The sequence below is a fragment of the Lemur catta genome, chromosome 17, assembly GCF_020740605.2.
Source record: "Lemur catta isolate mLemCat1 chromosome 17, mLemCat1.pri, whole genome shotgun sequence".
NCBI lineage: Eukaryota > Metazoa > Chordata > Mammalia > Primates > Lemuridae > Lemur > Lemur catta.
The window spans coordinates 22,560,040-22,842,596 of NC_059144.1; the positions used below are offsets into that span (position 1 = coordinate 22,560,040).

Sequence of the window (282,557 nt, forward strand, 5' to 3'; positions counted from 1 at the left end):
TCTATGCCAGGCTATGCTGGGAAACCAACCTTGTGACCTTAGAGTACGAACAGATCTCTACTGGGTAGGTCCAAAGAATCTCAGATGAAGGAGGAAGCCTACCTGACTGCTGCTTCTCCCACTGTTATCCCTCTTACAGTATGACAAGTATTTTTTTTTCTTTTTTAGACAGAGTCTCTCTCTGTTGCCCAGGCTAGAGTGCCATGGCATCAGCCTAGCTCACAGCAACTTCAAACTCCTGGGCTTGAGTGATCCTACTGCCTCAGCCTCCCAAGTAGCTGGGACTACAGGCATGTGCCACCATGTCCAGCTAATTTTTTCTATTTTTAGTTGTCTGGCTAATTTCTTTTTATTTTTAGTAGAGACGGGGTCTCACTCTTGCTCAGGCTGGTCTCGAACTCCTGACCTCAAGTGATCCTCCTGCCTCGGCCTCCCAGAGTGCTAGGATTGCAGATGTGAGCCACTGTGCCTGGCCTAGTATGACAAGTGTTGTCATGAAATGTGCAAGAGGAAGTAATTGGCTCTGTGCGGGAATCAGGGAAGGCTTCTCAGAGGAGGTGAAGTTTCAGCTAAATTGCTCAGGATGAGGAGGACGTCCTCCAGTTGTGGGAGTGAGAGGAGGATATTCCAGGTGACAGGAACAGCTTTCCTCCTGGGCCTTTACAGGGCAGGTTCCCCAAAGGAAGGTGGCTTCAGTACTTCAATGAGGCACTTGAGAAACCCAGGAGTCCAGCTAGAATTCAGACTTCTTCCAGAGCTACCAGAAGAGCACGATGTAGGAAATTGCTTTTCCAGCCTCCTGCAGGGGCCGCTGCTGCCCCAGGCTGGGGCTGCTGCCTCTGGACTCAGCCAGTCAGTTCTAAGAAAACTCCGAGGATGTCTTTGCTGGGGTGGTAGCGGGGTACACCCCAGACCTGCCGCTATCCAAGGAGTGGGCTCAAGGGTGGTAGTGCCTCCAAACCCGAAGAAATCATCTGAGCTCAGTCGCTGGCATTTGTGGGGAGGGAGGGGTGTAGTAGTCGGTACAGGTACTGAGATTTTTCTGTCTCTGGGTCACCACAAGTTTATTAAAATAAAAGGGACTGTGGGTAAATGCTGCCATCTGTGCTGTCCCCCCGCCCAACACACACACACCCCAAATCAGGTCCCAGACTGCTTGAAACTGCTTTAAAAACACTCCAAGGACTTAACTGCAAACCCACACTCCCCATGCTCCTGGGGCTTAAGATCTTTGAGCTCATTCCTGAGCATCTATCCTCAGGAAGGTGGAGTGGGCTGCTCCTTGAGGTGGAGGTGAGGACCCCTGAGTCTGCTCCGTGGACTGGAGGCCCCCTAAGCCTAGAGTCCCGCTGCGGGGCTCTGTGCCAAGAGTCCCTGTGAGCCATGGCCTCGAAAGGGCAGCGGTGATTTTTTTCACATAAATATATCGCACTTAAATGAGTTTAGACAGCATGACATCAGAGAGTAATTAAATTGGTTTGGGTTGGAATTCCGTTTCCAATTCCTGAGTTCAGGTTTGTAAAAGATTTTTCTGAGCACCTGCAGGCCTGTGTGTGTGTATGTGTGTGCATGTGTGTGTGTATGTGTGTGTGTGAAGTATTTTCACTGGAAAGGATTCAAAACTAGGGGGAAAAAAAAACTGGAGCACACAGGCAGCATTACGCCATTCTTCCTTCTTGGAAAAATCCCTCAGCCTTATACAAGCCTCGTTCAAGCCCTCAGTCAGTTGTGCAGGAGAAAGGGGGCGGTCGGCTTTCTCCTTTCAAGAACGAGTTATTTTCAGCTGCTGACTGGAGACGGTGCACGTCTGGATACAAGAGCATTTCCACTATGGGACTGGATACAAACACACACCCGGCAGACTTCAAGAGTCTCAGACTGAGGAGAAAGCCTTTCCTTCTGCTGCTACTGCTGCTGCCGCTGCTTTTGAAAGACCACTCCTTTCATGGTTTTTCCTGCCAAACCAGAGGCACCTTCGCTGCTGCCGCTGTTCTCTTTGGTGTCATTCAGCGGCTGGCCAGAGGATGAGACTCCCCAAACTCCTCACTTTCTTGCTTTGGCACTTGGCTTGGCTGGACCTGGAATTCATCTGCACTGTGTTGGGTGCCCCTGACTTGGGCCAGAGACCCCAGGGGGCCAGGCCAGGATTGGCCAAAGCAGAGACCAAGGAGAGGTCCCCCCTGGCCCAGAACATCTTCAGGCCAGGGGGTCACAGCTATGGCGGGGGGGCCACCAATGCCAGGGCAAAGGGAGGCACCGGGCAGACAGGAGGCCTGACACAGCCCAAGAAGGATGAACCCAAAAAGCTGCCCCCCAGATTGGGTGGCCCTGAACCCAAGCCAGGACACCCTCCCCAGACAAGGCAGGCTGCAGCACGGACTGTGACCCCAAAAGGACAGCTTTCTGGGGGTAAGGCACCCCCAAAGGCAGGATCTGTCCCCAGCTCTTTCCTGCTGAAGAAGGCCAGGGAGCCTGGGCCCCCTCGAGAGCCCAAGGAGCCGTTCCGCCCGCCCCCCATCACGCCCCACGAGTACATGCTCTCGCTGTACAGGACGCTGTCCGATGCTGACAGAAAGGGAGGCAACAGCAGCGTGAAGTTGGAGGCTGGCCTGGCCAACACCATCACCAGCTTTATTGACAAAGGGCAAGGTGAGGGGGCGGGTGGCAGGGGCACGGCTCAGAGGGAGGGGCATCTGCATGCATGGAGGGGCTTTCAGAGCCCGACGCTGCCCTGGTGGGAGATGGTGTGTGCATCTAACCCAGGGAGGGTGTCTGGGGACTTATCTCGCACATACCAGATCCCAGGCTGCCGCATACCGGCGCTGGAGGGCACCTAGGGATCACCAAGTCTAATTCCTGCAAGGTGCAAAGTGGGGCACTGGAGCCCGGAGAGGAGGCAAGACCTGCCAGCTGGTGGCAGAGTTGGAGACCAGACTCCAAGACTTGGTCACCGGGTCATTCTCTGTACCTGTGTTGCTTGGCCAAACTTCCCAAACTCAGGGGTTTGTAGGTTTTCTCAGATGGCAGAGAGAGAAATGAGTCCTTTGGTCCCCATGGTCTGCAACTGTGCCCTCAGGCTAGGGGGCAGAGGAGGAGGCAGGGTACATCAAGACGGAAAATGAGGCATCTTGGAGCCACAGAATGATGTTTAGATCTACGGGGAGGTGGCAGACCTAGGGTCTAACTCACAATGTGACCTTGAGAAAGCCCCTTCTCACCTTGGGGTCTCAGTTTCCCCATCTGTACACCTATATGGGGGTTGGATGGGGTGGTTGCTAAGAGCCCTTCAAATATGAAAACTTTACGTCCTGTCCTAACCCTGGAGAATACGGTCTCCCTTCACATCTTCCTCTGCCCACCTAGTATTACTGTCCCAGCTTTTCCTCTCCACTTGCCATGTGATCTCAGCAAGTCCCTTCCCCTCTCAGGGCCTCAGTTTCTCCCTAGTGTGAAGAGGGAGGTAGACCGCTGACTGCTAAGGTTGCCTACAGCTCCTGTGCTCTGGTTCTGAGCCCCGGGACTCTGGCTGGCAGGGTGGGGGAGGGGTCAGAGAGTGGGAGAGGCTCCTTATTAGAACAGCCTGTAGGGGACTGACAGGGGGTGGGAGGCATGGAGGCAGCAGGCCTGGCTGAGGTGGGGGAGGTGGCCTGGCTGCCTGCCCAGCCAGGGAAAGCTGTGACCCCTTGGGGGCTCATAAAATAAGTCCTTGTGCCCCCCAGCACTAAGGGAACTTGGGGAGGGGGAGATGGGAAGTTTAAAGGCCTAATTAGTCACCTTCTAGAGCAATACATGAATGTTCCCCAATGGCAAATTGGTATTTAGGAAGGAGGGCATGCTGATTCAGAGATACTACTGAGCTTCTCTCTCTTACACGCGCGCACACACACACACACAGCCTTATATGTATACACACATGCTGAATCACACACACATACACATGTAGCACATACACATTCTTACATACATGAAATCATACACACATATACATATATACATACCCTTCAGATATTCACACACATATATACATACCCTTCAGATATTCATACAAGCCCAATCATACATACACATAATGTGTCACTCACATGTACATTAACTTTCATACTCACACATGAACCCCATCACCGGGTAAGACACATACACAACAATCACTAGACTGGGAAGCCTGGGAAATTGGGTTGTAGACAAGCTTTATAGTTAACTCACTGTGTGACCTTAGTCAAGTCACTCCCCATCTCTGTGCCTCATCTGTAAAACAAGACTACTAAGATCACCCTTAAGAGATGGTGAAAACAGTTCAGGATCGGGTATAAAGAGCTCTAGGCTAGAGTTCTAATTCTGTTTTTTCCTGGCTGGCTGACCTTGAGCAAGTCATCTACTTCTCTGAGCCTCAGGTTTCTCCTCTGGAAAACCAGGGGTACTTTTAATGCCCACCCCACCCATCTCACAAACGAGAAACCATGCTAGAGAACGGATGGGAGGGGAGGGAGCTAGGTAGAAGGCTGCTGCATCTCTGGTACACATAGATCATTGAGACAAACACCTAAGTCACTCAAATCCTCAGCCACATCTACAGATAAACACCCCTACTTGGTTGGCTGTGAAAAAGGCTCTCATTTTGAAAAAGGCTCCAAGTGGTTTGGGTTTTGGCTTCTGTCAGAGTGGGGAAGAGGTTAAAGAAAGCTCTCTCACGGGGGAGAGAGCTGGGGCCCTTCCCTGCAGCCTTGAGGTGACTGACTCCCTTGGTGAGGTTGCAGGGAATGACTTCTGGGTGTTCTCTCTAGATGACCGAGGTCCTGTGGTCAGGAAGCAGAGGTACGTGTTTGACATTAGTGCCCTGGAGAAGGATGGGCTGCTGGGGGCCGAGCTGCGGATCTTGCGGAAGAAGCCCTCGGACAGGGCCAAGCCGGCGGCCCCCGGCAGTGGGCGGGCTGCCCAGCTGAAGCTGTCCAGCTGCCCCAGTGGCCGGCAGCCGGCAGCCCTGCTGGATGTACGCTCTGTGCCAGGCCTGGATGGATCTGGCTGGGAGGTGTTCGACATCTGGAAGCTCTTCCGAAACTTTAAGAACTCGGCCCAGCTGTGCCTGGAGCTGGAGGCCTGGGAACGGGGCCGGGCTGTGGACCTCCGTGGCCTGGGCTTTGACCGGGCTGCCCGGCAGGTCCACGAGAAGGCCCTATTCCTGGTGTTTGGCCGCACCAAGAAACGAGACCTGTTTTTTAATGAGATTAAGGCCCGCTCTGGCCAGGATGATAAGACTGTGTATGAGTACCTGTTCAGCCAGCGGCGAAAACGGAGGGCCCCACTGGCCACTCGCCAGGGCAAGCGACCCAGTAAGAACCTTAAGGCTCGCTGCAGTCGGAAGGCGCTGCATGTCAACTTCAAGGACATGGGCTGGGACGACTGGATCATCGCACCTCTTGAGTATGAGGCCTTCCATTGCGAGGGGCTATGCGAGTTCCCCTTGCGCTCCCACTTGGAGCCCACGAACCACGCGGTCATCCAGACCCTGATGAACTCCATGGACCCTGAGTCCACGCCACCCACCTGCTGTGTGCCCACGCGGCTGAGTCCCATCAGCATCCTCTTCATTGACTCTGCCAACAACGTGGTGTATAAGCAGTATGAGGACATGGTCGTGGAGTCTTGTGGCTGCAGGTAGCAGCGCTGGCCCTCTGTCTTCCTGGTAGCACAACCCAAGAACCCCTCCTCGCACTCCTGGAATCACAGAGGGGTCAGGAAGCTGCAGCCAGGGGATCCCAACAGCCTTGCTTACTCTCTGAGTGTGACTTGGGCTACAGGTCCCCTTCCATCCACAAGTCCCCCTGTCTGAGGACTTCTCCCCTCCTGCTGCTCTGACTGGCAGGGACAGGCCCAGGGAGACAGACTCTGACTGAGATTGAGACCTGGGAGACTATGTTTGCCAATGAGATTTCTCCTTACCTGGGCCTCCTTGGCCTCTGGACTCTCCAGAGGGGTCTGGTGCTATCCTAAGCATCTTTTGGGAGAGCCACAGGTGCCACCTCCACCTTGAATCACCTTTGTGCCTGGGGACTTTCTGCCCCTGGGGCAGATGAGATGCTGATTGGGCAAGGGTGGGAGATAAGGGGAGAGGGCTTGGGCAGGGGTGAGGAGTGTGAGGCTGTTAGACTGTTAGATTAAAATGTACATTGATGAGATAAAAAGCAAAACCATGCCTTAAACTGTGGCAAATTTCTTGTTTACTCTGGGGGCCCAGTGACCCCTCAAAGAATTACTGACCCAGGGAGGGGAGGTGGGTTGCCTCATGTATAAACTCAGTTTCCAGGGCCCAGTCCCCACCCCCACTCCTGGACGCTGAAGCAGAATGTGACAGAGAGTGCAGCTGAGTGGGGCCATTGCTCACCTCTAACCCCGTTCCTGTTCCTTCCAAAGGTCCCTGGGTCCCGAGCTCCATCTGTTCCACTGGGGCCTGGCAACAGAGTTAGCCTTTCTTTCCGACATTTCTTAGACAAGCTTGTTGTCTCTGAAATGAATCCCTAAATGGGAGGGAAATTGGGGATTTTATTTCCTCTAAAACCATCCCCACTATTTTCACTAGTATCTGTCCTGCCCCTGCCCCCCCATTCTCACCGAATTGACTGGGTGCTGTTGACAGGGCCCTCTGCCTCTCCACGTGGGACTCTGGGCTGCCAGGACCTCCTCCTCCGCTACTGGGGCATCTCCTTTTTGGCACTGACCACTGTTCCTCTCATGACCTCGTCTGTGTTCCTGCTACCTTCCAGCTTGACACTGTCACTACTGGTTACTGCTCAGCCAGCACCCCCCACCTCCTCACTCCAGCTCCAGAAACAGAATTGGAGCCCCTGCCCTTTATATTATATGTTATACAAATACCCAATTACATATCAGATAAATAATCTCCCCTCTCGCCCCAGACAGACCAATGCCAGGCACATCCTGACAATGTTTCCTGCTTGGGGCTTGGCCCAGAGTAAATGCTCACTCCCTTTTCTCAGCTAGAGTCTTTGGGGAGGACAAACTTTTGGGAGGGGAACATAGCCCTCTGCTGGGGAAATTTAGGCACCTGCGTCTTCAGGCTGAGGGCCCAAGTCCAGGTTCTACCTGGCTGAAGAGACACACAGGGAGGACCAGAAGAAGTCTAAGCCTGTGTTTCCCACCCAGGGTGCCTCAAAATTTTCCCCACCTCTCTCCAGCTGGGTCTTTGATTCCTGGGACTTCTAGCCAAAGCTATTTCAACAGCAGGGATGCCTGCCCAGGTATGGGCAGATCTTGTGTCCCCTTTCCTCTAGGCCTGAAACTTGGGTTGTCAGGACCTGAACCAAGAGCTCAGTGCAGGCAGCAGCCAACCTTTGAGCTGCTTCCTTAGCTTGGAGGCCATTACCTGGCCCTGAAAGGCCAGACTGAGACTGGAGCCCAGTCCTCCCTGGCCAGGCTTCGTTGTGTTTGGCTAGTGGCAGGCCTGGGAGCTCTGGAAGTAAACACGAGAGACAGAGTTCTGGTGTGTGTGAGAGGAGAGTGGGCCTGGAAGGGAGGTGCCGGAGAAACCCAGGAGTGGGCCGTGGATACACAGAGAGCAGTGTGGAAGCAGGGTGGCTGGAAACCCAAGGGCAGAGAGACAGGACGAAGGGGTCACTGGTGGGACTGGCTCCCCCAGGTAGTTGTTTCCTGGGCTGTGTGTCCCTGGTTTCTTGGAAAGTTTTGACAGAACTGAGGCTCCTCCCTGCCTTAGCCCATCAGAGAGCTTCATGTCACCTGAGCCACAGTGTTATTGCTGCTGAAGCCCTGGACACTGAATTGACTGTTGTGGCTTCACACCCTAGGAGCTTCCTCCCCTACCTCAACCTGCCCTAGAACTCTCTTTCACAAAGAAGCCGCTCAGACTGTGAACTCTCCCCTCTTTCCTACCCAAATCATTGTGGGTGGCAACAGCCCTTCCATCCTAACCCTTGGATCTGTTCGACTGCCTCCTTGGAAAATGCTCTTCCCTGGGCTCCCCCTCCAGCCCCAATCATAACAAGCTGCATACTTGCATGGTACTTTCTTGCCTCAAAGGGTACAAGGCTTATCTCATACTTGAGGGTTCACAAACACTCTCCCACCCATGGTCTCACAGCCCTGAAGGGCTGAAAAGGCTGCACAGTTTCAAAGTTCAGTTCTGTCACCACTTGGAGTTAGAGGCCTTGGGCAAGTAACTTAATTCCATGAACCTTGGTTTCCTCATTTGTTAAAGAAAAAAAAAAAAAAAACTAAAGTGGAGGCAAACAGTATTTCACAGGGCTGAAAGGCCCTCAGCACAGTAGCTGGCACAGAGGTGACACTTAGTAAATATTAACTGTTATCATTATTGTGCCTCAAACAGTCCTAAGAAGCAGGCAGAGCAGAGACTATTACTGCCACCCCCCCCCCCCCCCATATACACCTTTTACAGATGAGGAAGCCAGGGAGGCAGAGTGATAACTGCAGATCTCCTGCAGGTTTCAGTGTTTTTTATACCATTCTTACTACTCTTCTGGGCCCCTGACTCCCCTGACCCCAGTCCTGGCAAGCAGTTGAATCGCCTCCCTGGGTTTTGGCTCCCTGGTCTTAAAGTATTTCCATGGGGGATACACAGTGCTGTTAGTTTCTTGGGAGAAACAGCTAAGCAGAGTTTAGGGCAGTGAAAATTGAGAGGCCCACAGGGGAGGAAAGAGGAGAGGCTTCCAGTGCTCTCCTCCCCATATCTTGGCTGATTCCACATCTCCTGTCCCGGGATCACAACAGGAGAAGGAACTTTTCTAGGACTTGGAACTCACAACCTCAGCCTTCATTCTAACTCCACAACTAGTTCTTCCGATCAGAACACAGATGTGAGGAAGCATAGTAGGGAAGTGTTAGTCACACATGCTTGGGAATCAGGCAGACCTGGGTTCTAGCCCCTGGTTCTACCACTTCCCAGCTGAGTGACCTTGGGTAAGTTAACCACTCTGAGCTTCAGCTTTCTTACCTGTAAAGGAGGGATAATATCAAATTGACCGGGCCTAGGATTTAGGAGAGGGGATATTCATTCATTCAATCTTAGATCCAGTCATTCATTCATTAATCAATGAATATTTATTGTGGGTCTACTATGGTCCAGACACTGTGCTGAGTGTTGAGATACAATAACAACCACAATTATTAATGTTTATCAAGGGCTTACTATGTACCAGTTACTTGTGCTTAGCACTTTACAGGAATTCTCTGACCCTGCAATGATCCTGTCCTCAAGGTCTATGTATAAATGGAAGGGAAAATAAAGATTCCAAAGGACGTTAGGATAAAATAGGCTGGATCAAAGAAGATAAAATAAAAGAGGGAAAACAGTCAAATTATTCACTCAATTCATGAAACCAACTGCACCAAGTACAGAATGTGATTTCACAACTTCAGATGAGAAAGAAATGGTGTTGTAGGTGGCTGTGAGCTCAATGGAGCTAAGCAAACACCATGTGGCTGCCTAAATGCTAATACATGTGTGGGCTTCATTAATAGACATGTAGCATACAGACCTAAGGAAGCTGTGGTTCTGCTTTGTTCAGTGATTTTCTGACTTTTTCATCTAAGCCATAGTGGGAGGGGTTGAGGAGGACAGGGTAGTGAGGGGTCTAGAAACAATGTCTTGTGAGATTCACCTGAAGAAACTAGAGACAAAAAGATAGGAGAAGAAGAAGAAAAGGAAGAGGAAGAGGAGGAGGAGGAGGAGGTGGAGGAAGAAGACAACTTAGTGGGAACATGATCACAGACTTCAGGACTGAAGGACTACCATGGGTAAAAGAGAAATGATTGGTTTGTGTGGCTCCAAAGGACAGATCTGGGCCGGGCGCGGTGGCTCACGCCTGTAATCCTAGCTCTGGGAGGCCGAGGCGGGTGGATCGCTCGAGGTCAGGAGTTCGAGACCAGCCTGAGCAAGAGTGAGACCCCGTCTCTACTAAAAATAGAAAGAAATTATCTGGCCAACTAAAAATATATATACAAAAAAATTAGCCGGGCATGGTGGCTCATGCCTGTAGTCCCAGCTACTCGGGAGGCTGAGGCAGTAGGATCACTTAAGCCCAGGAGTCTGAGGTTGCTGTGAGCTAGGCTGATGCCACGGCACTCACTCTAGCCCGGGCAACAAAGTGAGACTCTGTCTCAAAAAAAAAAAAAAAAAAAAAAAAAAACAAAGGACAGATCTGTACACAAAAAGAAGTAAAGGGTAGCCAACTGTTGTCATGTATTGAGCAGTTCCTGGTGCCAGGCACTGTGCTCAATGCCTTCGCCCTTATGTCATTCATTTCTTGCAACCATCTTGAGAGATAGCTACTATAATCCCCATTTTACAGATGAGCTACTATACTATATTACTTCTTAGACAGATTTCAGATGAATTTAAAGGAGAGCTTTTTAAGTCTAAAGATGGAATAGGCAAAATACTAAGTTCTCTATGGTCAAGGAGAGCTTAGATAATTACTTGAGAAACTCAAAAAGGGATTTGAGCATGGTTTAAGTTAAGAGAAAGCAGCCGAGACCAGGTACAGTGGCTCATGCCTGTAATCCTAGCACTCTGGGAGGCTGAAGTGGGAGGATCTCTTGCGCTCAGGAGTTCAAGACCAGCCTGAGCAAAGATGAGACCCCGTCTCTGTTAAAAACAGAAAAAATTAGCTGGGCATGGTGGCACATGCCTGTAGTCCCAGCTACTTGGGAGGCTGAGTCAGGAGGATCGCTTGACCCCAGGAGTTTGAGGTTGCTGTGAACTAGGCTGATGCTACAGCATTCTAGCCTGGGTGATGGAGCAAGACTATGTCTCAAAAAAAAAAAAAAAAGAGAGAGAGAGAGAGAGAGAGAGCCAAAGCAAGCAGCAGTATAGGAGATGGTTGACTAGATAAATACTAAAGTTTCCTCCAATCGTGCACATTGAACATAGGTTAGAGCTCTGGTGACAGACTGGCTAAAATCAAATTGCAGCTATGCCTCTTACCCTAGCTGTGTGACCTTGAGCAAAGTCATCACATCTTTCTTTCCTCAAGTCTCCTCACATATCAAATGGAGACAAAAATGGTTCCTATATCACAGAGTTGCTGGAAGCGCTATATATAATGCATATAAAAAGTCCTTTGAACAATGCCTGGCCTGTTTAAGCACTCAATAAGCTTTACCTACACTTACTGATAATGGGGGAGTCAAGACCAACAAAGATGGAATATTAAATAACATAAGAAGTAAAGAATGATGTGAGAAATATATGCTAGTTTAACTCAGGCAAATAAGAGAAAGAAAGTAATTAAATGCTCAAGTGACAAATGAGTGGAAGAGTGGAGAAAGGTGGTAGAAAGGCTTCATGAAGGATAACGGGCTTTAGCTGTGTCCTGAAGGTTCAATGAAGTTTATATATGAGGGCTTGTCTTAGTTCATTTTCTGTTGCTTTAACAGATTACCACCAACTTAGTGAACATTTATTTAGTTTACAGTTCTGGAGGGTGGGAAATTCAAGAGCATGGTATTGGCATCTGGCGAGGGCCTTGGGCTACTTTATCCTATGGGGTAAGGACAGAGGTAGAAGTGAGCACATGAGACAGAGAGGGGCACCAGGGGCCGGACTCCTCTCTCAATAACTACCTACTCTTGCAATAATGACATTGATCCATTCATGAGGGCTCTGTCCTCATGACCCAGTCATCTCTTATTAGGGCCCACCTCCCATCAGTGTTGTGGTGGGGATTAAATTTCCAGCACATGAACTTGTGGAGGACATATTCGAACCATAGCAGGGTTGAAGGAAGATATTTTCAGCAGAAGGACTATATTAGAAAATGAATAGCAGTTAGTTTACAAAGTGTGGAGTGCATATCCTCAAAATCATATCATGTTGGTGATTGTTTCCACTGACTCCATGAGGGATGGCTTCATCTGGGAACTGCCAAGTCCCTTAGTGATGGGCACATGAGGCTGTCCACTTGCCTTCTGAGGGATGCTGACTTGGAAAACAGAGAAAACTGAGCAGCCAGGGCCTCAAAGGTCAAGCATACCACTGGAGAGTTGCTGGGGAAGGAGAACAGTAGTAAAAATTGGTACCAGGAACTCCATGATATGTGCAATATATTCTGGATATCCAGGTTGTACTCATAGTAAAAATGATCCTTGAAAATTATTTAAATATTGTACTCTCTCTTCTATTAATAAGTTAAATATAACCAATTTTTCCCTCCAATATCAAAACAGTTTTTTGATTGAGGAACCATACAAGCAGTTGGCATGCACGTAGGGGCCATGTTGTAAGACAAACATTTATCTTTAAACAACAGAATCACATTCGGCCTGGTGAGATGCACATGCTATGAAAGGCAGGAAACAAGATCAGCTACAGAAGCAGCCAATTCACACCCCCTTCTCAGGCACTGCTAGCTGATTCTTCTTTTTCTTTTCTTTTTTTAAAATTGTAAAAAAAACCATAACAAAATTTACCATCTTAACAATTTTTTAATTTTTATTATTTATTTTTCTTTTATTTTTTGAGACAGAGTCTTGATCTGTTGCCTGGGCTAGAGTGCAGTGGTGTCATCATATCTCACTGCAACCTGAAACTCCTGGGCTCAAACTATCCTCCCGCCTCAGCCTCCTGAGTAGGTGGGACTACAGGCACATGCCACATCTAGCTAATTTTTTCTTTTTTTTGAGACAGAGTCTCGCTCTGTTGCCTGGGCTAGAGTGAGTGCCGTGGCATCAGCCTAGCTCACAGCAACCTCAAACTCCTGGGCTTAAGCGATCCTACTGCCTCAGCCTCCCAAGTAGCTGGGACTACAGGCATGCGCCACCATGCCCGGCTAATTTTTTCTATATGTTTTTAGTTGGCCAGATAATTTCTTTCTATTTTTTAGTAGAGACGGGGTCTCACTCTTGCTCAGGCTGGTCTCAAACTCCTGACCTCGAGCGATTCACCCGCCTCGGCCTCCCAGAGTACTAGGATTACAGGCGTGAGCCACAGCGCCCAGCCTAATTTTTTAATTTTTTGTAGAGATGGGGTCTCACCACGTTGCCCAGGCTGGTCTCAAACTCCTGGCCTCAAGAGATCCTCCTGCCTTGGTCACCCAAAATTCTGGGATTACAGGTGTGAGCCACCGTGCCCAGCCCATCTTAACCATTTTTTAGTGAACAGTTCATTACTGTTAACTATATATTTACATTGTTGTGCAAGACATCTCTAGCACTTTTTCATCTTGCAAAACTGAAACTCTATATCTATTGAACAAAAACTCCCTATTTCCCTGTCCTCTCAGCCTCTGGCAGCCACCCTTGTACTTTCTATCTGTTTTTTTCTCTCTCTCTCTATTTTTTTTTTTTTTTTGAGACAGAGTCTTGCTCTGTTGCCTGGGCTAGAGTACCATGGGGTCAGCCTAGCTCACAGCAACCTCAAACACCTGGGTTCAGGCAATCCTCCTGCCTCAGCCTCCTGAGTAGCTGGGACTACAGGCGTGTACCACCATGCCCAGCTAATTTTTTCTATTTTTAGTTGTCTAGCTAATTTCTTTTTATTTTTAGTAGAGACAGGCTCTCACTCTTGCTCAGGGTGGTCTTGAACTGCTGACCTCAAGTGATCCTCCCACCTCGGACTCCCAGAGTGTACTTTCTATCTGTATGAATTTGACTGCTCACTTGCCTCATATATGTGGAATCATACAATATTCGTTTTCTTCTTTCTTTTATGTTTTCTCTAAGAAGTCAAGTAAGTTAAATGGGTACCTAATGTGACTTCATTGTATTTGTTGAATGAATGAACAATAACTGTCTTCAAAAGGAGCTTACAATCTAGTTGTACAAACAAGCATACAGACAAATAATTTCCATTTAAAGTGTGCTATGAGAAGTGTGGAGGTTCCTCAAAAAAGTAAAAATAGAACTACCATATGACCCAGCAATTCCCACTCTTAGGTATATATCCAAAGGAAGGAAATCATTATATCAAAAAGATACCTGCACTCCCATGTTTATTGCAGCTCTATTCACAATAGCCAAAATTTGGAATCAACCTAAGTGTCTATCAGTGGATGAATGGGTAAAGAAATTGTGGTAATATACACAATGGGATATTACATAGCCATAAAAAAGAATGAAATCCCACCATTTCCAACAACATAGACGGAACTGGAGAACAGTATGTTAACTGAAATAAGCTGAGAACAGAAAGACAAATCTCGCATGTTCTCACTCATATGTGGGAGCTAAATATTAAAATAATTGATCTCATGGAGACAGAGAGTAGATGATGGTTACCAGAGGCTAGGAAGGGTAGTGAGGAAGGGGTAATAAATTGGGGATGGTTCATGGGTTCAACATTACAGTTAGATAGATATTATAGAATGGACAATATTTGATAGCACAACAAAGTTACTGCAGTCAAAAAGAAGTAATGGTATACTTTAAAATAACTATAATAAAAGAGTGGAATTGGAATATTCCTAAGACAAAGAAATGATAAATACTTTTGGTGATGGATATCCCAATTACCATGACTTGGTTAATACACGTTATATGCCTGTATCAAAACATCATATATACCCTATAAGTATATATGACTATAATGTACCCATAGTAATTAAAAATAATTAAAAAAATAAGTGCTCTGAGAGCATGGAATAGAAAGAAGCTAATTCTGTCAAAGGAAATTAGAAAGCAAAGAAATAGGAGGTGTCATTTAAATTTTCTTAATTAAGACAAGGTCCTGCCATATTTCCCAGGCTGGTCTTGAAATCCTGGGCTCAAAGAATCCTGGATCCTCCCCCACCACCCCAGCCTCCTGAGTAGTGGGGGACTACAGGGGATCTCTGCTGTGCCCGGTGTCATTTAAATTAGGCTTTGGAGAAAGAAGTTTGCCAGATGGAGAAGGAAGATGGGATCGATGATCCAGGCAGAGGAAACAGCATGCACAAAGGCCATGTTCTGGAAGTTTAATGCAGTAGGACATGTTTGTGTTTGGGAGGGGCAGGGAAGGTATAGCAAGGGAAGAGGCTGTTTATCCCCACTAAGGCTGAAAGTGTTTGAATTTTAGCCTCTAGGCAATTGGGAATAGTACTTTAGTTAAAGCAGAGATATTTGTTCTTTAAGAAGATAATGCGGGAGGATATGCTGGTTTTCAGAGGCATTTTTTTTTGAGATGGGATTTAATGCCTGATTGAAAATGGTTTCATTATCTTTAATACTGTTCATTCATTCATATTTTGCCATGTTTCAGAATTGACTTAAGGGTCTTACGAGGATATATAATATATAAGACAAGATAAATCTAATGTGAACCAAGAGAAAAAGAAAACAAGGGGACAAAATGAAGTCAAGAGCAAGGCTAAAATGCAGATCATAATGCTCTACTTCTGCTCCAAGTGGACTGTACATTGGGCTCTCAACTGTCCAATACAATGCACGAAAAAAGGCTATTTACACAGGTCATTGCATCTATAAGTTAAGCAATTGCTCAGCAGACATACTGTACAGCCATTCTTAAAAACTAACATAACACGGTATCCTCAATTATGTTATTACAATAAATGCAAAAATAAGATTTATAGAGTGGTTTCTCAAATCATAAAATTGTTGTCATTGCACAGTACAACAACAAGGTACAGAGAAAACAAGTTTGTGGAAGCAAATGTGACACCGTACCCAGCTCTCTGCTGAGTTAGTTGATACAGAGGTCAAGGGTATGGACTGTTCTTCAAAGAGGAACAGACTTTCAAACTTTGATCTCAGCCAGACACAGAAAGACAAATATTGTATGACAAATACAGTATCTCACTTATATGTGGAATCTAAAGAAGTTAAACTCAGAAACAGTAGAATGGTTGTTGCCAGGGGCTGGGATATGGGGGAAATATGGCAATATTAATCAGAGGGTAAAAACTTTCAGTTATAAGATGAACAAATTCTGGGCATCTAATATACAGCATGGGTGGTAATGGATGTGTTAATTTGATTGTGGTAATCATTACACATGTATATCATGTTATACACCTTGAATACATACAATATTTGTCAACTAGATAAAAATAAAAATAAACTAAAAAAAACCCTTTGATCTCATTGGCAAATATTGTCATCGAAAATATATATTCTGAATGTTCTAAAACAGTTCAGTATAAAGTTCATTTTTTAAAAATGGTGATATATGAAATATTTAATCTTTGTAAAAATTTTTAAATACAGAAGTTTATAAATCAGTAAAAATTCTTGTTAGACAATGGCTTTTTGGTTTAGGAAAGCACAATCACTTTGAATGGAGGTGGGTACCTTAGGCTTGGTTATGTGATCCACTGGGAGTGCCTTCTCTTCTTTCTGGTTTCCTGTAACAGTGTTTTGTTTTGTTTTGTTTTTTTCTACAGGGAAAGAATGTATTACCTTGCCTCTTTCAGGGAGGGATTTTTGATCCCTGGCAGTTAACAGGGAATTAAAGAGGTTTCCTTATTTGAAGCTAAAATTAAAGCAGTTTGAATAGTTTTCCCCTTGTATACACAATGAAAGCAAGCTAGAGCAAGTCCCAAAATTGGGGTCACATTCACATCTCACCTTGCCAAACCTAGAGTACACATTGGAAGTAACCTGTGGTGTGATCCACAATCTATTTTCTATAAAGCAGCTGTAAAGAGCCCTTTTAAAATTGCAAATTAGATCATGTCCCTGCTCTGCTTAAAATAAAATGCAATTCTCTTATCATGGCCTCCAAGGCCTCCAAAATTTGGACTCTGTCTGCCTCAGACCTTATCTTCTATATTGCACGCCTCACTCACTACATTCCAACCATACTGACCTTGGCTTTCCTTTTTTCTTCAAAATAATCAAGCCAATTCTTTTTTTTTCTTTTTGGAGACAGAGTGTTGCTCTTTTGCCTTGGCTAGAGTGCCTTGGCGTTAGCCTAGCTCACAGCAACCTCAAACTTCTGGGCTCAAGAAATCCTTCTGCCTCAGCCTCCCGAGTAGCTGGAACTACAGGCATGCACCACCATGCCCAGCTAATTTTTTCTATATATATTTTAGTTGGCCAGCTAATTTGTTTCTATTTTTAGTAGAGACGGGGGGGGGGGGGGGTCTCACTCTTGCTCAGGCTTGTCTCGAACTCCTGATCTCGAGCGATCCACCCACCTTGGCCTCCCAGAGTGCTAGGATTACAGGTGTGAGCCACTGTGCCTGGCCAATCAAGCCAATTCTTACCACATGGTCTTTCATGTGGTGTTCTTTCTGCCTGAAATGTTCTACTCCAGATATCCACATAGTAGAAAATCGATATAACTTGCTGATCAAATCAGTTGTAGTAGTCCAGGTGAGAGAAGATAGTAGTGTGAACTAGGAAGGAGGAGTGGAGGTTGGAGAAGAGCAGCTGGAATTCATATGTATTAAGAGATGGAAATGGCAGGACTTGGGGAGTGTCGGGATGGAGAAAGTGAGGAAAACACAAAATTAAGAGTGAGTCCTGTGGGTTTTTTTGCTTGGGTAATTGGATGAATGGTGAATTATTCCTATGTTTTCTTCTAAGTTTTATAGATTAGCTCTTGCTTTAAGTCCATGATCCATTTTTAGTTAACAAAAACAACAACAAGGAACACAGAAGGTGGAACAGATTTTGAGAGGAAGATGTTGAATTTAGTTTTGGACATGTCAAGTTTGAAGAGCTCTTAAGAGATTAGCTTCAAATAGGAAAAGCGGCGATTCTTCCATCAAATGAGAAAAGGAAAGGGAGGATAAATGCACACGATAAAAGCAGGTTTGTTGATTTAGTGGTGGGAAGTTGAGTTTCCTTTGATGTCTTCTAATTTCTGTTTTCTCTGTGAAGCAGGATGTGAGGTCATCTGTTGAGAGACAGTAGGAAGAGGTCAAAGTGAAGGTTTGAGGAATGTGGAAAAGGTTCCTATTATGGGTTGAATTGTGTCCCCCCAAAAGATACGTTGAAGTCCTAACCCTTGGTACCTATGAATATGATCTTATTCGAAAATAGGATCTTTGCAAATATAATCAAGTTAAGATCTTTGCAAATATAATCAAGTCATTAGGGTAGACTCTATCCAATATGACTGGAGTCCAATAAGAAGAGAAGAAAAGACACAGACAGGCAAAAAGGGAGAATGCCATGTGACAGCAAAGGCAGACATTGGAGTTATGCAGCTGCAAGCTAAGAAATGCCAGGGATTGCTGACAATCTCCAGAAGCTAGGAAGAGGCAAGGAAGGATCTTCCCTTAGAGCCTACAGATAGGACATACCTTGATTTCAGACTTCTAGCCTCTATAACTGTGGGACAATAAATTTTCATTATTTTAAGGCACCTAGTTTGTGGTATTTTCTTATGGCAGCCCTAAAAATCTAACACAGTCACACATGGTAGTTTTGGAGAAGGGGGAAGCAGAGTTCAACTTAATAAAGGTTGGAAACCATATTTAGTGGTAACAATATGTCCTTTGCATGATTTTTTTCAATAGCAGTTAAGAATCTATCGGACAGTATCTTACATGTTAAAAAAAATTGAGATGCAGGCATGGAATCAATGGACAATTGCAGGGTTAAGGTCTTTCTAGGTGGGCAAGATAGAAAAACATTTGAGCAAGAGAGTTAATATTGGCAAGAGAGCAATTAAAATGATAGACCACATGGTCTGAGCTAGGTAGGAGAAGTAGGAGAAGTAAAGAAAGGGTTAACAGACTATAAAGAGAAGGGAGAAAAAGCATGGAGGTCTCAGTGGGGTAGAATGACAGGTGTACTAGACGTAATGAATCAAGACTGAAAGAAAAGGATGCTGAGAACACAGAATGGTATACATTAAAAATTTCAGAATTAAAACAATTCTGGCACATGAGGTCCAAAAATTAGCCCCGAGAGTTTGTGGCTGGACACTTCATAGAAGTGGACTCCTCTGGTTTGTGCCTTCTTGTGATTCACTTCTTTCACTTAAATAATGTTTTGGGGGAGGACTGTCCATGTTGTAGCATGTACTGGGACTTCATTCCTTTTGACTGCTAAATAATAATCTATTGTCTAGACAAGCCATATTTTATTTATCTTTTCATCAGATGGATGAATAGATAATGGATATTTAGATTGTTCCAATTTTTTGGCTACTATGAATAATGCTATGATGAACATTTATATATGTTTTTCTGTGGACGTATGTTTTCATTTCTTTTGGATATGTACGTAGTAATAGAATTGCTGAATCACATGGTAACTTTATGTTTAACATTCTAAGGAGGCCGGGCACGGTGGCTCACGCCTGTAAACCTAGCACTCTGGGAGGCTGAGGTGGGAGGATTGCTCGAGGTCAGGAGTTCGAGACCTGCCTGAGCAAGAGTGAGACCCCTGTCTCTACTAAAGAAATAGAAAGAAATTAGCTGGACAACTTAAAATATATAGAAAAAAAAATTAGCCGGGCATGGTGGTGCACCTGTAGTGCCAGCTACTTGGGAGGCTGAGGCAGGAGGATTGTCTGAACCCAGGTGTTTGAGGTTGCTGTGAGCTAGGCTGACGCCATGGCACTCTAGCCCGGGCAACAGAGCAAGACTCTGTCTCTAAAAAACAAACAAACAAAAAAACATTCTAAGGAACAGCCAGACTGTTTTCCAAAGCAGCTGCACCATTTTACACTTCAACTAGCAATATATAATATGAGAGGTCCGGTTTCTCCACATCCTTGCCATCACTTTGTCTGCTTGAATGTAGTCATTTAGTAGATGTGAAATGGCATCTCATTGTGTGTATATGTGTGCTGTGTATGTGTTTTGCATCCCCCTAATGACAAATGATGTTGATCATCTTTTCATTTACTTATTGGCTATTTGTATATCATCTTTGGAGAAATGTCTATTCAAATCCTTTGCTTTTTTTGTTGTTGTTTAAATTTTTAGAGATGAGGTCTCACTCTGTTGCCCATGCTGGAGAGCAGTGGCCAGATCATAGCTCACTGCAACCTGGAATTCCTGGGTTCAAGCCATCCTCCTGCCTCAGCGTCCTGCATAGCTGGAACTACAGGCATGTGCCGCCACTCCTAGTTAATTAAAAAAAAATTTTTTTTGTAGAAACAGGATCTTACTATGTTGCCCAAGCTGGTCTCTAACTCCTAACCTCAAGCAATCCTCCCGCTTCAGCCTCCAAAAGTGCTGGGATTACAGGCGTGAACCACAGTGCCCGGCCCTCCCATTTTTAATTGGGTGTTTATTTTCCTATTATTGAGTTATAGGAGTTCTTCATATTTTCTGGATACAAGTCCCTTATCAGATACGTGATTTGAAAATATTTCACCTTTTTTGATAGGTATCTTTAGCAACACAAAAGTTTAAGATTTTGGTGTAGTCCAACTCATCCATTTTTTTTTTCTTTTGTCATCTGTGCTTTTAGTGCTTCTGATGTCATATCTAAGAAGCCTTTGCCTAACACAAGGTCATGGAGAATTATTCCTATGTTTTCTTCTAAGTTTTATAGATTAGCTCTGGCTTTAAGTCCATGATCCATTTTTAGTTAATTTTCAGTATGGTGTAAGGTAGGAGTCCAACTTCATTGTTTTGCTTCATTGTTTTTCATTGTCTTTTTATTTTATTTACTTATTTATTTATTTTGAGACAGTGTCTCTGTTGTCCACAGAGTCTGCACTCTGCTGCCAGAGTGCAGTGACATCATCATAGCTCCCTGCAACCTCCATCTTCTGGGCTCAAGAGATCCTTTTGACTCAGCCTCCCCAGTAGCTGGGACTACTACAGGCGCATGCCACCACACCTGGCTAATTTTTTCTATTTTTCTATTTTTTGTTTTTTTTTTTAGTAGAGACCATGTCTCACTCTTGCTCAGGCTGGTCTAGAACTCCTGAGCTCAAGGGATCCTCCTGCCTCGGCCTCCCAGAGTGCTAGGATTACAGGTGTGAGCCACTGTGCCTAGCCCTTTATTTTTTTATTTTTATTTTTTTAGAAACAGGGTCTTGCTTTGTCACTCAAGCTAGAGTAGAGTGGCATCATCATTGCTTACTGGTACCTCAAACTCCTGGGCTTAAGCCATCCTCCTGCTTTAGCATTCCTGGTAGCTGGAACTACAGGCATGTGTCATCATACCCTGCTAATTTTTCTATTTTTTGTAGAGCTGGGGTCTCACCATGTTGCCCAGTCAGGTTTCAAATTTCTTTCCTCAAGCAATCCTCCCTCCTTGGCCTCCAAAAGTGTTGGGATTACAGGTGTGAGCCACCCCGTCCAGCCTCATCATCTTTCTTATAAAATTTGTGAATATGTACTATAAATGCACACCCAACTGTAAGGACCTTGAGAGTAAGGACCAAGTACTACTTCTTTGGGCTGGGTATGGTGCCTCATGCCTGTAATCCTAGTACTTCCTTGTATTTTCCCTAGAACCAATGAGTAAATTTTTTTGCAGAAGATTTTGAGAGTGGGATGGATGTTCTTATTTAAGTTTTTAAGGTGAACTCATGTAGGTTTTTAAGGTACAAATTCAAACATGACAAAAAGACATATGGTGAAAAGTATGTCTACTTTCCATACCTAACCTTCTAGTCCTTTAGTCCTCTTCCTCAGAATCAACAACCATATCATTACCAGCTTCTTGTATGTCCTTCCAGTGATTTTCTTCATCTGTACTAACACATACAAAATAGAATTCAAAGTCCATGGCCAAAAAGTTCCCCACGGTCTGGTCCCTGGTCGTCTTTGTCAAGCTCCTCTCCCACCATATCCTTCCTCGTTCATTTGGCTCCAGTCATAATGACCTCCTTGCTCTTCTTTGACAACACCAAGCATTCTCCCATATTGAAGCTTTTGTACTTGCTGTTCTCTTTGTCTAGCATATTCTTTTCCAAGATGTTTACGTGGGTCACTATCACTTCATTCTATTCACATTTCTGACCAAATTCAGTGAGGCCTTGTCTGATTATCCTATCTAAAACCCACCTTACCCTATCATTTTTATTCTTATCCTGCTTAGCATTTACCATTACTTGACATTAGATTATATTTATTTATATTTATTTGCCCATTGCTTGTTTCCCTTCACTGGAACATACACTCCATGAAGGCAAGAACTTTGTTTTATTTTCCACTGTATCTGCAGCATGTAGATCTGTGCCTGGATCCTGGTAAGTGCTCAGCAATTTTTTTAAAATTAATGATTAAGTTTCAATGTGGAGCCTATAAAGAAATGTGGGAAATCTAAGGGGTAGAGGCAGTGTAAGAAGAAAGAGGAAACCTAGGCAGAGGGAGCTTTGGGAGAACAGTGGAGACTGCTGGGGCTTCAGGCTGAGTATCTGGGAGACAAGGAGCCCTGGCAGTGGGAAGAAGCTGAGTGACACTGGGGAGCTGAGGTTAAGGAGCATGGGTATGAGCATTGTGAGATGCCCTGGAATCCATGGGCAAGAAAGTTATCTATACTGCCAGCCTGTTCCCAGAAAGTTCCTTCTACTTACTGTCTTAACCCAAACCTGGTCTTACCGTTTGAATATTACTTCCCTTGCAGTCCTGTCTGGGATGTTGCTTGTTATCATTCTATATCCGGTGTGTGTTAAGACTGGGAGTTGGAGTCTTTTTGCACTTGCTTTCCAATACCACTTTCAAGTCATTACTCCTCTACCTGCTGCTCCTCTAAGGCTCATGCTATATGTTCATCCTACTCCCAAGCTGGTGAACACTCTCTGTTTATCATAGATTTTGGCATCATACATAGAGTATGCCCCTTCATTCCACATCTAGCCATCACTCTAGGTAACTTAAATGTCTGAGTAGATGATCCATCCTAAATCCTAGGCTCTCAATTCTTTGAAGGCCTTTACTTCAGGGATTTTTCACTTATACTTGTACTTGTAGTACTTGTACTTGCTGGCTACTTGGGAGGCAGAGACAGGAGGATCAATTGAGTCCAGGAATTCTAGGTTACAGTGAGCCATGATCAGGCCACTGCACTCCAGCCTGGGTGACAGAGCAAGACCCTGTCTCTAAAAAAAAAAAAAAAAAAAACAGACCTACCATATGATCATATCCAGCAATCCCACTTACTGGGTGTGGTGTATATTCAAAGGAAATGAAATCAATATGGTGAAGAAGTATCTGCACTCCCAAGTTCATTGCAGCATTATTCACAATAGCCAAGTTATGGAATCAACCTAAGTGTTCATCAATGGATGAATGAATCAAGAAAACCTAGTTTACATACACAATGGAATACTATTCAGTCTTTAAAAAGAAGGAAATTCTGACATCTGTGACAACATGGATGAACCTGGAGGACATTATGTTAAGTGAAGTAAGCCAGGCACAGAAAGACAAATACTGAATGATCTCACTTATATGTGGAATCTAAAAGAGTTGAACTCATAGGAGTACACAGTAGAATGGTGGTTACTGGGGGGTGGGGAGAGTGTTGGGGAGATGTTGGTCAAAGGGTACAAAATTTCAGTTAGATAGAAGGAATAAGTTCAAGAGATCTACTGCATAACATGGTGATTATAGTTAATAACAATGTATTGTATTATTGAAAATCACTTAGTAAATTTTAAGTGTTCTTCCCACAAAAATGATAAATCTGTGAGATAATAGATGTTAATTAGCTTTATTTAGCCATTCCACAATGTATACCTGTTTCAAAACATCATGTTGGACTGGGCGAGGTGGCTCACGCCTGTAATCTTAGCACTCTGGGAGGCCGAGGCAGGAGGATCGCTCGAGGTCAGGAGTTTGAGACCAGCCTGAACAAGAGCGAGACCCTGTCTCTACTAAAAATAGAAAGAAATGATCTAGACAGCTAAAAATACATGTAGAAAAAAAATTAGCCATGCATGGTGGCACATGCCTGTAGTCCCAGCTACTAGGGAGGCTGAGGCAGGAGGATAGCTTGAGCCCAGGAGTTTGAGGTTGCTGTGAGCTTGACACCATGGCACTCTAGTCTGGGCAACAGAGTGAGACTATGTCTCAAAAAAAACCCAAAAAACAAAAAACATCATGTTGTACATGATATGTGCAATTTTTGTCAATTAATAAAAATAAATTTAAAAAAAGCAAGGGCGTTGAGCCCATTCTCCAAAGTGAGATATCACAAGATTGGAAGAATGGGCTCCACATGTACTCACCATCAAATTGGCACTAATTGATCAACACTATGGTGCTCACATGGTAGTAATATTCTCCAGGGATTAGGGGGTTGGGGGTGGGTAAACTCACAAGTAATGGACCTGGTGAGCATTGTAGGGGGGAAAAGCCACACCCCGAATCATGGTTTGGGTGTGGCAAAGTCATAACATGTAACCAAAATGTTTGTACCCCCATAATATCCTGAAATTAAAAAAAAAAAAAAACAACCAAGGACGCAGTGGCTCACACCTATATTATCAGCTACTTGGGAGGCTGTGGTGGGAGGACTGATTGAGGCTAAGAGTTGGAGACCAGCCTGGGCAACATAGCGAGACCAGGTCTCCACAAAAAATGAAAAAAATTAGCCTAGCCTGATGGTGTGCACCTGTAGTCCCAGCCACTGGGGGGGAAGGAGGTCTCAGGTAGGAGGATTGCTTGAACCCAGGAGTTTGAGGTTGCAGCGAACTATGACAGCACCATTGAACTCTGGCCAAAAAAAAAAAAAAAAAAAAGCACCAGTGAAGTCACTTCCCATGGCTAGCTCCTCCTCACCTTACATGTCACTTAGAGGCCTTACCTGGTCATACTGTTTAAAGCAGTTTCTCATGTTATTCTCTAGCTTAGCCGTTGGTTGTTTCCTTCATAGCACTTACCTCAGTTTTTATTTTTGCACTGGTTTATTAGACTGTCCTATGCCTGCCCTAACAGTTTGAGAGCTCCAGGAAGCCAGGATCCACACCTGTCTCGTGTCCAGTACAGAGCGAATACTCAGTGGGTCTTTGTTGAGTGAATGAAAAGGAAGATGTCCTTCACCATCCTGCCCCTCTGCTCCCAGTCAACCCCCAGAGCATCCGCACCTTCTCTACTTCTCTTGGGATACAACGGAAGAGGAGTCCTCTACCAAGGCCATTTTCTCCCACTTTCCCAGTAAACTCTTTGCAACCTTGATTGTTTCTCCTGTGTTTTCATCTTTCCTAATCCTTTCCTATCAATATTCAAAGATGTTCTCATTAAATAAGCAACCAACCACAACCCCCCAAAGTTCTTTACCAGGCCGGGTCGGTATGTGACCGCCTTCTTCCCTTGATTTCCAGAACTCTGCCGTCTCCTGGGTTCCTCTTATCTCAGACTCCTTCTCAGGCTCTTTTTAAACATTGGGATTTCCCAAGGGCCTGTTCTTTTGCACCTCCATTGAAAACGGGGGATATTCATTGGGGTGGAGTGTGGGAAGGAAGGTCTGAGGAGGGAGGCTGGGTGAGGTGGGGGATGAGCAGAGCGAGGGAGATGAAAAGCCCCGAGGTGGGCGTGGAGGACTCCAGCCACTGTGACGCGAAGGCGGGGACAAACGAGACAGCAGGGAGGCGCGCGCCCGGGCACGACAGCCTCGAGCACTGCGGGGGCAAGTGCGCGCGTGCGCGCAGCAGCCTCTATGCGCCTGCGCCGCCGCTGCCCGGCTCCCTCTGACAGAAGGAAGACGTAGGGTAGGGGTGGTGGCAGCGGGGACTCCGGAAGCTCGCCCTTCACCCGGAAATGGTTGTTGAGGAATATGGCGCTGCTGGTGCGAGTCCTTGTGAGTGAAGGAGTTATTTCCTATGGTCGCCCGCTGAGTCCCGGTTTGGAGTCCAGGAGGGTGGGGGTGAGGGTGGAGGTGGGGGTTGAGGAAAGAACTGGAAGGAAGCGCAGGAGGGTAGCCTGTGCGATAGCTAGGCTGTGCGGTCACCTTTCCACGGGGAAACTGAGGCAGCTTTTCAACTCTCCCTACCCCCGTTTTGGACTTGGCTTCCCCCTCTTTCGAGGAGGGGGAGAATGACACCAGACCTTTATTTGATTGGGTTTGCTTTTCCTCAGTCACCACCTGTAACTGTTTTCCCTCAGGGAGAGGAGCACATGGGTACTGATTGGAGTTTCGGGAGACCTGAGTTCTAGTTTATGACTGTCACTGATGCACAGTGCAGTGTCTGGCATAGCATAGGTGTCCAATAAATATGTGTTGAATAAATGAAGTGAGGAAGGACTACTACATTTTTTAGCACCATATGTGAAACTACTGCACCTCTTGAGATTAAGTCCGATCCTTCTAGCATACTCTTTCCTCTAGAAATTAAAGGAGAAAGAAAGTGGTAGCAGAAAAAAAGGTTATGAGGATACAGAGCTTAGTTTTTAATCGTGGAGGGGTGGGAGAGTTTATAATTTTACCAAGTCTTAGTGAGACCCCGTCTCTCCAAAAAATAAAAACATTAACTGGATGCCCTGGGTTACTGGATGTCCCAGCTACTCGGAAGGCTGAGGCAGGAGGATCACTTGAGCCCAGGAGTTTGAGGCTGTAGTGAACTATGATGACAGCACTGCACTCCAACCTGGGCGACAGAGTGAGACCCCGTCTCAATTTTTTTTTTTTTCAAAAATTGGGCCAAGGGCATTGTTTTTCATAGCAGATGTGGACTATTCCTAACTTTTGGTATCTTTTGAGTTGCTTTTTAATCTTTTTATATATAGCTTACAGGGACGGTGATTTTACTTGTATTCTTTGCCAGACTAGCAAAGTGCAGTACCCTCCATTGCTGCTCAATAAATATTTGTTTAAAGAATAGTTTCTAAAACCTACAGAAAGATTCATTTGGTGAAGTATTTGTTGATTTCAGGACAGAAATTGATTCAGATCTGAGGACTGGGGAAATGGCAGCTAGGATGTTCTAAATTATTTAGTTTTTAAGATGGATATTTGGGAAAAAGATGGAAAATTTATTGAGCTAAAGACCTGAAATGAACACCTTGATTTGTCTTAGAAATTAGTGGTTGTCCCAGCTATCTTAAATATTCTTACCCTTAGCATGTGAACTGTTGCAGATTCATTTCTTCTTAGATGGTAGCATCCACAGATGCCACCTCACCATCTACCTTCTATTAGTTTGATCTTCTTTCTTTTTTTTTTTTCTATTTATGCTTTTCTGTTTATCTTTTTTGGTACAATTCGAGTTTAGATAAGGAAAATCACTTTCACTTTATACTGTGATTCCCTAAAGTCTTCTTATCATACATTATAATGTAATGTGTGTTAAAGCAATGGAAACTTCCTTAGGACTAATTGAAGTGGCAGTAAACATGAAAGTAGTAGATATGTACTGATCATCTACTCTGAAGAACCATTTGGCACTGTAAGGAGTTCACAAATACAGGAAAGTGCACCTGTTTGGGAATCTGAAGAGCCTTGGCTGAAAGCTTGGCTTCACTGCTTACTGTGGGTGTGCCCTTGAGCAAGTCATCTATCTAACTTCTCTGAACCTCAGATTTTCTTAATCAGTAAGGTTGCTAGGGATGATCAGAGAATGAATTGATGTTTCAGTGCTTCCCCCCCCCCTTCTTTTTAATTCAGCAACTATTTTGAGTGCCAGTACTTACTGCATTCTAGGAACTATGCAATGCACTGAGCATGAAAAAAATAAATCTTACTCTCAAGTTTATAATCTAATAGGAGAGATAGAAAATAAAACCTGAAAAACCTAACTACAATAAAAATAACGAATATATTCCTCACTCCCAAAAGTTTCTCTGTGCCCCTGTGCAATTATTTTCTCCTGTTGCTCTCCGTTCCATCCACCCACCCACCACTGATCGGGGAAGACTTTTGTTGTTTCTTCTTTCTTTCTTTTTTTTCCCTTTTTATTTTTTTAAGAGACAGGGTCTCGCTTTGTTGCCCAGGTTGGAGTGCCATGGCGTGATCATAGCTCATTGTAACTTTGAGCTCCTGGGCTCAAGCGATCCTCCTGCCTCAGCCTCCTGAATAGCTGGGACTATAGGCACAAGCCAATGTGCCTGGCTAATTTTTAAAATTTTTTGGTAGATATGGGGTCTTGCTGTGTTGCCCAGGTAGTCTCAAACTCCTGACCTTAAGCAGTCCTCTCTCCTTGGTCTCCCAAAGTGCTGGGATTACAGGTGTGAGCCACTGTGTCTGGCTTCTTTCATTTTTAAACTGTATATCCACTACAAGATTTTTGTTTTAGTAGCTTCCTGTAGCAGTTGTGGATAGATCAGTCAGAGGGGGATGAGATTAGCATCCCCAAGGCCAGTCAGAAGCTACTTAAGTAATCCTAGAAGAAGAAGGCCTGTATTAAGGGAAGGTTGGTTTAAGAAGAAGGGATGGATTAATGAGGTATGGAGGAAATAGAGTCAATAGGGTTTTGTGAGAGGTTAGATGTGGAAGGTGAGGGAGAGGAAGGAATTTAACAGTAAGTTCCAGATCTGGCTTGGATGACTGAGTTGTTAGTGTTGTCCCTCACTGAGAATATCCAGCTGGAGATGCTTTTAGCAGTTGGAGAATTGGTGCTCAACTCTCCAGAGCGAGAGTGCACGCATGAGTGAGAGAACTGAGATGTTGTAGTTGAAGCCAGGTGTTATTGAGATTTCGTGGGCAATAATATTGATAGCTAGCATTTGTAGGGCACTTACTATGTGATAAGCACTTTTAAATACTTTGTGTGTATGAATTTACCTAATCTTTTCAGCAGCCCTTTGGAAAGGAGGGCATATTATTTTCCCTATTTTATTTTATTTTATTTTTATTTTTGTAGCAAAATGCTGTTTATTTTGAGCATCTGGGTGCAGATGGGTAGAGGCTGAAAAAGGTGTCCACCTATTTTCCCTGTTTTACAGATAAGAAAACTGAACCACAGAGAAGTAGTATTCCTGAAACATTCTTGTTAATCTTCCCTTATCTTTCTTCTTTCTGTCCTGTCAGCCAATTTTTTCCCTTCTCCAGTGATGGAGAACCAATGATGGGTTTGGGAAGGAGGAGGAAACTAAAACACTATTGTTGTGGTTATAGCAGAGAAACTGGACATCTGAGCAGTGGAACTGGACATGGTTATGGTTTTCTGAGCTGTCCTGGGCATTGGTAGTCATTTTTGCTTTTCTTTGGGAACAGCAGAAATTGTAGAAAGCCACTTCGTACATAAAAAATAATTTTAAAAAATTGTTGTAAAATACATGTAACATAAAAATTACCTTTTAAACTATTTTTACATGTACACTTCTGTTGCATTAAGTACATTCACATTGTTTTGCTGCTGTCACCATGCATATCCACAGAACTCTTTTCATCTTGCAAACTGAAACTATACCCATTAAACAGTATCTTGTCATGATCCCCTCTCCCCAGCCCCTGGCAGCCACCATTCTACTTTCTGTCTCTATGAGTTTAACTACTCTAGGTACCTCATATAAGTGAAATCATACATTATTTGACTTTGGCTGGCTTATTTCACTCAGCATAATGTCTTCAAGATTCATCTGGGTTGTAGCTTGTGCCAGAATTTCCTTCTTTTTTAAGGCTGAATAATAGTCCATTGTATGGATATACTATATTTTGTCCATTCATCTATTAATGAATACTTGGTTCCTTCTACCTTTTGACTATTGCAAATAGTGCTATTATGAACATGGATATACAAATATCTGTTCCAGTCCCTGCTTTTACTTCTTTTGGATATATACCCAGAAGTGGAATTGCTGGATCATATGGTAATTTCTCTATATAATTTTTTGAGGAATTGTCATACCATTTTCACAGTAGCTATGTGCCATTTTACATTCCCACTAGCAATGCACAAGGGTTCTGATTTCTCTACATCCTCACCAACACTTATTTTCTGGTTTTTGATAGTAGCCATTCTAATGGGTATGAAGTGGGATCTCATTGTAGTATTGCTTTTTATCTCTCTAGTGGCTGGTAATGTTGAGCATCTTTTCATGTTCTTATTTGCCATTTGTGTATTTTCTTTGGAGAAATGTCCAAGTGCTTCGCCTATTTTTGAATTATTTGTTTTTGGTGGTTGAGTTATAGTAGTTCTTTATGTATGTTGGATGTCAATATCAGATACGTGATTTGCAAATAATTTCTCCCATTACATGGGTTGCTTTTTCACTCTGTTGGTAGTATCCTTTGATATACAAAAGTTTTAATTTTGATGAAGACTGATTTATCTATTTTTTCTTTTGTTGTCTTGTTTTGATATTATATCTGAGAAATTATTGCCAAATCCACTGTCATGAAGTCTTTCCCCTAAGTTTTCTTTTAAGAGTTTTACAATTTTAGTTCTTACATTTAGTTCTTTTATCCATTTTGAGTTAATTTTTGTACATGGTATAAGACTTTGCTGTATTTTTTGAGCTATTTTCTTAGTGGATGCTCTGGGATTACAATTAACATCTTAATTCATAATAGTCTAGTTTGGATTAATACTAACTTGATTTCAGTAATATATAAAAACTTTGTTTCTATATGACTCTGTTCTTCCCTCTGCCTTGTGCTGTTATTGCCATTCAAATTGCATCTTTTTTTTTTTCTGTTTTGAGACAGAGTCTCATTCTGTTGCCCTGGGTAGAGTGCAGTGCATCATCGTAGCTCACTGAAACCTCCAACCCTTGGGCTCAAGCAATCCTCCTGCCTCAGCTTCCTGAATAGTTGGGACTACAGGCACATGCCAGGACGCCCAGCTAATTTTTCTATTTTTAGAAGAGACGGGGTCTCACTCTGTTGCCCAGGCTGGTCTCAAACTCCTGAGCTCAAGCGATCCGCCTGCCTGGGCCTCCCAGAGTGCTAGGATTGCAGGCATGAGCCACCGCACTGGCCTTCTTGGATTTCTAAATTAATGTTTTTCATTAAATTTGAGATGTTTTTTGCCACTGTTTTTTCAAATATTTTTCTGTCTATTTATTTCCTTTCCTTCTGAGACTCCCGTTAACACATTTATTGGTACTTTTGGTGGTGTCCCACAGGTCTCTGAGGCCGTTAAATTTCCATTTTCTTTCCATTTCTTTCTGTTTTCTTTCCATTCCTCAGACTGGATAGTCTAAATTGACCTACCTTCAAGGTCAGCAGTTCTTTCTTCTGCCTGCTCAAATCTGCTGTCAAGCCCCTCTGGTGAATTTTTAGTTTTTGTACTTCTCAACTTTAGAATTCATTTTGGTTCTTTTGAAATAATTCTTTTCTTTATTTATACATCTATTTGGTGAGACATTATATAGTTCTTTAGACAGTTTCATTTAGATCTTTGAACATATTTGGAATAGCTAATTTAAAGTCTGTCTAGATTAAGTCTAATGTCTGGGCTTCCTTTGAGACAAATTCTATTGATTGCTTTTTTTCTCCCCATGTATGGGCCATACTTTTTTGTTTCTTTGCATGTTTTGTAATTTTTTTGTTGAAAACTGAACATTTTATATAATACAATGTGGCAACTCTGGAAATCAGGTTTTTTCCCTTCCCAGTGTTTATTATTGTATTTTTGTAACTTTTCTGGAATTAATTCTATAAAGTCTGTATTCTTTGTTGTGTGTGGCCCCTGAAATCTTTGCTTAATTAGCTTAGTGGTCAGCTAATGATTGAAGAGAAATTTCCTTAAATGCCTGGAACCAGTGTCTCCCAGTTTTTTTTTTTTTTTTGAGACAGAGTCTTGCTTTGTTGCCCAGGCTAGAGTGAGTGCCGTGGCTTCAGCCTAGCTCACAGCAACCTCAAACTGCTGGGTTTAAGTGATCCTACTGCCTCAGCCTCCCGAGTAGCTGGGATTACAGGCATGCGCCACCATGCCCAGCTAATTTTTTTCTATATATATATATTTTAGTTGGCCAGATAATTTCTTTCTATTTTTAGTAGAGATGGGGGGTCTCACTCTTGCTCAGGCTGGTCTCGAACTCCTGACCTCAAGCAATCCACCTGCCTCGGCCTCCCAGAGTGCTAGAATTACAGGCATGAGCCACTGCGCCCGGCCCCAGTTTTTGATGAAGGCTCTGTGTAAATGTTGAGATACACCCTCAACACTCTGCCAGGCATTTAACAGCTCTGCCTTCACTTTCATTTCCTGCTTGTGCAGAGCCTCAAGGTCAACCAGGAATGAGAGGCATTCTCAGGTCTTTCCTGAGCATGTGCACAGCTTTGGATGTGCGCACAGACCAGTGTATGTGCACGGGCCAGGCATATGTTGGAGCTTTTCAAAGTCCCTGTGGATATCTCATTCCCCAGCTTTTCCTTTAAAGGTTTTTGGTTAGCCTCTTGTTTTCCCAACCATTATCCACTGCCTCAGGAAGCCGTGAAGTTAAACAATTACATCTATTTGTTTTCAACCAGTGCTCTTGGGGAAGAGGTTTTTCACACTGGGTGAGTTCTAAGACAGTCTTGCAAATAGAGCTTTCTAAGGTAAATTATCAGACAGATTAAATAATGCCAATTCTTTGTGAATAAGGCTTTGAGGAGCATCAGCCCCATTCTGGAGTTAACTTTTCTCCAGAGGAGACTAGTTCTTTTTAGTGGATATTGCTATTTAGAAATCAAATCTGGCTGCTACATGTGTTCATTGCTACTGTGGTGTCATTGCCTCTAGGCCCTATCAGGACATGGGTAGGAAATATATGTGTGTTTATACATGCACATAAACATATATATATCTATTTCTTTCTTTAGCTATATATATTAAAACCCACACCAATTATTCTAAATCCAATCTAATACCACAGGGTTTATTCTGCCCTCCTGCCTTGTCATAATTTGTTAACTCCTTTCTCTAATAGGAGTTGTTCTGTACTAATCAACATTTTGAAGCTCAGATTGGACACTCCCAACAACGTGGGAGGAGGCAGCTTATTGAGTAATTTTTGAAGGACTGGTTAAATATTCTCTTCTTCTCCAGTCTATAGAAGTATCTTTTTGTAGCATGCCACATTGTAACTCATAGGAGGGTTTGTTACAGTGTTATCTGTTTTTTGGAGTATGGAATTGAATTAGTATCCATGCTATTCAGAATTTAGGCACCACTGGGGAATTATAGAGTAGATTTCATGACTATAGTAGATCTTCATTATTCATGGATTCTGTATTTGTGAATTCACCTAGTTGCTAAAATTTATTTGTAACCGCAAAATCAGTACTTAGGAAGCTGTTGTAGTCATTTGCAGATACGTGCAGAGGGGTGAGAAATTTGAGCAGCCAATATGCAGATTCATAGCTGCGATCAAAAAAGGCTAGCTGAGGTCAATCAAAAACACTCTGCCTTCTTGTTTCACCTCTTATACTATAAACAAGTGTCCTTTCATGGTCTATTTAGTGCCATTTTTTGCATTTTTGTGCTTTTTTGTGATTTCTGTGTTTAAAATGGCCCCCAAATATGGTACTGAAGTATTGTCTAGTATTGCTGAGTGCAAGAAGGCTGTGATGTGCCTTATGGAGAAAATGTGCATGAGATAAGTTTTGTTCATGAGTGAATTATAGTGCTGTTTGCTGTGAGTTTAATGTTAATGAATCAACAATAGATATTATATAGGGTGTCTTTCAACAGAAACACACATAAAACACGATTATATATTGATTGGTTGATGAAAATGTGACCAGAGGCTTTTAGGAACCTAACCCTGTATTTCCCCTAGGAGCAATGGTTCAGTATTTGCTAATTCAGTGTTTGTGGTGATTTTATGGTGAATAAATAGAACTGACTACATCTGTAAACCTTTCCTAGTTCATGAGTGAACCAAGGGAAACACTATGTATCTTAAAAATCACATGCAGAAATAGGTCTGTAAATGGACTGATTAAAGTGTAGTCAATGAAAGAGCAAGTAGGCTGGGTCTGGTGGCTCACATCTGTAATCTCAGCACTTTGGGAGGCTGAGAGGGGAGAATTTCTTGAAGCCAGGAGTTTGAGACCAGTTTAGGCAAAATAGGGAGACTCTGCTCTACCATAAAAAGGAAAAAAGAGCTAGTATGTCAGAATGTTTTGAAATACTGATGTAAAATCACCTGCAATCAACAGTATGCACAGGAAATGAAAACATGAAGCCTGTCTTTAAAATTTTTGGTTTTGAAGTGTTGGTGAGGCAAAAGGCAATAAAACTAGTTCCCACTTAGTAATGGTGCATGTATCCTTAGTTAAAGCAATAATTTTTACCACTGGGAATCACTATAAATATTTTTCTGAACTTGAGAGAAGTTGAAGTATGCTAATTGTTATGGGCCTAATATTAATACCTATATGAGAGAGGTAAGTACTTCTACAGATTTATATCCATAAATGAAGAATTGGGAGGGGTATCTTAATGGAAAAAACCCTGTAAACTCTGTAAAATAATTTAAAGAGGTTTATTCTGAGCCAATCACATGTAACTGGGAGGTCTGGGGCTCAGGAGAACTTACCTGTTCTGCCCCAGGAGAAGCTTGGAGTCGAGGGGCCCAAGGGTGGCCCATGTTAGTACCCAGTGCTGAGTTTGGGCTACTCCTTTGGGGGATCCTGAGTCTTCTCCGAGCCCCATGTTGGGGGCCAGAATTGTTAACGGAAAAAACCCCAAACTATAAAATAGTTTGAAGAGGTTTATTCTGAGCCGAACATGTGTGACCAATGACCTGGAGAGTCACACCTAAGAAGTCTTGAGCAGGTGGTCCCAAGGCAGTTGGGTAATAGTTTGGTTTTATATAATTTAAAGAGACAGGAATTGCAGGTAAAATAATAAATCAATACAAATGAAGGTGTAGGCCGGGCACAGTGGCTCACGCCTGTAATCCTAGCACTCTAGGAGGCTGAGGTGGGTGGATTGTTTGAGCTCAGGAGTTTGAGACCAGCTTGAGCAAGAGTGAGACTCCATCTCTACTTAAAAAAAAAAAAATAGAAATCATATGGACAACTAAACATATATATAGAAAAAATTAACGGGGCATGATGATGCTTGCCTGTAGTCCCAGCTACTTGGTAGGCTGAGGCAGAAGGATGGCTTGAGCCTAGGAGTTTGAGATTGCTGTGAGCTGGGCTGACCCCACAGCACTCTAGCCTGGGCAACAGAGTGAGACTCTGTCTCAAAGAAAAAAAAAAAAAAAATCAACGTATCAAGGTATACATTGGTTTGGCCTGAAAAGGAGGGACATCTGGGCAGCATAGTGGGGAGCTTACAGGTTATAGTTGGGTTCAAAGATTGTTTGATTTGTAATTGGTTACAGAAATAAAGCTTTGTCTAAAGTCTTGGAATATTTTAAGATAAGGAAGTCTGTTAATCCAGGCAAGCCACAATGTATCAATGGAAGTGATCTGTTAGGGAAATTGATGGCCTGCAGGTGACTTAACCTTTGCTCTGTGTGGCCTTAAGTCTTGTTAATAATTTAGTATCTTGTTGTCCGAGGTGTGTCCAACTACGTTTCCCTTCATGGCCAGGACCCCTTGGCCAAGGAGGGGATCTGTTCAGTCTGCGAGAAGCGTAGGATTTTTTTTTACTTCACAGGTGGCGAGGAAAAAGGACTGAGTAGCATCAGTAGAACCAGAAGCTAGAGTCTAAAGAGATTTCTTTTTTTTTTTTTTTAATTTTTTTGAGACAGAGTCTTGCAGTGTTGTCTGGGCTAGAGTGCCGTGGCGTCAGCCCAGCTCACAGCAACCTCAAACTCCTGGGCTCAAGCAATCCTCCTGCCTCAGCCTCCCGAGTAGCTGGGACTACAGGCATGTGCCACGATGCCTGGCTAATTTTTTTCCCCCTATTTTTAGTTGCCTGGCTAATTTCTTTCTATTTTTAGTAGAGATGGGATCTCGCCCTTGTTGAGGCTGGTCTCCAACTCCTGAGCTCAAGCGATCCTCCTGCCTCGGCCGCCCAGAGTGCTAGGATTACAGGCGTGAGCCATCATGCCGGCCGGGTCTTAAAGAGATTTCTTGAAGCAAATGATCTTATAGTTTCGATCAGAGTGAAGAAGAGAGTCCCAGAGGAAATGACTATAAAGGGATTAACTTGTGTGAAGCAGGGCAGTGATTCCTAAACCAGAGAATCTGCGTCAGGTTTTGGAACTGCTGAATGGAGAATGCAAAGCAGGGTTTGTAAATATTATGAGTCTATAGGGGGTCTAGTTGATAAAGACCAGTAAAGATCAGGTGTTTAAATTTGACTAAAGAGGCCCTTGGGAGCCAGGCGTAGTCGTGTACGCCTCTAATCCTGGCTACTCAGGAGGCTAAGGTGGGAGGATTGCTTGAGCCCAGGAGTTCGAGAGCAGCCTGGGCAACATAGCAAGATCCTGTCTTAAAAACATGCTTATGTGATGAGGTTCTTGGAGCCCCTGCAAGCTTTTGAGAAAGAGGGTGAATGGTAGGTTCAAACCAATATTTTAAGAAAACGATTCTTGCTTCTATGACAGTTTGCTGGGGAAAAAGAGGCTTATTATCATAATTCAGTAACGATTGTTCATAACGATGATGGCTTTGTGTGTGGGTGTCTGTGTGTCTTTCTGTTATCAAAGTGCTTTTACAAATGTTCCTTGGAACACTCCTGTGAGGTAGCTCTTATTATTCCCTTTTTTTCTTTTTTATTTTTTTGAGAACAGTTCTTGGTCTGTTGCCTGGATTAGAGTGCAGTGGCATGATGATAGTTCACTGCAACCTCACACTCCTGGGCTCAAGCAATCCTCCTGCCTGGGCCTCCCAAGCAGCTAAGACTACAGGCGCACACCACTGTGCCTAACTTCTCTATTTTTTTGTAAAGACGGGGGTTTCACTCTTGCTCAGGCTGGTCTTGAACTCTCGACCTAAGTGATCCTCCTGCCTTGATCTCCTAGAGTGCTAGGATTACAGGCATGAGCCCCCACGTCTGGCCTATTATTCCCATTTTTCTTTTTTTTTTTTTTTTTTTTGAGACAGAGTCTCGCTTTGTCGCCCAGGCTAGAGTGAGTGCCGTGGCATCAGCCTAGCTCACAGCAACCTCAAACTCCTGGGCTTAAGCGATCCTACTGCCTCAGCCTCCCGAGTAGCTGGGACTACAGGCATGTGCCACCATGCCCGGCTAATTTTTTCTATATAGATTTTTAGCTGTCCAAATCATTTCTTTCTATTTTTGGTAGAGACGGGGTCTCACTCTTGCTCAGGCTGGTCTCGAACTCCTGACCTCGAGCGATCCACCCGCCTCGGCCTCCCAGAGTGCTAGGATTACAGGCGTGAGCCACCGCGCCCGGCCTATTCCCATTTTTCATAAGGGAAAACGGAGACGTGGATTGTTGAGTGGCTAGCTCAGGGTCATACAGCTATTTGATGGCAGGCTTGGGATTTAAACACCCTTTCTGCTACACCTCAGCGTTTTCAATTAAGGATTTGGATGAGAATTGTTATAGGATTGGAGAATGGAAGAACAGAGTTGATTGCGCCTTTATTCTAATAAGAACTAACTGATTTAGAAGTATTGGCCTAAGACCAACTAGAGTCAAAATTACAGAGAAAAATTTTGTTGACATTGGAAATAACATGATGAAATTCTTCAGAAACTCTTCTAAAAGTTTGCATTGTTTCTACTTGTAATTTCCTGTTGCTTACTGTGCCCACCCCCCTGCCCCGCCCACCACCTTTGGCTCTGAATCTGTAGACGTTTCATCTGATCCCATATTTATGTTTTTAGGAAAGGAACATCTGATATTGAATGATTCTGGTAAATCTGTCAGTGTTGTTAAAACAAAACACCAGTAACTGTCTCTCATTTGAAAAATCATTCCAACAAATCAAACCTAGCTGAAACAAAATATTTTTAGCCTGCTTTTCATTTGAAATATAAGGTGCTTGTAAGTGGCCTATTATTATAGAAACAGTTACACAATTTTAGGACTGTGAGATACTTTAGAAAGCATCTGAAGGTTTAAAACTCAAATACCTTTCTCCACCCTACCCCACCCCTGCCCCTTCCTGAGGAAATGGAGATTCAAATTCCACTTAATATTGAATTGGACATACTGCAAGATACATTTGTTAATTTTTTTTTTTGAAATCCTAAGAAGTAGGGATTTTATCTTTATTTTTTGTGAGAGACAACCAAGGCTCACAAAGGTGGTTATGTAACATGTAGCTTATGAACAGTGGAGCCAAGAATCAAATCAATGCTTTCTTGGTTGGTCCGAGTACAGTGGTGTTTACAAATAATTGATCACAACCAGTTACAGATTCCTTTGTTCCTTCTCCACTCCCACTGCTTCACTTGACCAGCCTTTAAAAAAATAATAAATTAATTAAAAAAAAAAGCAAATCAATGCTTTCTTACTTTAAGTATATGGCTCTTTCCACAATATGCTATATTTTAATTGGTTCAAGACTAGATCATATAATGTTAGAGCTGGAAGGGACCCTGGAGATAGTATTCCCTTTACCCTTTCATCCCATAAATGAGCATTGATTCTGGACTTGGGTTCATATCCTGCCATTTATTAACTGTGTGACATTGGGAAGTCACTTATTTGTGACTAAGGCTTTGAGTTGTTAACCCCATTCTAGAGTCAACTTTTCCCCAGAGGACACTAGTTCCTTTCAGTAGATATTGCTATTTAGAAACCAAATCTGGGTGCTACGTGTACTCATTGCTACTGGGACATCATTTCTTCCAGGCCCTATCAAGACGTATGCATACATATATTTCTTTTTTTTTTTTTTTTTGAGACAGAGTCTCGCTCTGTTGCCCGGGCTAGAATGCTGTGGCGTCAGCCTAGCTCACAGCAACCTCAAACTCCTGGGTTCAAGCAATCCTTCTGCCTCAGCCTCCTGAGTAGCTGGGACTACAGGCATGTGCCACCATGCCCGGCTAATTTTTTTCTATATATATTTTTAGCTGTCCAGATCATTTCTTTCCATTTTTAGTAGAGACGGGGTCTCGCTCTTGCTCAGGCTGGTCTCAAACTCCTGACCTCAAGCAATCCTCCCGCCTCGGCCTCCCAGAGAGCTAGGATTACAGGCATGAGCCACCTCGCCCAGCCATATATTTCATATCTCAGTTTCTTTATCTGTATAAATGGGGTAATAACAGTATACCTAAGTCATTGGGTGGTGATTGTGAGGTTTAAATATGTTCATATATGTAAAGCACCCAGAAAAGTCCCTGGCACCTAGTGGGTGCTCATAAGTATTACTAATAACTGCTATGAGGAAACTATTATGGAGGTTAATTTATTTATGAAGATCATATTAGAGTAGCTGAGTCTCAACTAGAATCCAGAACTTTGATTCCTAGTACAGTTGTCCCTTGGTATCTGTGGGGGATTGGTTCCAGGACCTCCCTCAGATACCAAAATCCATGGATGCTCAAGTCCCTGATGTAAAATGGCATAGTATTATTATTTACATATAACCTATGTATATCCTTCCCTATACTTTAAAATCCTCTGTAGATTTCTTATAATACCTAATACAGTGTAAATGCTATGTAAATAGCTGTTATACCGTTTTGTTTAGGGAGTAATGACAAGAAAAAAATCTGTACGTTTAGTACAGATAAATTTTTTTCCTGAATTTTTTCAATCTGCTATTGGTTGAATCCATGGATGCAGAGTTAGTGGCCACAGAGGTGCTGACTATACTGTACGTTATGCTTGGCAAAGCATTTTCAAACAATTTGTGTATCCAGCCCTCATTATGACCCCATAAGATCTACGGGTCAAGTGAAGAAAACCCTTGCTTGGATCCCCTGTAGTTGGTTTCTAGAATAGAAATTTCCAGTGCTATGTACGTGGATATCATTTATACAATGGAACGTATTTCAGGTTTATAAAATAAAGCAGGCTTTTCATTCCGCAAGACAGAACTCTCCCTTTCTCCATTCTAGCCTTTCACTTTGGCCAAGTAACCTTTCTCAGGTCAACTAATGTCAGAGGGAAAAACTGAATCTCAGTCTTAGTTTGAACAGCCATTTAATCTCTCTTTTGTCTTGGAAATCAAGTTGTCCACTTGTGTTTTCCCACCCTAAAAGTTTATGCCCTTGAGCTGGGCTGGGTGTAGTGGCTCTGGCCTGTAATCCCAGCATTTTGGGAGGCTGGGAGTTCAATACCAGCCTGGGCAGTGTAGTGAGACTCAATCTCTACCAAAAAAAAAAAATTAGCCAGGGGTGGTGGCACTCATTTATAGTCCCAGCTACTCTGGAGATTGAGGTAGGAGGATCAGTCCAGCTCAGGTGTTCAAAGCAATGATCTGCACTCCAGCCTGGGCGACAGAGTGAGACTCCGTCTCTTAACAACAACAAAACTGACTTCTGCCCTCATTTCTTCATCCTTTCCATCTCTTTGGAGCTGATGATAATCCCAGCACTGCTTACTATAAAGGGATTCAGTGAAGATCAGATAAATCACTATTTTTGAAAAGGCACTGTAAGCCAGTGTGGTGGTGTGCTCCTGTAATCCCAGCTGTTGAGGCTGGACAGCCTCAGTGGAGGATCATTTGAGCCCAGGAATTTGAGGCTGTCACATGCTATCATGGCTCCTGTGAATAGCCATTGCACTCCATCCTGGGCAACAGAAGGAGAACTTGTTTCTAAAAAAAAAAAAAAGGAATGACAAACTGTAATTTGTGTGTTTTTTTGTTTGTTTGTTTGTTTTTTTAGACAGAGTCTTGCTCTGTTGCCTGGGTTAGAGTGCTGTGGCATCAGCCTATCTCACAGCAACCTCAAACTCCTGGGCTCAAGGGATCCTCCTGCCTCAGCCTCCCAAGTAGCTGGGACTACAGGCATGCGCCACCATGCCCCGCTAATTTTTTCTATGTATTTTTAGTTGTCCAGCTAATTTCTTCCTATTTTTTAGTAGAGTCGGGGTCTCGCTCTTGCTCAAGCTGGTCTCCAACTCCTGAGCTCAAACGATCCGCCTGCCTCGGCCTCCCAAAGTGCTAGGATTACAGGCATGAGCCATCGCGCCTAGCTGCAAACTGTAATTTCAATGATAATTTAATTGTAAAATGCCAGAAGTCTGCTTATTTTGTTTCTCTCCTCAGAGGGAGCTCATGCCTGCTGCTTGAGTCAACTATTATCGGAATTATTTTAGTCCAAGGAACCAGGAATAGGCAGAAGTACATTTTATCCTTGGAGAAATGAGCATGGGGAGGCTTGGTCTTTGTCCCATTTGGGAAGTTCTTTGTTCATGTCTGCCACATTCTGGCAGGATTTCTAAATTTAGGTACTAAAGATGAGGTCTAAAATAGTCCTGAGTGTAGTAGCCTCTGTCCCTCTGGAATTGTAGTGTGCCACTCTCCTGACATGTGGCTGCTTCACCAACTTGGATATGGTATTATGATATAAGAATTATATATTCTTATATATAATAATCTTCATCCTTGGTTCTTGGCACAAAGCTCCTAAAACCCTTGGAAAATGATAGGGATGAGAGGAGTATGTATTGTTATTTATAGTAAGCTCCTTTCAACCATACCTAAGTTTATGCTAATGAGGTTACTCTTAGAGGATGGAGGCTGGTTGCCAGAGGTACACACTATGAGTAGAGGGTTGAACTTGCAGCTGTTCTCACCCTCCCCCCCACCTCTGTGAGAGGAGAAGGACTGGAAATCCAGCCAATCACCAATGGCTAGTGATTTAATAAATCATGTCTGCCTAATGAAGCCTCCATAAAAATCCTTGGGTTTGGAGAGCTTCCAGATTGGTGAACACATCAAAGTGTTGGGAGGGTGGTATGCCTGGAGAGGAAGCTCCATGCACCTAACACCTCCATACTTTGTCCTCTGTGTCTCTTCCATTTGGCTGTTCTGATTTGTATCCTTTATAATAAATCAGTAAACATAAGTGCCCTCTTGAGTTGTGTGAGCTCTTCTAGCAAATTATTGAACCTCAGGAGGCAGATTGGGAACCCCCAATTTGTAAGTGTGGGTAACCTGGGGACTCATTACTTGGAGTCTGAAGTGGGAGACAGTCTTGTTGGATGGAGCCATTAATCTGTGGGGTCTGTGCTAACTCCAGGGAGTTAGGGTCAGAATTAAGTTAAATTGTAGGACACCCAGTTGTTATCTGTAGAGAATTGGAGAATTGGAGAATTGTTGGGGGGGGAACCCCACATGTTTTCTGTTGTTGAGTATAGAAAAAGGAGTTTTTTCCACTTTACCAGAAGTTCTCTGACCCCTGTTATTTAGAGTTTTTATGGAGGTTCATTATGGCATAATTGATTAAATCATTGGCTTTTGGTGGTAAACTCAACCTCCAGCCGCTCTCCCCTCCCAGAGATAGGTGGGGTGGAGGGATGGGGCTGAAAGTTTAGTCCTCTACTCATGGTGGTTGGTTCCTCTGGCAACCATCCTCCCATCCTCCAAGTGAGTTACCTCATTAACATAAACTTAGGTATGGTTGAAAGGAGTTTATGATGAATAACAAAACACCCCTGTCACTCAGAATTTCCGACGGTTTTAGGAGCTCTGTTCCAGGAACTAAAGATGAAAACCAAATATATGTGTCTCATTGTATTACTACATCACAGGTACGCTCTTTACCTTTCATATATGGCGTCTGATATAGATTCCTGACAGATAATTTTTTTTGTTTCTCTAGAGGAACCAGACTAGCATTTCCCAGTGTGTTCCAGTATGCAGCAGATTGGTACCTGTGTCTCCTACCCAAGGACAGTGGGGCAGGACTCTGTCTGGCACTTCCCAGGTAAGGTTTGTTGTTCTTTGCTCAGTAAGAAAACCTTAGTGTTTATGTGCAAATATCATGTATTTATAGATTAGCCAACCAAATTGTGTGATGGAAAAATCTCATGAGACCATTCTTGTTCTCTGTGGTGCCAGCTTTGGACTGATTCCTACAGTATGGTGTCTCGGGCGTTGCTTCTAAATACCCCAGCAATGGAACTTAGTCTAGGAGACCATGCTACAGTCTGATGATTTTTACTGTTAGGGAGTTTTTCCAGTTATTCATCTTAGAGTTAACTTTTTTCAGTTTTCTTTTTGTAGCCATTTTGTGTCACTTTTATTTGGGGTGAGAAATATTTTTTTTTCTTTTTCCTTTTTATGAACATAAAATCCAATAAACAATTATCTGAGGTCTTAGTTTACCATTGACCACAGACTCATTATAATGTAGCTTACCTTGGCCTCTTTGTGAGGGATTTTCTTCCCTCCTGATTTTTGTTAATCATACAAATGATTTAGTAATAAAGGAAATAAAGATCACCTGTGACTTCAAATCTGAAAACATCAGTATTTTAATCTCTTTTGTTTTTTTTCCTAGCCCGTGTGTGTGTGTGTGTATGTGTGTGCATGTGCACACGCATGCATGTACTAATTTTTCCCTTAAGTGCCTAAAGTTAGTATTTTCCCTTCGTAATTAGTATCTTGTGAAGAGATACTTTGAGACTGTACAAATATCCTGTCTCTCATTATACTTTTGCTCACTAATTTTAGCAGCCATTGATTTTTTAAAAATGATATACTAATTAATTAATTTTTTATTGTGGTAATAGATACATAACATTAAATTTACCACCATAACCATTTTTAAGTGTATAGTTCAGTAGTGTTAAGTATAGTCACATTGTTTTGCAATAGATCTCTATAACTTTTTCATCTTGCAAAACTGAAACTCTATGCTAATTAAACACAAAATCCACCCCACCTCCTCCCACCCCAGCCCTTGGAGACTGCCTTTCTACTTTCTTTTTCTACGATTTTAACTACTTTAGATACTTGATGTGAATGGAATCATACAGTTTTTGTCTTTTTGTGACTGGCTTATTTCACTTAGCGTAATGTCCTTGCCATTGATCCTTCTTATAGCATATGATAGGATTTCCTTTTCTTTTAAGGCTGCATCATCTTCCATTGTATGTATATACCACATTTTCTTTATCCATGTGGGTCAGTGGACAATTGGGGTGCTTCCACCTCGTGGCTATTGTGAATAATGCTGCAATGAAGGTGGGTGTGCAAATATCTCTTAGAGATCCTGCTTTGAATTCTTTTGGATATATAACCAGAAGTGGGATTGCTGGATTTATATGGTAATTCAGTCAATGGTTCTCTACTGCCACAATTATTACTGTGGTGTTTGTCTAATGATTTTCTGTTTCCATCATTCCTACATTTATTGATTAGAATTCTACTGTGAGGAAGAGCTATTACTTCTTCCCTATTTATTTATTCATATCAGTATGAGCTCATGGATATTTATTTTCTTCTAAGAGTTATAATCCATTTCTAGTTAGTTATTTTGTTGATCAAATTGTCACAGTTTTGGCTATTGGGAACTCCTTCAAGTTCCTCTCTACATGCCACCATCATTTTTTGAACACTCCCTTATTTCCTGGCACCACAAAATGTTTCAGGTTCATGTTGTATTTTCTTTGCCCTAGCCCTAGATTCAATCATTTCTCCAAGAAGCTGTGGTTCTTTTTATTGGAGAGTAGTATTTAGAAATCAAGATCTGAGTACTAAGTGTGCATGAGCCTGTATTGTTGAACTCTACTCAGCTTTTTTTTTTTTTTTTTTTTTTTTTGAGACAGAGTCTCGCTCTGTTGCCTGGGCTAGAGTGAGTGCCATGGCGTCAGCCTAGCTCACAGCAACCTCAAACTCCTGGGCTTAAGCGATCCTACTGCCTCAGCCTCCCGAGTAGCTGGGACTACAGGCGTGCGCCACCATGCCTGGCTAATTTTTTCTATATATATTTTAGTTGGCCAGATAATTTCTTTCTATTTTTTTTTTTTTTTAGTAGAGTTGGGGTCTCGCTCTTGCTCAGGCTGGTCTCGAACTCCTGAGCTCCAGCGATCCGCCTGCCTTGGCCTCCCAGAGTGCTAGGATTACAGGCGTGAGCCACCGCGCCCGGCCTCTACTCAGCTTTTTGAAGGCAGCTAGCTATAGGGAACAGAACATAGCTTTGAATAAATATTCTAGTCCTTAATGGATTTACTTCTTTGAGCTTTAGTGTCCTAATTTCTAAAATAGGAAAACACAGTATCTACTTTACAAGGTTATTGTGAGATAACATATGTAAAACACCAAGCATATAGGTCCTGGGCATATAGGAGATCTTCAATAAGTTGTAATTGCTATTTTTATTGTTATTTATGTTCACGCTACTTGGGTAAGTTTTCTCCTCACTGTATAAAGTGAAACTTAAAAAAAAAAGATTGTGGCCAGGCGCGGTGGCTCACACCTGTAATCCTGGCACTCTGGGAGGCCAAGGCGGGTGGATTGTTTGAGCTCAGGAGTTCAAGACCAGCCTGAGCAAGAGCGAGACCCCATCTCTACTAAAAATAGGAAGAAATTATATGGACAGCTAAAAATATATATAGAAAATAGCCGGGCATGGTGGTGCATGCCTGTAGTCCCAGCTACTTGGGAGGCTGAGGCAGAAGGATCGCTTGAGCCCAGGAGTTTGAGGTTGCTGTGAGCTAGGCTGACGCCACGGCACTCTAGCCCGGGCACCAGAGTGAGACTCTATCTCCAAAAAAAAAAAAAATTGTTCTAAAATTACCTTTACCAAGTTGTAGCCTCTCCCTTGGTCTTAGTTTCCTCATCTGTGAAGTGAAAAGGTTGAACTAGAAGATCTCTGAGATTTCTTCCAGCTCAAGTGTTGTTATTCTAAGTTACTCCTTAATTCTTCAGTTGCCTTTTCTCCAAGCTAAACAGCTTCAATTCATTTAACCTTTCCACTAGGACCTTTTATTCATCCCTTTGATCATTCCTGTGGTTCTTTTTTGGACCTTCTCCAGGTTGTCCTTCTCTTTGGAAAAAAAAAAAAAAAAATCCACCTAGTTTTTATTGAGTACCGACTTCATGCCCAGAATGGTGTTGCACATTGGGACAGAAAATAAAAGTAGTATAAGATGGGGTGTGCCCTGGTGGAGCTTACAGTTTTGCTAAAAGGACCAGACACACCCACCCATGGTATTTAAGAATTACTTGAGTCTATCCCTGTCTCCCTTCCTCCCTCCCTCTCTTTCTCTCTCTCTTTGTCTCTCTCTCTCTCTCTCTCTTTATCTCTCTCTATTCAGGGAGGCCTCTTCACTCTTTTTGGAAGCAAAAAATAAGGGTGAAATCTTATTAATATATTCCTTTTAATCAGAGGCTATCTGCAAAAGAGTTTATCATTGTAGTTAATAGGTCTTTACATTTGTATTATGCAGTGTAGTTTATACATCTCCTTCACTTGCATTATTTAATTGGTTCTCAAAACAAATTTATGAGATAGTCAGGCAGTGCTGGAGCTTCAACTCAAGTCTTCTGACTCAAGTTTGTTTTTTTTTTTTTTTGGTAGAGACAGGGTCTCACTATGTTGCCCAGGCTGGTCTTGAATTCCTGGTCTCAAGTGATCCTCCTGCCTCAGCCCCCCAAAGTGTTGGGATTACAGGTGTGAGCCACATCACTGGCCTGACTCAGTGTTTTTCTCTTTCCACTACACCGTGCTTCCTCACCTCTGCCTTCTCATTCTACCTTCTCCATTCTGCCCTCTTCTGTATGAAGTCTTTTCTGATGACTCTAGGTCATTATTTTCCATTTCCAAATTTCTGTTTACACTGTTCCACATCTTTAAGCATTTTTGTACATTTTATTGGAGTGTAATAAAATGTAGAAAAAGGTACAAATCATAAATGTACAGCTGAATGAATTATTAGAAAGTAAATATAACCAGCATCCAGATCAAGAAATAGAACATTACCAGAACCACAGAAGCCTCCTTGACCCTTCTAGATACTCCTCCAACCAAGATTAACTAGTCTTTACTTTGAAGACCATAGATAATTTGCCTTTTAAACATACCGTATATAATCTCTTGTGTTTGTCTGCTTTCATTAACTTTGTTCTAGAGATTCACCCATATTGTTCTTTGTAGTAATAGTTTATTCTCAATTGTATAATTTATTATATGAATATACCACAACTTATCCATTCTTCTGTTGATGAATATTTGGATTGTTTCCAATTTGGAGCTTTTATGAATAGTGATGCTATGAACATTCTTATACATGCTTTTTAGTGAACATACGTACACATTTCTGTTGGGGTGTTTACTTAGAAATGGAATTGGTGATTCTTATGGGACATGTATACATTCAGCTTCAGTAGATACTGCCAAATATGTTTTCAAAGTGATTGTACCATTGTACTCCCACCAGCAGTGTATGAGAGTTCTAGTTTCTTTACATCCTTGCCAACACTGGGGTTTTCTTTGTTTGTTTGTGGTGTATGACCTTTCAGCATTTTTAAATGTGATATTTGGTTCTGTTTCTTGTGTGGTAAGTCTTCTTTCTCTTTTTCACAAGATTATGAGTTCCTTGAGAATAGGGATTCTGGTTGTATCCCAAAACCTGGCATAAGGGCTGGCATATTGTGGACCATACAGGTTGAATGAATGAAGCATATATATATGGCATGTATGTGGACAAAGACAGGAAGGAAATAATCAGAAATAAAAATGGTACAGATGATAGGATTTGTTTATTCAACAAATATTCAAGCGTTTCCCATTGTACTTGATTCTGGTAATATACCTATTTCTTAACCCTCATGTATCTTTTTGGTAGTGGCGTTAGAAAATAAGCAAGTACATAAGTAAATAAAGATACAATTATACATGACAATGAGTACCACGAAGAAATGAACAGGCTACTACTATGGTAGAGAATAATGGGATGATAAGAACCTGTTTTTAGATAAGGTGGTTAGAGAAGGCCTCTTTGAAAAAATGACATTTGAGTATTTCAGAGCATTTTTTCGCTTTTACAAAAAGTTATTTATTGATATCTTTTCAATTTAAACTAAAGAAACATTGAGATCTTTGAGGCTTAAGTGAATCTTTTTGAGGGGGCAAGAGCAAGAGTGGATAGTACAAAAGAGTTTTAAATGTCAATGTTTATAGCCGGGTATGGTGGCTCATGCTTGTCATCCTAGCACTTGGGAGGCTGAGGTGGGAGGATTGCTTGAACTCAGGAGTTTGAGACCAACCTGAGTAAGAGCAAGACCCTGTCTCTACTAAAAATAGAAAAATTAGCTGAGCATCATGGCATGCACCTGTAGTCCCAGCTATTCGGGAGGCTGAGGCAGGAGTATTGCTTGAGCTCAAGAGTTTGAAGTTGCAGTGAGCTATGATGATGCCACTGCACTCAATGCGGGGTGACAGAGCGAGACTGTCTCAAAAAAAAAAAAGTCTGTGTTTATATCATAGATATGTGTAAATGTGGGGAAACTAGATATTGTCCTTGTTACTAGGTATGTAAGTGCTTCAGTAGTTCAATATAGTGTAAAATGTTAACTTATGAATAATGGTAGGACAGAAATACAGCAGGTGGTGGGACAGGCACGGAAGGAATCCATTAGTTATTCCTGGAGCTATGGGGAAAGAAAAGGATCATATAATCTGATAGAAGACGACTCAGCCCAAAGCACAGCTTGTTGAAACTGCCTTTGGTTGTGTTCTTTGAACCAGTTTAAGTGCTTTGTGTTCCAGATAGACCATTACGTTGATGTAATGGGAGGTGTTCTGTGTTTAGTCTGTGTTTTACAAAGCCTACTTGATCCTTATGAATTAAAGCATAAGTGTCCTTGAGACTGACCAGAAGAGTCCTGACTAATCTTTTAATATCCTTGTTTGGAAAGAAAAGTAAATATTAATAGGAACGTTTCACAATTAGAAATTCTATTTTTTCTTCGTTAGGTCTAAAGAAAAAAATCATTTTCATTCTATGTGTTCCAGATTTCTTCTTGGAATAAACCAAACATGAAGGATTAACCCTGTTTCTATTCTCTCCCACCCGTTTTTATTGTAAAGATAATACATTATAACATTACTGAGTTTGGAAACCAGATTCTTAAACTTATCCATAATTCTAACTTAAAATAACTTTTTGATTTCTTGTGTGTTCCTTTCTAGACTTGCATATGCATTCATGTTTTTACCTATAATTTTATGCATATTATAAGCATTTTTTCATGTTAAAAAATCTTTAATGGAAACCATGGACTCTGGGTGATAATGATGTCAGTGTAGTTTCACTGTAACAAATATACTACTCTGGTGTGGGATTTGCTAGTGGGGGAGGTTGTGCACGTAGGGGAGGCGGGTATATGGGAACTCTGTACTTCCCACTCAATTTTGGTATGAATCTAAAACTGTTATAAAAGATAGTCTATTAAAAAAAATCTTGGTGGTTACCTGGTTTTCCATTAAATGAGTATACTTTAATTAATCATCTCCTTAGTGGACTTTCCCTCCCTCCAGTTTTCACTCTTGTGAATAATGCTACAATGAAGATCTCTTGCATGTGGTTTTTCTCCTTAGGAATTATTTTCAAAACTGTGTGTATTGTTCTTGGTTATAATAATACCAACCCAATAGGGTTGTGGTGACGATTAAATAAGGAAATATACATAAGGCATTTAGCATAGTATCTGACACATAATAATTGTAAATAATGACTATAATATTGCCAAATTGCTTTAAATGCAATGTGAACTTAGGAAGGCAATTGTGATCTGAACAATAATGTTGATAATGGTGATGGTGATCATTGAATATTTATTGAGTACCTATTTTGTGAAAGGCACTTTACATAGATTATCTCCTTTAATCCTCACCACAGCTGAAGTTCAGTAAGTTGCCCCTGGCCACCGAGCTTGTAGCTGGCAGAAGCAGGTTTTGTTTATACTTAAAATTGACTGATAACGTCTTTGGTTTTTTTCCGCTGCCCGTATTTAAATAGGTACTTGTCATAATTCTGTTTCCTAGAGTTGACTTAGATTTAGTTCTAGGATTCCAGGGCCAAATTCTTTTATTTCTTCAAGTATTTACTGAGCATTTACCAGGTACCAAACACAATTCTAGGTGCTGATCTTGTTCTCTTGGTGATCAGATCTCCAGGAACTGGGGTAAGGGTGGAAAGATCCTATACTGTAGTCTTTACTTTGAAGCAGCTCTGCTTGGATAACCTTCTAAGTGAATGCTCAGTGTTGCTTACATCTGTGTTTTTATCCCCCAGTGGCCCCAGATGAGGCAGTCCCGAACATGTGGGGGATCAGAACAGATTTCTGGAATATACATACAACTGAGTAGGAAATACCACACCACAAATAAGGTGAGAATTGTTAGCACTTTCTGTGTTTATAGAGTGCTCTCACCCAGATGTTATTCTTTGGAGCTGAACAAAACTGTTAGCTAGGTGAGGCAAGGAGTTTTATGAAATGCAGAAAGCGAAGCTCAGGAAGGTAAAGTGACTTGCCCAAGGTCACAAGGATGGTAAGTGACAGACCAACTGAATATTTGAACCTGAGCTTTCTGAGCCTATGTCCTATATTTCTTCCATTGTACTTTCTTGCCTAGAAAACACTTAAGAGGAAAAAGTCTTTATGAATTTTTTTACATGTTAAAAATACAATATTTAACCTTTTGGAGAATTTCTTATTGGTTAGAGGGCCTGCCTTCATTTGGAGAGGCTTAGTATTAGAACAGGTTTTCCTTGGAGTTTGTTTGCAAACTGCATGACTCCTATCTTCTATAGTCATTAATAAAATTTGTTATACCTGTACTAAAGAATGCAAAAGTTTAAAAACATTTATTCAGTATTTGCTTCGGTTGATTGTGGTTTTGAATGACTTTTTGACTGCTTTCAGATAGTATTTTTCTTTCCTTTTCCTGTTGTATCAATAAACATAGAATGTTCCACTTCTCAGAATTGTTCTTTGGGAGATGGGGGTCAAGATTCTTTTTAAGAGTACTCTTTTTGATGGAACTTTTATTATAATGCCCCAGATCTGTCATTTCCTAGACATGGGTTCATAGGCATATGGTCAGTGAGGTGGGTATGTCTGGCTTTGAAATTTGGAAGACATCTACAGTTCCAAATCTGTTTTCACCGATAAGCTGCCAAAAAAATGAAAATTAAAAAGTCTAGGTGAAAGAAAAAAAACTAAGCAATAAAATTGCCCTCAGACCTAATGATGAACAAAAGCATTCTATTTCAAAAAAATTTTTTGGAAGTAATTTTGGTTTCTTTTTCTTTGGTTACTTAGCTGCCTACTACCAAGGATTCCCCACAGCCTGTTGAGGAGAAGGTTGGTGCCCTCACAAAAATAATAGAAGCCATGGGATTCACAGGACCTTTGAAATACAGTAAATGGGTAAAGTCCTTTAAGTTCTTCTATTTTTCCTTTTGGGCTTTGTGCTTTCTGCTCCTCATAGAAGATTTTATAAGCTTCTGATTTGCTTTTTATGAAATTCATACATTGTTTTGAGAATTTCTTCAAAAAGTCCTCTCCCCCGCTGCTGCTTCCAAGTCAGATGTATACAGCGTGTGGGGCTGAAGTAGTCTCTCAAGCTGATGCCTTGGAAATATCACACAGTAGTAGGCATGGCAATAACACTGGGCTTTCCAGGCCCTTGCTATGTGGTATGCCACATAAGTGACTTCTTGGGGGTCAGATGGGCCAAATGTACTGATGGGCAGCCTTCTTAAGGAAGCATTACTCTCTGATGAATCCATATTTATGAGTGATTTTTGACAAAAATTTTACTAATAAGCATCTTTTCGTTAACTAATTAAGCCCACAATTTATTATAATTCTTATTGTGGTGGGATATTTGCTAGCTGTGTCACTCCTACTAAACTCTTGGCCTAGTACATTATCTGTTATATAGTAGTAGCTATAAATGAATAAATGTCCTCTCTGCCGTTACCTGCATACTGCCCCTGGGCTTTTATAACAATACCCCTAACCAATTAAAGAAATAAAATATTAGCAGTTCAGTTCTTCTTAGCCTACTTATCTTCTAGAACTGGTTGAGCATCCCAAATGTGAAAATCCAAAATCTGAAATGCTCTAAAATCTGAAACTTTTTGAGTACCAACATGATGCTGAAAGGAAGTACTCATTAGAGCATTTTAGATTTCACAATTTTGGATTTGGGATGCTCAACTGGTGAATATAATGCAGATACTCCCAAATCCAAAACCCTTCTGTCCCATGTGTTTCAAATAGGGATACTCAAATTGTACTGCCATTTCTATCACTGTAGCAGAATTGCCTTTTAATGCCTTTCAGGATTGCTAGAATATTAGATAAGTAAGTTGTAAATCAGAACAAGCCAACTACAAAGCAGTAGGGAAGGCTTTTCTAGAAAATAATCATACTTTGCTCAAAATGACCAAGTAATGCCAGTTATACCAGTTTAATAATTGTGTTCAAATTAGAATGTCAGTTTTAATGTGGACCTTCTATTTGTGTTTTGTTCTTTTGATGTCTGGTTCTCTTCCTAACAGTTCTCACTACAAGTATAGACTTCTCTCTATAATCTTCTAATGAATTCTGAAAAGTGAACAGTGATTCCACAAGCATTTTGTTTTTGAGGGGCTTTGAAAAGTATAGAAAGAACACAAATACTAAGTGATAATGATGTTCTTGGGAGTCTTAAGGTTCTGATGTGCTTTCTTAATCACCAAAGAAGTATTAGTTATGTTCATTAAAGTTATATTTTTCTATGTCTTAATTCTTTGACACTTGATAATTGTTGGTATATTTGGTAATGTTGTTAAGCAGAATCTTTTCCCCTATTTAAAAACAAAAGGTTGTGATTATGGCCTTTGGACTTAAAAACTTAAAATATGTGTTTTGTTTGAAAATAAGAAATTAAAAAGGGGGAAATGAGAGCTGAAAGAAAGAAAAGAGAGAAAAATTCACTATTTTATTCATTTCTTAGTGATTAGGTTCCATTTGGTTGCTACCATAGGCTTTGTCTAGTCTGTTTCTTTTATGATGCCAAAGGGAAGATTGGCTACCATTTGGAGGATTACTAAATCATCAGGAAAATTCCTTTGTTTTTTAACTTAAGTTAGCCTCTGATCTTTCTTGGTTCCCTTGTGACCTCAACTAAATCCCTAATGTTGAGGTGTTTACTTTATATAATCGTCATTTTTAAAATTTATGACATCAGGCCGAGGGTCGTGGCTCATGCCTGTAATCCTAGCACTCTGGAAGGGCAAGGCGGAAGGATCCCTTGAGCTCAGGAGTTGGAGACCAGCCTTAGCAAGAGGAAGACCCTGTCTCTATTAAAAATAGAAAAATTAACCAGTGTCATGGTGTGTGCCTGTAGTTCCAGCTACTCGGGAGGCTGAGGCAGGAGAATCACTTGAGCCCAGGAGTGTGATGTTGCAGTGAGCTATGATAACGCCACTGTGCTCTACCCAGGGAAACAGAGTAAGACTCTGTCTCAAAAAAAAAAAAAAAAAAATTGTGACATCAAAATATGACATTGTAGTATAATTAAGGTGGTAAAATGTAGGTATAACTTACTTTTTTTTTTTTTTTTCTGATACAGGGTCTGGCTTTGTTGCCCAGGCTGGAGTGCAGTGGCACAATCATAGCTTACTGCAACCTCAAATGGCTGGGCTCAAGCTATCCTCCCGCCTCAGCCTCCCAAGTAGCTGGGACCACAGGCATGAGCCACCATGCCTGGCTGATTTTCCTGTTTTTTGTAGAGATGGTATCTCGCTATGTTGCTCAGGCTGGTCTTGAACTCCTGACCTCAAGCGATCCTCCTGCCTCGGCCTCCCAGAGTGCTGGGATTACAGGCATGAACCATCATGCCCAGCTTTGAATGACTGAGAGCCCTTTTCAGCAACGTTCACTCAGAAATCTATTGCTAGATACTTGCATTGGATTGCACTAGGAAAATTCTTTGATTTGTGTTTTCACATGTATTTGATTAGGAAGTGAAATGTCTGCGTCTCTATCTGTATCAGCAGTATCAACTATCTTTTCTGTGTCTTTTTCTTTACTGTTTTCATGTATTGTTCCCATTTTTCTACAGTCATATTTAGGATTTTAAACGTAGCTTTTCCTTACCTATTGAATATCCTGAAATAACCATTCTTTTTCATTATCTTTTTTTTTTTTGAGACAGAGTCTCTCTGTGTTGCCCTGGGTAAAGTGCAGTGGCGTCATCATAGTTCACTGCAGCCTCAAACTCCTGGGCTCACGTGATCCTCCTTTCTTAGCCTCCTGAGTAGCTGGGACTATAGGCACATGCCACAACGTGTGGCTAATTTTTCTATTTTTAGTAGAGACGGGGTCTCACTCTTGCTCAGGCTGGTCTTAAACTCCTGAGCTCAAGCAATCCTCTTGCCTTGGCCTCCCAGAGTGCTAGGATTATAGGCATGAGCCATTGCATCTGGCCGTCATTATCTTTACATAGCAATATCAGGTAAGATAAGGACATTTACTAAATTCAGCCACATGCCACAGAATAGATGGTTTCCATATTAGCATTAAGCCAAAAAGTATTCCTGCTCTGAAGGACAATGACAAGCTGGAATGTATTGAAAGGTGAGCAGTGAGCCTTGTGAAAGCTTCAGAAACTGTGTTGAATAAAAAATAGTTGAAGGAAATAGGGATGTTTAGCCTGGAAAAGAGAAGACATGATGGTTCTCAGGTTATTTGAGGTACATATGTGAAAAAAAATGAAGAGATTTAATCTGAGGTATTCCAGTGGGCAGAATAATGTTTAATGGATATTACATGAAGGACATTTAAGTTGACTAAAACAAAAATCCAATAAGAATTGTCCTCTAGTTGGATAGGTAGCCTTGCAAGGTCATTGATCTTGTTTGAACAGGGGCCCAGATGGTTGACTGTTAAGTCAAGAATGCTGTAGAAGGAATTCCAGTACAGAAGAGAAGGTTCAAGTGACTAAAAATTCCTTTCCAACTCTCACATAGCTGTTAGTGCAAGCCTTTTACTAGATTCATTTTTCATCTTGTAGGATAGTACAAAATGCATCAGTTAGTGGGAGAGCAGATTTTCATTTCCTAAAGCTGTTTAAGGTAGTTCTCTTTTTACTCAAGTAGACTGATGAAGTCTTCCAAAGTTAGAATGAAATAGACGTGAAGTCATCCAAGGATCAGAACAACTTGTATTGACTGGTTGGAAATTAAGTCCACCTACCTCTTTAACTTATATGAACGCATGATTCTTGAAAAGGTTCTTTCCTCAGGTTATTTCCAGGCCCTGAGTGATGGTCTTAAGGGACTTGCTTTAGAGATTTGTCCAGGAAAATGGCTCACCAAAGTATAAAGGCTTGGCTTTGCTGCAGGAAAAGTGAAGAACTGTAAAATTCTCTTGATTTCCACAGCATGAGCACTGTATAAATACACTGGCCAATCTGGTGAAATCTTCATTATTTGTAATGAATGCTTTTTTACGAACATGTTGTGGGCAAAGCTTCCTTCTCAAGGAAAGACTTAGGCCTTGGAGGCAAGTCTGTCTTTCTTAGGCAGGGTGATTAATTATGAACCTAGAGGACTTTATATACAGGAGTCTGAAGGAAATTGTAAGGTTAAAAAAAAGATCAAGAAATAGGTAATTAGGAGTTTTAATTAAAATTATAAATTTGTCTGTAGTTGAACTGGACCTTATGGCCCTCCATGAGGGCAGGGATTTTTATCTGTTTTGTTTAGTAATCTATTCTCAGCATCTGATCAGGGCCAGGCACTGAATTAGGTACTCAATGAATTATTGGATGAACTGAAGAGCTAGGACAGATGCCCTAAACTCCATGTCTCAAGGATAGGAATAGGCCTGTTAAGGCCAAAGTATTAGGATAATGATATCATTAGGATATCATTAGTTTGGTGATGGTACACACAAATGCTTCCCAAGATGTGATCTGAGGACAAATACTTTCAAGAACTGCAGGTGTTAACAAAGTTAAATAGGCTTCTTTTTTTGTTTGCTGATATAGTGAATTATACTGATGATTTGCCAGTGTTGAATCAACCTTGCATTCCTGGGATAAATACCACTTCATCATGAGTTATTGTCTTTTAAAAATATTGATGGATTTAACTTGTTAATATTTTGTTAAGGAATTTTGCATCTGTGTTCATGAAGGCTATGGTTCTATAGTTTTGTTTTCTTCTAATGACTTTGTTTTTGATATCAGGGTAACATTGGCCTCATGGAAGAGCTGGGAAGAGTTCTTTCCTCTTGTTTTCTGGCAGAGTTTGTGTAGATTTGGTATCATTTCTTTAGATGTTTGGTAGAATGCTCTACTGATGCCATCTGGGCCTGGAGTTTGCATTGTGGGAAGATTTCTAGCTACAAATACAATTTCTTTAGTAGATACAAGACTATTTGTGTTATTTATTTTATTCTAGTGAGCTTTGGTAGTTTGAATCTTTCAGGGAATTTGTCCGTTTCCTCTAAGTAATCGCCTTCATTGGCCTAGAGCTGTTTGTAATAGTCCCTTATTATCCTATTAATGTCTTTAAGATATGTAATGATGTCTTCTTGCTGATTCCTGATATTGGCAATTTGTATGCTCTCTGTTTTTGGTTTGTTTCTTCTTGATCAGTCTGGCTATAGATTATCAATTTTATTGATATTTTTAAAGAACCAGCTTTGGCTTCTTTGATTTTTTTATGTTATTTTTCTGTTTTTAATTTTATTGATTTCTGCTCTTTATGATATTCTTTCTGCTTGCTTTTAGGTTTAATTTACTTTTCTTTCTTTCTTTTCTTTTCTTTTTTTTTTTTTTTGAGTCAGTCTCACTTTGTCTCCTGGGCTAGAGTTCCATGGTGTCAGCCTAACTCATAGCAACCTCAAACTCCTGGGCTCAAGCGATCCTCTTGCCTCAGCCTCCTGAGTAGCTGGGACTACAGATGTGCACCACCACACCTGGCTAATTTTTTCTATTTTTGGTAGAGATAGGGTCTCGCTCCTGCTCAGGCTGGTCTTGAACTCCTGAGCTCAAGCAATCGTCCCACTTTGGCCTCCCAGAATGCTAGGATTACATGGGTGAGCCACTGTGCTAGCCTACTTTACTTTTCTTTTCTATTGTTTTACCATGGTTTTTGTTTAAATGTGGGCTTCTAATGGTGATTTACTCCCCAGATAGGCATATCAGATTTCCATTTCTTATATGTTCTGTTTTCCCCTATATATCCTGCATGAGCTTTAGACTAAAAGCCTTGAAAACAGGACAGACCTCAAATTAGAAAATAAAAAAATCTTAATTACAATCAAAGACATAATTCTTCCTTAATTTGTTCTGCCTATCAGAGATCCTTTTTTTTTGTTTTGTTTTTTTTCTTTTTTTACACAGTAGAGAGTATGCAAAAATATGAACATTGTATAGTATTGGGTGTAGTCTATCCTTGGTGACTCTGAACCTTAATATCAGAGCTCTGCTAAATTCGATTGGTTTTTCTTTACTTGCTATGTCCTTTTCAGTCTGTGCATATTTGTTTTTAGTCTGCATATTTGAGTTTGTAACTTTCCCTGTTATTTTAAGAAAAATAAGTTTCTACAGGCTTTTTGTTGATGTGCTAATTTATTTAGTTATATCCTTTTTTTTGAGACAGAGTCTTGCTCTGTCACCTGGGCTAGAGTGCCATAGAGTCAGCCTAGCTTACAGCAACTTCAAACTCCTGGGCTCAAGCGATCTTCCTGCCTCAGCGTCCTGATGGCTGGGCCACCATGCCCAGCTAATTTTTTCTATTTTTAGTAGAGATGGGGGTCTTGGTCTTGCTCAGGCTGGTCTCGAACTCCTGAGCTCAAGCAGTCCTCCTGCCTTGGCCTCCCAGAGTGCTAGGATCATAGGTGTGAGCCACTGAGAGGCCTGTCCCCTTGTTTTCTTTTCTCTTGGCTCACATTTGATTTATCTTGTCTTACATACTGCATATCCTTGTAAGACCCTTAAATCAGTTCTGAAACATGGCAAAATATGAATGAGTGAACAGTGTTAAAGATGATGTAACCATTTCCAATCACTAGCACTCTGGGATGCTGAGGCAGGAAGATCACTAGAGCTCAGGAGTTCGAGACCAGCCTGAGAAAGAGCAAGACCACCTCACCTCTACTACAAATAGAAAAAATTAGCCAGATGTGGTGGCACGCCTGTAGTCCCAGCTACTTGGATGGCTGAGGCAGGAGGATCTCATGAGCCCAGGAGTTTGAGGTTGCACTGAGCTAGGCTGACACCATGGAACTCTAGCTCAGGCAACAGAGTGAGATTCTGGCTCAAAAAAAAAAAAAAAAAAAAGAGGAAGAGAAAAAAAAGGAAAAAAGAATTTTATTGCTTTAAATAAATTGCTTAGACTCATGTTTGGACCCTTCCTTCTAGTTTAAGAAATATGAGATTCTGTGATCCATGTCCAAAGGCACTACAACATTCACTGGTCATGTTTTGAGTTTGGTTTTATTTTCTTTGTCTAGAAGATTAAGATTGCGGCCCTGCGCATGTATACTAGCTGTGTGGAGAAAACTGACTTCGAGGAATTCTTTCTAAGTAAGTTATTATTTGACAGTTCTGAAAGGAAAATGAATCTAGTTTTCATTTTTATGGTTGTGTCTTAATAGATTTTTTTTAAGTCACTAGCGAAACAATTTTCTTGTACAAAGCATATAATAGAAACTATTTTTCTCCTTTTGTTTTTTCTTTATTTTCTTTTTTTTTAAATTCCAGAATATTACAGGAGTAGAAACATTTAGGTTACATGTATTGCTTTTGTACCACCTGAGTCAGAGTCACAAGTGAACCCATTCCCCAAACAGTGCACACTGCACCCATTAGGTATGAATATATCCATCCCCTCCTCCCATATTTTTTTCTCCTTTTTTTTAAATTAAATTTTTTATTTTGAGACAGAATCTCACTATGTTGCCCAGGCTGGCCTCAAACTCCTGGGCTCAAGCGATCCTCCTGTGTCAAAGCCTCCCAAGTAGCTGAGATTACAGGCGCATGCCACTTTGCCTGGCTGTTTTTCTCTTTTAATAGAATAAACAAGGAACAAAAGAATCTCATAAATAAAACATTTTAACAATTTTGAAAAAAACTTAAAGATTTGTCTAGTAATTTGATGTTATCATTCTTCTTATCCACATATACGTCTTTTTACAGAAGAGTACTCATAGTGAACATATCCTATTTTACATTCTGGATGTTTTACTTAGCACTTTGATGAACTTTTCTCCAGTCATTCCTCCTTTGTTTTTAGTTTTTAATTGTTTTAGTTAAATAAGTAGAATAAGCCTGGAATAAGCCTCATGATTTTTCTTCTTTCTAGTCGAGGACTATTGGGTCAAAAGGCACATATAATTTTATTATTTATGCCCCATTTCCAAGGGGGTTTTACTGGTTTAGACCATCACAAGCAACCAGTTGATTATATCAATACAATATTCATTTTGTTGCTATAAATTGTTGTAGTTATTAACAAAATTAATTAAAGGAGGTACTTGTAAAATCATTGGGAGAGATTAAGCGATTTCTAGTTTCATAGATTTTTGAAATGAAATGTACACTGTGTACTTCTATGGTAACAACCATATCCTCAAAGCAACAAACACCTAACCATATACACTTGTTATTTTTCTCTAACAACAAATATTTATATATAATAATGTTAATAACAATGAAGAAAGCTAGATGCAGTTTTGATTATTTAATTACTATTTTGGTTTTTAAAAATGAAATGCAAGTTGTTTTGTTTATTTTACCATCTCAGCAGATTGATACTAGAAACTTAAAATACCACACTGAATTTAATTCCAATTTAGTATCTGCCTTTCATTTCTTATTTAATCATAGCCAAGAAAGAAAACTTTCCTTCTTCTTTGTTAACTTCTAACAATCTCTCTTTTTAGGAGTAATTAGTCCAAAAGGACTAATCCTTCCTCTAGCAGATGAAACTATTAATATTAGAAGCTGTGTTTTTCTTAAGTGCTTTCTTGAATCCATGTGCTAAGCATTTTTCACCAGATCTTTTTAAAACCTTATCCTCAGACGTCTATTTAGTATTTGATTCAGTAAATAACTCAGAAATTTATTATAATTATTTTGAAAGGATGTTGACTATCTTTGTCTTAGTTAACTCCTCATTATTGAAGGTTTTTGAGTTAATATTATAGTATTGAATAATAAGACTGTTTTTACATATTTATATATCATGTTTTAACTCATAGCCTGTTGTAAACTACTTATAAAATTTAAGAACAGTTTATGAAAATCATGACTGTTATATACTAATAGCTCACATTTACATAGTATGCTTTTACATTTGTCTCATTTAGGAATTACAAAGCCTTGTAGGGTAGGAAGGCTTGTTTTGTTTTCATTTTTGTTTTGTTTTCAGAAACAGTTGAGGCTTAGAGAGGGCTAAGTGACTCACCTAAGGTTGCTTAGCCAAGCCCTCAACCTGTGTTGTCTGGCTTAAAATCTAGGGGAATTTTCCATTATAACGTATTGCCTATTAATGAATATAATTACAAATTAGAAATTGTAATCCATCTTAATATTTTTTGTATTTTATTATATTTAAATGAGAACTACCTCTGTGAGAAGTTCTATTTGTATTAGAAACTGATGTTTATACCTACTAGAGCACGTACATCTCTGTGAGCTTTGTCCTCGCTTTGTCTTTGAAGTAGTAGTTACCTAGGGAGGTAATAAAATATTCACTGACATCACTCTTGAGGTTTTCTAAGACTCAATTTGAGAATTTCCTTTTAAAACCTATAGCATGTTCTTTGTATTATGTTCCATTGTGGCCCTTCATAGTCATTTGTGGGTAGAATAAGTTTCAAAATCAAACCAGAGTCATTCCAAACTGTGGCTAGTGAATAAAAAGGGAGCAAATCTGGAACATACCATCCAGAGGCAGAAGATAAAAAAAATCTGTAAAATAATGTGACTTTCTTGTGGCTTGGATTCTAAAGAATAGTCCAGACAGGTTTGAAATAGGGAATATATATATTGCTTCCTAAGATTACACCTTTATAGTGGTCATTGTTCACTTGGATTTTTGGTATTTTAGGCCTTGACTTTTAGAGTCCCAAGAATTCAGTTTTAAAAAGATAGAGTCTCAGGCTAGTGTTACCCTCACCCACCCCAACCCTAATAAAAGTGAAGCTGGTGTTATTTCATGAAGATTGTTTAAGAATAAGTTGTTTACTTATTCTTTGTGAGTAAACAATAATATCCGTTAGCCTCTTGGATAGGTGCCCATAAAATGCCAAAGTTACAGACTCTCTGTCATCCTCAGAGCTGAAGTGTTCGAAGGTTTAGGTCCAGAGAGCTAGATACTGGGGATTCTGAATGGTAAGATACCTTAGCAGCCCATTGTTGCTTCTCAGATGTTCTAATGATGTCTTTTGTGTGTCATAAATGAGCATGCCATACCTCAGCATGCAGCAGTTTGCTGACTGGTCTTTTGGAGACCTGAGCAGAGGTGGCCAGTTAGTGAAGCCTGTGTTTAATTCCACCCTGTAGTCTGCAGACCGCTTTGTCTTTAACTTTTAAAACCCTAGAGACCTTGGAGAGAAGCCTCCTTAATCAGTAAGTTCTGAGTTGGTGGTTGAGGTTTATCACTTTATTTACACAATCATAAATAATTAGTGAGGTTTGTTCAAGATAATTAAAACCCTATTATTTAAATCATTCACTGAAAACAATAGTAAATATTTATTGAGTACCTATTAAATAGTAACCATTTTGCTAAACATTTTACAGGCCTTATCTCATTTAATCCTCACAAAAACTTTACAAGGTAGGTTATCTTGTTCTTCCCAGTTTCATAGAGAAGAAAACCGAGACTAAGTATCATGTAGTGAATGAGAGGTAGAGTCAGGGTTTTCAGTTAGGCAGTCTGACCCCCTGTTAAATGAACAACGATGTTAATACTGCTTCCCCATAACAGTAATGAATTCTTTAATTTTATCCAACTTGATGTTGAGAAAGAAAGTGCCTAGCTTCAGAAAATGAAGCACTGAATATACATTGGAGTAAGAGTGTGATCGTGGCAAAAGACTCTAACAGGTTTTAACTTTGAAGTGTTTAAACGCATTTCATTGAGCTAAAGAATCTGCTGTAATTTTGTGTAGCTTACAGTCAACATTCGTTGGTCTTACTTTTTAAGGGACCCCAGTGGGTATAGGGACTCAATCATATGCCAGCTCTTTTCCCATCCTCAGCCCTGAGGTGACCCTCAGAAGGAGAAATTGTGACGGAAGTCCAGCTGCTGGCCAGTCTGTGTATCTGTGCTTTCCAGCCTAAGAACTGATTCCCTCTCTGAGAAAATTGGAAAGGCTCCTGGAGACTGCTGAGAAGCTTTGATGTAGAGGTAGCAATTGAACAGATTGTCCTTTAGAAGCAGCCAAATTTCATTTTCCAGATTGAAAGACAGACTTCCAAGAAAACTTTTCTTTTTAATGTTTTGTTCTAGCATCCAAAAAAGACCCAACTTCAGATCTGGGCTTGAGAGTTTCTCAGGGCTATTCTCGTTCTAGGTGGAGGGTGGTTGGCCCACTCTCAGATGGCATGTGTCTTAATAGCTGTATGGCTGGCCAGGCCAGCCGTCACCTCCCTCCTGCTGGGCTCTGAGAGGAAGTCCACTTGACAGCTGCTGGGCACCTCCTAGTAAGCTCACCAGAGTATTTTGTTGTCACTTTGTGACAGACCTGGATTCAAACCCAGCCCTGCCACTAGCTTGTTAATATTGTGGCTTCCTGCAAATTACTTAGCCTTTTTGAGTCTGTTCCTTCATCTTTACAATGATGATTATCATGCTTCTTTCCAGGGTTAAAGTGAGGATTAAGTGAGATAATGTATTGACATGACTAGCAGTGTACCTGGCATGTAGGATGGGCCCTTAGTGTGTATTAGTTTCTGATATTAGTATTAAAGAGGCAGTTAGACTAGTGATTAAGAACATGGTGTCTGGAATCAAGCAGATCTGAATTTGATCCCAGGTGTCTCATTTCATAGCTCTGTGACCTTGAGCAGTCTTGATCTAAGAGTCAATTTTCTCTCCTGTCAATGGGAGTAATATCAGTGCCCACCTCATAGGGAGGATTCATTGAGTTAATGCATGTAAAGCACCTATTATAACGTCTGGCACACGGTACGCCCATGATGAATTACAGCTCTTTGTTATTATTGGCGCTGTTAGTATACCTGAAAGGGGTCCTTCCCTGTGTTTTATCTCCTAGTGACCCCTGTTTGTTACCTATCATTTAGTACATTGTGTACCTCACAGATTGATGAAAGGCGGAGGATAGCATTTCTTTCTTGAGTCATTGCTCCAAAAGGCAGATTCTACCATAAGGACCCAAATTCCCCATTGTTTCTCTTTTTTCTTCACCTTCTTGCTACAGCTTTTCTCCCTGACGTGTAATAAGAGGGCACATTGAGTAGGGGACCCCTCATCCAGCCAGTGGCTGGTCTTTCTTTCTTTCTTTTTCTGTCTCTTTCTTTTCTTTTTTTCCTTTTCTTTTTTCTTTCCATTTTTTTTTTTTTGGAGATAGAGTCTCATTTTATCACCCAGGCTGAAGTGCAATGGCATGATCATAGTTCACTGCAGCCTCAAACTCCTGGGCTGGAACCATCATCCTGCTTCAACCTCCTGAGTAGCTATGACTGCAGACACACACCACCACGCCCAGCTATTTTGTTTTTTGTAGAGACGGGGTTTCACTATAATGCCCAGGATGGTCTCAAACTCCTGGCCTCAAGTGATCCTTTCATCTCAGCCTCCCAAAGTTCTGGGGTTATAGGTGTGAGTCACTATGCCTGGCTCAGAGGCATTTCTTAGAGATCTGAGACTTGAGAGGCTTGGATGTCTGAGCATAGACCTGATCTGTGGGACCTGAAACCAAGGAAAAGCCCTCCCCGGTTTTGTCATTTCTGGGGGGTGATGAACGGCCTTTCATTAGATTTGGTCTGCTTTCTTATTCTGCCATGGCTCCCTAGAGCCCCACTTTTTTCTCCTAGTCATTTCTTTTGGGCAATTCATTCGATACAACTATGTTCATAGCACCTTAAAGAAAGAAGATAGGAGAAGGACACTAGAAAGACTTAAACTTCTCAGTGGGGCTCTACTGAAAAAAGCTGACATGAAAGTGGAGCAGGCAAGGTGGTGTTTGCCTAGCTTTTCAGAATCCGAGCCAGGAAGAGAAAATACTGTAGAATCACATGGAAGTTGGAAGGAACCATAGAGATCATCTGGGCTACATTATATTAATACAAAATGAGACTTCTGAGACTCAGAGGGGAGAAGTGATTTGCCCAAGGCCACACAACAAAGTGGTAACGGGGCTGGAACTAGAAGACAGGTGGTCTGACTGAAGTCAGTGCTCTTTCAGCCCACGGCGTTGCCCTATGGCTCACTGGCCATCTCTGTGATAGCATAATCAGAGAGCATTGTAACTGCCATATACTTTAGTTGAACAAATTCCTATTAATATTTAAAATATATATTGCCTCCTCTAAACCCTCACATACTTATACCTTATTGTTATTTTCTAGGGTGTCGGATGCCCGATACATTCAATTCATGGTTTCTTATAACTCTACTTCATGTCTGGTAAGTGAGCAATTAGTGAGTCACCAAATGTATTTTTTTTAAACACTGCTGACTTGTAAGCTATAGCCTTCAGCAGGGCTGATTATATGAAATGGCAGTTGTTCAGGCATTAAAAACCATTCCTTTCATTTTAATAACTGGTGTCTTGAAGCACATTTTTATTAAAAGGTCAAAGCATAGGCCCAGAAAGAAACTAATATTTGTAGGATTTTTTCAAAGAACACCTAACCCCGCGAACAATGCTATCAGTATCTCTAGGAGACTCTATGAGCTTGGATGGAAAGTTCTCTCCCTTGGCTGTTTTAGGAAAGTTCAGATTTACGTAAAAGTGGTTTGAATTGTGAGAATCCGTGGTCATTTTCATTGCTGGTCATCAGAAACCTATAACAAATTATAGTACTGACATTTATGCCTGTACCTCTAAAATGTGCATATGAGTTAGATTCATGCCAGGTTTGTTGCATGTAAAAATATTTAACACCTTAAACAGTATATTTTTTCTTCAGCCGTGAAATAAGTAGCCAAAAAAAATCAATTTTTCATCTAATGTTACACAGTATTAAAGGTCAGAAGGATATAGGAGAGTTGTTGAAGTGGGGGCTTGGGAATGTATTTATTGAACTGCCAGATCTTGGGAAAGTAAATTCTGGAGAACTAAGTTTACTACTTTGACCATAGTGAGTATCTGAGGAGCATGGGATATGGCTGCCCTGTCAAAAGGCCCCTTGTTTGAGGCTACCTTCAGCTGAGCCTTTGCATCACAGCACTGACTACTATATAAAGACTTTTTGGTTTTGATCACCTCTGAAATGTTTCTTCTTCTGTATTCACATAGTCACTGAGTTTGGCTAAGGGGCCTAAGGTTGCAGTTTATTTTATGCTATTTTTTTCTAAGCCAGTAGTTTATTGAGTGCATAGATGTCCTGGGTACTTTTCTGGGAACTAGAGATAGTTCTAAAGAAGCTGACAGTCTAGTGAGGGAGATAAGATATGTGAAATGGTCAGTTATAAATAGGAATGGCTAAGTTCTATAATAAATATGAATAAGTAGCACTTACGGGATCACAGAGGAAGCTACAACTATCAAACTCTTACTAATTCTGCCTATTAGTTCTTTGAAATGTGCCATGTCTTTTAATCAGGCAGCTGAGAAGGCGCATTACCTTCCTACTGTCTTCATGGTGAAGGTTAGGGAAAGGGTTCAGGAAAGGAAGCTGGATATATTAAGGAGAAAATTACTTTTCAAGAGAGGAGGACTGCAGAGGTGGCACAGTGGAATTACTCATTGGAAAGGTGGGAGGGTTGAGAGAAGGCTAGGCTGTTCCCAGAGGAGCTCAAAGATAATATTCAGAGCCTGTATGAAAGACTCTTTATTGCCCATATAGCTAGAGGTATCAGAGTGTTAGAGGCAATGGATGGCAAAGTAAAATATATAATCCCTGTGACCACATCCCAAGGTCAATACCTGACTAATAGCAGCTGGGAGAACCTTGAAACTACTTGTAGTTCTTTAAAGTTTCCAAGCTGTGCCTGCTGAGTCTTTCTTGCTGATGTTGATTTAATTTCTTAGGAGTGAGATCTACCACCACCAGTTAGGGAAGGGGAGGGAGGCTGTCTGCTTCATATCAATGCTTGGTCTCCCTTCCACTCTACCTCTCCCTTAGTTCTGATAATCTGCAGGCTCTGGTGGAATGAGTCAAAAGCTTTTCAATTTGAAACTCTTACTGAGGACCTACTGTGTGTTCAGGACCGTGGGGCGTTGTAGAGAATGATATGACATGGTCTGTACCTTCAAGAAACTTAGTCTAGTGGAAAGCAGACATAAAGTACAATTGCCTATAATGGATGACAAAGAAATGCTATGCCCAAGGCACAAGCAGATGCTGTGGAAGCACAAAGAAGTGTAACTAAATCTAAATTTGGTGGGAGTGGGGGTGTGTTGGATAAAGAGTGGCTCTGCGGTAGAGGTGACATTTGAGATGTACCAAGAAGGGTGAATAGAATTTCTGTCAGAGAAAGGGAGGGCATTTCAGGTTGAGGGAATAGTGGGAGCACAGGCAGAAAATGTGCAAAAACATGGAGTATTTGAGGGCAGCCAGTTGTCTGATGTGTTGGGGGCAGGTTTGTGGAGCAATGCAGAACTGGAGAACTCTCTCTTCTAAGGAATAGAGGGTATTAGGAGGAGTGACAGATCCACCCCAAGTCTGTGGAAGAGCTGTATTCTAATCCCTGTTCTCTTAGCCTGAAGCTCTAGGAGGGTAACCAACGGATAGCCAGATCCAAAATTCCAGAATTCTGCAAACTTGCTAGAGGTACAGGGAATGAAATATTTATTGGAGGTGGTGGTATGAGGGAGAGGTGGGGAGGCCTAGAAAACAGTCATAAAAGTAGAAATAACCCTCCCCTTCAAAACAAAAAATGAGACAAATTCCTAACAAACAAAAATACCCTGGTGGCTGACATTTCAGAATGCTTTCTTGAGTTCCCAAAGGTGATGGTTCCCTGTTGACTCTTAGACTAGGGACACCATTTCTCACATCCTGTTAGTTCCCTGGAGGACGTATTGATGTTTCATTTATCTTGTCTCCTTTTTCTAGTTCCACGGTTTTTCTGTGGATTGGGATTTAGGGCTGAGATGCTCTCCAGTTCCTAGAAGACCTTTATCAGTTTTTTATTCATGTGAGCAGCAATGACTGCGTCCATTGTCTTTGCTGAACAAGATTAGCATTGACTGTGGCTGCTGAAAAAGTACTGAGAGAGGCAGTTGTCTGCGCTGTTGAGCCTCCCCATGTGGACTTGATAAAAGCAGGCTTCCCCCTCTGCTCTCTATCTTGTCCAGTGGCATTGTGCTCACGTGAGAAACCTGGGAGTCCACCTTGACTTAGCTCTCATTTCCTTTACCTGGTCAATCAACTCAAACTTTTTTGATCCTGACAAATGCATGTTACTTTACGACCTAGAATGCACACATATATCCAATACCAAAGTTTTCTAAAATTTGTCTTTACAATGTCAGATAATCTCTGATATTTTCTATTCCATTTGAATTATTTTTAGACACGAATTCAAGGTGTCACTCACTAAATTGATTTCATGGGTTACAACCAACAGTGCCTGGATACTGGTTTTTGGCCTCTGGTTTCCCTCTTTCCATTCCACTGTACTTCTCAGTTCAAATTGGATCAGGACACACGCACAGGCACACATACATAAACACAGCCTTTTTTTTTTTTTTTTTTTGAGACAGAGTCTCGCTCTGTTGCCCGGGCTAGAGTGAGTGCCGTGGCATCAGCCTAGCTCACAGCAACCTCAAACTCCTGGGCTTAAGCGATCCTACTGCCTCAGCCTCCCGAGTAGCTGGGACTACAGGCATGTGCCACCATGCCCAGCTAATTTTTTCTATATATATTTTTTAGTTGGCCAGATAATTTCTCTCTATTTTTAGTAGAGACGGGGTTTCACTCTTGCTCAGGCTGGTCTTGAACTCCTGACCTCGAGCGATCCACCCGCCTCGGCCTCCCAGAGTGCTAGGATTACAGGCGTGAGCCACCGCGCCCAGCCAACAGTCTTTCTTAATAAATATTCTCCATTATTCTCAGGTTAGAGTACAAGTTTGGTAGTGTGGCATTCATGTCCCACCATATGTGACCTATGCTGCCTTTATTAGTCTCATCTGTTGCCATTCTAGGCACCAAAATTACCACCGCTACTCCCTCCTCTGCAAGAAAAAGCAAAACTATAGCACTCTGGGAGGCCGAGGTAAGGGGATTGTTTGAGCTCAAGAGTTCGAGACCAGTCTGAGCAAGAGCGAGACCCCCGCCTCTACTAAAAATAGAAAGAAATTATATGGACAGCTAAAAATATATATAGAAAAATTAGCTGGACATGGTGGCGCATGCCTGTAGTCCCAGCTACTGAGAAGGCTGAGGCAGGAGGATTGCTTGAGCCCAGGAGTTTGAGGTTGCTGTGAGCTAGGCTGACACCATGGCACTCTAGCCTGGGCAACAGAGCAAGACTCTGACTCAAAAAAAAAAAAAAAAAAAAGCAAAACTATGTGGTAGAAATATTGCCTTCTATACAAAATTTCTTCGAGTCTAGAAGCCCCTTCCTCTTTTTTTTTTTTTAAGCTCACAAAATCTGTGTTTATTTGTATAAAATATTTTTTTTTTTTTACTTTTTTAAAAAATTATTATTTCAGCATATTGTTGGGGTACAAAAGTTTAGGTAGAAGGCCCTTCCTCTTTACCTGACAAACTCCTATTTATGCTTCGATATCCAATTCGTACATTGTATATTATGTCTTCTTTGAAGCCTTTCCTTCCCTCTGAAGGCAGTGTTAGTTCCTCTTCTGTGTTACCTTAGTATTTTGCATACCTCTGTTATAGCACTTGTCACATAACATTTTTTTTTTTTAAAGACAAAGTCTCACTCTGTTGCCCTGGGTGGGGTGCAGTGGCGTCATTGTAGCTCACTGCAACCTCAAACTCCTGAGCTCAAGTGATCCTCCTGCTTCAGCCTCCCAGAGTGCTAGGATTATAGGTATGAGCCACCTGGCCATCACATAACATTTTTATATTTCATTGTTTTTGTATCAGTCTCCTTGTGAATGGTGAATTATTGACAGCAAGAATTAGTTTCATTGTCTTTGCATCTCATGGCTTCCCGTCAGTGCCATGTCTTACTCTTAGTTTGTATAGTTTGTAAATTTTTTTTTTAGTGAAAAACAACTTTATTAGAAATTTTAATAAAAGTTTAAATACAACAAACTTCTTTATTTTTATTTTAAATATTTAATTGACAAAATTGCATATATTTAAGATGTACAATGTGATGATTTGATGTGCATCAGTAAATGTTTATTAAATGGCCTCAAATCTGACATGGCTCCCATGGCAATTTGAAGAGGCTGGCCTCTGCCAGTTGATCAGGTGAGAGTGGCAAAACTCTGCCCCTACTTAAGCTTCTCTGGGTGGTGAGATTTATGTAGTTGGGATTTATGTTGGCATTATAAGCATTAATTGAGTTGTAGAGACCCCCTTTTAAAGTTGTCATAGAGCACTAGTACCTTCTCAATGTAGAAATTAACTTTATAGAATGGAATGGAACAAATGAAATTAGAACATACCTGGGGTAGATGTTGGGTAGAGAGGGAGTAAAATGTAGTTTGTATTTTTAAAGATTATTTTAAAGCCAGGTATATCATAAATATAATTACTACTTGGTGCTTTATATATATTATTGTTTATTTATTTACATATATTTTCTCACAAGTACTTTATTTTTATATATGAGAGGTCAGGAGCTTAGGGAAGTTGGAGAACTTGCCCAAAGAACTAGTTAGGATGTGGTGGAGGGGAAATTCAGGTGCCTGGTCTGGCTAACTCAAAGTATTGAGGTGCTTTCCTCATTAGTAATTATAACTACCAAAGTAACTAATCAAATACTTATTAATAATACTATTTAATATTAATACTATTACTTAAGTACCTGCTTATTCTTAAACATGGATTCATAAAATTATAGCATTTATTCCCTAATCAAACCTATTCTGTGCAGCAGATTTGTTCCCTGCCCTCATAGGGCTTGAGTGAGAATAGGGATGTTTAACAAATCATTAATAAAATAACAACTGTGATAGGTGCCATGAGATGAGCTATAAGGCTGTGTGTGGAAGAGGAGTACCTAATTTACTTGGGGAGTGGTTCAGTCAGAGAGGGCTTCACTGAAGAGGTGACATTTACACTGATACCTGAAGGATGAGTAGAAGTTAGCAAGTGAAAGAATGGATGAAAAAGTATTCCAGGATCTAGTGGTTTTCAAACTTTTCACCAGCAGAATCCTTTTTAAAAATGAAATATGCTTAGCCATAATGTACAAAGATTGCTACTTGGGTTGAAGGAAGTGAAAATGACCTGCTCACTTCATATCTTCAAAACGTGCACACTGAAAAGAGAGCTTAAGTAGCTACAAGGAAACTCAGAACAAAGTTTAAAAATCACAGATCTAGTCCAGTTCCCTCATTTTACAAATAGGGAGATGGTTTTGGCAATTTTAAAGGATTTGTCACAGGCCACTTAGTCTGCAGTGGAGGATCCAACACAAATCCAACACTATATGAACTGCTCCTTCTGCAACATTTTGTTTCCTTTCTGAGTGTCCTGTTTGGTGGTTGGGGGAATGGTGGTTTTTCCCTCCCAATATGAACAGCATAGAAAACATTTACTGAGCAACTAACTATATGATGGGCACTGCGTTTCATGGCACTCGCTATCTGTGTCTTGGGAGAGGCAACAGGTAAACCTGAAAGTAGCACAGGGTGATACACAAATTATATGGGAGCACAGGGGAAGGGAGTTGCCTGGGGATGGTCAAGGAAAGCAATGGCATTGGCATTCTGGGGCTGGAACCAGAGGACATGGGGTTGAGGAGTTACTGAGGGGGAGGAGGAATAAGGTGTTGTAAACTACTTTTTAAGAAGTTTCGAATGATAAAAAAAGATAAGGTGATACTAGAGGGAGAAACATGATGGAGGCAAAGCATTTTGTTGTTTTGTATTTTAAGATGGGGGGAACACTGGGATGTTTTTATAAGCTGAGGGGAAGAAGTTTTTGGGAAAGAAGGAAATAAAGTGTGGAGGTGGGAAGGGCTTGGAAAGCATACTGGTGCCAGTCTCAGTCCAGCCAGAGAACTGCCCTGGCAGACACTGGTGGCCTCTGCAATAGGTTCTCTTTAAAACTACCACAGCAGTTTTGATGTAGCTGTAGGGCATTCGGGCTCCTGCCGGATTCCAGCAGCTCCAGACCTGCTATATATGGTGAGCCCTGGCCATGTGCACATCCTCTTTCTCCTTCCTCCAGCCAGAGTTGCACTGTTCAAACACCCACACATTTAGCTTTATTGCCCAAACCAAAGGCCTGTGCAGCAGCATTTTCCAACATTGCATAACCTAAGTGCACTAGTACCTGCTACCCAGGAGCTTGTTCTTTATAGTGGATTTGACAGGCAAGCCACAGGCCAGGTCCAGCTCTTGGAGGAGGCTCATTGTCGGGTGTTACGGCTTCAGAAAGACCTCACCCCACTCGTCTGTCTGCCCACAGACTGTCCTGTGACCCTCATTCTCCCATCAGAAGGGTTAGGCTTCATGGGGAGGGAATTTGGGAAACCAGGTGGAGCTAGCCATGTACACAGCCCTGGGAAAGGGTCAGCCTGCCAGCTCTCAGATCAATAAACTCATTCATTAGCACACTGCTGGGACATTAGTGTGGCCATCTAGGCTGTGCTTTCTTGGCCTCAGCTGGTGACAGAGGAAGGGAAACAACCTGCATGAGAGTCCTCTTTGGGATTCCTTTATAGCAGCTAGAGTGACAAACCTGCCCCAGTGCCCACTAGTCTTCATTGAATTCAAAATCAGATCCACTTTAAGCAGCTTATAAAGTACCATGTGGTAGAAACAAAGCCAAAACACAACTGGCATTGTCAGAATGCCCAAACGCAGCGAGCGAGACAGGATGCTCAGAGCTGCCAATACATGGCAGGAGGTCAGCATCAGGAATAACAGGAATTCTTCCCTCCCAGGTTTAGGCTAAGAGGAGGAAATCATGGGTAGGAAACTCTCCTGTTACTTTTAGCTCTGCAGATAGTGTTGTTATCTTCCTACTTGTCTCATTTAGCAGGAAGAGGTTCTGGGTGCTGTGCTGTCACGGAATGGGAGAAATAGTGTGGGAAACCCTGTGGCTTGGGGGTAAAAGAGGGGAACTCAGGCTTCATTCCAGCTCCTCTCTTCTCCACTGTGCATCCTTAAGTTACTTAACTTCCTCAGAGCATCAGTTTTCTGTGAAATGGGGACAGTTATAATGGATAAATGATCATTAGATTGAGAGAGAGAATGAATACAAATGCATCTTACAGTGACAAGTCTCATATTAGAGGACTTAATAAATGGTAGTAATCATATTATTATTTGCCATAAGGCAGAATTGATATCTTCAGCCGTTTATTATTTGAGATTCCTAGTCAGTGAGTTTTTCTTCCTTCATTCCCTGTCTCTGTGCTTGCCTTTTAGAGATATTAGAGAGCCCTCAGACTAAGGCTTGGACACTCCTTTTTTTCTTTACTTTGCTAGCTGGGTTATTTGCCTTCCTTATATGTAAAAGAGATCAGTGTTATTTATGAGCCACTGGAATCACTGAGAGACAAGGATTGTACTGTGAGCCTTAAAACCTCGATAATAAATTGTGGGTTTAAGAACATCATCAAACTTGGGAGGAGCAACTTGAGTTGTTCCTAAACAGACAGTAGTATTTTATGCGCAGATTAAGTCTATATTCAGAGTAGGTTCTTAGTAAATACTGGTTAAATGAATGATTAAATGAATTATTTCATGTGAGATTTTTTTTATTACTAGATTGCTTCTTTTTGAAGTTTATTTTGCATTCTTAAGGGCAGTTTTTATTATGTTTTAGCATGGAAGTGTGTCTTCTCCTCCACCCCACCGCCTGCTCTTCTTGGTTCCCCCTTCCCCCAACAGAGCTCTGAAATTATGATTTTGAATCAGTGCCAAAATGTAATTTGTCCTGTCAACATTTAATTTAGGTGTTTAATATGAGGAATGCATCTACAACGTGAATTGAAACAAACCGTTTATGGAATAGCTTACTTAATGATGCAAACATTATTGTTGTATAGTTAGAGTCTGTGACAAGTGTTGGCTTTGTTTTGCAGTGGGTACCAGGATCTTAAAGTAATTGTTTTTGTTAACCATTTAGAATTTGTTTTATTCATTTTTCTTTCTTTCACCATTCAATATACTTTAACCTTTTCTAAATGATTTGGGATGTCCTGACAACTCTTAACTGTGTTTTGCTAGACTATCATCTTTGAGTTGCTCTGGGTAGGTGTACTCTGTCCTGTTGAATTTCGATCCTGTGCTATTTTTTATGTGTCTATTTTAGATAAAGTTTTGGGTTTTTTTTTTTTTTTTTTTTTAAGGTAGAGTTTCGCTCTACTGACCCCGCTAGAGCGCAGTGGTGTTGTCATAGCTCACAGCAACGTCAAACTTCTGGGCTCAAGCCATCTTCCTGCCCCAGCCTCCTGGGTAGCTGAGACTATAGGTGCATGCCACAGTGCCTGGCTAATTTTTCTACTTTTAGTAGAGACGAGGTCTTGCTCTTGCTCAGGCTGGTCTCAAACTCCTGAGCTCAAGCAATCCTCCCGCATGGGCCTCCCAGAGTGTGCTAGGATTACAGGCACGAGCCACCACGCCCAGCCTGTTTTAAAGGCATTTTTTAGTTTCTTCCTTTCCTGTTAGACTGTCAGCAGTTACATTTTGTTTTTATAGGTATGCTTGCCTCAAGTTAGCCAGTCTTTTTCTTTCTGATATGCTATTTCTAATGTGATGCTAGTTTTGAAACTTAAATTACTGATCATGTGAGGGTTGAATGAAAAGTAGAATAAGTGGATTCTGGAGGGTTTGTTCTAGTCATTAAAGGAGGCAAAAACCCACAAACCTTAGTACAACTCCAGGGGTCAGATTGTCTAGATTCAGATCTTAGCTTTAACACTTACTAAGTTTGTAACTTTGAGCAAGTTACTCTTCTAAGATTTAGTTTTTTCAACTGTGAAATGAGGGCAGTAAAGGTACAGTACCAGCCTCATAGAGTTGTTGTAAAGATTAAATGAAATAGTGCATCAAAATCACTTAACCTAGTGCCTGGCACATAGCTGTATTAGCTGTTAGTTATAACATTTGTCCATTTTTGCTATTTAGGGTTTTTTTGTTGTTGCCGTTTTGTTTTTGTTTTTGGGGGGCTTTCTTCCTTTTAGTCATTTTTAGAATAGGAAAAATTATTAACTAAGTTGAATTCAGCCTGGATCAGATGTTACCTAACAATGGTTAAATAAATTAGGAATCTCTTATCTCTTGTGTCCAAAAAAGATTTCACTGGGGTGACTGTGGTATCTGTGTATGAAACACAGAGTTGGAGTTGAGATATCTTCACTTTCATCCTTTTCATAGCAGATAATGTATTTTCTTAATGTAAGACTAGTGTGTGTAGAATGCTACCATTGTGAAAAAAGGGGAAGAAAAGAAGCTACCATTTATGTAAAAAGAATTAACTTGTATATGTGTAGATTATATGTAAAAGGATTCCTAAGAAAGTAGTAACTGTGGTTGCCTTAGGGAGAAGAACTGGTTAGCTGGGGATGAGGATAGAAAGGAGACTTAGTTTTTATTACTGCGTTTATGTATGACCTATTAAAAACAGTTATTAAGCAAAGAAAGGAGTAGACTGAATGTGATAGGCTTCAAGGTCAGGTGGCCTAAGAATTGGCATTCAGCTGCTTATCTGGACATTCCAGGCAGCTGACTATCTTAGATATGGGTCCAGCCTTCAGCTCTGCTTTTCCCTTGAAAAGGATAAACGCGGAAGTTCTTCACAACAGGACTACTTTTCTGTCCTTAACTACCTAAAGAATATGATTCACAAACTCAGGGCAAAAAGTCGTTGAGCTTTTAGTTAGCAGAATATGGTGCTGGTGTTTGGACAGACCTGTGGATCAGACTCATTTTCTTAGTAGAACTCATGGAATCTTCAGTATACTTCCTGTTGATAGGAATACTGATTCTTTGGTTTGGTTTTATAACTTTAGTTATGTGTGATGAAATTTGCTGTAGAGCTTTATACAGCAAGTCTTTGAATAATGTTTCATTATAATGTTGATGAGAAAAAAAATCGATTCCCAGCTGAGGCCACGGTCTGTGTGTAGTTTGCATGTTCTCCTCATGTCTGTGTGGGTTTTTTCTGGGTCCTCTGGTTTCCTCCCACATCCCAAAGGTATGCACGTTGGGTGAATTAGTATGTCTGAATTGTTCCATTTGGAGTGAGTGTGGGTGTGTGTGTGAGTGCACTCTGCCATAGAATGGTGTCCTTGTCCAGGGCTGGTCCCTGCCTTGTGGCCTGAGCTGCCAGGATAGGCTCTGGACACCTGCAACCCTGGAATTGGAATAAGTGGGCAAATAATTATCTCACTTGTTTTTATTAATCTTTCTTAAATGTATGTATAGCTCACATTTATTTCAATGTTTAATATTAGAAGTGTTTGGGTCTTTATTCAGAAGTTTGGTGATGTTTTCATGACCAGAAATATGCCATAGAGTAAAATATGGCATATTTTATGTCAGTTAGCCTAGGGTAAAATTGGTTTTGTTATACGTCATTAACTTTTAAGTCAAAGAACCTATCGAGACATTGAGGACGTACTGTATTTGATGGTGTTTTGTATCAGTCAAGGGTCTGTTGAACTAATTAGGTACAGTGTTTTAGGAATAATTAGAATTTTCTCTCCTTTCATTTACAGGCTTCAGTTCACACTTTCTAAACTGTTAGAATCAGCAAAATTAGGTGTAGGTTATAACGAACTTTGCTGGTTGCTTGTCTTTCAAAAGGCAGCGGCAATCTTTAGTGTGTATTTCTGGATCAGATTATTCTGAATACTGTAGTTCTACTGAAGTAAATACAGTTATTTGTCACTTAATGACAGGGATGCATTCTGAGAAATGCATTTTTAGGCAATTTTGTAGTTGTGTAAATGTCATAGAGTGTACTTGCACAAACCTAGATGGTATGGCCTACTACACACCTAGGATGTATGTATGGCATGGCCTATTGCTCCTAGGTTACAAACCTGTACAGCATGTTACTATACTGAATACTGTAGGCAGTTGTAACACAATGGTAAGTATTTGTATATCTGAACATAGAAAAGGTACAGTAAAAATATGATATAAAAGATAAAAAATGGTATACCAGTATAGGGCACTTACCTGAATGGAGCTTGCAGGACTGGAAGTTGCTCTGGGTGAGTCAGTGAGTGAGTGGTGAGTGAATGTGAAGGCCTAAGACATTGCCATACACTACTGTAGACTATATAAATTTAGGTTACACTAAATGTATAAAAATTTTTCTTTCTTCAATAATAAATTAACCTTAGGTTACTATAACTTCTTTATTTTATAAACTTTTTAGTTTTTAAAAACTTTTTGGCTCTTTTGTAATAACATTTAGCTTAAAATACACATTGTACAGTTGTACAAAAAATATTTTCTTTCTTTTTATCCTTATTCTATAAGATTTTTTTCTATTTAAAAAAATTTTTATTTTATTTTTTACTTTTTAAACTTTTTTGTGAAAAACTAAGACACAAATGCCCACATTAGCCTAGCCTACCTGGGGGTCAGGATCATCAAGACTCTAATCCCCAGAGCATCCAACCATAAGGAGCTCAATTTATGTTCATTGAGTGAATTGTTAGTCACCATCTTGAAAGTGTCTTCATTTTGCTTTATCTTTTCAACTAGATAACCATTTGAGCTGACTATTATCTGTAAGGGTTGTAGAAAAAGTTGTGCTGTGAAACAGAAAACACTTCACCCCATGTTTATATAGTTAGAAAGTTTATGGTCTGAGAAAATCTGTGCCTTTTAAACCTCAGAGGGCAGGTGTATTAACAAACTACAAAATTTTCAAATAAATGAAGAATTCCATTACCTCACTATTGCTGTTGATGAATTGGCCTCTGACGACACTTAAGCATCAAAACACACAGCGTCTTTTCAGGTGAGAAGGCTGACACGAGTGATTTGATTAACTTTTAGAAAAGTCATATGAAAAAGGACTGTTGAACTTTCCCAGTTTGTTTCTACCTTGGAGTATGCCCTATATCACATAAAGTAGCCAAATCTTTTTCTGTGACTTGTTTCATTATTTTCACAAAGTATTGTTTCTTAGGCACTAACTGGGTTCAGAGGTTACAGATCTGGAATCACAACATCACCAAATCTCAGTAGAGATCATGTAGTCAACCTTCTGTCACATAGCTGAGTTCCTACCAAGGATTTATTCACCTCTTAGTAACAGGCAAATTCTCTACTTTTTGGGGTCATCCATTCCATCATTCAAATCTTCAGACACTTCCCTGTTAAAAAGTTTTTGTTGTGTTGTTCAGTTTGAATAAATATTTCTCCCTCTATGGTCTGCCCATTGGTTGTAACTCTTGGATAAACAGTCTAATCACTTTTCTACAATATTTAAGGCAATTTTCCTGTTTTTCTCCAGGTTAAATATTTTCTGGTCTTTCTTCCCTTCCTCTTGTCTCTTAAAATATAATGCTCAAAATTCTGAGTAGTATTCCAAGAAGATTCTGATCTGTGTTGAATAGAACAAAAGTCTCACATTACACATTGAAGATATTATGGTTTTGTTACTATATTTAAAATCACATTAATTTGGGGGGCAACATCATTATCCTCTTGACTCCCATTGAGCATATACTGTCATCTTAAGCCTGTAAGGCTTTTCCACACATAGGTAGGCATGACTTATTTATCTTATACCTCTACAGTTGTTCTTTTAGATCCAAGTGCTGGGCCATAAGTTTATCCCTGTTCAAATTCATCTTGTTAGATTCAACCTATTGAAACAGCTTGATGAAGTATTTTTGGTTTATGGTTGGGTAATCCAGCATATTTGTTCTCCTGCTCAGCTTCTTGTCATCTGCAAATTTGATTAGTATATTTCCTTTTGTCCATATTAGTCATTAACAGAGATGTTGAGGCAGGCCAGGCTGTAATCATTTCACTGTACCATGCTATTACCAGTAGATTTTAATGGGCTGGATTAATTGTGTGTGGAGATAGAATTGTTAATTTAGATAGAATATTCTGTAATATAGCAGGTATTGTCTTTTAGCTCAGTAGTCGTATTGTAGCTGCTTAATAACTATTTAATGAGAGATAATAGAAATAAGTATGGTCATAAGAATGAGATTAGGAACTAGTTTGAAAAGTTGGTAACCCTGCTTATATCCTTAAATATATTTATTAATTAATAAAATACAATGTAATTTTTGTAGTCTTTATTATTATTTTTTTAGAGATGGGGTCTCGCCATGTTGCCCAGGCTGGCCTTGATCCTCCTGCCTCAGCCTCCTGAGTAGCTAGGACTATTGTGCCACTGCACCTGGCTTTATTCTTATGTTATGTGAGATCTTGAACAGAAAGCCCTCTGGACTGATTAGAGGCAATATTTATAGGGGAAAGGGCCCTAAGCTTGGCCCTGTGATGTTTATTCATTTATTTATTCAGCAAATATATATGAGTGCCTACTATTAAGCCTTGTAAATAAAATATTGATAAAAACCAGACTTGATCTTTGCCTTCAATGATGCTTACATTTTCTAGCAGGGGAAACAATGATAATTACATAAACATAATCATAATACTTGGTGTGTTCTATGTTCTGGACAAGTATTGTCTAACAAATATAATACAAGCCATATATGTGATTTAAAATATTCTAGTATCTACATTTTTAAAAGTAAAGAACAAATGAAATGAATTTTAATAATTGGTTTTATTTAACCCAATATATCTGAAATATTATTTCAACATGAAAGCAATATAAAAAATTAATAAGATATTTTATATTCTTTTTCTTGAACTAATCTTTGCAACCTTAAACTTGTATCACATCTCAGTTTGGACTAGCCATATTTAAAGTGCTCAAAAGGCCAGGCGCAGTGGCTCACGCCTGTAATCCTAGCACTCTGGGAGGCCGAGGCGGGCGGATTGTTTGAGCTCAGGAATTCGAGATAAGCCTGAGCAAGAGCGAGACCTCGTCTCTATTAAAAATAGAAAGAAATTATATGGACAGCTAAAAATATATATAGAAAAAATTAGCCGGGCATGGTGGTGCATGCCTGTAGTCCCAGCTACTCGGGAGGCTGAGGCAGTAGGATTGCTTGAGCCCAGGAGTTTGAGGTTGCTGTGAGCTAGGCTGATGCCATGGCACTCTAGCCTGGGCAACAGAGTGAGACTCTGTCAAAAAAAAAAAAAAAAAAAAAGTGCTCAATAGCCACAGGTAGCTAGTGGCTGCTGTATTGGACAGCACAGTTCTATACCCAGCTTTATAGACTACTTTGTGGTGTTGGGCAGATTACTTTCTTCCTTTGTGACTCCTATTTTCATCAGTAAAATGAAGGATTCAGACTTGCTTATCTTCTAACAATTAATGGTGGTCCCTTACATGTATCAGGGAGCCTTCTCAGGTACTCTAAATAATGTGTGTGTGTGTGTTTGTGTGTGTGTGTGTGTGTGTATTTTTTTTTTTTTTTTTTTTTGAGATGGAGTCTCTGTTGCCCAGGCTGGAGTACAGTGGCATCAGCATAGCTTACTACAACCTCAAATTCCTGGGCTCAAGCGATCCTCCTGTCTCAGCCTCCTGAGTAGCTGGGACTACAGATGTGTGCCACTGTGCCTGGTTGATTTTTCTATTTTTTCTAGAGATGGGAGTCTCGCTCTTACTCAGGCTGTTCTCAAACTCCTGAGTTCAAGCAATCTTCCCACGTCGGCCTCCCAGAGTGCTATAAATAATGTGTATCTTGATCTGGGTAATACTTACATGGGTGTATATGTAACATGTAAAAATTCATCAACACATAACACATAACACTTATATACTTTATAGTATATAAACATCAACACAACACATAACACTTATATACTTTATAGTACTATATTGTGCCTCAATAAAGGTTTTTTTTTTTTTAATAAGGTCACTTCCAGTTTTTCAATTTGGTTGGTGCCCTTTGCTAAAGTCACTCTTAGATGAGTAGACCCTCAATGGAAATGTGTGATGTGAAAAATACAAACAGCCAGTGACTCTCTCCATGTCTTCTTCCCACCCAGGATGTGTCTAGTCCGAATGAAGCAGGAAGGCCGGACTGGGAAATACATGTGTCGTATCATAGTTCACTTTATGTGGGAGGACGTTGAGCAGCGTGGCAGAGTCATGGGGGTAAGTGAGTGCTATCAGATTCTCATCCCAGACAACTCCAGTGAGTGATTGTCTCACTTGAGTTTGGGGTTTTATCTGTTCTAGAATGTCCTTGCTTTTAGATTTCTGTAAAATGCTGCCTAATGTCAAGTGGCAGTTGAGCTACAGTCATCTTTTCTACCTCTGTGGAGACTGACGTGCCACAGATACTTTGTGTGTTTCTACACATTATTGTGATTTGTCAGTGTGAAGACGTCCTGTGTATGGAGATGGGAATATAAAGCCCAAATCATGGTGATAGGAGGGATGGATTTGGTGAATGAGGGTATCAAATTATAATCCAGTTTAAGGATACTGTACTTTTGACACCAATTCAGTATTTGAACAAGTCCTTCTTTGGACTGGTTCTGATGGAAGGACCCTGGCATGGGGCCTGCACTGTCTTCAGGAACTAAAAAGCAAGCTCCTTGATCACTAGCAACCTGGAAGACTTTGACTAGATGTCTACTGAAAATGTACATTAGTGTATTTAATAATTAGCCTGAGAAAGGAGAATATATATATATATATATAGTGTGTATATGTGTGTGTATATATATATGTGTCACATGGAATGTGATGACAATAGAAAAATAAAACCAAACATTAGAATACAGTTGGTTACGTAAATAATAATCTTCCTTTTGTGTATCATATGTGTTTTGTGTATCTAGACTATGTTTTGGTAGCTTTTAGTTCCTTGTTATTTCTCATTTCATTGCCTTCCAGTCTGGGAACATCCACAGCAGACCCATCAGATGTCTCATGAAATGGGTTAATTTCAGTTATTTTCATCACAGAGTGAAGTTCTCCCTGTAGCCTGAGAAGTAAACAAAGTTTATAAATGTATTATAAAAGTTATATGGTTGGGGAGGTGGTGAGGGGACGTAAAAAAAAAAGTTATACAGGCTCATAGAATATAATTCAAACAATAAAAAGTGTTTAATGTAAAAAACAAGTGTCTTTTCTCCAGTCCAGCTCCCCAGAAATAACCATTGTTAAGAGTTGATGTGTATCCTTCTAGTTGTTGTTGTTTGAGACGGGTCTTGCTCTGTCACCCTGGCTAGAGTGCAGTGACATCATCATAGCTCACAGCAACCTCAAACTCCTGGGCTCAAGCAATCCTCCTGCCTCAGCCTCCCAGTTGGCTGGGACTACAGGTGTGTGCCACTACACCTGGCTAAATTTTCTATTTTTTTGTGGAGGCGAGGTCTCACTCTTAGGCTGGTCTCGAACTCCTGAGCTCAAGCAATCCTCGTGCCTTGGTCTCTCAGAGTGCTAGGATTATTTATAGTCGTGAGCCACTGCACATGGCCCTTCTAGTCGTTTTTAATACAAATACAAATTTAAAAATGTGTATTATTTTAACAGAACACAAATCAGCTTATACTGTACACACTGTTCTGCATGTTGGCTTTTTCCCTTCACATATGTGAGACATGTTTTTATTTTACATATCTGTATGTCTTTAAAATTCAAAATGTTTTACCTAAGGTTGAAATCTCTTTAATCATCAATCTGAATCCTGACCATTTACCTCTTTCCAAGCAGTAACCACTGTTTCCAGTTTGGTGTATATCTTTTAAGACTTTTTTCCTGTGTTATCTGTAGAAAATATGTAGTATTGGTTTTGTGTGTGTGTTTTATTATATATGATGTCATTCTTTATGTACTTATGTGAAACGTTTTTTTTTCACTCAACAATGTGTTTTGGAGATCTTTCCATGTGCAGTGTGGGAGCTAAATGGGAAATCTTCAACTATGTTTTACTTTTATTTATTGTAATTATTTTCAAACACTCCTATGCTGTCTGTTGGTATCATGTGCTTACTGCTCTACGTATAAAATTATAGTCTTTGAGACTATATCATGGAGATTATGGTTGCCTACTGGGAATCTGGGCTGAGGGTTTTTTAAAATTCTCGTGTGTTTGAAGGAACTGCATGTATAAGGAAACACAGTGGACATGGGTTTGCCTTTAGGTATCTTTGTTGACATTTACATGCCTTTCCCTGGGACAACAGACCATTGGCATTTCTGTTCATTCTAAGATGACAGCATGTATTAAAGTTTTAGCTGCTGTCATCATCATCATCTCTTTTGGATTCAGTATTGAACTCTCCTTATAATTATCCTCTTTGGTTCCTTTTTCATTTTTTTCATTGTCATTCCTTCTTGCTGTCTTAGCTGCTTTGTAACACAGGGGAAAACAAACAAAGTGTTTTTTGTATTCTATCACTCAGCGATAATCGACACAGAACACTATGTGACCAGATGTGTAGGGATTTTTCCTCACAAACCAAGCAAGCAATTAATTCTGCAGTGGACACCAGCTGGGTGTCCTCCAACTCAGTTCAATTCTAACACTATCTACCTGGAAATAGTGTCAGATCCCACAGGTTGAATGCTCCATCCACAAGACTGTTCACCATTTCTGGTGCCAGTTGCAAGCTCTAGGTTGTTTCACCTGTGCTTCTGACCGATCAGCTATAAATTGGGGTTCCCACAACCTCCTTCTTAGGTTCAATTAATTTGCTAAAGCAGCTCACAGAACTCAGGAAACACTTACTTATGTTTATCAGTTTATTATGAAGGATATAATAAAGGATGCAGATGAGGAGATGCCTAAGGGAAGGCATTTGGGAAGGGGCTCAGAGCACCACCCTCCAGGGACCTCCACTTGTTCAGCTGTCTGGCAGCTCTCTGGACCCAATCCTTTTGGGGTTTTGTGGAAGCTTCATTACAGGGGCACAATTGATTAAATCATTGGCCGCTGGTGATCGACTTAACCTTTATTTAGCCCCTCTCCCCTCCCTGGAGGTTGGTAGGTGGGGCTGGAAGTTTCAACCCTCTAATCCTGCCTTGGACTTTCTGGGGACCACCCTCCATCCTGAACCTGCCTGTGGGCTGTCAGCCATCAGCCAACTCATTAGCATACAAAAAGATATCACTGTGGAGATTCTAAGGATTTTCAGAGTTGTATGGCAGGAAACAGGTGGAAGACCAAATACCTATTTCACAATATCACAGCTGCCCAGAGTGAGATCAGCAGCCTTTAAGCTATTTATCCTGCTGAGTGTTCCCACATGCCCTCAAGTGCTTACTACCCAGTTCTGTGGCAGCACATGGTGGGCATAAGCTGGTGTTGGCATTCTCCATTCATCCCATTTAATGATCACCAGTGATATCCCCTGGTCGGCTCAAGCCTTGTCTGACTGCCAGGCAGTTATGCAGCAGCTCTTCTCTTAATGAATCTGTTTTTCTTACTGCTGTTGGCTAAAGTTGGGCCACTAGAGCCATATGGCCACAGCTGTTGCTATTCTGAATAGCTTAATGAGCCATAGGTTGCTGATTCCTGTACCACAGGAATATTTTAGTTGTCCCCCTTCCCCTATGAATTTCTTTCTGGGCCTCCATATTATCTCTTCACAATACTCAACACTCTGAGCCTTCTTCTGTGTTACTTTGTCTATAATGTCCCCTCTACTGAACTAAATTTTATAAAAGCAGGAAACTGTCTTGTTTAGGTCTTTGCTTATGCAGTGAATATTGAATGAATAATTACTTATTATATGAATGACTAAATTGAACTTCAGCCTCTGGAATTATGTTTTAAAGCTAACTTATCAAATAAGTCATACTAGTTTATTATTCTTTGGTCCAGGTATACATCAATGCATTCCCACAGGAATTAGTTTTTTCTTTTTTTCTCCCTCATTGTTTATTTTTATTTATTTTTTGGAGACAGGGTCTCGCTCTGTCACCCAGGCTAGAGTACAGTGGCCTCATCACAGCTCACTGCAACCTCAAACTCCTGGGCTCAAGCGATCCTCCCACCTCAGCCTCCCGAGTAGCTGGGACTACAGGTGCATGCCACCATGCCCGGCTAATTTTTCTATTTTTAGTAGAGATGAGGTCTTGCTCTTGCTCAGGCTGGTCTGGAATTCCTGGCCTCAAGCAACCCCCCTCCCCCTTTGGCCTCCCAAAGTGCTAGGATTACAGGCATGAGCCATCATGCCTGGCCTTCTCCCTCATTTTATCCAGACATTTTTTTAAAAATCTGGATTGGTGTAGATGGAGTGCTGCCTATAAGGAAGTTGGATTTTTGTTTGTTTGTTTGTTTGTTTGTTTTAAAAGAGGATGTCTCACTCTGTTACCTGGGTTTGAATGTAGTGGCTTGATTATAGCTCACTGCAGCCTCAAACTCCTGGGCTCAAATGATCCTCCTGCCTCACCATCCCAAGTTGCCAGGATTACAGGTGTAAGCCACTGCTCCTGGCTCAGGAAATGTTTTATTTAGATCAGTGCTTTTCAAACTTTAATGTGCTTATAGTTTACTTGAGGATCTTATTAAAATACAGATTCTGATTCAGTAGCTTTTAGGGGTGAGGCCAGAGAGTCTACATTTCTAAAAAGCTTCCAGGTAATGCCAATGTTTCCAGTGGTCCACGGTGGGGTAGGGGGCAACCGCACTTTGCATAGCAAGGTTTAAGTGACCACCCAGTACAAACTCTTAAATTGCCTTCACAAGAGAAATGCCCTGGTTTAGTTACAAAGACTATAAATAACAGATGATGATTTAAAAATAATAGAGATTTGGAAGAGTTATTATTATTGCTTTTGTATTATAATTGACTTGATCCCCCTTTTCCAACCTCATGGTATAAAGAGACACCCTTTACATAGGCAAGGACATTGTATATTGACAGCTAAGTTGTGAGTGCATGCATGTGGAAATGTGTGTGTAGAGAGGATCTCAGTCTTCCCGTGTGCACAACCTGAAGAAATGGGACATGTGGCTGGAGAAAAGTAGTAGGCAGTATGGAGCCAGTCTGGCTTGCTTCTCACCCTGGCTTGGAAATTTTTCTTCTGTGCTTCAGTTTCTTCATACAAAAAGGGGGTTGTGGGGGAAACTACATGATCTCCAAGTTTCTTTTCAGCTTTGAGAACCCATGATTTGAAGGTGGTAATTTGCAAATCTATCTCTGTGTTATTTGGCATCCCAGTTGTACCTCTGTAAGAAAACTCATATAAAAGGTAGAATTTGTAAAACCAATCAATGTAGTAGTGATTTTTCTTATGCCAAAGACTTAGAGCCCATGACTTAGTGGATTGGTGTGTGGAAGATCCAGAACTAAGAGAGCCACTTGTGAGTTAATGATGAATCATTATTTTGCATCAAGAACCTTTGAAATTCAAATTCTAGTCTCATTTGGTGGGAAAATTTTCATTTTACAAAAATTTGCTTTTTACCAGCTTTTTGGAACTCAACTGTTGTGAAAAATGGGCCAGACTCATATATCACTGGTGAAGCTGGTACAAAAAGCAAGTGTTAAATTTGAGGTTACAAAAATGACATCAATAATTTAGAGTGTTCTGACTTAAAAAAACAGTATTTGGGTTTTAAATATATAAATTAGCTGTGGAAATAAAGTTCATTATATCACCTCATCTGGTCTTGTTTTATTTCATTAACTGCTTCTTAAAAACCTTTGTGAGCTGAGTTGCAGCTGAAGAGAGGTTGGAGACCATTTTTCCTTGGGCCCTTGCCGCACTCCTGAGTGTTGGTAAGAGTAAAGAACTAAGACTTGACACAGCTGTAAAAACAGACAGCGCCTTTGGCCTCAGCACTTTCTCCTGGTGCAGGCAGATTTCAGATGTAAATTTCACTCTGCCTCTCCTACTAATGAAGTAAGTTTCTTTTGCTGGGTTTGCAGCCAGGTGTGTCCAGTCTTGTGGCTAACCCGGGTGCTTTACTTAATTTTTCCATTTGTGACATTTCAACCAAACTTAAAAAACAAACATAAAAATTAGCTCAAGGCAGTGGCTCAAAGTGTTAATGGTAACCTTAGGCTGGCTAAACGACTTCCTCTCAGTTCTGCCCTGCCAGACATCTCCACCTTGTGGCTCACAATGAGCAGGGTTAAGCTTTCCAAGCCATGGAGACAGAAGCAGGAAGGGGTGAGGGTGGGCCACAGTTAAGAAATCACAATTTATCCTTATCAGTGATCCCTGGCATGCCAGTTGCCTCAGCAAGACTCCCAGAATAAGAATGCACTGCCTGTCACATGGTCCCCTGCTCTCTCTGTAGCAGAGCTGCTTGATGGGATGGTGCAGAGGATCTAGAAAGAGGTGGAAGAGCTGTGGGCTGAACTGGACTCCTTTGTGCAATTATGCTTTGCTTTTCAGACCAGCATTTTGCTTTGTAAGGTCCTCTGTGATTACACTCCAGACTACCTCTCCAAACTCATTTCCTCTGGTTCTTGCACCTTCAATATATGAAACCTTCTACTAGTACATGTACCTGGCACTTAGTAAGCTCTCAGTGAACATTCCATTCCATTCTTGCTTCACATACCCTTCACTGCAGCCAAGCTGAAAGCCTTGCTATTCCTGTCTTGTGTCTTTCCTAATTCTGTGCACACACCTAGATTGCCCTAACACCTCAGCCTCAATTCCTTCACATCCTTTCACACCAAACAGGAAGCCAATCCCAGTTCCCCTAGCTGGAAGTACTTTAGTAATTTATATCTACTCTTCTTTGGGCTTTTACTGTTTCTATTTTGTATCATTGTCATTCATGTATGTTGACTGTCTTCCAGGGGAATTCCTGGGGGCAGGATCACAAGCATCCCTCTTTGTATTCTCCAAAGTGCCTATCATTGCCCCCTGGCTGAATAGGTACACAGTAAATATAGGAAGAATGAAAGAAGACAGTCCTGGAAGCCCAGAATAAGTATTGGAAAAAGTAGGGCAGGGAGATATCCTTTCTTATTCTGAGGATATTTGTTTTCTGTGTTGGTCTTAAATATTGGAAGAAAAATGGGAAATCATTTCCTCCACCATCAATTTTTCTGTTTCTTTTTTCCATATTCTAATGGAATCATTTGGTTTTTTAAAAAAACCCCAATTTATACAAAGACATTTTATGTTTCCAAACTAACAAAGGCTTTAAATTTTTACAGAGGCTGTAGTTTTTCTGAAAATTTCCTTTTAGGCCTCCATAATTCCCCTCCCATCTCATCTTCCTCCTCCTACAAAAATCTTCAAACTCTTTTGTTTCACTATGAGGGAAAATTTTTGCTACATCTCTGGGTCAGAATTAAAATTCAGTGCCAAAGCTATTGTTTTTAAAGACAAGGATATGAATGCATGAGCATAAATAAAGAAAAATCTCTTGGACTTGAGGCCATGAAGATATGAGTTCTCAGATATCAATCATTCTTTTGAAAGTTTTAAAAAAATATCCTGAGCTGTTGGGATGGATACTCAGTTTTTAGGGGAGAGAAAGCTAAATTTTTAGAAGGCTGAGTAATTCAATTTTGAGATTAGCTCATGAATTTAAGCAGGGTCCAGCTGAAGATGTACCTCTAGGAAATGCATTTCTTTCTTTTTTTCTTTTTATTTTTTTGAGACAAGAGTCTCACTCTTGCCCCAGCTAGAGTGCAGTGGTGTGGGGTCATCAAAAATCACTGCAACCTCAAACTCATGGGCTCAAGCAGTCCTTCTGCCTCAGCCTCCCTAGTAGCTGGGACTATAGGCATGCACTGCGATGTCCACCATTATGCCTGGCTAATTTTTCTATTTTTAGTAGAGATGGAGTCTTGCTCTTTCTCAGGCTGTTCACAAACTCCTGCATTCCTTTGTCTACACAGGTTTCCTACTCCTACGCCTTAAGAGGTAACAAGAGTTCAAGGAGTAAGGGCTTTAGGCAGTTTTCCAACTGATCAGATGGCATGGGTGCATGCAACCAGGATGCCAGTCTGATGGCTCTAGTTGCCTGTCTTTCTGAGTGGCACATTGAACTCACTCCATTTTGTGGGTTTCGCTGAAAGAGAAGTTATAATCTTTCTGTATTTGAAATTAAATGAAGCATTAAACTCCTAATAATCTACTTGATCATTTTTCTCTTGTGGCCATTTTTACCTTCAGTTATAGATTGTGAGTTTCCTGAGGTCTAATTTGTCTTTGTATTGCTACTGTACCTGAAATTGAGTTTTGTACATAATAGGCATTCAGTAAATGTTTGAGTGAGTGAGTGAATTTGATCCCCTTTTGTTATCTTCAGTTTACCTCATAGAATTTGTATAGGAGAGGGATAGTGACCTAATTCCATTTTTCAAAGCCCTAGCTGCCTCAGGGCACTCACACAATCTGGCCTTTTTGTAATACCCTTCCTTAAGTACTTATGCTGAGTACTCCCAATTCAGCTCATCATTTCAGAACAGTTTACCTCTCCAGCCTATCATGTTTCTTTTGCCTCCAGTCTCTGGGTGTCCTATTCCATTTGATATCTTTTGTTCCATAGTTGTAACTCAACTTAGAGCTGTATGCATTGAACATAGCTAAAGCCATTTTCTAAGCCTCCTTTTCAGGGGTCACTAATACTTCTCCCCATGTAAATATCACCCAGGAGGTGGGATAAATAGCTCCATAAACCTGTTTCCTGTCTCACTTCTGATGTCATCATTATCAGTCCAGTCTCCCAAGCTAGAATTGTTAGTCATCCTTAACTTCTGCCTCATCCTCAATTTCTGCTTCATCCTCTGCATCCAGTTGGCCTGTCAGTTCTCTGTCCAAAATATCTCCAGAATTTATCCTGTCCTCTGTTCCATTGCTTCATGGCACTCACCATCTCTCCTTTATTGCAAATAGCTTCTGAACAATATAATTCTCAGACATTCCCCACTCTGATGAACCCTCCCACCATACAACTGCCAGAAATGTTCTTTCTAAATCCCACTTCTGATCATGGCCCCCTTATATTGGACCTTTCTAAGGGCTGTCATCACATATAGGACAAAATTAAAACTTCTTAGCAATACTTATAGAACCCTTTGTAGTTATGTAGGAGAATGTGCTTGTTCTTAGATGATACATGCTGAAGTATTTAGGATAAAATGTTTTGATATCTGCAAATTAACTTCAGATGGTTTAGCAAAAGAAAAAAGGGGGTGTATGGATAGAGATAAAGCAAATGTTACAACATACTAACAATTCTCAATCAAAAGAGTATACAGTTTTTTACTGCATTACTCTTCCATCTTTTTAAAAAATTTTCAAATTGTTCAAAGTAAAAAATTGGAGGGAAAAGAAAAATTCACATTCTGGCTCCAGCCCAGCTTTGTAGTCTAATCTGCAACAAACCATTGCCCTCTTTCCCCCTAAAAAAGTTCATGTGCATGCACAAACATGTTTCCCTCATGTCAGACTTTCACTGGTACCATAGTATGCCATGTTCTTTTATGCCTTTAGGCTTCTGTTTTTGCAGTTCCCTCTGAAGTGGTCTCATCTCCTGTCTACTCTGCTCATGGCACATAAGACACAGCCAGATAGATAACACCTCCTCGAAAAAGCTTTTCCCAGCACTTGCCAATAATGTTAGTAGATCTGGCCACTCCTTCCTCTGTATTAGTGCAACACTTTGCTCAAATTTCTGAGATAGAACTTACCATGGTGTGCTGTAATTATTGGTTTATGTAGGTCACACTGGTTAGATGGGATAAGGATCCTAGGATCTCTGGTGTCTTCACAGTGTTTCTAACATGGTCACTACTCAAATACTTGTATGAACATAGGTACTTGCTTCTGTTGTTAGCATCTGGCTAGCACTATCTCCCAAATACTGACTTAATGAATGATCTTCTCTGATCACACCCTGATTCAATTTTTCTGATTGCCCTCCCCCTTAAAAAAAAAAGTTTCGTTTTTCTCTCCTTGCCCTGCCTCATGGGTTCCCTGGTTTTCTCTTCAGTTATACTTTTAATCTGCTTTATAGGATAGATGAACCTTAGAATGTTAGACTGAGTACCTCAGAGGTTCTCTAATTCAGTGGTTCTCAAGTGGTTTGAAGAGGCTCAGGTGGGTGCATTTTGAAAAATATCTCCCAGAAGATTTCTGATGCACATCTCAGATTAAAGACCATAGATCTGGTTCCACTCTCTCATTCCTATGGTGAGGAAATGGAGGCCCAGAGAATTTAATTGGTTTGCCAATGTCAAATAGAATAAGGACCAAATAGACTATGCTGATTCCCAGTTCAGGATCCTCTATAATATACCACAATACCTTAAGAAAAAAAAAAAATCCCTTCTCTCCTGTCTTATTACCAAGGACTGCCAAAGACCAAGAGGACAGCTCTTCTTGACTCTAGAGGCATTACATTTCTTTGGTGCACTCTCAACCCTTTTATTCAGAATTTCTAATCCAATACAGCAGAGGCTTCCTACTCAACAGGACTGGTATAGATTAAGGGGGAAAAATAGGCAGATGAGAATGTTAACAATGTTCTGAATTTGTTTCTTTTTCCAGCATTCAGAGTCTGAATGTCTCCACATCGTCTGAATTTGCCTTAGTTGATTTTACAATTATTTTTCAGAGACTTCTTGGTTGTGTTTTTTTAAGAGTGGAGGAACACCGAGACTGAACACGGTGCTCGGAGGGGCTGGGCAGGGAGACTAACAAAGGCGGTATTATACTGTGCCCAGCAAAGCCAGCAAACGAATTCAGGAGACACCTAGATGTGTTTCTAGAGGGGGGTGTGAGGGGGAAGGGTCTGGTGAAAAGGCAGAAAGGTGGGATTAAGATAAATTAAAATGGGGCCAGCATGTTGGATAGGGACAGCTTCTTCCTGTTCCATTCAGATGTCTCATTCTGCTTCGTTCAGAAGTTAAACTTAGTCTTTTATCATGTACCTCATAGTCACCCTCCTATCCCCCACTCTTACTTAGGAAAAAAACTTAGTTTTAAGACTATTTCAGCATGGTACAGCAGTGTTTATTACTTGAGTGCTACATTTATTGGATGTTCCTGGGGAATCTTAGACTGTTAAAACTGGAAAGGAACATTGAAATAATCTAGTCCAGAGATTCTCAATGTGTGGTCCCCAGACCAGCAGCCTCAACATCACCTGAAAACTTGTTAAGAATGCAAGTTCTAGGGTCACATCCTGGATCTTCTGAATCAGAAGTTTTGGCTCTGGAAGAGATGAATGTAAGTTAGGAACTGAAGAGCAGAGCTCAGGTCTCCCATTTGCCAGCTCTTACTGCTCTCCTTGCTAAGTGGAGCAGGGTCTGGGCATGAGCTAATGACATGTGAAAGTTCAGGATTTCAGCGTAATACAAAAACATTTCCTCAATAGTAGTAGCTAACATTTATTGAGCACTTTTCTTTTTGCCATGCGCTTTGCAAACACCATTTGAATTTTGTAACATCTTAACAACAGTCTTACCTGTGAGATAGGTAGTATTTCTAGCCTCATTTTACAGATGAGGAAACTGAGGCTCAGAGAGTAGTATATTGGTTTTCCATAGCAGCTGCAACAGATTAACACAAACTTGATGGTTTAAAACAACAGAAATTTATTTTCTTATAGTTCCAGAGGGCAGTAATTGGTTTCACTTGGCTCAAATAAAGTGCTGGCAGGGCTGTGCTCCTTCTGGAGGCTCTAGAGGAGAATCTTGCCCCTTTCAGTCCCTGGTGGCTGCATTACTCTGATCTCTGTCTCTGTAGTCACGTTGCAGCCTTCTGTTCTGTTTGGGTCTAATCTCCCACTGCTTCTGTCTCTTATAACGATTTGTGTGATTGTATTTAGGGCCCACCTGTGTAATCTAGGCTGTTCTCCCCAATTCAATAGTCTTCATTTAAGCACAGCTGCACAGTCCTTTCTTTCTGTATAAGGTGACATTCACAGTTTCTAGCCATTAGGGCATGGATATCTTTTGGGAGACCGTTACTAAGTCTACCACAGCCAGTTTAACCAGGCTTCCACAGTAAATGTGGGATCCTGGATTGGAACCCAAACCTGCCAGACTCTAGAGCCCATGATCTTAATCACTACTCTGTACTGCCTGAGCAGGTCCTGACCAAAAACTATGGATCTAACATCAGCATTAAGATTTTTAACCAATGTGTTGTTTTCCTTCCTCCTTTAACTTCTATAATATTCACTTGTCATGTAGCACTGAACCTACCTTAGCTCCTACATTGTATAGCTCCTTCCACTGTCACTGTTCTCTTCCCTTTACTGACGGGCAAAACTAGGGCATCTCGGTATGTTGGTCCTAGTGTCTCCGGTTAGATGGTTAGCTCCTAGAGAGCAGAGATTTCGTTTTTAAAATGGAGATATAATTCACATACCATGAAATTCACCATTTTAAATGTGCTTTTTAGCAATTTCACAATGTTATGTACCCATTACCACTGTCTAATTCCAGAACATTTTCATCATCTCAGACTGAAACCCCATGCCTATTAGCAGTCACTCCCCATTTTCCTTTTCCCCTAGCCCCTGGAAACCACAACTTTACATTCTGGCTATTTTGGGCTTTTCATATAAATGGAATCATGTACTATGCAGCCTTTTTTGTTTGGCTTTTCTTTAACTTAGTATAATGTTTTCAAGGTTCATCCATGTCGTAGCATGTTTCAGTACTTCATTCTTTTTATATGTAGTCTGTTGTATGAATATATCCCATTTTATTAACAGTTTATCAGTTGATGGATATTTGGGTCATTTCCACCTTTTGGCTTTTGTGAATAATGCTGCTGTGAACATTCATATACAAGTTTTTGTTTGAACATATGTTTTTATTTCTCTTGGGGATATACCTAGGAGTGGAATTGCTGGATCATATGGTGGCTCTATGTTAACTTTTTGAGGACCTCAGATATTGTATCTTTTGTCAAGTTATTTGAGTTCCTAGATGATATCCATTGTTCTTCATTTATAATGAAATAACATAATCACAATATGTGGTCTAACTGCCACATATTTTACCCATGGTTTTAGACACTAATAAGAAATGACAGTGTAGTATAACAGAAGTTCTAGCCAGGCCAGCCACTCTATGGGTAAGTATAAGTCAAATCACCTCATCTCTTTGGGAAGGAGAATTAGATGATTTCTTCATTCTCTTCCAGACTTAACATTCTGCAACTCTGTGAAAGTCTGAAAAGCTAGCCTTGTGTTAAATTCCCGAGCTTGTGTTCTGTTTTTTTAGCAGTTCATCATTCTCTGTCTGATTTCTGTTCCCAGACACAAACAAGGTTTTACCCATTCATCCATCCATTTTATTGTGGCCTGCTAGCTTCCGGGTACTATGCTAAGCACTGGAGATACAAAGATGGCTAAGACATTGTCTATGACTCTAGTCTAGTACAAGAAAACAAACATATAAACAGATAATTAAAATATTTTAAGAAATTATAATGTTTTAAAATTGCTGAGAATGCCCAAAGGAGAAAAGCTTTTGGTAGATGACATTTGGGTTAAATCTTTTCCCATAAGTAGCTGTTTCCTAGACAAGAAAAGAATTCCAGGTAGAGGAATAGTGCAGATAAAGGCACAGAGTGGTACAAGAAGGCAGAGAATGTTTGGCTTCATTTGGTGATTTTTTTCCTTCTTTTACTGCAATGGTGAAAGCAGATTCTCTTTATCCAAACTAGCTCCATTTTGAGGTCCTTCTGTGTGTCTGATATTTATAGAGTCGTTGACTCAAGAGTCTGCAAAGTTACATACTTTGTTGTAAGTACTGGCCACAAGTAGATCTTCCTTATTTTTTAACGATGCTTCAGAGTCAATTTCTGAGTAAGAGGGTTCAATGAATGGTTGGGGAGTCTTGATCAAGACTTGGGTTTTCTCCATAGCACCAGCTCAATGTGGGCTCTTGGAAACACTTCCTTGTTCCTCTAAGGGTTTGGGTTACATAAAAGTATCAGGAATGTAAAATTTTACAATATGATTGGCACAGCACAAACTAAATTTCTAACCTTTGACTAGAAACATACATGGAAGGCTTTGTGTTTTAAACTGCCCCCTTCCCAGTCCCCCAGCCTTCATGAGAGGTCATTGTACAGCTCTTTCCATGGTCACTGTTCCCTTCCCTTTTACTGGAGGGCAAAACTAGGGCAGAGAAATAATTTTTATTCACTTCTGAAAGGTTACAGTAATAAAGAAACTCTTGTTAACATCAGAGAACGTTGCAGCCAAGAGTTTTCACAGTCTGGCATTGTTTATTTTACATGTAATTTGGAACCTTCTGCACTCTTAAAATATTGGCACAAAAATGTTTTAACTCTTGAAGTACTTCATTGTACACAGCAGTAGTGTGGTGTTAGAGGGGCAGCAGAACTCTGGAGAGCTGTTTGCCCTGTTCCTGTTAGAGAATGAAATGGTATAACCATGTGTATGTGTGTACGTGTGCAACAAACACACTCACTTGTGTATATATGCGCCTTTCTGCACTGAGAATTAAGAACTTTCTCTGTCCTGATGAACTTACATGCTTCCCTTTAAACAATGAGAATGGTATAACAATCCTGCTTTCCTTTTGCCATGACTGCCAGAAAGTACAAGCTTCCCTTATTTAGATATTTGATATAATTATTTTTTATCCTCTTTCTCCCCTCTCCCCCGGCAACTTTATTACTTAACTCTTTTCTTTTACTTTTATTTTGATTGAGCTGCATACTAGGGGCCAAACTCTGTGCCAGGCATTTTGCAGACATCATCTCATTTTATCCTTACAAACTACCTTGTAATAGAGTTGGGAGTATTACAACTGAGTAGAATTGAGGGGCAGAAAAATTAAAAGACTTGGCTGTGGCCACCATAGTAAGTCACAAGCCCAGATCTGACCGATTTCAAAGTCTTTGCTTAAAAAAAAAAACAATAACAAGCTTTGCTCTTTGGGCCATAACACAGATCCCTTTGTTGTAAGCCAATTTGAACCTTTTTTGGAAGTAGGTAGAATATAAGTAATAATGAATGAGTACGTTGATGAACTAAGTTATTCATTGATAGGAGCACAAGTCACTAATGTTAACTGAGATAATAATACACAGAAATACCTGGCTTCCTCTGAGGGTTTTTGTTGTTGTTATTGTTTTGTATTGTTAGATTGAAAATTAAGATTTGAAAACAATCACAGAAGGATGCCATGAGTTACATGGGAAGAATGCTAGACTGGGGATTAGGCATCTGTAGTTCAGGCTCAACTTTGCTCCCCAGAGTTTGGAGGACCTTCTTCTCCCGTCTGTTTCACATCCTGTGGGCTTAAAATAGAGCTATTTATTGACCCCACCCTTGCTAAGACCTACGCACTCCCCAGGACTGAGCATGTTCTCTGTAACCTGTCTGGCGTGAGGACTATGGCCTGCTGCTCCAGAAGCTCTCTTTTCTCCAAATCTGACACTTTCTTCCTTGGCCTCCAAAGTAGAGCTTTGGCCAACGAGGCAGAGCTTGCCATCACCAGGTGAGCTCTGCAGAGCTGTCACTAAGCCATGCCCTTCTCCAGTAGAGGGCTCCTTCCCCTGCAGGAGTTCCACTCCGGCTCTGAGGAAAGGATGTTGTGCTGCATGTATACCATGGTCACCATGCCTGTCCTGCAGGCTGTCGACCTTCTGTGAAAGCCAGCCAGGGGATCCTGTACCCTCTGATCCTGATCCATTTTCACTGCCCTGCAAAGGAACAAGAAGAGCTCCGGACCTTTCAGCAATTCTTTACCCAGAGAGAGAGCTCTGTTCTTTTTTGGAAGACACGCCTGTCTTTGGCTTCTTGACCTCCAGGAGCTATCCCTATGATGGAGAATACAGATTAGTACATGCATGTGCAAGTCTGGGCCAGGGAAACAGGCCATTCCCCAAAAATCTAGTGAGGGCCCCTTTATGTTTTGCTTTCTATCTCTAAGGTAATGTCTTTTTTAGCATTCATTGCTAAAAAGTTTGCCAAGCAATTACCTTTCATTACATGGGCTTTGGAACCAGACAGACATGGGTTCTAATACCTGCTCTGCCACAGTGTAGCCTTGAGACCCTGGGCAAGTCTTTTTACCTGTCATTGTCTATTCCTTACTCTGTAAGATAAGTCACACCTAGTTGTGGGACTTAAACAGTATGACTTAGTACAGTGCTTGGCACACATTAGGCACTCGATAAATGGGAGCTATTGGGGTACTGTATTGGACCTTTTCAGTAGCACCTAGCATAAGCTGCCTTATTTTGAAAGGATTTATGTATGCATCTGTCATACCCCATTGGATTTTGGCTTTCTGGAGGACAGAGATCAAATCTTTCATCTTTCTATCTCCTGTTCTGCCTGGCATGGGTCAAGTGCATAGCAGGCACTCAGTTGATGTTGGCTGAATCTGTTAAGATGACTTGGGCAGAGCAGGGGGGACATGAATGCTTTAGTTTCTCCATCTGTTCCTGGGGAAATAGTAACTCCTTATTTTGGAGCCTTTGAGGACAGTTTAAAACGATATGTGTGAAGTGTTTGGAGCCCTTTGAAAGGAGGGTACTGGAGAAATTAATGGTGTTTTTGCTGTTCTTGGGAAAGCCCTTTGTGGTTCCCAGTGAATAAATTACTTGGAGTGAGTTTTCTAACACCTCCTACTCTGCTCTGTTCACTAGGGCTTTTTTTTTTTTTTTTAATAACTGTCTGCTATAATGCTTCTTTGCCCGTGACTTATAAAGATATATATTTTTGGTGTTGGACTTTTGACCCCTTTCTGCTCCCAGGAGAGAAATTTCTATCAGAATAATAAAAGGTGTAAACTGTGTGTGTTGCCCCTTTTCTAGGCCTTGGGCAGTTTAGCTTGGGGTTAAGAGTCAGTAGGCTTGTGGTATGCGTATGGGGATGGGGCAAGTACAAGATGATTCCTGGTAAGCACTCAGTGGCCCTCAAAGCATCCCCCACTCTGCTCCTTTTCCTCCCTGTCCCATGCCCTTTTGCTAAGATTCTTCAGATTTCAAATGAACCCTGTTGTCTTTGGCATTTTGAGTACAGCCACATTTGTGGCTATACTACCCTTTCTTTCAAAGACAAGGTGTTAACTCTGTTGTGCTTCAGGTCTCAAGGTGAGTGCCCTGCCAAAGAAGAGCCTCCCTCTGGAGGAGGGAGAGTATGGGAGAGTTGAAAAAGCACTTACTAGTCTTAGAGCCAGAAGAGTAGGGAATTAAACTTGGTTCCTCAATTAACCAGCAGATTCAGATGAAGAGCCTAGACCAGGTTATTTCTAAGGGCCCTACTGGCTTGGAAAAAATCTATGAGATAAAAATTTTCTAACCCAGGTTAGAATTTATAAGACTGAACAGCAGTTTGCAAGACCTTCTATTTGTTTTCCAAGTGTCTCTTGCCCTATAGCCCTGGAAGAACAGGCTCTGTCCCTAATATCCTCAGCAGGCTCAGAAGAGACTAGAGTGGTGTGGGGACAAATGTGGGCTTCAGAATGTACTAGGGTTGTCTCGTCTGAAGCAGTGGCTGGATATGGTTGTCAGAAGAATCCCACTTGGTGACAATCCTCAGGGACTTCGTAGAGGAGGTCCATACTGTCCTGGCTGATGGCAGAAAGTCCCAGCCAGGACTGGCCCTAGCTGGTCAGAATTGCAAAGCAGTCAGTGTTTATATTTTGTGCAATCTCTCTCCTAATCACTTCAGTGGCCTGCAAGCTCCTAAAGCTTGGCAGCCACAAAGATGATCCTAACTCAGCCCTTTCCAAGTGAGGACACTTCGTCCTGGCAAGGAAAATGGCTTCTACAGGGTTACATATTAGTAGTAGCAAAGTAGAGGCTGAAACTCACTTCTCTTGATTCATTCTGTTGCTGTTTTCATTACATGATACTGTCATCTTTGCTGTTCTCTGGAGCTATCACACGTACCCTCCATTTTGTCTTACTGGGAAAAGCTTCCTATCTTACAGACCTCTTTTGATCCTTTTCTCTTAAGGTCAGCATTCCAATGTCTAGCACAGTGCTTACCACATAACAATCCTTCATCAAATGTTGAGTGGTGGAAGAGTGAATGAAATCATACTCTATTCCTAACCCTTTTCTTAGAATCAGTTCTCTGCTGCTACCCTACCTGATAAACTAATTCATGCTAAATTGTTAATGGATGCTGTTAATAATAGAATAATGGTTTAATGATCCCAGATAATATTTGCATTTTAATGGGAGCTTTCTGTAATTAGTGTCTTTGGAAAAAGAAGTAGTTGCAGTAGTAAGATATACAGGCATTGTGAGGAGCTCTTGGCGTGAGGCAAGCTTGATGATGCCGCTCATGCCATGTCCTACAAAGTGGGCAGCTGTCTGCTCTTTTCTCCTGTGGGTTAAACCACACAGTGGATAGTACCAGGGGGCAGTGGCTCTGCCAAGATCTGAGTGGCTATGTGAATAAGTTCTGGAGGTTAAAGAGACAGATACAGGAGTGAGTGAGTAGAGTGAGATGTTTATTGCAGCTGCCCTGGATATGCCGGGAGTATTTCTGGATCCATTGGTGAAGCAGCTGTAACACTCCTTTCTCCTCTCATTTCCCCAGAACGCTAGGTGAGTGACCCTATGGGGTTGATTAGAGCTGAAGGGGCCCAGCTGGAATGGAGGGACTTCTTTCTCCATGTCTATTGCTGTCTGTTTAGTTAGTTTTTCTGAGTGTCAGTGCTACTTGCCATAAATATGACATGCCTGGTTCTTGAAGAGAAGGAGCCTTTCTTTAGAACAACCACCGATCAGAGCTTCAACTGTCCTATTGGTGCTCAGAACCAGTCCTGACCTCTCACCTAAACTCACTGTTGGCTGCTTCACTGGTCCTCTTGCCTCTTGACTCTCTTCATCTCAGATTCATTCTGCAAATTGTTCAATAGCCTGGCCAATCTTCCTAAACACTATTTATATCAAATTATTTATTGCACAGAAACCCACAATGACTTCTCAGTGCCTGCTAGATGTACAGCATACCCCTTAGTCTGTCTTCAAGACTCGCTGCAATTCACTATCATTTTATTATCTTTTCTGCCTGTAGAACTTTTCTTCTGGTCTCTGCCTGTCAATTTCCCACTAACTCCACCCGGAAATCTCAGAAATTTTCCCTAATCACTCCAGATTTACATTTATGTCTTATTCACCAATATGATTGTAAATTTCTTTCTTTCTTTCTTTCTTTCTTTCTTTCTTTCTTTCTTTCTTTCTTTCTTTTCTTTTCTTTTCTTTTCTTTTCTTTTCTTTTCTTTTCTTTTCTTTCTTTCTTTCTTTCTTTCTTTCTTTCTTTCTTTCTTTCTTTCTTTTTCTTTTCTTTTCTTTTCTTTTCTTTTCTTTTCTTTTCTTTTCTTTTCTTTTCTTTTCTTTTCTTTTCTTTTCTTTTCTTTTCTTTTCTTTTCTTTTCTTTTCTTTTCTTTTCTTTTCTTTTCTTTTCTTTTCTTTTTTCTTTCTTTTTTTTGAGACAGAGTCTTACTGTGTTGCCCAGGCTAGCGTGCCATGGCATCAGCCTAGCTCACAGCAACCTCAAACTCCTGGGCTCAGGCGATCCTCCTGCCTTAGCCTCCCAAGTAGCTGAGACTAGAAGCACATGCCACCATGCCCAGCTAATTTTTTCTATTTTTAGTAGAGACAGGCATGAGCCACCATGCCCAGCCTGCAAATTTCTTTTCTTCTTTTTTTTAGAGACAGGGTTTTGCTCTGTTGCCCAGGCTGGAGTGCAGTGGTTGATCATAGCTCACTGTAACGGTGAGCTCCTGGGCTCAAATGATCCTCCCGCCTCAGCTTCCAGAGTAGCTGGCACTACAGGCATGCACCACCAAGCTTGGCTAATTTTTTTATTTTTTGTAGAGACGGGATTTCAGTATGTTGCCCAGGCTGGTCTCAAATTCCTGGCCTCAGATGATCCTCTCCCCTTGGCCTCCCAAAGTACTGGAATTACAGGGGTGAGCCACCACACCCAGCTCTGATTGTAAATTTCTTAAGTGCAAGGATCATGAGTCATCCTTGAGTAACCTCATGGCTCAGCACAGAGCAAGGCACACTGTCAGTACATAGTATATATTTTTTATTTGATTTAACAAGTAGTTTTGTTATATTGCAAGAGGCTCCAAGGGAAAAGTAGAATGAAGTAAACATAATCCTTTCTATAACTGACATATGTGTTGAGATATCTGTGCCAGGAATATGGTCAAAGCACATTCTGAATGATATTTTCTTTCTTTCTTTTTTCTCTCTTTCTTTCTTTAGATAGGATCTTGTTCTGTCACCTGGGCTAGAGTGCAGTGGCATCATCATAACTCACTGTAACCTCAAACTCCTGGGCTCAAGTGATCCTCCTGCCTCAGCTTCCCAAGTAGCTGGGACTATAGGCGCAAGCCACCATGCCTGGCTAAAATATTTTCTTGATGAATTTTCCTATTTGCTTGCCCTTTCTCGTCTAGCATAGTGGTCCAGAGCAGAAAGGTGCATATGTAGGTGTGGTGCTTCTTGTTCTCCTTCCCTCACAGTCCCCAGATGCTCTACACCAGGTTCACTCAGTACCTGGTATGTGCCAGGCATTAATCTGGGGGCACAGATGGTACTAAAAGGTGGCTTTTGTCCTCTAGGATTTTTAGTGAAGCTTCCAGCAAACATCCCTTGTTCTGTCCCTGAGTGGTTTCTACTACCTTCACATCAGACCTTGCCAGTTCTTGGCAGCAACAGGCTCCCAACCTGTCCCCACATTTATACCCCATATGTGGCACTGGGCAGTTCTTATCTTAGGGACCTTGAATGACAGGATTAGGGCAATAACACTAATTTACCACCTGATGCTCTGTATATTTTATTTGTTTAGTTTATTGTGTCCCCTTCTCTCCTTTCCAGAATGTATGTTCCAGGAGTTCAGAAATTGTCTCTTGTTTACTGCTATAGCCTCAGCTCCTAGAATAGTGCTTGATGCATGGTTAGCACTGAATATACATTTGATGAAGACATTATTGAATTTATTTCCTTTAAGTCTAGTATCATTATTAATTTGTGTGGTTCTATTAAGGATTGTTTCATTCATTCATTTATGCAAGGAACATTGTCTCTCACCATGTGCTAACCCCTAAATGCTGTTGGTAGAGGATATACCAGAGAGAAGTGATCTTATAGGGCTTACAATCTAGTTTATGCCAAGAAGAGAAATGAAATTGAATCTTTCCTAGGTTCACTTCCAAATAAAATAGACAAACAAGTAAGATATGAGTTCACCAGCTGTTTTGTTTTGTTTTTGCTGCAGGCTTCCTAGAGAAGCTGCCCCAGAGCAGGACTGAGTATGTTGGGAGGATGAGGCAGGAGAGAAGGCAAACCCCCAGGTGCTTAGGGGAAGGCTAGAGACTTCCAGGCCCTCATCTCCAACTGGGTGATTGGGTTAGGTTTGTAACCTCCTTTCCAGGGCAGTATCACAGAGTAGTTGAGAGTGTTCAAGCACTGAAGCCAGACAGTTTGGGCTCAGATCCTGCCCTGGCTTTGTGACCTTGGGCAAGGTCTCTGTGCCTCAGTTTCCTCTCTGCAAAATAGGGATAACTATGATACCTACCTCACATCTTACAGCACTGTGAAGGTTAAATGACTTATCACATGGGAAACTGTTTGAACAGTGCCTAAGAGTGAAGTAGATTTTTACTGCTATTAATTTTATTACTTATGGTTTAGCATTTTAATCTTGTATGTTAACGTAAAAAGAAAAAGGAAAGACAATATTGCATAGTTTTGATGGGAAAACTGAGACTCAGAGTGATTTGTCTTCCAGAGTCACAGGGTGGAGAAATGGGGCTGTTGCAGCCCAAAATTTACTTAGATTTCAGTATGTTTCCTAGGCCCGAGTTGGGGCTTGAATACAGATCACTAAAAAAAGCATCTCTTTAACAGGTACAGCATTCTGAGTTTTTCTCTTTACTTTGGATAAAATATCCTTTTAGGAACATTGTACTGTAAAAAAGAAGACCAAAAAACGAAAACAAATAAAAAGAGAGAGAGACAATTTGAATTACCCTGTAGAGATGGAGCCACTGTCAGAGCTCACAAGGCCAACTGTCAGTTGCATTTTAGGGGTTATCTGAACCTCCCTCCTTGCCTCACCCTTGACCTCCTCACCACTAGAGTGGGAGTGATCATATCACTTCTACCTGGAATCCAGGCTCAGCCATTCCCAGGGTACTTCTACAGGATTCTACAAGCTATCAGCTGAATGGCAATTCTGCTTGAGCCTTAAAAGAATATTGGGGCTGGGCACAGCAGCTCACGCCTGTAATCCTAGCACTTTGGGAGGCTTAGGTGGAAGGATTGCTTGAGGCCAGGAGTTTGAGATCAGCCTGGGCAACAGAGCTAGACCCTGTCTCTAAAAAAAAAGAAAAAAATTATCTGGGCACAGTGGCACATACCTATAGTCCCAGCTAGTTGGGAAGCTGAAGTGGAGGATCACTAGAGCCCAGGAGTTCAAAGCTGCAGTGAGCTATGATCAGGCCACTGCAGTGAGCTGTGATCAGGCCACTGCAGTCTGGCCTAGGTGACAGAGTAAGATCTTATCTCTGAAACAAAAACAAAAATAAAAACAAAAAAATGTTGGACTAGGAGTTAGAAGACCTTGTTTCTGTGAACACCTTGACCATTTAGTAGTCAAGTGATAATTGGGTGAGTCACTTGACCTTTATGAGCCTTTGCTTCCTCATGTCTACAGTAGGGAACAACCTCTTTCTCATATTACCATTGGGTCAGTACTTTTGGAAAACGTACAGTTCTGAGCAGTAGGCATTAAGAAACAGCAATGAAAGACAAACATTATGTAAAATGAAAACAATGAAAATATGTGCTTTACTTTTTGAACTGTAGACTTTTGTCTGAACTGCTGTGCTCAGGTGGAGTCACCAGTTAACTTGTGTGACTTGGTTCATTAGGGTGGCCCTGCCTCTTTCGCTCTCCATCACCGTGGAGAAGAAGGCAGGGCTGCTGGATGAAGGGGCTAGGAACCTCAAGACTGGTAAGGGGCTAAATGTTGGATCCTGTGACAAAATGTGGCCTTCTAGGCAGCATGATATATCTATTCTAGGATCACTGAGTGGGAAAGGACTCTGAGGTCAGTGATCTCAGTTTTGCCTTTAGGTCCTCTAGGTTGTTTAGTTCCTAAGCATCCACGACAAGTGACAGTGAGTGCTTTAGCTCCCTTAGCAAAGAACTCACTCCTTGTTAATTATCTATATTCATCTGTTTGACTTGTAGGTCTGTGCGTTTGACTTTTTTTTTGTTCTTTTTTTATTTTTTTTAATTGACCTCAATACATGCATATGTCTGTGCGTTTGGGATGGTTCATAGTGATGGGGAACAAGCATCCTTATAGCTTTCCACTGTACCCAGTCTGCCTAAATTTAATAGAAAATCATTAAAAAGCAAAGTTGTGCCTACAGGTTTTCTGTGCTCATAAATGCAGTCATGAGGCTTAGAGTGCAATTAGGAGTCTACAAGTGTCTCTGGAAACCTGAGTATGTCAGCATCTTCTTGCTGACAGTAATCAGACCTCATGGCTGCAGAGAGAATGCAAAGGACCCAGAGGAATGATATCTACTGACATGTAGTGAACAAATTACTGGAAATGGGGCTCAGGCTCCTAGGCCCTGGTGTGTTATACCCTTGCTCCACTGGAGACGCCTGCCGGGCTCCAACTAAATACACATCTTGCTCATATTACATCTTATCCGAGTAAGATTTTCCATTACCACAACATAGGAGACATTAAGGGCACAGTGATTGCTAAAATCATACAAGACTGGTTGTTTGCACTTGGTGCTGCCAGGGTCAGAAAGTCATCAGTGTACGATTGCATATAACTGTTGCATTCTTTCGTCATCTTTCTTCTCTCTTCACTTTCTTCAGTGAGCTTTGATGATGTGCAAGTTGCAGCCTCACCTTTTCTCTTTCACATCCACTTGATAAACAAATCCTATTGAGCCTGCCATAGACATTTCTCATGAAAGCATTCCTTCCTCTCTATTGCCACTTACATTGCTTCAATTCCTTACCGACTCTTACCTAGACTATTGCAGCAGCCTCCCCTGGTTTTCCTGCCTCTGGTCCTTTCCCAACTTTATGGTCCTCCCTTCTAGGGTTACTTTGTGAAAATAAATGTCTATGTAATTTCCCTGTGCTTAGAACCCTTCCTTGTCTTTCCTTCATGTGGCATTCAGGGCCATTTATAATCTAACACAAACTGCTTTTCCAGCTCTGCCTTCTGCTTTGTCCTACCATGAGCTCTTTGTTACAAATTTTCCTCTGATAATGCTGTACTTGTTTACCTCTCTGTGGCCTTGCACATACCATTCTTTCTGTCTGAACATACCTATTCACCTTTTAATACCCAGTATAATAAATGTTGCCTCTTTTCTGAAGCCTTTTGGCCCCCACATCATTGCCATTTTTTACAGTGTGCTAAGTGTGTCTTCCACATGAGATTATGAACTTCTTGAGGACAAGTACTGTGTTTTATTCATCGAATTTTTATTCCCAGCACATACCACAATGACTAGAATACAGTAGGCACTCAATACATGCTTATCAAACATGTACAAGGCAATGTAGAATTCTTCACTGAGACAGCTTGTAATCTAACAAGGAACATAAATTTCTTCATGATACTACTGTACAGAGTGGGATGAGTAACATAAGAGAGGCTTTAATATACACATGATTAAGTCACAGATTGAAATACCTGTTTGAGAAAAGCCATTTGTAATTGGAATTTTATTGTTATAAAACATAGGCAAGATAATATTTTACCATTTTAACCATTTGTAAGTATACAATTCAGTGGCATTAAGTACATTCACAGTGTTATATAACCATCATTATCTATACCTAAAATTTTTTCATCATCCCTAACAAAAACTCTGTACCCATAAGTAATAACTCCTCCATTTTTCCTCCCTTCAGCCCCAGGTAGCCTCTGTTCTACTTTCTATCTCTGAATTTGCCTAAATACTTCATATGAGTGGAGTTATACAGTATTTGTCCTTTTGTGTCTGACTTATTTCACTATGTAAAATATTTTCAGGGTCCATCCATGTTATAGCGTATATCAAAATTTCATTCCTTTTTATGGTGGAATAATATTCCAAATATTCCGTTGTATGTGTATACCACATTTTGTTTATTCATTCTCTTGATGGACACTTGGGTTGTTTCTACCTTTTGACTATTATAAATAATGCTGCTGGGAAAATTGGTGTATAAACATCTATTCGTCACTGCTTTCAGTTCTTTTAGGAGTGGGGTTGCTAGGTCATAGGGTAGTTCTATGTTTAGCCATTTGAGAAACCACCGGTTTTCCACAGTGGCTGTGCCATTTTATATTCCCATCAGTGATGCATGAGAGTTCCAGTTTTTCTACATCCTTCCCAACACTTATTTTTCCTTTCCTTTTATTTTAAATTATAGCCATCCTAGTAGGTGAGAATGGAATTATCTTTTTCTTACACTTCAGGTAATTGTCTTGCTAATTGGGTCTACCTTGATTATTAGCCATTAATGACCATCAGTAAAGTAAACTGTTTTCACTTTCCAAATGTTCTATTTCACAATAGAGACCAAAGCCTGAGTAGGGTGTGATGGCTCACGCCTATGATCCTAGTGCTCTGGGATGCTGAGGCAGGAGGATCACTTGAGCTCAGGAGTTTGAGACCAGCCTAAGCAAGAGCAAGACCCAGTTTCTACTAAAAATAGAAAAATTAACCGGGCGTCGTGGTGTGTGCCTATAGTCCCAGCTACTTGGAAGGCTGAGGCAGGAGGATCCGTTGAGCCCAGGAGTTTGAGGTTGCAGTGAACTATGATGATGCCACTGCACTCTAGCCAGGATGACAGAGTGAGACTCTGTCTCAGGAAAAAAAAACAAAAACAAAGCCTGACCAAAACTTTCCTGCACTAGTACTTGTTGACAGGGCATAAGCCTTTTCTTAAACTTGGAAGTATAAACAGAAAGATCCATCTTAGAAAATTTCCTGTTATTCTTATGTAGCACTTGTTATAGAACAGGCAGGTATCAAAGGTCTGTTTACTTCAGAATAGTTGGCTTTTATCTTGTTAGAGTAACCAGCAAGAAAGAGAAACTCAGTTCCTCACTTAGTATATTGTCTTACTCTGACAATGTGAAGTTCTCTTTCTATTCAGTCAGAGCTCTCCTTTTTACCTTAGCCTTCTGTATAAGCTGGGCATAGTGGCTCATACCTGTAATCCCAGCAATTTAGGAAGCTGAGGCGGGAGGATCACTTGAGGCCAGGAGTTTGAGACCAGCCTGGGCAAGATGGCAATACCCAGTCTCTAAAAAAAAAATTTCTTTAATTAGCTGGACATGGTAGCGCACTCCTGTGGTCCTAGCTAGTTGGGAGGCTAAGGAGGGAGGATTCCTTGAGCTAGGAGTTTGAGGCTGCAATGAGCTATGATCATGCTGCTGTACTCCTGCCTAGGTGACAAAGTGAGACCCCGTCTCTTAAAAAAAAAAAAAAAAAAAAGCTTCTGTATACATATTTTGATTCCAGATCCTGAACTGTAGAAAATGGTGGTACAGAAGTGCGTTGCTTAACTCTGGGGACATGTTCTGAGAAATGTGTTGTTAGGTGATTTTGTCATTATCATAGAGTATACTTGAACAAATCTGGACAGTATAGCCTACTATATACCTATGCTATATAGTGTAGCTCCTCGGCTACAAACCCGTAAAGCATGTTATGGTACTGAATGTTGTAGGCAATTGTAACACAATAGTATTTGTGTATTAAAACACATCTAAACACAGACAATGTATAGTAAAAATTCAGTATTATAATCTTATGGAACCACTGTTGTATATGTGGTCAATCATCAACCAAAACATCATTATGTGGCACATGATTGTAATGGAATGAGAGGTGGTCTGGAAACTTATTTTAGTACAAGAGATTGATTTGATAGGGGTGTGGGGTTTCAGAGCTGTGTGAGGACGCACTGAAAAAACAGGAGTTGGGCCTCCTCATGCTAGAGTAGTGTTTGAAAACCATGAAAATAGCAGTGGCATGTATACAGACTTGCTCAGCCCCTCCCTGAATCCTTGTACTTGGAGAGCTTCCTTGAAATTTGTAAAAGTACATGGATACCAGTATTATACAAGGTAATTGTGACAGACAGTGCCATATTGATTTGTCCTACTGATGTGTGCCAAGCAGTTTGCCATCTTTACCCTCAAGGAGATCACAGTGTAATGCAGTGTATCTGTGTGTTAGGGGGTGGTCAGCCTATAAATGGATCATTAAAATAGTACAGTAAGTATTCCTGGTGGAAGTATTAAAACCCATGTGAAGGAAAAAGCAACAAGCTTTGGGAAGACTTGAAAACCTTCACAGAAAAATGAGGTGATGCCTTTTCTATAAAATGAGGATAATAATACTCCCTTTTTAGGATTATTGTGCAGATTAAAGAGATAACACTTACAAGGCTTTTAATACAATTTCTGGCACATGGTAAGTATTCACCAAATGTTAGCTGATATTGTTAGTTTTTAATGAATTGATGAATTCCGTTAATTGTAATCAACTGAGACTTTAGCTCATTTAAGCAAACAAAGGATTTACTGGAAGGTAACTAAGACTCACAGAATGAAGCGTTTAACAACAGGCTTCAGGAAGAAAAGATGGAGGGCAGCTAAGGAATCTTAGTATTAGTAACAGGAAGTTATGTATAGTGTCTTTGGGGTGATCCAAATTTAGCTTCCTTTTATTTTTGGTTGTTTCTAGTCTCAGAAGCAAGAATCTGACTGGCTTAGCATGGGCTATGTGCCCATCTCTGTGATGAGGGGACAGCATTCCAGGATCAATAGTTTGCTAACCCATGTGGAATGGGGAAGGAGTAGGTCCCACATGTAAGGAAATGGTACAAAGAGAGAGTTATAATCATCTCAGATAGTATCAGAGCACTTCTGAGATCTCATCCATTGAGGCTAATGATGGAAGCAACCTGACCAATTCATGGAACAGCCTCTAGATGTTTTGTTGGCTATGGAACCTTTACTGCTCTAGCCTGTGACCAGTGCCAATCCATCATGACCATATCTGTCTGACATTCTTCATTGAAATCTCTCTGGTTCTCCATGTTCATTCTTAAGTATGGTAGCTAAAACAAAAACTTTCAACCGTTATAATAAAAGAGGAAAGAAAACTTTTTGACCTTTGTGTATGGCTTTTCTTTTAACATGTCCAATTATTATTACCTTTCCACATTTCCATTTCATCAGTTCACGAGAGAGATTTGCTCTGAGATTCTGTTACATCTACCTGGTCAAACCCTTCTTCCATCCTGTTATTTATTTATTTATTTATTTATTTATTTATTTATTTTGGTATAGACATAATACTCTGCATTTGATCTTGTTGAATCTCATCTTGTTTTTAGGATAATTTTTCCAATAATTTAGAGTCCATTTTACTCTTGTTTTCTAAAGTACAGAAAGTTGCCATTTTAGCTTTGTGTATGTGTTATTCTTCCATTTCTGATATGACTCATCAGAATCAGAAAGGTGTGATAGTTTAGGAAAGACACTAGATTTAGGGACTGGCCATCTGAGTTAAAATCCCTAGCATTGCCACTTACAAGCAGGGTGTGATTTGGCTGCAAGTCACTTAACATTTTTGAGCTTGGGTTTCCTTGCTTATAGAATCAGGACAATAGCAGCAGTAAGGCTGTGAGCTTCTGGATGGCAATAAGATCATAAAATGAAAACATTATCTAATCAAATGCAATGTATAAGCATTTTTATCACCACTATTGTCAGAATTATCTTCAGTACAGATTTTAAAGTAGCCCACTGGATTGTTTCCTTTAGGACTCTGTACCATCAGTGCTGTTGTTAAAACAGTGACTCTTTAAAGCTGGGTGTTTACTCCTCTGACTGGAGTGTGCATGAGACTTGTCATGTGGCTACTATAAAAAGCTTCCAGAAATCACAGTAGATTATAGCTATTATATTCCCCTTATCTTTATGTCCTGATATAGAAGAAAACTAAATTGGTGTGATAGTGTGATCTTCCTAGGAACTTGATGTACCTTATCAGCAGCTTTTCAAGGTGATTATGGACTTACTAATGTGTTTGAATGCCTTGTCAACTGAATGGATGACTGGAGTTTCCGAGGACAGCCATCTTTTCTCTCTTGCCTAGTTTTCAAGCCTGAGGAAAGTACTCTGGTACATTGTGACCATTCAGAAATTGAAGGAAAGCTGCTGCTTCTGCAGTCCTGCCTGCTAACCATGTACCTACCTTGTTTTTCAGGACATTATCAGGCTATGCAGGTTTTGAATATGTCGATCCCAAGCAGCAAAATGGAAATTTTCAAAATAAATAAGAAAGGGATTTTTTTTTTAAGGCATTTCATCATACAGGAAGCTTCTCTTGTGTATTAAAAGTTTGAAATGAGGCCAGGTATGATGGCGAGCACCTATAGCTCCAGCTACTTGGGAGGCTGAGGCAGGAGGATCACTTGAACCCAGGAGTTTGAGGTTGCAGTGAGCTATGATGATGCCACTGCACTCTACCTGGGGCGACAGAGCAAGATTCTGTCTACACACACACACACAAAAGTTTGAAACAGATTTTTAAAAGGATCACCTTATGCCTTGTTTAGGTTGGCCTTTCATCTCAACTGGAACAGGCTTTACTCCAATGTTTACATCATTTTCTAAAAAGAGAAGAAGAAATTGAAATGTCTTTTCATATTTTATTAATTTTCCTTTTCTTAGTATTAACAGTTTTCTCTGGAACTGCCTGATATGCACACATACACACACACACACACACACACACACACACACACGTTCTGTTTGTATTTTGTGATCATTGCTAAAATAACTTCAGTAGATCTTTTAGTGCAAGTAAGTGAATAATATGTATACTTTTGCATTTGATCTCTCCATGCCCCTCTTCTCTCATTTACTTGTACCCTGTTTCTGTGTATCTCACATAATATTCCATAATGGGCTAATTTCTAACATTAAATTTAAATAGGCTAGCTGATATTCAGTGTGCATTAACCTGTGCTGCACAATGATTGTAGCACATGGTGCTGGCCCTGCAGAGTGTTGCTGATGGCATTATTGTCTGCTATGAAGACAACTAAAACATGTCCTACAATCTATTACATTGCATTGTTGCCCTATGATGAATTTGATATATTCCTTATGCTTCAGTCAGCAACTTAAGCCACCCTTTGTTCATTCCAACAAATTCTTATCAGTCTCCTGCGTTAGCAACTTTGATTCGTCAGTAACCTTAAAGATTATTCTTGCCTTCATCCTCATCATTTCTTGTGTTTTCTATACTGACCTTCTTCCATTCTCCCCTCCTATCAGGAGAGGAGCTTGGCTACACTAGAGACGTCTGACGTATTAGTAACTGGCCACTGAAGACTTATCTAGTGGCCTGTCTCTAGCTACCACTAGAATTAGGAATCTCTGAGTTGTCTTTACTCAAGACCACATTAGCACTTCTTAGCTTTGCCTCTACAGATAACTGGAGGTGTGGGGCACATGAAGGGGCACCCACATTCTTTATTGTGTTTGTTCCAACACAGATAGGAGTTGGATTGCTCTGTGTTCTAATCTTGACCCCGCTATTTCCTAGCTCTGCAGCTTTAACTTTCCCAAGCATCAGTTTCCTCTTCTCTGAAGGAGGTAGTAACAGTGCTTGTATCAGAGTCATTGGGAAGGATTAAGTGAACAAATACGTATTATATAAAGCTCTTAGCACGTTTCTTGGCACTTGGTAAACAGTGAATTATGGGACCTATTTTTAGACTTGAATCACTTTTGGGCACCTGTAGGGTGGGGAGAACGGAGGCTTTGTAGAGAAAGTGATTTGTGAGCTAAGTCTTAGAGGATAAGGAGTTAGCATCCCTTCTGTCAATGGACAAATAGAAAGATTCTCAACAGCAGTATTACTAAGAGATAGAACTAAGCATGACGTATCTGTGGAAATTATACATAGTTTACTCTGTCTGAAAGGTGAGATAAAAGTGGGGAGGTGAGAGGAGGTGAGGCAGGAAAGATGACCGAGAGTAGAGCATGAAGAGCCTTGCTGAGCTCATGGAGGAGTTAAAATTTGATCTCCCCTAGGTCCCTATATCCACATAGTCTGGTTCCTCTGTTAAGCAGTCACATAAATGTCTTTAAGAGCAGCAACAGTGAAAAAGGGGAAAGAGGGTAGTGAATTGGCCTCAAATGAACTGGCATCTCTTTAAAGCTAATATTCCTCCTTGAGAATGCTACATTAATTAAACATATGCCTTACAAGATTCATTATTGCTTTACTTGTGTTCCCTGTTGGTTGACTCATTTATTAATCTGCTGATTAGTAACCTTGAACTCTTGTATCCCCCCCCCTTTTTTTTTGCATTCCCTTTTTAATATGCTATGCTGTTCCCCCTGGGACATAAACTCCAGGACCCGTCCCTGGCCTGCTCATGTTTGTTTTCTTTGCCCCTTGTGCCTGCCTCTGCTATAACATTTGTAGTATGTGTTAAGTAATCCTTAAGGTAACATTTTTATTATGTCATAAAAAGTGCATGGCAAATATATTATAACTCATGGACTTTGTTTAAAAATGAACGGATAATTTATTGAGTGTGTTACATGAGCCTTGCTCCCCTCCCCATTTCAGCTGAGACCTGCTGCTCATTTAGCCTAGCCTCCTATTGAGTGCTCCCACCCTGTGACATGCTGGGAAAGTAGACCCATGGTTGGCTAGAAATGACATCATAGTTTATGTACTCAATAAAAATTTAATTAAGTCATTAGGAATTGCAGTCATCATTTAACCCTCTGATTTCTTCTGTTTAGTTTATTATTAAACATTCAGTAATACCAGTCACTGAATCCTGATGGCTTATAAAATATCTACATGAATTTTAATAGCTTAAATAAATGGGAAAATATGAGTAACTGATATAAAAGGAACCTTTTCCTTGTGGTGGAGCTGTATGTATGGGTTTTTATAAACAAAGCATTATGGAAAGAATAAGAGATTAATAAGAAACTAACTTATTAGTCTCTTATCTGGGAGGAGTTTCTCTTCTGCTGGGTGCATCTGTGTATTCATGGGCAGAGTGCTCCATATAGAATGATCTGGCAATGGAGAGATGGGGAAACAAAAGTTTAAATGAGGGAATAAAATCCAACAAGGGTACACCAGAGGGAATATCCAGCTCCCTCTGGCTGCAGGGATGGCTAGAAGGGCCTGGCACAGTGAGTCCAGTAGTTGAGGAAGCTGCTGTCACTTGTCTTCACCTGTTGCCTGCAGATCATGTGTCCACACTGATCGAGCTTCCACCCTCTTCCAGGAAGGGCCCTTTTCATGATCTAATCCAGCCTGGGTGATGATATCTGAAAACCATTCCTAGCAGCTTGCCATCTCTCTGCTGGAGGTGAGGGGGAGAGGCAGCTTACAGGTCACTGGAGTTAGAATATAGGACTAGGAAGGTGAGGAGCCCTGCTTACAAGGAACTCAACTCCTATGCTCCTTTCTTCCTGGGTAGTAGCCAGCCAGAATGTAGGTGCGTCCCAGGAGGAGAAAATATGTTTGTATGTACATGGCCTAGCTGGAAAGGAAAAAGTGAGGTTTGCAGATTTATATATTGGTGATCTCTGGAAATGCCCTACGGATAATGAAGTAGGAAAAGCACTTATCCAGAAATCAGGTTCTAATCCTGGCTCTGATGCTAACTTGATGTGTGATCTTGGATAAGTTTCTTGTCCCTTTGGGGTCTCAGTTCACCATTTCTTCAAGAGTACTGAGCTAGGTGATCTCTGAGGGCCTTTCTAGCTCCAGAGCTTCATGGCATGATGCAACACATAAACTAGCTCTGCTGGGAAATTTCAGTGAATGTTTTCCTCTGAGAGGCACCTCTGATGCTGTCCTTTTGTGGCTCTGGCTCTTCTTGCACAGGCAGGAGAACAGTTTGTATGGGAGTAAGCCCCAAAATGGGTATCTCGAGGTCTGGGTTGTAATCTCATCCTCGCATGACAGAAGGAATGAACTCTAGCTCTGGTCTGTTTCTTGACTCTTCCTTTTACCCCAGCCCCTTCTGGAAGATGGGGCAGTAGAAATTTGGCAGTATATGTTTCTGAAACTTCAGAAACATGGAAAGTATTCAGCAGCAAAAAAAGAAGAAGAAGAAACCCAAACTCCCTGCTATCGTTGGATAGAACATGCTATGCATGGTATTCAGGCTCTTGTAAGGATTCAGTCATCACCATGCCTATTTCAGCCCCTCCTCTGGGTTAGGCTCTGGACCAGGTGTTGGGGGTGCTGAGATTAATCGGACATGGTCCCTATGACCATTATAGTAGCTCCCAGACTAATGGGAGAGACAGGCACACAAGCAACTCTAAACTGTGTTGTGCACCCAGGGGGAGAAGTATGCACAGAGAGCCGTGAGAACACAAAGGATGGATGGCTAATGTGGCCTGGGTTGAAGATGGGTGGGAAAGGTCATGGTTTGTACTCCTAGCTACATCCAATCTCACATTTTCCAGACTTGAGCTTCACAATTCTCTCTTCATTTTTGAAAATTATCCATGACTATAAAGTATTGGAACTGGTTTCAGTTTTATATAAACAAACCAGAAGTTATTACTCATAATTCCTTGCATTTGCAGAGCACTCTGCAGTCTGCCAAGGCTTTCAGCATACATTGTTAAATTAATGAATGAATACATGCTAACTCATGTGCTCTTCAAAACAGCCCTGTGTGTATGGCATTTAAAAGATACAGAAATGAACTCAAAGAGGTTATTCGACTTACTTGCTCAAGATCACGTCCTGTGTACATAGCAAAAATATGACTTGAACCCAGGTTTTCTGACTCTAACTCCAGATCCTTTTACCCTTTCTGCCTTTATTCAGAGACCAGTTACAAACCACAGGATAAAATTACTTAGTCTTTGATTTGTGATCCAAAGTAAAAATTTCTTCCTGGTGGGAGGAACCTCATAGAATGTAAAGAGCATGGACTTTGGATTCAATAATGACCTCGATGCTAGTCTCAACCTTATCATTAGTTGGCTATGCAACCTAAGGCACGTCACTTCACCTGTCTGAGTTTCTCAGTCACCTATGGTCTATCAGTGACTATAACATATATACTTCTCTAAGTTCTGGTGACAATCAGATGAGATGATGTCCATAAAGCATGTGGCCCATGACAGGTGCTCAGTAAATGGAGGAGATGACAGTGGGCATGGTGGTGGTCGGGGTGGTTAAGCACAAATATTACATAAAGTTCCAAATGATTTTTGGCTGTTTCTACAACCTGTCAGTTTAAATAGTGCTTACTCTATGTTAAACATTACACTGGCTTTCTTCTGGGATCCCAGAGAGTAATAAAATGTGGACCCTGCCCTCCAGCATATTGCTGTCTGCAAGTCTAATATTTACCCTGTTGAAGACATTCAGTGAACTGCACTCTAGGCTTTGAAGGCCCTCCTGGTCTTCCCTGAGAAGAGTTCTACCAGGATCTCAATGGTCTCACTGGAATAGCATTTTTTTTTTTTTTTGAAACACAGTCTCGCTCTGTTGCCTGGGCTAGAGTGCTGTGGCGTCAGCCTAGCTCACAGCAACCTCAAACTCCTGGGCTCAAGCAATCCTCCTGCCTCAGCCTCCCGAGTAGCTGGGACTACAGGCATGTGCCACCAGGCCCGGCTAATTTTTTTCTATATATTTTTTAACTGTCCTGATCATTTCTTTCTATGTTTAATATAGACAGGGTCTCGCTCTTGCTCAGGCTGGTCTCGAACTCCTGACATTGAGCAATCCTCTTGCCTCGGCCTCCCAGAGTGCTAGGATTACAGGTGTGAGCCACCACGCCTGGCCTGGAATAGCATTTCTAAAACAATCTCTTGGTCAGACGCAGTGGCTCAGACCTGTAATCCTAGCATTCTGGGAGGCAGAGGCAGGAGGATCATTTGAGCTCAGGAGTTCAAGACCAGCCTGAGTAAGAGCGAGACCCCATGTCTACTAAAAATAGAAAAAATCAACCAAGCATGATGGTGCGCACCTGTAGTCCCAGCTACTTGGGAGGCTGAGGCAGGAGGATCGCTTGAGCCCAGAAGTTTGAGGTTGCAGCGAGCTATGATGACTCCACTGCACTCTAGCCAGGGGCAGCAGACTAAGATTCTGTCCCCAAAAAACCCAAACAAACAAACAAAAAATAATCTCTTAATATTAACAGTCTTACTACTTCAGAGTTGCCCATCTTGTTCTTCCCCCTTCTCCACGGCCTCAGAGACCCTCCTTTCTCCTCACCATCTCACTCACAGTCCTATCCCGCTCTCTCCTCTTCCCACTTCTGACAACTTCCTTCTTTTAGTTCTTTCACCACATCAAGCTCTTTTGAGTGGCCCTTAAGACATTTTCTAACCTGGTGCCAACATACCTTTCCAGTGTTCCTGTCCATTCACCCTCCCTGACACTCCCCATTTTCTTTCCAGCCGCTGTACCTTGCACACCTTGTTCCCTCTGACAAGAATGCTGTGTCCTCCCCCTCACTCTCTTCTGTCAAACTCCTTCTCCAAGGTCCACTCAAATGTTACCTCCTAGCAAACTCTTCCCCAGCTCCCCCAAGCAGAGGTCATTTGCACTGAAATCTATTTATGACTCAGCGTGTTTGGAATGGGATTTGAGGCAACACATTTCAGTGTAATTGTTTTTTATATGCCTATTTTCTCATATTAGATTATGTGCTCCTTCAATCAAGAAACTGTTTCTTATACTTTGTGTTCATAGGATCTAGCACAAAATCAAACATGTAATTGGGGCTCAGTTCATTAAACTGACTGTTTTGTGTAATTTGGGATCAAAACCTTAAAGAAGTTAGCAAATTGGGGAGAATCCTGACAAATGAGAGAATTGGGAATGGACTGGCAGTTTGACTTGTTAGGGGCCCTCTCTCTTTGTTCTACTAAGTCTGTAACAGCTAAGTGTCAGAGATCATACTTTTTGTTTTTTTCCTTTCTTTCATACTTTTGTTTTTGCCATTTCTTTCTGTAGGTTAATTCCTATATTCTGAAGAAGAACATGATCATCATGACGAATAATTTCTATGCAGCAATTTTGGGATATGATGAGGTAAGATCATTTACCAAGTCTTAGGCAGAACAGTGGGCTCCCCCAACAAAGACTTTTGATGAGAGCCCCTGAAGGAAGCTTCAGAGATCATCATCACTGCCTGCCATTATGGCTTAGTGTTTTATTTCTTCATCTTCATTGACTGGGCAATTAGAATGAATGTGCCCAGCAATTTGCCTCGTGTTTGGGAATGAGAGCACTATCTAATCTGGTCAGATCATTCAACTAGTCAGCATTTATTGAGTGGCTGCTGGGTGCTGGATGGAGGGACAAAGGCAAATCAGACACTGTCTTAGTCCCAGATGCTCCCAGCGAGAGAAAGATATTCACTTGGAAAGACAAGTTATACACTTTTTTTTGCTTTAATTATAAAAGCAATACACACTCATTTTAAAACTTAGTAAAACTAGCTAGGCCCAGTGGCATGCTCCTGTAGTCCCAGCTACTTGGGAGGCTGAGGCAGGAGGATCACTTGAACCCAGGAGTTCAAGGCCAGTCTGGGGAACAGAGTGAGACCCCCTTCTCTATTTAAGAAAACAAAAACAAAAAAATGTAAAGCTATAGATAAGTGGAAGTGGTTGATGCAGAAAATAGAAGGCCCATTTTCTTTCCTGCCCAGTTCCCTAGAGGAAACTTCATTAATAGTTTACTGGGTATCCTTCCAGGTGTTATCTGTGCATAGACAAGCGCCCATATATGTTCCTTCTTTATGCCTCTGCACCTTGCGCTATTCTGCAACTTGCTTTTTTCACTGAACAGTTTATCTTGGGCAGCTTTCCACATCAGAACATTTAGATCTATCTCATCTCATCTTTTTTTTAAATTGTAAAATATACATAACATAAAATTTACCATTTTAACCATTTTTAAGTGTGCGGTTTAGTGGCATTAAGTACATCTCCATTGTTGTGCAACCATCACCACCATTCATCTCCAGAAATTTTCTATCTTCCCAAACTGAAACTCTGTACCCAATGAACAATAACTTATTCCCTTCTCCCTGCTAGCTGCTGGCAACCACCATTCAACTTTGTCTCTATGAATTTGACTACTCTAGATAATGTCATGTAAGTGGAATCATACAGTATTTGACCTTTTTGGCTTATTTCACTTAGCATAATATCTTCACTTAGCGTAATATCTTCAAGTTCTGCCTGGTAGTTAACAAGCACCCTAGGTAACTCTTAAGAATAGTAAAGTCTGGGAAATATACTAATTACCTTGGCACTTTTAGAAATACCAATGCTTGGGCCCTGTCCCCCAAAGGTTCTGATTTAATTGGTGGAGGTAGGCATCTGTAGTTGTAAAAGTTCCCCAGGTGATTTTAATGTGTAATTCTAGAACAGTTTTTCTTAAATTTTAATGTGCATGTAAATGACCTGGAGACCTAGCTAACATTCAGATTCTGACTCAGCAAGTCTGGAGTGGGGCCTGAGAGTCTGCATTGCTAACAGCTGCAGGTGATGTGGGTGCAGCCATTTTGCAGACCACACTTGGAATCACAAGGTTCTAGAGCTGTCCAGTACTGACCACCTGTGACTATTTTGATTTAAATTAAGTAAATAAAATTAAAAATTCAGTTCCTTTTAGCCACATTCCAGGTGTTCAATAACTATATGTGGCTAATAGCTACTGTATTGGACAGTGCAGATATAGAACATTTGCATCATCACAGAAGGTTGACGGTGCTGTTCTACAGCAGCCTTTTCCTAGAATCTTACTTGGATTGTGCCACCTCCCTGGACACTTTTGGAAACTTCCTCTTTTCTACTACATGAGATCCAAATTGCTCCACAGATTTCTAGGCCTTCTGTGAACTGTTCCCATTATTATATGCCCTATCCACCTTTATCTCCCATTGCCCTCTCTCTGAGTTAGGCCATTTCCCTCACTGCCCCACAAACACGCTGTGCCTGGTTGAAACTCTGCTGGACAACATGATGTTGAGGGCAGTTGCTGAGTCTTGGTCAGCTTTGTATCATAGGGCCTGGCACCTTATAGGCCCTCAGTAAATGTTTAGTGAACGAATATTTTCTTTTGCTTAGAACATCCTGTAGCTCTACAAATCCTCTCCACTCTTAAAGGCCCACTTCACAAAGCTTTCCCTGACCTCTTTAGATCTTGTGTTTTATTTTGAATTTCAACACCCATCCATCCATTCATCTATCCATTTAATAGATATTTATTGTCTACCATCTATGATGCATTGGGAGTATATTGGTGAATAAAACAAACATGATCTGGTTCTTTCCCACTGGAGCTTACCTTCTTATTGAGAGTCAGTAAATAAGTAAATAAGCAAATAAATATCTAATTACAAATAGAGTGCAGTGATAGAGAATGACAGCAGAGAATGACTTACTGTGGACCAGGAAAGGCTCTCTGAGGAAATGTCATAGAATGAGGAGGCAGCTGTGCACAGAGTATGGCTTGGCGTATCACTGTGCAGTTTAGTGTTTGTTCATTCTCCAGGATTTTATTCTGTGTTGCTGGTAGATGTACACTGGCTTTTTTCCTTCACCTAGATTACAAGCTCCCTGAGAGCTCAGATCGTATTGCTGTGATTCTGTGTTCTTAGCATCATGCTAAGCACATAGTGGAGTCAGATCAATCTTCAGTGAGTGAAACTCTGCCACTCTAAACCCTTAACCAGAACCTCTATAACCAGAACAGTCCCTTTGGCTTCCTCTCAGTCACTCTAGACTAAGTGTCTTAATTTCTGAAGGATGCTTCTTCCTTCAAGTCAGCACCCAATTAGATCATGGCGAAATTGTTATGCATCCTGATGTTTGGGTCCCAGAGACCTTTATTCCTTTTCTGCTTTCTTAGTCTGAAATTTGCAGTCTCAGATTACTCACCCATTTGTTTTCACTGACTTACTAGCAGCATGGTGAAAAGAAGGCTGAAGTTGTTTGTTTATTTATTCAGCCATTTTTTTTGCACTCCCACTCTGTGCCAGGTAGAGTTCCAATTAGAGCTAGTCAGTCACCATCTCCTGACCTCATGAGTGCATGCTGGTTCTAGTTCTACCACCAGTTAGCTAGATAACCTCTAAGCCTCAGTTTACTTATCTTTCAAATGGGGATAATAATATCTGTTCTACTTGGCATACATAGTCATTAGGAGCCAGGTGTGTGAGGGAACCCTGACAGTCTGGAACAGTCAGGTTGTTAATCACTATTAATGAGTTTTGAGTCATCCTTTCCCTGTGGATTTGCCCCTTCCCAGCCATCTCACCCACTACTGAGGTTGCCTGTTTGCAGCAGGCCGTGGCTCACAAGCTTTCCCTGTCCTGGGCTCTGCTTATTCTGCAAGTCCCCCAGTCCCCGTAACACCCTCTCTCACTCCCATTCCTTCCCATGCAGCACATGTGGGTTGCTGCCAGCAGCATTCCGGCATGTGCTCTGGGCACTGCAGACACAGGCAGGCTGTTGTGTTAACAAATAGCTTGGAGAATGGTGATGTGCCTGAGCTTGTCCTTGGCTCCTGTCCCATTTGCCAGAAGAAGCTGGTTTTCCTGACTCAGCCATTGTGCCAGGACAGTCTTAAGCTGTGGAACTGTAGGATTGTTTATCAGAGGGCATTTGGAACAGGTGAAATGTTTTTCTACCAAACTGTCAACACTCCTTACTGGACATGGCCCTTTCTGGCAGCAGGCCTGGAGCCAGACCTCATATATGTCAGTGCCCAAGAGGCCAGACCACAAGATAAGGCTGAATAAATGATCCCAGGGCTTTGTGTAATGTTTACCACTTACAGATCCTTTCATGACCAGTATCTCTTAATTCTCTCAGTGACTCCGTGGGATAGGTATTGTTATGCTTGTTTAACTCATGAGAAACTAAAGCTTAGGAAGGGCTAATGGTTTTTCAAAGGCCACACAGCCATCAAGTAACAGAGCTGACCTTTGAACTCAGGTGTTGTGGCTCCCGGTTACCACTGTTGTTTTAACTGTATCCACAGCTGCCTGCCAAAGCGTGCTCCTAATCTCTGCATCCAGCGTATTACACTTAAAAAACATAGTCACACCAGCCTGAGCAAGAGCTATCTCTTCTAAAAATAGAAAAGATTAACTGGGTGTGGTGGTGCGCACCTGTAGTCCCAGCTACTGAGGCAGGGGATCGCTTGAGCCCAGGAGTTTGAAGTTGCAGTGAGCTATGATGATGCACTCTAGCCCAGGAGACAGAGCAAGACCCTGTGTCACAAAACCAAAAACAACAATAAAACATCTTTACGTCATCTTATTCTTATAATTCAAGGATACTGTAAGTAGAGCAAGTATTTTCATCTCTCTTTAATAAGTGAGAAGATTAAGACTCAGGTTTAGTGAATTTGCCACCATCACTGAGCTTGGCAGAGTCAGAACTAGGACTTGATCTGGCTTCTAACTCCATGTCAGCACTTTGGTTCCACACACTAACTTGGCACCTGGACAGAGCAACTTCTCAGGGCCTTTCCCTTCAGTCAGCTCCACCTCAGGAAGCCAAACCTTCATCCCTCCCTCCTCTAGAGGTCCAAGCTAGAAAATGGCCTTGGCTGGTGGCCTGGGCTCTAGTTAGCCTCTGTGATCTTTGAACTTCCCAACAGAGATCCCTGTGCCAGGAGAGGCAACATTAGGCATACATACATGCAGGCTCTGAGTATTGCCCTCTGTGGCTCCTGGCAGTCCTGTTGAACAGCTTGTTCCTCTACTTAGGGAGAGGCTGGGCCAGCCATCGCCAGCCCAGAGTTAGATGACAGTGAAGACAAGAACCTGGCTCCCTTCCCTAAAAAGCCAGTTGCCTTTGCACCAAGCGAGAAGGTGCAGTCCATACCCACCTCCATTCCTTGGAAAAATGTACACTGTCAGTACTCCCAGCCCTTTCCTGTGGACAACAATGGAAGTACTGCTACTACTATTTCTCTTCTTGGCCTCTCAGTTGTTGCCTGGGCAGTAGAATAGAGGGAGCCATGTCTGAGTTGGTCAGCCAGACATGAGTCGCAGCTCTTTTTTTTTTTTGAGACAGAATCTCACTCTGTTGCCCAGGCTAGAGTGCTGTGACGTCAGACTAGGTCACAGCAACTTCAGACTCTTGGGCCCAAGCGATCCTCTTGCCTCAGCCTCCCGAGTAGTTGGGACTACAGGCGCGTGCCACCATGCCCAGCTAGTTTTTCCTATTTTTAGTTGCCTGGCTAATTTTTTTTCTACTTTTTAGTAGAGACAGGGTCTCAATCTTGCTCAGGCTGGTCTCAAACTCCTGACCTCAAGTGATCCTCCCACCTTGGCCTCCCAGAGCGCTAGGATTACAGGCGTGAGCCACCTCGCCCAGCCGAGTCCCAGCTCTTTATCACCTTGGCCAGTGACTTGGCTCCTCTGGGTCCCATGTTCTTCCTCTGTATAAAATGAAGGAGTTGGACCAGATGCTCTTGTAAGACCTCTTCCTGCTCTACCATGTCGCTGCCCCATTTCTCTCACAGCATTTGTAAGATCCTTCTGAGACAAGCTGTGGTTGCTAGCATGTTCACAATATCCCCAGCTTTCGTATCAAGGCTCTGCTATACTCCTCAGGAGACCAGTTATACTCTGTGTTCCAGGGGATCCTTTCAGATGATCGTGGGCTGGCTGCTGCCCTCTGGAGAACCTTCTTCAACCAGAAATGTGAAGACCCCCGGCAGCTTGAATTGCTGGTGGAGTATGTGAGGAAACAGGTGGGCAGCCCTTCTCCTCCCCTCTAGAGTCTCCTGGACAATGGGTCTTCCCTCAGGTCTGTGGATGTTGGCCTTTCAGGGGATCATAGGAAGTTGAGTTACCAGGGGCTAGTGTGATGATGTAGCAGACACTGATGAAGATAGAGTACCTTCTGTGTGTCCAACCATGAACTAGGCCAGGTGTCCAGGAAATGGGAATAGAAAAGAGGAAGAGGCAGGTATCCTCTGCTTTCAGAAACTTTTAGTCACCCATTCACTACACACTTCATTGCCTACCATGTGCCAGGTACTATGCTAGATACTGGGCTCAGAGAGTCCTGGAAGATACCAGCATGGGGTATAGTGGCAGCCACCCACTGTAGTCCCCTTCTCTACCTACTTGGAGCCCTGGGATTTGTTTCCTGCTCCTGACTTCTAGCAGGACTGGGCACCAGCCAGCATTCCATAGTCACCCCTAGCCTCTTCCCACTTGGTGTTCTCCATGGTCAAGCAGGGTCCCCCTACTTCAGTTCCTCACCCCTCTGCCTCTCCAGGGCTCCCTGACATCAAAGCTTCTAGGAGAAAACTCTGCAGTGAGGACTGCTAACTCCACAGCTTTCCTCAAGCCCATGGAGAATTAACTTCTTGATCACCCTGCCCCCACATCCGGTATTGATAGGGAACTCATACTTTATAGATGAGTGAACTGAGTGGCAGGGATGAGGAACACAGAGTGTCTCCCAGTGAGTCAAGCTGCACAGCTGGCCTAGGACCCCAAGCTGGGTGATTTATGTAGCCATTGGAGGTCTCAGCTGCTCCAGACAGGTCATCAGCTCAGGCTGTCCCATGAGTCACACCTTTGCTTCATGGGCTTGGGCCCTGGTGCTAAAGGGGCCTCACCCCACAGTTATTCTCTTGTTCACCTGTGTCCATGGCCTTCAAAGTCTCCAAAAGCCTGGAAAGGGAAGGCTAGACCCCAGCTGTTGAAAAGACAGGGCCAATAAGACTAGCTTGTTTAATTGCTGGAATAGCCACATACTGGGGGCTTTTCAGACCCACAGGTTAGAGAATCCCAGAAGCCAGGATTTCTGTTTGACCACTCTTGAAATCTGCCAGAACCAGGGAGAAGGCACCTTGGCCAGCAGGCCCCACCCACAGAGAATTCTGAACTCAACACTGTTGACTGGACTCACCCTCAGACAGGAGTAGCAATTGGCAAAGCAAATGCTATGTTTTCTGAGAGACCTGCCCAACTTTCCCATCTGGCATGTTGGGCTTCTGCCGGAGGCCACATGACAAGGAATAGCTGGGACCTCTCTGAGGTCCTTCGAGGTAGGGGATGCCACAGCCAATGTCCTTACAAGAAATCCCCTATGGCCCCAGTGAGAGTCAGGCAATGGAAAAACAGTGGCAGGGCCCTTAGGAAAGCATGGAGCTTTGATGGGGACCCAGTTCTGTCAGCAAACCTTTGAGTACCTGCTGTGCCAGGCACTCTGTTGGGAAAGCAGATATTAATGAGACCCAGTCCTGCTCTTGAGGAACTCTAGCTCATGGTTTGGTGAGAAAGCCTTTCAGGCAAATGGCTCACCCTGGGGTAAGTCAGTGTGTGGTGTGGTACAGGAGGGCAGAGTGATGTGCAAGGCCAGCAAAAGGACAGGCACCTTCTGACCAAGTAGATCAGGGAAGACCAGGAAGCTGGACCTTGAGCAGATGCTAGAGTCCTTCATCATGGTGCTGCTCAGTGCGGCTGATGGCCCAACATCCAATCAGAGGATATGTTGAGGTTTTCAACCCAGGAGATGGGCAAATTGGTGGCATTCAGGACATTAATAGAGTCACTTTAAAGAGGAGTGGGCTTTAGAAAAGAAAGCAGTTCAGTTGAGCTTCTTACCCGGGAAGAGATGGCAGGGCATGTGGAAATCTAGACGTGGGATATGCGTGAGGTTGGAGTTGGGTTCAAGGGTCAGCAGCCTGAAGATGAAGCAACAAGAGTGAATTCTTGGAAGAGGGGGATGACCCAAAGCCTAACATGAACCCTGCTGGCCCTGGCCTCCCTCTCCCCTGCTGCCAAATGGAGCCGCATCTTTTGAAATCCATTGTTGACTCCTGCTCTGAACCAGTTCTAGATTTTGCCTGCCTACTTGCAAGCATTGGTCATTCTCCTGCCTTCCTGACTACCAGGCAGCCTGGGCAATCCTCTGAGAGTCTGCCTTGTCTCCCGAGACTAAGGCATGCATTAGATCACGCTTCCCCTGCAGCTGCTCCTGTTCTCCAGCCAGGAGTCTCCTCTTCGTAGGGAGGGTCTTCCACCTAGATTCCTTGGGCAGGCCTGGAAGCTTCTATATGCCAGACGGCCTGGAGACCCAAATGGGAGGAAGCCCAGAGGGGACATGTTCACTGTCTCCATATGTCAGAGCAGCCATCGGTTGTGGGGAGTAGGAGGAAACAGCACTTGGTCTCTGCAGTTCCAGAGGGAACAGGCAATTGGTGAGAGTCACAGGAGAGCAGCTGTGAGTTGTCTGGGATGATGACTATTGTAATGGCAGAGCTGTTCAGGGGAATAGGCTACCCACGTTGTCCTAAAGGGGTGATATTGGGGCCCACTGAGTCAGGCGCACTAGAGGACAATAGAGGCATACATATTTTTTTAACGTTTGGGTGACTAGCACTGTACATATGCCATATCATTTAATCTCTTCATGTGTTCTGTGTGGTGCATGTTTCTATCCCGTCTCTCAGACAGGTGAGCTTAAATCTGAGAGAAGGGAAATGGCCACTTGGGTAACACCACTGGGAAGGGACACAATCAGGATTCTTTCACCCAGCAGCATTGGATGGGGGTGGACAAGGTGACTTCTGTAAGTCACAAGGCCTGACTTACTGGCCTGCAAGAGCTTTCTAGAGAGGGCATATCAGGGGGTGAAATGTCCTTGGTGGGTGCGTGGGTGTGTGTGTGTGTGTGGGCGCATGTGCATTTCTATTCAAAGGTATGATGGGGAATTCCCTAAAACCTTCCCCAGTGACTTGTTTCTCTGAACCACCTTATTGAAATAATCTGGGAGATCAGAGCTGGAATGGTCAGAAACCCCTCGTGCCCCCTCCCCTTCCTCTCCTTTGGGAGGCTGGTTCCTGTGCCACCTCACGTCTGTCCTGCCCTTGTCCCTTTCCCTCCTCTCCTGGTTGCAGATGCAGTACCTGGACTCCATGAACGGGGAGGATCTGCTTCTGACAGGGGAGGTGAGCTGGCGCCCTCTCGTGGAAAAGAATCCTCAGAGCATCCTGAAGCCCCATTCCCCTACTTACAACGATGAAGGTCTTTGATGGGCTGGGCCCTCCAGACGGCTGGCCAGCTGGCTTGGGGGAACCGCCAGGAGAGAAGTGCCTCTTTGGCCCGGGACCCTGCAGAAAGTGGCCTGAACTGCCCTTTGAACACCATCTGTTAAATACCTGGCCTCATTTGTGTTGAGTTTCCTCTCAGTGTGCCCAGGAGTCTGATCTGGAGGGGTACAGTGCTGGGAGAACCCCTAGCTCTTCTAGGGTGTCCTCTCCCTCAGGTGAAGCCCCGAGCAAGGGCTCCCCAGCACACACTCCCCCAGTCCCTCCAGCAACCACATGTGATTGACAGCTTTTCTCAAAGGCCAAGGAAGGGATGGGGTAGATTAGAAAGTGGACACCCCACCACGGGCCTGCTGTGGCCTAGGAGCAGTTGGTGATGCTGCTGAGTCAAGATGGGTAACCACACTCTGCCCCTCAGCTTTAAGCCATGGGGTCGAGTTGGTCATTAAAAGAAAGAGACTTATCTCTGCCATGGCTCTTCTTTATTCTTGGATCTTTAGAAACTTATCTGAGATGGTGGATGCCATAAGCTGAGGAGCACCACCCAGCTCAGTTAGAGACAGGGCGAGGGAAGAGGTCAGGAGGGTCTCTGCTGCTGCTCTTGCCTCCAGTTCATGGAGATATGTCACTGTTCTGGCCAAGGCACAGCCTGCCAGGCCCATCCTCTGGGACCCAGGAGGCCTCTGATGGCCAAGGGGCTTGTCACACCCTAAGTCATTTGGAAGGAGGCCTCAAGAACAAAGGTCCCTTTGTCACCCCCAGTGAACTGAGTGAGAAACATGCTGTCTTTCTTCTCTTGGCCTCCCCTTAGATATTGGGGAGAAGAGAACACTCTTCCTGGCTTAGTTGAACTGTCCCAGGTCACAGCCTGCACCTAGCCTTCTGCTCCCTTCCCAACTTCTGGAGTATGTGCCGCAGAGCCACCTTGGTCTGAGCATCTGAATACCAGTTCCCTCCTCCCTCTGAGTGTGCACAGGTCATCTCTTGGGGGATTTTCTTAAAGTGAAGAAAGGGGGTGGGGAACCATATTGCCCCTCCCTCCCCCATGAAACTTCCTTCATTTAACTTGCTATAAAATGAGTCATATAAAGAAACTCTATATGGGTGAGGTATATCCCACTTCTGCGAAAACATTACAAATCAAACCGCCTTCTCTCAGTTTATTTAAGATGCTTTTGTTGCGAGTGGAGCTCTAGAGTGAAGCCTCCTGTGTGTGTGTGAGATAATAACACCTTGTAACTCATTACAGCTGGGCACTATTTACATAAACCAGAGCTGAGCCAGGCAGGAATTTGCTGATTAATTTATTTTTAATGGAGTGAAGTATACCATGCACCAAAATAAACTTTACTGTGTGTACCTAACTGCTCCTGGAATGGATGGAAAAATTAATGGAACAGATTTTGGCTCCCAACTCTACACATTAATTCATATATAAAAGTTATTTGAGTGTTAACCCATTTGCTGCCCAGGGCAGCTCCCCAGCCACAGATCCCAGCCCACAGCACCAATTCAGCTACTGGGCTTGTTTTGGAATCCTGGAACCTCAGATTTGGAAGGAACTTTAAAGGTCATTTGGTCCAGCCCTGGTCCAGAACCTGACTCCCCTTAACATCCCAGTTGGCCTATGTTCATGCAGGCCCTAGCTGAGTCCCTCCAGCAACTGATGGTCCCTTCCTGTATACCTGAGGCCTGTCTCCATAGGACTTGGTAATCATCAAACACAGCAACTCATAATATGAAGCTGCGTTTGAAAGGGTCATATCAGATAGATCATGTCTGCAATGCCCCAAAACCCTCACTTCCAAGTCATCAGCATTTTTCACTGATTTTGCCAATCTCCCTCTCTGTCAAGATCAATTCCAGGTTCCTTGGAGACTACAAGGCAGTTCTTAGTTTGACCCTTGCCTCCATCCTCCATTCCACCCTTTTTCTTCTTCTTCTTCTTCTTTTTTTTTTTTTTTTTGAGACAGGGTCTTGCTCTGTTATCCAGGCTGGAGTACAGTGGTGCAATCATAGTTCACTGCAGCCTCAAACTCTGGGCTTCAAGTGATTCTCTTGCCTCAGCCTCTCGAGTAGCTGGGACTACAGGCACGCACTACTGCGCTTGGCTAATTTTTTATTTATTTATTTTTGTGGAGACAGGGTCTTGCTATGTTGCCCAAGCTGGTCTTGAACTCCTAGCCTCAAGCAATCCTCCCACCTCGGCCTCCCAACATGCTAGGATTACAGGTATGAGCCACTGTACCCAGCCCCATCCTGTTTTTGTGAGTCTGTAACCCATTTCTTTTCTGAACCACTTGGGGTTACTGGAAAGACCACACTGTGTGTTTCCTCTACCTGGAACTCTCGTCCCTCCCTCTTCTGACTAAAAAAGTCCCAGGCCTCCTCCAATCTCACCTCTCCTGTCCACCCCAGGCACAGGCACGCTGTCCGTGGTGCCCCTACAGTGCTCTCTGCTCTGTGAGTTGCTTCCATGCAGAGTGCACCCTGTGTGGAGGTTGGTCACTTGCTTCCCAGTGCTCAGCAGTGACTGGCTTGTTATCGGCATCAGCACAGACTTTGCTAAATGCAAGAGTGAAGCATTGCCTAAGTCGCTAGTTCACCATCAGTGCAAGCCTAACCAAAAAGCCCCCTTCTGGACCTTTCTCTCAGTGAGACCTACAGTTCAGCTTATTTTATTTTAACAGCTCAGTATTAATATTAAGTACTTCCTTGGGCCTTAGCATAGGAACCAAACCCAAAAGTTCATTTCCATAGCTAAATGTTTTTCTAATGTAAATTGTTATTATATAAAACAAGTGAAGGACACGATTTCTTGCTCTCAGGGAGAATGCTCTTTAAGGATAATTTTGTCATTTATTTATACTCTGTATACTTCTGGAAAGGATCACAGAAAATTAAGAGACACGGTTATAATAAAATTGTAAAACTATTAAAGTTTAAAAGATAAAATGCAAGTATTGGGACGGAAGAGAGATTAGCAAAGTTAGGCTGATAAGCTACTTTCATTAAGCTTTTTTTGTAATTTATAAATATTTTAAATGCGTTGTCTCACAACAGTCTTGTCAAATAGGTATTATCTTCATCATTTTTATTATCCGTTTTACACAAATGAGGGGACTAAGGCTGAGAGAGGTGTAGAGAGAGAGTTATCCAGGGTAAGAAGGGGCCAAGAGTGCCCTAGCCCATCTCTGACCCCCAGGCTCCTACTCTGTCCCCAAATCACTGCCTCCCCCAGGTCAGCAGGAAGATCTGCAGTTGAGTTTAAAGCCTTGCTCTGAGCTCCCTGACCAAAGGTGGAAACAGGAAAGCCTTAAGTTTATAGAGTTCCTATTGTCACATAAAAGGAAGTGTTGTTATTCAGCAGAAGAAACAAATGTCTTCCCTACTCTTCAGAAAAGAATGCATTATAAAGGTTTTCAAATGAGAAACACTGAGCAATGTAGTGAACAGTACCCCTAAGACTTTGGTTTTACCTAAAAAGTTAAAAATAATAAATAAATTAAATTATTGCTATTTCTTACATCTTTAATCTTTTCTTTAATCTTAAACTGAGACTAAAGCCCAGAACACACTTCAGGCAGTATTTTTTTGAGTTTCTGCTCACTGCTAGATATGCTTGGTATTTTCACTTATCTTATTTATCTCATCCAGTGATTATCCTGTGAGGTGGGTATTCTCAAACTCTGGTTATAGCTGAGGGAAGTGCCCAGATTTACCACACTCAGGTGGCTCTGATACCTGGTCCACTGCTTCTAGTTCTCTAAAGGGAGTTTGAAATGGAAGAAGGGGCAGTTGTGCTATGGTTAAAAAGCAAAAAAAAAACCTAAAGCAATATTCCAGCCCGCTGGGCTTGTGTGTGCACATATGCACACTAACTGGAAAAATCACTGCAAGGAGGTTAGAAATCAGAAAACCCTGAAGGCAGTCAGGACAAAAACAGGCAAGGTTTAGGTAGGTGGACAGAAAAACATGAAGTGAGGAGCTGCCCAGGTGAAAAGGAACAGAACAGGAGGCTCTTCAGACTCAAGTGGGCCAGTTGAGTCAGTTGCTAAAGGAAGAAAAGGTTGCAGAGATCAGGTGGGGCCATGAACGAGGATAGTCTGGACAAATCGTCATCTGGCAGGAAACAGAGCCATCGTGCATTCTCGGTGAGGACTGTGGTATGATGGCAGCAGGGATACATGTCGGTATGCAGGACAGATTGGCTCAGTCAGGAAGGGAATCTAGCCATGTAGGCTTGAGGTCCTGGGGAGTGATAGTGGGCATTCAGAGGGAGGTGCAAATCCCAGAGACATTTCAGAGAAAAACCTCATCAGGACTTGATGCCTAACTGCACGTGGAGCCTGAGGACAAGGAGCAGTCACTGAGCTGTCCTGGGGCCAGGGCATGGTGATGTCTGGGAGAAGACGGGAACAGGAAAAGAAGAATCCTCTTGGTATTATGTTTTTTTTTTTTTTTTTCAAGTGATAATTACAGTACCCATCATGCAATAGGGAAATAGGGAACTAGGTGCACTGAGAAGAAACCACTTACTGGTGGTGCAAGGTGACCCCATAGCAAAGCTGAATAGTCGAATGTCTTTTGAGCCTTACTTCATTGCTTTTGGTTTCATCTATGGGGAGCCAATCCGGTGGAAGATGCACTTTAGACCATAGAGATGCCCCAGGGAGGGCAAGGGCATGTGGTAGGACTGGACCTCAGAGGATAATGGGGACTGAGGGGCTAAGGACATTGGCCTTGTCTTGGGTATAGAAATCATGAAACTGGATGAGCTCCCAGAGGTGAGGTAGCCCAGGGATTGGGTTGGGGCTGCATTCACAGGAGACGGTAGGAAGAGCAGGAACCAGTGAGGAAGGTGGAATCTGGGCTGGAGCCAGGGGAGAGGAGAGCCTCCAGGAGGAGGAGACTCAGTGCAGCATGCTGGGAAGAAATGGAGGAAAAGCAGGGAGGAGCTAGAGCAGGTGAAAACTAGGCAGTTTGCAGGAACTTGCTAAAGATGTATGAGGAGGGGGGAAGAGCCTGATTAAATGCAGAGCACTTGGTGGAGTAGGAAACTTCCCATGAATGTTAGATATTCTTATTAGATCCTTATGGAAATGGAAGCCCTGGTCGTGAGAACAAAAGCCTGGCTTTGGAGGGGCAGAGGGAACCCTTTCCTGAGACCAGAGATTGGGAGCACAGATGAGGGGGGACAAAGGATTTCTGAGGTGAGGGCTGAGGGCGAAGGGAAAGCTCCTGCCAGCTGGTCTCAATGCCCTAGAGTTTATTGGCTACTGGGGTGAAGTGGGAGGGAAGTGGAGCTGGCAGGTTTGTGGCCAGAGAGCAAGACAGTCTCATAGTATCTGAACTCTTCCCTTGGGAGCAGCCCTCCTGTACTTGCCCTGGTTTCACCCACTCCCCGCCTTCTCCCCACGGTGTCCACCATGGCTTATCAACCTTATCCATGGGTTTGGCCTTGGGGTAGGCCAGACCTCAGACCCCTGGCCCTGACTCTCCCCACCCATCCCTGTCTGTGTGCTGACCACCCGTCAAAGGTTTTCTGTGGCTTCCAGGGGACTAGGACCCAGACCCTGACCAGGTCAAGAGCTCCCCTCCTTTCTGTTGAGGGGAGAATAAGGAGAAGAAATCCTAGAGATCCTGGCTGGGGGAATCTCCAGGAAGGGAGCCCCCAAGCGCCAACGTATGATGTCAACAAGTGGTAGACTACAGTGTTAGTGCTGGACAGCCCTTGGAGACTTCTAGCCCAGCCATCTTGTTTGACAGGTGGGAAGCCAAGGCCCTAAGAGGCCTCACTCTAGGTTTCACAGTTGGGAACCAGAACCCATAGGCCTGTGCTGGCCTGCTCTTCCTCTTTTTCTCTGTGTGTGGCCAGAAGGTGATCTTTCACCCCCCAGGTCACTGTCTGTGAAAGAGCATAGTTGAGGGGGTGGGGGGTGGGGACACGGTTCCTCTGAGATTCCAGAATGGGTCATAAGATCTAAATCTTAAGCACTTGGTTTATACCTCAGCTTAATCCATGGTTTATAATTATTTATGAGTCTATCTTTCTTACTAAACTGTGAGTTCCTCCAGGGCAGAGACAACTCTTACTCATCTTTGGGACCCCAGTGCTGGCCTAAAGTAGGCAATAAATCCATGTTGGGTGGACTGGATGGACAGAGGGAAGGGGTGGGATGGGTGGGGAGAGGCGGCTGCATCAATAGCGGGGGCTTACGGGGCCAGTACATAATACCTCTTTCTTCCCCTCCCAAGTTCAGAATGAACTGCGAAATAAGACATAAGAGACAGACAGATGGACATTAAAACGTTGGCTTTACCAATATTACTGATAAAGCTTTCACTTATTGGCCAAATGGAATTGCTAATATCCTCCCCTCCTCCGAAAACTTGCAGGGACAGGACCCTGCAAGTTTACCTTGTAGGTAGATGAATGGAGAAGGTGCTACCTTTGCCTACAGCAGAACAACAACAACAACAAAAAAAAAAAAAATCCAGAAAGACTTGAGCCCAGCTCCTTCACTAAGTCACCAGTCAGAAGTGAGTGAGGATGCAGAAGTGTTCCTCTTATACCTTCCCTCCGCTTATGAAATCATGAGAAGTGAGGACACGTCTCCCACTGGGATGGGATGATGTGGATGGGTGGCTGGAGGGGTCAGGGGAGAAGGTGGGGAAGGGTGAGACCCCATTGTCACAGTGTCTACAGTCTAGACCCAGACCCAGAGCCTTTCCTAAATAGAATGCCAAAATTCTCATTCCCTGTGGCCCAGTGGGCCTAGAGGGGTATGAGTGCTCATCTCTGTGATTGTGGAGAGGGGACCCTGCCTCCTGTGAGCAGGGGTGGGATGAGACCAAATCTCAGAGGCAGCAGTGGGACCAGCCACACTCCACTGCTGTGGCCCTGGGCCATGTAGGCCTGAGGGCCAGACTTTGGTCTAGAAGGGGCTGGAGACTGACGAGGAGGAGGGTCCTCTGGTTGCTGCTTTACTGGTTTTCAGGCCCTCCCGCTCAGCTGCCCTTTCACAACTGGAAAAACTCTGGACTTCAGCGTGCGCTCTCAGTCAGGCACCTGACATAGATTAGCACATTTATTCCTCACAACAACCCAGTAGAGGAGGTGGTGTTGGTCCTGTTTTACAGATTAAGCCACTGTGACTCAGGGAAGTTGTGATTGTTCAGCTCACCTATTAAGTGGCAGAGCCACTGTTCCAACCAGGGGGTCTGACTCAGTCCAATGGCACAACCACAGCCCCTGCGTAGGGCCAGCTCTATGTCCCCAGCCCTGGGCTATTAGGATGAGATAAGAGCTCAGAACAGTGACCTCCTGAAGACCTGTGTCTTCTGGAAGGCTGGTGCCTTGGGCCACCTCCCCCCCTTCAAAGCTGCTTCCAAGTTATCCAAAAATACCACTCTGGAATCATCCCACTCTCTGTGCCATCGTCTCTATGGTAATAGCCCCACACCTTAGCAAGGTCTCAAGGCTCACAATGGTAAGGGTCCAGATGGCCTTCCCATTAGTGTCTTTCCCTGCACCATACCCCCCCACCCGCCTTCCTTGGCCATGTCCTTGCCCTCCTCCTCTGGCCAGGCATGCCCTGCTTGCCACTCTGCACTTACTGAAATCTTCCTCATCCTTTACCATGCATCCCCTTGTATCTCTGCCTCTTAGGTGGCTTTGCCTTGATGCAAGGGACTTGGGCACTCTCTGGCTCCCCTAGCAGCCCTGGCTGCACCTCTGCTGGAATCCTGTCTCCCCTGACCCAGAGGTGCCAGCCTCTGCTCCCACCACCCCCACATGACAGTCATCTGCCCGGGCGCCACTTGGCTTGTGAAAGACAACAGACAAGACTAAATGGCCCCTAGGATGGCTGAGTGAAGCCAGGCAGGCATCTGACACACCTCCTGGACAGGAAAATAGTTTCCTTCCTCTCAATAATAGTCATTAAGGGGCCTGTGCCCAACACAATGCAGCTAGGGACTGGTCTTGGGTCTGTCTGGAGGGCTTTCATCACCCTGGGCCATCTCCCCTACCCTAGCCCCAAGGCGACTCTGCCCACAGGGAGGGCTGCATTGGGAGGGGCAGCTGTTCCTGCTGCTGTGGGGGATTGGATTTGATTTGCACACTGTTATATTCAGGATGTTCACTGGAACCTTTTCCCTTCAACTCAGTCTTCCCACTCCTGCCCCTCTCAACTGAGCCCCCTGTACACACCCACAGTACCGCAGTCCCAAGTTAGAGTTCAGGACTACCCCACCGCCCAGACACTCATGCACACACAGATCCATATACACTGACATGCAGCTAGGTACTCACAGACAGCCAAGCAGGCACACGTGCACAGGTACAATTCAGCATATGTGTATGTACATATATTTAGTTGAATCATATAAAATTGCCAGTCTTCAGTGGGTTTTTTTAATTTACAAAAATGGAATCTAATACAAACTTGGGCATGGAAGGAAGTATACAAAAATACAGAGCCAAATTTGTACACCCATGTTCAAGTAGCATTATGCACAATAGCCAAAAAGTGGAAGCAACCCAAGTGTCCATCAGTGGATGAATGGATAAGCAAATTGTGCCATTAATATATACATACAATGGGATATTCAGTCTGTAAAGGAAGGAAATTCTCACACATGTTACAACATGCATGAACCTTGAAAACATTCTGCTAAGTGAAATAAGCTGTCAAAAAAGACAAAGCTATACAATTCCACTTAAATGAGGTATCTAGAGTAGTCAAATTCCTAAAGACAGAAAGTAGAATGGAGGCTGCCAGGGGCTGAGGGAGCGGGAAATGGGGAATTAGTGTTTAGTGGGTACAGAGTCTTAGTTTTGCAAGGTGAAAAGAGTTCTGGAGATTGATGGTGGTGAGGGTTGCACAGTAATATGAATGTACTTATGCCACTGAAGTGCACAGTTAAAAATGGTTAAAATGGCACATTTTATGTGTATTTTACCATAATTAAAAGATACAGAGAGACAAATATATGTACCATGAAGTAGACTTAAACACACTGAAAGATAAAAACAGTTAACTCACACACCCACATGCCTCCCTCCCCTTTGGATTCAGATAAGGCCCTGATTCTCCCCTTCAAACAAATCTGGAGATAAGGCCCTAATGAGAGCTCCTTGCCCTCCCACAGGCTGGCTTTGTTTACTCTGCCTCCTGCCCCTCCTGCAGCCTCCCCACCCCCAGGGAAGGGCGTCCTTAGAATGACTGGTGCTCCGATTTCTGCCCCTGCACCCAGGAGAGGGTGGGATGGCCCAGCATTTCCGCTCTGGCCTGTGGCTCACCCAGGTCCGCCCCTGGGCCCTTTACTTCTAGGCTCCTCTAAGACAGCCCCAACTCAACTCAGGGAACTTCTAAATCCCCCTATCCCCCACTGCATGTGCAAAGTTCTGTGGACACAGAAGAACCTGTATCCCAGACATGATCATAGACCAGATAAACCAAGCGCAGTCAGTACTAAACAGGGTTGTGAGACATGGCTTTAGGTCTCCTGTACTCCCTGCTGTCCTCATTGGACCTCATCCCTCTGAGGAAAGGTGGTGTCCACTTCTGCCAGGCCTGTCCCCCATCTGCAGCTGCCATCAGCTGACCCCCTTCTCCAGGGCAAAGCCTCTCGCCCATCCTTCCGAGGACAGACTGTACATGCTCTGGGACTTTGTCCCTTGTTGGGGCAGAGATCAGAAACCTGCTGGCCCTAGCTGTCCCCTGACCTTACAGTGTGTTTGCCCATCCTCTGAAATAACCTTTCAACCTTTTAATACTCGGCCCTAGAGGAGGGGAGGAAGGTTGGGGTCTGGCCCCACCAAGCCAAGTGTATCCCTGGAGTTGAGGGTGTTCCATGTGGAACAGCATGTCTCAGGGGTGGGGCTCAGCCCACTGCCCCAGGTGCACCAGGCCCTTGTTAAAAAGGCAAGCTCTGAAGGCCTACTCAGACCAGACTGGATCAGGATGGGGTGGGTGGAGCCCGGAGATCTGCATTTTAACACTTCCCAGCCATTCTTGGGGTGTCCTGTGACAGCCACTGCTCTAGGTCCTTGGAGGATGGCCTCGAGCAGGGACGGGGCAGGGGGCTGTGAGCACAGGGTGGGGGTGGGGCAGGGGGCTGTGAGCACCAGTTTTGATTGTGGAGAGTGACAGGGTGATTATGGGGGCAAAGAGAGGCCTGGATGAGGGACAGACAAGTATTTTGTTTTTTCCTCCCTCCTCCCCTTCGGATAGACAGGTATTGATGTCCTTGCTGGTTCAGTGTGACACTCATTCAGCTCTTATTCAGGGCCTGTGTGCATGTGGGCCAACAGGTGTGCTATCCATCATGGTCTGTTTGGGGTTATGGCCAGTCTCTAAATTAGTGTTTGGGCCAATTTATGTGAATATGTTTGATCAAAACATGTGATCTGCCTGTGTTGGCCTGTAGTCTATGTTGGTCAATTGTCAGTATATCAGTCAGCATACCTGCCTGTGTGTTCATGTCTTTTCCTGGGTGTCTTGAGACATTCATCCACTGTGGAGTGTGTGTGCATGTGTGTGTGTCCCTGAGCAGGCACAGGCCCCTCTGGACTGTAATCTAACCTCCATGGGTCCCTGGAAGGTCAGGGTTTGGAGACTTGCTAGGAGCTTGGTGGCCTACGGCGGTGTTGCTGGGCTGGAGCGGGGAGGGGAGGGGAGGCAGACAGGAGTGTGCAGTAAGGGCCTGGCACTGCTGCTTCTCTGGGCAGGCGAGTCCCAACACAGGCAGACAGGTGGGGCTGACCTGACAGGTTCCAGAGGCCAGGGGCAATGGGGCGGAGCATGCCTCTGACTTAGGGTGGCAACGGTTTGGGGGCCCTGCCACACAGGGAGCGCGCAGGCAGGAGGTGGTTCTGCTGATACCTTCTTCCTGCTACGGCCAATCCAGCGTGCGGCATGGGGCCTGCCGGTGGGTGAGGCAGCCAGGTGGGCAGGCATGTTCGGAGGCCTAGGACCTGGGGGCCTAGGAGCCCACGGCATGGCGGGACCCCTGCGGGGCCGGGTGGAGGAGCTGAAGCGGCCATGGTGGCGGGAGAGCTCGCCACTGGTGCTGCGGCACAGCGAGGCGGCCCGGCTGGCAGCTGATGCCCTCCTGGAGCGAGGTGAGGCTGCCTACCTGCGGGTCATCTCTGAGGAGCGGGAGCTGCCCTTCCTGAGCGCCCTGGACATTGACTACATGACCAGCCATGTGCGTGGGAGCCCTGAACTTAGTGAGGCCCGGGGGCCAGAGGCCTCGGGGCCTGACTGCCTCAGCCTGCTCTCCGAAGTCACCTCAGGCACTTACTTCCCCATGGTCTCCGATGTAGACCCCCCAGACCTGGACCTGGGCTGGCCCGAGGTTCCACAAGCCACGGGCTTCAGCCCCACCCAGGCCGTGGTCCACTTCCAGAGGGACAAGGCCAAGAACATCAAGGACCTGCTGCGTTTCCTCTTCAGCCAGGCCCGCACGGTAAGGGCCTCATCTCCCTTCATTTCAGATGTGGAAACTGAGGCCTAGGGAGGGAAAAGGGACTAGCCCAAGGCCACACAGCAACTTAGGGGCAGAATTGGGACTCGAACCTCTGGCACTACTAGATCACAAGCTCCTAGAGGGTGGGCACCTGTCTTATTTACCTTGGCAACCTCTTGCTCTCAAGAACGTGATGGATGAGCATAGAATAGGTCACAGGCCTCAGGGATTCCACAAAACCCCTGAAAATGCACACGAAGTTGTGATTGTTGGAGGAGGGGGTTCTCACTACATCTTTCTTGGGAGATGGTCCATGGACTTCATCAGATTCTCCAAGTTTTATGATCCCAAAATTAAGAACTCCAACCGTGGAAAACATCTGAGCCACCCCTTTGACTTACAGAGGAAGAAACTGAGGCCAGAGAGGGGCTGGGACTTACCGAGGGAGGTCCAGTCAGTTGGTGGAACAGAGCTCAGGGCTCCTGGAGAGTAGGGGGTCTCTGAGTCAGGTCCTGGGCTGCAGTCAGGGCCCCACTTGCTGGTTCATGTCCCCAGCGGCTTTTTGCCCTCCCGCACTGCCTCTGCAGCTGGGCCTGAGGCAGGGGAGGGGCGCTGGTGCAGGCCTCCTTAGCACGGCCTTGGAGCTGGGCTCTGAGCTCAGAACCAAGGAGGAAAGAGCAGTGGAGGCTGCTGGGCTCAGCCAGGTGGAGCGGTGCAGGAGAGAGAGAACCAGGCGGGCAGGTAGGGGAGGGCAGAACCTTCGACGGCTCCAGCGCTGCACAAACATGGCTTCACTCCTAGAGCCCCAGCCTCGACTCAGGAGATAGGGGAATGCACAAGATGACCCCTGGCAGGATTTGAGGTTGGGTTAGGTTCCTGCTGCGGAGATTAAGAGCCAGGATACTGGGATCCCACCAGTACCTCCAGAGCCTCCCTGGCAAGCCTGCCTGTGCCCCAGGCAGGGGAGGGCCAGGCCTGATTGGCATCGAGAACGAGGTTATTAGTGAGGCTCTTGCTGTCGTTGTCACCCCTGCCTCTTTGATCTTTCCTGCCTATCCTTGTTCCCCCCACCCCTGGCCAGCCTGTGCTGTGAACTAGGGCATCCTGCCTCCTCACCCCCATTTATACCCCTGCACCCCAGGCTAGGAGCCAGGCTCCTGCTCTGGGCTGTCACGGACTCTGAGCAACCTTGAGAAATGCTCCCTTTCCCTGTAGCCCGATGTCCTCATTTATTAAGAAGGCAGCGGGAAAGGAACATTTATTGAGCTTGTGTGTTGAGCATTTTCACATTTAGTTCCCCATAAGTCAGAGACGTAGCTATCTTTATCTCCGTTTCACAGATGAGGAAGTTGAGGCTTCCAGAGGTGCAGTGACTCTCCCGAGGCTGTATCCCTAGAAAGTAGCAGAGTCCAGGTTTGCACTCAGTTCTGTCTACCTCCAAGGCTGGATGCTGTGCTCTGGCCCTGCCTGGGAGAAGAAATCCTCACAGCAGATACAGGCAATGGGAAGAAGTGTCAACTAGGGGCTTGAAGGTGCCAGGGGGGTTTCATGGGCCTCTCTGAGTCAGCCCCTTATATGGGATGGGGGCACAAGCCCCGGCCCAGCCCTCAACTGAGCAGGAAACTTGGTTCCACTTGGCATGGATGTAAGTAAGGGAGTCTGTGGGTGTAAGGTTTCACACCAGAGCCCTGTAGCTTCACAGGGAAACTGAGGCAGGGCTGGGAAAGGGCATGGAAGACTCCAGTAACTGGATTACAGCTGTGATTCCTACAAGGGGAGCCTCAGACAGGCCCTGGGTCAGAGCAAGGGCTAGAGTTAACAGGGAGAGCACAGGAACTTGCCTGGGACTTGGGGGCTGGGTTCTGTTTCTGACTCCTGTCCCCCCTGGGCCTCAATGTAGAGTGAGGCTTTGGACTAGCGCAGCTGATCCACAGACTTCTTTGAGGATTTGGTGACAGATAAGCACTCGTACCACAGAAAAATGCACACAAAAACTTTTAAACAACTAGGGGTTCAAGACAGTCAAATCTCCCTGTGCCCAAGTTAAAGGCCCCCGGGCTGGGTCATTGCTAAAAGCTCTTCCATTTCAGTCATTGTTGAAGGCTCTGGTCTCCTGATTTTCAGTCCAGTGCTCTTTTCCTGGGACCTGGCTCCTGCCCCGGGCTGGGCTGGGTGTGGGCAGTGCCCTGGGCAGGGCTGAGTTTTCACACCCCTAACCCAGGTGGTGGCTGTAGTAATGGATGTATTCACCGACATGGAGCTTCTGTGTGACCTTATGGAGGCCTCAAGCCGGCGTGGTGTCCCCGTCTACCTGCTCCTGGCCCAGGAGCACCTGAGGCACTTCCTGGAGATGTGCTACAAGATGGACCTCAATGGGGGGCACTTGCTGGTCAGTGAGGACCAGGGACAGTAACCAGGGGCTGGGGTGGGCAGGGGAGCCAGTTGGATGGTCAGTGGGCACTGGGGGTGAGTGGGAGTGGGAGACTGGGCTCCTTTAGCTATCTATGCCCATGGGGCATAGACATGGCTTGAGCCCCACTCTCTCAAGGTCACCCCAACCTCCCTCCACCCTTGGCCCAGAACATGCGTGTACGGAGCACATGTGGGGACACATACTGCACCAAGGCAGGCCGCCGCTTCACTGGGCAGGCCCTGGAGAAGTTCATCCTCATCGACTGCGAGCAGGTGGTGGCGGGCAGCTACAGGTGAGCAGCAGAAGGAGGGGAGAGGGGCCTGGGGCTGTGCCACTGGCTGATGAGAGCACGTGGCATCCAGCAGCTTTGAGCTTCCCTCCGTTCATCCATCCCTTCAGATTCAGACTGAGCACCTGCCGCTTGCCAGGCATCGCCAGGGTTCAGGATAGCATGGGGGGCAAGTCAGCCCTGGAGGAGCTCACTGTAGTGGAAGGATTACTTTAATGCCCTTGGCATTGAAAATAACTACTGCGTGTTGGAACTGGAGGGACTTCAGGGAACCACCCCTGGCCCATTTTACAGAAGGGGAAGTTGGGGCCCTGAGAGGCCAGCCATGTGCCCGTCTGCTAAGCAGGGCTAGGACGAGCAGAGACTCTGGGGTTGGAGCTCTGCCCCTGTCACTGTGAGCTCTCATGGTGGAGTTTGGGTCAGTTTCTGGGTACACTCCCCTGGCTGTGACCCTTGCTGAGCCCCAGGGTCCTGCACTTAGCCTCCTGACCCCACCTTCTGCCCCTAGCTTCACCTGGCTTTGCAGCCAGGCCCACACCAGCATGGTGCTGCAGCTGAGGGGTCGCATCGTGGAAGACTTCGACCGGGAGTTCCGCTGTTTGTATGCCGAGTCACAGCCTGTGGAGGGCTTCTGTGGCGGTGAGGATCCACTGTCTCCCAGAGCACTGCATCCTCCTCTCCCAGAGGCCCTGGCCTTCGGGCCTGGCATTCCAAGCCCCACGTCCTCCTCACCCTCCATCACCAGCCTCAGCAGCATCAAGCGCTCACCTCTCATGGGCCACTCCTCCTACCTCGCTCTACCAGGAGGCGGTGGCTGCAGTGACATGGGTATGGGGTCCTCGTCCCCCAGCCCTGCCCACCGCGAGCCCAGTGGCCAGCCCTCCCTGCACCGCCAGCTGTCAGACCCTAACCGTGGCTCCTCTCCTGGGCTCTACAGGGCCAACCTGGGCAAGCTGGGGGCATACCCATGGTCCCAGTCCTCCCCTGCCCTCAACCACAATAGCGCCAGCCCCTTGACCCTGGCAGTGGGGTCACCTCTGCTTCCCCACTCCCGCCCCCTTCTCCACTTCCCCCGGGGTGTCCCAGCTCTGTCCCAGCTCCCAGAGAATGGGGTCTTAGGAAGCCAGGAGCCTAGCCCTCCACGAGGTCGCCGGGTACCTGGGAAAGCCCTGGAGCCAATGGAAAAGAAGAAGGCATCTCTGAGTCAGAGCCATGGCCAGCTGGATCTCCTTGTACCCTTCCCCAGAACCCAAGAAGCAGGAGACCCTGACTCTGGGGTTTCACCAAATTCAGGCTCCCTTTGGCCTGGCGAACAGGCCCCAGAGGACAGGAGGTTGTCCCCAGGCCAGGGCAACAGCCAGCTGGATCTCCTGCCCCAGGCCCAGGGTGCTGGGGGTACCCCTGAGTCAGGTTCCCTCAGGCCTGCTGATCAAGTCCCAGAGGACAGAAGGCTGTCCCTAAACCATAGCCTTGGCCAACTGGACCTCCTGGTACAGCACCCCAAGGCCCGGGGCTCCAGAGCGCCCCCTGAAGCCAACTCCTCATCCAGGCCTGCCAAGCAGGGTCCAGATGAGCGAAGGCAGACCCTGGGCCACAGCCAGCTTGATCTCATCACAAAGTTCGGCCCGTTCCGGGGTGAGGGGCCTGGGCCCAGTGGTCTCCCAGGACCAAGCCCTGCTCGCATTGCTGGAGTGGGCTCTGGGGAGAAGCGGCTGACTCTAGGCCACAGCAAGCTGGATCTCATCACCAAGTATCATCAGTTGCAGGGTGCCAGGCAGGGGCCTGAGCCTGGCCTCCTTGGGGGTCCCACAGGTGGCCATCGCAATGGTAATAGCAATGACCTGTTTAGAGATGAGAAACGGCTGACCCTGGGCCACAGCAAACTGGACCTCATCACTAAATACAACAAGTCCAAGTTCAAGCTGCTCCGAAGTCGCTTTGAGTCCTAGCTCTGCTTCCAGCAAGGACAGGTCCCTCCTCCACCCACTGAGACACTGAACTTGCTCAGGTCCCAAACTCTGGGGAACGGAGGTGACAGAAGCCCAGGTCAGACACACTCTCTGGGATGAAGATTCTTGCTTACACACATACAGACAAACACAGGGAAATGAAACCCACAGTTATTGGGTGTCTACTGCATGCCACTATGCTGGGCGCTTCACACCAGGTACTACTTCTCATTCTTCATTCTCACAACATCCCACAAGATGGACCATTTGTAGGTATACAATTATAGGATAATTGATGTTATCCCCCTTTTTTTACAAATACAGAAGCTGAGGCCCAGAGTGTTTGAATGACTTACTTGGAGTCGAGTCCAAGTAAATGGCAGGGTAGGGACCTAAATGCCCATTCCATATGTTGTACACAGCACATTGACAGGGTACACATCCACAAACTGCACACCCACAGCCACACACAGTACACATAGGTCCATGTGAGAAGCCAAAACACTCAAAATTTTAGTTGTGGGTACTCAATAAATGTCATTTGGCTAAATGAATGGCTACACAAAATACCTGCATTCAGTGTACACCGTAGATCCCCTCAGAATCCACAAACTATAAATATGCCCCATAACCCCAAACACACACACAAACGCACACACATCTCCCAACCCCCAACCAGTATCTTCTTGAACCTAAGCTGTTTCCAGCCCTGTGCAGGGCATACCGTAGGGCTGACAAATGAATCAGATTCGGACCCAGGACAAGGATGAAATGCATGAGCCATTTGGAGAACAAGTCAGAGCTGTATCAAGTTAAAGGCTAACCAGTGACAGGGTGACAGAAAACAAAGGGCAGAGAGTCATGGAGATGGTGGAGTGGTCAGGATAGTTTCGTAGAGGAGGCAGCCTTTGAGCCAGGCCTTGAAGCATGAGGAGGTTTTGGACAGACAGAGGCGAGAGTTAGAGGAATTTTTGGTAGAGGGAACCAGGTGAAGAGATGTCCAAGAGAGGACTGAGTGAGTGAGTCTGAGGTGAACTGGGGAGGACTAGTGGAGCATGTGGATACTCAGACACAAACACACACACGTCCTCATCATCATTATCATCCTCATCCTCATCTTGCTGAGTGTCTCTTGAAGTATGGGCTGTAACAGGTTGTCAGCCCTTTTCCTGAGCTCACCGCCTGCCTAGAACAGTACACATCATACAAATCAATAAAGGCAGACATGACTGTGACCCAGCAGCAGCCTGGTGTATCCTGAGCTATGTGAAATTAATGAAATGGGCACATTGTGGGCAGGGGCAGAGCACCATTCAGGCCAATTATGGAGGGCCCCCTGGAGGAGAGTGAATGGCCAAAGAAGTGCTTTTGGGGAAGGGGGACCCAGAACTCCAAGCCCTCTCTGCTCTCACTGTGACATTCTGAGAGGCCCTGGGGCTTTTGTAGATTCTACAAAATGTGAACCAAGTTCATCCTGTTCAGGAGAGCCAGGCCCTTGGCTGTCACCATTATCCCAGGGACAGAAGGTGGCTGCTGAGTGAGTGATAAAAGCCGTGCAAGAGACATCGTGGAAGCCAGTCAGCACTCTCATCCCTGCCCATCCTGAACCCCTTTCCCTCTGACCTCTCCCTAAGGCCCTGTTTCATCCATCCTCCCCTCTCTCCAATACCTTCTTCAGCGTCTACTTCTCTGGCTGTGCCTCCTTGTCCAGCTTGTTTGTCCTGGTTTCACTTCTCCCTCCTGGACACTCTCTCCCTGGGTGACATCATCTACCCCAGGCTTCAGCCCCTCATTTCCAGAAGAATGAGATTGGGCTCCACATCTGGGCTTCTGTCCCGCACGGCGGAGCTGGACTCATCACTTCCCCAAACCGGCCCTTCCTCCTGTGGCTTCATTTCAGTAAATACCTCTATCAGCAACCCATCTTCTGCGAGACACCCTTGGCTCCGCCTCTCCTTCATTCTTCACATCCGACCAGCCTCAGGTCTAGGTCGATTGTAGCTCCTAAAAATCTCCGGAATGAGGAATGAATGAATGCACAAACATAAACTGAGGGCGGGGCCGCGTCCCGACCATAGCAACCATAGAGTCCTCCGGGAGGCTGGAGGTAGAGGGGCCGCATGCGCGGCTGGGTGCGCAGGCCCTCCCGGAAGTCTCCTGGGCGGAGGCGGAAACGGAAACATTTTTAGAGAGGCGAAGGGTCTGTTGTCGCGTGTGGAGTTTGCGGTTACTGGGTAAGCGGGTGTGAGGGGAGACCGGAAGGATCAGCTCCGGGCCTCAGGCCTGGAGGAGTCGGGGCTGGAGGATTCAGGGCCAGAGAGCCTGAGGGGCCCAGTGGGCGGGACCCAAAGTCTGAGAGGCCGAGAAGGGCGCGGTCTCCGCGGGGCCAAACGGGGGAAGAGGTCGGGTTACCTGGGAGGGGATCCGCCGGCCCTGAACTCTCATTCTCTGCCTCGCGGCCCCCAGCCTCATGGCGGTCCGAGCGTCGTTCGAGAACAACTGTGAGATCGGCTGCTTTGCCAAACTCACCAACACTTACTGTCTGGTGGCCATCGGAGGATCAGAGAACTTTTACAGGTGCGGCGGGAGCCCGGGGGCTTGAGGTGGCGGGGAGGGGAGTCGGGAACTTCGACAGAGTGAAGGTACCGGCCCCTCAGCCTCGTGACCACCGACTCCATATCCCTACAGTGTGTTCGAGGGCGAGCTCGCAGATACCATCCCCGTGGTACACGCATCCATCGCCGGCTGCCGCATCATCGGGCGCATGTGTGTGGGTAAGACAGGTTGAGGGCGCCGAGGGAGGGAGTGGAGCCTCCAAGTACGTTATTCATACCCTTGGAGAGGATCCGTAGTGACCTAAGAATTTCCAGGCTTTCATCCATTATCTCTGGGGACTGTAGAATCTCTGTGTTGGGTAGGACGCAGTCTTAAGTGTCAGCATATCGGGGGGCAACCTCTGGCAAAGGCTTCTAAATAATAGTAATAACATTAATTGCTTTCACTCTTTCTTCTTCACAAAGACACTGGGAGGTAGGGATTATTGGCCTAATTTGACTGATGAGGTAGCTGAGACTCAGCCTAAATGACTCACCAAGTTCCACACCTAGTTCCACACCTAGTTCCACACCTAGTTTAGAGGAGAATTTGTATCTCATCTCCCCCTGCCACTGACTGTGGGCAAGTTACTTCCTCCTCCTGAGCATCCATTTCTGCCCCTATAAAAAGGACTAGCTAAGATTCTGGGTCCTCCTACTCAGTTACATTTAAATCCTAAAGTCCCCTTACCACATTTCTATCCTACCTCCCTGCCTCTCAGCACTGTTGACTCTGACCAATGGTCCTTTCTTTAAGCTGCATCTGTCTCCTTGTTTGATCTGCCACTCCTTGTTACCTAGTGCTGTTCATTGAGGTCATATAAAAGTCTGATTGTTTTTTACTTTACTTTGTTTTTTTTTCTTTTTCGGTTAAAACATCCTGATCTCTAGCCATGCCCTTAGGACTTGAAGCAAGCTCTGACAGAACAAGGGAGAATTTAGCTTGGCCTTTGATGTATTTTATGGCAGTAGTAACTCGAGTTCAGAAATTGAGTTGTGGCCTTGCAAGGATGGGCAGAGGTTTAGCCGTAGTTGTCACGTGCATTTGTAGTTTGTTCATTCTTGTTGCTGTATATGTTTTGTGTAAGTATACCACAATGTATTCTTTCATTCTCTTGACAGTGTGCATTCAGGTAGTTTTCACTTTGGTGTGTTAGGAATAGTGCAGCTGTTTTTTTAGTGAACAGATGTACGTATTTCTGTTGGATGTATAACTTGGGAGTGGAATGGCAGAGCCACAGGTTGTGTAACTATTCAATGTAGTAAATGATGCCAGATAATTATCTGAAGTGGTTGACCAATTCATACTCCTATCAGAGTGTATGAGAGTTTCAATTGCTCTATATATCTTTACCAACACTTGACATTGATGGTCTTTTAAAAAGTTTAGCTGGTTTTGTAAACATAGTGTTGGCTCAATTTTTTAGTTGCATAATGTGCAACTAATGCCAGGAGCCCTTCCTGTTAGTTCTACTGCCCCAGTTCATGATGGTAAAGTGGGCAAGGTTTTTTGGGACAGGCTCCTGGGCCATCTGTGGCCTGCCCAGTGGGACCCCTGGTCCCCCTGGGTGTTGAATGGATCATTGGGCTGGAGGATTGGGGTCTGGGCCTAAAGTTTTCCTGGGAAAGCTGACTGGGCAGGGCTTGGTTGTATCCTCAGTCCCTAGGGCTCTGCAGACATCTTCCAATTTGGGTCTTTCCAGGGAACAGGCATGGTCTCCTGGTGCCCAACAACACCACCGATCAGGAGCTGCAACATATTCGCAACTGCCTCCCAGACTCAGTGCAGATCCGGCGGGTAGAGGAGCGGCTCTCAGCCCTGGGCAATGTCACAACCTGCAATGACTATGTGGCCTTGGTCCACCCAGACCTGGACAGGGTGAGGCAGCCTAACTTCACCCAATAGTCATAGGACCATCCTACTCAGTGGGTAGCCACTGTTCTTTCCTAATAGGCAGGAATTGGGGGTATCTCTTGTGGTTTCTTTTCATATATGGCCTCTGGAATTTGAGGCACTCATTGGAATAATAATAGAAGACTTCCATGGTGGAATCAGTGTCAGAAAGAAGCTGGGGAGGGTATGAATCCTCAGGATCTGGAAGTTTGACCCATCCAGTCCTGCAGCCTGGGCCAGGATAAATGATTGACAGTTGAACTTCTGACTGTGGGTTAGAAGGAAAAGGGTGACATGGAGACGAGCCTCCAGCAGTTCAGAGCATGCACAGATATTAGGGGCTCCAGAGCTGGCCTAAACTCTGCTCTAAGCTGTACCCCCTCCTTCCTCTGGGTGAGGCTTTCATATGAGGTATGTAGCAGAGAAATGAGGGGCTCAGGGAGCCAAGCTGGGGTGATTCTGGGCATAGAGAACTCTGGTTCTTTGGCCTATAAGTTCTGGGCCCTGAATACAGTACCTTTGGTTGACAGGAGACAGAAGAAATCCTGGCTGATGTGCTCAAAGTGGAAGTCTTCAGACAGACAGTGGCTGACCAAGTACTAGTAGGAAGTTACTGTGTCTTCAGCAATCAAGGAGGGCTGGTGCATCCCAAGACTTCAATTGAAGACCAGGATGAGCTTTCTTCTCTTCTTCAGGTCCCCCTTGTGGTAAGCATTCCTGTCCTCTGACCCCTGTCGCCTGCTGAGGCAGATCCCTTTGCCTAGTGTTCAGGAATCTGGATCATTACCTGCCACAGTTTGGGATTGGGGCTGCAGGTCAGGGAGCAGGGTTTGGGGAGAATCCTCATGAGGGAAGGGAGAGATTTTGGTGCCATGACCCACAACGAGCCCATCCCTTGGCAGGCAGGCACTGTAAACCGAGGCAGTGAGGTGATCGCTGCTGGGATGGTAGTGAACGACTGGTGTGCCTTCTGTGGCCTGGACACAACCAGCACAGAACTGTCGGTGGTGGAGAGCGTCTTCAAGCTAAATGAAGCCCAGCCTAGCACCATAGCCACCAGCATGCGGGATTCCCTCATTGACAGGTATGTGTGTGTTGGGGGGGGGGGTCTCTCCTCTCTTCTGCCCAGGGCACTGGGCTCACTTGACTTTTGAGGGTAGGGGGAAAAGATGCCATGTAGACTGGGAGGCATATTGTGTTTATACTGGTAGGTTCTCCTCGTATGAGAATGTATCTGCACACTGCTGAGCAGTCACAGGATACAGTCAGCAAATATTTCATGAGCATCTGCTAATCTTCATCTTTGAAGACTCACCTCAGTGTCCCCTATGTAGGCAAAGCTTCCCTATGGTTTTTCTTATGTCATCACTGACCACATTATTTTGCAGTTTTTGTTTGTCTGTACATCAGTGTTCTCAGCCAGCAACAGCCCAGGGCCTGAGAGAAGAGAGCTGTTTGCTGAGGGAAGGTGGGAAGGGTACTCTCAAACACTGAAGAGACCCTAGTTGCTATAGGAGTGTTTTGACTGGTTGGGGGTGGGGAATATTGCATCAAAATCACAATATGGATTTTTTTTTTCAGGACAGTCTTGGCTGGGCGTGGTGGCTCACGCCTATAATCCTAGCACTCTGGGAGGCCGAGGCGGGAGGATCGGTCAAGGTCAGGAGTTCGAGACCAGCCTGAGCAAGAGCGAGACCCCATCTCTACTAAAAATAGAAAGAAATGATTTGGACAGCTAAAAATATATATATCGAAAAAAATTAGCTGCACATGGTGGCCTGTAGTCCCAGCTACTCGGGAGTCTGAGACAGAAGGATTGCTTAAGCCCAGGAGTTTGAGGTTGCTGTGAGCTTGACGTCACAGCACTCTAGCCCGGGCAACAAAGCGAGACTGTCTCAAAAAAAAAAAAAAGACAGTCTCACTCTGTCACCCAGGCTAGAGTGCCATGGCGTCAGCCTAGCTCACAGCAACCTCAAACTCCTGGGTTCATGAGTTTGAGCCTTCTGCCTCAGGCTCCCAAGTAGCTGGGACTACAGGTGTTAGCCACCATGCCCAGCTAATTTTTTCTATGTTTAGTTGCCCAGCTAATTATTATCTATTTTTAGTAGAGATAGGGTCTCACTTTTGCTCAGGCTGATCTCAAGCTCTTGAACTCAAGCGATCCTCCCACCTCAGCCTCCCAGAGTGCTAGGATTACAGGTGTGAGTCACCACGCCTGGTTTACAATCTGGATTTTTGTGGGTTAAAAAACAAAACAGGGAAGAGTGGCTTATGCCTGTAATCCCAGCACCTCTGGAGACCAAGGTGGGTGATTGCTTCAGGCCAGGAGTTTGAGACCAGCCTGGGCAACATAGTGAGACCCTGTCTCTACAAAAAATTTAAAAATAGCTGTGATGGTGGTATGTACCTGTAGTCGCAGCTAGTCAGGAGGCTGAGATGGGAGGATTCCTTGAGCCCTGGAATTTGAGGTCAGTGAGCTATGATTGTGCTGCTCCACTCCATGCCAGGTGAAAGAGTGAGACCCTGTTTCTAAAAAAAGGGGGAGGAAAGAAAGAAATATGTACTTTGGTTTTATAATCACGCACATGATTATTGCCTCCAGGAAGAATGTTTGTACTTATTTTTACTGAGCAGATCTCTTTTTTTTTTTTAATTTTTTTTTGAGACAAGAGTCTCACTCTGTTGCCCTGAGTAGAGTGCCATGGCGTCAGCCTAGCTCACTGCAACCTCAAACTCCTGGGCTCAAGCGATCCTCCTGCCTTGGCCTCCCATAGTGCTAGGATTACAAGTGTGAGCCACCGCGCCTGGCTGGCAGATCTCTTTTTCTGCCTGGTATTTGTGGCTTTTCATGTTTAATTAGCACTAATAATTAGGGAGAGTTCTGGCCCCAGCCCTGGCATGGGAGCAGTGTGGTCTGGGCACATCCCTTCCCCTTGCTGTACCCCCTTGTTCCCATTCTGATGTTCAGTGAACTTGTCCTCTGAGGCTTTGGTTTATGAACAATAACAGTTTGAATAAGTTGTTGAGTGAGTTGACCCACCTGAGTGGGGAAGGAGTTGTCACTGTCAGTCATTAAGCATTGAGAATTCTAGAGTAGACTGTGACTCATGGATGCAGTCAAACCTGGAACCAGGATGGGGCTGGGTGGGGCTCTGAGTGTGGCTCTTCAGGGCTGAGCTAGAACAAAGGCTCAGGCGTGAGGGTGGAGGAAAGCACCTTGAGAGTGAAGAGTGAGGTGTGCACTGTGCAACAGCTGCTGACAATGCTCTTTCCTCTCCCTGCAGCCTCACCTGAGTCACCTTCCATGTTCTGTGGGCTCCTGGCTCTGGACTTTGGCTCCCTCTCCATGCCCCACCCAGTCTGGACCAGATGCTGGCAGGGAGGTGGCAGAGAGCTCACTGGAACTGAGTGGCTGTGCATCCAGGCCCTTTTGAACCTGTGCCAAAATCCCAAATCCATCGTTGCTCCAAAAACCTGTTATGTTTTCCTGGCTGTTAGGCCCTGTGGCTCCCGGCTGAGGGTTCTGCTGTCTTGTGCCACCCCATTAAAGAGCAGCTGCCTCTGGCCATTCTGAATGTGATGTTTGGGGTTCTCAGCCTGTGTGCAGTTTGTCCCAGGGTCCTGGGAATATTGGATGGGATGGACACACACTCCCCAGGTCCCCAATCTCCACACATGCATCCCCCTCTCCATCATCATCAGGATGGAAGGGTACATCCCGGGCCAAGAGGAAGACACACTCTTTACTGTAGTTCTTCCATATTTCACCCAACTTCTGTCTCAGTGTTCTTTGGTCTTCAGAGGATGAGAATCTGTTCCAGTTTTCCCCTGGGCTGGTATGAAGACCCTGTGAGAGCTGTGGGGCACCTGGCTTCAGGGCAGTCTTGCCTGACGCAAGATGGATGTTGGTTGCTGGTTGCTGGTTCCCTTGCGTGCGTGGGCGAGGAACCGTCCGCTTCTCAGGGCCTGGAACGCCCGGGCGCCCGGTATTGCGGGCGGCGCCGTCAGTCCCTGGCTGCGCGCGGGGCGGGGCCTCGGGGCGCGGGGCGGGATTGGCCGGCCGTGTTCGTTGGGCCCCGCCCCCGGCCAACATGCCTAGTTTACACTGGGGCGGCCGGAGGGCGAGTCGGTGCGTGGTGACGTCACCGCGCCGGCTCCTCCCGACGCTTGAGGCAGGCTCCGAGACACCGGCGGATGCGGCTGCGGCTGCGCGAGGTGAGGGCTGGGCAGGGCTGGGCTGGGCTGGGCGAGTGGGAAAGGGTTCCTAGTGGGGTTGCCTTGACCTAGGCCTGAAGGGCTTCTGTTCTCGCAGACTATGGGGGCTCAGCAGAGCGGCGGCCAGGGCGTCCCGGAGCCCACACAGCCCCAGCCAGCGGCACCGGAGGGCCCAGAGCGACCCCGGCCTCAGCCTCAGCCCCAGCCCGAGCCCAGCCCGTGGGGCCCGCTGGACGACGTGCGGTTTCTCATCGCCTGCACCTCCTGGTACTGACTCCGGAGGATGCCTCCCGCCTGCTGCCTCCTGTCGTCCTTGCCCGCCTTGGCCCACGCCCCTGTGTCTATCTTACCGCCCCTCTCCCAGCCTCAGCGCTCTGGAGACCACAGAGAATTCGAAGAGGTCGCCGGGGACTAGAAGCCCCCGTGGAGAGGCCTCCGGAGCCTCTCCCCCAGCCTGCTTCCCAGCCTGCACCCAAACTCAGCTCAGACCTTCATGCACGCCCTCATCCTCTTCAGCTGCCCTGGGGCATCCCTCCCTGTCACTGTCTTCCAGTACCAGGCCAGGGCTCCTGACCTCGTCTGCCTCTTATTACTGAGAACCAAGCTCGTGCCTGTGTCCCAGGTCATGGCACCATGTGCCTTGACTTCAGAGATGCTCTTGCCACAATGACCCTCCCCATACTCCTCCTGAGGGGTGTTGCTCCCCTATCTTGGATCCAAATGAGGCATCATCGGGCTGTATTCCTGGGACCCCAGTAACACTGGGCCTCCAGGGTCAGCCTTTTGGAGAGGAGGGATATATGTTTGCTGGTCTGGCAGATGAATTCGTGGGGCAGCTCCCAGACACCCCAGAGCACCCTGTTCTCCCAGAAGCTTCTTAAGCTCACTCTTAGAGAACCCGATCTTTGTTCCCACGTCCCAGGAAAGTGACACACTCTGTATTTCTGTTTTATTTAGAAATGATTTAAAAAACATTATACAAAGGCTGATCAGTTTAAAATGTGACTGACACTGAAATGCTGTGATGTTCCCCAGGCTGAGGGGAAGCTGGGCTCTGGGGCCCCCAGTGCTTTGCCCCTCTGTCCATCTGCCCTGTCCTGGGGTGGTGGACAAACACATGACAACAGGCAGGAGAATCTGAGATTGGAAGCCTCTAGGCTGAGCCCTCTCTGGGCCTGGCCCCACATCCCTCACGTCTGCAGCCTGGTCTGCCTGCCCCATCCCCTGCTCTTTCTCAGCTGGCCTAGGTAGTACCAGGAGCCAGCGGGGAGCCTGGCGGGAGGTGGGGGGTGCCTAGAGCTTTCAAGAAGTGAGAGCACCAACCTGAGGAGTGGAGAGGGACCAGCAAGGGAGGCCAGGAAGAGATGGATAGAGGAGACACTTCTCATCTCATCTCAGACCCTACAGGGTCCACAGATGGGGACATGAGACCCAGCCAGCCCACTGGATGGCCTGGGCAAGTAACATAACCTCTCTGTGCTTCATCTGAGGGCATGATGAGAGTTACCCTCGGCCTCCCAGGGCCTACACGAGTTTCATGTGAGTGGACAGGTGTGAGCTAATAAAGTGCTTTGCAAAGTATAAAACACTGTACAAACCTATGAATCACTAATATCTCTGCAGTTGTTCCCTGCCTGCCCCAGGGAGCCTGCCCTTGGCCAAAATGAACAAACAAGGATGATGACAGGGGACACAGTAGACCCACATAGGCGCCTCTGGGACGAGAGATTTTGCTTGAGACAGCTCCCAGGGCAGCAGGAGTCCCTGTCTGTGCTACAGGCTAAGCTGACCCAAAGCCCAGGAGCCACAGGGTGGGGGCATGGCCCATGCAGGCTCAGAGGGCGGGGTGGCATCTGGGACCGTGCCAGCACCCTGAAGACTGCCTGACACCTCTTTTTGGCTTTGGCAGAGAGCCAGTGGGCATTGCTGAACCCATTGGTCTTGCCTAGGGCTCCTCAGTGACAAGCAGGACTACCTCTGCTGGACTGGGGCAAGGCAAGCTGAGCCCTGGAAACCCTGCCAGAGACAGTGAAGGGTGGGCCAGACAAGGTCAAGAAGGGAGGCCCCTAGGCTTGGGGCTGCTACCAGTTGGGGGTGCCCTTTAACCAAGAGCAGTGCAGGAAGATGGCCCCTTGAGGTGGGTCGGCCAGGGCTTACACTGCTTCTGGGCCGAGAGACTGAGTTGGCCTCAGGGTGGTCTCAGTGCACTCCAGAAGGCTGCCCTGGGCCCTTACTCCCAGGCCCTGCCAGTGTTGGCCCTACAGCCATCTCTGCCTCAGCTAGTCAGGCTGAGCCCCAGGTCACTAGTGCCAGGCTGGGGCAGGGCTGGGGACAGAGCGAGTGGGGAGAGGGACAGGGATAATGGCAGGGAGTGGAGGACAGTCACAAACTTGGATCGGCCTCCAGAAACGGGGTCAGCTTCTGCCCCAGCTCTGTAGCCTCATGAGCAGGGACCGGCTCCTGGGGTGTCTGGGCGCTAGAGTGGCCTTAGCAGCACCTTGGTCCTTATCGCCTGGGGGAGGGCCGCCACACCGGCCTCATCACCAAGACAGTCACCTCTAGTTCACCTAACGCCTCAAGCAGCCTTTGCAAAATGGGACTTTAAACAGTAGTGACAGGACATTTAAATATTCACGATGTGAGAGCTGGGTCCTTGTCAGACCCAGGTGGGCCACAGCCCTGCCTGCAGCATGTGACCCTAAGTCCTGGGTCTCGGAGGAGACCCTGACCAGTGGAACAGGTTTCCTGAGGGGTCTGCTGTATGCCAGCAGGGGAAACCCAGGCTTGTTGCCCACTGTGTCAGCAGCAGGGGTCCTGTAGCCTTGGAGGACAGTGGGGAGGGGGTGGGGTGACATCTGACCAGCAGGTGTTGGCAAAAGGGGACCGGGACTGGTGGCATCTCCCAGTTGGGGGATGAGAGCTAGTGCTGGCTTCCCGCAGAGGGTGCTGGGTCCCAGCCAGGAAGACACCACAGGATGCAGTGACCACAGGGTCTCTCCTGGCATGGTCCCTGCCTCCTGGTGGGGCCTGGCTTACTCCCTTGAGTAGAGAGTAGGTTACCCAGGACAGAAGACTGGCAGCTTGGAGCCAGACACCCACCCTGGGGCACAGCCCCCATGGCTCCCTGCCCCACGCTCAGCCTAGGCCAATGCACCCACCACTTCAGCTGTATGACCCGGCCTAGGGCCCTGCTGGCCCCGGTGGGCAGTGGCCAGAGCTGCCCCTGACCCTGGTGAGTAAGGGCCTGGCTGGCCAGACCGAGTGGACAGAGAGGGCTCTGGGCTACTCACACCCACTCCTGGACTGGCCGCTTATAGTAGGTGACAGGCTGAGGGCCTGCCTTGTTCTTGAACTGGAAGATGGTGTAGACCAGCACCAGGATGCAGAGGGACAGGATGCAGGGGATGACCACGGCCACGGCGTTCACAGAGCCCGGCACATCGTTGATGGTCACCATGATGTCCACATCGTCCTGGGGCAGCCGCCGCTCCTTGCGCCGCTCCACCTCCTTCTGGTTGCAGCCCATCCAGTCCCGCAGGATGTTGCGTGGGTAGCCTGGCTCCACGCTCAGTTTCTGGTTGTCAAACTTCCAGTAGTCCCGGCCTTTGTAGAAGTAGGTATAATCTGCAGAAATACAGCCAAGCATCACCTCTCCCAGACACGTCCAGGCACCTGCTCTGGCAGCGTGAGGGGGAGGGGACAGGGTGCTGGGGCAGCGAGGGGGTGGGGGCTGTGCTGGGCTGAATCGGCCGGTAAACAGCACAGCTGCAGCTGCAGGGAGGGGCACCCAGGACCTGGAGCGGCCACTTGTTGTCTCAAAGGTCCTGGGAAACCACTGAGGGGCTTTAGGTAGAATTGGGACATGTTGAATTTGTGCCACCCAGGAAGGACCCTTCTCAGCCTGGGGTCACAGCTCTGTCACACTGTGCCCACAGGCCCCTTATGCAGGTCCTGTCAAGCACTGTCTCCCTAGCTCTAGGACCTCAGTCTGGCTCCTGCTTGAGCCAAGGGAGGCAGGGAGCAAGATTTCTCCCTTTGTTGACAGCAGACACTGCGTCTCTGTAATTATGAATTTTTTTTGGCTTAACATACATCACTTCACAACACAGATGCAGGATCTTTGGGACTGTTGTGGGGGAGGGAGAAAGAAGTTTTTCTAATTTATGAGACATTTTCCATGCTCCTCCTGGAGGCCTGGTGGCCACCAGCCCCAACGGCTGCCATCAGGCGCTCACAGCCCGTCTCCCCACCAGACCAGGAGCTTCTCAGGAAGAGGAGCCAGGCAGCCCTGCCAATCTCTCCCTGAGCAGCCACCCCAAGGCTCCAGCAACAGCGTCCACAAGGGACAAAGCGGCTCATTCAAATGCTCCTCATTGGCCAGCTCCCCACCCTGGCTGGGACTTTCACTGGTCAAGGTCCTTGATGTCACTTGTCTCTGAGGCTCCCCCAAAAGGGAGACCATGTGTGTAAAGCATCAGGTACACAGGAGAGCCAGCAAATAGCATCTCTGCCCCTGTAGCCACTGGCTTTCTCGGAGAGCCCTTCCCCAGCTGTCTCTAACAGCCCCTCCGGCTCGTCGCTCTCTCACAGCATTTATTTCCCTTACAGCATTTGTTGCCACCGTATTTGTTTTCTGCCACCAGACTGGGAGCTATGCAAGTCTTGTTCACTGCCACCTCCCCAGCCCCCATCACAGAAGCTGGCTGTCAGTAATTGTTATGCAGTGAATGAATGAATCCTGTCGTTCTGTATAAACTGAAATGCACCAACAAGATGATGATGAGGAGGATGATGATGATGATAGCGGCTAAAACTTATATAGCATGGACCGTGTGCTAGGCATTATTGTAAGTGCTCTACATAATTTAGCTTATTTAGTCCTCACAAAGCCATTACATAAAGGTAGGTACCATTGTTATCCCCATTTCATAGATGAGCAAACTGAGACGTAAGAGGTGGAGGTAGTATGGGAACCCAGCTAACCTGGCTCCAGAGTCTGTGATTTGACCAGATCAAGTATTTAGCAAACACTCAGGGTTGCCCACTCTGCACCTGGCTGGACTGGCTCCTCTTTGAGAAGCTCCTAGTCTGGTGGGGAGACAGGCTGTGAGCTCCTGATGGCAGCTGTGGGGGCTGGTGGCCACCTGGTCTCCAGGAGGAGCATGGGACACAGTCTCATAAATGAAAAAACCTCTCTCTCCCTCTTCCTGCCTTCAGGCTGCGTGAAAAGCCGCCTTTGAACCACCCATGTCCGTCACTGCTTCTCAGATCTGATAACTCAAGGAGCCCCTGGAGCGCAGCTGAGGACCACTGTTGGAGAAATGCCTTCTTAAGGAAGGAAGTCAGTCTGTGAGAACATCTCTCAATTGTGAATCATTCTTGCAGATGAAAAACCATGACTTGATCTACCCTATGGACATGGCTAGACACGAGGCAGGTGTCTGCCACCAGCTGGTTTCTCAAACCTGGACGCCCTGTGTGTCTGCCCGTGGCCCGGATGAGAACCACACAGAATCAGCTCCCCCAACCCCGCCAGCCCGGCCCCTACGTACAGCCTTCCTTGCTGATGAAGGCCCCCTGGGGGGCTTGCGGGATGCCCTTCCACACGGTGATGGGCTTGGGGTAGCCGGGGTCCGTGGCCCGCCGCTCCTCGCTGTAGCGCCAGTACCTCTCGCCTTTGAAAAAGTAGGTCTTGCCCACAGGCTCCCAGCGCAGAGCCGTGTCGATGCCTTCCCGGGGCAGACAGCTGCCCAGCTCGCCCAGGCTGTGGGGGTACCCAGGCTCCACCGTCACCTCCTTAAACACCCAGTACTTGTCACCTGTGGACAAGAGGAGCCCAGGGTCACCCTTCCGCCATGACTCAGGGACAGAGGTGTGGCTAGTGCTGCTTGCCCAGCATCAGAGTGTGGGGGAAGGAGAGCCCGAGGCTGGCTTGATCCCCTTGGCCCTTGGCCAGGCAGCGCTTGGGGACAGGAAGCCAGAAGCCAGTCATGGATTCTGGATGCCTTGCCCCGTGCCGCCCGGGCTCTGAGCCCTGCCCACTTTCCATGCGACATGGGCCTCTCCTCTCTGGTGATCCCGGCCACTCCCGTGACTTCGTGCACACTCCTACTCCCGCCCCCTCCACCAGTGACACCAGCTCTGGGGCTCTCCTGTCCCAGACACCCTGACCCCCCGTGGCCTCCCAGAGCTCCTCATCTGCACCACAGCAGGGCTCCCTCCTCATCGCCTTCTGTCTCCCAGGTCCCCAATAGGGACCTTCATCTTCGACCCTCTCCTTCCTTCCTTCTCTCGGGAAGAGCCTCCTCGCAGCTCGCCTGGCCCTCCAGCATGGACGGTGCTCTCCCCCCGTCCAGGGCCACCTCAGACACGACCGCCCTGCCTCTGCCCTGCCATGGGGAGCCCTATGGCTCTCTGCTGCGCAGAAACATTCAGTGAATTTCCAGCCTTGGCCTAACGGATCTGGACCACAGTCTGGCCTGGCAACCAAGCCTCTTCGGGATGCGCCCCCATGCGACCTCTCCAGGCCACTTCTCCCAGTTTCATGTGGCCGTCAGGTGGGTCTGCTAACCCTTTGAATGACCCCGCATGTCCCACCACGGCTCCTTCACCCAGGCCGTCTGTCCCTCTGGAGTGCCCTCCTTGCTCCTTACTAACTATCCGAATCTCACCCATCTTGGGCCTGGCCCAAGTCAGGATAATTGTCATGAAACAACCCAGCACGGTGCTGGGCACAGGATGGGCACCTTAGCCCCCTCTTCCCTCCCTCCCCTGACCCCTGCAGCCTGGGTGACCTCCCTCTGGGCTCGTACAGAACTCACAGGATGGCCCTCCATGGAGTGGTCTTCAACTGCCCATCCCACCCTCTGCTTCATGTCACCCCACCAACCTTGGCATACACAGACCCTCAATAATCACTCCCTGACTTGATTTCCCCAGACTATGCATCACCTGTCCTGTTAGAGGTCCGTGTCTCTTAGGGCTAGAAGGGTGGTTGCAGGGCATCTGCCTCTTCCAGCTTAGATGGGAAAAAGGCAGTTCCAAGAAGGGCAGGGAACTGTTCCGGGTCCCACAGCATAGGCTGCATTACCTTTGAAGAAGACGAATCTTCCATCAGCCCTTTCGTAGGCTGCGTCTATGCGGGCAGGTAGGCCCTTCCAGAACTGCTCAATCTGCATGGGGTAGCCCTCCTGCACCCGGTTATTGCGCAGGCGCCAGAACCAGCGATCCTGGGAGGAAAGTGGGGACACAGAGGCGTGTCAGGCTCTGCCTCTGGACCCAGTGATCTCAGCCCTGGGGCTCAGGCCCCAGACACCCCACACCTTCCCTGGGCCCGGTCTTGCAACCCTCCATGGGTCTGTCCATCTACTGCTTCTAACTTTCTAACCCTGGGAGGAAGACAGGATGCTCCTGTGACCCTCTTCATTTGAGCCTCCCGATGGCTCTTGCTGCCTGGCGGTCATGAGACGGAGCAGACAGGCCTGGTGTGGGACAGGAGGCGCGAGGGAGCTGCAGAGGTTGCCTCCCAGGCCTGGAGTGACCACGTGAGGGCAGCCAAGAGTCACTGACGTCAGCTGGGCCAGTTCTCAGCAGGGTGGTCGGCGAGACTGGGCAGAGCGCCCTCCACGGGGCTGGCTCTAGCCAGCAGGGCGAGGACCTTGGGAAGCAGCATGCTGGGGGAATTCCCTCAAGACCTGGGTGAATTCGGGTTCCTCTGCTGACAGCCGGGTGACCCAGGGTCTCACCTGCAAGTGCAGGCAGTAAGGAGGATCCAAAGAAAGACTCTAGGCGAAGTGCCCAGCACAGTATGGAGCACACAGTCCATGTTGGATAAACAGCAGCTAAATAGGCCAAGAGTCCAACAAAAACCCCTCCTCTTCTAACTGGTGCCCTGTCCCCACCGCAGCCCTTGGCTGGAAGGCAATGGAGGCAAGGCCTGTGGCCTCCCAGGACCTCAGGTTTCTTACATGTAAATGGAGATAAAACCTAGACTTGCCTATGAATGGTTCAGTGGGGAGGATCGAAGAAAAGTGAGTGCAGAAGAAGGAACGTGATTCATAAAAGATGGTACAAAAGCTAGTATTTTTAAAAGGTGTTTTACATAGCACTTTTGCGTCCAGTTTTTTAACCTTACTTTTCCTTTTGTGACTCTGCTAAGTCGATTTGAGATATACAGAGTCTTAAGAAAGGCCAAGTGACTGACTTAGAGCCACTCTGTGAGGGGCTGGACTGGGGCCGACCCACATCTGCTTCTTGCTCAGGGCCCGGAGCTTGCTGGGGGCGACTCCACGAGGGGCGTGAGGCAGCCCTCTTCACCCAGAGTGATGGACACGCGCCACCCAGATCCCCCTCAGCGGAGGGCTTACTGCCCCGGCGGTGGGGGTGTGGCCAGCAGGGAGTTTTCATCCTCTGGGGACGGTCTCAGCTTCAGGGAGCCTCCCTCAAGTTCATGCCCTTCCTCTTCCAATGACTGAGGCAGGGGGTATAAAGGTCCAGCCATCTGGGGCCCAACGTGGCATGACTCCGACAGGCCACTGTAGCCGCAGAGCTCCCTGCAGGGGTGGCCAAGTCTGCAACAGGCCTACGTTGCTGCATAACTTCCCCCTCCGCTGGGTCCTGCTTCCTTCTCCCCCTTCCCACAGATGTTGATCCCAAAGGTACCCCCCAATCAAAATCCTATGTTCCACACCCCCACGTGGAGTCTGCTCCCTGGGAACGCAACCTGCAGCGTGCCAGGCAGGCTGCCACCCGGTTAGCTTGTGACTGAAGTGACAGGCACGGGACAGAGAAGAGAGGTAGCCTGGCCAGTAGCAGCCTCCCAGGCCCTGGCAGGATCTGGAGTCAGACTCAGCCAGCACCGACCCAGCCCCTATTCCAAGCCTGCCCTCTTCATAGCCGGGCACTCATTGGTCTTCACACATCCTTTGTTAGAGGAATGACTCCCCCAGCTTTCACATGGGGAAACTGAGGTCCAGAGAAGGGAGACAGCTTGCTCAAGGCCACAGACGAGAAGCCATTCTCCAGCATTTCCCCAGCGTTAACCCCGGGAAGGTGCGGCATCACCAGTCTTTGCCCCACCATCTTGGAAACAAGTTGATTCACCGGGCAGCACCAGGAAGAGACCCCATGTCCTGGCCACTGGGCCAGCTCCCATGCGGGCCCCCCAGCAGCCTAATCCATGGGGGGCGTGGGGCAGGGGAGAGTCAACCGGCCTCACCTTAAACACAAACATCTCGCCCCGGAAGAGGGCCACCGTGTTGAAGTTGCCGTCACAGATGTTGGGTTTGCTGCCTGGTGTGGATGGCCGGTCCCCGAGCGGTGGCCGAGGGGGCCTGGGCTGTCGCTCATGCTTCCTCTCCGACGGTGAGTGGATCCTGCGGACGGGGAGTGTGGGGAGTGGCCTCGTGGGCTCCAGAGGCTCTGCTGGGGGTCCTGGGGAGAGGGGCCGCATCTTAGAGAGGGGCCAAGCCGTTCCCTGCCTCCCACGGCCATGACCACATCATCCCCCAGGCAGTTCTGAGACAGGTCTGCCACATTCCACCTCCTGTCCCCCCTCCCCAGTTTAGCTCCCCAATCCTTGAGAAAATAGAAGAAAACAGTCATTAGAAGGGAACTCTCATCTTTCCACCCCCAAACCTAGTATCTTCTCTTTTTTCTGTCCTGTTACAGAGCTAACGTGTCCTTCCTTAGGGTCATTGTCCCATGCCCTCTTTCTCTGCCCCTCTTCACATACACTGGCCCCACTTTCTCACCCCTCTTCCTTCTTTATCCCACCCCAAGGTAGCTTCTTCCCCGTCACCCACTCCAGCTACTCCGTCAATATCACCAGTGACCGCCATGTTGCCATATCCAATCATGACTCAACTCAAACTTGGATGAGCATATAAATCACCTGGGGTTCTGGATAAGGTACAGAGGGCCTGGGGCGGGGCCTGAGAGTCTGCATTTCTTCCAGTTCTAGGGTGATGCTGATGTTGCTGGTCTGAGGCCCACACTTTGAGCAGCAAGATCACAGAAACAGTTGCCTTGAGACACCGTCCTCTCTTTTCCTGGGCCCTGTGCTCTCTTGGTTTTCCTCTTTCCTCGTGGGCTGTTCCTCCTCAGCCTCCTTTGCTGCCTGCCTGTCCTCATCTGCCCTACACTAGAGGTTGGAGTGCCCCTGGGTCCTCTTCTCTCTCTACATTTTCGTCCCTAGGTCCGTGTTTCTCAACTTGGGCTGCACATTAGGGTCACACAGGGAGCTTTTAAACTCTGTATGCTGGGGATCACCCAGACCAACTAAAACCAGATCTCTGGGGGTGGCCTCCCCAGGTGGCTCCAAAGGGCAGCCAAGGTGAGAACTGGTACTCTAGGTGGCCTCATCCAGCCTCGTGGCTTTAAAGGCCTTCTGCATCAGAGCTGTCCCGTAGGACGTTTGGTGACGATGGAAATGTCCCTGATTTGCACTGTTCAGTACAGTGGCCTCTAGCCACAGCTGCGGTGGCTACTGAGCACTTGAAATGAATGACTAGTTCTTGGTGTGACTGAGGAATTGGAATGTTACTTTAATTTTAATTACTATAAACTTAAATCTCAATGGCCACATGTGATTAGTGGTTACTGTATTAGACACCAAAGATCCCAAATCAATATCCCAGCCCAGATTTTGGAGCTGTAGGTAAATCCTGTTGCCCCACTATTATAAAGGCCAGAAACCTTGGGGTTATCCTTTACCCTCCCTCCTTGCCCTCACCCCCACATCTGATCTGTCAGCAGATCCTGCCCCTTCTACCTTTTGAGATACCTTCTGGCACCTGCTGCCCCCACCTTGTCCCCTGCTGCCCCCTCTGTGCAGGTCAGGGCTCTGGTTGGGGCATCTCCTCCACAGGGATGCTCCTCCCGTGCCGCAGCCCGGGCTGTGGGGGCCTGTGCTGTGTTAACAAGTCTTTGTGCAAATAAACTGGTTGTCTCATCTCACCTGACTTGAGCAGAACAAGAACTTCACATACCAAGGTGAACTGAACTGGGAGAGAGATGTGGCAGGAGGCCCTTCATACCTTATCCAGACAGCAGGAACTTCTCATTTTTCTCTTTTTCAATAACAAAGCTCTGGTTACAATACTTATCACATTATGGAGCTCCCTGGCTAGAGGTGGGACTGTGAGGTGCTCAGTCACCATCTGGCGAAGGACGGAGGGAAGTGCAGGAGGTGAGGGGGAGGTGTGTGGAAGGGGGCGGGTAAAGAAGAGGGCACGGGGAGGGGGGCGCCCTGTCCTCGCTTTTGTCCTTCCCCATTACAGCTCAGACCCTCCCGAGTGTGCTGGGGGCAGCCTGTCCTCTCTGGCAAAGATGACAGAAGTCTATAAAGGTCGGTGCGCAGTCGGAGACAGCAGCAATGCGGAGGATGGCAGCGCCCCCCACCCCGCCCCACCCCCGACAGGCAGAAGGAGCAGCCCCCCGGCCCAACACACACCATAGATCTTCTGGATGCCCTGGAGATCGTCCTGGGGCAGCTTGAAGTTGTGTGTCTCCATGTACTGGTAGAAGGGAGCCATGATGGCGCTGGGGTCGTTGGAGTGCTCCAGTCCCAGGGCGTGGCCCAGCTCGTGCACAGCCACCAGGAAGAGGTCGTTCCCTGTGGAGAGGGGAGAGGGGCATGGGGAGGTGCCCAGGGCACCCACTTAGAGGTCAGTCAGCCAGCAGACACCGAGCACATGCCTTGTGCCAGGCCCTGTGCTGGACTCTGGGGACGCACGGAGAAATCAGCCCCAACCCTGCTCTCCAGAGCTCTGCACAGAGTGAGGCACAGTGTTCTGGGTGCTTCAGGGATGTCTATAAGGGTCGAGTGGGGATTCGGGGGTGGGGGGTCATTTAAAGTTGGAGGAAGCAGTTCAGGGAAAGCGTCATAAAGGTGAGTCTTGAAAGATAAGGAGTGGGGAGGATGGATTCAGGGGGAGGAGAGGAAGGGGTGGGGGCGGCATTCCCGGCAGAGGGACTGCTATAAACATGCTCCACGGACAGGCAGTTTCCTTCCACTTGGCTCTGGAACAGAGCAGGAGGGGAGGGCAGAGCGGGATGAGGTCAGCCAGGCTGGCGAGCTGGGCTGTGATGCCACGCAGAGGAGTTTGGACGCTTCTCGGCCAGTGGGGGCTTTAGCAGGGGTAGGGATGGTGATAGGATGAAATCACTGGAGCTGCGGCTGGGGGAGGATTACAGGGAACAAGCCCCGAGGCAGGGGGAGCAGTGGGGTCAGTCCAGAGGCCCATCCTGGTCCCGGGGTCCAGGTGCAAGTAGCGGGAAGAGAGTCCTGGGCAGCAGCGGGAGCCCCAGGGGCAGGCAGGGCCTGGGCTGGGGCAGCTCTCAGGCAGGGGGACCTCAGCTCCAGAAGAACTGAGCTATTGGCCAAGATCGAGGCCGTGGTTCAAGGGCAGGTGAAAACACCATCCAGGTAAAACTGAGGCAGCCGCACGGCTGGTGGTCACAAGCCTGGGCCCCCGAACATGGTGCCAGCGCTGCCAGCTCTTCCCCTGCAGCTTGGTGAATTTGGCCAGTGGGTCCACCTGAGCCTCAGTGTCCTCACTGGCATTCGTTGCCCCTTGAGCCCTGGCTCTTATCTCCTGGCCCTAAGGCGTGTCTCAGCCCGTTCCTGCCACCTCTGAGTCCAGGGAAGGTGCCAGGAGCCTAGGAGGTGGTCAGGAGTCCTATTGCCCACTCTGGCCTCAGCGTCACTGGCAAAGTAGCCCTGTCCCAGCCCAGCCGAGGGCCCCGGGAGGGTCAGATGGGGGTTGGCATTGTTTGGCCTTCCTGACTAAGGTCTTGGGAAAGTAGAACCCCCATGGGGTGGACCCAGGCCGCAGGAAGTGTGTGCCTGCATTTTTACTGACACCAGTGTTTGCAGCGAAGCCTCCCTTGAGCAACAGAAAGGAAGGGGGATGGGCAAGATCAATGCAAGGTTGGCCAAAAGCCTGGGGTGGCCTTCTGCTGGCGAAGGGCAAGCTGGCGCGAGAAGGCCAGGCCGCCCCCAGCTCCTTCCTCAGGCCCAGGTCCTCTGGCAGCAGGGAACGGTGAGCTCATCTCTGAGCTCCATCCCAAAGAAAGGCGGCTGCTAGCGCCAGCGGAAGGCAGCTTCGCTTCCTGGGGTCCAGTCCTGGCTCTGCTCCTGGCCCGTCCCATGAGCTGGGACAAGCTGTTCAGGGACTCAGTCTCCCAGCCAGGCTCTTCCTCAGGAGCCATGCACGGGGATCTCAGCTGGGGGCCTGGGAGCAGGGCTCTGAGCACCTGGGGAGGCTCTAAACCTTTGTCTACGGCCTGTGTCAACTACTCCCCTGGCCCCTCTGCCTGGGTCTGCAGAGGAGAGTAACCCCTTACAGGAAAGAGGCCCATGGGTTGGGTCCAGGGACCCAAAGGAAGGGCAGAGCTGGGAGCCGGCCTCCTGCTGCAGAGAAACCCCAGGGGTCTCTGGGGCAGCTGGAAGCAGAGGGGCAGGGGCCTCCCGGAGCCTGTGATACGAGGGCCGAGGTCCGAGGAGGAGGGGCCCGCTGTGGAGAAGACCCCTGTGCTTCTTGGGCAGGAGGCTGTTAGGGGCTTCACTCCCCAAGAGCGTGAGAGGCAGGGAAGCGGAGTGGTCAGGAGTATAGTCTCTGGGAGCCACACTGCCTGGCTTTGAATCCTAGCTTTGCCATGTCCTAGCAGTGTGACATTTAAAATCTCTTCCTCTGTAAGATGAATGGAACAATGGCACCTTCATCAAAAGAACAGGGGTGAAGATTAATGAGGCAAGGCATGTAGCACGCTCATCTGCCTCCTGGCACAGAAGTATTGCTCTTTATTAGCAAGGTCATGTTGAGCTGTGAGGACCAGCACCCCTGATAGGGGGTGTTCCTGTCAGTCCCTGGGCCTCCAAGCAAGTCCCCAGCGGTCTCTTGGGCTATTCAAGTGGACCTTGTCTCTGCTCCATTCCCTTCTCTTAGGACCTCCATGCATGGTGACTCCCATCTCATGGACGCCCCCAGACCCCCAAGGGTTATAGCATTTCCTTTTGCCTCTGTTCTTCTGCCAGTGCTGTCCCCTACACCTGGAATAACCTTACTCCTTCCAAGTTCAGCTCAGTGCCTCTCTTCCAGGAAGCCATCCTTGGTTTCCCAGCCAGCAGGGCGAGCTCTCTCCTCTGCACTCTCTGGCACTGCCTCTGCCCCCCATTATCACTGCAGTGCACACTCTCATCCGCCCCAGGGCTGTGGGCTCCTTGAGGGCAAGCTTTGTGCTTGACAGGGTGAAGTGACAACACTCAGCATGGAACAAGGCCAGGAGCTCAGTATTTTTGCAAGGGTGGTCCTTGGATCGCCTGCAGCAGAACCAACTGTTAAAAATGCAGGGTCCTGGGTCCCACCTGGCTCTGCCACTTTCCAACTAAATTTCTTTTTACTTTTTATTCATTTTAATGTGTTTTTTGAGATGGGGGGGGAAATCTCACTATGTTGCCCAGGCTGGTCTTGAACTCCTGGCCTCAAGCAATCCTCCTACCTTGGCCTCCCAAGTAGCTGGGATTACAGGTGTGAGCCAGGTCAAGAAATTCACTTTCCTCCTCTGTAAAATGGGGATTATAACTGCTGGCCTGTCTCCTGGGGTGGGGGGAGGGTTAGTGAGGTAAGTGTGGAGGGGCTCTGCTCTGTGAAGAAAGGTCATGGTGACTCTTCCTGTCTTGTCACCTCCCGCAGGGCTGGGCTCCCTCCCAGCAGAGCTTAGTGACTATCTGATAACTTATTCATTGCTTGACTCATTTGAAAGAAATGAGGACAGAGGACACCTGAAAGTAGCCCCAGAAACAGGCTTTAAGGTCTGGTGGCTGAGCTCGCCCCTCCACACAGGCTCTAGTTGGGATGGGGTTGGGGGGGAGAGAACCACCTTGGTGATCAGTGGTTCTCGGGGGAAGGAGGTCCTGATTGAGCAGGTTTGGATTGGCAAGTGGGTAAGTAACTTTTTTTTTAAAGTCCCCAGGTGAATTATATAACGGTTGGGTTGGGCTGACACAACCTGAACCAAATGCTCGACCTTAACGTCACTGAAAGTGGGGCCACCTGCATCGTACATGCTTCCCGATGCCGTGACCAGGAAGTACCAGCACCAAAAACGTGAACCTGAATCTAGTCAGGCCTGTAGCTCTAATTAACAATATGCAGGAATGATGGGGGAGAGAGACACATTGAAAGTGAACCTGAATCTAGTCAGGCCAAATGACTGTCCTCGGGACACACGAGCAGTTTGTTCGACAGCTGTACGGAGGGAGACGCGTTGGGGGTGTTTTCAATTAAAAGCACTTTAAGAGACACGTCAGCCATGTGTGATGTGCGAACTTGTTTGGATCCTGAGTCAAGCAAACAACTGTAAAAGATATTTTCGAGGTAATTCGGGAAAGGGAGCACAAACTGGGTATTAGATTTTAGGAAATTGTTAATTTTGTTGGGTTCGATGATGATTTTGTGGTTATGTTATAATTAAGTCTGTCTGTTAGGTGTATACCAATGTGTTTACAGGTGAAATGATATCATGTCTAGGATTTTTTTGGAAATACATCGGCCAAAAAATAAAAGTGGGGGTGGGTAGATGAAATAGAAACAGCACAATGTTGACAGCTGCTGGAGCAGGTCGGGAGGACCTGGGGAATGACATCATTCTCCCTACTTTTGTGAGTTCGAAGTTTTTCATACTGAAAGGTTAGTTAAAAAGAAAGCAAATCAACCAAAAGTTCCCAAGAAACTCCACTCACTCCCTCCCTGAGTCTACGTGGAGATTAGATGAGATAATATATAGGTGCTCAATAAATCTTAGTTCCTTTCCTCTCATTCCAAAACCTGTCTTTGGGCGATTCACTGCATTCCAGTTTGCCAGTGATGAGCTAGGTCTGGACAGATCATGCTTGTTTTTCTGGAGCAGAGCAAAGTCCTGATTCTTCTCCAAAGAAGACATTAGCCATCTTGGGATGGCTATCAGAATTGGCAGTTGTTCACCAGAGATGGGGGTGGGACAGATGCGAGGTCCCAGGTCTTTCTCCCACACACCACCAGTTCTTGGGATTTGGGGGGCTGGGCCCAGCAAGTTCTCCAGCAGCAAGTGGGTGTGTGAAGTGCACACCCCCAGTGCTGGGCAGAAGGGGAGGGCGGAGGGGTGGGAGTGTCTTCCCAGTGCCTTGTTTGGACAACAGCCTTTTGAAAAGTCATTTGTCTTTATCAGGGATATAACTAAAACCTTATCAGCTAACAGTGCCTGGCACATAACAGGGCCTCAGAAAGGTTAGTTCTCTTCTGCTCACACCTTATCAGTTAGCACAGACAGCCATTCCAAAAATAAGATTGAGATAAAGAATAGGTACTCAGAAGGCCAGGAAACACATCCAGGACATAGGGGAGAGACACCAGGGCAAAGGAAGTGGAGCTTGATAGGAAAGGGGACAAAGAGAAATTTAACAGGTTGATAATTCTGCCCAGGCTGGGCCTCAGCCAAACCATCTCCTGAACCAACTTTGCCAGATAACCCTGAGCTGCCAATCCCCGATCCAGGCAGTGATAGAAAGTGTCCTGGAGGAGGCGACCCCCATCTACAGACACCAGACGTGGCCTCTGAGGAAATGGGCCTTGCAGTGTCTGCGCTCAGCCTGAAGCATCACTGAGGGCAGGAAAGAAGGATGCTCTGTGTTTCCCAGACTCGCTTGAGCTCCAGAGTCGGGATGTCCCGGAGGAGTCCCCGGGAACCGCGTTTATAACGAGAACTCCAGCTGGCTCTTATAATCAGGCAAGTTGGGGAAACTGGGAGTTCAGATAGTGTTTCTCAGGATGATGATCACCGGTATCAGAAGCCCCTGGGGAATTTACTAGACCAATTGCAGATTTCCAGGCCCTACTCCAGACCCAGAGAATCAGAATAGCAAGAGGTTAGGAGCCTGGAATCTGCATTCTTAAAAATGGTTTCTAGGTGATTCTGCTGTGCCCCTGTAGTTTGAGAACCATGGAAGCTTAGCATGGTGGCTCCAGGGTCATAGTGCCCAGGTTCAAGGCCTGATTTCACCATTCATCAACTATGGGACCTTAGGTAGGTTACTGAATGTTTCTCTATACCTCAGCTTACCTAGCTGTAAAATGAGGATAATAATATCTACCTATTATGATAATTTAATATTATTCTATATTATATAATTCAATGACATATTAGTTAATATATAATTAAATTTAATTAGTTTTGTTATATATTTTATATAATATAATAATTTCATGGAAAGTACTTGGCATGGGCCTTAGAACATTAGCATAACCACTAATTGTCATCTATTATAATCTTTTTTTTTTTTTTTTTTTTTGTGACAGTCTCGCTTTGTTGCCTGGGCTAGAGTGAGTGCCGTGGCATCAGCCTAGCTCACAGCAACCTCAAACTCCTGGGCTTAAGCGATTCTTCTGCTTCAACCTCCCGAGTAGCTGGGACTACAGGCATGCGCCACCATGCCCAGCTACTTTTTCCTATATATTTTTAGTTGTCCAGCTAATTTCTTTCTATTTTTAGTAGAGAGAGGGTCTTGCTCTTGCTCAGGCTGGTCTCAAACTCCTGAGCTGAAACGATCCTCCTGCCTCGGCCTCCCAGAGTGCTAGGATTACAGGTATGGGCCACCACGCCTGGCCAAATTGTCATCTATTATAATCTTAAAGCCAGAATCCTCTGTCCCTTATCCTCCAGACCCCTGCTGCATTTTCTTGGTACCTCTGCTCCAGCCTGCAGTAGAGTCTGCCTGTGACAGGGTTACTTAAATGCACACACTTGACGCTGGACTGCAAGAGGGCAGAGACTGTGCCTTTTTTTTTTTAATATATAAATGTTTGGCTCCCCTGCGCTTCGCAGGACTCTGCGTCATGTTACATTAGATTTGGAAGGGACCTTAGGGAGCACTCAATCTAGCCCCTCACTTTGCAGATGGGTAGACTGAGGGTAAATTATTTGTCCCTTGTCTCATAGCCAGGTAGTTGAACTGAGGTTTCAGCCCCAGCCACCTTCCAGTGATACCATTTGAGCCCTGAACTCTTCCTCTTAAATATGGGCATAATAATGTCCATTTGCCTATTATGTACTAAGCAAGTGCCTTGTGACTGAACGTCAAGGAGGAACTCTTTGGCAACCTGGATAATATTGTTACAGTTGCTGCACAGAATTGACTCTGGCTCCATAAATATTCACTGAGTCATGGTGGTGCAGGCAAATTACCCAAGGATGCAAGAGTAATTATGGGGCCTGTTACCTGTGAAGTTGACATAAAGAAGAATGTTGGTCATGTCATTTGTAAGAAGGCCTTTGACACTCTCATCACTCAAGCCAGAGCCCACCACTTTCAGCTTTAGTGCCTTTTAAACTATTGCTTCAGCCTCTGATCCATTACTTTATCCTCTTATTCATGGCCTAACCCCTCCCTCCTGCCTCAGCCCAATTAGACCATCTCCTAAGTGATCTGACCCATCTCCGTGGTCCTGGCCCTGGTGGATCAAGTGTTAAATATTATCAGAGACTACAGTCCCACCCTCTTAGATTCTTAGACAAGAAGCTCTAGAAAGTCATCTACGGTGTCCTCTAAGCTCTTCCTCAGGGCTTCTTTCCCAAGAACTGCGCAACCAAGACTATCCCTGTCCCCTTGTGGCCTTACCATCATGGTTGGCATTTCCTAGCGTCCATGGCTCATCCGAGTCAAAGTGAGTGTCTCCTCCAATCCCTGGGCCGGGGAAGTAGGCATGGGCCAGGAATCCCCCTTCCCCATCAAATGGGGAGCTGTCGCCATGGAAACCAGAAGCAAAGAAGATCATGATGTCTGCCTCCTTCCGGTCGCTTTTGATCTCATGGTATGGCACCTCTTCAAAGGTCAGTGGGGTCACCTTCTGCCACACGTCGAAAGCCTGGCGAATAGCTTTCCGTGTGTCTAGCTCACCCACCTTTGGGGTGTAGTTGTGAATGCTGGTGAGAGAGGGAGACTCATTAGGGAGGAGCAGACAGAGACTAGCAGAGCTAAAAGCAGCATCCAAGACAATAGGGCTCAGTGACCTTCACATTTTGAACCCTAGAATCTTGCTGAGGTGCCCCAGGGGTCGAAGAAGAGGTGGAGTGGGCAGAGCTCTGGATCCCCGCCCCTGCCTCAATCAGAACAGCTTTGCTTTAATCAGTGTTTTATATTTGATCTCCAACAAAGTTTGTGTTGAATAAAAGACTCCACTCCAATCTGTAGAAAAGTTGGTAGATAGCATTTTCTAAAAAGTTATTTTAAAAATATTCAAACAGTGGAGAGGAGTTTAAATGAAAAGTCACTTTATTTTTTATTTTTTTATTTTTTTTTTGAGACAGAGTCTCGCTTTGTTGCCCGGGCTAGAGTGAGTGCCATGGCATCAGCCTAGCTCACAGCAACCTCAAACTCCTGGGCTTCAGCGATCCTACGCCTCAGCCTGCCTCAGCCTCCCGGGTAGCTGGGACTATAGGCATGCGCCACCATGCCCGGCTAATTTTTCTATATATATTTTAGTTGGCCAGATAATTTCTTTCTATTTTAGTAGAGACAGGGTCTCGCTCTTGCTCAGGCTGGTCTTGAACTCCTGACCTCGAGCGATCCACCCACCTCGGCCTCCCAGAGGGCTAGGATTACAGGCGTGAGCCACCGCGCCCGGCCAAAAAGTCACTTTAGAAAAATCTTTGGCACCAACTACTGCTTGTCTGCCTAGAAGCTGGTATAGGGCAGTATCTGATTTAATCTGTTATGGATTTAGCTATTCAAGGTTACTATGCCCATACTGCCTGATCCTCCACACAGGAGCATCACTACTTCTGGGTGCTCTGCCCTGTGAATGCCCAGGACATGGATTATTCTACCCATTCCATAAGTAAGGAAACTGAAGCCCAGAGAGGTTGGGTGATAAGGTTAAGGTCAGAGTTGGGACAGAACCCAGTTCTTCTATCTCTTGGTCCACTCTGGCTTTTCAGGAGACCCAAAAGTCTATCCAGTTTCTAACCCAGATTCTTCTGAAGTTTCCTTCTCTTGTCATATTTCTGAAAAAAATCCTGTTCTGGTCTCATCAGCTTGTCAGCAGGAGAACCCTTAGTTTAACTCTAAGAATCTCTGTCTTAGATCCTGCCCCTGCACCCAGGGGATCCACCCAAGATGACAGGAGAGCCTTGAAAGATGCCAAACAGCACCCACCTGAGCCCGCCCTGTGCCTGGCCCGTGCCCAGCCCCACTCTGAGTTCTGGCTTCTGAGTCTGCTTTGGTGGCTCCATCATCTCTGCTCTTGGTCCACTAGTCTGGCTTGGAGACTGATCCTGCTCTGCCCTTGGTTTACCCAGACAGTCAAGGAATGACACTACTGTGATTCAGGTCCTTTTTACTCCTTGGGAAACAACTGGAACTGTGTTGGGAATCTCAGGTGAAGTCCATCAGGCGGACCTTGGGTGGGGAGGGCATCCGGGTTAGAGGAGGTGGGGTTTGGCAGGGAAGTGACAGGGAGAATGAATGAAGCCCGGTTCTTTATCACACCTGAAACTTACTGAACAAGCCATACTCCACTTTCTGTAACCTAAAAACCAGAGGCATCTAAACAGAACACAACTAATGAGCCCCCAAAGGACCAAATAAACCTGAAGTAGGAGTCACAGCATCCTGTGGAAGCCACAGGGAGGACAAAGTCATAGGCTCTCAGCACCTGGTCCTAATCACCCCCCTACACTGTGAGCCTCTGAGACTCAGAGTGAGGGGGAGTCCAGAGCCAGCGAGAAAGAAAGGGGGTCAGAGCACCTGTAGGTGATGTGTTTTTGCCTCCACTTCTGTCCGGTCAGGGCATAGCGCTTGTTTCTCCGCCTATGGCTCAAGTGGGGGTGATCAGGGACTCCACATCGGGGTTTCTTCATCCACCTGGGCAGAAGGAGGAGACACACACACACGCACATACATAGACACGCTGTGGTTCCTGAGCACTCCAGGAGCCATTGCGTGATCCCCAGTCCAGTCTGAAAGGCAGTGTGCAGCCTCAGCCTACACTCTGGGACCCTCGCTCTGAAGGACCCCGACGGGAACATGATTGGCTGATTGATTCATTAATTCATCCACTTGAACAACCAAATGTGGAGAAACAATGCTTTATAAGGACAGTGAATCAGAAGACAAAGACTTGGTAAGTTCCAGCTCCGTTCACCACTAATCACAGGGCCCCAGGCAAGCAACTGAACCAAGGTGAACCTCAGTTTCCTCATCTGCAACAAGAGAATTATGATTCTTTGCTGTTCTTAGGATTCAGTGAGTCTCAAAGGAGAAAGTATCTGTGAAAATGCTCTGCACATGCAATTAGAACACGTCACTCCCTGGTTAAAAGCCACCAACGACTTCCCCAAACACTAGAATGAAATCCAAACCCTTCATTCCAGCCCACAAAGTCCCACGTGATCTAGCCCCTGCCTACCTGTCCAATAATGTCACCCTCATCCCCTCGTATCCTGTGCTCCAGCAACGGTGACCTTCTTGGTGTTCTTTGAACATGCTAAGCCTAGTCCCACTCCAGGTTCTTTGCATCTGCTGTTCCCTCTACTTGCAATGTTCTTCCTCTTCAGGTGGTTTGTTCCTGCACGTCATTAAGGTCTCTGCTCAAATGTCACCCCTTCAGAGAGGACTTCCCTGTCCACCTTATCTAAAATAGTACCCCCTCCCCATCCCATCGCTATCTGCTTATCCTGCTTAATTTTTCTTCATAGCGTTTATCACTCCCTGCAATTATATTACATATTTGCTGCTTATTTATTCGTTGTCTCTCTCCCCAGATTCTAAGCTCCATAAGGACAGGAACTTTGCCTGTGTCCCCAGGGCTGGCACAGTGCCTGACACAGAAGGGGTTCAATGATGACTTATTGACTGACTGAATGAATGAAGGCATGAATGAATGAATCTGAACTACCCAACAGTAGAATGGCAGAGCACAGAGGGCAGCAAAGTCTCTTTCACTGTGAGTGTTCAAGAAGTGGTTGAATAGCTATAGGGCTTGGAACATAATTCTCTGCAGCACTTATCACATTGTATTGTGATTTAAATGTCTCAGTCTGTTGTCTCTAATCAATGGTAAATTCTTTGAGGACAGGAACTATGTCATATTTATCATTGTGTCCCTGGAAACTAACCCAGTGCCTAGAACTAAGTAAATCCTGATAACTGTTATCAGGTAAAGTTACGTTAGGGAACAGTAAGCCTGGGACATCATTGGAGAATTTTTTTTTTTTTTTTTTTTTTTTGAGACAGAGTCTCACTTTGTTGCCCAGGCTAGAGTGAGTGCCGTGGCGTCAGCCTAGCTCACAGAAACCTCAGACTCCTGGGCTTAAGTGATCCTACTGCCTCAGCCTCCCGAGTAGCTGGGACTCCAGGCATGTGCCACCATGCCCGGCTAATTTTTTTTTCTATATATATTTTAGTTGGCCAGATAATTTCTTTCTATTTTTAGTAGAGACGGGGTCTCGCTTTTGCTGGTCTCGAACTCATGACCTCGAGCAATCCACCCACCTCGGCCTCCCAGAGTGCTAGGATTACAGGCGTGAGCCACTGCACCCGGCCTTTTTCTTTTTTTCTTGAGACAGAGTCTCACTCTGTCACCCTGGCCAGAGTGCCGTGGCGTCAGCCTAGCTCACAGCAACCTCAAATTCCTGGGCTCAAGCAATCCTGCCTCAGCCTCCCGAGTAGCTGGGACTACAGGCATGTGCCACCATGCCCGGCTAATTTTTTTTTTCTATATATATTTTTAGATGTCTATATAACTTCTTTCTATTTTTAGTAGAGATGGGGTCTCGCTCTTGCGCAGGCTGGTCTCGAACTCCTGACCTCGAGCGATCTACCCGCCTCGGCCTCCCGGAGTGCTAGGATTACAGGCGTGAGCCACCGTGCCCGGCCCATTGGAGAATTTTTTAAAAGGGGCCAAGGTAGGAGACGTTGAAGATCGTGGCTGATTGGGGTTCTGCATTTTATGTCCATCCCTGTGCTGGCCTAATGACCAACCCACCACACTACAGCACAGGATTGCTGGCAGGGAAAGCAGGCTGACCTCGTTTGCAGCTAAAAGCAGCTGCCATTGGCAGTGTAGGGAAAAGAAGACAGGGACTATTTTAACCAAATTTCCAAAGCCCCTCGAGGGAATTAACCAGGTCTTACTCCTCTTTGTAGGCTCCACATTGCCTAGAGAATGCCTCATACTCAAAAATCAATAATAAAAGATATAATAAGAGCAATACCATGCATTTGGCATAAACATTTATAATTTTCACAATGTTCATATGCATTTAAAATTTTTGCTTCTCAAGACAAGCCTGTGAGGTAAGCAGAAATTATTATCCCCACTTTACAGATGAGGGGAAGGTACAAGATAAACCGAGTAACTTGTAAAACATAGAAAACAGCGAGGCTGGACTGGAACTTAGCTGAATGAATACATGAACTGTTAATTAATGCAATTTAACAAAGCCTGGAGCTTTTATTGTTTCTGTCCATGCTTAACACAAGGTTGAGCTAGAGGAACTGTGCTGTGGACTGATGAGTGAATGAACGAGTGTGCGCCTTTCCCAAGGTAGACATTCAAAAATCGTACTTTAAATTGCTAATCTAGCTTCCTTTTACTAACAGTCCCTGGGAAGAGAACCAAGAGCCACCTCTGCTACTGCAAGGCCGAGTGAGACCTGGAAGGGCCCCTCATGGAGGAAACAGGCCCAGAGAGAGGCAGCCGTTGCCCAAGGTCACAGAGCTGGAGCTGGAACTCAGGTCTCTAAATTCCACCCCAACGTCTCAGGTCTTGGGTTAGGCGTGAATGGCTTCCTCCTTCCTGTGCTTTCAGACCACCATTCCCTGCCTTCCTATGGGCAGAACTGCAAGTGGGAAATGCCATCCTCTTCCCTCACATCGTTCCCTCTGCCTCCGCCTTTCACCGTGCACCTGCCACTCTCTGAACCCTGTCCAGCAGGCCTGGGGCTTTCTGGAATGGAGTAAAACCCGAGGCCAGGTGGTGCCCCAGCAGAGACACCAGCGCTCCTGCCCCAGGGTGCGCCGCCACGAGGCCTGCACACAGCCCTCAAAATAACCTCGCTTTGAAAGGCCGGCTGAGCTCTCTTTCCCCAGCTCACTCGAGAGGCCACAGGGCCAAGGAATCCACCATATACCTGACATCACCGGAGCAGTCAAATGTGTCATCTCAGAATTTCACAATCTCACAATCAGAGAATCCGCGGGATAGGAAATGTTCACCCAGAATTTTAGGATCCTAAAAACCCAGACTCACCAAGTTTTAAAAGCTTGGATGCTTAGAGTAATGGAATCTAGAATCTGAGAGCCATCACCCAACAGTCACCTTTGCAAATAAACACGCTGAGACCCAGAGAGATGATTCTGTCAAGGAGTGACTTACCCCAGGGGCAAACTGATCCTTGGTCCACAATTGGGTGCATTTCCTGTTCCTCTCCCGACTCCCATGTGTCCTCACCCAGCCCTGCTAGGCTCTTGTCCTTACTACCTCCTTAGGAAACTCACTCGGTGCCTTCATGGCATGAGTGGCTTTTCTCAAACAGCTTTCATAGCTATTTCTTGAATTTAAGCCTGTTCAACTCTCTCCTGTCTTAAGCAAACCAACAAACCAAGCTTCATCCTCTTGAGCTACCACCCATTGCTCCTCCCCTGTGAGGTCAAGCTTGAATGTTTTCCCTCCACTTGCCATCTCTACTCCTCGCCTCCCCTTCTCCCTGCTGCAATCTGACTTCGTCCCTGCCATCCCGCTGAGGTTAACAACGACCACCGGTTTGTCACTATACTCAGCAGACACTTTTCAGTCCTGCTCCTGTTGGGCCACTCTGCAGCAGCTGGCCCTGCGGACGCCGCCCCTCTCTGCCAGGACATCACATCACACCCATTGGGCTTCCTCCTCCGCTCTGGCTGCTCCTTCTCAGCTGGCTTTGTGGGGTTCCATCTCCAGCACCCTCCTCTTCCTCCTCTTTCTACTCTCCCTAGAGTGATCATGATCATCCTCGTGGCTCTTGGCTCGATTTACTTGTTCCTACCTCCTAAATGCCTCCCTGAAACTCAGTGCTTCCTTCTGAGCTCTAGACTGGTGTGGCTGGATGACTGTGTTTGTCACTGGACGGGGAGCTGCTGGCGGGCAGGAGGACAGGACCAAGCATGGTGCCTGGCACATGTAGACACTCAGCATACATTTGGTAAATGGAAAAAATGGGACAAGAATTGCCATCCCATTATCATTCAAGAGTTTTCTATATCGAGCGAGACTTGTACGTGGCAGGGAACTATAGTCGGCTACTTATAGAACTGTAAGTTACTGGAGCCCGAGGACATTCAGAAGACCATCTGTAACCAACCCCTCATTGTACTGATAAGGAAACTGAGGCCCAGAAGGGTTAAGTGACTTGTCTCCAAGGTCGCACAATAAGTTAATGGCAGGGCCAGGACTCTCATCCCAGGACATCGCAGCTCACATGGGAAAGGGCACTTTGGGGTGTTCCCTGCCAGGATGGCACTGCAGGAGGAGAAGACAGGAAGGTGGGACAGGCAGGCTGTGTAACGGGCCATGACAAATGTAAACCCAGATGTAAGTCCAGAAAGTTCAAAGGCACAATGTCCTACGCAAATCTTACTCGATCGTTGTCTGATCCAACACACCGGTGACTGGGATCCCGTAAAACTGCTGCATAGTGGAGACTGCTGACTGTAAGGCCTTCCCTGAGTGCAAGGCGGATGCCCGGGAATCATAGGGAAGCAGATAGCCGTAGGACTTCAACCAGTTCTGGAAGACATGGGACAGAAAAGCACGCATTAGCTGGAGAAGGCTCTGTTCTACCTGAGATTTGCCCTTAAAACTAGGGATCATTTTACCCAAGCGACTTGTGAACACACGCTCTGGTTTCCTCCTTTATTCTGCAGACACTGTCAAATTCATCTCCAGAAAACACAGCTCTTATTGGCTCACTCCCCTGCTATAAACCTTTCCATGAGTCTCTACTGGCAATGCAATAATGATTGAATTTGAATGCAGAGCTTGCCACTACCCTGCCTTTTTACTTATTCATTCAGTGCTTTCCACAGATATCAGACTCAACATGCAAGAGCACAAGAACAGTTGATTCTCTGAAGTAGGGTGGTCTCTGGAAAATGTTGTGCCAACCAGAAACCCATTGTGTCTACAGTCAGAGTCTGATGAAGAATCATTTTCAGAGCATCTACTGGCAGGAGATTACATACAATCTTTATTGCTAATCTCTCCTAAAAAGCAAGCCATTGTAAATAACTATAAATGAACAAAACATTGTATTATTTTATTTAAATAGAAACAATAGGTGCATAGAAAAAAACCTAGAAGGGTACACATACAAATTAATATTTATCTAGGAGAATTCCTTGTTTTTAGGAAATACACAATGAAGTATTCAGGCCTACATAAGGGTGCATGATGTCTGCAACTTATTCTTGAATGGATTCAGAAATACACATATATAGACAGAGACAGAAAAGGAGAAAAGAAAAAGATAGATAAAGCAAATGTAGTAAAATGTTAACAGTTGGGGAATAGGGGTGAAAGGTATTCAGGAATTCATTTTCCCTATTTTTGAAAACTTTTCTGAAAGTCCAAAATGATGTCAAAAAAAATTTTTTTTTTTTTTGAGACAGAGTCTTGCTCTGTTGCCCGGGCTACAGTGCCGTGGCATCAGCCTAGCTCATAGCAACCTCAAACTCCTGGGCTCCAGTGATCCTCCTGCCTCAGCCTCCCAGGTAGCTGGGACTACAGGCATGTGCCACCATCCCCGGCTAATTTTTTCTATATAGTTTTAGTTGTCCAGCCAATTTCTTTCTATTTTTTTAGTAGAGATGGTGTCTCGCTCTTGCTAAGGTTGATCTCGAACTCCTGAGCTCAAATGATCCTCCTACCTCGGCCTCCCAGAGTGCTAGGATTATAGGCGTGAGCCACCGCGCCCAGCCCCCAAATTTTTTTTAAATAAAAAAGAATTAACTGTGATAGTCTCCTTTGGTTACACTATCATGGACGCTTCTTTTTTTTTTTTATGTGCTTTTCTGTTTTCTGACTTTTATGCATCGAATTTTTTTTTTTTTAAGGAGAAAAACTTTATCAGGGCAAAAGACTCTGAAAGAAGCTTGGGTGATGGAGCCCAAACAAGCAACGAATGTGACGCATGTAACGGTGATTATTCCCACCAAAAAGCAGGAGGGGATGGAAACCTGAAGAAACGAGAGCATCAGGAAATACCTGTGGCATCAATGGGCAAATGAGGAAAACATCCATGTATTTCCTGAGCCCACAAGCATTGTCGGGAGCGCTCCCATGTGCCCGGCTCGAAGCTAGTAACCATTTCCCGTCCTCAGAGGGTTATTCTGGGCACCAAGTGAGCTAATGAAGGTATGATTCCCTTCCTATCTACAGCTTTTGTTTCCTGTTTCTATACGAACAGGCTTATTGTGGCTGTGTCTTTTATTATCATAAGTCAAGTCGAACCATTTTTGGAAGGAGGAAGAGCAGAAACTATAAATAAGTTATTATTTATTTCACCAAAGTTGATGGTAACATCTTTACTGCCTTGTGATAAAATCCATCTGACGATTAAAAACAAAATTGTCAAAATAAAAAAGCCTTAAACATCCGCAACAGAGTAACAACCTTACCTCTCTCACATTTGGTATCTAAAACATGGTTTTCATTCTGAATGATGGCACGGAATATCAATACTTCTTGCAGTTCCCCAAACATTGATTCTCTTTCATGCCTTTGTGTTTTTCCCTCTGTCTAATATACTTCTTAGTCTGCCAAAAATTTTTCACATTTTAAAGTTCAACCCATAAATTACTACCTCTGGAAGGCTTCCCTGACTTGCCAGGCTAAGTTATTTTCTCCCTCTTCTGTGCTCCCCAAAGCCCCGAATACAAACATTATAGATCTTATACTATCGGGCTCTAATCTTACTTATCCATCTCCTCCAGACTCTAAGCTTCTCAAGGGAAGGGTCTATATCTTACGCATCTCTATATTCCCAGTGCCCAGGACTGTGCTGGACACACAGTAGCCATTCATGACGTCCATTCGACAAGCATTATTGAGCACTTACTACATGCCAGGCACTGTGCAAGGCTCTGGAACGCAAAGATGAATGGGAACTCACAGACTGACAAGTAAACCCAAAATGAAAATATAGTGCTAAAAGCAGGAAAGGACAGAGTTCTATGGGAGAACCCGAGAAGAGTTCTTATCCACAGACGGGGGGTGGATAGGGAGAAAGAGGAATTCAGGGAAAGCGTCCCAGGTGGGAATTGAGCTAACACTTAAAGGACACAGCATGTGCAATTGCCTGGAAGTGCAGCAGAGCGTGGCACACTCTGAGCAGTATTTAAAATGGCTCAAAGTTTAGGGGGTGGTGGCAGTGAGTGGAGAAGCTGGGAAGGAGGGGAGTGGAGAGAGATGATATATAATTATTGATTCACAGAGTGGAAAAATTACAAAGAGTCACTTGTGATTTGACTGTGGCCTAGGATCAGCCAAAAAGCTCAAGTAACACACCTGCAAATGGAAATGACAGGGAAACTGACGAGTCACCCTTCTGTTAATCTACGCGCCCCAATTTCTATTCCCGGGTGAAGTCGTGTCATCAAAGCTTTCAGGCCCCATACCACATTCTCTCAGCCTCTCACAGCCAGAATGTCACGTTATGTTCCTTTTCTTTAGGGAAACTTTAATTAAAAACTTTCAGATTGAATAAACAGGGTAGTTTAGTGGGAAAGAGACATACAGTCCTGAGATCAAATCCTGAATTCACATCCTGGCTATGTGGCCCTGGGCAAACTGAGCTTCCGTTTCCTTATTTGTAAAATGTAAATAATAATTCCTCCTCCACAGCGTTGTTGTGAAGATGAGATGAATGAATACACCTGACACCTGACACGTAGCAATCACTCAGAAAGTGTTTGCTATCTTTTGGGATGGTGTTTCTGCTACTTTTGTGAAATCGAGGTGGAAAACAGGGTTTAACTCCCTCTCTGCCTTTTGACATCTAGTCATACTGTGCTCCCTGGACCAGGAACCTGTCTTCGTGGGTCCTACGGAGGGTAGTCCAGCTTTCACGATCAAGTCCGTGGACACGGCCATTCCTCATGGAAGACTGGGAGCACTGCCTAGGGTCTGGGGCTGAGTGGACGTGCAGAAACGATGGCTAAAGTGAACTGTATACTTTTCACTCTCTCACTCACCTTTCTTAGGACCAAACACAATCACTTTCTACAAGGCTTTAGCTTGAAGATAACGCTTTCCCGACAGGAGATTCTGTTTGCTTTAAGGTATACGAAAAGAAGCACTGGGTAGCCCGATGCCTTTCCCTCGTGGCCTTTTTGCCAGGAACCTGTCAGCCAAATTTATGGCTTAAGCGTTGAGCACAGTGATGCTTGGAAGTAACTATCACTTTTTTCATTCTTCAGACCACCAAGTTATGTTTCATCCTTAAAAGACTTACTTAAAAAACATGTTTTAATCTGCGAGTTGCCTCATGCCATTCCATAAAGAGGTGCGGTACCAATCTAAAATATATCCAATTCCTCCCTCTCTGTCAACGGACTGTATTAGTTCTCTAGAAAGTCCGACTAAGATGAATTACAGCACTGGGCAATGGCGAGGGAAGGACCTTTGCACAGATACTGACAGACCAGTCAGCCAATGGGGTATTTTCTGAGCACCCACCTCTAAGCTAGCGTGGAATGTAAGACTCCTCTCCCCTCCGGCCCGCACTCCTGCTTATGGTAGGAAGTAGGGAACAGGGAACCTTCCACATAAACCCACTTCAGCCTTCTCAGGCTTTGGGGAATGAAAAGTAGCTCTTTGTCAGTAAAGGTCTGGCAACGTGGTTTAGCCCGGAGCCTCTTCTGGGATCCTCAAGCGAGGAGCATCTCAGAGGCAACCCGCATCCATCAGGAAGGTCACAGAGTCTATCTCATCAACATCAGGTGTCAGGCTGTAAGGACTTGGGTCATAGGCAAATGTCTGGGTCAGCACCAAACATTGGAATGGACCAGACACGTGGTGGGGGTGGGGGCAGTGTTAGTGCCTTCTCTGGGCTCTGATTCCCTCAGAGGGTCACTGGGGACAAGCCTCAGGGCTCAGGAGCAAACTCCTAAGAGGGGAAATGGGAGGGGGAGGGGTTGGTCAAATGACAGCATCTAAGCCAGGGAATAGGGCATGGAGATTGGACCTGGCAATGTGTGTGTGTGTGTGTGTATCAGAGGGTAGGAGGCTAAGTAAGATGCATTAGGGGTCTGACCATTCCAGCTTCTGATGCTTAACCCTGTCTCTGCCACTCACTTGCTCTGTAACCCAAGCAATCCTTTTCCTTCTCTGGGCGGAAGCCCCTGAGGCTGGAGCACGTGTTCTACACTCCAGTCACACCAATATTCCAAACACTCCCTGCCCATTCACACTTCCAGGCTGTTTCTACTGCCTCCCAAGCCCATTCTCTTTATGCACGTTAGCAAACTCCTACTCATCCTTCAAGGTCTAGCTCAAACGTCACCTGCTTTCTTAAACCTTCCCTAGTTCTCCCTGGCAGAGCTAGCGGCTGTCCTCCTTACTCCTATTGTACTCTGTACACACTGCTCTGAACACAGCTACCATAATGGTCATACCCATTGGTTGATATGTCTGTTTTCCACACTAGATCGAGTTCCTGGGGACCAAAGACTGTGCAGTAAGTTATTTTTGCATCTGTTACAGTACTTAGCACAGTGCCTGGCACAACAAATAATCACTGAGTTCATGAATGAATGAGTGAATGAATGAACAGTCGGTCTAGGAGGCACTGCCTGAGTACCAAGGAGGGGATTTCATCTTGGGAAGGTTTAATGAGTACTACACACCATTAAAGCACCAAGCGCAATTCCTGGTATCTATTAGAGGTTTCAGAAAAACATCTGCTGAAATTCAATCTATTGTGGTTTGACTTCCTTGCTTGATGAAGCAATAGGTTCCACTGTACCATTTGAAAAGAAGATAAAATCCACTAGCAGAAAAAAAAAGCCCCATTCAGTTTTAAACAGAATGACCTTGCTTTCATCTTTTTACACCTGGATCCATTAATCAATCACCAACCACGTCAGATCTAACCTTTACAGCTCAGCTAACCAACTCTAAGATGTCTGTCACCCTTCAAGTGCTGAAAGAGGTGTAAACCCAGAGGAAGTGAGAGAAGTCTGAGTGCTAGCAGGGACCGAAATAGCCGGGCTGAACCAAAGATGTGGAGATCACAGACCACACCCTGCCATTGGTCTGCCGGCCCGAAGGCGGGATTTTGGTTCCTGAGAAGCCAAAGCTGAGACATTCAGGAGTGGTGGCGGGGAAAGGAGAGAGCAGAGAATGACAAGGAGGAAAAAAATGTAGAGGGAAGAGAGCGGCAGACAGCAGAGGCGGTGGTGCGATTAGAAGTGGCGATGAGGGTGGCGGGAGGCAGATCACGGGCAGGGCTGCCAAGTGCGCCCGGAAAGCAGAGATGCCCGTGGGGAGGGCAGGGGAGGGCACCGGTCAAGATAGCGGGGTCCCCAGCGGGGACTGGGGAGCATCGCTCCTGGGTTGGAGCAGGAGCCTCCACCAGACCGTGCAGGCCTGGAAAAGAGCGGGAGAATGCTCAGGACATGAAAGGGACATGAAGTCTACAAAGGAGGACCAGGCAGGAAGGTGTCAAATGTAGAAGCATGGGCTAGAACGAGGAAGAAAGAGTAAAAGATGTTGATCAAAGAACTTGGGCAACTGACGTCATAATCTAGGTTGATGATGTGAGCAACAGGAACAAGGCACTGGCTTCCACATGCGTGGGAGTTTCAAGCCCAGGTCTAGGGCTTTTATATGTAGAGGGACAGGGACAAACTGGAGCTTGATTATGGGAGAGCAGCCAGGACAGTGAGGGAACTGGGAACCATGTCCTGGGAGGATGGACGAGGGATGTTTAGGCTGCAGAGGAGAGGGAACATGAAGGAGAACATTCTGATTGGTACAGAGGGCGAAACTGAGACCAGAATGAGAGATTGCAGGACATAGATCTTAACTCATTGTAAGAAATAACTTTTTTTTTTTTAAGAGACAGGGTCTCACTCCGTCTCCCAGGATAGAGTGCAGCGGCATCATCACAGTGCATTGTAACCTCGAACTCTTGGGCTTAAGCGATCCTTCGGCCTCAGCCTCCCCAGTAGCTGGGACTGCAGGCACACACCACCAAGACTGGCTAATTTTTAATTTTTTGTAGAGATGGGGTCTCTCTATATTGCTCAGGCTGGTCTTAAAGTCCTGAGCTCAAGCGATCCTCCCGCCTCGGCCTCCCGAAGTGCTGGGATTACAGGCGTGAGCCACCGCCCCGCCCAGAAACAACTTCTTACCAGTCAGAGATGTTCTAATTATAAAAACCATGATAATAGCTACCATTATTAGACCGCCTACTGTGTTCCCGGCATTGTGCTAGGCACTCTAGAATGCAACAATTCCCCCCAAACCCCAGTAGGAATTATGATCCCTGATTTGTAGATGAAGAGACTGAAGTTCAGGGAGGTTATGTAATTACAGTCAGCCCTCCATATCCATGGATGTGGACCCTGCGGATGCAGAACCCGCGGACATGGAGGCCCTAAGGGACTTGGGTATCCACAGGGCCCTGGAACCTATGCCCCATGGACACCAAGGGAACGAATGTACCCAGAGCCCCAAAGCTAGCAAGTGGCAGGATTCAGGCATTCCATGCTGTGAGGCCATAGGACAGGCAGCCCTTTCTCCTCCCAGGACTTCTTGTACCTCACACCCCTAAAGTGCAATGTCTTATGTCAGATCACAGAGAGCTCAATGCCCTTGAGCTATGTCAGGGGATGGCACTGTCACCTGCCCAGTTATCTGAACTAGCAGCTTCACATGACCCTCCCTTTCCTGCACCCCCCACATCTAGTCTTTTACCCCAGAACAGTTGGTTCTATCTCTTAACACCAACTGTTTGGTTCTGTCCATTCATTCATTCCATAAATAGTTATTGAGGACCTACTATGTAGCAGGTGCTGTGTGCGAGGGCCGTAACGGTGAACACAAACACCCTTGCTACCCGCTAGTTGCAGTCTAGGGGGAGAAGCTGTGGTGCTAAGTGCTATGAGGAACAAACCAGGTTAAGGAGATAGAGAGTGACGGGTCAGGGAAGGTCTCTGAGGAGGTGACATTTGAGCAAGAGGCCTGGAGGAGGGGAGGGAGTAGGCCATGTGGCTTCTAGGAAAAGTGTTCCTGGAAGAGGGAACAGGAAGCATGAGTGCCCTGAGGTTGCTTTAAGGGCTTTCCGTCTCTTTAATCGAGGGCCTCTGTGATTTGGCCCCTGACCCTTTGCCCATTCCTCGCCTACTGTTCCATGTTCCAGTGAGTTCCGTTTCTTCCAAACCCTGATGTATATTGTTCCTTCTCTCTAGCTCACTCTCCCCGCCACTCTCTGGGGAAGCCTTCCTTGACCCCTTACATCTACACCAGGGGTTCCTCCTACATCCCCTGTCCAGGCCCATCCTTCTCCGTGTCACAGTTCTTACCGCACTGCATTGCAATCACATGTTGAATGACCTGTCTCCTCCTCCTGGCTATAAAATGCATGTGTGTCCTCCTCACCGTCGTAACCCCACGCCTAGCACAGGGTCTGGCGGGACCGTGAAGAAATGGACATGATATGTTCAGTACCGCCTGTAATTTACTAAGGCAGGAAGTACACGTCGCCCACTCAGAAGAGCCGTCTAGTAGCATGGGCTCAATAGCCAGCCCGTGCCCTCTGTGCCTCGGCTCTGCCGCCATCTCCGGGTCCTTCACCCATACCTCTTTGGCCAATCCTAACATTGGCAGACGGTCCATCAGCAGCATCAGCCCCAACACTGAGATTCTATCACATCCCTGTGTACCAGCGTGAAGGCGGCCTAAGGTCATCCTTCGCCACCCACTGCTGTGTAGCTTAGTCCCTATGACTTGGTTTTTGCATCAGTTTCTCTGTCTGGTGCTCAAGTCATAAGCTGAGATCGTGATGACCCTAGTATGTTTCTCAAGGTCTCAGATTCCCTGCCTGGTTCTCAGACAGCCTCTCCAGAGAGTTAGACAGTACTCCCTATACACCTGGGAGTGGCATGGGGTCCTATCTGAAAAGACAGGTCACGTGGGACCAAGATGCCACCACACACCAAATATTGCCTAACTTTTCTCTTTCCAAATGACCTGACTTTAAGCGAGGGTTGTGCCGGGCACTGTGGCTCATGTCTGTAATCACAGCACTTTGGGATGCTGAGGCAGGAGGTTTGCTTGAGGCCAGGAGTTTGAGACAAGCCTGAGCAACACAGCAAAACCTCATCTCTACAAAAAAATGTAAAAATTAGCCAGGCATGGAGGCACATGCCTGTAGTCCTAGCTACTAGGGTAGGTAAAATAATGGCCCTTCAAAGACGTCTACGTCCTAATCCCTGAAACCTGTGAACATACTACCTGGCAAAAGAGACTTTACAGATAAGAAGAAGTTAAGGATCTTCAGATGGGGCGATCATCCTGGATTACCCAGGTGGGCCTAATGGAATCACAAGCGTCCTTATAAGAGGGAGGCAGGCGGGTCGTAGATGCAGATGTAGACCTGCTGGAACGTGCTACAAGCCAAGGACTGTGGGTGGCCTCTAGAAACTGGAAAAGGCAAGGCAAGGATCCTCCTCTAGAGCTTCCAGAAGGAACACAGCCCTGCCAACACCTTGATTTTATGTATGTATGTATTGAAACAGGGTCTTGCTCTATTGCCCAGGCTGGGACACGGTGACTCGATCATAACTCACTACAGTCTTGAACTCCTGGGCTCAAGCGATCCTCCTTCCTCAGCCTCCCCAGCAGCTAGGACTACAGGTATGTACGATTATGCCCAGCTGATTTGAAAACAACTTTTTAAAGAGATGGGGTCTTGCTATGTTGCCCAGGCTGGTCTCAAACTCCTGGCCTCAAGTGATTCTCCCACCTTGGCCTCCCAGACGGCTGGGATTATAGGCATGAGCCACTGCACCCAGCCAACACCTTGATTTTAGTCCCATAAGATCCATTTTGGACTTCTGACCTCCAGAAATGTAAGATAATAACTTTGTGTTGTTGTAAGACACTAATTTTGGTTATTTGTTATTTGTCACAGCAGTAATAGGAAACTAATACATGCACAGAAAGCATTTAGCTGATTCTAGCACATAGTAAGTGTTCTTGCTATGTTATTGTCTGTGTTCCTGTTCCCACACTCCTCAGTAATGGACTGACCACCACTTTTGGTCATTGAGCCAGACCAAATCGTTAGGTCTCTGGGGTGACTCCTCAGGGATCAGCACCATCCCCGTGTTAGTTCCCTCCAATTCTTGTCCCACCCAAAGCCCGCTTCCTCCTCTGCCCATACGACCGAGGCTCCAGCCTTGCTGCTCAGCCCACCTGAGTTATGACTGACTTACAATTGCCTACTGGGCATACCCATTCAGGTAGCTGGAAAATGCACTGGTCAACGATACTTAGAGATCATCTAATTTAACATGCTTGTTTTGCAAAAGAGAAAAATAAAACTCAGGGAGGGGAAATAACTTATCCAAAACCATGAACAAGTTGGCAGGGAAATCAGAAATGGAGCCAAGCCGCCCTGCCTCCCAGGGAGGGCTCTTTCTGTCATGCTACACCCTCCACGCTAGCTCTGGTTTGCCTCCAAATGCTGTTTCTTTCTTTTTTTTTCCTTCACTTACAGCCAGTCTAAAAAGGGCCTCAGGATCGCCCACAGTGCCCAGCTTAGCTTCTTGACAAACACCTTCATGGTGCAGCATTGCCTGTTGGCTGCCATCGGCTCTTGAGTGGGTGGTAAGTGCACTAGCGGGAATTCCCTGGCGCTCCGCACGATGTCCTTGGCCCACTCCCAGGAGGCCACCACAAGCCAGACAATCACCATGCCCGGGGAGGTGGCGCATTTGGGGTTTTGGGTTAGCATTGGGATGTCCGAGTTTTCCGATTCTGGGGAGGCCTCTGCCCGAGCCAGGAGCGTGGCCATGGTCTCATTCGCTCTCTGAGAGGGGAGGAGCCTTAGTCTCCCTCACCCTTTCCTGTGCCCTCCTGCAAGCCTGCCACAGTCTTCTGTCCCTTGAGGCTTGCTGTCTTGAAGAGTTAAGAAAAGGGAGGAGGGAAGACAAAGACCAGGGGTTAGTGGTTAGTGCTTCTTAACACTAACAGGGGGGTGGCTGAAATCTATAACTCCTAAGCAATTATGTAAAGTTCCACTCCGTGAGCTTAAGTGGACTGAGTGTGAAAGCCAGTGTTAAAGTCCAAGTTCCTTAGCATGACACTCAACAAGCCTCACGATCTGATGCCAGTGCACCTTTCCAGCCCTGTCTTCTGTCCTGTGCCTCCTCCCCAAGTACCCCAACCTCTAGCCACACTGACCTGCTTGTGCTGCCTGAACACCTCCTGCAGATTCCTACCTCTGGGCCTTCATTTCATTCCCTCTCCTGGGAATGCCTTTCCCACATGTGTTCTGGCCTCTCCCTGATGGGCTATTAGATACCCTTCAAAAAGTGACTTGACCACCACCTCTCCAGGGAGGGCTGTCTGCCCAGGGTTAAACGGACATCCTCTGTGCCCCCAGTGGCATCACCTGCACCCCCATTCATAGCATGTTTCCTGTGACGTTGTAAGTGATGGTTTACACGCCTGCTGTCCCCCCGGAGCTCTTCCTCATGGAGCTCACAGCCTGCTGGGGGAGCTAGACATGGAAATGAACACTTCACTACAACTGTGATACGTGGAATGCAAGAGAAGGACTAGGTGCTATGGGAGTGTGTGACAGGAGATACAGGCTGCAATGTCAGGGACGGCCTCCTGGAGGACATGACATCTTAGGCACACCTGTGAATGAAAAGAGGTGAGGTGAAGGCCGAGAATGAGCATTCCGGGAAAAACACTATCTTATTGAATTCCTGAATGGGCAGGAGCGTGCATATTAGAAAAAGAGAAGGAAAACCAGGGTGACTAGAGCCTAGTGACCAGTGGGGCCAGGGGTGGCATAAAAGGAAGCCAGAGAGGTGGGAAGGACTCAGTCATGCAGGGCCACACTGAGCCCCGTGCTGGGTGCTGGGCACACGGGGGTTGTACTACTGTTCTTTCTACTTTCATGTGCATCTGAATTTTTTCCACAATAAAAATTAAAAGGAAGAAGTAATAGTAGTATAGTAATAATACTTTAGCCTTTGTCCTAAAAGATATTGTAAGCAAGTTGAGGGTGGGAGTAACACAATCAAATTTGTGGTTTGTTTTTAAATTTTTTTATTCATCAATACCTCAATCATTCAGAAAGTCATAAAAATACAAGAAATACTAGATAATCACCAAATGGCTTTGTCAAATCTTAGTTTTTGCTATATTGGCTTCAGATATAACTGACTCCCGCCTAAGTTTATTTTTAAAAGGTCACTCTGGCTGCCGTGTGGAGAAGGATTAGAGGCAGGCGGGAGAGGAGGATCAGGTGGGTAGAAGTTTGGTCTCAGGTGGAGGCAGTGGAGGTGGAGAGAAATGGACACAGTAAAGATCTATTCAGGAGGTGGCATTGCAGGGGCTTGGCAATTGATCCCGGGAGGCAGAGGACGAGCGAAAGAGGTAAAAGCCAACTCTTCCCTCTCTGGCCTGGTGCTTTTGGGGCTCATAAGTGTTTGTGGAATAGAATTGAGTTTTAAAATTATTGCTAACAAAAGTTAATAACAATGACTTTCTTTCCTCTACTTACTTTGTTATAACATGTATAATCTTTGGGAGAGTGTTATCTTTATATATATGTGATTTTGCTGCTATCCTATAAGTCATTGAAGCCTAGATCAAAGTTGCCTTTAAAAACAAATGCACAAGGCCAGGCACGGTGGCTCACGCCTGTAATCCTAGCACTCTGGGAGGCTGAGGCAGGGGGATCGCTTGAGCTCAGGAGTTTGAGACCAGCCTGAGCAAGAGCAAGACCCCGTCTCTACTAAAAATAGAAAAATTAGCTGGTTGTAGTGACGTGCCTATAGTCCCAGCTACTAGGGAGGCTGAGGCAGGAAGATCGCTTGAGCCCAAGGGTTTGAGGTTGCAGTGAGCTATGATGACACCACTGTACTCTACCCAGGGCAAGAGAGCGAGACTCTGTCTCAAAAAAAAAACCAAGCAAACAAACAAAAGAGCCAAACCAAAAAAATAAAACAAATGCACGGAGTAATGATGAAGAAAAATTAGTGAAGAACTTGATTAGAATCAATCCTGAAGTCCAGAGAAACCAAATGATTGGTTCCAAAATCTCTCAGCAGGGAGGGCTGGAGCTGGAATTCACACCTATATCCACATGCTACTCCCTAAAACGGGCACTCGGCCCTACGTTGTGCTAATAAAGCTTAAAAGCACAAAGGGCAGGAGCCAGCGGCCAGAACAACTCAGGAACAAGCCCCAGTCCCTCCGCCTCCTCCACACAGCTCTGAGCAGGTCACTTCTCTGCTCAGAAACCTTTAGTGACTCCCCTCAGCCTTTGGATAAAAGCCAACTGCACAATCTGCTCTTGGCCTCCCTTTCTAGCCTCTCCTCCTTATGTGCTCTTACTGGAACCAGCAAGTAACTTGATGCTCCAGGTATAGCAAATTATCCCATTTCCTAAACATGCCATGCACTTTTATGCAGCCACAGTTTGTGTTTTTCCTTCTGTTTGGACGGCCCCACTCACCATTCTCCATCCTTCTCCTCCCTCAAAGTTTCTTCTCAGATACCACCGTCCCCTGAAGCATTCTCAGACTAACTGAGGTTGGGGAACATATCCTCCTGCTTCAGTGCTTCCCCATACCTTGCTTACCCCTCTAGCCTGCATTCATTTATCCTTCAAAAAAGGGCACTGGCTTGTGTGTGACAAGCACTAGGCAGAGAAGTTGGTGGGGGACACAGACAATAAAATCAATTTAAAAATATTTATCACATGCCTAGAATGTCAGCCACCAGGGGGCATTGGCTGCCATCTATTCCTCCTGTCTTGAGTTCAAACATTACCTATTTTATAAAGCTAGGCACTTCCTAAGATTAGCCGTTTTGGTACAATTATAATTTACTTTTATTACTACTGAAACTAACTCTTTCAAGGACTGGCGTGGGACAGACTTGAAAGTTAGAGAGGTTTGGCTAAAAGGTTATTACAATAATCCAGAACAGGAAACTTTCCTGTAGAGGGGAGAGCACTGAGCCCAAGGACTCCACCTTCTGGTCCTTGCTTTACTGTTTATTAACTACATGCGGGTCCCTGGATAAGGCGATGGGTAAGTCGCATCACCTCTTTGAGTCTCTGTTTCCTCAGCTATAAAATGAGGAGACTATTCTCCTTATCTACCTCGTGCTGTTGCTGCCAGGACCAAATGGGGCCACACACGTGAAGGCATCTGGAAAGTACAAAGCACCTTACAGACATAAGGGGCTATTAAATAGGAAAACCCACAGGAACAATAAATAAGAGAAAATGAATTAAAAATATGGCAGACTAGATTCAGCTTATATAAAAGGAAGAACTTCCTAACAGTGAGCATTTATTTTCCAGACAAGAATGAAGATCTACTGGAGGCCATGGGCACAGTGAAAGAATTTTGGGGCTTGGGAGTATGTTTCCTAATGACACCCCCTCCCCACAACTCATTCAGGGCTCTAGCCTTCCTTGCTACAGGTGCAAACCAAAGACTGTTCTCCACCTGCCCAGAGCAAATCATTCAAAACCAGTCTCAAGGGCAGAAATCCATATGCCCTGGGTCTAGGAGTCACACCCCGTAACTGGTGTGGCCTGTGCTAATGGGCTTGTCTCTTTCTGCCTGATCTGACCTTCCTCAGAATCAAGTTGGAAACCGGGAAGGCCAAAAAACTACTTGAGGGGCATTCTACTGAGCTAATAACAAGAGAAAAGGGTGCTTTTAACAAGTCAAATGCAGGAAGCCAATTAGAGAATCAGTGAGACCCCCCTCATGTGCAAAATACAAAAGAAAGATTCAAGAAGGCAAATGAGAAGATAAGGTCAATTTTTTTTTTTTGGCTTGGTAATGAAAGATCAGAGATATGAAATCAAAACCCAACAACAATGAAAAATGCTTTCAATTTAGAAAACAGAACTGGGAAAGCACTACAGTAGTTCTGAATCACCTACTATTAAGTTTTGTGCCCTTGGGCAACTCACTTAAGGCAATTCAAGAAGTACCAAGTAAGTGCTAGTGTGAGCACTGGGTGATCTCTAAGGTCAAGGCTACCTCTCAATTCCTTTCTATTGTATGTCACTACTATTAGATGACAATCTACCTAAAGAAATTATGAAAGAACTAAAGGGTGAAATTTTGGAACCACTGTCAAAAGGAATGACCTCTATTTGCCCTGAAGGAAGGACAGGTGGGCAGTGAGTCCCATCCCTAAGAAGGGTTTTAGAAGGGAGCTTGAGACCCGCATGCCCATGAGTGCCTATTTCAGACCCTCACAAATTTTTTTTTTTTTTTTTTTGAGACAGAGTCTTGCTCTGTTTCCTGGGCTAGAGTGTTGTGGCGTCAGCCTGGCTCACAGCAACCTCAAACTCCTGGGCTTCTGCCTCAGCCTCCCAAGTGGCTGGGACTACAGGCACGCGCCACCATGCCTGGCTAATTTTTTTTCTATATATTTTTAGTTGTTCAGATTATTTCTTTCTATTTTTAGTAGAGATGGGGTCTTGCTCTTGCTCAGGCTGGTCTTGAACTCCTGACCTTGAGCAATCCTCCCTCCTCGGCCTCCCAGAGTGCTAGGATTACAGGCGTGAGCCACCACGCCTGGTCCCTCACAACTTTTTGACTTAAGGGATAAAGAGTAGAATCATGGAATGCTCATTGAATACTTCATGGTGAGCATTGAGAGTTGGGGATTGTGTTAGATCTAAAAACATAAAGCATTTTGGTTGGGGAAGGCCCTGCCTAAGAACCACAACTCCCCCCTCCAATAATGTTTAAGTATTTAAAAAAGACAAATGACAAACTGGCTGGGGCTGCCTCAAAGTGTTACCCCAAGAAGAGAGAAATAAATGATGATGACTAGAGAAATCAGGGAAAGTTTCTTGGAGAAGCAGGGCTTGAGCTGAAACTTTAAGGAAAGGTTTCAGATGAATGGGCGGGGGTGCAGAAGTAAACAACATGTGACAATATCCAGAGAAACACGGGTAGCTTGTCTTAGGATACAGGAGAGACAAGCTCGCCTGGAGTAAGGATGCATTATCCATAAGCACTGGGAAATACAGCTCACTAATGGGGAGATAGGGTGGAGTCAGACTCCAGAGGCCTTAAAAGACAGAGGAGTAAGCAACATTATCTGCTGGCTTAAAAGCAACAATATTTCTGTAAGGTTTCAATCATGTGATCCACTAGTGTTCAATGAAAGGATAATTTGGCACAAATGGTTGAGAGAATATAATTTTGGATATAATTCATCTATCTTTCAGAACATATTAGACATTTAAAATGGAGTCATTGTGGAATTAAGGGTGATGTTCTTTATCAGGGCCTGAGAACTCAGAGATAGAAAACAAAAAATGGTCACGTTTCTGAATGAAAGGGGATTAACAGTATAGGGGACCCCAAGAGACCATGCTGGAACCTGTCTGGCTTGAATTTTTTATAAGTGATCCAGAAGAAGTAGAACAAAGTAAAAATTTCAGGGCTGCAGATCATATGAAGCCCTTTCAGATAGGAAAATGCTATGCCCAAAGAGAGGGAAGAGAAGGGAAGGAGAGGGGTGGGGAGGACAGAGAGGGAGAGAGAGTGAATGCAGCACAAGCACTTGAAGGAAGGAAGGTACTGAGTACCATGCAAAATGGCAGATAAACGTCAATGTGGGCAAATGTAAGGTAATGCACTTAGATAAAAATAATCCATATGTTGGGTGTTGTATTCCAGGCGATCAGTTTTGATCCAGGAAAAGGATCAGGGAGCTATTACAGTGGCTTAATGTGTTGAGGTCAGGAAGGCTGACATAGGGATGGGAGGAGCAAGACAGGACCTGGAAACCAAAGAAGAAACCATCCTTGTTTTATGCAAAACCATAGGGTTCCACATCTGGGAACAATGGTCAAGTTTACATCTATCAAAAATTAGGGCCCAAAGATATCCAGAAAAGGGCAAGTAAAATGACCCGGACAATGAATATGGCTACTTTAGGGGTAGCCTGTCAGAAGGGGGAAACTTAAATTTGAAAAGACCAAGGCTAAGAGCAGTGGAGTAATCCTAGCCTGTGAAACTGATAAGGATAAAGACTTGGTAAACATAACCTTCTCTCCAAATCCCGACATATTCAAGCAAATAGCCTCCTCTTAATGCTTAAAATATCATAGGAATAAAAAGGTTTCAAAGTTGAGGTCATCTAGCCTTATCTCTTTATGTTAGAGATGGTGAAATTCAAGCCTAGAGAGGGCAAGGAAATGGCTCAAGGTCACAGAAACCACTGGGGGGCCAAGGTCAGATTAGAGCCCAGGCCTCCTAAATCCTAGGCCAGGGTCTTTCCTTCTCATCCTGTATACTCAGGAAGTCTAAAAGAATCCGACTTTTTCTAGGATACAAACTCATGGAATGTATTACTTTAACATGTGATAAAGCTGAAAACACAAACAAGTTAGGGAAAGTTTTCACTAAAAGTCATCCAGCAATTATAAAATCTTTGGAGGACAACCACCAACTGGGGCTAAAGATTCTTTTACACACTCTCATTTTTTGGGAACATGTAACCCTTTGAGAGTTTAAAGAAATCTAGGTTTCCACTCCTAAAAAACACACATTTGCACATACACAGTTTTGCACATTTGAGAGAATTTATGACCCCCTGAATCCCATGCCCAATTAAAAATCTGCTCCCGCAGATTCTTCTGAAAAAACAAACAAACAAACAAACAAACAAACAGATTGCCTGCTTCAACAAATACACTCCATCTCTTAGGATGACTGAGACAATCACCCTGATTTTCCCCAGCAAAAATACTATTGGCCCAACACAGTTTATTAGAATTGCAGACCTCTAGGTTGGAAGAGACCAGAGATATTACCTAGTCCAACTACCCCACCCCTCATGAGATATAGAATAATGTCTTGGGTAAATATAAAGAGACTAGAGTCAGCTTGCATAGGTTAGAATCCCAACTCCATCATTCACTGGCTGTGTGACCTTGGGCAAGTTACTTAAGCTCTTTGAGTCTATGTCCCCATCTGTAAAATGGGGATAATAACTGCAACTATCTCATAGAGTAGTTATGAGGATTCAGTGAAATAATTCATATAAAACATCGCAGCAGGCCTGGCACATAGTGAGTGTTCAGTAAATGCTAGCTGGCATTATTATTATGATGCATGTATCCGTGCAAGTATTATGCACGCATCCATCCAATCCCCTCCCGGAGCTTTTGCTTGCACATGCCAGCGATGAGCAGCTCGCCGCCTCCTAAACTGGTTGAGCAGCTCCAATTGTTAGAAACTTCTTCCTATATTGCGCCGAAATTTGCTTTCTTGCAAGCCCCACCTCTACCCCTGTGGGCCCTACTCTGCCCTGTGGGGCCACGCAGAACAGGGCTGTCCTACCCCCGCCCGACAGCCCTTCCGACGCGAAGACAGCGATCGAGTCCCTCGCCCCCTCCCCCCCTCCAGCTTGAACATCCTCGGGTTCCTCTCCAACCCACAACAGACTGGCTGCGCTTACTATTTACTCCGAGGCGTCGTACGGCTTCCCTCACACACAGTCGTGCAGGCCACACTCCCCACCGCCACCACAACAGTCCGGACCCTCCCGCTCCGCGCCCGCCCGCTGCCCCTGTCCGCGGTGCTGAAGCCGCTCCCGGCCCCCGGCTCCCGCCCGGGCCGCGGCCCAGACCCCGGGCGCCGACCCCCGGCGCGCCGCCTCCGCCCCCCCGGCAGCAGGCGCGGCCCGGCCCAGGCCCGACCCGGTGCCGCCCCCCGCCCTGCCCCGAGGCCCCGCGCCCGCGTCCGCGCCCGGCCCGGCGCGCCAGCCCCACCTGCCCGGCGAAGGGCGCCTCCGCCCGCGCCGCCCGCGCCGCCGCCCCCGCCGCCCGGTCCCCGGCCCGCGCCGCCCCCGCCGCCCGCGCGGCGCCCGGCAGGCAGCAGAGCGCGGGCAGCAGCAGCAGCAGCCGCCCCGGGGCCCGCCAGCGGCTCCAGCGCGGGGCCCGGCCCGGTGGCGGCGGCGGCGGCCCGGGCGCGGCGCGGCGGCCCCGGCTCCTCGGCATCCCGGCGGCGGGGCCCGGCCGCCCGGCTGCGATGGCGGCGGCGGCGGCTCCGGCTCCGGCCGGGTCCTCCCGCTGCAGCCGCTGCGGAGCCGCCGAGTCACAGCGCCGCGGACACGCGCCCGGCCCGCCTGCCTCCGCCGCCGCCGCCGCCGCCGCCGCCGCCTCGGCCGCCAGCGCGCCCCCGCCTCCGCGCGCCCCGCCCCGCTGGGGGGCGGCCGGGGGGCGCGGGGGCAGCACCCGGGCCGGACCTGCGCGGGCCGCGGCTCCCCGGGCAGCCCCAGGGCAGGGGCCGAGGGGCGCGCTGGAGGGGCTCGCGGGGGCCAAAGGAGCCGCTCCAGAGGCAGGGTCCGAAGGGGCGGGACTGGGGGAGGGGGCTCTGGGGGCAGCCCCGGGGGAGAGGGACGGGGCTCACCAAGAAATCCTGGAGACAGAACCACGGGGTGGCTCTGGGGAAGGACAGCCAGGGGTGGGGGTCTGGAAGCCCTGGGGAGAGGGTCTGAGGGGTGGCCCTGGGGGAGAGACATGGGGGGCGGGCAGGGGAGAGAGGACAGGCCCCAGCTAAAGGCAGGGTTGGCGGAGAATGACTAAAGAAACACCCTGTGTCCGGGAGGGTGGCGCCTGAGAAAGGGGTCTGAGGGGCCGCCCTGGGCCCGCGTGGTGGTGGTGGTGGGTTGGCAAAGCTAAAAGAATAGACCCGCGGAGGGTTTAAGAGGGGGCAGCCCTGGGAGACATAAGGTGAAGTTAAGGTGAAGCTCATTTCATCACCCCCCAGAGGGAGAGCGAGCACCCAGCTGGGAAGATCATCTCTCATCCAAAATAACCCGCATTTATCAAGCATCTTCTATTTGTAGGGCTCTGGGCTACTTGGGATACTGTGGGGAAAAAAAATCACCGGCCCCCACACAAACAAAAAAGAGAGGGCCAATTCCCTGAAGTGCAGAGGTTTATAGCCCAGTGAGAAAACATATCCCCAAAGAAAAACAGGATGGCAAACCCCATGTGTCAAAAAGGATACAGCCAGGTGCTCCAGGGGTCAAGGGAGAGCCGAGGAGGGGAAGTCAGGAGGTGTCATGGAGGAGGCAGGACTCTAGCCAGGCCCTGAAGGAAAGGCTGGATTTAAACCAGGGCGGGGGGGGGGGGGGGGGGAGAGGGCATTTCAGGCAGGAAGTGGAGGGTGTCCAGATGTAGTGGGGGCAGTAGCCAAGTTTCTCTGGGGCACAGGGTTCCTACAGGAAAGTTCTAGGAAGTAAGGGAAATAGGACAAGAGAGTGACTGCTGGGATAATGAATTTGGGTTGCATTCTGAAGGAAAATGGGAAGGGGGTGGTGACTGAAGGGTTTTTGAGCATGATGATGTGTGGGAAATGGCATTTTGTGATTACCTGGTAATTCGGAGGTGTGGAAAGGGCACAGGCATTAGAGTCAGACCTATGTTCAAATCTTGGCTCTGTTCCATCTTTGTAAAATGGTGCAAATATTACTGTATAAGCTTGCTGTAAGGATAAAGTGCTTGGCACTCGATAGATGTTCCATGTTAGTTCCCCTCCCAGTATAGAGAAAAATGACTAGAGGAGGCAAAGAGATTGGCTGGGAGACTACTGCAATAGTCCAGGTATAAGGGAATAATGATCACAATCATAATTAACATTTATTGAACGCCTACTACATTTCAGGCACTGGGATAAGCACTTTACTGCATTATATCTCATTTAATCCTCACAGATAAACCCTATGCTATTATTATGCTCAATTTAAGAAAAGGAAGTGGAGGCTCTGAATAAGTTGCCAAACTGACATGATACATTACTGGTAGAGCTGGAGCAATCTGACCTCAGAACCCACTTTTTGCTAGGACTGGGGCAGGGGACAGGTTGGAAAAGGGACAGATTTAAGAGACAATGGGAATGAAACAAGAAGGGAAGGAGCTAGGAGTGAGTAATGGCAAATCCAGAAAGATGGATGGCAGCGTCTTCACAGAGATGGAGTCCTCAGGAGGAAGAGCTGGCTTGAGGGAGGTGACAAGGAGCTTGGTTTTAGGTTTGCTGAGATTGGGGTGACCACACGATTTCTGAGATGGGGATAGGAATGGGTTCAGAAGAGGTAGGAGAACAGATATTTTGGACACCTTCAGGTAAATACAGTAGTTGAAGCTGGAAGAGAGGAGTAGAAAAGAGGGAAAAGCCAGGGCCCCATGTTGAGACCTACCTGCCCAGGGCCCCAGAGAAGTAGAGCCAACAGGTGAGTCTACAGAGTGATCAAAAAGATGGAAGGAACAGGAGTTCCTGTGGAGTGGGAATGGGGAGGAGAGTTTCAAAGAGAGGGAGAGGAGTCGGCAGGCTCAGGCAGGTCAGAGAGCCTGAGGACTGCACACCCACCATTGATGCGCACAGCTCACAGCCCCAGCAGCGAGCTAGAGACACAGAACTGTTTCTGTGTGCTGAGTTATGACAAGGATGGGAACAAAATATTGTGGGAACACTGAGGAAAGAGAAACAAACTGCCCCAAGTTGGAAGGTTTGGGAGGGGGTATATTCCAGATGGAAGAAATGGTAGTCAAGGAGGGAAAGAGGACAGACTGGACCAAGCTCCTTAAAGACAAGATCTGTTTTATTCATCTCCTTTCCGCTAGTGCCAAATGCTCGTGGAACTTCTAATGATGATGTAGCGCTCAAATTGTGCATTGTGAGCTGGCTACTGAGGATGGTGGCTCTGCATGGCAGTAGGTAATTAATAAGGAAAGAAGAGGCTGATAGGAGGAAATGGATACTTATAAAATGGATCCCTAAGATAGTCTTTAGTAAGAGGAAGGTCCAGAGACCACTGTGAAGTCAGTTCAAGAGGAAGTTTAGAAGGCCTCAGAGTAACACTGTAAGATGGAATTACCAGAACTCTCACTTCTCAGCCTCCAGTGACTATGACGAGCATGGGGTAAAAAGGAAAAAACACATGACTTAGAGTCAGATACCTGCATTCAAACACCGTTTCTGTCACTAACTGCCAATGTGCCTTTGGGCAAGTCACTTCATCTCTTTGGGCCTTGGGTTTCCCGATTTGTAAAATGAAACTAATGACCCCTGCCTTCTCCACTTCATGAGAAAGCAAGCCCACGTGAATGGTTGAGATTCACTTTGTAAACTACATGGTAAACTGACCAGATGTTAGGGAAAATTTTGCTATTGATAATCTTATCAAGAAATATATCAGGTCCAGAGCTCACTGTAGGGAAACTGGTGCCCACTCTTGCCTTCACCTCCTCTTTTATTTCTTTATTCAACAGATATTTATTAATCTTTTTGGTGCTATATACTGTGGAAGGGGCTGGGGACATAAAGAAGATGAAGTCATAGTTGCTGTCTTTAGGAAGACAGTCAATGGGGGAGATAGACACATGGATAACAAGATCACATAATATGTGCCACTATAGTGAAAAGAAAAATATATTATGGGAATAGAGAGGAGGGAACAACTAACTGTCTAGAGATTGTAGGAGGTGAGATGGACCCTGAATGACCAGCAGGAGTTTGCTGCAGAGTGGGCGGGAACTGTGTGTACAAAGGCATGGATATACATGGATGCCAAAAGTATTTTCATAATGGCACCAAGACATTCTTTTAACTCTCCTTCTCTCATGAGAGTCCTGTGTAGTTTTCGAGAAGCTTCATGACGTATCACAACAGATTGAATGCAGAAGTAGCTATGAGAATACAAGTATCTTCTATTAAGCCAGACATTAAACAGATTTTCAGAAATGTAAAAAACAATACCATTCTTCTCACTAAGTTTTTTTGTTTTGGAAAATGTAGTTTTTAAAAAATTTTTTGATTTACTTTATTTTGAGACAGAATCAGGCTCTGCCACCTGGGCTAGAGTGCTGTGGCATCAGCCTAGCTCACAGCAACCTCAAATTCCTGGGCTCACGCAAACCTCCTGCCTCATCCTCCCAAGTAGCTGGGACTACAGACACGCACCACCATGCCCAGATAATTTCTTTTTTCTATTTTAGTTGCCCAGCTAACTTCTTTCTATTTTTAGTAGAGACAGGGTCTCACTCTTGCTCAGGCTGGTCTCGAACTCCTGACCTCAAGTGATCCTCCCATCTCGGCCTCCCTGAGTGCTAGGATTACAGGCGTGAGCCACCAGGCCTGGCCAATGTAGTTTTTTTTTTTTTTTTTTTTTAATAAAAATGTTATTAATGTGAAGAGGTTTGTTTTATTTTAAATGAATTAATATGTATTTTAAAATTTCTCAGCTTTGATTTCTAGTGTGATAATTATCAATAGATATAATCCACATAAACAAAAGCTCTTTGGAATCCTCAATAATTTTTGAAAATGTAAAGGGGGTTCTGAGACCAAAAGGGGGATTTTGAGAACCCTGTTATAGGCAGTAGGGCATCACTAGAGGGTTTAAAATAGAAGAGCAGCATGATAACATTTGACTTCACTTGACAAACAAGTTCAACAAATATTTATTAAGTCCCTACTTTATGTTGAACACTGTTCCTGGTGCTGGGGTAGAGCAGTAAACAAATCAAACAAAATGTCCTGCATTCACAGAACTTAAATTATAATGGGGATGACAGACAACAAATAATTTAAAAATATATATGTAGTTAAGTAGTAGTAACTGTTGAGAAAAGCAGGGAACTAAGGACATGAAATCTGAAAGGTGTGTGTATGTGTTTGTGAAATTTTGGAGAGGGTGGTCAGGGCTCAGTAAGAAGGTTAAGTTTTTTGGTAAAGGTCAGAAGGAACAAGGGAGTGGACCATGAAGATATCTGGGAGAAATCAATTCAAGCAGAGGGGACAGCAAGTGTAAGAGTTCTGAGGCAAGAGCATGGTGTGGAGACTGGTGTGGTTGGAGTGGAAGAAGAATAAGAGTATCAGGAGACGAGGGTTATAGGGAGGTGGGGTCCTCTATATGATACAAAAATCCAGTGGAAGGTTCTGAGACATCTTCTGGCTTAGCTTTGACAGAACCACTTTGGTTTCCGGGCTGAGGACAAGTTGAAGCCCCACTAGGAGGCTATTGCAGCAATCCAGGTGCAAGATGGATGGTGGCTTGGACCAGGGTCCAAGTGGAAATAATGAGACGTAGTTGGATTCTCACAGGTTTTAAAAGTAGAATTTATGAGATTTGTCAATGGATTGGATATGAGGTATGAGAAAAAGAGGAGTCAAATTACAACAAACTTTTTGACGTGAGCAACCAGGAAAATGGAGTTGCCATTGTCTGACACAAAGAAGACTTCAAGTGGGACAGGTTTGAGCAGAAACACCAAGAGCTCAGTTTTAGACATACTAAGTGCCAGATGTCTATTGACACCCAAGTGATGTGGCAAGTAGGCTGTTTGATACATCAATCTGAGTTCAGGAAAGAGGTCGAGAGTGAAATAGCAATTTGGAGGTTCTCAGAATAAAGGTAATATTTAAAAGCCAGAGGACCCAAAGAAATTGCTTAGGAAATGATAGTAGGTAGAAAAGAGTTCCAATGAGTGGGTCCTGGGGCAACGAATGTTTAGAGGTTGGGAAAATAAAGAGGAATCAGCAGAAGACACTGAGAAGGAATAGCCAAAAGGAAGAAAACTAGGAGAGTGAGAAATCTTGGAAGCCAAGTGAAGAAAGTGTTTTGAGGAAGAGAGTAATCCACTGTGTCCTACAGATCAAATAATACAAAGATTATGAAATGGTTAGGCTGGGTGTGCTAGCTCACGCATGTAGTCCGAGCACTTTGGGAGGCTGAGGCAGGAGGATCGGCAGAGGGACGGCAAGTTTGGGAACAGCCTGAGCAACAGCGAGACCCCATCTCTACAAAAAATGGAAAAAGGGTGTGGTGGTGCACACCTGTAGTCCCCTAGTTGGGAGGCTGAGGCAGGAGGATCGCTTGAGCCCAGGAGTTGGAGGTCGCTGTGAGCTATGATGATGACATGGCACTCTAGCCTGGGAGACAGAGTGAGACCCTGTCTTAAAAAAAAAAAAAAAAAAAGAAACGAACGAAAGAAAGAAAACAGGAAAGAAATGGTCATTGTTCCCTCTAGCTATGAAAGTCCTAAAAAAAAAAAAAAGATAAAGAAATGGTCATTGGATTTACCAATGTGGGGGTTATTGGTGATCTTGAGAAGACCAGTTTTGGTGGAATGTAGGGGACAAAAATCTGATTGCATTAGGTTTGAGAGGGAATAGGAGAGGAATTGAAAATGTTGAGCATACAGTATATACCTTTTTCAAGGAGTTTTGCTACAACAGGAAGGAGTAAGTCTGGCAGCTGTAGGTGGTAGTGGAGTCGAAAGAGAGTTATTTGCTTTTGTTTGTTTTTAAGATGGGAGAAATAATATTTGTATAGTATGTTGGTAGAGACTGATCCAGGAGAGAGGGAGGTGCTGATGGTGCAGGACAGAGGGAGAATGGCCGAAGCCATGTCCTGGAGTGAGTGAGCGTCCAAGTGAGCTAGGAGAATCCATCCACAGTGAGGGGAAAGAAGAGGACCTTTAGGAGTATAACTCTGAAGAAGAGCTTGACCGGCACTGTGCTAGATGCTTCCCTCACAACAGTTCCTGACAGAGGAAGAAGATGCATTATGCAGCTGTTGTCATGAGGCAAGAAAAGTCGAGAACTGAACTAAAGCTCCTGAAGTCCCAAGACCCTATGCTCTTTATACTTGGTGGATTTTTTTTTTTTCCTAAATCACATTGGCTTCTCATTGCCGACATAGGAATGCCAGACGTGTAGGAAGCAACTGACTTGTGGGTTCAACCACAATGTAGAGTTGCTTTTTTCTTATGAAGGAAGGAAATAGTGGTCACAAGAACCTGCAGTCCTGCACAGCTGTTGGTGCTGGAGGGCCCTTGGCCAGAAGCCAGATGAATTTACCCAAAAGCTAAGGATGTAAACAGAAAATACAGGCATAGAGAAGAGAGAAGTTCTTATTAGGGATCTGGGGGGACGGCTGGAGAGCTCAGGAAGTCTCCTTGGGCCCTCTCCTCCTTCCTCTGAATTCCTATTGCAGAGCTAACAAGTATCCATGAATTGCCCTAAAAATTCTATAAACATTACTAAGCAGCCAGTCTGTGGAGGGCACTGTGGTGAGTGAGACGGTCTTCAGGTAAAAGAGCTACAACTTGAGCACATATAAGAGGTGACAAATAACCACAAAGCATCATGCCATCCTAGAGGATATCAGAGGGGGGTGAGGTCACTCTGGCTGGGGAAATCGGGGCGATCAGGGAAGGCTTCTAAAGGGAAGTAGCATTTGAGATGAGTCTCTAGAAGCAGGTAACATTTTTTCTAATAATTGTTTTACATGCGATATACACTAAGCATTACCACACATTTGTTTAAAAGATATAAGCAGGCCAGGCGCGGTGGCTCACACCTGCAATCCTAGCACACTGGGAGGCCGAGGCAGGTGTATTGTTTGAGCTCAGTTCAAGACCAGCCTGAGCAAGAGTGAGACCCCCGTCTCTACTAAAAAATAGAAAGAAATTATATGGACAGCTAAAAATACATATAGAAAAATTAGCTGGGCATGGTGGCACATGCCTGTAGTCCCACCTACTCGGGAGGCTGAGGCAGAAGGATTGCTTGAGCCCAGGAGTTTGAGGTTGCTGTGACTAGGCTGATGCCATGGCACTCTAGCCTGGGCAACAGAGTGAGACTCTGTCTCAAAAAAAAGAAAAAAAAGTTATAAGCAATGGAAGACTGTGTGCAGTTTTAGTTGGCAGAAAATGGGGTGGAGGAAGGAAAGGGTCTGGTTGTTCAGGATCTAGAGAAGTCCCCAGTTCAATCCCCCACCTCAGTCTCAATGTCCAGCCCTAAATGACTTGGGGGTATTTCCCACTTAGGTTTTTCCCTTAAGAGAACATTCAAAGCGATGTGCCTACGGTGAAAGACTATGTAGTCATTAAAAAATGAGATAGTGGCCTGGGTGGGCAGGGTGGCTCACACCTGTAATCCTAGCACTTTGGGAGGCCAAGGTGGGAGGATTGCTTGAGGCCAGGAGTTCAAGACCAGCCTGAGCAGGAGCGAGACCCCCATCTCTACAAAAAAATAGAAAAAATTAACTGGGCATTGTAGTGTGCACTTGTAGTCCCAGCTACTTGGGAGGCTGAGGCAGGAGAATTGCTATGATGAGCTATGATGACACCACCACACTCTAGCTGGGGTGACAGAGCAAGACCTTGCCTTAAAAAAAAAAAGAGGGAGAGAGAGAGAGCACTTTATGAATTTATGAATAATTAGGAAATTATTTCCAAAACGGAATGTTAAGTGGGAAAAAAAAGCAAGGTACAGAATCCTGGGTATAATATGCTACTATGTGTGTAATAATGTGGAAAGAATATGTGTGTGTAAATACACTTTGTACTTGCTTTTTTACACGTCAAATGTGGAAGGATGCCGATAACAGTGCTTGCTTCCTGGAGGGGAGCTATGTGGCTGGAGGACGGGGTGGGAGGGAGATTTTGCATTGTATACCTTTTTGTGTCCTTTGACTTTTTCATCGTGTGGATATATTATCTCTTCAAAAAATAAATAAGTAGAACTTAAGCTTTTTAAAAAAGTACTGGAAATAGGGTCTGAAGGCCACTTCCTGAAAAGAGAGCTTATATTGTAATATTTCGGCATGTAGTGTAAGGAATAGCAGTTCGTTTAGCAGGGCAGTTTCAAAAATTCAGGCTTTCAACTGCACGGCAAAAAAAAAAAAAAAGCCAGAAATAAAGTAAGAAACAAATAATAAACTAGGCAAAATATTTACTATAAACTTTGTTAACATAAAACAGCTCTTATAAACCAATAAGAAAAAGACCCCTCACCCAATTAAAAAATGACAAAGGCCAACGTGGGTTTCATGTCAACAGAAATATGAATGGACTTTTATAATAATTTCTTTTAAAAAATGACCAACCTCATTTGTAATTAAAGAAAGGCAAATTAGAGAGATGAGCTATTGCTTTCTCACTTATCAGACTGCAAATACCAAAAGTTGGATATTACACAGTGTTAAAGAGGACATGATAAAACAGTCCTCTGTATTGTCAAAAGGGATTTAAATAGGTAGACTCTCTTTGGGGCACAAACTGGCAATGCCTATCAACCTTGAAAATGAGCACACCTTTAACACATCAATTCTAATTTTGAGAATTTATCCTGGGTAGATGTCCTTGCATATATGCCAAGACAAACGTACAAAATTATTCATTGCAGCGTTCTTTGTAATCACAAAAGATTGAAATCAACCTAAATACTTTCCAGTTGGGGAAACTGCTATGTCTAAACAGAGGTGGGTGTTGAAAAGAACTCTGTGGGTCTGTATTACTGTTACGACAAGATCTTGATTTAGCCTCTCATTATCTCTTACTTGGGCCACAGCAATAACTTCCCGGCGGGTCTCCTGCCTTCATCCTGCCCTCTTGCAGGACCTGCTACATAATTTGTGAGGCCCAGTGCAAAATAAAACGGCAGGTCAGCTTGTTAAAAAAATATTAAGAATTTCAAGATGGTGACAGCAGAGCATTAAAATAAGCATGGGAGCCCTTTTATGTGTGGGGCCGTGTGTGACTGCAGAGGTCGCAAGCCCATGAAGCCGGCCCTGCCCCTTGAGTGCCACTGGGACACCGAGTGATTCCTCTGCCTGGAATATCCTTCCAGCATCGGCTCTTTTTCTATACAATGTACTACATGCCTGTCAAGATATAGCTCTACTGTGATCTGCTTTGGGATGTTTTCCTTGAACCTTCTCATCCAAGTCACGCTGTCCTCAGTACTCCCTCAACTCTTACACATAGTTTCATTAACTCTTTGTCACAATGTGTTATGATTAGTTGCATAAAAGTCTCTCTCTCTCAGAGCTTCTCCAGGGCTTGTTTTATGGCTTATGTTTTTGTTTGTTGGTTTTTTTGTAACCCTGGTACCTCATACATTGCCTAGCACGTCGGAGTTGAGAGAATGAATGAGTTGGAGCGGCTAAGTCTGGATGGGCGTGCTAAATAATCAGCCCCATAGTGCTTCACAGACACACCTCACCTTCATGTTGCTAAATCTGATTGGACTCTAATTTCCTAGCGGCCAGCAGGCCCTGATGGCTGGCTCTTGATTCTAGGAGCCACACTATAGGATAGATGGTCCTGTGGAGGGGTGGGAGATATCTGGATCCGAAAAAATTTGGAGGGTCCCCCAAGCCACACACACCTATTTCTTAATCTCCTTATACCTTTCAGGCCTTTAAAATGGGGGTCTGATGTCACCAGGCCCAGCTGGCCCCAGCAGTCACTGCCAGGTTCCAGGAACGCAGCAGCTGTTTCAGAGTGCCCCAGTCCTTCCCAACACTGGCTTTCAGATGGGGGGTGCAATACCCCTGAGGCAGATGAAGACCTACTAAGGGATACTCAGGTACTGATACCTTTAAGGGAATTAATTTCCAGATCTCAGCTTCCAGATGTACTCTGCCTGAGAAAGTCCCTGGGTTGGAGGCTCCGTGGCTTTTTCTTCATAACAGTAGTTTGCTTATTTTTGTAAGAAAGGCATTCAGGCCCACCCTGAATCTGACTCTGGTATATTGCCTGGGAAATACAAAATCTTGGAGATGCCAAAAGGATGATTTAAAAAAATATCAGATTCAAGGAAGCATACTTTAATTATGGGTGACATTATTTATTAAAATTAAAAGTGGTATGTGAGCAAGGGTATGAAGACCACTGATTCAAGACTGTGGCCCTTGGGAGGTTTTCTAGGAGGTACCAGCATGGTCCTCTCCACCTCTAGGCCCCTGCAACTGGACCTCAATTTCACCAGGCTGGCCAAGAAAATCACTGTACTTTATTTCTTAGTAATTTCCACCACAGTTGACCAGTCTGCTTTTGAAACACACTGTTCCCTTGGCTTTGGCATAATCACACATTCCTGATTTTCCTCTCCCTGGCCCCTCACTCTAAGTTTCCTTTGCTAGTTCCATCTCTTCCAACTGACCTTAAAGATTCAGGGGTTTCTCGGGGCAGTTATAAGCCCTCTTCTCTTTCTGTTCTTTTCTCACTAAGAGATTTCACCCATTACCACAGTTTCAAATACAATCTGTATCCCGACAACTCCCAAATTTCTAATTCTAGACCGTGCTCTCAAACTCCTAAATCCAATTTCTTACTCCACTTTTATATCTTAATATCTCCCAATATTCCTAAATTGCAAAAAGCCAAAGCCAAGGTCATGTTCTTCCTATTCAATATCTCATCCTCCTTCAGGCTTCTCTAACTTAGTACTATTACGCCATCTGCCCAGCTGTTCATGCCAGAGGCCTGGGAGGCATCCTCGAGACCTCTTTAACCTCCCCCATAGCCAATCAATAATTTATTCCTGTGGATTCCACCTCATGTAAGATTACCCTGAGCCTCCATACTAGGCCACATTCCCCTATTCCACGCCCTCGTATAGCATCTTGTACTTTATAATACTCAGATGGTAAATAAGTAATTATTTGTATCATTCTCCCTCCCCCTAAGCTTCATGAGCGCAAGGACCATGCCTGTCATTTCTGGCACGTAGTAGGCTCTTAAAGAATGTTTGTTGAATGAACAAACGTAAGCCCTCTGTAGAACTATGTTGCGTCTTTGTAATTTAGCACTTAGCGCTATGCCCCAGTAGGGGGCAGCAGAGTACAGATAATGGAAACAGTCCCGTCCTCGGTATGGAAAGGGTCATTTTAGATAAATCACTTCCCCTTTCTGTGACTCTATTTCCTTCTCTGGAAATCGGGGTTAATTCTCTGTCCCTTGGACTAAAAGAGATAAGCAGATGTAAAAGGGCTTCAGTGCTGTACAAACAGGAGAGAGTGTGATTAGAGTCAGTTGAGATAAATATTTGTTGAATAAGTGGAGACAGAGGAAGAGGATTTTGGCTACACGACTGGGGAACAGATTTGGGTAGAGACGTGACAGATTCAGAAGAGAGAACATGAAAGCTCCAGGAAGAGACTGGCCTAAGTCCAGAGCCAGCCTGAGGCCGAGCTGTGAAGTCAGCACAGTGTGTTCTTGGCGCGCTGTCCTCTCCTTTCTGTCACTGCCCTCCACCTCTGCTGGAGCTGTGCTGCGCCGCCGGCTTCTCCTTCCCTCTTCTCCCGGCACAGCCTATCCGTCCCGTGTCCCTCAGGGCCTCCCTCTCACTGCCATCCATAACGACAGCTAGCTAACTGGATCCCCACCAAAGTGCTAACAGCAGATAACGTGTTATTTTGCCTTTCCCAATAGTAGGGGTTGCACCTTCTCGAGACAGAAGGAATAACCTACTCAGAGAGAATAAATTCCAAATGATAAAGTTTTAGGTTTTGTGGAGCGAGAGGAAATGGAAAATTAGCAGGGATTAGGGCAGTCCTAATTTCAGGCTCAAGGGAAGTAACTGGGCTGGGTTCGGTGGCTCATGCCGGTAATCCTAGCACTCTGAGAGGCCGAGGCGGGAGGATCACTGGAGCCCAGGAGTTGGAGGTTGCTGTGAGTTAGGCTGAGCCCGCTGCACTATAGCCTAGGCGACTCTGCATCAAAGAAAAAAAAAAGAAGAAGAAGAAGAAAAGTAATTGCACAAATACAGAATCTGTGAGATGTGACTTGATAGTAATATGATGGAAAATAGTCTTTTAAAAATTTCATATATATACTCACATATACATGCAATAGATATGTATATATAATTTAATTGTAATTTACATTCAGTAAAATTCACATTTTGGTGTACAGTTCTGTGCGTTTTGACAAATGCACAGACTCCTATAACCACCACCACAATAAAAATACAGAACAGTTTATCACCTCCCCAAAATTCCCTTGTGTTACCCCTACATTGACAAAACCTTCCCCTACCCTTCAGCTCTGGCAACACTGATGTGTTTCCTATTCCTATAGTTTTACCTTTTGCAGAATGTCATGTAGATGGAATCATACAACATGTAGCCCGTTAAATTTCGCTTCTTTCACTCGGCATAATGGATTTAAGATTCATCTGCATTGTCGCATGTATCAAAAGTACATTCCTTTTTATTCCTTTACGTCAAAAGTGTATTCCATTGTGCCGATATTCCACAGCTTGTTACTCCATTTCCCAACTGAAGAATATTTGGATTATTTCTAGCTTTGGCAATTGTGAACAAAGCTTCTGTAAACATTCACATAAAGGTTTTTGTGTGAACATAAATTTTCATTTTACCTGGGCAAATTTCTAGGAGGGATCATTGGGTCATATGGTAAGTGCATGTTTAACTTTATAAGAAACTGATAGAGGGGCTGTATCATTTTGCATCCCCACCAGCATGGGAGTTGCAGTTGCTCTGTGTTCTCACCAGCAATTGGTATTGCCAGCTTTTTTTCAACTTTAATAGATGTGTAAACATATTTTGGTGTGGTTTTAATTTGCAGTTCCCTAATGACAAATGAAGGATATATGCCATTCATATATCTTCTCTGGTGAAGTGCCTGTTCAAATCTTTTGCTCATCTTTTTTTGTTTGTTTTTGATTATTTATTTTCTTAGTACTGAGTTTTGCAGAGTTCTTTATAAATTCTAGATCAAGTCCTTTGTTAGAAATTTGATTTTCATTCAGGCATGGTGGCTCGCACCTGTAATCCTAGTACTTTGGGAGGCTGAGGTGGGAGGATCACTTAAGACCAGAAGTTTCAGACCAAACTAGCAGCATAACCTGAAACTCTGTCTATACAAAAAATACCAAAATTAGTCAGGCGTGGTGCATGTGCCTGTAGTCCCAGCTACTTGGGAGGCTGATGCAGGAAGATCACTTGAGCCCAGGAGTTTGAGGCTGCAGTGAGCTATCATGACACTGCCACACTCTGGCCTGGGCAACAGAGACAGACCCTGTCTAAAAAAAAAAAGAAAGAAAAGAAAAGAAAAAAAAAGAAAGAAAGGAAATGTGATTTGCAAATATTTTCTCCTAGGTTGTTGCTTGTTTTTTCACTCCTTTAACAATGTCTTTGGATGAAAAATATTTAATTTTGATGAAATCTAATTTATCAAATTTTCCTTTTATGAATTGTGCTTTAATGTTGCATTTGAAAATTCTGCCTAACCCAAGGTGACAAGGATTTTTCTCTTGTGCTTTCTTCTAAAAGTTTCACGGGTTTACATTTAGGTCTATGATCCATTTCAACTAAATTTTTTAATAGAAGATGTGAGGTATAGGTCAAAGTTTATTTATATACTTATTTATTTATTTTTGAGACAGAGTCTAGCTCTTGCTCAGGCTGGTCTTGAACTCCTGGCCTCACAAAGTGCCAGGATTACAGGCATGAGCCACCTGGCCTGGCCAAACTTTACATTTTTGCATATGAATGTCCAATTCTTTAAGCATTGTTTGTTAAAAAGATAATCTTTTCCTGTTAAATTGCCTTAGTATCTTTTAAAAAAATTCAATTGGCCCCAGTTAAAATGGCTTTGATCAAAAAGACAGGCAATAATGAATGCTGGTGAGGATGTAGAGAAAGGGGAACCCTCGAACATTGTTGGTGGGAATGTAAACTAGTGCAACCACTATGTAGAACAGTATGGAGATTACTCAAAAAACTAAAAATCGAACAGAACTACTATATGATCCAGCAATCCTACTCCTAGGTATATATCCAAAAGAAAGGGAAAAAGTATATCAAAAAGATATCTACACTCCCATGTTTATTGCAGCACTGTTCACAATGGCCAAGATTTGGAATCAACCTAACTGTCCATCAGTGGATGAGTGGGTAAAGAAATTGTGGTGCATATGCACAAGGGAATATTATATAGCCATAAAAAGAACAAAATCCTGCCATTTGCAACAACATGGTTGGAACTGAAGAACATTATGTTAATTGAAATAAGCTAAGCACAGAAAGACAAATCTCTCATGTTCTCACTCACACATGGGAGCTAAATATTATAACAATTGGTCTCTTGGAGACAGAAAGTAGAATGACTGTTACCAGAGAGTGGAAATAGTAGTGGGGAGGGGAGGATAAAATGGGGATATTAATGAGTGCAAATATATAGTTGGATAGTTAGATAGAATGAATAATATTTGATGGCCCAAAAAAGTGACTATAGTCAACAAGAATTATGGTATACTTTAAGATAACTAAAAGATCATGTCTCCGGGTAGCTGCTAAAAGAAAAAAAAAAAAGGAAAAATGGTAAAAAAAATTAAAAAAAAGAAAGAAAAAAGAGAAAGAGAAAAAAAGATAACTAAAAGAGTGGAATCGGAAAGTTCTTAACACAAAGAAATGATAAATGCTTAAGATGATGGATACCCCAGTTACCCTGATTTGATTAATACATATTTTATGCCTGTATCAAAACATCTCATGTACCCTATAAACATATACAACTATTAGGTACCCATAATAATTAAAAATTAAAATTTTTAAAAATTAAAAATGTTATAGCTGCGAGGTACAATAAAGTGAAGTACAATAAAATGAAGGATGCCTGTATATAGGTCCCTTTACTCTTTCCCCTGAATATTGTAGTTGCCCTACATATTACATCTACACACATTGAAATCCTCCTAGATCATGTTATAAATTTTTCTTTCAATGGTTGTAAATAACTTTGAAGTACTTAATAAGAGAAAAATAACCTATTATTTTTACTCAGATACGTCCCAGTTCTGTTACTCTTCCTTCATTCCTGGAGTTCCAGGTTTATTTTGGTATCATTTCTTTCAGCTTCCATTCACATTCCTTTCAGAACACGTCTCCCGGAGACAAATTCTCTTAGGCTTTATCTGAGAATGTTTTTATTTTACCTTCATTCCTGAAGGGGATATTCATTCACTAGATAGAGAGTTGACAGTTCTCTTTCAGCACTTTAAAGGTATTGCTCCAGTGTCCTCTAGTTTCACGGGTCTCTGGTAAGAAATCTACAGTCATTAGAATTATTGTTCCCCTACTCCTAATGTGTCATTTTTCCTGGCTACCCTTAACATTTTTTTCTTAATCTTTGGTTTTCAGAAATTTGAGTAGGGTGGGCGGGGTTTTCATGGCATTTATCCTGTTTAGGGTTCGCTGAGTTTCTTGACTCTGTAAATTTATGTCTTTAACCAAATTTATGACATTTTCATCCATTATTTCTTCAAATATTTTTCCACACCCATCTCTTTCTCCTCTATTTCAGAAACTTCGGTGATTCAAATGTCAGACCTTTTGATATTGTTCCGCAGGTTCCTGAGGCTCTGTTCATTTTTAAAATCTTTTTTCTCTGTGATCTCCATATTGGATAATTTCTGTTGAGCTGTCTGCAAGTTCAATCATTCATTCCTCTGTCATCTCCATTCTACTACTGAGTCCCAACAGTAAATTTTTTTTTTTACTTCGTATAGTTTCCATTTGTTTCTTTTTATAATTTCTATTTCTCTGCTAAGAACATCTACCTTTCCATTTATTTTAAGGATGTTAAAAAGTTAACTTTTACCTCAAGGAGGATGGTTATAATAGCTACTTTAAAATCTTTGCCAGATAATTCTGACACCTGGGTCATTTAGGGATTAGCATCTGTTTGTTTTCTTTTTCCTTGAATATTGATCCATTTCTTGGTTCTTGGTATGTTAGGTAATTTTGGATTCCATCTTGGCCATCTTGAGTACTATACTGTGACTCTGAGTCCTGTTTAAATCCTCTGGATGTCGACCATTGTTATTTTAGCAAGCAGTCAACTCAGTTAGGATCGCACTACATGGTCTGTCTCACCTTCTGTGGGTGGTAGTTGCAGCGTCAGTTCATTTTCAGGGTCTTTGTTAGGCTCTTTGGATCTGCCCCTCTCATGTGCCACTCTGGGATCACTCTGCAATTCAAGTGGTGGTCTGTATTATAGGTCAGTTCCCGAAGCTATTACCAGGCGTCTTTGGGTGTGTTCTGCGCATGTGCAACTTGGGAGTGAGCCCAGGATTTCTCTTGGTTAATGCAGAGTTGAGGGATCGCTTTCTCTAGTTCTTTCTTCTCTGAGATTTCTCCCACGCTCTCTGGCTCCCCAAGGCCCCTTTTCCTCTGTCTGAAAAGATGGATTCTCTTAGAGTTTTAGCCTCTCAAGCTGTTACATAGCTCCATACGATTCAGCCCTCCTCTAGGGTGAAGTGGCAAGAGGGGGATGGGGAGAGAGACAGAGAGAGAGAGGAGAAAGAGGAGATTCCCTTCATTGTCTCCTCTGTATTAACCACATTTTCTAGTTTCTATACCTGATGCTTTGACATCTGGGGCCTTGTTGACCAGGGAGGTTACTCTCCCTCTCAAGGATAGCTGATTCCCAGAGATGGCAAATGACTCTTTTTCATGCATGCCTTTTGCATGCAAACTACCAATCCATAGCCTATCAGCACCCCACCTCACTCTTGCCAGCTCACAGGGGCCCCTTTTCCTGATCCTCTGGGCAGAAAGATGGGGCTTTCTTCATGTTTTTGCTGTCTGCACCTATTGTGCAGTTTCTAGATCTTGCCCACACTTGGGTGAAAGCCAGAAGATAAAGGAGATGAAGTTCAAGTTTTGACTTCCCTCCTTAATCTGCCTGCTGTTATTTCCTTTTCAGAGTCTTCAGATACTTTTTATTTTGTTTTGTATTTTGGCCACAATTTTAGTTGCAACCAGTGAGAGAGAAGGGCTGTAATAGGTTTACTCCATCTTGCTAGAAGCAAAAGTAAAAATGGGAATTTTGATTAATGACAAGTTCAACTGTATGGATGGAAATAAAATATTGTATATAAACCCCACAAAGTAATAGTTCCATTTTATATATATATATATATATATATATATTGCACTTATCAAATGCTACCTATAGAACTATTATTGTCCAAATCTGAGATTCACACTTTCCTTCTCCCTGTCTCCAAGATGAGTATTTCATGTTTCTCTTTTGATACCACCAACACTACTGTGTCCTTCTTACACTCTGCTAAAGATTGCACTTCTTCATTCTCTGGGAAAACAGAAAGAATCAGAGACTAGCTTCTCTACTGACCTACCTTCATCTCTACCCATATCTCTGTCTCCTGTCCACTTACTATGAATGATCTGTCCGCACTCCTAGCTAAGTTAGTGTCTGCACTTGTGCCTTGGAATCTGTCCTCTTTTGCCTACTCAAGCATGTCACTCCGGCCACTGCCTTCTTTCTTTTTCCTGCATCATCAAATTTTCCCTCCCTATTCGTCATCCCTTTAATACAAACATGCTGTATTATCTACCTTCTTAAAAGAAAAACCCTTCTCTTGATCCCATAACCCCTCTTAGCTACTTAATCCCACACTTCTCAATATCCTTAATTAATACTCTACTTAATACCTTACTTCTTTGCTCCCGTATAAAACAAGAAACTCTTATAATTACTCTCACTGTCTTGAATTAGTTCCCTCACTTTCTTTCGTGAGCTCACTCTAATTAGGCTTTTGTCCTCACCACACCACAAAACTGCTCTTATCACAATGACCTCCATCAATAATCAATTCTCTGTCCTTACCTTAGTCCACCCATGGGCAGTATCTGTTACAGTTGATCACATCCTCCTTGGTACACTTTTTTCACCTGGCTTTTGAGATACCACTCTCTCTGTTCTCGTCATACCTCACCGGCCACGTCTCAGTTTTCTTTGCTGGTCTGTCCTCAATTTCCACCCTTTAAATGTTGGAGCACTCTCAGGCTTTAGTCCTCACATGTTTCCTCTGTCTACACTATACTTTAGGTGATCCCACCAGCTTCATGAGTTTACAGATCATCTATATGGTGAGCTCCTCCCAAATTTAGGTCTCCAGCCTAGACATTTCCCTTCAACTTCAGGCTTGTATACCAACTGCCTATCAGCCTTCCAACATGAATGTCTAATAAATATTAAACTTAATATGTACAGAACAGATGTGTTTCCCACCAAAAACTGCTTCTCCTATAGCTGTCCCATTTCCATCAATGGCAACTATAGCCTCCAGTTGCACAGACCAAAACCCTCCGAGTCATTCCTTTTTGATGTAAACTTTATTGAGGCATCACACTGATACAGGAAAGTGCACAGATTATAAATGTACAACTCAGTGAATGTTCACAGAGTGAGCACATTTATATAGTCAGCACCAGATCAAGGAACACACCATTGCCCCAGAAGTGCTGTGTCTCTCTTCTAATCACTAGCTCACCACAGTGACCAATATCCTGGCTTCGAACACCATAAGTTAGTTCCGTGTGTATCTTAGAAGTTTATATAAATGGAATCATATAATTTATACTTTTTTGTGTCTGGTTTCTTTTGATTACCATTATATTTGTGACATTCATTCATATTAAGGCGTGTTAAGTTTTTCCATTCTCGTTGTATATTTCGCTATATAACTATAGTATAATTTGTTTCATCATTCTATTCTTGGTGGGCACTTGGGTACTTTCCAGTTTGGGACTATCACGTATAATGCTGCTATGACTAATTTTTTATGTCTTTTGGTGAACATGGGTAACCATTTTTGTTAAATATATACCTAGGAGGCATACATTCAACTTTAGCAGATACTCCAAACAAACAGTAGTGGCTGTTGTACCAATTTACATTATCAGCAGCAGCATATAAAAGTTCTAGGTATTCTATATCCTTGCCAATACTGCCTTTCCCTTTCTTCCTTCCTTCCTTGTTTTTCTTTTTCTATTTTTTTTTTTTTTTTACTATTCTGGTGGGTAAGCAGTGATATCACATAGCATTTCTTAGAGTCATTTTTTCATTTCTCTCATTGTCTTATATCCACATCCAATCTCTCAGCAAATTCTATCAGCTCTGTCTTTATAATATACAATATCCAACTACTTTCACCATCTCTGCTGTTAACACCCTGGTCCACGCCACCATCCTTTTTCACCCATATGATGATGGTAATAGCCTCCTAACAGGAGTGTGTGTGTGTCCTTGGAGCTTCTTGAGTGTGTCTTGGCCCCTTAACCTCTATTTACCCCATGGTGGCCACAGTAATGCTCTTCAAATGCAAATCAGATCACATCACTTGTCTTCCCAAAAGCCTCTAATGGCTTTCCATCTCACTCAGAATAAATGTCAAATTACTTATAATCAGCGTAGAGGGCCCTGCATGATCTGCCTCCTGCTACTTCTCTCCCCTCTGCCCATATCACTTCAGATAAACTGGCCTCCGTGTTCATCAGATAAACCAAGCCTACTCCCCAGGACTTCTGCAGCTGCTCTGTCTACCTAGATTGGATCGTTCTTCCCACAGCCATTCTCGCTCTTCCTTCAGGTCTCTGCTCAACTGTCACCTTATGCTGCGTAAAACAGGAACTTACCAACTACTGACAGTCATTTTCCATTCTACCCCCCTTATTTCTCTACTAATTTTCTACTTATTATCTCTGATGTTAAAAAAGTTTACTTTTTTATTAATTGTCCCTTCCAGTAGACAGTAGGTTCTATGAGGACAGGGACTTGGTTTTTGTTCTCTGCTTTATTCCCACTTCCGGAATCATAGAAGTCCCTCAATAAATATTATTTTAATAAATGCATGATAAATTGACAAATTGTGGCAAGTCCAGAAGAATAATATCAGGTTACTGAAATGCCACATCAAAGGAGGAACACTTGAAGGAACTAGGGCTGTTTAACCTAGAGAAGAAAAGATTTAGGAGAACAAGATCATTGTCTTAGGAAATATGTAGGGCTGTCACATGTGGTTTCAGAGGTCTGAACTTGGCTTTGACATGCTCAATACACCCAGTAATGGGGAGTTCGCTACCTTGTGAAGCAGCCAGTTCCATCATTAAATTGCTGTGTCAGAAGGTTATATTAAACTAACATTTCTTTCTCTTTGACTTTCTCTTACTCATTAATCTGTTCTCTGGAGTCCCATAGACCAAATCTAATCCCTCCTTCACTTGTAACTGGATGAAATGAGTCACCAAAGGGGTATGTTTAAGGAAATCAAAAAACTACAGGCCTTTTGTTTTGCAGAGAGGTATATACATACTGAAAAATGAGAGGCTTAAGAAAATAAATGGTTTTGTCATTTGTTTTGGTGGGAAAGGATTGCAAGGTTCTAAGAGGAAAGAGAGGAAGAGAGGCAAGTTGATGACTAGAGAGTACAGGCTTAGAAAAAGAACAGAAATATCTAAGAATTTGATTAAATTTGTGCTGTGTGGGGTATGATGAACCTTTTACACCAGGCTACTCACAAAGTAATCAGTACAATATCCCTACATCGTGAGTTAGATTTACTTTTTGGGTTATGTAGAAATCCTGAGGATAGTGAATATGGAAGAAGACTGAGACTACTCATGAGAGCCCTGTCAAATGCAGGTGCACATGTGACAGTCCTTCGGTAGCATGAAGGGAAACTAGAGCAAATAGAGTTTTGATTTTACACGGGATATGAGAATTTTTTTTATAACATTGCCAGAAAATGAGAATAACACCTGCAGGAAATGATAATAATATCTGTCCTTCTTTCCTAATAAACTTGTTCAGTACATCAATAAAATTTTAAATTAAGTAATAGAATAAAAGTGTTTCAGTGTCTACAAAATTGTATATCAAAGTGAGAGATTATTATTACTAAAGTAAGCTGCAGATTGGATGAAATAACTTCCTTTCTCAAAAATCTTCAATTCATTCATTCATCCAGCCATTTATTGACTAACTTCTAAATTCCTGGCACTGTTCTGGATACTAAGGATACGAAGATGAACCAAGGGGATTATTGCCCTAGAGGAAAAAATAGTTAACTATTGTCTATAGAATTAAGCATAACTTTTTAGCATGGCATTCTTAAAATGAGATATTTTATCTCCCACAACATTTCCTGAAATAATCTATATTCAGAGCAGCCACATCAGACCATTTAGCATTCCCCAAATTATGTTTGCATTTTCATCCTCTTTGCCTTTGTGCTATTGTATCAGTCCAGAATCCACTCATTATTTCTTGATTCAATAAACATGTATATTGGACTCTTTCCTTGTGCCAGGCACTATGCTGGCTGTCAGGAACACAGAGATGAGTAAAATGTAATCTCTGTCCTCAAAGATCTTAGCAGGAAGATCTCAGAAGGAAGAAACACCTTTCCCCTTTTCATCTACTGAAATTCTTCTCTTTCTTCAAGGCCCAGATGAAATCTGTGGCCTTTGTGTAGTCTTCTCTGATCTCTTTTCTTCAGCACATAGTTTATAATTACTTTGGATTTCTTTCATGCCTTTGGTGTTAAAACAAGCTGTTTTGAATGCCTCTCCCTATGGACTCCTGGACAGGATCATGTTTTATCCATCTTTGTGTCCCTGCTAGGAACTAGCATAATTCTTTGTATAAAACAGCCCTCAGCAATAGTTGGCTGAACTGGAAAAAGAATGGAGTAGAGAAACCTAAACCTCAGACCTCCTGGCAAAAAGCCTAAAATCAAGACATACATGTTGTACTGAATGAAAAGATGGGAATACAGTAAACCAGGCCACTGAGAAGGAGGCTTTTAGAATATTCTAGGGGATCACTTGTTTATATTTATTCCAGATTTATTTATTTCTCATGTAAACTCCAACTGGGCCTCCAATAGTCTGGCCACCACAGGACAAACCTAAGCCAACCATTCTAAGGTCACTCCCAAGAAGAGAAATGGGACTTCTAAGACACTTAGAGTTGTCCCAATGCTAACTGTCTGGATTTAGGAATTTAGAATCCCAGTTATCAGAGCTGGGAGGTATCTTAGAAATTATGAACACCCTCCCAGAGAGGGGCACTGACTTATCCAAGGTCACATAGCTACAAATAAATATTTACATGTGTTTACTCTTTACCCTGAATAGAAATTCCTGGAAATGAGGATCATACTTCTCCCTGAAAGGTCAGAGTTACTTATCCTACTGTTTTCCTGGTTTCTTTACCTCTTGTGGTTTTGGACACGGACAGAAACTTTCAGAGAATTCCTCCAAATTATCCCATTATCTCTATAACCTATGATTCCTCCCACCTCTCACAGCATGATGTAGCAGCAATAAATAGCTCAGTATCAAAAGTCAAAAGTTCCAAGGTCTAGTTCCAGTTCTTGTACCAAGTAACTGCGGAACTTTGGGCAAGCAACTTACATTTACCCAGCTTTAGTTTCACCATAGCACAGAGTGATCACGTCTAAGATTTTGCAATTCTTACTCCTTATTTTTTATGTAGACTCAGAAGAAGATAAATCAAACTGAAATGAGAAAGCACAAAGAAGGAATTAACCTAATTGTTAACATTTTTTTGCTGCCCACTGATTTAAACAGCTATTGCTTTCTTTGTTCAGATTCAAAATTATTTTATTATTACTACTTTGTAACATCTTTTGCTTCTTTGAGACAGGGTCTCTCTCTGTCACCAGGTTGGAGTGCAGTTGATATGATCATAGCCCACTGCAGCCTTAAACTCCTGAGCTCAAGCAATCCTACCTCAGTCTCCTGAATAGCTGGGACTATAGGTGCACCACCACACCCAGCTAATTTAACAAAAACTTTTTTTCTTCAGAGATGAGGTCTCACTATCTATGTTGCCTAGGCTGGTCTCCAACTCCTGTCCTCCAGTGATCCTCCCGCTTCAGCCTCCCAGAGGAGAATTATAGGCATGAGCCACTGTACCCAGCCCATTTTGAATTAAATATTAATAATTTGTATATGTCGTGTAAGGTTCAGATTCAACTTCATTCTTTTGCATGTTGATATCCAGTTGTCCCAGTACCATTTGTTGAAAAGCTTATTCTTTCTCCACTGAATTGTCTTAGCATCTTGTAGGAAATCAATAGACCACAGATGTAAGGGTTTATTTCCAGAATCTCAGTCCTATTCCATCGACCTGTATGTTTGTCCTTATGCCAGTAAAACACTATCTTGGTTACTATAACTTTTTAGTAAATTTTGAAATCAAAGTATGAGTCCTCAAATTTCATTCTTTTTTTTTTTTATTCATACATTTTGTTGTTGTTGTTATTCTGGGTCCATTTTACTCTATATGAATTTTAGAATTGTTAGAAACGCCGAGGGAGGAACACAAGAGGCCAAAACGAAGGAAAAGAAAGTTTATTTTAACATCTGCTTACAGATGGCCGAGGCCAAGATGGCGTCAGCCCCACCCCCGCCCCAACTGGTGGGTGTCCAGGGCTTTTATAGTCAGATTTGGGCGGGCTCACAAAGGGGGCGGGGCCAGTTTAAAGGGACGTTCCCATGGAACCTCCCACCAACCTCGGTTCAGCCTAACAAGAATCAGTTTATCAATTTCTGCAAAAAGAAAGGTAGCTGGGATTTTAATAGAGATTGCTCTGAGACTGTAGATCACCCTGGGGAGTATTGTTTTCTTCAAAAGATTAAGTCTCTGATTGATGAATACACGATGTCTTTCATTTATTTACCCTTTCTTTAATTTCTTTCAACAATGTTTTATAGTTTTCAATGTACACATCTTGTACTTCTTTTGTTACATTTATTATATTCTTTTTTATTCTATTGTAAATAGAATTCTTTTCTTAATTTCCCTATTGTTCACTGCTAGTGTATAGAAATATAACTAATTGTGTTGATCTTGTATCCTGAAACCTTGCTGAATTTATTAGCTCTCACCGGCTTTTTTTTTTTTTTTTTGGTAGATTTTTTTTTAGGATTTTCTACATACAAGGTCACGTCATCTGTGAATAGATATTGTTTACTTCTTCCTTTCCAATCCAGATGTCTTTTCTTTTTCTGGCCTAATTGCCCAGGCTAGAACCTCCCGTACAATGATGAATATAGGGAGAAAGCTTTCAGTCCTTATTATTTCAGTATAATGTTATTTGTGGGTTTTTTTGTACATACCCTTTATCGGGTTGAACAAGTTCCCTTCTATTCCTAGTTTGTTGAATGTTTTTGTCATGACAGGGTGTAGGATTTTGTCAAATGCTTTTTCTGCATCTATTGAGATGATCATATGGGGTTTGTACTTTATTTTATTGATGTGGTATATTACATTGATTGATTTTCATATGTTGAATGAACCTTGCATTCCTGGCATAAATATCACTTGGTCATGGTGTATAATCCTTGTTATATGTTGCTACATTCAGTTTACTAGTATTTTGTTGAGAGGGTTTGTGTGTATATTCATAGAATTATAATATTACCCTGTAGTTTTCTTGTGATGTTTTGTCTGGTTTTGGTACATGGTAATGCTGGCCTCATGAAATGAGCTATAAAGTGTTCCTTCCTCTTCTACTTCTTAGAAGAGTTTATCAAGGATTGATATTAATTCTTTTTAAATGTTTGGTGGAATTCACTAGTGAAATAATTTGGTCCTAGGCTCTTCACGGGAAGTTTTAAAATGACTAAGTCAATCTCTTCATTTGTTACAGATCTATTGGGATTTCTATTTATTCTGAGTCTGTGTCAATAGTGTGTGTCTCTCTAGTAATTTGTCCATTTCATCCAAGTTATCTAGTTTTTTTGGCATATAATTGTTTACACTATTCCCTTATAATCCTTTTTATTTTTGTAATGTCATTAGAGTAGTTCCCCTTTAATTCCTGGTTTTCATAATTTGAGCCTTCTATCTCTCTCTCTCTCTCTTTATTTTGAAACAGGGTCTCACTCTGTTGCCCAGGCTGGAGTCCAGTACTGTCATCCTAGTTCACTGCAATATCCAACACCTGGGCTCAAGCAATCCTCCTGCCTCAGCCTCCCAAGTAGCTGAGACTCCAGGTGCCCCACCACACCCAGCTAATTTTTAAATTTTTAATAGAGATGGGGTCTTGCAATGTTGCTCAGGCTGGTCTTGAACTCCTGGCTTCAAGAGATCCTTCTGCCTTTTCCTCTAAAAGTGCTAGGATTATAGGCATGAGCCACCACACCTGGCCCGAGTCTTCTTTTTTCTTTCTTTCTTTTTTTTTTTTTTTTAACCATTACCCCCATATTATAGATGAATCTTTTTTTTTTCTTGACAAGTCTAGCTAAGGTTTGTCAATTTTGTTAATCTTTTCAAAGTATCAACTTTTAGTTTTGTTGGTTTTCTTTATTTTTTTTTCTTATCTCTATTTCACTTATCTGCTGTAATCCTTATTATATCTGTCCTGCTTGATTTGGTTTTAGATTGCTCTACTTTTGCTAGTTTCTTAAGGTGAAAGGTTAAGTTATTGATTTGAGGTATTTCTTTTTTTAATATAGGCACTTACAGTAATACATTTCCCTCTTTCCCTTACTAATTTAGCTCATCTCATACATTTTGGTATGTTGTGGTTTTATTTTCATTCATCTCAAATTATTTTCTAGTTTATCTTGTGATTTTTTTTTTCTCTGACACATTGGTTACTTAGGAATGTGTTGTTTACATACATATTTGTAAATTTCCCAAATGTCCACTTGTTGATGATTTCAAATTTAATTCCATTGTAATCAGATAATATGCCAGTGGTGATTTCAATACTTCTAGATTATTGAGACTTTTTCATTACCTAACATGATCTATCCTTGAAAGTGGTCCATATGTGCTTGAGGAAAATATGCATTCTGCTGTTGTTGGATGAAATGTTCTATAAATGTGTGTTAGGTCTAGTCAGTTTATAGTGTTGTTAAAGCCTTCTGCATCATTACTGATTTTCTGCCATTATTGAAAATATAGTATTGAAGTCTCTATTATTGTTGAATTGTGTATTTCTCCTTTGAATTTTGTAAGCTTTTCCTTTATATATTTTTGGGCTCCACTGTTAGGTGCATATATGTTTAAAATTGTTACATATTCCTGATGTATTGACCCTTTTCTCATTATAAAATGTCCTTTATTATCTCTCATAACATTTTTTGTATTAAAATCTTTTTTTTATTTTGAGACAGAGTCTCACTCTGTTGCCTGGGCTAGAGTGCCGTGGCGTCAGCCTAGCTCTCAGCATCCTCAAACTCCTGGGCTCAAGCAATCCTTGTGCCTCAGCCTCCCAAGTAGCTGGGACTACAGGCATGCACCACCATGCCTGGCTAATTTTTTCTATATATATTTTTAGTTGTCCATATAATTTCTTTCTATTTTTTTTTAGTAGAGACAGGGTCTTGCTTTTGTTCAGGCTGGTCTCAAACTCCTGAACTCAAATGATCCAGCTGCCTCGGCCTCCCAGAGTGCTAGGATTACAGGCGTAAGCCACTGCGCCCAGCCTAAAATCTAATTTGACTAATATTTGTATAGCCACTTCAGCTCTCCTATGGTTGCTATTTGCATGGTACATACTTTCCCATGCATTCACTTTCAACCTATTTGTATCTTTGAATCTAAAGTGTTTCTCCTGTAGACAACATAAAGTTGGATCTTTTTTTTTTGTTCAGTCTGACAATCTCTGCCCTCTGAGTGGACAGTTAATCCATTCATATGTAATATTATTCTTATGGTTGAATGTCCATCTGCCATTTTCCTTTTGATTTTCTATTATGTCTCATGTTTTTCTGTTTCTCTGTTCCTCATTTACATTCTTCTGTATCACGTGGATGTTTTCTAGTGAACCATATTAATTCCTTTAATGATTTTTAACAATATATTTTTAGTCATTTTCTTGGTGGTTAATTTTGGGCTTATAATATATATTTTAACTTATCAGAATCTACTTTAGAGCTATTTGGGTTTTTTTAAACTATTGCTTTTTGATAATAATAATCAACCCTTACATGTACACAGTACTTTGCAGTTTATAAATTGCTTTCATATCCATTGTCTTATGTTATCCTTACAACAGCAATGTGAAGTAGGCAGGTCATAGATTTCTATTCTCATTTCATAGATGAGAAAACAGAATCAGTGAGGTGAAGTTAGTGCACAAAGCCACATAGCTAGATGATAGCAGAATCAGAACTACAACTCGGGCAACATTTATTCATTCATATATTAATTCATTCTGTCAAACATATTTGTTGAATACCTACTACTGAAGTTAGCATGGCAAGGAGGATGTTCCAATAATGTCCAGAACATTCATTCATTCCAATTGTATTAAGCAGCTACTTTGTACCACTGAAGAAGTAAGAAGTGATGGTAGGGATCCAGGTAAGCATTGATAAACACCTGAGTGAATGTAGTGGCAGCACTGATGAAAAGAGGTCATATAACATCTTAGAGCCTGAATATCTCTGGCTCATACTTTAAAATTTCACTCTTCCCCAGACTGGCTTATTCTCATTTTCTCCTTTCTCTTTTGCTCTCCAAATCTGGGTAAGGCCTAGCCTGGCCTTAATCTGGATGGATAGTGTCCAGGCCAGGCCTGTTAGCTTGAGGTCAGTGGGCTTCCTATCTAAAGGATGCAGCTGAAAGGGGAAAGATGTCTTCAGCACCCTTCTGTATGCCAACAACTCTCCAGGTTTTACCGGCTAATGAACATACTCCTTCACTAGGTTTTAGAGGCCCAATAGTATGAAACCTCAGCCTATCTTTCCAGTTTCATTTTACTACCATTCCTCTATTCTCCAATCACACTGGACTAGCTATCCTTCCTAAAATTTACTCTCCTTTTTCCTAACTCTTTCCCTTATTGAAGCTGTTCTATTTTTCCTATCTGTGCCTAGTCATATCTTACCCATTCAAAAATCCTACCTTTCCCCTCAGATTCCTCTGATTCCCTCAGTTTTAGTAGAGGAGAGAAAGCATAAATCTCAGAACACAAGGGCACAGGTTTGAATCCTGGCTGTGCTACTAACTTGTGCCCTAATCTAAAATGAAAAGAATAATCTTGCAAGACCACAATGGGTATTAAATGATAAACACAAATTAAAGAATTCCAAAAACTATAAAGCAATATGTAAATAATAGCTACAACAGCAAATCGCAGTATAACATTTTTATTTGTATGTTTCTTCCAATTATACAACAATAAGACATCTTGCCGTGTATTGTTCTTGTTTGTATGTGTTTCATCTTCCTAAGAAAACACTTGGTCCCTTGAGAAGGATCACATCCTAATCATTTCTTATCTTCCAAAGTACAAAGCATAAAGCCTTGCGATACGGAAGTTATTGATAAATGTTTATTGGATTAGTAAATACATTAATGATGTGAGGTGTAGTGAATGTTTATGGGTTTCTATTGTTGCTTTTCTGTTTTGCTTTGTTTTTGTGTTTTGGTTGCTCAGCATCTGCAACCTCTTCCTCTCTGTGAGTCTTAATGGGAGAGAGGGTCTCACGTTCCATAGGAGAAGTCAGAGGTACCTAAAGTTTTCCTTTTTCCCCCCTTGCAGCTAAGGCAAAGGCAACATGATCTAGGTTTAGTCATCTGGATGCTCTCACTCAGGACTTTGAATCTTGAGCAGATGACGTAAAGACACAGGAGACAAAGGAGAATTCATTTAATATGGCAGCATGCACTGGTGATGAAGGTAGTGGTTCCAGCTGGGGTATCTTTAAATAGACCATTCATGTGGTGTGACTGGCTGGGACACCTAGTCCTATTTTCTGAGCTTGATTATCTGGCCTTCCCATCAACTCTGAGGATTGCTTAGTAACCTTTCAATATATTTATTTCCCCCTTAAGTTGGCAGAGTTGGTTTCTGTTACTTGCAACCAAGTAATCTTGACATTCTTAGGGGTAAGGAATTGAGAAGAAAGAAAAAGCAGGGGTCTTTCACGTTTTTCTTTGTAAACTTTCTTTGTTAACTTATGTGTTGTTACTGTTGTTGTATTCCTTCTGTCATTTAAAAATACGCTTTTAAAATAAATAACCTAGGCCGGTTGTGGTGGCTCACACCTGTAATCCTAGCACTTGGGGAGGCTGAGGTGGGAGGATCACTCGAGGTCAGGAGTTCGAGACCAGCCTGAGCAAAAGCGAGACCCCATCTCTACTAAAAAATAGAAAGAAATTATATGGACAACTAAAAATATATATAGAAAAAAATTAGCCAAGCATGGTGGCACATGCCTGTAGTCCTAGCTACTCGGGAAGCTGAGGCAGGAGGATTGCTTGAGCCCAGGAGTTTGAGGTTGCTGTGAGCTAGGCTGACACCACGGCACTCTAGCCCAGGCAACAGAGTGAGACTCTGTCTCAAAAAAAAAAAAAAAAAAAAAAAAAACTCCACAAAGTACTAAGGTAGAGGTGATTTTCAAGAATCAATGCAAATGAGAGGTCTGGAGGTCAGCACTGCTGTCTTATTTACCAACTATACATATATTATCTCATCTGTCATTTTATTTAATACTCCTGAGGCCTCTATGAGGTAGCTATTGTTTTTCTTTTACCCTTTTTGTATATTCATTATGCCTTTTGTGAATGATGAGATTGAGATTTGAAGAAAAACTTCTTAAACTTAAGCCTGGTGATAAAACACAAGATAAAATTATATTGCTTCTCCATAGAAAGCACCGGAGATAGATAGTATCTGAAGCCATGAAGTCAGCGTGTCACCTAGAAAGAGTATAGTTTAAAGGGGAACAAAAGGAGCCAAAAAATGGAATTCTAAGGAAGCCAGCATTTCCACAGTGAGTTGAGTAAGATGACATGGTCAAACGGATTGGAAAAGAGTGGCCAGAACAGTTTAAATTTTAGAAGTAGGCCAGCCTGAGCAACATAGTGAGACCCAATCTCTATAAAAAATTTTTTTAAAAAATTAGCTGGGCATGGTGGTATGTGCCTGTAGTTCCAGCTACTCTGGAGGCTGAGGCAGGAAGATTGTTTGAGCCCAGGAGTTTGAGGTTGCAGTGAGTTGTGATGATGCCACTGCACTCCAGCCTGGGTGACAGAGTGAGACTCTGTCTCAAAAAAAAAAAAAATTAGAAGTATGGTATCCTGGGTAAAAAGAGAGTTCTAGTCCACAAAGTTGCAGATATCATGAAGGATGAGGGTTTGATGATTAGAAGTTACTTGTGATCTTAGAGTACTTTATGGAGAAGTCAGGCTGCAGTGGGTCGAAGAGTGAGTGGAAGATGAGGAAGTGGAAGCAAAGGCTATAGGCTACTTTTCCAGAAGTTTTACAAAAAATTTATTATTATTATTAATTAATGGATTAATTAATAACATTATTTCTATATTACTTGGACTTTACGCTTCCACCATTTCTCCAGTTATTTCTTTCTACCCCATTATACTGGTGTCCCGTACCAAGTCTGGCACACCTGTAAGCATTGAATGTTGTTTATTTTGGTTGTAGATGACTTGTTTTACTTGGTTATGTGTTTTGAATGCCTCAGGTGATTCTGTCTGTCTTTGGAGGATGGACCACCTGCCCCGATTCCATCATCTGTTTTTCACAAAGACAGATAAGGATTCACTTCTCAGACCAATTCAGAAAGCATGCAAGTTCTTAGGTCCTTAGCAGACCAAGTACCTTGTCCACCTAGCCTCTCTACCTCCCCTCCCTCAAACCCTTGGTGGGCACACCTGGGAGAAGAAAGGAGCTGTCACTCCAAACCTTCTGGGATATGGTGTCCCAGCAGGAGAATCTGGCTTCACAGTGAGCTGAAACCTTCCTTTACCAGCCCCCATCAATCCAGCCCACTCCCAGAGGGGGCTGGAGAGTAATTAACATCGCCGTCCACCCGTGCACAGGAAGATGCCTACAGCCACAGCAGCGATGATGAAACTGCCCACCAGGACGCCCAGGACCAGCGAAGTGTAGGAGCGGTCTGTTTGGCTCCCTGCAGAACACGCAGAGGGTTAGCCCTTAGAACATATCCCCAAGGAGTCCCTGATTTGGGACAAACCCCAAAGGATTTCTGCCCCAAAGGAAAGGGTCCAGTTTACCAAGTGACTTAACTGTGTACTCGGTCCCAAAGCCCCAGCTGTGGGCTTCTTGTTGCTCAGGGTATCCATCCTTCAGGTCCATCCATTTGTCTGAAACCCACCCCCTCCCCAGCAGGCCTGGCCCCAGTCCCAACATACCTTTCATGTTTTTCATGGCCATGTGGTTCTGCACATACTGCACACAGGTGTCCTGCAGGAATTCCAGCAGTTCATACCGAGTACGATTGTAGGTGTTGAGCTGCTGCAGGGTGTAGGTGACCACTTTGGAGGGTGCCTGGGTGTCTGCCTCCCACAAGGCTGTCTCTGGCCGGAAGCTCACAAAGGAGCTCTCATTCACAGCCACTTGGAAGAAGACGTGGGCTCGAGAGCCCTCAGCAGGCAGCTCACAGCCCAGGAAGCAGCGGATGGTCAGAGGAACTGCGGAGGGGGATTCAGGGTCAGGGGGCTGTATGGAAAGGGTGCCAGGTGTGGGGGGATGTCCGCCACCGGGAACAGAGCGTGGTAGGGCGCCAGCAGGTGACAGTCAGTGGCTGTGAGGAGAGGGGAGTCTGCGGAGGAGGGCCTGGGGGCTGCAGGGAGGGGTCTGGGGCTAGACTGTTGGAGGCTATGCAAGGAGGGGCAGGGACTAGGATGAAGAGAAAGGAGTTGGCGGCTATGAGGGGAGGCGGTGGGGCTTTGAGAGAAGAAATTAGGGTCTTTGAGGCGAAGTAGTGGGGGTTGTGAGGGGAGCTGTGAGCAAAGTCGCCGGCTGCTGTGAGGAGCAGTGGCTGGGGGGGTTGCGGGTAAAGTATGGGCAGAGAAGGACGCGGGGTGTGTCTGGGGCGGTGGAGGTTGGCTGGGGACAGGTCTATTAAGAAAAGGAGTTGGAGTATTGTGAGGCCACGGGTGGGGAATCTTCAGTAAACCTTCGCGGAGGGTCAGGGTGAGTCAGGGCCAGAGCCTCCCAACAGGATCAGCCCCAGGAGGTTATGCCAGCAGGAAGGGAGAAACTAGGACACCCGATTCCCTCCAGTTCCCACCCGGCAATCTTCTAGGGCCCAGGCGCACACGAGGCACGCCCACAGGGCCACGCCCACCCGCAAACACCCCCCTTTTCCATGCAGGACACGCCCCTCTAGGACACGCCCCCGCCAGGACACGCCCCCGCCAGCCCCGCCCCGGCCGCGGCGCACTCACAGGCCACGCGCCGCTCCTGGTGCACCAGCCGCACGAGCCCGTGGAACTGGCGCAGGTATAACTTCAGGCTGCTCTCCGTGCGCGCCCAGCTCGCGGGCTCCTGCAAGGGCTGCAGCTGCAGGATTGTGGCATTGGTGTCTGGGCCTTCCAGCACGTGCGTCAGATGCCCCCCCAGCGACGCGTTGCCCTGGTACCACACGTGATAGGGGTCGCGGAAGTAGGAGATCTGGAGCATGTGGAAGCTCTGCGGGCCTGGGGGCAGAGTCGGCGTCAGCGTGGGGCCAGCGTGGGGGCGGGCGGCGGGCAGCAGGAGATAATAACCCTCTACCCAGAGGCTGGCCGCCCACCTTCTGGATCCTTCCTAAACCATAAAGTGCCCTCCCGCTGCTGGCCCCATCTGACACTCACAGTCCTGCCAGAAGGGCAGGATAGAGATAATTATCTTCGTTTTACAGGTGAGGAAACTGAGGCCTGCAGTGGAAGAGACATTCCTCTCTGCCTCTTTTTTCCCCCTCAATTCTCCCTCCCCGGCATTTCCAGTTGGTCAACAAATCCTGACCCACAGTAAAATCCCAATTCCATCTCCTGTTCTCTCCTCTGCCACTGCCCTAGTTCAGGTCTCGTCACTTCTTATCTGGACTGGGGCAGCAACTTCCTGCCTCATTCCCCTTCCCTCATTTCTCAGTTTCACCCCTTCTAATCTGACCTCCACCTAACCCATGGACAAAATCATGTCTTTCTCCTACTTAAATTCCTCCGGTGACATACCACTGCCTTCATCACTTAAAAATAATAATAGCTAATATCCATTAAGTGCTTATTATGATCTAGGCAATGTGCTTTACACACATTATTATCTTATTTGTGTCTTCCCCCCAATAATGCAGTAGCTACTGTTATTAACCTCAGTGTACATGGGAAACTGAAGCTAAGATGGCATGGCAGGGCCAAGGTTTGAATGCAGGGAGTTGAGTCCAGTACTCTTAGCCACTCTGCTACACTGCCTTGCCACAGGATAGCTGTCCACAGGATCAAGTCCAGAGTGTTTAGCCTGGCATTCAAGGCTGCTGGTTACCTGGCCCCAGCTACCTTCTCCTGCTTCTTCCCTGGGCTTAGATGTATCAGATTTGTTGGCATTCCTCATGCTGCCTTTGGCTGACATGTGAACATCATGTCAAGGTTGCTCTGCCTCCCTTTTTCTGCCTAGCAAGTTTCTATTCACACTTTAAGACTCAGCTCAGTTGCTCTCTTCTTGAAGAAGTTTTCCTGATACCTCTCCTCTTTACCCTTCCAGACACAGTGGGTCTGTCTGGGTGATCCCAAAACCACCATGTGTTAGCATACATCTCACTGGATTCTATACTAAGTGACAGTCTCCAACACACATAATCTACACTGAACTCCTCCAGGCTGCGGAACCATGTCTGGTTACCTCTGCCTCCTACACCCAGAAAAGGGCCTGCAACAGAGCTGGTGCCCAGAGAACATTTGAACGAGTCCGGGAGTGTAGATCTGTGTGTGTGTATCTTGTCTGTGCCTGCATTTGAGAAGTTGTGCTTTGTATCTGCAGGTATGAATAAGTATATCTGTATGGGGAACCCTAGACATGGTCCTTAACTGCTCTGTGACCCAGTTTCCTCCTCTGTAAAATGGAGATAATATTACCCACCTTTCAGGGTCTTGTGGGAGTTAAATGAGTCAATACATGTGTTAACCATAGTGAACACTCATTGAACACTGGTTATTTGCTCCTTTTCGGAGGGGCAGACTGAAGCTATAGGGGTTGTGGGAGAGGGGCCAGGAGGCCCCTGTGCGGTTATAATGCAGGGTAGTAAGTCCCCTTCACCACCCTGATCAATCGCCCGTGAGTTCTCCTATTGGGCACGGCTTCTCTTTCCTCACCTCGCCAGCTGCTTCCTCTCTGCGTCCCCTCTCTCAGCCCCAGTCATTCCCCAAGTTTCCGTCAGTTCTCCCTGCACCTTCCCATTCCCTCCATCTCTCTTCTCATCTCCGAGTCTCTTCCCGTCTTCCCCGGACTGACCCCTATTCACCATCACCCTCAGCTCTCGTCCGTCCGGGGCTTCATTCCGTTCTCCCCTCTCCTGAGGCTGACTCCCTCACCCTCTCTGCTGCTTTCTTCCCCATTTTCCCAGTCATTCTATTTCTCCCAGCCTCCGTCATCTCCTCCTCTCCGGGGCTTAAATGTACTTCCTCACCTTGACTTTGGAACACAAACCAGTCCCCAGGACCTTCCCTGTCTGACCTGTGGAGAGATCCAGCCAGCTGCAGACACGGACGCTATGGGATAAGCTCTTCTCTTGCCATGTACCTAAATAGGCTGAGATTACCCAGAACCACCCCGAGGCAGGAGACGTGTCCCAGACTTACCATCTAAGGCTTCCTGGCTACAAAGGACCCAGCTGGGCAGGAGCAGTAGCGGCAGCAAAGTTGTCAACATCCTGAGGCTGAGGGACCCAGGCTCCTGGCTCAGGCAGGCTCCAGGCTCGGTGAGCTGCAGCCTGGGGAAAAGAGAAGTGAGGACCATCTGGGAGGGGCAGAGGCTGAGCAGAGGAGGATGGAAGCAGGCCAAGGGATCAAGGGATGGGAGGAGGAAGAGGGTGTCAGGCTTTTAAAGTGTTATTCCTACTCTGCCTCATTTCCTACTAGGGGGCCGGCCTCCCTCCTGCCCTCCCTCTGCCCCGCCCTGCATGGCGCTCTCCTGCCCAGACCTGCCTTTTCCCTTCTCCCTGGGCTGCTTCCGAGGAACGAGGAACCACAGACGGAAAGGGGGGAGAAGGGCGCCCAAGCTGAGTCAGGGGGTGGGGCATCTGCTTTTAACTTAGAATACCCTCCAGGGTGTAGGACCAGCAGGTTACTGATGGGGAAATTGAGGCCCAGAGAAGTGAAGGGACTTGCCCAAAGTTTATACATCATGGTGGTGACAAATCTGGAATTAGAATTATTTAGTTTTCCAACATAATGGCTACATTTTTACCAGAATTTTAAGTAAATAGCAATTACGCAATCAGAGACCTGGCTCTCAGAAATACTCATAGAATGAGTATAAAGCAGCTCACTGCAATATTGTTTTTAATAGAGAATTATGAAAAATCTATATTAATCTCAGTAGAGGACTAGTTACATAAAGCAGTATTTTTCAAACTGAGGTTATAATCTATTAGTAGACAATGAAAATCATGTTAAAGTTCATGGTTAGCACTTTTTAAAAATGAACTAGAACAGAATAAAAAATTTCAGTGCATCACACTTAAGTAAGGGTAAGCATTATTTCGTGAAATATTTGTTCAGTTGTATATGTGTGTGTTTTGGTTTTGTGTGTATATGTTTCTCTGATGGGTTTTAGATAGCAGTGTAAAATATATTTCTTTTGAATTTTTTAATTATTATGGATACCTAATGATTGTACATAAAATGTATTTCTTACTTGAGGAAGCAAGTAGAAAAGTTTTAAAATTTAAAAATTTCCCCCGCACTATGATAATCCAAGCTGTGGAATACTATGCAGTAGTTTAAAAATATATATACCTTCCCCTGCCCAATCCCCACTTTATTTTCATCATATTTTTAGCACTACCTGAAATTATATTATTTATTTACATGTTTATTTACATGTTTGAATGTCTTACCAGAACATAAGCTCCGTGAGGATAGAGGCTGTCCATCTTGTTCGAAACTATGCCTAGAATTGTGCACATCACATAATAAATATCAGTGACATGAATGACTGAATGAGATAGTTATGATGTACAGAGATCTCTAAGAGTAAGTTGCAGAATGTTACGTACGTTTGAAATTGTGTGTCAACGACACACACAACAGCTAAACAACCTGATTCTTCATGAGAATAAATGAATCTGAAAGGATTTACTTCAGACATAGCAACAGTTTCTCTCTAGGGAGGGGCCTGGGATTAAAAACATGTATAGGGGGCTCTGTGTGTTTGTGTGTGTGCAGAAGGGGAATGGGGAATCTTGTGAAAGGTTTTATCACTCTAGTTTGTGAGGGATTTTATCACCCTATCTGTATTGTTTGAAATTTTAATATCTAGAATATGACCATATATTTCTTATTTAATTAAAAATAAAAATGTTAATAATAAACTGTGGCATATCCACACAGTAGACTTCTCTGTGGCTGCGGAAGAGGGTGGCAGATCATTATGAGCAGATGTATTGACGAGAAAGGATGTCCATGAGATGTTGATAGTGGCAGAAGGAAGTATGGAGTAGTATGTATAGTATAATTCTGTTTACAATTTTTAATTTAAAAATTTCACTTCTGTCCAAGTAATATATATATATTTCATCCTCATTTTTTTTTAAAAACAAAATGTGTGTATCTGTGTATTTGTGTATACGTAGGAAAATTGTAGACTGTCAATAGGGATTACCTCTGGGAAATGCGACTGGGCAAAGGGCTGGGGGCGGATTTTAACTTTTTATTTTATATGCTTCTCCCTGGAGGGACAGATGATGTCATAGTTGAGTCTGGGGCAAACCCTGGACATATACCAGGCTCCTGTTCTCTGAACTGAATGTATGTAAGAGCATCCATGCTCACCTCTCAGTTATTGCAAAACGGTCTCGTTGGAAGAAGAATGGGGACCTTGGTTTCCTGGGTGGGGGGACTTAGGAAAAGCGGAATGATTTCGATCACTACCAATTATATTGTCTTGCCTTTTATAAAAAATTATCATAAAATATTTCATTTTTGAAGAATTATTATTTCATGCTTGAAGAATTATATTTCAAATACACCTTTCCCCCCATTCAGCATAAGAAATCAAATATTAGCAATATAATTGAAGCCTCTGTGTGCTCCTCCATAATTTCATCTCTTTCCCCTTGCCATGGCCCCTGAAGTCACCACTTCAAATGAAAATGAAAATTTGCTATTTTTCATTTTCTTTCATTTCTATAAATTTTTACTACTTATGAATATATCCCTAAACAACATATAGTGGTATTTTGCATATTTTGAGCTTTATGTAAATGATATTAAAGTGTATGTGTTCGTCTGCAACTTGCTTTTTCACTTAACATACTGGTAAGATGCATCCATGTTGCTACGTGGAGGTCCATTCATTTTTACTGCTTTAAAATATTCCATTTTAGGAATATATCACAATTTATTTATCCGTTCTCCTGTTGTTAGACATTTTCCCCCTAATTTTTTGCTATTACAAACAGTGCTGGTATGAACCTTCTTACCCACGATTCCTCGTGCATATGTGGGAGAGTTTTCGCAGGTGAGAACCTGGGAGTGGAACTGCTGAGTCACAGGGTACATGCATCTTCGGTTTCTCTAGATATTGCCAAACTGTTTTACAAAAAGCTGTGCCAGTTTACATTCCCAGCAGTATATGAGGATTCCCTCACTTCATATCCTTGCCAACCCTTGGCATTTTCAGATGGGTGGGTGTAAAGTGGCATCTCTTTTTGGTTTTATTTTGCATTTATCTGATTCCTAGTGAGGTTGTGCATCTTTTGGCTTTGCCTTTTTTCTCTCTCGAGGGTTTGAAGGGTGCTTTGGGGTAGCAGGTGATAAAGTATATGATTGAACCAATTTGAAATTGAATGTTGTGAGCCTTCAATCTAAGCAGGTAGGGCCAAAGTCACTGGGGTTAAAGTGAACCTCCGTCACCCTCCACAGAGCTCAATACACAGAGGCCTTTCCCACCAAGCTAAGATCTCTCATGGACAGAGGTGGCAGCAGCAACAGCTATTTCCCAAACATCTTTCTCACACACCAAAAGCCTGAAAAGCAAACAGTGAGACAACATCATTTTTATAGGTAACACTTATCACTGGCAAGGAACAGTGTTCAGATCTTTACATAATCTCACTTATCCTCATTAGTATAGTGGTTAGAAAAATAAATAATAAATAAACTCACTTAATCCATCTGCCAGCCCTATAAGGTAGGTTTCACTAGCATCACTATATTTACTAATAATGAAACCGAGGTTCAGAGAGGTTAAGTGACTTACCTAAGGTCACACAGCAAAAGCTGTAATTTGAACCTCTGTCTCTATGATGCCCAAATTAGTGAATTTAATCCCCACACAGTACCTCAAAAAAATATTTTTTGGTCACTCTCCCTAAATACATTTTGAACGCATCCCTCTAACATGCTTGAATGTTTAATATATTATATACATTATACAATAGGCCTAATGTTCATACTATGTGCTAGCCCTATAATAATTTCCTCTGGGGCAGCCTAGGCTCATTGTCTCTATGTTACAGATAAGAAAATTAAAGCCCAGAAAAGTTGAGGAACTTGCCCGAGGTCACACAGCTTGGAAAAGCAGAGCAGGGATTTGAACTCAAAGAGGATGGGGCTGTGGGGTTGCGAACAAGGAGAGTGAAAGGAGTAGTGGGGGTAGGGAAGCTGGGGAGTGGAGGCAACTTGAGAGTTTTCTCATTCTAAACCCAGGGTTTGGGGTGGGGAAGAGAAGAGAAATGCCGTGGTTGGAGCCAGTGCCTACACTGCGTCTGGCCTGGGTGGCCGAGGTGCAGAACATCACAGAGCAGGTTGGGCGCCAGGCCAGCAGCTGGGATTTGACTGAGGCCTAAAGAATGAGGGTTCTGTTGAGCAAAGGGAAGTGAAGGAAGCAAGTGGTGGTGTTTCCCACTCCAGACAGCACATGCTGGGGAAAGATAAGGGAGACAGGAAGCTGAGCTGGGGCCAGTGCTGGTGCAGCCCCAGTAGGTGAGGGAGGCCTTGCCAGGGCTGCGGGAGCAGGGATGAGCCGGGGACTGGCAGTGTGCCTAGCTGGACTTCAGAGGACCAAGCCCTCCCTCCCCCATTAGCTACTGAAGATAGGCAGTTTAAGCAACACGGCCCAATCGGAGAACAAAGGAGTGTGGACCCTTCAGAGACACCTTCCCCCTAGGACATGGAATAATAACAATAATATGGACCGAGAGCTTGCAGTGAAGTAAGCAGAGTACATGTGTCTTATTCTCACTAGGAAGGACCCTATGAAAAGGCTGAAGAAATAGTCATTATTCCCATTTTACAGATGAGGACACAGAGGCACAGAACAGTGAACTGACCTGCTTGAAGATACTCAGCAAGTAAAGGCAGAGCTGGGACTCAAACCCATGTGAGTTGGACTCCAAAACATGCTTTCTTCATTATTAGACCATCCTGTGAGGATAAATAAGATGATTCATACGAAGTGCCCAGAACACTGCGCATTTGCAGTAGGTGGGAGAGATAAGAAGGACCTTGGCTTTGGAGGCAGCAAACAGAACTGACCCTGCCACAGGCGGAATGGAGGGGAGACACGAAATAATGATTTCCCAAAGGGGAGGCAAAGGAATAGATATAAATAAGTCTTAATCAGGATTTTCCCCTATAGGTACCTCCCCCCACAAAACACCCCAGCTTAGGGAAAATGAAAAGAAGCCCCATAAAGTCAGGGTGATTTCAGCTCCTGCCTGCCCCAGGAATTGGTGGGAGCTGTTTTTCTTGGTTTGGCTTCTGCCTATCACTGCAGCCTTATCTACCCACGTATTCCAGCTTCAGCCAAACCCACGCTTCCTGGCTTTCTGAACACAGAACACACAAATGTTACCTTTTCACTTTATCATGTCTGTAGATAAACAGAAGTGCCTACTTTTAAAGTGGTTAAATTTATCAATCCATTTCTTTACAGTTTGTGCTTTTTGTGCCTTGTTTAAGAAATCCTTCTCTACCCCAAGATAGTGAAGATATGCTATTTATCTTTAAAAGCTTTATAGTTTTGTCTTTCACCTTTAGGCCGTATGGTCAAGATTAGTTTCTTTTCTTTTTTTTTTTTTTTTTGAGACAGATTCTTACTCTGTTGCCCAGGCTAGAGTGCCATGGCGTCAGCCTAGCTCACCGCAACCTCAAACTCCTGGGCTCAAGTGATCCTCCTGCCTCAGCCTCCTGAGTAGCTGGGACTGCAGGCATGCACCACTATGCCCGGCTAATTTTTTCTATAAATACTTTCTATATGTACTTTTAGTTGTCCAGCTAATTTCTTTCTATTTTTAGTAGAGACGAGGTCTCGCTCTTGCTCAGGCTGGTCTTGAACTCCTGAGCTCAAAAGATCTGCCCGCCTCAGTCTCCCAGAGTACTAGGATTACAGGCGTGAGCCACCACACCTGGCCAAGGTTAGTTTCTTTTCATGGATATCCATTGTCCTAGCACCACATATCAAAAGTCAGCCTTTCCTTACTGATCTAAAGTGACATCTCTGATGGAAAATGTGTCTATTCTGTTTCAATGCCTAGTTGTCTCTTCCTGCACCAATGCCCCATTATCTCAATTAGTATTATTTTATAACAAGTCTACATATCTTGCAGATCAAGTCTTCCCACTTTGTTCTGCAAGAGTACTTTGGCTGCTTTTGTATATAGAACTTCTATACATAAATTTTGTAATCATTTTTATCAGGTTGATGAGATTCTGCATTTAGTGTGTAAATGACTTTGGGGAGAATTAACATTTCACAATTTTGAATCATCCAGTGCGTGACTGGGCTATCTGTTCATTTGTTTATATCTTCTTTGATATCTCTCAGAGGTTTTTTTTTTTTTTGGTTGTGTGTGCGTGTGTGTGTGTGTGTGTGTGTGTGTGTGTGTGTGTGTGTTTGAGAGAGAGAGAGAGAGAGAGAGAAACAGCATCTTGCTCTGTCACCCAAACTGGAGTTCAGTGGTGTGAACATAGCTCACTGCAACCTCCAACTCCCAGGCTCAAATGATCCTCCTGGCTCATCCTCCCAAGTAGCTAGGACTACAGATGTATGCCAACATGCCTGGCTAATTTTCTTATTTTTTGTAGAGATAGCATCTTGCTGTGTTGCATAGGCTGGTCTCAAACTCCAGGCCTCTTTGTTTTTAGAAATGGGGTCTCACTATGTTGCCCAGCCTGGTCTCGAACTCCTGGCCTCAAGTGATGCCCCTGCCTTGGCCTCCCAAAGTGCTGGGATTACAGATGTGAGCCACTGCACCTGGCCTCTCTCAGAGTTTTATAATTTTCTCCTCTAAACCTGTTGCCCTAAGTCCTTCATATTTTTAAATGTTATTAAAAATGATATTTTAAAAAATGTCCCAGTCCACTTACTACCAGTATATAGAAATGCTAATTTTGTTCCATTAATTTTGTATCCATCAACCTTAATAATTATTAATAATAAATAATTATTAATTCTAATAATCATTTGTAGATTCTTTTGGATTTTCTACATGCATAATCATGGCACTAGTAGATAATGACAGTTTTATTTCTTCCTTTCTAATTTTTATATTATTTATTTCTTTTTTTTAACTTATTGTTCTTGCTACAACCTCTAGTACAATGTTGAATAGAAATGGTAATAGAGAATATGAGAGCGTATTCTTGTTGTTTTTCTGGTTTAAAAAGGAAATCTTTCAATGTTTTATTGTTAAATACGATGTTTGCTATTTTTAAGTAGATGCCATTTATCATATTAAGGAATATTCCTTTTATTCTTAGTTTGCTGAGTTTTTATGATAAATGTTTTGAGTTTTTCATATCCTTTATAATCTCTAAGGAGATGATAACATGATTTTCCATATTTTAATTAATTTGTTAATGTGGCAAATGCATTAATTAAGTTCTAACTTCGCATTGTTGAGATAAAATAACTTCTTCATGAGGAATTATCCTTTTTACTTGTATTATATTCTTTGCTGTTTTACTACTTTTCTGCTGTCCTTCTCTAGACTTCTCTAAGTCCTCTCTGCTAAAGCCTTCCCAAATGTCCTCAGGTAGAAGTGACCTCTCCCTCTTCTCACAAACCAATAGAACTTTGCCTTCCATTGCAGCTACATTGTCACGGTTATACTCTCTTCTCTGCCCACTCCCATGGCCCAGGATGGAGAATCGCAGTAGCATGGCGTGTCACATAGAGACCGTGGCCATGGGCTCTGGAGTAGAGCTGCCTGGGTTCACATCTCAGCTGGGGCATGTCACTTGGCTTCTCTGAGACCATAAGCAAAATAGAAAGAATAATAGCACCTGCCTCAGAGATATTGTGAGAATGAAATGAGATAATGCAAGCAAATCACTTAGTACAGCTCTGGACACATATATTATTTTTCTTAGTTTAGTTCACAGCAATTGCCCCAGCACTCTGTGCTTCTAATCTGAACTGCTCCCAAGTTATTGCTAAGAGCTTCTGAGAGCCATCATCTTTCCTTCCTCTATTTCTTCTAATGCTTTTCACATGCTGCTTCATTCTTTTACTCAATGGGCACTTATTGAGCACTTACTGTGTGCCAGGACCTAAAACAGACAAGATCCCTTTTTAGGAAGCAGACAGTCAAGTGGAAAGAAAGACATGTAAGCAGATGTTGATAATACACTGTGACAATTATTAAGATGGAGGGCCAGGAAGGTGGGGACTGGGGCTGGGGAGTATGAAGGGCATCTGGGGAGAGTAGAGTCCTCTAATGTAGCCTGGGGTCAGGGAAGGCTTCTTAAGGGAGGTGATGCAGGACACTTAGGGGAGGCGATAGGTCCTGCAGAACAGGTTGGGGGTTGGGGAAAGGTTGTTTCAGGTACAGGGTGAAGAAGATACAAAAGGATGTAATAGCAGAGGAGAAAGATATAAATGCTTGAGAAATTGGTAGTACTTAAGTATGGCCACATCAGAGTAGGCAATGGGGAAGAAGAAGTGATATGAAGAGGTGAGCAAGAGTCAGAGGAAGAGCCTTTCTCACTACACTAAGGAACGAAGACTTCATCTTGAGATGTTGTCCATCCCCTTCTTTGGTCCAGCTAACTCCTATTAGAATACTCGGGTGTCACCTACTCCAGGAAGCCTTCCCTGACTTCATGCCCACAGGTTTGGGTTAGATACCCACTCTGTTCTACCGCAGCCCTCTCTTTCCCTTACATGTTTACATGATAATTGTCTATGCATCTGTCCTCCACACTCAAAACTATAAGAGAGCAGAGAATGTGTTTTAACATTTCTATATTACCAGCCTAGCAGAGATTATCTGGCACACAGTAAGTGCTCAATAGATGTGGGTGGTGTGTTGGGGGGTGGTGGTGGTGGGGCAGAAAATCAATGAACAAATAAACAGAACTTCTAGGGAGGGAGAAAAAACTGTGATGAGCAAAGCTCCTGGCATAAAAGCTGGCACTGAGAAAATTCTTTTATCTTTTTATGCCTTGACTTTCTCATCTGGAAAATGGGGATAAAATAGAAACTACCTCAAAGGAGTATCATGAATCTATGAATTGCTTAACCTAGGGTCTGACACTTAGTGTCATGGATAATTCTCAGCATGTTAAAAACATAATTCTCATAGAAATCGACAGTGAGCATGGGTCAAAGTTTCATTTAACTCATTAATGAGGGGACTAGCAGGATGACAAGGCCAGTTCAAAATAGAATATAAAAGGCCTGAGCAACATAGTGAGACTCCGTCTCTATAAAAAATAGAAAAATTAGCCAGGTGTGGTGGCACACACCTGTAGTCCCAGCTACTCAGGAGGCTGAGGCAGGAGGATTGCTTGAGCCCACTAATTTGAGGTTGTTGTGAGCTATGATGATGCTACTGCACTCTAGCCCGGGTAACAGAGTGAGATCCGCTCTCAAAAAAATCAAAACAAACAAACATAAGGACAAAATAGAACATAAAAACTAGAGCTTTTATAGTCAATGGAAAAGAAAAATATTGAAGTAAGATTGCTAAATTAAACACAAAATAGGTTATTGACCTATAAAGCAATAATACCATATCCTTTGGGATTATCTTCTCTACTAGACAGAAAAGGAAATTGTCACACTTTATTGCTTTACAGAATTATACAATGTCTGGGCCCTAATTGCGTAAATGTTACATTTCTCTTCAGAGACAGATGACTCCTAAGCAGGCTTGCTAGTCATGCTTTGTCATGACATCTGAAAATCACACAATCATCTTTTTATCTTAGTAATATGTTTCGGATCATTTCTCTTAACACCAGTAAGTTGAATTCAGTAGACAATAATAGTTATTATAAGGCTGTCAATAAATGTTTGCTGAAAGAATTTTCATTCTCTTAGATGTTTTTCTTCCCTCCAGTTTCTTTCCTCCTGAGCCAGCACAATTGACTAGCAGCGAGTTTGGGGGCTTTGGGGCAGGTGGGCTGAGGGGGGAGTCCTGCAGGACACTGATCCTCTTCTCTCCCTCAGCCTGGTGTGGTGTGGGGCTGGCTTTGTACCATCAAATAGGCAGAGAAAGTTTCTGCTTCCGACATCAGTAAAGCAGGCATCCTCCCCCTATCGACACCCCCACCCCATTAGAGCATATTTTCTTTGACAGAATTGAATATTTCAAAAAGGCAGTAGCCGCCATGAAAAAAAGTCAGAATTTCATTGGATCACCCTTCATTTATTTTTCCCCACTTTTTAATTTTTAAAAAACATGGTAAAATACACACAACAAAATTTACCATCTTAACCTTTTTTCTTTTTTTGAGATAGGGTCTACCTCTGTCTCCCTGGCTACAGTGCAGTGGCTTCATCATAGCTCACAGCAACCTCAAACTCCTGGGCTCAAGCGATCCTCCTGCCTCAGGCTCCCAGTGGCTTGGGACTACAGGCATGTGCCATGATGCCCAGCTAATTTTTCTATTTTTAGTAGAGATGGGGTTTAGCTCTTGCTCAGGTTGGTCTCGAACTCCTGACCTCAATCAATCCTCCCACCTGGGCCTCCCAGAGTGCTAGAATTACAGGTCTGAGCCACCACACCTGGCTTATCTTAACCATTTTTAAGTGTACAATTCAGTGGCAGATTTAGCCACTGGTTCAAGTTCACTTGGAATGTGAGCATGGTAAAAACATGGTCTGGAGCTCTGACTAGGGAGTCATTGATCTAAATGTTTGGATGTGCTGGTCACAGGGGAAATTCAAGCATTTCCACAAAGCAACAGATGGGAAATGTCCCAGGAATGAACTAGTTATTTCTTGGCAGTTCAAAAGTATGTAGTGTGCAAGCTTTCCTCTGGGAGTTGGGATAAACCACTTGATACAAATGACCTCCAGATACTAGAAAAAGGATTCCAAGATACTCCCCTGCTAAAAGTAGTACTTGGCCAAAGGGGATCTAAAGTGCCTTGGCTTCCAACTTCAGGGACTTGAGCTTTTTCCTCTGGTTTTCCAGCAAAAAGGAAGGAAATGTTGACCCTAGGATCACATGAAGCTAAAGCTAAAGGACAGTGTGGAAGCTGACCAGATCTCCACTTTTTAATACTGTATTGCCCTTGTTACTGAACCAAACGGGGTCCATTTATCTGAGTATTGGAAAGCCAAACACCAAAGCACTGGTTCTTTTGTAGAAAGGAAAGTTTATTGCAAGGCTGCCAAGCAAGGAGACAGGAGTCAACCTCAGATCTGTCTCCCTGAGCGGGAGGATGGGGCAGGTTTTATAGTCAGAGGGTAATGAAGCGAGATCTGATTGAATCTTGCCATGAGGTAACACTGGGAGGCATGATCTGACTGGGTCATGCCATCGGGTGATGCCAGGGCTAGATCTGATGGGATCATGGATCATGCCATGTGGTGTTTGCTTCTTAATTCGGTCCCTGTTCCTTGGTTCAAGCACTTGGGTTCTGCCCATGGTTGCATGCTAGGTTCATCTGGGCATGTTCCAGTTATGTAACTTGCATCCTGGCATCCAGGGCAACTAAAAAGCAACCCACCATTTTATTAATATTACACAAAGGTGAACCAGATTGGGCTGGTTCCGTGGTTACAGCCCTTTATTTATACATTTGTCATTATTCTCATTAATGCAGTAGAGTATAGACTGTCTGGGTCCAAATCTTGGCTCTACCACTTAGCGGGTATGAGATGGTGATTAAGTTACCGAATCTCTCTTTAATTTTTAAAATCTGTGCTTCAATTTTTTTACCTGCAAAATGGTAACAATAATACCATTTCAGAGGATTGTGGTAAGGTGTTGATGCTTGTAAAGTACAAAGAACAATGCCTGGAACATATCAATTGCTATAGAAACGCTTGCTATTATCAATACACTGACCATTTTCTCCTTCTTCTCCTTGTCCCCCTCCTTCTCCCTCCTCATCCTCCTTTCCTTTCTCGTCTTTATTCTTGTTCAGTTGGCACATAGTCAAATTCCATTTGGAATGTTGTCCTACAGTTTTATTCTGCATCATGGATGTTTTTTGGGGGAAGTTTCTGCAGATGATGTGTGTTGAATTCTGTTTTCTGATTTTTTGCAGTAACTCTATATGAATCTGTTAATATTTTCCTTGTGCTGAGAGGTAGTTCCACTTTTTCATTTTCTAGATATGGAAACTGAGTTCCCAAAAGGGAAAGTGACTTGCCTAAGATCACACAGAGACAGTGGCAAAACCAGTAATAGAACCAAGGGCTTCTGACTGCCAGTCCAAGGCTCGCCTCCACTCAGCACAGAGTCCAAGGACACTGACCTTGTGTACTGATGTGATCTAAGCACCCTACAAACTTTATTCACCCACAGAAAGACTTGAACACTCTATGATTCCAAGTATTCTCTAATAGATATCTTTGATTTCTAACAAAATTGCAAACACTTCAAGGGAAAGGATTGTTACTTGATTATCTTGGAATCTTAGTTATATGCCCAGTACTGTACCTCAAACTCTTGAGGGTAGGAAACATGGCACATAACACCTTTGATTACTAAGGGCAGATGCTTAGTAAATGGAACTAATAAATAACCACCCTCCATTAAAAAAAGAGGAGCTAGGGAGGCATAGAAGAGAACTAATATTTATTAAGAATTTAATATGTACAGGCCGGGCGCGGTGGCTCACGCCTGTAATCCTAGCCCTCTGGGAGGCCGAGGTGGGTGGATCGCTCAAGGTCAAGAGTTCGAGACCAGCCTGAGCGAGACCCCATCTCTACTAAAAATAGAAATAAAAATTATCTGGACAACTAAAAATATATATAGAAAAAAATTAGCCAGGCATGGTGGCGCATGTGTGTAGTCCCAGCTACTCGGGAGGCTGAGGCAGTAGGATCGCTTAAGCCCAGGAGTTTGAGGTTGCTGTGAGCTAGGCTGACGCCACGGCACTCACTCTAGCCTGGGCAACAAAGTGAGACTCTGTCTCAGAAAAAAAAAAAAAAAAAGAATTTAATATGTACAAATCACTGTGCTGAGAATGTTCACCTCCATTATCCCATTTAATCCTCAGAAATCTTTTACGACATTATCAATTTCTGCATTTGAAATCATGAGATTGAGGCTCAGAGAGCTCAGGCAACTTACCCAGAGGAGAGGGTCTTGCCTAGCCAGGGCTACATACACAGATTGTGTGCAGGTGGTAGAGTTGTAATTGACTGAAGCCCAGATCTGACTTCAAATCCAGGATCGGTTCTACTGCATGTCACACTGAGCAAAGTCATGGGTGTTGCTATGTTCTAAGGTGCTGACCAAACTCTAGGAACGTGCAAGAAGGGAAATGGAGAGATGGATCCCAAACCTTCTGAAAGCTGTGGTGCCTCAGGGCCTTCATTCTCACCTGGGACACTTTACAGGGCTGCTGCCACTGAGATAATCCTGGGGTTTGGGAGCTTCTGGGTTGGGATGGAGACTGAATGGACCATGATGACATGACCACATCCCAAAGTGGGAGGAGAGGAACATCACACATTCATGAGTTCCTAGAAATGACAGGATTTCAGGGAACCTCAAGAGTGGCAGTTTTGGACAAATAAACGTAAGTAAGTTGTATCTTACACAATCAACAGGGAACTTGTTTGGGAAACTCAGCATCTCCGATAATGATAAAGGCTCATCTTTCATCCATCGTCTTCACATAGGCCATTCCATAAATATTATTGAGTCCCTACTGGTCCCTGCCCTCATGCTTAATAAAGTGGTTGAAAAAAGTAATAAAGATCATACATTTAAAACGCTACATACACTCTTAATACGCAATAAGTGCTGTTATTACTGCAACATCAATAACAGGTGCAATAACAGCCACTGTCTTTAAGCCACGTTGATTTGTGCTTCGGAGACTACTCATGCCAAGACACTCTTTCCCCAGGTTCCGCCGCCCATGGCATTCTGGGGCTTGTAGTCCGGAAGTGAGGAGCTGGTTTCTCAGCGCGCAGGCGCAGTGGTGCGGATCCCCGGAAGAACCCCTTGCAGTTCTAAGGATGAGCGGGTGGCAGTGGTGGCTGCTGCTGCGGCGGCGGTGACAGGACAGGAGCTCTATGCCTTTCCAGCTGTTCATCCCGCTGAGCCTCCTGTGCGCGCTGCTGCCCCTGCACCATGGTGCGCCAGGTCCCGACGGCACCGCGCCCGATCCCGCCCACTACAGGTGAAGGGGGCCAGGCTCCCGCCCTTCCATAGCTGGGGAAGGGGAAGCGCGGACCGGGTCCCTTCCCTTTACGTCCATACCAGGACCCTCACCCCGACTCGCTCGGACCCCGCAGCTGGGCCCCAGGCAGATATCAGCTGGTGATCCCACTTTCCGCCCTATTTCTTGTTCTTTCCCCTGCCTGGTTTCGTGTCCTGGCCCCATGCCTTATTTCTCGTCCCCGGCCCAGGGAGCGAGTCAAGGCCATGTTCTACCACGCCTACGACAGCTACTTGGAGAATGCCTTTCCCTTCGATGAGCTTCGACCTCTCACCTGTGACGGGCACGACACCTGGGGCAGGTAGTGCGTGTGGAGGGGGCAAGGGGGCGGCCGGGATCTGGCGACCGGGTCCTAGGCGGGCGGGTCAGCTGGAGCTGGTGGCTTCACAGTCTCTTCACCGGTTCCGGAAAGGTCCCAGCCGAGCCAGGGCTGCGCTCCCCTAATTCCCCGGATCCGCTCAGCCTCTCGCAGTGTAAAAAAATCCTGGGTTAGCCTGGGTGGGCTGGACTTCTGGGCTCAGCTCAGCCTCAGCAGTAACAGGCACCAGCTGTGCGGACTTAGGCAAATTTCTGGAGTAATAAGATATCGTGGAAGGGCTCAAGAGTCAGAAGACCCAACCCCTTTCTTTTATAGGTGGGCAAACAGGTCCAGGAGGGGGTGTGGCTTTCCCAAAACTTCACAGCTTTGTGTTCCCTGTGACTGAAACACTCTCTCCCCATTATGCTCATATCACTGGCTGCTGCTTGTCACTCATTGCTCAATATGCCACCTCCTTAGCATTGGCTTCTCTAACCACCCACCCCTTTTAAGTCACTCTCACAAGTCACCTGTTTTCTTTGTGACACCTCTCACTCTGATACTATCATTTTCACTTATCTACTGGTTTATTTTTCTCATTTCTACTAGAATAAAAATCTCTGAAAGCTGGAATTCTCTGTCTTGTTCCTTGCTGAGTGAAGAATCATTGCATTAGCTGAAGCAAGCATTGATTGGACACTGTGCTAAGCATTTTACTGTGTCATCTGCTTTGATTCTCTTAACACCCCTAAGAGTTAAGTGACATTATCCCTGTTTCACAAATGAGTATGCTAAGGACTGACGAAATTAAGTAAACTTAGAACTTGTGCTGGTTTTTCTGTTTTAGTTTGGAAAAAAGTATATACAAACAAATGGCAAATTCAAGCAGTACAAAATCATATACAATAAAGTAAATATCTCCCATACCCAAGAACTCCAACCATTCACTCTTCTGTGTATCTTTCTAGAAATATTCTCAGTTTATACCATTATACATATAGATGTGTATATGTGTACCTTTTTAAAATTAACATTTTAAAGGTATAATTTACATATAATGAAATGCACTCATTTTAAGTGTATAGTAACCACCATCACAATCAAGATATGGAACACTTCTGTCACTCTAAAAAGTTCCCTTGTGTCCCTCTATAGTTAATCCCTCCACCACCACTGGCCTTAACAACTGCTAATCTGCTTTCTGTCAGTACATATGTCTCTTTCTGAAATGCAGATAGAGACATACCATGCCACCTATTCTGCACCTTGTCTTTTTCACCTAGCAACGTAATTTAAATATCTTTCCATCAGCACATAGAAGTCTTGTTAACAATCTCTTTCATAACTTCATAGTTTTGCACTGTTTTTACCTCAATTACTCTTCAACGGGTGGATCTTGCCAGCCTTTTGCTGTTCTAAGCAATAATGCCACGAGTATTCTCAAACTGCTTTGTGCACTGTGGGGTAAATTCCTAGATGTGGAATTGCTAAAAACGCTGTGCTTTAGCTACAATCTTATATGGCCTCCCATAGCAGAGAAGAATGCCAAAGAATACAGGTGATGTGTTTAATTACAATTGAGCTATGTCAGCCCAGCCTCCCAGGTGCATTAAGCGAGTCAGAGGATCCTGGTGATTTTTGCTGTGGCTTCTCTGTTGTGACTATCAGTGGAACAGGCAGACGCATCACTGTGCCTCCCTTAGTTTTGGGGGAATCTGACCTGGGTCAGCCCTAATATGTGGTGTTTCTTTTTCTTACTAAGCAGCTGGGATTTCTGTTCTTTTACAGTTTTTCTCTGACTCTAATTGATGCCTTGGACACCTTGCTGGTAAGTATCTTGTCTATTCCTTTTCCTCTCCACCATTGTATAACCAGCATCCTTCCTCTTCTGGCAGCTTGACTGTGGGTGAAAAATGAATTCCTCTCCTAGGACTTTTATTTTCATCTCTTGGTTCTGAAGCATCAGGCTGGTTGCCCAGCTAAATAGGGGAAAACAATGAATTCCAACTTAGGTTCATTTATTTAGCAAACATTTATAGAGGACCTGGTAAGTACAGAGAACTGTGACAGTCTTATATAACTGTGAGGGATACAGAGACTTTGACATCCTCCTGTTTTCAGAGGCTTACATTCTAGTGGCCAAGTTCTTTGATAACCACAGGAGTGATTGTGGGAGAAGGGTAATTCCTCAAGGGAAAATTGGGTGCTATTATTGGAAGAAAAGGTATGAATATTGTATTTGGCTGATGATTTAAACAAAGAGCGTTTATTCTCTCAAGTAAAAGAAAGTCTGGAGGTAATTTCTGGCATTGAGTCAGCTACTCAATTATGCCATCAGAGACCCAGCCTGTTTGTAGCTTTACATTCTACCATCATTAGAGTTTTGGCTTTTACTCTTCATGCTTAGTACCTCATGGTCTAACATAGCTGCCACAGCTCCAGAAATTGAACCTTCATTCAAGGCAGAAAGACAAAGACAGTAAAAGCCATGTCAGCTGTGTTTGACCCCCTCCCCTTTTTTTTTTTTTGAGACAGAGTTTCACTTTGTTGCCCAGGCTAGAGTGCTGTGGTGTCAGCCTAGCTCATAGCAACCTCAAACTCCTGGGCTCAAGCAATCCTCCTGCTTCAGCCTCCCGAGTAGCTGGAACTACAGGCGTGTGCCACCATGGCCAGCTAATTTATATATATATATTTTTAGCTGTCCATATGATTTCTTTCTATTTTTAGTAGAGATGGGGGGGGAGGGTCTTGCTCTTGCTCAGGCTGGTCTTGAACTCCTAAGCTCAAAGGATCCACCTGCCTCGGCTTCCCAGACTGCTAGGATTACAGGCGTGAGCCACCGCGCCCAGCCTGACCCTTTTTATTAGGAAAACAGAAGCTTTGCAAGAAGTACCCCCAGTAGGCCTCTCAAGGGTCAGAACTGACTGGGTACCATAATCATGTCTAGCAGCAAAGGAAGCTGAGAAAGCAAGCATCTGCCTTTCCATCCTCTATGCTGGGAGAATACACAGGTAAAGAAGGTTGGGAATGAATCAGTGTTGGGCCAACCAACCTGTAATATTTTCACAAGGTTAAATATGACAAGAGAGGGTTAAAACAACTGATATCCATTGCAGATGCCTAACTGAGACTTCCTTGTGCATTCTGTATATTGTATCCATTTGGGTACAGAATGACTCTTGAACTGGTATGGAGGAATTTACTTAACCAGTCTTTTCACATTGGGCCTAAGGGTGACTTCTAGCTCTCAGTGTTTTCTTATTCTGTCACCAATCCTAGGACAGCAACTGGAGGTCTCAAGTTGAATAAGTGAGGGCCACACCAGCGTAGGATCCCAGACTCTGAATCCAGCATCTTTAGTTCCTGAGACAGCTCATTGTCAGGTCTCTTTTCCTTCTAGATTTTGGGGAATGTCTCAGAATTCCAAAGAGTGGTTGACGTGCTCCAGGACAATGTGGACTTTGATATTGATGTGAACGCCTCTGTGTTTGAAACCAACATTCGAGGTAAGGGCTGCCCTCTAGGGCCTTTGGAAGAAAAGAGTATAGAGTTGCCGCTGTATAAACCAAGAGGTGGTAAAGAGGAGGTAAATAGGATCTTGTGAACCTTGCCAGGGCACTTGGCTAAAACTTGTGATTGACAGAGCTCTTCTTTCCTCCTGGAGGGTGGAGTGGGGAGGTCCCAGGATCCCCCATCAGTTTCAGACATGAAGGTGAGCAGCAGACAGAGAAAAGACTGGAAAGAGATATGCCAGGATTACTTACATATTTAACATATATTTGGCACTAGGCATACAGCTGTGAACAAGAAAGATGTAATTTCTGCCTTCTTGGGACTTATTGTCTATCCAGTAGAATTTTCTGCAATGATGGAAATGTTTTATATTTGTATTGAACAATATAGTAGCCACTGACCACATGGGCTACTGAGCATTTGAAATGTATCTACTGTAACTGAGGAACTGAATTTTTTAATTTCATTTAATTTTAATGATTTTAAATTTTAATAGTCTCATGTGGTTGGTGATTATTGTATTGGACAGTGCAAGTCTAGGGCATTACATTTCTAAACATGGCTGCCCATAAGAACTACTTGGGACCTTTTAAAAAATTCAAATGTCCAGGCTCCACCCTAAACTTAATGGATTGGGACCTCCAGGTTGGGTCCTGGCATTAATATTTTTAGTAGGCTTTCAAAGATTCTTGTGAAGCTACCACAGCCCTTATTTGCAGTAAACCTCTAGGTCACTGGCTTTACAGCTGTCACCTCTGGATGGCAGAGTTCTGTTTTCTCCCCTTATTTTTTATGTTTTCTGTAAAAAAAACTTATATTCTAGATATACATAAAAGTTTTAAAAAGAGAAGAGAGCAGAGGGACATGCAGTTGCTGTGTCACAACTTCTGAGTCTGATTTGTCATCTGTAATTGAAAGTCATCCTCATACCTTCATCTCTGTTATGAACAGAATTTGTACCAGCTTTCTTTTGGTTGACATTTGCCCAGGGTATCTTTTTCTACCCTTTACTTTGAATCTTTCTGTAGTTTTATGATTAGATATATCTTTTATAAATAGCCTTATTATATTTTGCTTATCCATTCTGACAATCTTTTCTTCTAACTGAAGGATTTAATCCATTTACATTTATTATAATTACTGATATATTTGCATTCATTTCTACAGCGCTATCTTGTGCTATGTGTCCCATCTTCTCTATTTTCCTTTTTTTCTGTCCTTTAACTTTTTACATAGTTTTCCTAGCAAATTTAACAAACATAATTTATTAAAGTCAAAATTTAATGAAAATCTTTGTTTTCCTGAATAATACAAAACCTGGCTCTGGGGGCATCCTGACCTATATGTTATAGTTATATATTTTAGTTCTTTGTTTTAAATCCTCCATACATTGTAATTGTTATTCTATACGGTTGGAAGTTTTAGATTTACACATGTATTTGTCACTTTTTTGACTATCTTCTGGTGTCCCAGCCCTTCTCTCTCAAGTACTTGCTTTAGAATTTCCTTTAATGCAGGTGTGTTCTTGTCAAACTTTCTCAGCTTTTGTTTACACAAAAGTGTCTTTATCTTACAACCTTTGTTTGGCTTTTGGGAGGTATTTTTGGTGGGCATATTGTTCTAGGTTGATGGTTATTTTCTCTTAGTACATTGAAACATTTTTCTATTGTCTTCTGGTTTCATTGTTAAGAAGTATTCTATCAATCTGATTGTTATTTGTTTGTAGATAATCTGTTGTTTTCATTTTCACTCTGACTGCCCCCTCCTTTAAAAATCTTTTTATAATGGAAAACTTCAAACAAACACAAAAGTAGAGAAAATAATATGGTGAACTAGATGTACATATCACCTGGCTTTAATGATTGTTATTACATGGACTCTGGCTGCTTTTGAGATCGTTTTTTCCTTTGATGTTCTGCTATTTTACCATAATGTGTCTAAATGTGCATTTCTTTTTATTATCTTGCTCAGGATTCTTGGGTCTGAGATTGGTATCATTCCTTAATTTGAGAAAATTCTTAACTGTTTGCTCTCCACATACTGCCTGTCCCTCATTTTCTCCCTCTTCTCTTTTTAAAACTCCAACTGGATATATGTTATACCTTTTCACTATGTCCTCTAAGTCTCTTTAAAAATATTTTGTCTCTTTGTGTTGCATTTTGGAATTTTTTTTTTTGATCTGTCTTCAAATCTACTACTTCTCTCTTCAGCTATATCTTATCTGCTATTAAACCTATCCATGTAATTTTTAATTTCAATGACTATATTTTTCATTTTTAGGAATACTACTTGGTTCTTTTATAAATATGCTTGGTCATTTTTATAATTTCTTTCTACTTATATATTCCAACCTCTTTTATTTCTTTAACATATTACACATTATTATTTTCTATTCTGTTTGATAATTTTAATACCTGAAGTTTTAGTAGATCTTGTTCTTCTCTCATTTCTGCTGACTCTTACTTATAATGCTTTGTTTCCTTGTGTGTTTTGTGATTTTTTTTAACTGTATGTTCATTTCCTAGTCTTTATCTGTGGGATTGAGGTCTAGATTGAAGATGAATTCTTCCAGATACATTTTTTGTTTACTTCTGCCACGTGTTTGGAAGCACTACCTACCGAAACCCACGTTATGCCAAAGTTTGAAGGTTTTCTAGACTATCCTGTTAGTATGCATTCAGACAGTAAAACTTAATGAATACCAGCTTGTAGTTACTAATTCTCAGGAGAAAATGTTTTCCTTCCCTTTATTTGGCACCAACATTTGAGGCATGCAGTTTTCCTTACTGTACACTAGGGGCAGTGTGCAGGGTTTATTTTTAATTCATCCTTACACAGAGTATACAATTCTTTTCCAACTTTATATAAGGAGCTGTTTTCAAACTGCTACTTGGGGCAGGTCCTGCCTTTGTCTCCTACTCCCCCTCTGCCAGGAGGAGGGGAAGACTGAAACTCAAGTTCACCCCTTGTCTTCATTGAGAGGGCCATTCAGAATATCTATCTAGCCGTATTTCCAGATACAAAACCTTTGTGTCTTTTTATAAGTTTTAAATATTGCGTAATAAATTGCAATAGATAAATTAGTAAAATGAAGGTAATAACCACTCTTCCCTCCTCCCTCTAGGTGTGATAGGTGATTGGGAGACAGAGTGACAAAGCGAATAAACATGGGCTTTGGAATCAGACAGACCCAGCCCTACCACCTACTAGATGGGTGACCCATAGCAAGTCACTTTACTCCCTGAACTTCACTATCTGTATCTGAGGAGGAGGTAGTAGTACCTCATGCTTGGTACACAGTAGGGACTTAAAAAAACATAGCCATTATTATGATCCACCAAAAGAAAAAACTGTAAGCTTGACACTGTACAGATATGTGGGATTAAGGGACTCTTCTTTTGCTAGGTGGCTCTAGCTCCTTCCCAGTGAGCATCCCCAGCAGAGTGTTGAGGTTTAATTTGCACAAGGGAAAAACCGGTCCTTGGGACTATGGAAGTTGCTTTTTGTACCATCTGCAGTGGTAGGAGGACTCCTGTCTGCTCATCTGCTGTCGAAGAAGGCTGGGGTGGAAGTGGAGGCTGGATGGCCCTGTTCTGGGCCTCTCCTGAGGATGGCAGAGGAGGCAGCCCGAAAACTCCTCCCAGGTGAGACCTACACAGAGATGGGGGAGAGATGAAGTCCAGTAGGTGTTGCTTCCCTGGCTGGCGATGAGAGTGGCAATGCTGAATTAGTTCCTTGTATTTCTCACCCAAATACTTGGTGTTTCTACCCCTAGGTACCTACCATGGAAATCAAGAGAGTCCTGGGCATTTTAAGGGCCTGCTGGGGCCGTGGCCTAGGAGGAATGAGCTGATCCTCATTATTGTTTGCAGAGGCAGGCTCCGGGCCAGCCTGGCGGGTAGAAGGCCTTTGCCCTTATTTTGAATGAGCCCCTTTGTCCCCTCCCAGGCCCATACACTGCTGGAATAACAGGAACCGAGGGAAGAGGCTTGGTTTGAGCATTAGGAGCCCTGGATGCTAGACTTGGCTCTGCCAGCCAACATCTCCACGAAACCACTTTTCCTCTTTGCAGTTGGGTTTCTCCATCCATCATATGGGAGTCATAATTTCCATCTCCCTACCATGTTGGGTTTTGAGGAGGCTAAAATGAGGTAAAAAGGAGAAACTGCTTAGAGAACCTCAAATTGAAATGAGAGGGCTACAGGCCACGCCTCGGTGTTTTTGTCTAGTGGGACAGTAACGCCAGGCTCAGTAGCATCAGCCAGACACTGTGTTCTCTGCAGGGTGTGGTGGAGGCTCTGGGGGCTTTCAGACCCAAACACGTCACTGTGTGCTTTCCACCACCCTCCCGGCCCCCTCACATATTTATCCCGTCATGTAGCACTTGCCTTTTGTCCTTGGGGGAGCCGAGGACAGCAAGTGAGCTGGTTCAGGTCTTGCTCATGGCTCGAGGCTTGAGTGTCTCCTTGCAAACATCATGTCCTGTATGACTCATCCCTAGTGGAAACTCAGCCTGGTTGCTCCTTCTTTCATTTATTTATTTTTTGGGTCATTTAAGAAAAGGTCAAAAAATAGGATTTTGTCACTCCCCTTTTTTTTTTAATACTGCCTGACTCTTCTGAAATATTCCTTAGAGCCCTTCTTGGTTGTGGCTTGCGTTCTCCTCGCTTGCCACTCACCGGTGCCTGCCGGAGAGCAAGTTTCTTGGCTCTAGCGGACGAAGTTGCTGGACCCTGTGGTTTTGGAAGTTTGGACAAACTTTATTCACAATTTGGTGACGCACAGGCTCCTCTGGAGTTGTTTGACCTTTTGGCCTGGAGAGGAAATCTCTGCCCCTGGCTGGCTGTCCAGTTCTTGTCTTGAATCAGAAGGCAGAAGGGTGGGGTGGGCAGAACACTGGGCAGGGGTTCAGGGTGGCCGCAAGGCAGGCGTTCCCATCCCAGCTCCGTTTGACTTTCTCTGTGTGACCTTTGGCTGAATCATTTCTTTACAGGCATGATTTTCCCTACCTGTAAATCGAGGGTTGGGCTCTATCAGGGGTTTAGTGGTTTATATCCTATTTTGTTTTTCTTTTTTAAATAACTTAGCTGCTAAACTCGATGTTTAAATCAGGGGTCTCAGCCTGGCTCCTCTGGGACTGTTTAGGGTCTGCAGATAAGTTTCGTTTGGCCACAATGGTGTTTTTAAAAACCTGTGAATGGCTCCATGTGGGGCATGCTCTCATCAGTGTGCCACGGGCCTCACCACTCCTTGAGCTTACAACCAGCCTGCTTCACACGAAGTCACCTGCCCGGCCTCCAAAGGCACAGTGTAAAAGAAGTAGAGGTAGCTAAAGTGAGTGCGTGTGCAGTGTGACAACCTGGGGCACAGCCTACTCCCTGACCCCGCATCACAGGCAGGAGCCTGAGGACTGTGCAGAGTCGTGTTTGACAGCATCTGAGTGAGGTGGCTGCTCCAGGTATGACATTTATCCTTCTCTGGCTCAGACTCCAGCAGATCACCCGGGAGAAGAGAGAAGTGCTGGCTAAGGTCTCAGGCTTTGGGTCTGTATCGAAACTATTCCTACCTCCCCGCTCCTGTCTGGGGTCATAATTTTTTGATTGTTCAGCCTTTCAGACCCCCACTGGCATGCCATATGGAACGGTGAACTTGCTTCACGGTGTGAACCCAGGAGAGACCCCTGTCACATGTACGGCAGGGATTGGGACCTTCATTGTGGAATTTGCCACCCTGAGCAGCCTAACTGGTGACCCCGTGTTTGAAGATGTGGCCAGAGTGGCCCTGATGCGCCTCTGGGAGAGCCGATCAGATATTGGGCTGGTAGGTTGGTGGCCGCCCTTCCTGTTTGAGTCAAGTTTGCCACCTTCTCCCCCGCTTACGAGGCCCAGGGCTCTGAGCAAGAAGTTGCAATGGAGCCAAGGGAATCTTCGGGTGACCTTGGGAGTGGTCCAGGATTTGGGCTCAGGACACTGAAAGCAGACCAAGCCCCCAGTTCAAGTTTGGCACAGAGGGGAAGGCAACATGAGAGCACATTTTCTGGGAGGGATTAGGGGCTGTGTTAAGCTTTGACCCCTTGACATTCTTTGATTTCTAGGGAGGGGGTCATATGCTTCATGCCCCTGATGCTGACTCAGTGACCTTAGGTCGTCAGTTCATCTGGCTTTCATTTTTAGTATCTGTCCGTATTCGTAAAACTGTGTTCTGAGAGACGTTAAATGGATATTCCATGGAAAAGTGATTCCTGGCCAATTAAGTTAGGGGAATAGTATATATAATATCCTTTTTTTGGAAAGTTACAATGAACATGAGCAGAATAAAGGTTATGAAATGCTGTAGTAAAGAAATCTATTTAACTTTCCTTAGCTCAACACTTCCCAAACTTACATGACCCCAGAGCTTCTCTTTCTCCTCCAATACCTATAACCTGTGGAAATTGAACACACTTTGGACCAGATGATCTCTAAGGTTGGTTTTAGCTCCTAAGCAGGGTAATCCAATGAGACTAACAGTAGTTGAGCCAAAACTATCCAGGAAATAACAGTGGAGTTAGTCAGAACTAAATTCAAGCCCTGGCCTTGCTACATCGAAACTGTGTGACTCTGAGCAAGTCACTCAACCTCTCTGGTTCAGTTACATTAGCAGTAACATTCATATATTAATACCAACTTTGCTGAGTCATTATGACCTATGAAGACTGTGTTTGAAAGTGATTAAGGTCCAGGCACATTTTATGCAAAGTCTGGTACTAATTCAACTTAAAAAGTGAAGCTTGTGGGAGGAATCCTTGCAGATTCCTTAAGAAGGTGCCACTCTGGAGAACTCTAGTAACTCCCTGAGTAATTCCAACACAGGCAGGTCTTTCTCCAGCACTGGAACCGGAGTTGACTCTGTTGGTGCCCTGCCCACATCCTCTCAACCTTTATCATTTCCGTGCAACTGGCCCATCTTCCAACTGCTGTCACCTGGGCCTCTTTGCCTGTGGGCCTTCTCTGGTGCCTGGAGCCCACTCTGCTTGCCTTTGGCTGGAAGTCAGGACTTAATGCCACCCACGAGCAATTGTCAACCAGTGACAGATACTGATGGGAGTTTGTGGGTAAACATTGCAGTTCCCCACCCCTTGGGTAGGATCATTCTGAGGCTCATGGTCTACACCGAATCCCAGTGCTCACCAACAGGATTGAACTCCAGTTCCCACAGTGGATACTGGCTTGATCACACACCCCTTATGAGCTGACTCCCCTTTCTTTCCTCACTTTCCCCTCTCCAGTGGTGTTTCTAGGGACTCTCCTTCTAAATCAACTACTTTCAGTCTTCCTTGCTGAGGGTGTTAACACAGAACAGTGAGCTATTTCTTTGACTACCAGATGAAGTTTTCAGCTTCCATGAGGGTCTAAGTTACATGAAAAATACATCTCTTCATTTAAATCTTTAAAAATTTATTTTAAAAAGGCTTTACAGTCACATGGTTCAAAAGTCAAAGGATACATAAAAAGGACTCAGTGACATTGGTGAAGTCCCCTTTGGCCCCTGTCCCCCCAGCTATCCAGTTCCTCTCCTTAGAAGCAACTGCTCTATTAGGGTCTTGGGTGTCCTTCCTGAATGAATTTATGGAAATATGTAAAGTTTGTCCTGTTTCGTTAGATACTGGAATCACATGCTGAGAAGTCTGAGACAGATTGTCAGAACAGCAAGTTCTCATCTCCCGTCTCACACTCACTCTAGGCAGGGCATAAACACTCCAAATCATTTTTCTTTTTCATTTTTTGCCCAGTGTGTGTAATTAAGTCCTCATAAATGTGCATGAGTGCATGTCTATCGCAGAGGTACACAGGAAGGCTGGCCATGATCCGCCCTTGTCCTCTCCCTCCCATCGCCCACAGGTTTCCCAAGAAGCACTAGGGAGCCTGCTTTGCATCTCACTGGGCAGTCGGGGATAGGTAGATCCTTCTTTGGCCTTGGGCCCTCCCTGGGGACAATGTTTCTCTCTTCTAGGTCGGCAACCACATCGATGTGCTCACTGGCAAGTGGGTGGCCCAGGACGCAGGCATCGGGGCTGGCGTGGACTCCTACTTTGAGTATCTGGTGAAGGGTGCCATCCTGCTGCAGGATAAGAAGCTCATGGCTATGTTCCTAGGTAAAAAGGGCAGGGTAAGGGAGCTTTCCCCATGAGTTTTGCTGTTGATGTGTAGTTTGTTTATAAACTTTCGATGGCTCCCAAGTGTCTACAGAATCAATTCTGAATGCCTGAGTCTGCATTCAAAGCCATTATGGACACACTGCCCACTTGCTGCCCACTGTACGTCTCCATGCCTTCCCGCAGGAGCCTCCCTGTGCGTGGCTCTGGATTTCTGATCTCCTGGCGCTTGCACATGGTGTTTTCTTTACCTATAATACCTTTTTTCCTGTGTCCAAATTCTGTTCATTCTTCAAAGCCCCTTTAAATGTCACCGTGCCCAGGAAATAGCTTGATCCTTCCTCAGAATTTAGAGCCTTCAACAGTTACAGCTTTACCAAATGAGTGCAGAATCCATGCCTCACTCATCCTTGTGTTTCCCACAGTGCTTTGCCCAAGGTAGGTAATAGAGTAATGCCTGTTGGATAAATGCATCTTACCTGCCAGGCCCTTAGACGCTAGCAATACTGAGAATTGCTGGGCACAAAATAATGACTGTTGTTATGGCTACAGTAGTCCCCCTTATCTGCAGTGTCACTTTCCATGGTTTTGGTTACCTGCAGGCAACCAAGGTCCAAAAATAACTGAGTATAGTCCAATGAGATATTGAGAGAGAGAGAGAGAGAGAGAGACCACATCTGTATAACTTTTATCACAGTGTATTGTTATACAATTGTTCTATTTTATTAGCTATTGTTGTTAATCTCTTACTATGCCTAATTTATACAGTAAACTTTATCATAGGTGTGAGTATATAGGAAAAGACAGGACAGTCATGTGTTGCTTAACGACAGGGATACATTCTGAGAAGTGCAGTGTTAGGCGATTTCATCCTCGTGTGAATGACACAGAGTGCACTTACACAAACCTAGCTGGCGTAGCCTGCGACACACCTGGGCTGTATCCTGTGGCTCTAGGCTACAGACCTGTACAGCGCGTGCTGTACGGAATACTGCTGGCAATTGTAACATGATGGTAAGATTTGTATGTCTAGACATATCTAAACACAGAAAAGGGACAGTAAAAATATGGTTTAAAATATAAAAAAATGATACACCTATATAGGGCACTTACCACGAATGAGGTTTGCAGGACTGGAAGTTGCTCTGGGTGAGTCAGTGAGTGAATGTGAAAGCCCAGGACATTACTGTACACTACTGTAGACTTTGTAAACCCTGCATGCTGAGGCTATGTACTAAATTTATTAAAAAGTATTTTTCTTTCTTCCCTAATAAATTAGCCTTAGCTTACTATAACTTTTTTACTTTATAACCTCTTTGATTTTTTTAAAAGTTTATGACTCTTTTGTAGTAACACTTAGCTTAAAGCACAGATTGTATAGCTATACAAAAATATTTTCTTTATACTCTTATTCTATAAGCCTTTTTCTATTTAAATTTTTTATTTTTTTACCTTTTAAACTTTTTTGTTAAAAAGTAAGACACAAATACACACATTAGCCTAGGCCTATACAGGGTCAGGTTCATCAATATCACTGTCTTTCCCCTCCACATCTTAGCCCACTGGAAGGTCTTCGGGGGCATTCACAGAGCTGCCGTCTCCTATGGTAATGATGCCTCTTCTGGAATGCCTCTTTCCTAAGGTGGTTTCACAGTTAACTTTTTTTTTTTTTTAAATAAATAGAAGGGGTACACTCCAAAATAACAATAAAAAGTCTTGTGTACTAAAAAAAAAAAACATAAACCAATAATATAGCTTTCTATTGTCATTATCAAGTATTACATACTGTACATAATCGTATATGCTGTACATTTATATGATTGGCAGGGCAGTAGGTTTGTTTACACTAGCATCACCACAGACAGTGAGTAATGAATTGTGCAATGAAGTTACAACAGCTATGACGTCACTAGGCATAGAATTTTTCAGCTCTGTTATAATCATATAGGACCACCGTCATCCGTGCTGTTTCTTGTTGACCAACACGTTGTTATGTGGTACATGACAGTATACATAGCGTTCAGTACTAATCAGGGTTTCAGACATCCACTGGGGGTCTTGGAATATATCCCCTGAGAATAAGGGGGACTACTGTGCTATTCATTTATTCAACAAATATTTATTTAATACCATTGATGTGCCAAACACTGTTTCATTTAATCCTTACAACACTATGTAAGATTATCTTATTTATTTGCATGTATATTTTGTACTTTGTTCATTCAGCTAATATTTTTTGTGCATATTTATTATGCATTGTCCTAGTGTTGGGGATTCTGGAATGAACTCAACAAAGTACTGGCCCTCATAGATTTACAATCTAGGGAAGAGGTATGAAGTATAAATTCCAGTTCCTACTAGAATGTAAGCTTTATGAGGGGCTAGATTTTGTCTTGTTTACCACCTCATAGGTACCTGGCACCTAGTCGGTGCTCAGCAAACATTTGTTGAATAAATAAATTACTGAACAATCCCACAAGAGATATAACATTACTTTCCCCATTTGACAGATAATAGGACTGAGGATTAGGGGGAAAAACTTGCTGCTGGTCACAGCTAGCAAATTGTAAAGCCAGGGCTGGAATTTGGGCCTGGAAGTTTGATTGTAGAACCTGTGCTTCTTTCATCTGCTTGCCTCATTGCATCCTAGTCTGCTTTGAGGCTAGGCCATCATAGGATGATCTTTCAAAAGTCTAAGTCTTTGCTTCTGGTGTCAAGGCCTGCCTTTTGTCTCCCTGATCATTCATGTGTCCATTATCCTATCTCTCCACTCCAGAGTACAACAAAGCCATTCGGAATTACACCCGCTTCGATGACTGGTACCTGTGGGTGCAGATGTACAAGGGGACTGTGTCCATGCCAGTCTTCCAGTCCTTGGAGGCCTACTGGCCTGGTCTTCAGGTAGGGAAGATCAAAGAGGGTGACCATTTTTTCTATGGAACTGACAAAGTAAGCTCATTCTGATGTACAAGTCAAATAAGGTACTTTAGTTGCTTGAGTACTTTTTTTGGAGGGGTGGATTGGGGATGGAAGAGACACCTAGAGTGAATTAGGCAAATTTAAGATTCTGCCAAACTAGGCTGGGCACAATAGCACATGCTTGTAGTCCAGCTACCTGGGAAGCTGATGCAGGAGGATTGCGTGAGCCCGGAGTTTGAGGTTTCTGTGAGCTATGATGACACCACTGCACTCTATCTGGAGCAACAGAGTGAGTGAGAGTCTGTCTCCAAAAAAAAAAAAAAAAAAAAAAGATTCAGATTCTGCCAAACTGAATTTTCCAAGGGGAGCTTTAAGGTTTCAGGAACTGAGCTTCCAGTTTGCCATGGAATATTGTACTACTTAAAATAAAGCATCTTTCCAGGCTAGGCAGCCCTGGCAACAGCTGTTTCTCTACTGTGCATTTCTGTCCAATCTCCTTCTCAACAGCAGGTGTGAAGAGAGCGGTCAGTGGCCCGGGCTGCTCTGCCGCCATCGTTACTTTTTCCATTACATGATCTGTCTGAAAGAGTAGGAGCTGGAAGGGATCTTAGAGCCTGTCTCATCTATCCTCTAGGTGTTCCAAAATATTACATGAACCAAAATGTTTTTGTAATCTAGGTGTTTTTTTTTTTAATTTTAAGAAAATATAATAACATGTGGGTGGTAGTAAATTTTCAAAGCAAAGAAAGGAATACGGTGAAAAGTAAATCTTGACCCCCCCCACCCTCTGACCCTCTTCCCAGTCCAGCCCCTACTATCAGTTTTCTGTATATCTTTCCAGAATGCCAGTAAATATTAATATAATAAACGTGTATATCAATAGCCCCATTTTTTCTTTACTTAGATGGGAACATATTCTTTGGCACCTTTTTCTTCACTGAATATATCTTGGAGATTATTCTTTATTGATATTGTACATATAGATCCATTTTTTACCTTTTATTTTTTTAGTTTTTAAGACAGAGTCTCACTCTGTCGCCCAGAGCCAGAGTGCAGTGGTGTCAGCCTAGCTCACTGCAACCTCAAACTCCTGACCTCAAGGAATCCTCCCGCCTCTGCCTCCCAGAGTGCTAGGGTAACAGACGTGAGCCAGCACACCCAGCCTTGTACAACTCCATCATATAATAGAACCGATCATACGCCGACCCTGCTTAATTCCATTTCTATGCATATTTCCCAAGAGAGTAATTCAAGAGGAAAAGATGCAACTTACATACAAATTACCCTGTGGCAAACTTGATGACAAAGAAAAACTAGAAATGATCCAAATGTCTAATAACAGAGGAACAAATAAATGATTATATTTTGATGGAATGGATTATTAGATAACTTTAATTTAAAAATGAACTAAGGCCAGGCACAGTGGCTCACACCTGTAATCCTAGCACTCTGGGAGGCCGAGGCAGGAGGATCGTTTGAGGTCAGGAGTTCAAGACCAGCCTGAGCAAGATTGAGACACTCCCCCCACCCCCATCTCTACAAAAAATAGAAAAATTAGCCAGGGGTGGCAGCATGCACCTGTAGTCCCAGCTACTGGGGAGGCTGAGGCAGGAGGATTGCTTGAGCTTGAGAGTTTGAGCTTGCAATGAGCTAGGATGACGCTACTGTACTCTAACCTGAGCAACAGGTCTCAAAAATAAATAAATAGAACTAATATGCAAACTCATTTGTTACATGAAGAAGTGGTGAACAATAATCAAGGCAACATGAAGGAATGAAGATTGCTATTGGACTATAGTGAGGAATTAGGAGTGATAATTAAATTTTTAAAAAATTTGATTAAGTAGACTTAACAACAACAAAAAATACCCATTAAATACCCATTAGCATACATACACATGCATTACAACTCTATAAAATTTTGGATTTGTATGTTAAAGAACAGAGGACAACAAAGTCATATTGTAAATGTCTGATAGTATAAGATTAAGAAGATATTTATCTTTTTATTCCTGTATGTTTTTTAAAAAAATATCACTTGAAATAAACATTGGAATAGTAGATATCAGAGCTATTATATCTGGGTGGTAGATTTAAAGGGGCTTTTTTATGCCCTATTTTCCAAATTTCCTAAAATTAAAAAAATAAGGAAGAGAGAGGGTTTGATAATGAAAGTTTTCATCACAGTTTGTATGGATTTGGTGTGCTCCGTGCATGGCACTTTTTCTGTTTTTCCTAGGGCTCCTGGGTTATTTCCCTGCGAGGTTATAACAACACTAATAGCTAACATTTATTAAACATCTACTCAGTGCCTGGTAGTTGTCTGACACACAAAAGTGATAAATCAATTAAATTCATAAGATGAAAGAATAATTTATGTACCAGACACTTTACATGGAATCATCACAACATGCTGAGATGAATGTTGTTTCATAGATGAAGAAAGGAGGAGGATTAGAGCTGTTAAATTGATTCATTCATAGATTCAGCAAATATTTGAATGCCTTCTGGGTCCCTGGCCCAGGGAGTTTATAAAAGAGGAGACACTAAGAAACATTTAAACAGACAAATATGTAAAATAACTGCACTGCAGTGCAAGAAACAAATAAGAGGCTGACATAGAGAAATTGGGTGGGGACTACTTTAGACAGGTGTTCAGGGAGGCCTCTCGGAAGTGAGAGGTGGTACTTAAGCTGATACTTGCAGGGTAAAGAGTTGGATGTTCCAGGCAGAGGAAACAGCATGTGTAAAGGCCCTGAGGCAGGAAAGAGGTGGATGCTTATCAGAAATAAAGAAAAGCGGTGTGTCCACAGTCCAGGGAAGGAAAAGCCCAATCGCTGGAAGGTCAGCAGTGACCCGCTTGTGCAAGGCCTCAAAGGCCATGGTGAGGCATCTCGACTTCATGCTGAGCCCGTGCGGAGCCACTGGGGTCTGGTGTGTGCAGCGAGACAGCAACTCTGGCTGCCTCAGGGAGGGCCAAGAGGGCACATGGTGGGACCAGCGAGGAGGCCTCTGAGGTCATCCCAATGGGAGATTCTGGTGACCAGGTGGTGGCTCTGGAGAGAAAGAGAGAAAAGTCTTGATGATGTGGAGATGGAATTAGCAGCAGTAGCTGATGGAATGGATATGGGACTGGGGGGGCAAGGGAGGAGTCAAGAATGATGACCAGGTTTTTGGCCAGAGTAACTGGGTGGACAGTGGTGCCATTTACCAAGAAGGGAGAGCCGTGAGAGTAGGGGGGCAACTTTGTGGGAAAGTGAGGGAATCAAGAATTTTGTTTGGGAAATGTCAAGCTTGTTCTATCCATGAGATTTCCAGTGGGATGTCAAGGTCAGCTGTTTCCCTGTGAGCTCATATTTCATAGTGATGGCTACTTAGCAACAGCTAGTAAAATTATAAATGTATATATCCTCTGACCCAGCAATCCTAATTCTGACAATTTATCTTCTAGATACTCTTTGCATATGTTCGAAGTGACATATGTACAGGGTTATTTATTATAGCATCTACTGTTGGAACCAAGCCAAATAACTATTAATAGGGAACTGATTAAATTATGGTCTGAGCAATGGAATACTATGTAACTACATAAATAAGAAGAGGGAGCTGTGTACTTATGTGAAAAAATAGGATATATTGTTAAACACATAAAGGAAAGTGCAAAACAGTATATTTAACAGGCTATTTTTAGTACAGGGAAAATAATATATACTCATTTTTGCTTATATTTGCATAAAGAAACTGAAAGATTATATAAGAAACTAATGAAAATGGTTATCTGTTGGGAGTGTAGGGTGGGAATAAGACTAAGCATTGTCAGCCTTTTCCCTATTCTTCCAATTTTGAACTGGCTGGCTGAATTCAAAAACTGTTAGTAGCTAACATTGACCGTGAAGGTCCAGAGATACAATTTCTGTTCCTTCCAACAAGGTATGAGGTAGGTATTGTATTTGACACTATAGATGAGGCTCAGAGAAGGTAAGTATCTGGCGCAGGGCCATGGAGTTAGTAAAGGCAGACCAGGGTCTGATTGAAGGTTTCTTGGCTCCAAAGGCTTTGTCTCTTCCCCGAGGCTGTCTGTGGGTTTTTGTGCCTGGTGTCTGTCTGCCTGACAGCCGCTTCTCTCCCACAGAGCCTGATTGGAGACATTGACAATGCCATGAGGACCTTCCTCAACTACTACACCGTATGGAAGCAGTTTGGGGGGCTCCCGGAATTCTACAACATTCCTCAGGGATATACAGTGGAGAAGCGAGAGGGCTACCCGCTTCGGCCAGGTAAGCAGCATCTCGGGCACTCCACCAGCGCACAGGCTCTAGTTCCTCAAACCCCAGACCCTCACGTCTCTACAAGGTTCTGTGCTCCACAACTGCTCATGAGTCCGTTTTTTCCCATCTGATCCTTCCCTGGGCTCTGGATGGTTTTCCTACAAGGAATTCATTATCCCCATAATTTTAGATATGGAAACTGAGGCCAAGTGGGTTGACATGGCTTGCCCAAGGCTGTCAAGTGCAGGAGCCAGGACTAGAACCCAGGTCTCCTAACTGCATCTTAGGCTATTTCAAATTGGGAAGTGAGAGGAGAGAAAGAGTCAGGTTGACTCCTGAGCTCCTGCCATCTGGGTTTCAGAAGTATGAGCAAACTTCCTAAGTCCGTGGGTAAGATAAATTATGCTTCTCTAGTATGGAATGTTAGAACTTTGGGAGGACCTTAGGAATCAGTCTCATCCTCCTCCCCGTTTGCAGCTCTGAATCAAGAAAGGGGCGACACACTAGGTACTGTCAGAAGTTCCTTTCCAACTCTGATGTCCTCTGATTCACTTTAGGAAAGTTGAAAGTTGTGAGGAGGGGAAGGGACAAGGGGGAAGGAAGCTTAGTCAGCACACTCAGTCATCCCCCACCCCAAAATAGGTCAGGGTGCCATTGTCTTAGACACTTCCCACCTTCCCACCTGAATTGCCCTTTGGCTGTGGGACAGGCCTTCCTGGTGGCTTCTGCCCATCCTGGTGTCCTCTACCCCGTTTCCTTCCTCTTCTAGCCTTAGCGATTATTCAAGGAATAATCTAGGAGGGGAACAGGAGAGGGAGTGAAACAGCAGGCATAGAGAGCTAATTAGTCACTGTGACTCCTTAGAGGCTGCTGTTCTTGGCAGTCCCCGTGCATTTGTTCTCATGGCGCTTTTGTTTAAAGAGAAACTCCGAGAAGGTATCGTATCTAGTGTTACCAGTAGATAAAATGAAGATCAGAGTTTCAGACTAAATGTAAGACATAGGCTTGCGCAATCTCAGGATTAGAGGAAAACAGAGAAGTCTTCTAATTGAAATCCTCCTGTACAGTCAAGTGGTTATCTAGTCTATGCTTAGTTACCACCAGTGATAGGAATATTGCTACTTACAGAGGCAACCTCTTCCATTTGCAGGACAGGCTGGCAGGAAGGCATTAGTGGCAAGTAAGGCACCACTGTCAGGAATCCGGGAGTGCTTTAGTCCAGCCACCCTTCCTATCCCAAAACAATAAAACAGGAGACAAGGTACTACTCTGTCACTGGATTGGCCAGTGCCTTATACTTTAGCACATGGCTCTGGTCAGCAGAGTCGGAGCACATTGCTTAGCCTAAGGCCTCTGAGGAGCTGGGCGTGGTGGTGTGTGTCTGAAGTCCCAGCTGCTCAGGAGGCTGAGGCAGGAATATTGCTTCAGCCCAGGAGTTCAAGACTGCAGTGAGCTATGATGACGCCACTGCATTCCAGCCTGGGTGACAGGGTGAGACCCTGTCCCTAAAAGAAAAAAGGGTTTCTGAGAGCCTTTACTTCCCCCTAAGTCTAAATCTAAATCTTGAGCTGTCAACTTCCTCTAGAGAGTTGGCCAGATGTACAGAAAAGTAAAACAGTAACTCGCATAATTAGGAGGCCCGTGTGTGAGGAAGAGAAAGAAGATGACTGGCCCTGGGGACACTGACCCCACCAGCTGCTAGAAGCAGAAGTGAGGGCCTCCCACGAATGCACTGTCTTTTCCGCCTTTGAACACACACAGTGTGTGTCCGTCTACCAGTAAGTGTGCCCCAGGCTGCGTCTTAGCATACGAGCAGTTAGATCAGCTGTTGTCCAGAGGCCTGCGGGCTGAGGGGAGGGGGAAGTAGGAGAGAATTAGGGAAGTAGGCAGAGACTTTCGCTCTGAAGTCAGAACTGGAATTTGCAGTAATAAGTCAGAAGGGAGAGAAAAGTGCTGACCAAAGCCAGGAGGAAACAGGACAGGAGAAGTGCCATGGGAGATGTTGACATAGGGAGGGAAGAAGGATTCTTTCCCTTCTGAGAAAAGACGGGTGAAGAAGTCGAAACGCACATTGAGCTGTAGCTTCCACCCACTGTGAGGCCACCCCAGTCAACTCTTTCTCTCCCATAACAGTTCTTTAGGTATTTGAGAGCAATGAGCACATTTTCCTGGCTTTCCTTATCTCCAGAATAAATATTCTCATCCGGACCCACTCCCGTTTGCTAATACTCATCTTTAGATAAGGCCACGTCACAACTTCAGATTCCAGTCGTGGCATAAAATAGGGCAAGACGTCACCTTATTGTGGGCACAGGGAATAGATGACTGCATGTTCGTTAGATTCAGGCTTGGTTCCCCGATATCTTAACCTTCATCTTTTTGTCCATTCCCATCTCAAAAAGAGCCTTTGCATGACAGGTTCATACTCTTCTTTTTAAGTTTTAGGATTAGGTTAGACTGTGGGTGACAGAAAAAAATTAGTAGCTTCATTAAGATAGAAATTTATGGCCGGGCGTGGTGGCTCACGCCCGTAATCCTAGCACTCTGGGAGGCCGAGGCGGGTGGATCGCTCGAGGTCAGGAGTTCAAGACCAGCCTGAGCAAGTGTGAGACCCCGTCTCTACTAAAAATAGAAATAAATTATCTGGCCAACTAAAATATATATAGAAAAAAAAAAATTAGCCGGGCATGGTGGCGCATGCCTTTAGTCCCAGCTACTCGGGAGGCTGAGGCAGTAGGATTACTTAAGCCCAGGAGTTTGAGGTTGCTGTGAGCTAGGCTAACGCCACGGCACTCACTCTAGCCAGGGCAACAAAGTGACACTCTGTCTCAAAAAAAAAAAAAAAAAAGATAGAAATTTATTTCTGTCTCATATTCTGGGCTTATATGGCTCTCCTTCGTGTCCTTAATCCCACCCGGCTGCGGGGAGTAGTTGTTAAGTCTAGGCAGCCATGAGCATAGCTGAAGTGAGGGACACTGCTACTAAGGAGGAAGGAGGGAACAGATATTGGGAAATAGGCAGCAGCCTCTGCCACCTTCTCTGTCCTGGAGCCTGGCCGTCCTTCTCTACCTTTGGGTGGGAGTCTCTGGTCAGCCTTAAAGCTGTTCTCCACTGAGCTTCAAGTATGGGGACATTGGCTTTGAAAACTCTGCATTGGATGAGCTGTCCCATGTTCCTCCTAGTTGAGACTCTGTGGACAAGGTGTTGGGGGGAGGAGTCCCTCACTCCCAAGTGGGCCCCAAGCCATCCCTGTGTAGCCACTGGGTGAGGAGGGTCTGCTTTGGACTTTGCAGAACTCATTGAGAGCGCGATGTACCTCTACCGGGCCACGGGGGATCCCACCCTCTTAGAACTCGGAAGAGATGCGGTGGAATCCATTGAAAAAATCAGCAAGGTGGAGTGCGGATTTGCAACAGTAAGTGTTTGCATGGGCCCAAGAATTGAGACGTGTCTCCCCTTGCTGCTAAAGAGCCTTATCAAAGGTGCACCTTTGGGAATTCTAGAATATAGCACTAGAGGGGACCTTGGAGTTGTACATAACCCCTTTATTTTACAGATGGGGGAACTAAAGAACAGAGAAGTTAAGAGCTTTGCTAAAGGTCACACAGCTAGTGGAGGTGGAGCTAGGATTAGTCCCCAGGGGTCTTGACCCCAGGCCCTTGGCCTTCCCCCGCAGCAGAGATCCCTTTCTGTCTGAATAGGTGACTTCGCAAGGGTGAGTTTTATGAACAGTTTTGTGAGAGGGCTTATAAAATGGACTTTAAGAAGGGAAATGCAGAGTCCCACAACCCTGTTTTCAAACCTGGGGCTCCTTAACACAACAGTCCTACTGGCCTCACAGTTGTTTATTGAACGTCTTTCACATGCCAGGTGCTATGCTAGGCCCCAGGGTTATAGTCATGAAGAAAGACCAAGCACCTGCTCTCATGGAGCTTACATTTTAGTAGGAAAAATGATGAATGTGTATCTGGGAGACAGAAAGCCCGGTGTGGCCAGAGTGGAGTAAGCAAGAGGAAAGGGGGAACAGATAAGTTCCCAGATAGGCAGGGGCTAGACCACATAGGGCTTCTGTAAGCCGTGTAGGAGTTGGGATTTCATTCTGCTTGGAATGAGAAGCCTTGGCAGGATTTACAGCAGAGCAATGACATGATCTGATTTGTATTTTAGAAAGATCACTCTGGCTGCTGTAGAGAATGGATTGAAAGGGTTAAGAGTAGGAGCCGGGCTGGGCAAGGTGGCTCAGGCCTGTAATCCTAGCACTCTGGGAGGCCGAGGCGGGTGGATCATTTGAGCTCAGGAGTTCGAGACCAGCCTGAGCAAGAGCAAGACTCCCGTCTCTACTAAAAACAGAAAGAAATTATATGGACAACTAAAGATATATATAGAAAAAATTAGCCAGGCATGGTGGTGCATGCCTGTAGTCCCAGCTACTCGGGAGGCTGAGGCAGGAGGATTGCTTGAGCCCAGGAGTTTGAGGTTGCTGTGAACTATGCTGATGCCACGGCACTCTAGCCTGGGCAACAGAGTGAGACTCTGTCTCAAAAAAAAAAAAAAAGAGTAAGAGCCGGCCAGGTGCAGTGGCTCATGCCTGTAATCCCAGCACTTTGGGAGGCTGAGGCAGGAGGATCACTTGAGGCCAGGAGTTTAAGACCAGCCTGGGCAACATAGCAAGACCCTGTCTCTACAAAAACAAACAAAAAAATAAAAAAACAGAAAATGGGTGAGAACCATCTCACATCCTTATAGGACCCAAGCAGGCAATATATAAATAAACAACCATTGCAGACACATAAAAACCAGATGTATAAGAAAAACGGTCTGGGCTGGGTGTGGTGGCTCATGCCTGTAATCCTAGCACTCTGGGAGGCTGAGGTCGGAGGATCTCTTGAGGTCAGCAGTTGAAGACCAGCCTGAGCAAGAGTGAAACCTTGGCTCTACTGAAAATAGAAAAATTAGCTGGTCATAGTGGCACACGCCTCAGCTACTCAGGAGGCTGAAGCAGAAAGATTGCTTGAGTCCAAGAGTTTGAGGTTGCAGTGAGCTATCCTGATGCCACTGTACTCTAGCTGGGGTGACAGAGCAAAAACTCTTTCTCAAAACAAACAAACAAACAAAAAATAAACCCAGAAAATAGTCTGGAAGAAAATGCCCTGAAAAGCTTACAGAGTTTGTGTTATGGCATGAGATTTTTTAAAACCCAAAAAATTGCTTTTGTAACATTTTGTAATGTTTATATAATGTATATTAAGTAAAATGTAGATAAATTTTAGATATATATTTTTAAAGAGAAGACCTATATGTGCAGGGGAAAAATAAAGCAATGATGTTTTGGTTTCAAATATGTTGTATTCTGTGCAAAGCCCACTGGGGCCTCCTTAGGAATGCTAGACTTATTTCCACGAAAATGAAGCCCTTTGGAGGTCTTCCAAGGTGAATTATGGGAATAGGCGCCTGATCTTTGCGAAACAGGGCAAGAGAGTAATAATTCTGATAACATCAAGTCCATATTTGAGTCACATTTTTTGTGTTAAGGTAGATGTCCACTGAGAATTAGTTTTCTTTTTTTTTTGAGACAGAATCTCACTTTGTTGCCCGGGCTAGAGTGAGTGCCGTGGCCTCAGCCCAGCTCACAGCAACCTCAAACTCCTGGGCTCAAACGATCCTCCTGCCTCAACCTCCCGAGTAGCTGGGACTACAGGCATGCGCCACCATGCCCGGCCAATTTTTTTTCTATATATATTTTTAGTTGTCCAGATAATTTTTATTTCTATTTTTAGTAGAGACGGGGTCTCGCTCAGGCTGGTCTCGAACTCCTGACCTCGAGTGATCCACCCGCCTCGGCCTCCCAGAGGGCTAGGATTACAGGCATGAGCCACCGCGCCCGGCCGAGAATTAGTTTTCTTTAGAAATGTATTGCTGGCCGGGCACGGTGGCTCACGCCTGTAATCCTAGCACTCTGGGAGGCCGAGGCGGGTGGATCGCTCGAGGTCAGGAGTTCGAGACCAGCCTGAGCAAGAGTGAGACCCCGTTTCTAATAAAAAAATAGAAAGAAATTATCTGGACAACTAAAATATATATATAGAAAAAATTAGCCGGGCATGGTGGCTCATGCCTGTAGTCTCAGCTACTCAGGAGGCTGAGGCAGTAGGATCGCTTGATCCCAGGAGTTTGAGGTTGCTGTGAGCTAGGCTGACGCCACGGCACTCACTCTAGCCTGGGCAACAGAGTGAGACTCTGTCTCAAAAAAAAAAAAAAAGAAATGTATTGCTAATTTTGAGAACCTAAACTAAATGGTTATAGCAAGTAGTCTTGCTCATCCATGCCTATATACTCAGTTGAAATTTTCTAAATAAGACTCCTTATTAGCTGTTTGCAATAGCAAAAACTTGGTAACCACATTAATGCCCATACAGGGAGGATTAGTTAAGTCAATCATGATACATTTCTACAATGGAAAACTCTGCCATCATTAGAAGGGATGATTAAGTCTATAGTTACAGATAAGAGATTGTCACTCACGTAGGAAGGTCCGTAGGGACCTTTCTGATGAGACAGCATTTGAGCAGAGATCTGCAGGAAGAGAGGGAGCAAGCTATGAGGACGTCTGGGGGAAGAGTGCTCCAGGCTGAAAGAAGAATAAATACAAGGAACCTGGGGTGGGAGTGTATGTGTTAACTCAAGAAATAGAGGGGCACATGCCCAGAGCTGCAAGAAGGAGGATTAGAGGGGTGACAGATGAGGGCTGGATCCGGCAGTCCACAGTAAAGACTTGTGCTTTTAGCCTGGGTGAGATGAGGTGTCAACAGGGAGTTTTGAGTAAAGAAGTGACAGGTGAGACATATGGTATAAATATATTGTAAGGTTAAGGATGGAAGCCAGAAGCCCAGTTGGAAGCTGTCGTGATAATCCAGGTGAGAGATGGTGGTGGCTTGGAACAGAGTGCAGCTCTGAAAAGTTAAATGATTTGCCCAAAGATCCTCAACTTCTTGGTGGCAGAGCAGGAATTAGGATGAGGGTCACCTGACCCTTACTCCCAAACTGTGATGCTGCTCTGACTTGCTTCCTTCTCCCACGTGGCAGATCAAAGATCTGCGAGACCACAAGCTGGACAACCGCATGGAGTCGTTCTTCCTGGCGGAGACTGTGAAATACCTCTACCTGCTGTTCGATCCGACCAACTTCATCCACAACAATGGCTCCACCTTTGACACAGTGATCACCCCCTATGGGGAGTGCATCCTGGGGGCCGGGGGTTACATCTTCAACACGGAAGCTCACCCCATCGACCCCGCCGCCCTGCACTGTTGCCAGAGGCTGAAGGAAGAGCAGTGGGAAGTGGAAGACTTGATGAGGGAATTCTACTCTCTCACACGGAACAGGTCGAGATTTCAGAAAAAGACTGTGAGTTCGGGGTCATGGGACCCCCCAGCGGGGCCAGGAACATTCTTCTCACCTGAAAATGATGACAAGATGAGGGAGAAGAAGCCTGCCAAGCAGAAGGTCCCACTTCTCAGCTGCCCTAGCCAGCCCTTCACCTCTAAGTTGGCGTTACTGGGACAGGTTTTCCTAGATTCCTCATAACCACTGGATGATTTTGTATGTTTATTTTTTTGAGACTAAACTATAATAATAAATCTGCTTTTGGCTATCATGTTTGGGTTACATGTTAGACTATTTCATATGATTTCTTTGAAAGAAAGTGTTCGTGACTCGTAACAACTGTGACTCTAGTTTCTTTTCCTCATACGCTTGGAGAAACAGCTAAACCCAAGGTTAGCTGGCTCCAGAGGCTCCAGAGATTGACAGTTGAATCTCTCTTCCTTTTCTGGGCTCTTCGAGGACAGGGTTGTTATAAATATATTTCTTTGTAGTTCTTGCTCCAAACTGTGCTGGTGCTCTTTAATCAACCCATCTATCCACCTGTCCTTCCAGGCAACAAAAATTTATTAAGCATCTTTGGGTGCCAGCTACAGCCCTAGAGGTTCAGCAGTGAACAAGGCAAGCAGTTTTTATTCTTATGGAAACTAAATTCTACCAAAGAGAAGTAAACTGGGAAATACACAAAATAACATTGTGATCAGTTCCATGAAGAGAACAGGGCACTGTGCTAGAAAATAGTGGGGGAGAGTTAAGCTCCCTTAGGGTGACCAGGGAAGGCCTCCCCCAGGAGGTGAGTTTCTAAACTCTTCATTATGTAAAATGTTAAACACATAAAAATGGAGAGAACAAGATAGTAATCCCTCATGTGCTCAGCAGCCAGCTTTAACAAACCCAGCTTCAAAAATTGTGGACTCATGGCCAATCTTATTGATATCCACACTAGATTATTTTGACTCCCAAACACTTCATTCCTCAAAGTATTTCAAAATGCATCCTCAAACACAGCTACAGAAATCAATAATTATTCCTTAGGATCTTCAAATATCCAATTCATGTTCAAAATTTTTTGTTTTATCAATTTGTATTATAGTTTGAATCAGGATCCAGGTAGGGTTTATACTTTTGGAATTAGATGATATATCTCTGACGTGTCTTCTAATCTATAGCAGTTCTTTCTCTCTCCCTCCTTATCTTCCCACTCCTCCCCCATTTTCATTGCAACTCATTTGCTGAAGAAGCTGAGTTGTTTTCCCCATGGATTTCCCATATTATAGATTTTGCTAATTGCATTCCCATGGTGTTTAACTTGTAGCTCTGTATTTTTTTGTAAGTTGATATTAAGATCTAGAGGCATCATCAGAGTCAGATTTTTAATTTTGCTTTTATTTCTCAAGAATGGCTCATAAGCTCTGTTGTGTACTCAGCAGGCAGGTGATATCTGGTTGTCTCTGTCACTAATAGCCATTTGTTGATCATTGCCTAGAGCCCTTATTTCAATAGGGGTTACAAAATAGTGTCTAATTTTGCTAGACTACTGGAAAGAAAGACTTCCCCTCATCAACTATTTGGGTACCTTGAGGTAGAATTCATTCAGGAAAGCCAAGATAAATATTTAATTCTTTACCTTTATTTACCAGTTTCCAAAACAATGAATGGTTTCCCCAGCATCCTCCAATGGCGACAATGAAGTTTGTTTGTTTAATTTTTTGTAGAGGTGGGATCTTACTATATTGTCCAGGCTGGTTTTGAACTCCTGGCCTCAAGCAGTCCTTCCACCTTGGCCTCCCAAAGTGCTGGGATTTCATGCATGAGCCACCATGCCTGGCCCTTTTTCTTTTTTTCTTTTTTTTAATTACAGTGAACTCTTGGGTTTAAATTCATTTGGTGGTTTTCAGTCCATTGAATTTATTGTACTTATCAGAGCTCAAATTGTCCCATTTCTGGCCAGTGGAAGCCTCTCTTCAAGTTAGCCCTGAATCCTATTAACACAACCCCAGTTGTCTTTGATAACTTCCTTGCTTTCTGGTATAAAAGATGTTCCAAGCTTATCTTCTACCTTTCCTGCTGCAGCCCTGAATCAACTGTTTCTCTAAATAGCTGAGGAAGTGACAAGATAAAGCTTGTCTGGCTTTGTCTGCCAACCTCATCTTTGCCCATGAACCTTGGTGATCAGCTGCTGATTATTTTCTGCAATTCCAGGGCAAAACTCTGTGGCCACCTTAATAGGTAGGGACACCTCCTGGCCTCCCCTCTATTACTATGCCTCAAATAGGGACCCAGACCTGAGCTTAACTCCCATAACACAGATAAGAACTGCCATAGCTTTTTTTTTTTTTTTTTTTGAGACAAGAGTCTCACTCTGTTGCCTGGGCGAGTGCCGTGGCATCAGCCTAGCTCACAGCAACCTCAAACTCCTGGGCTCAAGCTATCCTCCCACCTCAGCCTCCCAGAGTGCTAGGATTACAGGCATGAGCCACCATGCCTGGCCAGGAATTGCCATAGCTTTTAACAAGTCTTGATTGAAAGCTGAGGCGGGATGGAAAGAAATATCATCTAGAAGCTAACAACTGCCATTAGTTATGGCTGCTCTTAGAACAGGGTCCATTCCATTATTCAGGGCTTCATTGTGGCTGATGCCAGCTCATCCCCACACCCAAGGATACCCTTGATCATCAGTCAACACCCCAGAGTCCAGGCCAGAGAGAGGAAAGTCTTTTCTCAAAGCATATCCTCTTCCCCAGCTTAGAAAGTTGTAATTTTCTATGTATTTACTGGCATGAAGTTGTCTTCTCTCTTTTTCTTTTTTTTCCTCTTAGTGAGACCAGGTCTCGCTATGTTGCCCAGGCTGGTCTCAAACTCCTGGCCTCAAGCAATCTTCCTGCCTTGGCTTCCCAAAGTGCTGCTATTGTTGTCCAGCCCCAAAGCTCTATCTCTTCTTTAATTCTGAATATTAATTATCTATGCCTTCTCTTTTTCTTGATTAGTTTTGCCAGAGATTTTTAAAAATTTTTTTATTCTTTTTTCAGGAACAAACTTTTGACTTAGTTGTTGCTGTCAATTGTATGTTTGTTGTCTATTGTACTAATTTCTGCTGTTATCTTATTTCCTTCCTTCTACTTTCTTTGAGTGATTCTGCTGGAATTGCCTGTTACTGTGACACAGGGTGGCGTGAAGTATATCTTCCATTTGCCCCTCCAGATGTACTGTCTACTCTTTTTGACCCTGTTCTTTGCCCCAAGAGGATAAATTATTTCTGTTCTTGTAGTCCTATATGAACATTAATGGGTTCATTCTTCCTGGCTTCCACCTGGGTCCAGCTAATGGGGAGTCCAGGCAGGAGATTTGAGGGAGTGAGGTCAAGGGCATTTATCCACCTGGATCCCCCTCTTGCATGTTAGCTTCAGACTGGCTACATCTCTCAGTTGAAGGTCATTATTTCTCCCAAGGTGGCCATGATTACACAACTCTTCAGGTGATGGTTAATTTTATGTGTCAACTTGGCTGGGCCACAGGTGCCCAGATATTTGGTCAAACATTATTCTGCATGTTTCTGTGAGGGTGTTTTTGGATGAGATTAACATTTTAATCAGTGGAGCAAAGCAGATTTTTCTCCACAATGTGAGTGGGCCTCATCTAATAACTTGGAGCCTGACTGGAACAAAAAGACTGACCCTCCCGTGCATTAAGAGGGCATTCTCCAGCAGACTGCTCTCAACTTCATCTGTCCATTGGCTCTCCTGGGTTTCAAGCCTGCCAGCCCACACTGCAGGTTTGGACTTGCCAATCAATCTCCATAATCCTGTGAGTCAACTCCTTATAATAAATCTCTTTCTATATATATGCACCAATCCTATTAGTTCTGTTTTGTAACTCTGTCTAATACAGTAGACTTTCCATTCCCTTGTTCCCTTCAGGCTAGGGAAAGGAATGGCTGTGCTATTACTAGCCCCAGATTACTATATCATCTCTCATGGTTCTCTAATACTCTGCCCACACCTTTGTAAATAGCCTCTTTATTAAACCTTCCTCTAATCTTCCTAATTTGAGTGAGCCATCTGTTTCCTGTGAGGTGCCTGGCTAATACACCTAGAAACCATTGTGACTGGTATACATGCGTCCTTAATTTAAAGTTTTAAATTAATCATGTATGTTAATTAATTCAATTTCATCATTCCACAATGTATACATATTTCAAAACAATATTTTGTACATGATAAATATTTACAAATTTTATTTGTCAATTAAAAAAATAAAAAATGATAATAAAGTTAATAATCTTTATACTCTTCTCATATGATTGAAAAACATTAGATCAGTAAGGTTGCAGGATACAAGATTAATATACAAAAACCAGCTATATTTTTATGCACTTGCAATGAACAATCAAAAGTCAAGAAAGCAATTCCATTGCAATAGCATAAAAAGAATAAATTACTTAGGAGTAAATTTAACAGAAGTAGTACAAGACTTGTACACTGAAAACCATAAAATATTATCAAAAGAAATTTTAAAACACCTGAATAAATGGAAAAAAATTCCATGTTTATAGATTAGAATACATATTGTTAAAATGACATTCTACCCAAATTGGTCTGCACATTCAATACAATCTCTTTCAAAATTCCAACTGCCATTTTTAGAGAAATCGATAAGTTGATCCTAAATTCAGATGAAAATTCAAGGGACCCAGAACAGCCAAAACAATCTTAAAAAACAACTCATTTGGAGGACTCAAACTTCCCAGTTTTAAAATTTACTACAAAGATAACAATAATCAAGGCAGTGTGGTATTGGTACAAGGATAGACATATAAATTCATGGAATAGAATTGAGAGTTCAGAACTAAAGCCTTTAATTTATGGTCAATTGATTTTTTTTTCTTTTTTTTTTGAGACAGAGTCTTGCTCTGTTGCCCTGGGTAGAGTGCAGTGGCGTCGTAGTAGCTCACTGCAACATCAAACTCCTGGGCTCAAGCAACCCTCTTGTTTCAGCCTCCCAAGTAGCTGGGACTACAGGCATTCACCACTGCACCTGGATAATTTTTCTACTTTTAGTAGAGATGGGGTCTCGATCTTGCTCAGGCTGGTCTCAAACTCCTGAGCTCAAGCAATGCTCTAGCCTTGACCTCTCAGAGTGCTAGGATTACAAGTGTGAGCCTCCACTCTGGCCAGTCAACTGATTTTTTGAAAAAGGGGCCAAGATAATCCAATAGGGAACATTTTTAACAAATTTTGCTGGGACAACTGGAAATCTACCTGCAATAGAAAGATTTTGGATCTCTAGCTCACCCTGTATACAAAAATTAACTCAAAATGGGCCAAAGACCTAAATGTAAGAGTTAAATCTATAAAATTCTTAGAAGAAAAGAGGTATGAGCCTTTGGGACCTTGGATTAGGCAATGGTTTCTTAGATATGACACCTAAAGCACATGCAAACAAAGAAAAACTTAGGTAAATTGGACTTCCTCAAAATCAAAAACTTTTATGCTTTGCACTTCAAAAGACATTATCAATAAAGTGAAAAAACAACCTATAGGAGAAACTATTTCCAAATTATTTACTCTCTGATAAGAGTCTAGTATCCAGAATATATAAAGAACTTTTACAACTCAACAATGAAGAGATAGTTCAATAAAAAAAGGACAAAGGAGACAGACATTTCTCCAAAGAAGATATCCAGATAGCCAATAAGCACATTCAAAGATGCTCAGCATCATGAGCTATTAGGGGAATGCAAACCAAAACCATAATAGGGCCGGGTGTGGTGGTTCACGCCTATAATTCTAGCACTCTGGGAGGCCCAGGTGGGAGGATCGTTTGAGCTCAGGAGTTTGAGACCAGCCTGAGCAAGAGCAAGACCCCATCTCTAAAAAAAATAAAATAAAATAAAAATTAAAAAAAAACACAATAGGATAACATTTCACACAGGATAGGATGGCTTTAATAAAAAAGATGCACAAAGCAAATATTAGTGAGGATGAGGAGAATTTGAAATCTTCATACACCACTGGTAGGAATATAAAATGAGGCAGCTGATTTGGAAAACAGTTTGCTGGTTCATCAAAAAGTTAAACATAGGCATGCCTGTAATCCCAGCTACCTGGAATGCTGAGGTAGGAGGATCATTTGAAGCCAGGAGTTTGAGACCAGTCTGGGCAACATAGCAAGACTCCCGTCTCTAAAAAAAATTTTCTTTTAAATTAGCTGGGCGTGGTGGTGCACCTGTAGTCCCAGCTACTTGGGAGACTGGGTCAGGAGGATTGCTTGAGCCCAGGAGTTTGAGGCTACAGTGAGCCATGATCACATCAACTGCACTCCAGCCTGAGTGACAGAGCAAGACCTCATCTCTAAAAAAAAAAAAAAAAGAGTTAAACATAGAGTTACCATATGATCCAGCAATTCCACTGATAGGAAGTATGTCCACACAAAAATTTATACACCAGTGTTCATAGTTGCATTATTCATAATAGCCCAAAGTAGAAAACAACCCTAATATCTATCAACTTACAAATGGTTAAAAAAAATGTGGTATGTTCATACAATGGAATATTATTCAACCACAAAATGGAATGAAGTACTGATATATGCTCCCACACAGATAGACCTCAAAAATACATGCTAAGTGGAAGAAGCCAGACACAAAAGGCCACATGTTACATGATATCTTTTATACAAAGCGTCTAGAACAGATGAACCCATGGAGACAGAAAGTAAATTAGTTACCAGCCCCTGGGGGAGGGAGGATGGGGAGTTTCTCCTCATGGGTATGGGTTTTCTTTGGTGGGTGATTAAAATGTTCTGGAATTAAATAGTGATGATGCTTATACAACTTTGTGAATATGCTAAAAACCACCGAATTGTACACTTTAATGGGGTAAATTTTATGGTATATGAATTATATATCAATATTTTGTAAAAGGCCAAACGAAAAGAACATTTGTACCCCCCCATACCCATCTCCAACCCTTGCACAAAGCAGCAGTAATTTGCAGGCACGGTGTGGTCTAAACCCAGACTTGGAAAATAAAGTTATCAAAGGAAACATTCTTCATGTAGAGAGGTAAACTATTCTGTTTATTATATATTTTTTACAAACTTTCTTATAGTAACTGTTTAGTGCCTTAGAGCATTGTTTTTGAGACTTTGCTCATGACTCTTTAGTGGGTCAAGAAATAAATTTAATGTGCCCCATTAACTTTTTAAATAATGAAATAGAATGGATTAGAAAATATAACAGTGTGTCAAGTGGACCCTTGGCAAGAACCAAGGACATTACCACGATACTGATTGCACAAGACTGATTGCATCACATGTGGGAGAGACAGAACAGGGGATGTGAAAAATATACACACTGGGTAGAAGCAGATTGTTTTATTTAGCACCCTGTTATCTCATTTGATTTTCTAGTATATGACTGTCAATTTGACCATCAACTTATAATGGGAGAATAGAGTATTGTTTAATTTTATATCAATGTAATTTGCAGTTAGTTGTAAATTAAAATGTGAGAGATCATTTTTTTTGGCAATATTGTCATGACTTTCAACTGAATTTTGGTTAAATTTGCAGGGCAGTTTTTCAGAAAGTGCATAATCAGATAGGAAAATTTCAAATGTGCAATGATAGTATTATTTTAGTTGAATCAATTCAAATTGCCCTTAAGTTGATTGTCTCAATATGCTACAAAAAACGAGAATGATAAGGTGAAAAATATGGGAAGAGTGAGTAGTAATGTTGGAGAAAATATCAACTCTAATCAGCAGACTTTGACTTTATTTGCACCTTGTTAAAAAATACGAGATTTGCTTTCTTAAAATATGGTTTTATCAAATGAGTAAAACCAAAAAATGACATGTATACCAATGTTTTATAATGATGTTCTTGCAAATGAAAGCTTAAAACTATCAAAATTTAACAGATATTTGGAAATATGAATTAGTCTCTTGAATATTTTCCAAAAAAGAAAAACATATATAATGTGATAGGTAAATTTTCTGAGTCATGATGTGACTGTCAGTAAGAAAGCCTTATTATCATTGTATTTGGTTGCATACTATGTGCCAAAAGAGAAAATTGCTCACGTGGTTTCTGAAAAAAAATTATTCTCATGGCATGTATTTTGGTTGTGTACAGCTTTTACAATATATCAGCTGATAAAAATATGTCTTAGGAATAATTTAATCTCCTCCCACAAAACTGAATTAAAAGTATTTCGATCTCCAGACTTTCAGGGATGTAAGAAAAAAAAACATAAGAAAAATTTTTTTAAAAAGTGAAAAATAAAGTAAATAAAAATTAAAAAACAAAAATTAAAGAAAAAGGATTTTGAGAGTTGACAATTGCAATTTTGGTCAATACAAATTAGTCCAGAAAAATATAAATATAAATATATGAGAAAGAGTAACAAATATGACTGAAAAATATAAGTTATTTAAAAATTGTTAGGAAGTATCTAAAAATAATGCTATTTGGAACACTTTTTATGTCGTACGTCTTTAAAAAACAGAGATCTTGCTGAAATTCATATAGATGGGGGCGGAGCGGGGGGTGGGGTGGTGGGTGGAGACAGTGAAAGTCAATTTCTTTGGGAATTAGAGCTGAGACCATACCATTTACTTTATTGCACCAGAGTTGGTTGTCTTAAAGGAAATTCCAAAGCAGATTATAAGAGCGTAAAAGTGAAATCAATATTTTTGTAGCTGAAAAGCAATCTCATTTGGAAAATATTTCCAAAGTTGTTTTTTGAGTAACAATGTTGGCCTGATTTTTTTTTTTTTTTGACATTTTCAGAGAATTAAGTTAAAAACTTCATGGAAAAACTGTTCCCACATGCCAAGCCTGTTCAAGCGTTCCAAATGACATTACTGCCATGGCAAGCAAGATTTCAGTATAGTATATACCACTGGATCAGTGGTTCTCAAATGTGGTCCCTGTTCCAACAGCATCAGCATCACCAGGGAATTTGTTACTGGTGAAACTCCGGCCCCATCTCAAAACTTCTGAATCAGAAACTCTGTGGTGGGGCCAGCAATCTGGTTTAACAAGCCCTCCCAGTGATTCTAATGCAAGCTCAAGACTGAGAGCAAGGGTACTAGATGTTTCCAACATTGCTGCAACAAATTGACGAGACCTTATTAACGAAAGCAGATTGAATCGAATGAAATGAAGTTAGAGAGACTGTCACACCTCATCTCCTATGTTGGTGTCACTGTTATTCTGCTTTCATGTTAGTACTCGAATGTTACCTCTTTTTCTGGTCTTTGGAAGACATTATGTAATGTTGGTATTATTTCTCTCTTAAAAGTTTGAGAGATTGTGCAGCCGTTTGGGACTGGAGTTTTCTTTGCAGGCAAGTTTTAAATTATAGATGAAATTTCTTTAATAGTTGAAAGATGATTCCAGTTTTCTATTACTTCTTGTGTCCATTTAGGTAAGCTTATTTTGCTAGAAATTTGTTCCATCTAAATTTGCAAATGTATGGGCATAAAATTTATCCATCATATCCTCTTTGGTCTTGTAATGCTGAAGAATCTGAAATGATGTTCTTGTTTAAAATTTCTGATATTAATTCCTGGTTGGTGGCTGAGCGTGGTGGCTATGCCTGTAATCCTAGCACTATGGAAGGTCAAGGATTGCTTGAGTTCAGGAGTTTGAGCCCCGCCTGAGCAAGAGGGAAACCTCATCTCTACTAAAAGTAGAAAAAAGTAGCTGGATGTGGTGGCGCATGCCTGTAGTCCCAGCTACTTGGGAGGCTGAGGCAGGCAGATCACTTCAGCCTGAATGTTGGAGGTTGCAGTGAGTTATGATGACAACACTGCACTCTAGCCCGGGCAACAGAGCAAGACTCTGTCTCAAAAACAAACAAACAAACAAACAAACAAACAAACCCCAAACCAAAACAAAACAAAATTCCTGGTTGGAACATCTTCTCTTTTTCTTCATGGAGTCTGTTCTGATTTGATTGGTTGTTTTCTAGGATTGCAGCACAACAGTCAATCTGGGATTTCTCTTCCTTCTATCTGCAGCTTTTTTGGAGAGCAGAAAAATGAGGTTATGTACGATGTTAATATTAGAGGAAGCTGGGTGAAGGGTATGAAGGAACTCTCTGGACTATCCTTGCTAACTCTTCTAGAAATCTAAAATTATTCCCAAAATAAGTTTTTTTTAAAACAGAGAAATGGTATTAATCATTCATGTATTCATCAAGCTCCCACTCAGGGAATTGGGTTTGGGTTTGTTTGCAAGACAATGCAAATTTGTCACCTGTGAGGAGGTTCCAAAGAATATAGTACAGATTCAGAAGGAGTGGGTTTTACTTAGATTGTGTTTTTCTTTTTAAAAGACATTTTTGGAATTGTTAACAAAGAGGAATTTCAAAAAGGGATTGAGCCATTGAAAATTTATTGGAATAACTGTGTGATTCAAGGAAACAAAGATTTGAATGTGCTTTGGACTCTATTTGTGTTAAAAGGGGTTGGGGTGGGGACAAGTAATCTGATCTCTTTATCCTTCTATCAGTATCTACCGAGGAAGGCAAGAAACCACTAAAACTAATTACAGAACAATACTATTAATAAAAAGATTGGTGAACAAGTGTTAACTGGTGAGACTGAAGAGAAGAGAGTTCTCAATAGGAAAGGAACTTAGTCTTCAGTGAAATGTGGGATTGGCCAGAGTTGGGCGACATCACTGTGAGCAGGCAGGAGGCTTCTAAGGTTCCCAGTGCAACTGGGATTTCTGGAAGCATGTGAGAAACTGTGGGATGTTGGGGTTGAATACTTGTGGGTAGAGTTGGATTGTGTAGACTGGAGCCTTTGAAATGATAGTTTAAGGCCTTTGAATTTTACATATTCTCGAGCAGAAAACTTACATGGTAAAAGTAATGTATGAAATAAGAGCTAACATTTTTTGCTTACTTTGCACCAGGCGCTGTTAAGTGCCTTATACTCAATATGTAGCTCAGAATATGCCGTTGGCATGGGTACTACTATTTTTCCATTTACAGGTAAGCAAATTGAGGTTTTGCAAAATTGAGTGACTCGTTCACTGTTAAAATGCTTGTGTGGATGGAAGCCCTGATTGTAATTGCTTATCCATCTGTCTTCCTCTCCTAGGCTTTTTGGGCTCTAGAAGGCACAGACTATGTTTATCTTATTCACAGATGTGTCCCCAGTGCCTAGGATAGTGCCTGTACACAGTAAGTTTGCAATAAATATTTGGTGAATTAATGAAATTCAACGACTACATGCCTTTATTTATAATAGCATGTATTGTATTCTGTGTGCTGTAATGATTTGTTAGTTTACAAATTCCCTATTTTATGCATCTTTGTTATGATGACATGTATCAAATACTTGGTACAGTGTCTGAAACACACATAGTAGGTCTTGTTAAGTGTTAATTTTCTTCCTTTCTTCCCTTTGCATTTCTGTTAGACCTAGCATGATGTATGACACATAGTAGGCTTTCAGCAAACAGACTTGAGACAACTAATCTGGAAGTCACTGTTACAATCCAAGAGCCGCTGGCAAAATATGCATGTGTGTGTGTGTGTGTGTGTGTGTGTGTGTGTGTGTGTGTATGTGTGTGTGCGTGCACGCGCACAGATTTTGGGGAAAGAGAATTCAAAATTACATCATAAAACAGTTTTCAGATGCCCAAAAGGTTAAGAACTGTTGTTATAGATTAAGGAGTAACTGGCTATGAGTGAGGTAAGCCTCTACATCTGGAGAGATTGGAACAAAGATCTACAAAGAGTGGCTATATTTTCTGAACTCAGATCTGAGCTCACACAGTTGGACAAGTTGAAGTCTCATGGGGGCCATTTCAAATTGAGGTTGTCCCAAGGACACAGGAATTGGTTTGAAAGGCTTACCACTGGTCAAATCTGGGACAATTTTAGCATCAAAAGAATAATGAAAGGGAAATGAAAACATATATCCCAAAAACTTGTGTAAAATGTTCATAGTAGCTATATGTATAATAGCCCCAAACTAGAAATAACCCAAATATTCATCAATAGGAGAACGGATAAGCAAATTATGTATATTCATGCAATAAAATACTTCTGTAGGAGCTGTCAGGTGTGGTTGGGGAGAGTTGTCCTGGTTCTTTGGCTCCTTGCTTAGAAGAATCGCAAGCAGGGCTGGTGTGATGGAGTGATGTCAGACACAAAGCACTTCCACACAAACAGCTTTTATGGCAAAGTGAAAGTAAGTTTCAGAGAAAGGAACAGGTCTGTCCCCGTGAGTGGAGATGACCCTGAATTTAACACATTAACTGCCATGTGAGTTGTATTTAACTCATGCTAATTTTGAGCCCAGAGCATACATAACTCACACATCTCTTTACCTTGGGAGCTGAGTGTGCAGGCAACTCACACTGCCATGCTGTAACATACATGTTATGTGATGGGTGGCCCCCTAGGAAAAACCTTGCAGTTGGTTCATGAAAATCTTATTTGTTGATGTTCTTATTGTTACAATATTGACAATTTAATTGCATATAATTCATGCACAGAAAACAATAAAAAATAACAAATTTTTCATTAAATTAGAAAGGATTGTTTTGTTTTTCAAGTTTTTATTCTATTTTTGTAATAAAACACCATGGCCCCAAGGAAAAAAATTTTTTTTCTAGTGTGGCAGTCACTGTGTTAAAGAAAGAGTATAGAAAGTATAGAACACTCTCAAGGTCAGTAGACAGTGCACTGCTCCAATAAGGAAGAGCATCATTCCAGGG

General features: G+C 44.1%; 8 protein-coding genes across 9 annotated transcripts; 6 read left to right on the forward strand and 2 right to left on the reverse strand.

Annotated features, from left to right (window-relative positions):
• The first annotated feature begins 1,360 nt into the window (after window positions 1–1,360).
• Window positions 1,361–6,197, forward strand: GDF5 (growth differentiation factor 5). The gene is made up of 2 exons (XM_045528730.1): window positions 1,361–2,649; window positions 4,782–6,197. Exons 1-2 carry the CDS (start codon window positions 2,025–2,027, stop codon window positions 5,654–5,656), a joined length of 1,500 nt encoding a protein of 499 aa, XP_045384686.1. The 5' UTR covers window positions 1,361–2,024; the 3' UTR covers window positions 5,657–6,197.
• Window positions 6,198–25,427: 19,230 nt separating this feature from the next.
• Window positions 25,428–126,302, forward strand: LOC123622399 (ubiquinol-cytochrome-c reductase complex assembly factor 1). Its single transcript, XM_045528731.1, has 10 exons — window positions 25,428–25,644; window positions 42,362–42,466; window positions 49,785–49,880; window positions 50,815–50,922; window positions 58,012–58,084; window positions 64,100–64,157; window positions 79,903–80,011; window positions 115,858–115,935; window positions 121,510–121,623; window positions 124,789–126,302. Exons 1-10 carry the CDS (start codon window positions 25,621–25,623, stop codon window positions 124,921–124,923), a joined length of 900 nt encoding a protein of 299 aa, XP_045384687.1. The 5' UTR covers window positions 25,428–25,620; the 3' UTR covers window positions 124,924–126,302.
• Window positions 126,303–135,766: 9,464 nt separating this feature from the next.
• Window positions 135,767–143,099, forward strand: FAM83C (family with sequence similarity 83 member C). The gene is made up of 4 exons (XM_045528733.1): window positions 135,767–136,416; window positions 138,638–138,805; window positions 138,997–139,121; window positions 139,627–143,099. The coding sequence occupies exons 1-4, from the start codon at window positions 135,904–135,906 to the stop codon at window positions 141,065–141,067; spliced, it is 2,247 nt and encodes a 748-aa protein (XP_045384689.1). The 5' UTR covers window positions 135,767–135,903; the 3' UTR covers window positions 141,068–143,099.
• Window positions 143,100–143,204: 105 nt separating this feature from the next.
• EIF6 (eukaryotic translation initiation factor 6) lies at window positions 143,205–149,135 on the forward strand. The gene is made up of 7 exons (XM_045528735.1): window positions 143,205–143,301; window positions 143,534–143,644; window positions 143,756–143,841; window positions 145,365–145,540; window positions 146,086–146,262; window positions 146,458–146,639; window positions 148,840–149,135. The coding sequence occupies exons 2-7, from the start codon at window positions 143,538–143,540 to the stop codon at window positions 148,847–148,849; spliced, it is 738 nt and encodes a 245-aa protein (XP_045384691.1). The 5' UTR covers window positions 143,205–143,301; window positions 143,534–143,537; the 3' UTR covers window positions 148,850–149,135.
• Window positions 149,136–149,201: 66 nt separating this feature from the next.
• MMP24OS (MMP24 opposite strand) lies at window positions 149,202–151,356 on the forward strand. The gene is made up of 2 exons (XM_045528736.1): window positions 149,202–149,770; window positions 149,868–151,356. Exons 1-2 carry the CDS (start codon window positions 149,750–149,752, stop codon window positions 150,042–150,044), a joined length of 198 nt encoding a protein of 65 aa, XP_045384692.1. The 5' UTR covers window positions 149,202–149,749; the 3' UTR covers window positions 150,045–151,356.
• MMP24 (matrix metallopeptidase 24) lies at window positions 150,706–194,083 on the reverse strand. Its single transcript, XM_045528734.1, has 9 exons — window positions 193,853–194,083; window positions 175,421–175,569; window positions 170,553–170,669; window positions 168,426–168,730; window positions 161,223–161,384; window positions 158,988–159,202; window positions 156,861–156,999; window positions 155,323–155,589; window positions 150,706–153,394 (listed from the first exon to the last, which is right to left on the reverse strand). The coding sequence occupies exons 1-9, from the start codon at window positions 194,078–194,080 to the stop codon at window positions 153,057–153,059; spliced, it is 1,920 nt and encodes a 639-aa protein (XP_045384690.1). The 5' UTR covers window positions 194,081–194,083; the 3' UTR covers window positions 150,706–153,056.
• Window positions 194,084–225,140: 31,057 nt separating this feature from the next.
• Window positions 225,141–230,594, reverse strand: PROCR (protein C receptor). 2 transcript variants are annotated; one of them, XM_045528738.1, is made up of 5 exons: window positions 230,563–230,594; window positions 229,304–229,434; window positions 226,916–227,167; window positions 225,878–226,156; window positions 225,141–225,633 (listed from the first exon to the last, which is right to left on the reverse strand). In XM_045528738.1, exons 1-5 carry the CDS (start codon window positions 230,568–230,570, stop codon window positions 225,518–225,520), a joined length of 786 nt encoding a protein of 261 aa, XP_045384694.1. In that variant the 5' UTR covers window positions 230,571–230,594; the 3' UTR covers window positions 225,141–225,517. The 2 variants fall into 2 exon arrangements, with proteins under 2 accessions (XP_045384694.1, XP_045384693.1); XM_045528737.1 differs by lacking the exon at window positions 230,563–230,594 and having other exon boundaries at window positions 229,304–229,600.
• Window positions 230,595–243,057: 12,463 nt separating this feature from the next.
• Window positions 243,058–270,087, forward strand: EDEM2 (ER degradation enhancing alpha-mannosidase like protein 2). Its single transcript, XM_045528739.1, has 11 exons — window positions 243,058–243,265; window positions 243,495–243,605; window positions 245,391–245,430; window positions 247,003–247,108; window positions 250,634–250,759; window positions 252,724–252,935; window positions 255,108–255,249; window positions 258,026–258,150; window positions 262,301–262,445; window positions 265,730–265,851; window positions 269,517–270,087. The coding sequence occupies exons 1-11, from the start codon at window positions 243,159–243,161 to the stop codon at window positions 270,015–270,017; spliced, it is 1,737 nt and encodes a 578-aa protein (XP_045384695.1). The 5' UTR covers window positions 243,058–243,158; the 3' UTR covers window positions 270,018–270,087.
• Window positions 270,088–282,557: the final 12,470 nt, after the last annotated feature.

What these genes read in the sequence shown, in the direction of transcription:
- GDF5 (XM_045528730.1), top strand. Translation starts at nt 2,025, where the DNA reads ATGAGACTCCCCAAACTCCTCACTTTCTTGCTTTGGCACTTGGCTTGG. An exon ending in CTTTATTGACAAAGGGCAAG is followed by an intron (nt 2,650 to 4,781) that starts GTGAGGGGGCGG and finishes TGTTCTCTCTAG; the next exon opens with ATGACCGAGGTCCTGTGGTC.
- LOC123622399 (XM_045528731.1), top strand. Translation starts at nt 25,621, where the DNA reads ATGGCGCTGCTGGTGCGAGTCCTT. An exon ending in CTCTGTCTGGCACTTCCCAG is followed by an intron (nt 42,467 to 49,784) that starts GTAAGGTTTGTT and finishes TTTATCCCCCAG; the next exon opens with TGGCCCCAGATGAGGCAGTC. An exon ending in AATACCACACCACAAATAAG is followed by an intron (nt 49,881 to 50,814) that starts GTGAGAATTGTT and finishes TTGGTTACTTAG; the next exon opens with CTGCCTACTACCAAGGATTC.
- FAM83C (XM_045528733.1), top strand. Translation starts at nt 135,904, where the DNA reads ATGTTCGGAGGCCTAGGACCTGGGGGCCTAGGAGCCCACGGCATGGCG. An exon ending in TCTTCAGCCAGGCCCGCACG is followed by an intron (nt 136,417 to 138,637) that starts GTAAGGGCCTCA and finishes CCCCTAACCCAG; the next exon opens with GTGGTGGCTGTAGTAATGGA. An exon ending in TCAATGGGGGGCACTTGCTG is followed by an intron (nt 138,806 to 138,996) that starts GTCAGTGAGGAC and finishes CCCTTGGCCCAG; the next exon opens with AACATGCGTGTACGGAGCAC.
- EIF6 (XM_045528735.1), top strand. Translation starts at nt 143,538, where the DNA reads ATGGCGGTCCGAGCGTCGTTCGAGAACAACTGTGAGATCGGCTGCTTT. An exon ending in CATCGGGCGCATGTGTGTGG is followed by an intron (nt 143,842 to 145,364) that starts GTAAGACAGGTT and finishes GGGTCTTTCCAG; the next exon opens with GGAACAGGCATGGTCTCCTG. An exon ending in TCCACCCAGACCTGGACAGG is followed by an intron (nt 145,541 to 146,085) that starts GTGAGGCAGCCT and finishes TTTGGTTGACAG; the next exon opens with GAGACAGAAGAAATCCTGGC.
- MMP24OS (XM_045528736.1), top strand. Translation starts at nt 149,750, where the DNA reads ATGCGGCTGCGGCTGCGCGAG. An exon ending in TGCGGCTGCGGCTGCGCGAG is followed by an intron (nt 149,771 to 149,867) that starts GTGAGGGCTGGG and finishes CTGTTCTCGCAG; the next exon opens with ACTATGGGGGCTCAGCAGAG.
- MMP24 (XM_045528734.1), bottom strand. Translation starts at nt 194,080, where the DNA reads ATGCCGAGGAGCCGGGGCCGCCGCGCCGCGCCCGGGCCGCCGCCGCCG. An exon ending in AGGCGCCCTTCGCCGGGCAG is followed by an intron (nt 175,570 to 193,852) that starts GTGGGGCTGGCG and finishes CATGTCTTCCAG; the next exon opens with AACTGGTTGAAGTCCTACGG. An exon ending in AGGAAATGCCAACCATGATG is followed by an intron (nt 161,385 to 168,425) that starts GTAAGGCCACAA and finishes CCCTCTCCACAG; the next exon opens with GGAACGACCTCTTCCTGGTG.
- PROCR (XM_045528737.1), bottom strand. Translation starts at nt 229,460, where the DNA reads ATGGTCCTCACTTCTCTTTTCCCCAGGCTGCAGCTCACCGAGCCTGGA. An exon ending in CCAGGAGCGGCGCGTGGCCT is followed by an intron (nt 226,157 to 226,915) that starts GTGAGTGCGCCG and finishes CCCCCTCCGCAG; the next exon opens with TTCCTCTGACCATCCGCTGC. An exon ending in GGCCATGAAAAACATGAAAG is followed by an intron (nt 225,634 to 225,877) that starts GTATGTTGGGAC and finishes CGTGTTCTGCAG; the next exon opens with GGAGCCAAACAGACCGCTCC.
- EDEM2 (XM_045528739.1), top strand. Translation starts at nt 243,159, where the DNA reads ATGCCTTTCCAGCTGTTCATCCCGCTGAGCCTCCTGTGCGCGCTGCTG. An exon ending in GGGCACGACACCTGGGGCAG is followed by an intron (nt 243,606 to 245,390) that starts GTAGTGCGTGTG and finishes GTTCTTTTACAG; the next exon opens with TTTTTCTCTGACTCTAATTG. An exon ending in ATGCCTTGGACACCTTGCTG is followed by an intron (nt 245,431 to 247,002) that starts GTAAGTATCTTG and finishes TTTTCCTTCTAG; the next exon opens with ATTTTGGGGAATGTCTCAGA.